The sequence below is a fragment of the Spea bombifrons genome, chromosome 4, assembly GCF_027358695.1.
Source record: "Spea bombifrons isolate aSpeBom1 chromosome 4, aSpeBom1.2.pri, whole genome shotgun sequence".
NCBI lineage: Eukaryota > Metazoa > Chordata > Amphibia > Anura > Pelobatidae > Spea > Spea bombifrons.
In genome coordinates, this window is record NC_071090.1 from 88,324,052 (window position 1) to 88,612,409 (window position 288,358).

At 38.5% G+C, this 288,358-nt stretch overlaps 2 protein-coding genes and 1 long non-coding RNA gene across 3 annotated transcripts in view; 1 reads left to right on the forward strand and 2 right to left on the reverse strand.

Annotated features, from left to right (window-relative positions):
* Nucleotides 1-8,081: 8,081 nt before the first annotated feature.
* AGBL1 (AGBL carboxypeptidase 1) lies at nucleotides 8,082-215,559 on the reverse strand. The gene is made up of 23 exons (XM_053463773.1): nucleotides 215,161-215,559; nucleotides 194,908-194,971; nucleotides 193,003-193,149; nucleotides 192,429-192,560; nucleotides 188,990-189,083; nucleotides 183,408-183,445; nucleotides 171,964-172,172; nucleotides 170,343-170,514; nucleotides 169,674-169,732; nucleotides 168,449-168,565; nucleotides 164,942-165,513; nucleotides 161,793-161,876; nucleotides 161,453-161,542; nucleotides 160,288-160,436; nucleotides 157,112-157,199; nucleotides 155,010-155,148; nucleotides 154,086-154,239; nucleotides 126,815-126,995; nucleotides 101,292-101,421; nucleotides 97,884-98,015; nucleotides 96,293-96,469; nucleotides 76,771-76,931; nucleotides 8,082-8,391 (listed from the first exon to the last, which is right to left on the reverse strand). The coding sequence occupies exons 1-23, from the start codon at nucleotides 215,209-215,211 to the stop codon at nucleotides 8,082-8,084; spliced, it is 3,450 nt and encodes a 1,149-aa protein (XP_053319748.1). The 5' UTR covers nucleotides 215,212-215,559.
* LOC128490622 (uncharacterized) lies at nucleotides 206,979-211,150 on the reverse strand. The gene is made up of 2 exons (XR_008353965.1): nucleotides 211,100-211,150; nucleotides 206,979-207,137 (listed from the first exon to the last, which is right to left on the reverse strand). It is a non-coding gene; the product is annotated as an uncharacterized LOC128490622 (long non-coding RNA).
* A 63,748-nt stretch (nucleotides 215,560-279,307) lies between the features above and the next one.
* Nucleotides 279,308-288,358, forward strand: part of KLHL25 (kelch like family member 25) — a 9,512-nt gene continuing 461 nt past the window's right edge. The window contains exons 1-2 of the mRNA XM_053465434.1: nucleotides 279,308-279,434; nucleotides 287,008-288,358. The exon at nucleotides 287,008-288,358 is cut by the window's right edge and continues 461 nt beyond it. Of these exons, the coding sequence (XP_053321409.1) occupies nucleotides 287,016-288,358 (1,343 nt within the window). The 5' untranslated portion in view covers nucleotides 279,308-279,434; nucleotides 287,008-287,015. The remainder of the gene's footprint in view (nucleotides 279,435-287,007) is intronic.

Genomic DNA, 288,358 nt, shown 5'->3' on the forward strand with positions numbered 1-288,358 from the left:
GACATGTCTGACTGCCCAAATTCTCTGCTGCATGTCCATAAGAGAGGCCAGGGATCACCAAATGACCAGTTATTTCTGAGTAAATTGAAATTGGTCTCCTGTGGTTTGATGTTGCCTACTTACCTGTTGTCTAAGTGCATCATAATATCATTAAGGTGTTCTTCTGTCTTGCGTAGGCACACTTCCCTGATCTACCCTTCACTCCAAAAAAGAAGGAGAGCAGGGACCTTAAGGTGCAAAAACTACAAGTCACCCATAAAAATAAAAAAAAAACTTTTTGTGGGCAGTGCATAGCCAGGAACTTGGCAATGTAGGAGTTGGGGGTATGTTAACCTAAACATTATTAGACTATTGTGAAATGAGCGGAGCATAGGCAGGGGTATGAGGATATATAACTACACTCCATAGCCCCCTTTGAGTTCTGCTGCCCCCTAAAAAGCAGCAACGATAACAGCAATGGATCCCTGAGCCTTGGTAGGACGGTGGTAGGAATTAGGGTCCACGGAATAGGGCATAAGCAAAGTAATAAAAACATTTATAAGTGGTGGTATTAAGTGGCCTTTCAGTATATGCAGTTACTGTATATAAATTACCAGTTTAGGTAAATGGTGTACATTATTGTTTCCCTTTTTTGCTTGTTTCTTTCAGAACTGTAATGAAATCAGCAATGCAGACAATGGTAGGGATATTCCATTACCCAAGGTGAATCACGTCTGTTTTTTTTTTTTTTTAACTGAAATGACTATTGCAGTAACTGATAAATGTATGTCAGGCTTTATAATTCAGACACAGGTATCCGCACAAGTAAATTGAGAAGCGGTGAGTGATATGATTCTAATTCATTTCATTTGGAACCATTTTTTTTTTTGCTTTAAAACAAAGAACATTCTCTTACAGTGTAAAAAAAAAAAAACTATGACAGATTTGCGTGCGATTTTGAATTTCATTGCAGTGACTACCTGCAGACAGCAATTACCTTGCATCAGTTTTAACCCAGGTACATGTGTTGCATAGCTTACATTTTCTGTAGTTGTTAAATAACTGAGACTTAGGCTACACAGCATATTATATTGACACACATAGGGTGCTTCAATAAGATAGGTGTTGAATAGACCACCACATGTAGAGTGCAGAATTTTATTCCTGGAGTGTTGCTATATTGAACGCCTCTGCATGTGGTTTTGAATAAAGTGTGGCAGTCTGAAAGTCTCTTTTGAAGGATTAGAAAGTTTAACCCTTTGTGCACATTTGCTTGCTTTTGTGGCCCTCAAGAGGTTAAACAAATGGTTCCATTACATTCTAACACTCTTTGAGAGAGTGGCAGTTAAGAAAAGGTAGAGGCTAATAATTGAACTTGTGGATTAGGCATAAAGTTATCCTGAATCTAAGGCAAGGGAAAACAGACAAGACGGGCCGAATGGTTCTTATCTGCCGTCAAAGTCTGTTTCATTGTTTCTGCTGTACAAACCAGTGTTTGATCTTAATAAAGCCAAATCATATTTGTTCAATCCTATCAATGCCAGAGGGGAAACCACGCATTTCTCATGACCCCCCGCACAATAATTATTCTTTTTTAATTTTCTTCTCTAACCCCCGATTTTCATTTTGTAATCAACCCCCATTCTATTGTTTTAAACCCACACCGAGAGTCATATAGGAACAGAAGAGAAGCAGCTGATTAAACTGAAGTAGCTCATAACTGAAAGTTTATCTAAACAAATTTCTGAGTCTCTGTATTACAGCCAGAAGGAAAAATAGAAAATTAAATTTTCTAGAGCAGAGCATGGCAAGCAAAATACTATGAAAAGTAGATTAGAAATAAAAGCATTTCAGAGGCATTTGCCAAAAGCTACAGTTACATAAAAATAGCTAACTTTATTATATCTTTTAGAAAGCCATATATATTACAATGATCAGATTTTTATCAGCCATTTGTTATTTCCAACCATAGAATAATTAATTGTGTTGTCCATTTGACATAGCTGGATACATTTAAAGATGGTTTAGAGACTGTAGATAAATTGGTAGCTTTATTTTAGATACTTTTATTAAATGGGTGTTCAGTTTCTATTGCCGTATTACTCTGTTGGATTTTATAGCTGTGGAATGTTCTTTTTAAAGTTGGAGTATAGCTTCCAGTACTCGCATAAGATATATAGTGGTAATACTGGAACAAATATATACAATACTATTTAATTTCTATTGCTATATGCTAAGAGATATGTAGAGCACCCCAGAACAAATGTCCTATCTAGTAGCTGGAATAACTAGTTGAAACGATTGGAGTGGATTCATAAGAATAAATTGCTACTCGGATTTTATAATTTTACTTCTGAACAAAGATCTTGTAAAATTAGGTGCCTGTGTCCACCTAATATACTCTCCAGTCTCCACCATCAATACTGGCTCAGCAAGGTTTCCGGTGTCTGGTCCAACGTGACCTCCTCCTTGTGATCTTAATGGGATTTCTTGCCTGATGATTTTTTATGTTGTTTAACAAATGCATATTAAAGTACTTACAAGGTTTGCACCAGAATTGTTATTTATACATAACACCTCATGAATAAAGTTACTTCTATTATGAGATCATGTGCTAAGCATAGTTGCATAGAGACTATTGTCCCATTTTGAGACTATTTTGTTCACTTTTGTGTGAGTACATATATACGGTGGGTCGTGTTGCTCAATCTCTGGGTCTTGCAAGCGACTCAGGCATGCCCACTCCCTGCACTATTCCCCTTCCACCTCTATAGGGCTAGCCCTGGTCCATTTGTGGCTACTCATGTCCACACACATAGCTAGCCTCAACTCTTGTGAAGCCACTTCACCCAAAGAGAGAGGGCTGATCTGAAAAAATAGTTTCCCCCCTGTCTTTTGCATTTTAAAACAGGTAACACAAATTTGTGTTTATTATGTATGTTGTCAGGTGGCAACACTCTTATGAAGAAGGAGCTATATCTTTTTCCTCTGGTACTCACTATGTGCCCTCTAAACATTATGCAATGTGAAGGCTTGAAACACAAATTTTGAGAGACATTGCAGACTGATTAAAGACATAATACATTTAATAAAAAAAAATAAAAAAAAACAAGCAATGGTGTCCTGGGCAAAAAACAGCTCCATATCTGGCTTCAACACGCAACTTATTTAGTGTTTTGAAGAAACAAAAAAATTTACAGGTGTGTATATATATATGTGTATATATATGTGTGTATATATATATATATGCAACAAGCATCAATCTATGTAACATTATCATATTATGCTTAACCCATCAATTGGTCCTCAATAATAAAAAACATATAATATTATGAATGCTGAGGTTATACATGGTACAGTCAGATTACATTAAGAAAGGGAATTAGCTGAACAGATAAAAGATTTAGGTCAAGGCTCAGTTCCTCATGACCTGCTTTGCAAAGTCATTTTTATAATGTAAAATGTTTGTTCTGCATGTATTTTTAGCTTCCTCGTTCTTCATTGATGGTATAGCTTGATGCAGTAGAACATCAAATGCAAAGCCCGCTTTCAGTAAGTTGCATTATTAAAGAGGACACGTTACATTTAACCTCTAAAACATAAATGCATTGCATCTCCTTCCAATATAGCTACCCCACAATTTATTATAAAATAATAATAAAATAACAAATTAATTCCTAAATAAAATAAATAGTGTGGAGAATGGTGACTGCACGTCTTCCCGCACCTTATGTGTGCTATCAGATGTGTAGACATGAACCCTCCAGAGACTACAACATCTAGAAAACCTGTGCAAAACTAGTGGGAAGCCATACTAAGCTTCATTGGAGAATCCCATCCAATAAGGCTGTTTTGTATATGATCTGGAAGAGAAGAGATTGACTGAAAGAGAGAGCTATGTAGATTGAGGAGATCCCATGCAGTTTTGTTTTGATGAAAACCGCCTATAAAGTCGGCAGCAGAACCTGACTCAATCCGCCTCCCAGAGAAGGATTTGCAGAAAGCAGAGAGAAAACAGGAGAAACAGAGACTGTCCCTGTTTGGGACAGCGATCCAATATTTTCTATACAGAGAGAGTGCAGCACTAACTTAAGACAGGATCCAGTCCTAACGTAAGCAAAGTGACAAAGGGTGGCTTTCAGCAAAGAGGAGATTCGCAGCAAAGTAGCAGAGAGATCCAGAGGTCTCAGATAGCAGCAGCAGCCACATTTCCCTGTTAAACACAAAAAAGGAGCGGCACAACTCCCATATTGATTGGACCCTGGGCAAGCATTTGCTTGGGCCCATACACCCCCTGTCATACAATCATGCCCTCCACTCCAAAACCAAAAAACCCACAAAAAACAATAGTCCTTGCCGCACACAACCTCTGAGTCCCCTCATCTCCATGAAGTGTGGAGGCCCAGGATTTACCTGTTGCAGCACCAAGTTAAGAGGTAACCATGGAGAACTATAGTGACTGGGTCAAGTACTGCACTAAGGTGGTTACAGGTAGAAGGGACGCAGACCTATCAGACCCTCTCCCTCCATATAATTCCCGGTCATTCAATGCTATACTTCCTAGGAAACTTTATACAGTAATTCCACAAAATATAGTCAGTGATAGCGCTCAAAAACCTTTATTTATTAATCAGATGCAGCAGCAAACTGATAAACAACATATCAAAGCTAAGACAAAATTTAAAATATACACATATCCATATATTTTGGTAACCAAAATGATAGTTATTTAAAATCCAATTTCATAAGCTGCTCTTCACTGCCTGGACATGCAAAGTTAATGCTTATGGTCAAACAAAGGCACAGCCACACTGTGGAACATTCAAGACAAATAATTTACCCAGTTTTTTTTACCCCAAAAAAGTAAATTTGTAAGCATAACGATTCCTAGGTTTATCCAGTTGATACAAAATTGTAAAATAAATATTCTTGAAATTGATTTTATGTTGATGTCTTTCCATTTTAAAGTGTGGGGGAGGGTGCCACCTACAGGATCTGCCCTGGGTGCCAAATACTCTAGGTACACCCCTGACCTAGCCAAACTATGTCATGAGGATGCTCCTAGGGCGATAACTTTCATTATATCATCGATGAGAACCTAGTAGCTGTGTTTAACTGTAGCTTTCCACTTTACTGCTCCTTTGCTGGTGTCCATACATTAGGGTGAGTTGATAGATTGTGTGTCCTTAAAAAAGAGTACCCATCAAATGTAACTAAATTAGGAAACTAATTTACTATATGATAAGCTCACTCATTTAGAAAGCAAAAAATTGTAAAATTAAAAAAAAAAACACATACACAGTAAATGTTGGTGGATAAACAGGAAACATTATCACTGTTTTTCTTGAGATCGGTGCATTTTGTTCCTGGGAGGGGGGTTCTAGTTCGGTTTAATTAAGATTAGTTGATGAGGAGTTATAGGTAAATGTGCTGTAATATGAAAGACCTTTTCTGACCTCTACAGGCTGCTTGAGAGAAGAGAAACAGCGGGGATATCAAATGGAAAATGAAAAGACGAAACAGCTTGTTCGTTTTCAGTCTGACGCTGTAATCCTGCTTTGTAGTTGAGGCATGGACTCACACTGTACTTCCAGCAGTGCTAATATCTCATTAGACCAGCTATAGTTTCCCCATACAATCTGTGGGATACATTAAGTAATGTCCTGGCGCCTAATGCATTGTAAAGGGTAACTATTTCATTAAGGATGTGGTAAATATTCCTCATAGCCTCATGAGTAAGAGATTAGATAAGGTCATTTACTAATGATAAAATTTAAGCGTATGTACAATACACTATATAGTTTTTTCTAAATGTGTGTGTAGGTATATGTGTGTGTGTGTGTATATATATATATATATATATATATATATATACACACAGAATGCTGTGGAAAACCCTTTGATCTTTGATACACAAACTCACCTCATGGATATCAAAGAATTGCAAACACAATACAGTGATACAATACAATGTGAAGTGTATGTGTGTGTGTTATTGGCACCCCTTTAGTCAATACTTTGTGATACCTCCCGCCAAGATAACAGCTTTGAGTCTGATGAGGTTGGAGAATACATGGTAAGGGATCTGAGACCATTCCTCCTTACAGGATCTCTCCAGATTCTTCAAATGTCAAGGTCGATGCTGGTGGATTCTCCTCTTCAGTTCACACAACATGTTTTCTATGGGGTTCAAGTCAGGGGACTGGCATGGCCATAGTTGGTCAGTAAACCATTTTTGTGTTGATTTTAATTTATGTTTTGGATCATTGTCCTGCTGGCAGAGACAGTCAGTTATTTGTTTAATATGTGTTGATATTTGAGTCCATGATGCCATGTAGTCTTACAAAGTGTCTATGTCCTCTGGAAGAAAAACAGCCCCAAAACATTACTTTTCCATATGGCTATCTCTCTGTGTGTGCCAGACCCTCCCCTGGTTTTTATTGCCAAAAATCTCTCTATTTTGGTATCATCTGACCACAGAACCTGATGACATACAAAGTTTCAACTTATTGTAATGTAGGTGAACATTATGTACCAAGGGTGGCAATAAATATAATATATATAATGTATGTATGTATATATATAACAACTTTAACTCTTTACAAATTTTCTAATGTACTGAAATTATTAATAATTTGGCTTATTCCTTTAGGAATGTCTACTGTGTTGCCGACCTTTCCACCTTCTGTAATATACATACATTACTTTTGAGAGCTTTCATAATATTGCTAATCAAAATATTATGAAACGGGACTCAGCACCGATCTCTGACATATCCCACTAGTAACAAGACCTACCTCTGAATATTTGTTTTAGTTTACTTTTAGTTTCTTGCCATTAGGCTATTTCCTTATCCATTCAACTATTTTAAGATCCAGACCTAAGCACTGCAATTTATTTATGAGTTTTCTATAAGGCATAGTGTCAAAGGACTTCCTGAAATCCAGATAGCCTATATCAACTGCTCCTCTCTGGTCTATTACCTTAGTCACCCAGTCAGAAAAATCAATTAGGTTAGTTTGACATTACATGCAACGTAGTCCCAATAATTAATAACATAACTCGAAAAAGGCAAATGACTGCATAAAGATTCTAGGAAACTCCACAGACTTTTATAATGAATTACAGATAGGGTTGGGGTATAATTTTATTAGTCGATAATTGATATGTTATAATTGTAAATCTGCATTTTAGAAAATTTACAACACACATAGTGAAATATCTTTTATCATTTAACAACAATAAACATACATTTTCTCAAGTTGCAATTTGAAAAAAAGAAGTTTATGAAGACGTGTTATAAGTTTATCAATTTTAACCAATGTAAACATATTGGGGGGTTTAATAAATAAAAAAAAATACAACATAACTGGCCTTTTAAAATTTTATATGATTGACCATAAATAAAATAAAATATATTGGATCTTTATGTATTAGTGCAGGCAAGTAGAGCAAGTGACTTTCCAATGTTGTGTGTCCCTCAACGTGCTTTTTACGTTTTTGTGGGGGTTACCAGTAACTTCCATAAATGTGTTATATATATATTGCACAGCTTTAAAGGGAAGGACTTGCATAAACCTTAAAGGAATGAGGGAAAGTATCTCCTCTTATTTGCAGTGAGCCTTCATTTGAGAAAAAAGTAACTATAAGGAATAAGCAAAGTCTGTCTGGTTGTACCTGAACTACTACTCTGATAATCTATAAGAAGCCATTGTTAAAAAAAAACAAACCAAAATACACACAGCTGTGACTTGCACCAAAGTAGTTTTAAAGTAGAGAGAAGAACCACCTGGCGTATTTGGCCTGAAAGCCAACAAACAAAGTCCAAAACACAGCAGGCTGTACTACAGAAACATATTTGGTGTATGACAAATAACTACATTATTACAAGCCCTTGTGTGGCCATGTCACCTGAAATATGTTAAACACACTGTCAAGGTTGTCTGTAACTGTATCTATTAGTTGACCACAGAAATGTATTAAATTAATATAGTGTGCAACACAACAAACACATTTCTTACACAAATGTGATTTTGCAAATTGAACACTGGACTAGAAGGCAAATACTGAGATTGCAAACAATTAACACAATATAAAATAAACTAGAGACAATGATCCATAGGTGTATTGTTGGAGAGGTCATAGCTCTGGTCACCATGTGGCAAATTCACCTCGGGTGAGCAGCCACGTTGTTTTGAAGGAAAGGGGAGTCCCTTGGAACTGTTATACAGAGAGGTAAAATTCTCTTCAGAATTAGGTGCCTCATAATTCTTTGACGCAATGTTCTCCTGCGAAGTTCTCTCTTTTGTATTCATGTCCACATTGGTGCTTTCTGTTTCATCGTCAGAGCAACTGTCAGTATTATAATCAATTTCTTCAGAGCATGGGGGCTCATCGTCAGTTTCAGAGCTGCTATAAAAGACAAGGAACCCAAAAAAGACGAAGAATTAGGAATTTCAGATATCTTTTTACAGCTAAAAAATACTAATATATTTTGGTGTGGCCAAGTAATGTAATATCTTCCTTCTTTAAGCTGTCAAGTACTTCATTTTCTGTAGCATATTCAGCATCTAGACTATTGTTTTCACATACATCAAAAAAGTTATTGCAGCACAATAGAGTGTACAAACATTTCTACATAGCTAAAATATAAATTCAGCAAGCCACCACTTCAGTTGTACATCTTAGATTACACTTTAACTTGCTCGTATAAAAACAGGTTCCGGAAAGATGTATTAGAGCGGGTGGAAAGCAGTGCATCATCTTATTCTTTTGTGGAGCGTTAAATGAATGCATTCTGAAAGAAGACCTGGGCTAGATATTGTACTTGTTAAGTCATGTGCAGGAGGTCTTGTTACTGAAGTTAATGCTTAAAAAATAATAATGATAATATTCCAAGTGAATTAAAAAAGATAATAGCAGCCAGGAATCAATATTATTTTGTGGCGACTGCTTCAATCTTGCATGAGGAATGATACTGTGCAACCTACAGAACAATATTTTTTACTTTCATCTCCTTTGATTGTAAATTATTGTAGATCTCTATATTCTAGGTGGACCAGCGGCAAATAAAAAAAATATATCTGTATATCTAAATGCTATATTCCCGGCCATCTGACCAAACAAGTAGTAGTGGCCAACAAAGAGTTCTATATTACAGAATGTACTTGGTTTAGACTTTTGCAACAAATTACGGTGATTGGTTGGTTTGCTTATAAGTAAAGAACAAAAAATTAAAGAAGAGGTAAAGACTGAGGTGTTCCGGGCCCCTCAAGTGTAAAATATCACCAATCTTTCTATTTACTTTATATAGAAGTCATCACCCATCAAAACAAGGCATGGTTTAAGGGAAGCAAACATATATACACATAGAACATATATCGAATAAAAGCATAGCATAGATGTAAAGGCGAATATCTGATCTTGAATAGGGAGAATCAAACTTCTCTTTGACATATCTGGTGCACCAGTTTACCTGCTAAATTTTGAAGCATCATTTTTTTGTTTTATGTAAGTAACACCAGTTCATCTCAGTGTAAAAGCTCATTGCTAACAATAACTGAATTGGCCATAGAGTAAGTTAAACAGTCATGAGATTAAATAAAACTTTCACTTTGATTACTAAAGAATAGAAAGATAGATATGTAATTATTATGAGTATTTATATACCGCCAACAATTTATGCATCTATATGTATTAGCACTGTAATTTCACACAGTCCTGTACCATATAAGAATTTGTTGACGTAATAAAAACAATCTATTGTTGGATAGGTGTTTTTTAAAGTAAAATTATAATATCCTAGGCATAGCATCTATATGTGTAGAGGGACCAAAACACTAATGTAACAGACAATATTTTAATCTAACTTAAAGCAATCGAATGGCTGAATCTTTAAAGTGCAAATGATATGACCTTCATTATTGGAGGAAAGCTATAAAAAACAAAAAAAACATCAACAGATAACATTTTATATCACCACAATGTACAAAACTGTGTTAAAAAGTAAATGGCTTGGTAGCTTTTTACATATTTTTTTGCAGACAGATTTGCTGTTTCTGGTGCTGAGAAGATATAATATTCCAGCATGCATATCCTGATTAGTTGCTTATTTTGTATTTTTTGTATTTTTTTTTATCTAATTGTTTTATAATTATAGCTGGTGCAAATAGATGAGCATCCAAAACTGTGAGCATATTACTTTAAGTAACATAATAATAACTACGACTATGAATGTTACAGATTTTAATATAAGAAAGCTTAAACCATAATAAGATGTATTTATTTAAATCTGTGAAGTGTTTTTCTTACAATACTTAAGCACAAAAAGTCATGAGCCTTACTTCCATGGAAACGCGTTACCTCATTTTAAATAAACTGACTAATAACTAACAAGAAAATGTAAAGATCAGAAAATGTGTCATGAAACACCTAATGCACTATAACTAAGAAAATGTTAGATCGCATTAATACCGTTATACCCTGCAGTGAACTGTATTGTAAAAGAGTGAATTTAATTTGATCAAACTTACTGAACCTTCATACCCATTTTCATCAATAGGAAAGTGAGATTGGATCAGACTCCAGTGTAGTTGGCTAGTTATCGAGATCAAAGATCAGCCTTGATATAAACCCATTTATACTGCAAGGGTGCGCACAGTGCTTAGTATCTTTTCCATGTGACGTAAGGTAATCATTGTAACAGGGAACCTGGGATCTACCAGAAGTCCCCGTCCTTCATTGTCACCTTCTTTACACTCTGAACCAGCTACAGATGAGTATCTGCTTTGGTTCTCAGAATACAATGCTACTCTTGAGAAGACACTCCAAAGGAACCGCTACAGTAACTATACAAAGTGGAATCAGTCGGATGCAAAATGACTAATGACTTATTTGTGAAATACACAGGACTTTTTGTGTAGTTTCAGAAATGTGCCTATTGTTCTAATGAGGGGACATGAAGGTGATCACATAGGCATCAAAGGCTTCATGAGAATTTGGGGAGCAGCCACTGGGTGTCTGGTATAACTATAACCAACTATACAAATACACAGTAACATATATATAAAACATATCAATAAACTAAACAAAGCATAAAATTGAATAACATCAGAGGTACGTCGGTAGTAACCAAGTATTAACAGGACTGTGTCCAATGTAGACAAGCAGCAGAGGATTACGATCCCATAGCATTGCAGTTGTAAGGTTAGTGCCATGACCCCCATAAATACATAATTGATGCTTCGCTAGCCCATCACATAACATTATTGCCTACAAGGCAATTAACCAGTGTGTGAAAATGTATCGTTTCCAGCAGTGAGTAATAGAAACGTTTTGTTGAAATCTGTTTTACCTCCTGTGGAGTTTTCTTTCCTTTAATTCTTTGTTAAATATTCACAGAAACATGAAAGTATAAATAAACTAAGCCAATCTGAAATTCCTTTTAAATGACTTATGGAATGACGAGCTTTCTTTTCAAATCTTAAAAGAAACCATGCAGTATTCATAAAGTGCATTTAACATTTTATAGGCAGCGGGAGTAGAGCTTCGTGTTCTAATAAAATTTTGGAATCTCAAGAATTACTAAAGTCATTTAAAAACACTCTTACGCAATTATTTTCTCAAGTTCAGGATGATAAAAATAGTTCCTGTTAATAACTTTGACATTGAACGATTCAGTAACATCACTAAACCTAATAAGACTGAAGTTAGCTTCACCACGTACAAGTTTTGGTAAAGTACACATATTGTCCTCAAATTCTGCCCTTGTACTATATTAAATAATGCTAAGCTGTAATCACTGATAGATTGTATGCAAATACCTCATATCTTGTCTATGCTAACATCTGAGAACACCTTGAAATATCTGCTTGGTGATGTTACGACGTATGCCATGACTCCTAAAAAGGTAATATGTGCCGCTTATGACAATTAACACGTTTTCCCGCCATTTTTAGTTTATGGGCTAACGTTTTCACCCACCAATGGAGCTGGCACCAATACGCAATGCATAGTAGTATTCATCGCTACTATCAAAATCATGAGTACTATGAGTGCTTTGGTCCAGGTTCGTGTCTTTCCAATGCTATAACATTTCAGCACTGTATTTTTTTTTTGTTTTAACCAGTTTGGTATTTATAAGGGTATAGAAGATATAGACTGTTAATGTTCAAATGCCTTGACAGATATAAGCATATATTCTGAATTGTAAGTGTTACCTTCACTCATTATGGAATTCCTACTAGTGACTACTCTAACTAAGCTTAGTGAACATTGACCTCAGCAGGCATTTTGCTCAGACAATCTCTGCAGAGTCTTAACAGAATCATCAAATAGTGAATACAGCTACAGAACAGTAGCTAAAAATTAATTATTTAGTGAATAAAGCTTACATAGGATTTCCAAATGAATTTTAATGTGCATTGTGTCTATAGCACACACTGTATGGACACATTAAAGAAGTCAGCTAAATCCATAGACCTTAATAAATAAAGTGATTCAATAAGGTCCAAATGTTTCTTTCTGCTGTCAATATGTATCTGAGGTAGCTGTTTGTTCATGTGTTTGTGTCATTAATGCAGCTTTACTTATTTTTTTCTATGTGCGTCCACATATTTGCCTCTCATTTGACCTCATAATTTATTTTATTCCTTTTTGTGTGTATAGACACCAAGTATCTCTTAAAGAAACACAATAAAAAATGATTTGTATGTTTGTAGTCAATTCCAGGATGTTTGGAGTGAATGTTTCACATGGCTGCTGTGATGTTATCCTAATATCTAGAACATACTAGGGCCCCTATCCTTGTACCCTTTCACATAATTCTTGTCAATGGGGGCCACAGGGAGTATCCATTTCTTTGTATTGCTTTGCTGTGGCCCACATCAGGGTCCTTAATCATTCCAGTTCCCATAGCCAACCTTATGTATATGAAAAGGAACTTCTTTTACACAGGGGACTAGCTGCTGCGTATCTGTGATGTCATACAAATTAAAAACACACGTTATTCCATGTGTCTAAACAAATTTCCATAAGCCTGTGTCAAAAAGATTTTAAAATACTTCACTCTTTTAAAGAAATGGTTCTGCACTAAAACACGTTATGATTTAGCATGCATGAGCACTACTTGGTAAATGGCAACTGTCAAGTGAATTCAATTTCAGAATCAAAATGTATCACCATCTGGTCTATGAGTTTAACATTTAACCCACAGAAATTATCATGGTCAGATGTCGGTCTGTTCTAGCCTTCCCTCGTATAATATCCTAACCTCTGTGCCATTACCTTACACAATCTGCCATGGGATTGATGTGCTTCATGTATTTTTCTTGTCCGTCAAGTTTTTCAGATTGAGAAAGCACGAAGATGATTTCATTGAGCACGGACAATACGCAAGGTGGAAATGCGAGGTTCCTGATAAGGAATGCATGTGTGAAGCGTACCTATACAGATTCACACAATGAATGTAATATTAAACTGGGTAAACGCTCTACTAGTCTACTACGACAACTCCCAGAAACCAACTGAGGATGCTGATTATTATAATTCTATATATATATTCATGCCTGCTCTAAAATATCAGCAATGCATAAATCCTACTTGTCAGTAGTAGTGGTAAATATTTACAAAAGTCATTAACATGTCATCAATACTTCTTCATATCGATTTCTTCCATGCCAAAAAGCCCTAAGATCTGCAGGCCACCTGCAGTTTAAAGGTTCTGTTCAACTTAGACGTAACATTAACTGGACTTACATTAATTGCACCGAATGTAGCATATTTGGGGTTCTGTGCTATCCGTGGAAATTGCATAAAAACAACAGACACGTTTAGGTGTTTTGTTCAGTTTCTATGGCAACAACGTATCAGTGCCTCCGTTTGTATGACATAACAAATGTGTTCCCAGAAAAATGTATGAATGAGAAAAAATATTTTACATGATTATTTCTGGGAAAGGTTCTGAGAATTTGCAATACTAGGAATAGTGTTTGTAATGTAGCATTTGGGTACAAAAGTGTTAAATTCAAAAGAATAGGCTGTAGGTATAGAAGTTAGGTTGTATATAGATAAGAGAGAGACTACTGAACTAGGCTTTAAGAGATATAATTTTTTTTTCTTTTACGTTTTAACAAAGGAAAGTAAAATGGATGAATGTGATATGTTAATAGTGTCAGCAATCATCATTTTCAGGCTGTTCCCCATTATTACCTGGTTTTCCCCTTCTCACCATAATCTTGATTTTTGATGCAATCAAGTTATTGTTAGAAAGACTAAATTTGCTAGTAAAAAAATTGCTAGTACTGCTTAGCATTAATATAATTTTAAGTTTAATATGACACCTACCACTGTCACAGCTGTGACACTACAGTATGCACTACAATGTATATAGCTATATGGCCCCATATCATTCTTTCTTGACATATCACACTAGGGCAGGCACTCAAAACATTGACGTTACTGGGTACCAGGGTTACTCCCGGGTAATTTAATGAACATAATATTCATTTAGTCCCAACCCAAAAAAGAAGAAAAGACGAAAATAATAAGGATTACTCTTAAATAAGCTTAATATATATAAATAAGCTTAATATATATAGAGATATTAGGTTTGTTTAAATAGTGTCCCCTAACGTCATACAAACGTGGCTTCCCAGTATAAAATGCGCTATAACAGTGTAATTACTCATCCCAGGGTGCGGAAGAGAGGAATGATTACTACATCATATATGGAGATGCTCAGTGTGATTATGAACTTGTCTAATTGCTGCTTTCACATACAGTGCAATTTGGGACCTTTTTTCTTGGGATATTGATGGCTTCCTTATTGGGACTTTTGGATCAATTATTTTTTTGCATAGCTTTTTGTTTATTTTGCCTCCCCCTCTGGCCTCCTACTAGCCATAGTCATCCCTTTTGCCTAACAGACTTTTCTCTTACATCACATTTTTCCTGTAGCAAGATCCAGGCAGGTTCCCTCCATTCCCAGGATTATGTGATAGGGTGATTAACGGGTGATGTTTTTGTTTTATTTGTAGGTGTTATTATTTGTGAATGCGTATTGATCAAGGACTCCTGTTCACATTTACACATAATACTTAATATACCCATTGTCATTTAGAATAATAACAATTGCTGTCCGCTGCCAAATCCTTGGTCAGGATGCATGCAATATGGTGGTATTACTCAGGAAGAAAATAGCATAGCAAGATTTAGTAAATATATGGATTATTTTCAACCTTTCACATGGAAATGACCTGGATAATCTATTGACACTGTAGGTTTATGTACTAAACTGGAAATGTGAAGGTGGGTTATGGTTAGTTGAAAATAAAATAACCCTCTGGCTTCATCATTAGGGGACAACCCTGAATTGATGAGATAATCTTAATAATGTATCCATTATGCAAGGGACTAATTAAGCCCTCCTTGCAGGAGATACTCTCAAGGACTTCACCTTTCACAATGTTTATGTTAAGTCTGCACTTAGTGTTAACTCCCTGTTTAATGAATAAAGCCCTCAGCAAGTCAAACAGCTAGCACAGAACTAAAAATAGATTTAATATCACATATTGATCTGTTTTATATTGACCCAGAAAATAAACTATGTACGTATCTACCCCTACTAAATTACCATTTGCCAAAATTGAAATCTGTCCTAAAACCTCTACCAGTGATGCACAAAGGCTTGTGATGTGGGTCCAAAGCACCCGAACACTTGGTAACTAAGAGGCCTAGCTGGATCATATAACACAGTAGAATAAGAGTAGGGCACAGGGCGCATGATGCAGTGAACACAGGGCTGCACAAGTTAAGTGATATTCTCAGGAGATGAGACTAGGGTGGGAGAATTGCAGTGGAGTATGTGTGTTTGTGTATATGTATGTGTACGTGTTATTATGAGTGTGTCTTAATGTATGGCATTAGCATGAGTGTGTGTGTTAGTGTATGGCATTAGCATGTGCGTGAGCTTATGATGTTTGTAAATGGTGCTGGCATATGGGTGTGTGTTAGTGTCAAAGATGAGCCTAGGGTTAGTGGTGCAAGGGAGAGGAGAAGTTGTAGAGAGTGTGTGTGTGTATGTATGTATGTAATAGTATATAATGATATAGTGAGTGTGGTGTTATGGTGAGTGGATGTTACAAGGTTGAGGGGAAGGCACTGAAGAAATACTGCACCCAGGCACTACAAAACCCTAGGAACACCCCTGACTGTCACTGTTTTAGAATCTTAACGCATAGCTTCATGACTTTGGAAGCCTGTCTATCTGGCCATCTGACATAAAAAATGACTTGAGAACTTACCCTGGAAATGCCCCAATTATATTGACTGATTAATTATTAATTATTCCAGATTGCAATCTCATTTGACCAAGACCTTCCTCACTTTTTGTTTTCAAAATGTCCTGCCATGCAATACTTGTTATGTTCTGTTTATCCAATGTACACTGCTGCCAGATACAATGGCGCTATATATAAATCAATAAATAATAACCAATTATCTGGCCTGGGAGGGTGAATGTGGTGCATCTATGCTACAGGCCTTAAGGGTGCTGTTAAGATGGTCTTACATTTCCTTCACAGCTGTCTGCAAGATTCAGTAATCAATATTGACATGGTAAGTAGAGCGATCAAGGCGCTTTTCTGAATATTTATTTTTAATTAAAACGTATTGAAATAATAATCACTCACAGGATCCTCGCTCACATTTTATTTCATTCGTCTGAGCTCCAAATGGCTCGGTATGAGACGCCAGGCATCGCTGAGACTTCAATGCCAGATTAATATTTAAAAATCTATTTTATTATGCTGGTCTGCCTCACTTGTTAAAAAACATGAGAAGTGTAACAGATGCATAGCTTATGAGTTCAATTAGTCATTCTTTGCACGGACACAAATCTGACCTTCACAACTTCAGACCCTCCAATGGAGGAGATGGCAGAACAGTCACAATGCATCTAGGTCAGAGGAAAGCAAAGACGAGTGCAGGGGGGCAAGAGACAGAGATACTTATGTTTTCCCTGTTATTGCTTTCTTTCTTTGCCACTGGAGAACTGAATGAACAGAGAAGGGGAGGGGGCTGCATGCCAGAATGGTTTGCTTTAAAAAATTGATCATGGTTTCTGCTAACAAAAAATTCTAATTATCTGGAACAATGGAAGAAAAATATATTTTTCTGCCTGACTCTTACACACAAAGCCCGCTGAAGCAACGTCTAACGAGATCTAATTTGTAGTCGTGTAATGCCAACATGCTTGACTGGCACAGGGAGAAAAAATAGTTATAAATCCATCCCTAATGAAAATGCTTAACCCTTCAGCAGTCAGTAGTAAGTTGCCAAGAGATCATAAATAATTATGCAGTGGTTCGTTTTCATTTAAAAGCTTCGTATTTGGTACAGGATATCAGAAATGCTTAAAGCACTTTGGCTGTTGTTGGACAAGATCTTCCATAACACTTAGCCAACACCTCATTATCGGTAGGAAATGGAAGTCTTAGTAAAAACAAATGTTAAAAAGACGCAGAACCCTTGTGTTTTTGGCACTCAGACTTTAAGCAGTACCAACATTTAACACTATATAGCACTATGGGAAATATGCATAGGCGCTTATGCTTTATTTATTATTTAATAGAGCTACAATTGTGTTTCTTTTTTGTTGATCCCTTGACACCAGAAACATAATATATATATAAATATGTGTGCGTGTATATAAGCCAAAGATGCTACAGCAACATTAACATGCCTTAATTGCCGAGTGCAATTAACCCCTTCAATCCCAGGGGTTTTTGGTACCTCAAAGCCCAGAGCAATTTTGCCGTTTTTGGGGTATGTCGGTTTAGCGATGATTCTCTTTTCCTGTGAATAGTGTACCCATATAAACTATATATCGTTTTTTCAAGGAGAGATAGAGCTTTCGTTTGATACCATAGTTGGATGATTAGCTGGAAATTTAGAATGAGAAATTTAGTAAAAACTAGCGAAGATTAGAAAATTAAACTAATTTTTTTTTACATTTTCCCTCTGAATCCTCACAAAATTAGGTAAAGTGATGGAAAATCCCCTCCAAGTTTATTAATTCATGTGTCCTGATTTCAGAAATACCTAATTTATATAGATTTTCCAGACTTTCCCAGCACCAGGGAGCGTTCTATTAGGTGTACAATTTTGTATAATTTTTATGCCTATGGCTTAACGGGTTTGGGGGTTGTGAACGGGGGCAGGAGGGTTATACTGGCTAGATGTTATGCTAGGGCAATGGGAAGTAAGGTTTTTTAATAATTTTTTTATTATCTTTTTTTTATATATTGTTTTTAATTTTTTTTTTATTTTCATTTTTTTACATTTTTTTTATTTTTTATATATTATTTTTACACAGTAATGGTTGGAGGTCCTCCTAGGGACCTCCTGAACATGCCAGTGATGTCACAATGACATCACAGCCCACATTATAATTTTTTTTTTGTATTATTTATATTAATATTTTAATGATTTATTTAATATTATTTTTTAAATGCATTAACTTTTTTTTTTTCCAGCTTTTCCGTTTCAGGACGGGAGGGGGAGTGAGAGAGATGGTCTCTCACTCCCCTCCCCGCGATCCCCCTGCACCGATCACACTGTGATCTCTATGCAGGTCCTCACAGACCTGCATAGAGATCGCAGCGTCTCTGTGCCTCATCGGAGGGCAGGATATCCCCGCAGGGGATATCCTGTCCTCCGATGACCTTCCGGGTTACGTCAGCAGTGACGTAACCCGGAAGGGAATGCCCGATCGCGCGTTTGCAACTGCGCGATCGCGCGATCGGGCACTTTCAACCGTAACAGCTTACCGGCTTTCATGCCGGAAGCTGTTACGGGAGATCGGGCAGCAGAAAGCCGACAATGCCGGCTTCTGCTGCCAGGGGGGAGTCCAGGCTGTCAAACGACAGCCTGGTCTCCCGTGCAGCGGCAGGGATGTGTCCCTGACGCTGCACGAAAGGCTGGACGTACCGGGACGTCCACAGGGGTTTCTTTGTGGGCGTTTTGTGGACGTCCCGGTACGTCTATAGGGGAACTAAGGGGTTAAAGGGGACACACTGAATTTTCTGTTTACATACATTATTTTTGGACACTACAACAAGACCATGATTGTCTTTGTAAGGGCAATGCCCTTAGTGATAATTGTCATGGTAACCGTTGCTAACTATCACCAACATGCAGCAGAGACACTTATTAAAAATGGGAATGGCATTTGGCTCTAGGATATGTTTGTTGATTATTCTTATCCTACACCAGTAATTAAATGCTGCAAACATTTTTCTTTAGAGATGGTAATGTGGATTCCGAGATGTTTCATAGGTAAAATCATTTTACTGTCACATTGTTTCTATTTACATCTACATTGTTTACTCCGTATACAGTTATATACAAATATTATGAACTTTTATAGAAAGGGTCTCGCCTTACATACACATTTAAGGCTTTTACCGCGTTTCCTTCCCCTTCTGGTTCCTGTTCTTCTGTACCAGTAACTCTTGTGTGTGTTCATGTTATTGTTAATTTTGTATATTGATGATTTTAATGTTTTTGGAAATTTTGTATTCTTCCATTTTTTTATGTGGATATGGAATCTGCTGGGTTAAGCCGACAAGCATTATTTATCGAGTGTCTGCATCAATATGGCATGATTTTAGTTTGCAACAGCAAATATTTATGTTGTACTGGACGATACTAGCTATATTTGCTAGTTATAGGATGGTATTTTATTGGGAGTATGGGAAGCCTTTTTGATTATTATTATATAACACACACAATTCACGCAGAATTTCATACAATCCGTACATTCAATGGGTATGACAAGACTAGAATTGACAGACTGTGACAAACCGAAACATTAGGTGGAGAGAGTCCTGCTCGCAAGTTTACAATCTTGAAGGGATGGGGTGAGTCCCAAGTAGAGCCCTGCGCGGGACTACTTTTTTAATCCCGCTCCCGCGGTTTTTAATCCCGCTCCCGCCCACTCTCGCAATGTGGGTGTTCCGCTCCCGCCACTTTTGTGGCCAATCCCGCCCGTTCCCGCCACATTTGTGGCCAATCATGCCTGCCTCCTTACCTGATTTCCCACGCAGTCCCGCGCGGCTGCCCTCGAGTTGTTCCCTCATGGCATCTCTTCTCTTGCTCCGCCCAGGAACAAGGCGGAGTCACAGGAAGTGACGTCACATCACGTGACTCCGTTTTGTTCCTGGGCGGAGCAAGCTAGGAGACACTGTAAGGGAGCAGCAAGAAGGCAGCCTTGCAGGACTGCGCGGGATTACCGGGACCCGCAGGTACAGTGCCCGCCCGCAGCCCCAGCAAGACCGCCCGCGCCCGCAAGTTTTTTGGCGGGTCCCGCGGGACCCGCGGGACCCGCCTCCCAGTGCAGTCCTCTAGTCCCAAGCAATAAGCCACTGTTGTAACAATACCCTATGTAAGTGTGACACACAATTTTATTATTTAAACATTGTTACTAGATATACAACAGCTGTAGGTTTGTTGTAGAAAAAATAGTTTAGGAAAGTTTGGGGTATCCCTTATCCATGCTAAAGCTTAATAGAAGAGATATCTAGCTGGATCTTCCAACCATACTGAGTCCAAATCAGCCTCAGCCTCAAATGAGTTTAACTTAGGTGAGACTTTAGATTTAGTGAGTACAATACCCACAATATCATGTTCAGCTTGTATTCTGCAAACAATTTATAAAACATTTCACTTAGTGGCTAAAATATGGCAGAATGTTTTTTTTATTGAAGCTCATACATATTTAGTTATGCAAACTAAAATTCAATTAATATAATATATTAGGACATAATTAAAAACAATTTAACAAGAGTTTAATCACGATCTGTTCATTACAATGTAAAAGTTCTAATCCTCTGCAAATATGTTTTTGTAATTGTGAAACCGACATCCACAAAGTGTGTACTAAGCCATTTTAGACAGACGCAAAACCGTATTAACTACTGGACAATTATAGTAGGTTGGAAAGGGTAAATTAGAACAGACCTTTCAAGAGTCTTTGACAAAATAAAGTCAAATAAAACATAATTGCTTAAAGTAACCCCCCAAACTTTTGTCTTGCAGGGCACTAAACAAACACATGGAATGAAATTGCAGATTATATCGATATACAATTATATTATCCAAAAACAACCATGCACACACCACTGAAACATACTACTCTATACCTGGGAAGATCATCCTGCTGTTTAAATACAATAATGAAGAAGAAGAACAAACAAATAAACTAAACACTTTAATTATTACGAATTTATGGTACATAGAAACTAGACATGTCAGTCCCACCTGGACCAAAGACACAGTCCCAAAGCCCAAATTACTCCAGATATCACAGTCCATGCATGGGAATCCAAGTAAAACAGAAAGCTTTGAATCGTTGCCCATAATATTCAAATCAGAGCAGCCCATAGAGTATAAACCTCGTAGCTGTCCCCTGAGCAGCCAGTTTCACACCCTGGCCTCTATATCTGCATGGGAATTAGTTAGTTAATGGTAATTTTGTCACCTTTTCTGTGCCCTTGAGTTTGACAGGCCCTTTTGTTAATAAGTACCTATCAACTAAACAGCTCTAAAATGATTGTGGAAGGGAAAAAAGGGGTCCGCTATTAGCCGAGGGGGCGCACTTACCCCCTATTTAGGGGGCAATTCTTGGAGCATATAGTGCGCTGATTGAGGTTCAGATTTTTGTTCTCTTGCACCCACACCCGTATTCCTTAGCAGCCCATGGCAGGTGGTCTACTGGTCCGACCATGTGGGCAGGGGCATTCCTGCTGGGCAGCCCCATGGACATTACAGCCCTGACCTACATTCTACAGTATTCATATATAAAGCTTCTCCCGTTTCTTATAACAGGTATACATTTGGTCTGGAAATCCAGGTGTTTAATGGTAGCTAAGCTGCATTTCTAATGGGTGCCTTAAAGTGGCAGGTAAGCTTATATGTTTTGGCCAAACTACAGTGTCACACCCCATGCAGGCTGTGGAGGTGCATATCTCGCTACAGTTCTCCTGTCTTGCTACAATCCATTCCTGAATCTCTTTATGCTCTGTCCTGGACTTCTGATTCTTTGAGTCCCACCCGTTATGTTTGTCTCAGTCTGCAGTCTATAGGTATGTCTTTCACTGATATGTGTTTAGATTCAATGTTTAGTTTGTTTATTAGTAATTAAGTAGGCAGGGTTTAGTGTTAGGAATCAGAAGTCCAGGACAGAGCATAAAGAAATCCAGGAATGGATTGTAGCGAGACAGGGAAACTGTAGCAAGACAGGGGAAACCAGAGATATGCAGCTCCGCAGCCTGGATGGAGCGTGACATACAGTACTAAAATCTGGGTTTAAATGCATATATTTGTAGGTTTAGATGTGAGCTCTGGTAATTTACGATTCTGTGTTTTGTTAAATATGACTACATTTTATGTCATTGCTCCTAAAAATTGGGATGAAACAATAGTCGCTGACTATAAACATTAAGCCCTATTACTTGTGATTCTTCTCCAGCCCCCAATTCTAATTTGTTTATCATTATATGCATACCTGGGAACTTGTGGGCTCTGTCTACTAGGAGCCTGCGCTTGAGGGACACCGCCAGAAAGATGACATGCATACTGAAAATGCATTCTGTTGGACAGATTAATGTTTAGCCATTGACCCAAGTAACGTTTTATTGCAGCTGTTTTAATGTATAATATGATCCTTATTTATATCCAGCAATTTTTCATTTCGGGTTAGCCAATACATAGACATCTAGAACAACACACTTACTAGCAAAACATCATTAAAATGAATATTTTGCTAGGTAGGGTGAAAATCTGATTCATACAGGAGGTACTATCATACTTAATATATAGGCAGACAGAATTCAGCTACAGTATTATTCACTCAGCCCTTTTATGGAGACAACAGAATATATCACCATTTTAACTCCCTGTCTTATCAGTGCTCTAATTAAGAGATCAAAGAAATACCACTGTCCCCCTCATCCGTTTATGTTCTTCTCTGAAAAGGACACCATACATCTATGTGACAGCTAGTCATTACAGCTTCATATGATCGGACACAACAAAGTAATATAGATCTCTTTAAATTAAAAACTTAGGCTATGGGGTATATACACAACAGGAATAGAAATTAAAACAAGATTTGGATCTTCTAGAGCCTAAAATGATTTTGAGTATATTTTTCATATTTTGTTTTTTATTTTTTATCTGTAGAGCATACAGAATATGTGAAAATGTCTTAACTCATGTAGCAAAATGAAATGCATTGAAATGGGAGGTGATGGAATTGTTGCTATGAGCGCTGTGTCATCTTGGCTGTCACTCTCACACTTTAATTAGCCTTAAACCAAGGGAAACTGCCTTCTTAGATTTTAGCTTGCACGGTCTGTCTCCTTAAACACATAATCATGCTTACAGGAATTTTAAATGTTTTAAGTCTGCTGTACAGATTTGTTATTTTTTTTTTCCATTTTAACTTTACAGGACCATAAAAGTACTGATTAATATGAACTATACCCACTAATAATGCATGTGTACATAGTCCTTGCACATGTAAATACCCAAATATGATTTTCCCACTGGATACTACAGACTGTATTGAATTTTGAAAGTAAAAATCTAAATTAATATTCTCATTAATATTAGTTCCCAACCACTGTGACCTTTAATAATTGTAAACAGCCTTAAGCTGAAATACTTAGTATATTGCAGCTTTGTGTTCATCGTTCCAGAACAGTTGTAGTAGCATAATAATAATAATAATCATAATAATATACCACCAGGGCCGGCCCTATAATGGGGCAGACTGGGGCAATTGCCCCAGGCGGCACTTTAGAAGGGGCGGCACTTTGCCGCCCCAAGCGCTTTTTTTTTTGGGTTTTTTTGAAGCGGAGGAGAGAGAGAGGGGCACCGAGTGGTTTTCGCTTACCCGCTCGGCGCCCCTCTCTCTCTCTCTCTCTCCTCTGCGGCGAGTCTCCCTGTTCGGTCCCGGTGCCGGCTTGTAATGCAGAGCGCCGGAAGTGACGTCAATTTCCGGCGCTCAGCATTACAAGCCGGCACCGTGGCAGAGCAGGGAGACTCGCCGCAGGACTGTTTAAAGGTAAGTACCGGAGGGGGATCATAGATTATGGCGTTTTAAACTTCACCCCAGGCGGCGTTAAGTCTTCGGCCGGCCCTGTATACCACTACAACAAAAGATGGTTTTTCCTCTTGGACCTCTCTTCCATCTTTGACACCGTTGACCACACTTCCACATGCCAGCTGTTCATTCTCATGGAATGCATGGCATGGCTGCCTCTGCTTAAATCCTACTTCCTTTTCGTAGTGTCTCTTTCTGTGGCACTTGTTCCTTTCCTCTTTTACTCCGTGTTGTCTCCTCTTAACTATCTACACTTCCTTCCCTATGTTGCCGACATGGTAATTTACCTGCTCCCTCCTGACTTCTTGCTCTCTTTTCTAATTCGTTTAACTGACAAATCCTGGATGCCATCCCAATACCCGATGGTCAACATCTCCAAGACTCCCTTCATCTCCACTATCCAAAATTCCTGATATTTTCATCACTGTTGAAAATTTCTCAATCGACCAAGCAGTTCACCGCCTTGGTTTTAGACTCGACTCTGCTATCTCCTTCATCCCTCAAATCTAGCAAAATATATTCTCTCTCATTCCGGCTCAACCTCCTTATAGAACTTTAGCTACGGCCCTCTTCGCTTTCTGTACCAGTACGTCTTAACTTATCAGTTTTGTATCTTGTCAGTTTTAATGTTTTTGTTCATTTTTATTTGCCTCCAATTGTGATAGTGCTACAGAATTGACAGGCTTGCATGTTTCTGATTCCACCTCATTCCCTCCAAATTTTAATAAAAATACCAAACAATAATAATCACTATATGTGTGATATCACCCTGCATACAATATATATATACACACATAATAAAGCTTCCTGGCTGTCCAGATGCTGTTGTAAAAAAGATTAAACTTGCTGCTCCTTTTCTGCGTATAGGATAAGAAAGATTCATAATCTGAGCACAGAGATACATTTATCCTGCAGGAAACATAAGCTTCATAAGTCCCTCCGCGCTCTGCCTCTTGAGTTATGGGTTTCCCCTAAACTCATAAGCAGGGAAGATTAATTGAGGGCCAGACGCATAGCACACAGTGTGTTTTAAAATACATTCCCTAAAGCTCTTTCAGACTGTATCTAACCTATTGCACTTTATACTATCAGTCTTCCTGAAGATCCCCAAATACAAGACAAGCTCCATTTGGCTTGGGTTTACTTATCATTTAGTTCAAGAGGTTGGGCTGAAGGTTAATAAAGTTTAAAACTGTCTCTATTGTACTGATATGCAGAGTTACCTTATTTTTCCCGGGCACTGTGTGGCAGCTAAACCATGGATAAACATCCTCCTGCTTTAATAGGATAGGTGCTGGCAAAAAAGACACTTCTACCGACCTTTACAAGAAGACACAAGACCTCCCCATAATGAAAAATTAGACAGGACTTTGTCATAGTGGCAGGCTAAGTAATATATGGCCACATAGAGTGGCATAACCCCTAATATTTAAACTTTAGATTTTTTAATTATTTTCGCTGGGTATGCCCTGAGTTCTTGCTTTGAGTACCTATAGATCATTATTATTCTAGCAGCAACCTGGGAATCTGAATGTTTATGCCTTTTATGATTTTTAGGTTGTGCGCTCCAATATCTTGTATATTTTTGGGGCTGTGCATATTTACAGGTCCTGACCAAACCTTAGGGTTAAGTAGTCTCTCCGGCCACCAGTGTGCCTCAATAATGGTGTTCAGAGAAGACTTTAAATTGCTTGAGAGTTTCTTTTGGGTGCAAAGCAGTCCCACTGATTCAGCTCCTTGGTTAGCAATATAGCTATGAAAAATTAGATAGGGCTTGCCAAATTTGGAGTACTTTGACCTAGTGGCGGATTAAGCAATATATGGTCATATGGTGTGATGCAATCCCCAATACTTATGTCTTAGATAGATGTTCTTTGAATTGTATTTGATGGGTATGGGCTTAATTTCCTGATTTGTTTTGTGTACTTGTGTGTTCAGCCTATGTTACATAACTATCAAAAGAAGGGGGGCGTGGCCGGACTCCAACCAGCATGGACGTGTGAGTGTTGAGCTCCTGAGCACCCTGCCCGAAATAAGCTTCGGTACTGCTGCAAACCGCCGACATGGGCAAACACAATAAGGTTCCTGCTACCCCTAAAGCTGCGGGTTCGAAAGAAAAGACCCTTACCTCGGTCCGAGCGTTTTTTCAGCCATCTTCGGACCAGGACTCCCGCGAATCCTTTCCTAGGCCTACCTCTGCTCCGGCCAGCCCGGGTAGTGATGTGACGGGAGAACTCCCTTTGGTTTCGACTGACTCTGACCCGGTGCCTTCGAGTCGCGTGTGGCAGTCGAAATTGGAGTCCTTACCTACAAAGGAAGACATTTCTGCCATTATCGAGCGTGCTACACACGGCATTCGTGCGACTCTCTCGGCTATTCAGGTGGACATCCGCCATATTGGCGACCGCGTGGCTGCCCTGGAGGACGAGCAACCGAAAATTTGCCAATCCGTGGATGCTCTCACCGCTCAACTGCGTGACCACTCGACTATTATCACCCATCTCTCACGAAAACTGGAGGATCTCGATAATAGGGGCAGACGAAACAACTTACGGGTCCGAGGCCTTCCAGAGTCCGTTTCCCATGCGGATCTTGTGCCGGTTCTGCGAGAGATTTTTAACAAACTCCTACAGCGGCCGGTGGACTCTGCTGTCGAATTTGACAGGGCCCATAGGGCCTTACGTCAGAAGCCGTCGGGTACTGCTCCGCCACGGGATGTTGTGTGCTGTCTGAGGAGCTACCCCTTGAAGGAGGAGATCATCAGGCGAGCCAGGGATGCTTCGGCGCTCCGTTGGGATACCCATACCCTCGCTATCTACCAGGATCTCTCCCCTGCGACCTTGCGGGCTCGGCGCTTTTTACGGCCGGTCACACAGGCACTCCGCGACGCCAACATCCCATATCAATGGGGCTTTCCGTTCGCGCTCATAGTGCGACGGGGTCCGGACTCTTTTGTGATTCGGCACCCCGGAGATGTGCGGCCCTTTGTTGATGCCTTGGGCCTCCCGTCCTGCGAGGTGGATGATTGGGAACCATCTTTCCTGGTGCCTCCTTCGGTGGCTGAATCCTCGGATGACTGGTCGTCGAAGACGCGACGGAGGAAGAGACATCGTCCGGTGGATGACACTCGCACCTGAACTTGTCCGGCCCTCGGGAACAGTCCGTTAGCCTTATGATTTCGACGCGTTCGTTTTTGTTTTTGCATCCGTACGTATCCTTATCTGCGACGTTTTGATTTACTTTTGTTCGTTTCCGTCCGGCGATTTTATTTATGTTATCAGACTTTTTACCATGGCTGGACAGTTCGAGCTGCTTTCATCGGAGGCGCATCACGATGGGGCTGGGGCGGGTGGATGGTTTTTTTTTTTTTTTTTTTGTTTGTTTTTTGCCACTTCGCTGTGTATCTGCCATCGGTCATTTCTATCCCGCGCCTGGAATTATTTTTACAGGTGGTTCATGTATCGTCCACTTACCTGCTGCTTCATGGTCCTCCGACCGCTTACCGTTTAGATGGCGCAGATCTCTGTATGTTCTGTTTTTTTTTTTTTTTTTTAATTTGCTCGCTGCTAGCCGTATGGGGTCTGTGTTGTGCGGTGTGGGGCGCTGTCCCTGCTTTATTGTGCCTGGGTAGGGTGCGGAGACCTTCCTCGCTCGCTCTCCAGGTTGATGGTCTACAACATATACATTCCTGCATAACATGTTTGGATTGTTGTTCCCCCCGGGGCCTTTCTGCTCCGCTCCTAATGGAGTGCTGCAGCAGTTTTCGACCTCTCCTGAGGTCTTTGGCTCAATATTTGATGCCATGGCATCCAGAGTCTTTACTTTTGTTTTGTTTCTATGTTTAAGACTCTATTCATGGTTCTTTGGTTTTGTTACTTTGTTTTATACTCTGATGCTCCGAGACTGTCCATTCAGCTGTGGGTTTCCCCAGATGTCCACTAAATGGTGCCTGATCTGATCCGCGTCACTTCCCTGAACGTCAGGGGTTTAAACAAGCCTCAACAACGGTCCAAATTATTACACGTACTGAAGTCTTCTAAAACACATATAGCGTTTTTACAAGAAACGCATTTTAAGTTGTCCAAAGAATTCAAACTCACAGACAAGCACTTCACGCTTGCGTACCTTTCTAGTTCCGCGGTCTCTAAGACCAAGGGAGTCGCCATTCTCCTTCATAAATCCTTACCTTTTCGGCCTCTGGACATCTGGAGGGACTCAGAGGGCAGAGCAATTTTTTTGAAGGGTTGGATAGGCAACCATAAGGTCACCCTTGGTAACGTGTATACTCCTAATATAAACCAGCCTTCCTTCCTCAGTTCTATGTTGTCGAAATTGAGTGATTTCCGTGACGGCATTACTATCTTTGGGGGGGATCTCAACATGATGCTTGATCCGGTTAGGGACTCCTCAGCACGTACTTCTCACATACCTTTCTCCAAAATTCGGAAAGTTAAGAAGTGGTTGCATCTCAACCAGCTGGTAGATGTCTGGCGGTCCCAACACCCCACATCCCGTGATTATACTTTCTACTCTCACCCACATGATAGGTATACTAGAATTGACGCTCTGTTCCTCTCACACCAACATTTACTTCAGCTCCACACGTCCTCGATTGGTATCCAGTCGCTAAGTGACCATGCCCCCGTACATTTTACCTTGAAACTTACCTCCTCCCCTTCGCGGCCGTGGTCTTGGAGGCTTAACGAGAATATTCTTAATGACCCTACCTTCTTGTCGGACCTCTCTTCACATATTCGTAATTACTTTTTGGAGAATTCCTCAGACTCCTTGTCCTTCCCGGTGGTTTGGGAAGCACATAAGGCGGTTCTTAGGGGACACCTAATCACAATCGGTTCACACCTTAAACGCTTGAAAAGGGCGCACGCCCTCTCTTTGACGACTCAGATTTATAGTTTGGAACAATCCCACAAGTCCACTTTGGACCCCAATGCGCTCCTGCAATTGCAAGCCCTGCGGGAGCAACTCGCCTCCCTTTTAGATACCACGACCAAACGTAATTTTCTGCGGACCAGGTCGCTATTTTATGAACTAGGTGACAAACCCGGAAAACTTCTGGCGCGGGCACTCAGGGCTAAAAGAGCTTCCACTTTTATTTCTAAAATTAAGGACCAGAAGGGGGCTACTCATTTTGAATCAAATAAGATAGCTGAGTGTTTCCATTCTTATTATAAGTCCCTCTATAGTTTACCTTCGTTGGCGAGTTCGGATCCCACTTACCTTGACTCCATTGATGCGTACCTAGCCAAGAATTTGCCGTGCCGTCTCCCGGCGGCGGCCACGGATTCTCTTAATGCCCCGGTAACAGAGGGGGAGGTAGCGGCAGCCTTAAAGTTGACTCCTAATGGCAAATCCCCGGGCCCTGATGGTTTCACCGTGTGCTATTATAAACGCTTTGCTTCCCTATTGGGCCCCCAATTGGCGACCCTGTTTAACTCCTTAGCTTCCAATGCTGCTTTGGACCCGCAAACTAACTTGGCATACATCTCTGTCATCCCCAAGCCGGGTAAAGATCCAGAGCAATGCCCGAGCTACCGTCCCATTTCATTGATCAACACGGACATCAAATTGTTAGCTAAGGTCATGGCCATGCGCCTGCAAACTTACATCCCCTCGTTGATACACAAAGATCAGGTGGGCTTTGTCCCGGGGAGGGAGGCTAGGGACAACACAATTCGGCTGCTTAATTTATTAGCATACGCACAGGGGCGCAAGCTCCCTTTGGCTCTCGTCTCCATGGACGCCGAAAAGGCGTTCGATAGAGTGGCTTGGCCTTTTCTGTTTAGGGTCCTCGAGACTGTTGGTATTTCGGGTCATTTCTTGAATCAGGTGAAAGCCTTGTACGCCACCCCTTCTGCCCAAATTAGGGTTAATGGGGTACTCTCGCGTCAATTCCGGCTTGAAAACGGCACTAGACAGGGGTGCCCGCTGTCTCCCCTCCTTTTTATCCTGGCGATGGAGCCCCTGGCGCATGCGATCCGCTCTAATAAGGACGTGGTTGGGTGTGAGGTGTCTAAAGTCACTCATAAATTGGCCATTTATGCGGATGATTTATTATGCATAACCCGCAATCCTCTTCATTCCCTTAAGTATATTACGGCGGAACTGTCTGCATTTGGTGCGTTGTCCAATTTTAAAATAAATTTGCAGAAGTCGGAGATCCTGGGGGTTAATATTTCGGACACTATGAGGGCTGCGATAACTAGGGCCTTTCCGTTTCGTTGGCAAGTTGCGGCGATCAAGTATCTGGGTCTGTGGATTCCCGCAGATCTCTCCAAACTTGCTCCCCTTAACTATGGCTCGTTGTTACAGTCTGTGACTGGCGATCTGCGCCGTTGGTCAGTCCCCCATGTCTCTTGGTTTGGCCGTGTAGGTGTTTTGAAGATGAACGTCCTCCCCAGATTCTTGTACCTATTTCAATCCCTGCCGATCTTTTTGCCGCGGTCTTACTTCGCCTCCTGTCGTAGGCTTTTCTTGAAATATGTTTGGGGTTCACGGGCTCCGAGGCTCGCCTACCAGCATCTCATCAGACATAAGTCCAGGGGCGGTTTGGGACTACCCTGTTTGGAGAGCTACTGGATGGCTTCTCACATGCGTAGGGTAGTTGAGTGGTCCTTAGGGGCACCTAAGCAGTGGATCTCGCTGGAGAGCTTCTTCCTGGGGTGTCATGTGTCGGCGGCGCCTTGGCTCCCGGCCAGTTATGGTACGCCTCTGTCGCGATGCCACCCCACAATATCCCCGACCCTCAAGGTCCTGCGACGATTAGCCGCCAAGCAGGTGCTGACCTCGATCCCGGGCCCTTTGTTCCCTCTTACGCATAATCCCGCCCTATCTCTTCACGTCAGTCAGGATCTCTTACTTTCGCTAGTGCCCAAACGCTTGAAATGTCTTCGGGTATGTCAGATCCTACAGGGTGATTCCTTTCGACCCCTGGGTGCTCTAGTCCCTCAGGACTCGCACCCCTTTCGTTTGACTTTCCTTTATCACCGATTAAAACATTATGTGCAGACGTTATTGCCGAATCCTCAGCTCAGTCGGGATCTGACTGAGTTTGAACGATTCTGTATAGTGGATTCTGAGCCTCCGCACCTCCTCTCTAGACTATATACACTCTTATTGAACATCCAGGGGTCTACGAAACCGTTCTTTCTTAGCCTATGGGAGAGAGATCTCCGATCCTCTATTGCTGAGTCTGATTGGGACACAATGATAGGCCTGGTTCATAAAGGTTCGGTCTCAACCAGAATGCAGGAATGCTCTTATAAACTGCTCTCTCGGTGGTATAAAGTGCCTGCTGAACTTCATATTTTCTTACCGCAGGTTTCCCCACTGTGTTGGAGGTGTGGGCTGGCGGAGGGCTCTTACATTCATTTATGGTGGGACTGTGCTGATATCCGCAGTTTTTGGCACATGGTGGTCCGGGTGATAAGGGAGGTTTCGGATCCTGGCTTCGTGGCATCTCCGGGTGCCCTATTATTACATCAGGTTCAACCATCTCCTGGTGTTTACAGGAAGTCATTGACGATCCATCTCGTCCAGGCGGCGAAGGCAATTATCCCTCGGTTTTGGAAGGTGGCAGGCCCCCCTCCTATCAGTGCGTGGGTGTCTCGGGTCAATTGTGTTGCGCAACTGGAGGATATGGTGGCCTCCTCCACAGGTCAGGAATACCATAACACCCTCAAATGGCTCCCATGGCATTTATGGGTTGCCTCACCAGGCTTTATTGCTGTATGTCCGTAGGGTGGAGGGGGGTCGTTGGTACAGTTTTGGGGCCTCTCTTTGTCCTCCCTGACGTTTCCTAGGGTTATTTCCTTATCTGCATATGTGCTTTTGCAACGGCATCAGTCAGCATGTCTTTCGCATGACTTTAGCGTGGACATCTTGGAGTATCTCTTGTTTCTGTTCTTGATTTGTTGTTTTTGGGTGTCGCCTGCCGTGCTGTGCGTTCTGCGCGACGGCATTGTACGGGCATACTCTCCGTCTCTGTTATTACACAATGTTTCTTCTTTCTGTTGGAGTCTCTCGGACCCTGGTATGCTTATTGTATAAGGTTGTGTCTGATTACCTTCTGTATTATTGTATTATCAGGGTTGACTCTGCCTATTTACATGCATGTAAGATATGTGATGTTTTTCTTATTATGCTTTTCCTGAATAAACGGAGATTTGAAGTAACTATCAAAAGAAAATATGTGTTAACTGTATAAGAGAGGCCACAGAAAGTGAGTCTGAAGAAAAACACTTGGTTGCAAAGATAACGTGCAGAAAACCGTTCAAGAGGCATGAATAGCGGCTATTCGAGCTGGAATCCCAGCGTATCAAACAGCTTTTGAAGATGTCTCTTCAGACCCGGCATTGAGTAAAGATGACTATATTGTACTGGATTATATTAGATTTTCTGATGAAGACATGGGACAGCATGAACTATCAGTGGCCTTGTTTCCTGTTGAGAAAACTAAAGATGAGGAACTGAGTCGGATCAATAAAGTAGACATTGCCGCTACCGATTGGGAAGGCAGACTACTATCCTGGTGGAAGATGCATCAGGGCTAATGAATCCCATGCACAGGAAAGTGGCAGGCTGTATGAGAAGGGTTTATTCAGCTTCAAGTTTGCAGTCTGTTCCTCTTTTGACTGCCTCTACTAAGAAGAGGCAATAAATAACTTATTTAATAATTTACCAAGATAGTGGTATCTCTGGCCTTCCTTCTAAGGCAAGAAGGAATCTGCATTGTTTCTTATTGGGAAGAACGGCTCATAAAGGAAAATACTAGAGAACTACTACAAGAACATGAAAACAGAACTATATGCTGTCTGCATATAGGAACCTCTACGCACAAGGATGGTTTGGCTTCCACATGGACTAATGAAAAATCAATTTACAGTAGATTTTCGTTGCTGTCTGAAGAATTGGGACAACGCATACCTATCATGGAATCATTTTATTGTACATTCTGGTCCCATAAATCTGTTAGAAACCTTCTTATTTTTCTAGGCATTTAGTAATATGGAATGACACATGAGGATAGTGTCACTGCTCCCTTAGTTCACAAATGCAGATTATGCTCTACTTAATGGTGCAGCTAAGGTTAGTGAGAACGTTGCTGTAAAAAATGTCTGGATTAACACTAGACTATCATTTAAGCACCATCATGCAAAGTGAATTTTGCTTGGCACTTGCAGAGGAAATGAATACCTTATAAAACACTTGCTCAGTGTGTATAACCGTTGCCCACTGCTTACACATCCCATTTAATAAGGATATTAATTACGGTTTGAGTACACAGACACACTTCATTTATTTGGTTTCCTATTTATGGACATCCCCGCTTTTAAGGTGTCTGGATTGAATGTACAACCTTTAAAAGTGTGGAAAATTATTGGAAACATTGGAACTGGCCAATAAAGCTTTCCATGTCACCCAGTAAAAAGAAAATAAAAGAAAGTAGCACCTCATCATGTATAAGCACTTTGCTGGATTATAACTATGAAACACTGCCGTGTGTTAGATTGTATGACATAACAAGTATGAAGAATGAAATATGAAGACATTTTGTAGGTTAAAAAGCAAAATATTTTAAACGTACCTTTAAACCACATCCTTTTACAAATAACAATGTGAACTCATTCAGCCATACACGCTAAATTGGGTCTACTCACTAAAAAGCTGTGATCTAAAAAAGAGTGATCATTCGAGTTAAGGGTTTACTCGGATGACCAGACTCAACTCCAGTCACATGTCCTTGCATGCTAACACTTGCCAAACACCTAGCAGGTTTAGTGTTAGCAAGGGCTCGTGCATGCCTTGTGTGTTGCAAGTGTGTTGCAAGTGAAAATGCTTGTCCTCACCTATAACTCACAAAATGCTAACTCAAGGAGGGTCTGACATTATTCCCTTTCTTGTTCCCCAAGCTCTGTGCGTAGTGATTAAATAGCGCTTGGAGGGATGTATGCCTAGTTTTGCCCCATCCCCATTGCCCTGTGGCAGGTATGGACCCCCAGCCAATCCCATTCAGATGTGAAAAGGGGTTGAAATTTAAGTAATTCTCCTATCTTAAGTTGCAACGCACATTTAAAGTTGTTGGCAATATACATATACAGATAAATACAGGTATATAATGATACAAATATTTAGACCAATGCTCTACACGCAAAAAGCTTTGGAGGTTTAGGGAAAATTCCCCAGCTCACTTATGGATGGGACATCATTTCCCTTTTGCTTTCATTCATTTTGCTTTATTTTACCAAAGAAATATTGATCTGCCAATATTTGGATATATACTATTTACATCTGATTTTAGATATATTGCATCATACAGTCATTATGCTTAAATACTGTCTTTGTTCTGCAAGACCAACATGGGATTATACTCAAAGATGTTAGCACAGTGGGAGTGAAGACGTTAAAAGGATTGTTACCACTTGAATGCAATGGTTCAGAATCATAACTACTTTCTTAAAAAAAATAGTTTTTACTCTTAATACTTTAAACATATGGTAAGAGGTTGTTTGTGACACTGAATACATGAAAGGCTGCTTATGAATACAGGAAATATAAATGTAATCAGATGGAGAGCTGGACTCCTTTACTTTTATTTTCTCTTTCAATTCAAACTGTGAATATCTTTATATGAAATCGAGGCAGAAGCCTTTATTCTTCCACAGTACGCTAAAGGCACTGAAACATGAACACAGCAGAGCTGCTGTGCTCCAGTTATCCATTACCAATACAGCCGCTGATCCCCCGCAGACACAGCAATCGCACTCAAAAAGCCATTTAATTATATAGAAAAAGCAATAAAAAAGTGGACCCCGGGATGCTGCAATGTCCCAGTTCTGTAGCAGTTACTTCATCCCGTGCTTCCTGAAAAAGTGTAAAAGCAGTTTTGGAAAACCTCATTTAACTTTTTTCCTCCTTAAAATAAATGTCCTTAAACCTTTGTGTGCATAGGTTAGGGACAGTCCCGGATGCATTGCCGGATTAAAGTTCACTTCCGCAGGGGCCCTGCTGCTTACCCATGCGTTGCTCGCACACATTGTGCGAGCAGCGCCTCTTGTCACGTCACATGCATGTGCTCCGTTCCTGCTTCCCCTGTGTGGGTCAAGAGTGCAAGCAACAGAGAGGGAAGCAGCAGCCCCTGCAGAAGTCTAGGAGCAGCACCAGGAAATCTACAGTTCAAGTAAGGGGGTGGGGGGAGGTGTATGAATGAGTATGTGTGATTGAGGGAATGAATGAGTATCTGTGAATTATTAGTATCTGTGAATGAATGAGTATATGAATCAGTGAATGACTGTGAATGAGTAAATTAATGAATATGTGTGTGATAGCATGGATGTATAAGTGGGGGGAGTTTGCACAGGAGGACTGTAAGTGATGTGTAGGCCCCATACTGCTGGCAGCATCAATACACAAGGGGGCAGCTAGACAGGTTTCAGCATGATATGAGTGTGATTGCTGTATTAAACATATATATGATTGCTAACAGCAATCACACTCCTATCATACCCAGGCATACTTAGATTCCAGGATGTACTGGTTGACTTGGCATGATAGAAGTGTTATTGCTGTTAGCAAACACACTCCTATCATGCCCAGGTTCCAGCACATACTGGTTGCCAGGGCATGATAGAAGTGTGATAGCTGTTAACAATCACATATAATAATTATATATATACATTGGTTTCGGCCAAGTGAATCCAGAATTTTTCGGTTTCGGTCGCAAATTTTCATTTTGGTGCATCCCTAGTGTCGGTGTGGCAGAGCATGTCCTGGTGTGTGTGTTTGGGTGTCATGTGGCAGAACGTGTCCTGGTGGGTGTGTTTGTGTGTCATGTGGCACAACGTATCCTGGTGTGTGTTTGGGTGTCAGTGCAGCAGAGCCTATCCTGGTGTGTCGGTGCGTCAGAGCCTGTCCTGGTGTGTGTGTGTTTGGGTGTCGGTGTGTCAGAGCCTGTCCTGGTGTGTGTGTGTTTGGGTGTCAGTGTGTCAGAGCCTGTCCTGGTGTGCGTGTTTGTGTGTGTGTTTGGGTGTCGGTGTGTCAGAGCCTGTCCTGGAGTGTGTGTGTTTGGGTGTCGGTGTGGCACAGCCTGTCCTGGTGTGTGTGTTTGGTTGTTGGTGTGGCACAGCCTGTCCTGGTGTGTGTGTGTGTGTTTGGGTGTTGATGTGTCACAGCCTGTCCTGTTGTGTGTGTTTGGGTGTCAGTGTGTCCACTTCAGAGGAAAAAACTTTTCAATCTCCATATCTTATTAAAAGGATCAGTGGCACTACATTGTGGCTTCAGGTGTCTTGTGTATGATGTACTCCCAATCCCATCACATAAGATTCTATCCTATATTATCTGCCTTGATGTTCTCTTTATCCAGTACACATGGATGCCGAGGAGTTAAGATTCTATTTTATTTATTTTCATAAAAAGGCCCACCAAAATCCTCAGCACCAGGCCCATGATGCTCTCAATCTGCCCAAAAGATTCAAAGAAGTATTTTTTTTATATCTCATTGACAAAATGTGGGAAATAATGTATATATAATAAATTCACTTCATAAACACATACCAGATACACTGCATATATAGTTTAATGATAATATTCTTATAAAATGTTTTTTTTTTTTTTACTATTTGACACATTCATACTAATACACACACACACACACACACACATATACATACACACTCATGCTAACACATGCACATTCACTGTTACAAACATGTATGCATGCATACATACTCATCACCTCTCACTCCCTCTCTGACTACCTGCCTCTCTGCCTCCCTCCCTCTATTACTCACTTAATCTACCTATGTGCATCATCTGCAATTCATATACATATAGACATTTTGGTACTCATATCTCATGACATTTGAACCAGATCACCGCAGTGGATTAATCTTTGAAGGAACATAAATAAAATGTGTGTATTTTGTAGGTAATTATAACTCAACAGTCAATATCTGTCAAAACAACTTTTAAAGTTGCTGTGTCCACCATGATTTGGTTGGTAACATTGCTTGAAGAATAGTCTAAACCTAATTGGCAGATGTTTTGTAAGTGGAGAAATTCAATGATATTCATATAATTTAAGGGCTCTATAATTAGAGCTGTAAAAGTGAACAAGATATTAATCTGACTCAATGGGTCAGGTAACACTTTCCTATTCTCTTTGGCTTATAGTAAAAAATTAGTACATGGAAGTCAAAAGTCACCTATAAATGTTCTAGTTTTAAAATATTTAATATGATTAGCAGATCAGTACATTGTAATAATGGAGATGATTAAATGTATCATCTGATTATTGCATCTAGAGACTGAATCTGTAAAACTACTGATGTTTAAAGGGGAAGTATCACTAATTTGTGTCAGCACCATGATCAGCTACAAGCCATGCAAGGAAGACCTTCACATAAAAATCTCCCCATGTTTAAAGAGGTATTTCTTTTTCATGACGTGAATACTACAAAAATGTAACAATTTCTTTCACAAATGAGATCTGGCACCCAAAATGGTATTCAAAAACTACATTTTGTGTAATTAAATTCTATAGTTTTTTTTCCAGAACGCATCAGTGTCAGGTATGTTCACAAGACATTAAACAAAACTGGAGTAAATAACTCACAAGTATGACATGAAAAATAAACTTAAAATAAATAGTGTATATCTGTAATATGTAATATGTCTTCCGCTGTCACACTAAATACAAAGACAGTTTAAAAATGAATAATTGAATGAGATTTCTGAAGCACTTTGCTAACCAAAGCTTTCTTATTTAAATAACGGAAGATTACAGCGCAAAGAGATAAAATGAAGTTAAAACAAAACTGCAGTAAATATTGAAATACGTAAACATAAGCAAAAAAAAAATTCCTACCTTGCCACAAAAAACAATTACATTTGTAGTCTAGACAGATTGTTCTTCGTTTTCCTTGGTACTTTGACATCTTGTAGTGTCTTCAACTCAAGATGTCTGGCACTCGCTGTGAGTGCAGTAATTAACAGGAGGGACTTTCTTTCACACTACCCAGAGTCCTGGAGTGTATTTGCTGCTGCCCTTTGACCCTCTCTCACAAGTCTGTATTAAGCCCTAACATTTACGATTCTCTAGAGAACGTTTAGTAGCTTGTTTGCAATGTGTTCTGTTTCGTGTCTGAGGCATTGGGTGGCTTTTATTGATTGTCCGTATGATTCACCTATGTGCTTCTGCATAGTGTCTTAGTCTGCAAGGTTGACAAACCAACACTGTTAAAGACATTTGTTCTTGTAAAATGGTTGTCCGGCTTCACTTGTTTCTTTATTTAATCTACAAGTTAGCTACCTAAATGCATAACTAAATATGCAATACTTTAACATCTAGCTCTCTTCAGCACAGTGCTGTTGACTTCGGTCACACAACCTAAAAGGGGTTGGGTGAGGTGGTTGCGAGCTCTAAAGGGATGCTTATCCGATGTCTGCAGGTTGATCATGCAGATGCATGGTAGGGGTGCGTGTCCAGGAAATATTTACTATTAACATTCCTCAACTAGGTTGGCCTATAAGCAAACATTTCTGCATTATTGTCAATTTAAATTTAACTCCAATTGCAAATACAGTTTGCTGGCTCTGTTTCTGAGTCTAGCAAATCAACGTTCCTCTGCTATCATCTGAAAGTGCTTCCAGGATTTATTTCCACAGGCTACAGAGCTGTTTAATCTGCAAAGGAGATAACACTGAATTCCTACCCATGTTTAATAACATCTATGAGCTTCTGGCAGGTCTCTGGAGTTATTCATTTTGAACACATGGATGAGTAGATTTGGACGTTTATCTACACTGGCCACAAATCATGTACCTCTACAAATTGCACAATAAATCCTGAGGCCATATGTATTTGTAATCATTCAAGTAGCCTTAAATTGTACAAAAAAAGTCAAAATAATCACAAACAGGGGTCCCCAGGTCACTTGCTCTCAGCTTCTCACCAAACCTGTGCATTATGCTAAAGGGCAAAACTCATGCAAGACCTCACACAGAAATCCATTGATATTTGACGTAATGTTTGTTTTTGTATCATTATTTTTGAACTTAACCATATAGACTCCCACAATATGGTGCAGTAGATGGCGTGGAGGAATCACCAGTTGCATTAATATAATAATGAGTCTTCACATCTTGTGTACTAGGCCTTTAGAAACCATATGCAAAGATGCAGCTCTGACTTACAAGGTGGATATAATTAGCTGAAAAATTTAACACGGCATTTATCTGATTTGAGGTCAGACTTCTCTGCCATCTTGAACCAGTGCACATAGGATAACATCCGTATCCAAATGAAACTTTTGGAATGGCTAATGTTGGCACTGGGGTATAGTTTTACATAACTACAGAGTTTGAAAAGAGACTGATTAAAGAAATTGTAAAAATTATAAAAACATTAATAGTGGTGCATTTACCTGTCAATTAACTGTGTCAGCAGTTTTGAGGTCATGCATCATTCTTACATGAAATCGTTAAAACATATAACTTGTACGGAGCCAGGAATCTGTGCGGAGAGGTATGTAGATTATTAAATAACTAGACTCCCGTCCTGCCATTTTACTCTTGAAGCATGACATTGACAATCTTTGACATAATAAGGATCTCCAGCAGTCCAGGAAAGCTATTTATCAAAGTAGACTGCACTACAAAGTTCATCATTAATCAACTCTCCAAATAAAATAGAAAAAAGAAAATCAATTAAATATCATGTCCTTCCAGACCTATGTCCAAATAGCACAGTTCCTGTAGCTTTCAGTCTGACTCTATAAGTGATACATACTAAGTACTTATGACACATAGACGTCTACAATCCCAATATCCAAGTACTATTTTAAGGAACATTTACATTATTTATGCTATAATTACTGCTATGCTGTTTATAAATCGGAAAAATATTCTGTAGCACAAATCAGGATTGCAATTACATAAAAGACTTTACATCTAAACTGGTAAAAAAAAGTAAATACAGAGAAAGGGAGATTAAAAATGTACCTGTACTTTAATTGTATTTTTACTTAACTTGTCTTTACTTGTTAACCAACCATGGGACCTACGTCATGGTTTTCCTTTGTTAAAACCTACAGCTAGTTTTCCTTTTAAACGCAGTTCTTATATTTTACACTAGAGTGATTCATCTGGATCAGAGTTAGCTAAAATAAAGTCCAACTTGCAAATTCAATAAAGCCAGCTCCTATTAGCACTTGCAAAGCTATTACTTGCAACTCACATTCACTCACCTGCAGGAGAGTGGAGAGTGGATAGGAGTTGAAAAAAGCAACCAACTCACAGATTCATTCATGGATCCCTCAAGGGTTTGCAAGATGACCTGCGGGTTTGTCTGAAATCGAGTTGTCCAGTCAATCGAGTTAACCCTTAACATTAATGACCATGCAACTTCTTAGTGAATACAACTCAACTGTGATTTGTTTAAATTAGTTTTCTTGCCAGAGTGAAAAAAGATCAAAACATCAACAACTTGAAAAGAAAAAAAAAATCAATATGTTATAATTGTAGAACATTGTTCTGTTGCATATGGAAGCTTTTGGAAATAAAATAGCTGCAGGGTTAGACAGGAGTTTAGGATCCATATCTACAGGATCAGTGCTCACTTTCAGACAGAAATTGTGGAACATTTCGCATGTACATCTGGTTTAAGCCCTGGCTTTCTCTCTGGATAATGTCAAAAGCAGTGATAAAAAGAATGATGCATACATAATGAAGGCAGAAAGAACAAATGGGCCCATCTATTCTATTCTCCTCTTTTTGAGCCACTTTTTATTTATTCGGTTTTATCTTTTTAGCTTTATCTAGTATTTGTGAATATTTTCACTCAAAGGTTTTATTAGGTCAAACCAAGCAAGGGGCATTGAGTCTTGCATACATAAAACACGAATAGATATGGTGCTTTAAAGGAATTAACAGAGCCAGGATGAGCATGAACAAATGAAGAATATGAACAGGATATAATTACAAATGTTTTTTTGCAATGTATGCCATAATTTATTTAATAGTAATTGTTTTATATAGCTTCTTTATATTCCGTAGCGCTGTACAATGGCATATACATTAATAACAGTATATTAATACTACTTTTATAAACTTTTCTTGTGGTTCAAATGCCATCTACAATAAGCAGAATATATTAGACAAGGAGAAATGTAAAATATTTCAGCTTGTAGAAGCTTTTATCTAGAGTTCTACAACTGCTTATAATGTTAATAGGAATCATGACTCTATGTACACATTTATTGAATTTCCGGGGGACTCATTCCTGCTCCCCTATTAGCTACATGAGGACAGGTTATGAGTACTTAATTATAATGTTGCTTACTTCTAGTTGTCAGACACCAACATTGTAATGGGATAATGCGTGTGCTAATAAGAGAGATTCCATTAATTGAAGGTCATGAAGTCTCAGACTGACTGCCATTATCAGCCAAAGGTCTCCAAAAAAATCGAAAATGAAAATGCTTTAATCCCTTGACTATTTTCCCAACACTCTGGCTCAAAGAATACACTGAACCAATCTATGTCAGCATTATGCATTCAGACATTATAATAAATATAAGGGACATTAATGTTGGTAGAATATAATATTATAGATAAGAATAGCCCTTTATTTGCCACAATGCCACCAACCTGTCTCTTCCTATAAAATATATATTGTTCACTAGAGTGTTCACTAGTCCTAGTGGTTTGTAAAAGATGCTCTGGGTCACATATCTGTGTGTAGTGGCACAATACGGAGTGCATGATGGCAATTTTTGGCCTACATTGCAAATACTATCTATAAATTCTGGTGTATGCGCTAGCGCCAAAGCAAATAAACCGGTTACAACTCACTTCCGTTTTAGTGGACGGATCTGTCTGACTCTTCCATATCTCCAGCAGAACATACAGAGTAACTATAGGAAGAACAGGATTTAACAAAAAAAAAAAACACTTCCGGTGGAAAAATCTTACTTTGTAAGAAAGAAACCAATTTACGCCGTGTAGCTTAAAAGTGGAAATACGAATGCTCACATCTCACAGTTGACATGGCTGATTTATAGGTTAATTTTAATTACCCATTCAAAGAATAATACTTTTAACGGCTAAAAATGTTAAGCACACTGCTGTTGGTCACCAGTGGATGGTCATTGATTACATTTTAATGAGCTGCTAGGTGATTAAGGCATCCTTTTAGTTGCCAGACAGAAGACGTTCCAACTTGATTTCATAATGAATGACCAGATTCTCCAGTTTAATTGCCACTTCAACAATCCATTAGTTCCAAAACATAAACAAAACATTTTTTCAGGAGAAAAAGTAGCCTTCTTTTAAACTAGCTCATAAACCAAGAAGACACCCTGAACGCCACAGTGAACATAATTGCAAAACATGGTTTCCATACAAATGTGCATTTATGTACAGACGATGTTATGTATATGGAAGCCTGTCTGCCTGCAACATTTTAGCCGTATATAAAACAAATATACTTCTAAATATCTACAGGGGACCACAGAATTCAGAAAGTATTAAACCCCTTTTTATGCATTTGCAGATCCCTACAGGTTTCAAATACATGTTATACACAATGCTATACTGCATATGGTAGTTAACTGAATGTGTCTAAACATCTAAATTGCTTATTTATCTGCCCAAGTCCAAATAATAGTAAGGGCTGAAGAAAGTGGAAAATAAAACAAGGATCTCAGAAAAAATGGTAAATCATTGGTGATGCTTAAACCCACTTGTTGCTGGAATTTTTTTTGGAATATTAGCACTGGTCCTTCTATCACCTACTCATATTCTTCAGTATTTATTTAATATTAGTCAGTGTTTTTTTGTTTTGAAACACTGGTTCTTACAGACAGCTTCACTTCACCAAACCGTGGCTAATGCATATTAAAAGTATCCAACCTCTTGAGAAGGGATCAAACTATGTCTTACACGGCACTGATCACACTTGATTCAGGTGCCGTGGAGTATGACTTACAAAAACTTCCTTTTTTATGTATCTAAAAAAAATATTCAGAATTTGTGTAAATGAAAACATTTTGAAAAGAGAAATAGTAAGTTTTTCCATAGAGTTTTACTGAATACCTTTATTATAAGTATTCTGTTATGATTATGTCCCGGTGCACTTTTTGTTCTATTTGAAAGCTGATAACATCATGTCTATCCCAGCAACATTGTACCCTAATTACTTCCAATGGAAATACTAGAGAATGAAAGAGTTTGAGAAAGCTTTAACCAAAGAATGTAATTCAAGGGCAACCTGAATGGGTCTATTTGGTTCTTTTCTGCCATTACCATCTATATACAGTATCTATGAGGATTGGATTAGAAAAAACCCTACATACAACCACAATAGGAGCCTTAAACTGCTGTTTCTTTAAGTGCTCTGCTTTTGTTCCGGATTTTTTCAGCAGAAGAAATGTCCAAGTTGATGTCCAGACCAAATTTTTAATTATCTTATTTTCCTTAGACATAGGCTTGATTTATGGAGAGCTTATCCCTGTAGATATGTAAAATAGAAGCCAACAACTTGTCCAAATATAACAACACATTTCTTCTCTATACAATATATTCTGCTTTCAATGTGTGTTAAGGAACTGTGGCATGAGAAGATTACAAATTGGAATGCCATCATGTATATCTTTTTATGTAAGATACAAATAGAAAGTTGAAGTATATAATTTCAGCTAGTGTTTTTTTATCACAGTGATGGGGCTATGCTTTGTCAGACATGATGGAGTCAACAGTAGTTTACAACAACAATCGGAGTTGCTGCCTTCCAGGCTACTGAACATAATCGAGTCTTTATGAAAAGGTACAGAGTAGAACTAGCTATATGATAAGTCCACCTCATTTATCACACTCTTTCACCTCCCAGATTCCCATAACATAGAAAAACAGATAGAAGGTAGACACTAGATCGGTGTTAAAAGTAGGCTAAAGCTTGATGTTTAATATACAAAATGAAAAGTAACATTAATACATGTAGGACATACAGAAGAGCTCCTTGCTCTTGTGAGCTTATAGTCTATTGGAAAGTGATTGATTTTGTTTCTTAACATCTTAAGTTCTTTGTTCTGTGCAAACTGTTATGCAACTCCATGTGAAGATTACATTAAATACTTGTTATTGACACATACTTTTAGATATTCAAAATATCACTTTAATAAATGCAGATTGTTGGATGCCTTGTTTTTCAATAAAGTGCTCTGTTTTGACAAGATGGATTGCGCAATTTTTACTGTGTAATAGACATGTGGAAATGGGCCAAAAACAATTCAGACAATTTTTTCAGGGGAATTTTTAATTAAGGAACGATTTGTTGCCCGGTCCCCACATTTACTCTCATTGACTCTCACTCACCCTCTTACATGCTCACTTACTCTCTCACACTCCCATTCACACTCTCATTCACTCTGTCTCTCATGCTCTCTAAATGTTTCCCTACCTTCTCTGTTGACTGCTTCTACCGACCACTTCCACATCTTCTTCTGCATCTTCTTCATCTTCTCTCTCTTCAATCTTCAATCCTTAATCTTCTTTCTTTGTCCGCATCTCCGCGGACATAACTGGGCAATTTCCACCAAAATGGCGGCGCTGCGCTGACGTCCTCCGCGATCCTCTGCAATTTTGGTGGAAGTTACCAGGAATATGTCCACGGAGATGGATGAAGATGAAAATTAAGGATTGAAGAGTAAAGGTAGAAGATAGAAGGAGATGCAGAAGTGGTTGCAGAGAAGGTAGGGAAACATTTTAGAGAGTAAACGAGCATGAGAGAGGGAGAGCGTGAGAGAGTATGATTGAATGTGGACCCACAAATATCAGAAGAGCTATTTGCTTAGTTTTTCATCTGATTCATGGGGGTCTGGCCTTGTTTTTGGGGCTTCGTATTTACCAAAATTGTTCCCTACTCATCCATACTCAAATGTTCCAACAACTTTCCACATAGAAATAGGTAAATAAATATGCTGTTCTATGTTTGTGGGTAATGTATAAACACATGATTCATGCCGACTAGCCATATGGTCCACCAGGTGGATGCCCAGCCACAAGCATGAAAACGTAATGTACCTCGTAACCTAACTCATCATCAGTTGGTAGGTTATTGCATTTTGTCATAGTTATATATTTAAATATAAAAATGTCTAGCTTTCTCTTTTGACATCATCAAGTATTTTGTCTGAATTACAATGGCAACACAGGCACAGGATGATCTTATTGATAAATTGTACTATGTACTATCAATTTACTTGGCTGAATACAGCATAATTTAATTGCTTGTATACATAATCCCCTACAAGTGTGAGTCTACTGCAGTGTCGATAAGATTCGCAACTAGACATTTCAAGTTACGGTTGTTGCTATTTCACCTGAACAAAATATGCAGCTGTGTTGCTCTTATTATGTAGTCTCCTTATGTAGTCTCCTGCCCTAGTTCCATAACTGCTGAGTTTTTTGGTATTGTGGATCCTAAACTTTTTCCCTTGGACTTACATAAATATTCGTCCTATAGTAGACCTTACTGACCCACATATACTTCTGGTGTTTTATTTATACACTTAGCCATAGTATGCAATGTTTATTCTACAATTATGTGAATAATATTTCTCCATATGACTTCCAAATTCTAGAGACACACAGGAGTTAACCCCAGTTGAGTCTGGTTAGTCGCATTAAACCATTTTACTTTTTAGTGAACTGCAAAGCCCTACCTGACTCACTTTAAAACTGTAATTCAGAAATACACTTTTGCTGGATTTCTATAGGTCACTGGTAACATTATCTACAGAACTCCAGTCTTCTGCAGATATCCAAAGGTAACTAAAAATTAAAATTCAAAGGATCTGTTGGGAGGTAGATATATTTTCTCTTCCTGTTTGCTCGACATAAATATATGGTACAAATACAGATAATATTTTAAAAGGATGGCAGAGAATTGCAAGTTCTATTTATTGCACATATCCAGTGTTTTGCGTCTATGAAATCTTATATAGGAAAAGGAGCTGACCTTATGAATGGCCAATAAAAATAAATAAATAAATCATACAGCATATTTCTAACAGGACTCCAAACAAGAACAAATGCAATGCCACCTCTGTTCAAGCAGTGTTTTCCATTCTGGTTAACAAAATCAAGACTTGTAAGGCTCTCATATAACTAAAAAAAGGAACGCAATTAAAGAGTCACCATGAAAATCAAGCCATACAAAAGGAAGGGATGCTTTGCTTTAACATGCTTACAATCTGGTATGTAGAACACTCTTCAGCAAATACCAATAATTTAACCTGGAAATGCTCTAAATAATCTGACAATAACCCTCTTTAAAATATGCACCCTTTTTAATATGAGCTTTGGATTGTTTATGAGAGCTTTTTATTGTACTTGGTGGCAAGTGGTACTATAATAGTGGCCCATCATGTTTCCTGAGATAACGGTATTCAAAAGTAAATCATCAGTGTTCAAAATGGCTCTTAACTGTGGTATGCAGGTGTGAAAAGCAGGATGCTGAGATGTCATTAAATTAGAGCAGAATATAATGCCAGGTGACTCAGGCAGTTGGACTTGGTGAAGTGGAACAATGCCAATCAACCGAAGTCTATAGAAATATATTTGGTGCCTGCCTAGTTTGCAACAGAAGCCTCCACAATGTGTTGGAGGTTCAACACACAAGGTTTATGCCAACATTGGATCTCTAAAATCAAGAAGGACATGGGGTACTTGTGTGGGGTGCTACCTTGTCGAAGAACGGCTCTGCTGAACAGCCCTGGTTATAGGAAGGATGCATGCAGAGCTACAGAGGTGCAGTACTTGCATATACAAAATCATAACTTAAAATCTATGGAACGGAAGCAGCTACACCTATACAATTCTTTGTAACCTGTAATTATTATACACATGTATTTCATATTTGAAATATAATTACACATTCTACACAAGAAAAGCACTTGATGAACTCAATGGTATGTAATACATAGTTGCTTAAGAAAAATACTTATTCCAATTCTTTGTTAGTTTGGTTGAAATAATGTGGTCTCAGTTTACTGCTCACAAGAGGCCTTCTGGTCACTTTGTAACACCACTCAGCAGCAGTTAGTTTTAAAACAGTCATCTGTTAAGAGCATGAGGTTCGAGAAATACACCCCTTTAGCACTCAACCAGTTCATTATAACATGAAGAATATTATTAACTGCTTATTACTCACTCCGCAATCAATTCATTCGTCATGAAAATCACAACCTCTCTAATCTCAACTGTTAAAATGTTTGAAATGATCTCATGGTTACAATACAAAAATTATTTAACAGGAAAGACACTGTGGATACTATACAGCCTGTGAAATGCAGACATTTTATTGTTATTATTAAGAAATGGAAATTAAAATGCTGACAAACACACCTGGGTGCATCACCTTCCTGTCCATATAGGTCCCAGGAAGCAGAGAATAGTGGGAAGAAACACATGAGAACCAGAAAAACAGAACTTACCTTCTGCCTTGAAATCCAAGCACATCCCATAATATTTGTATCTATGTCCATATTTAACTATATTGGCAGGAAGGAAAAAAAAAAATATATATATATATATATATATATATATATATATATATATATATATATATATATATATATATATATATATATTAGCAGCTGTTTGCTGTCCTATAGATTAACCTGAGTATTTTCGGTAAGCTTTAGCTAAATAAAATTTAGTGTGTTTTTTTAGTGTATTTTCTAAGTAAGACAATCATGTTTTCTATCATTTATTACTAAAGAAACTTCTTTATGGTTATAATAAGTATCACTGACCCAGTCCCGATAACTGAACTTACTGTTCCCTGCACTCGCGTTTATCTAGGAGATGTGCGGCTGCATACTCATGATGGGGCGCTGTCCTTAAAGCACCTGGACCAATTTTACTTCCACACAGTAACATAGAAAAAAAGTAGCTTACGTTTAAGTATTTTGTGTTTTGTTTTTTTTTAAATCCTAAAACTGTAAGTACTTCTAGTTTAATATAGACCAAAGACATAAATGAATACAAAATGAGGTAATCCACCAAGTGCAGTCAATTAACAATGGATTGCTTAAGTCTTTGGCTGGGTAATGTAAATGAAGAATTCAGTTTTAATAAGGTCAGTAATGTGTTTTATCAGTTTTGTTGCATAGCTCAATGTGTCATGTTGCAAAGCATCCCATCTTTGCACAACCATTCTGATTAAAGAGAAATTAGCTCTGAGTCGAATTAACAAAGGCATTTTGTATTTTACTTTTGTACATTATGCTACATCTCTTCAATAGCATGTATAATTAATAAGGAGACTAAGTAAAAACAGAGGAATCCCTTGTGAATGGTGATCACTCTGACTTTTTTTTCTTTTCAAAGTGTGAAAAGGAATTACATTTTTTAAGAACTCCATTTCCAAAAACTACTGATGGGTGAATTTCTTTGAACAGAAACAAAATTTGACAAAATTTAGGTCATTATCCTTGGGAACAGTATCAACTTGTGCTTAAAGGATATAATAGCGCTGCATATTACAGTTAAAAAAATAAGAATTCAAATGTTTAAAGATACAAAAAACTAAAAACACGGATTTTTCACCTTTTCTGGTCTGAGAAAATGTTTTAGTACGTATGTAGCATCAAACCGGAACAGAAATGAAAAAAGCAATTATTTGTTGACAAAAAAGGTCATGCTCGGAATATCTTTAGAGACAACTCACTGTGCAATGAACAGTTTTATTATGTTTTCCAAAGTAGCTGCATCCTTTAACATCAAGTTCAAAAGGCTTTTTGAACTTTGCTCTGCACACAAGAGTGTACATCTTAGCGGGTTCAGATTTAAAAACTCCACTTAAGAGTTAATTACCTTTTCTTCTTGTGCCCCAGTAAGATGGTTCCGAGACACATGCGTTTGCAAACTCCCGTTCTGTATGTTTAGCCTCTACCTTCCCCTTCAACCCTCAAATTTATTTATGGCCGCACATGCGCTCATACCTCTAAACATACATTTTTGTCATTTGGCAATTATGGAACGCAAAATGAGTATACTATTTTTTTTCTGCTTAATACATTGCAACTTATGTTATATGTGTGCGTCAGGATGTAAGAAAAATATATATTTGTGATCTAAACAGTATTTAGATTAATGAACCAGTAACGTGCCATAAACCTCAGCTGTGTATTTTAACACCTCCAACCTCAGTTCTTTGTTAAGAAAATGTGTCTTATTTATTGGATGAGGGTTTGAGAAACTGAACACATTTCATGGAAGTGTGTTTTCCCCTTAGATACTGTAACAATGAATCACCGAAGCATCAATCCCACAATGCTTTATCTCTTTTCCTGGAGAAGGCGCCAGAGAAAGCACTTCATTTTGGAGAAATATTTCCCTGTCTATTATCCCCTCCCCAGACAGATATACAGATGATGCAATTTCCCCAGACATCATTTTGGAGTGATGGGCTTTTGATAAATCTCTTCTTGCAAACTAAACACACCACTGCTATGCCCATCCCTAATCATTTTGAAATTCAGTAATAGAATAAAAATAACAAATGCAAGGGAATAGATTAGATTATAGTATATGGCCTGTTAAAACAACCACTAGGAGAAAAAAAACATTTAAATTCCGTCCCCACGCAGTTTATTGGTGGTCGTTTTAGGCCAAAAATGTCAAAAATGTGGATTACCACCTCAGCTTAGCTAGCTCACTGGCTATTACTCAGACATTTATTTAAATTACATTAATTAGAAATACACAATAGGGCCAAATTAGCATCACCCTTTAATAAGTATTAAAAATAAATTTAAATTAACTTTTCTTGACAGTTAAGATCATGGGCTGGTAAGGGTGATCCTCTGATGTCCCCCAACATGCCCAGGGAGCTATAAAATCCTATTGAGGTATGTGGTGTTACAACAAAGATCTCCATTGCAGCTCCCATGTAGCTTCATCACAATGCTTTGAAGCTGAGGGCCAGAAGGGGGCTCTTTAGATGGAGTGGGTGGTTCTGTCCTGGCAGTGCCCAAACACAGTATGGGGCATACTCTGACCACTAGCCACTCACTCCAACACAGGTGTCCTTATTTGGACACCTGAATTGTTGAGATAAAGCAGAAGAAGCCTTTCTACAAAGGCCACATGACTGCCTTTCTAAAATGGTCACTTTTCCCTCTACCATACATAGGTGCTATCTTTATTGTATACCACCAATACTACATGAGGAAAGAGAAAGTGGCATAGGCCTGTTATTTTAGAAGGAATCAACACGTTTTGGAACGATAAAAAGGTTTGATGGTCTGGTTTCAAGATGATTTTTAAGGGTAAAGGGAGCATGGAATTGGATAGTGTTGCAAATTCTCTATTCATTTTAAGGACATCCTTTCTGTTATTTTTTTCTGCACATGACAGCTGTCATAGGCAGCTAAGATTGAAAAAGATGACTTTGGATTTTTAACCACCAGCACCTACTAAATACTTTAATAGGGATCATTAAATGTGGTCCAATGACTGTATCTGGTTTATAAAAGACAAAAAAAGGGAAAACTGTCTGCCAAGATCATAAGAAAAGTGAGATCACTGGAAAATTTTGAAATAGCACTGTAATTTATTTGGAAAAATTTTATAAGCTCAGAAACCTCCTTAAAAAAAAAAAAAAAAAAAAAGCTTGTCTACAGCTAATGTTAGACATGCGCTTCTACAGTATCCCTCTATTTTAATTAAATATTTAAATAAACATTTGTTCAACTAAATCTGTTCAGCCTAAAATGTATAAATTCTAATAAATGATACTAATGTTATTGGGTCAAAATAGCATAGTTTTAATTAACCCTGAGAGTGCTGGAGTGAATAAGCACTGCAATTTTTGGCACCTGTAGACTGACAAGAATTCTGGGATCAGATTATCAGAGTCAACAACTGCTTTCTCTGTCCGACCGTGACAATTCATCCTTTCCCAGCAACCTATAAATGATCTTAAATGATATCTCCATCACAGCAAAATGTATAAGAACCAACAAAAGGTTGGATATTAATGGTACCAAGGTGACTGTCAGTTTTTTTCTTAAATGTGTGGTTCCAATTAGACAAAATATTAATTGAATACTAATTCCCTAGTATGTTAAGTAAGAATTACACTTTACTCTTTCCCGTTTGTGTTATTGATCCCTGTTTTTCGGTAGAAGCATCATTTCATTCCCAAGCACTGCTCATTTTGCTTCCTGGCAGCTGCCTCCCGATGTCAGTCAAACACCACCTCCGGGTGCCTACAGACATTGGTAGCATAAATCTATGCTCTCGCAGCTTGTAACTAAATGCTGAATTACAAATTGATCATTTTCATTATTATTTTCAGTACTTTTGAATGTCCAAGCCTTGTCCTAGATATAATTATTTAAACAAATAAAGGTGTTGCCACATCTACCGGTAATTTATTTTTGCCAGGAACACTCTTTATTGTCATGTGATAGCAAAGCAGACATTGATATGTTATTGCCATAACATCTGGGGGATCTATTGTTTTCATAGGAGAGAATAAAATGACAGTTGTTCTAATGTGTATTTGCTAAACATACCGGAGGGTGTGCATTTAATGTTTTAGTAAGTGGAACTGAACCTTTAAAAGGATAGCGCCCATAACCCATTCATTTCCCCTAAAGGTTGATAGCATTGAGTTGATGCATGTATAAGCTTCTTATCTGTCGTTATTTTTTTTATGTACTTGTTTTTTAGGTTTGAATTATGGAACACATTTCATAAGCTGATTCTTTATTGCATAAATGCCACAGTTTTTTGCTTTTATAATTAAAACATGTACCACGGTTACTGCTTCCTGTTAGCTGCGGTAAGAATGTGAAATTGAAACAAAAAAGTCCCAATTAATTATTTTGCTTTGGCTTAATACGTGAAGTCTCCTAGGGAGTTAAGAAGGAACCGACTGCAAGAACCATTAAAAAAAGGAAGAAAACTACTCCTTCTAAAGTCTTATCTGTCCTTGCCAGCCACACACTGGATGATATCAGACACCAGTAAACTTTTAGTGTTCAGGGATATTGTGCGCCAGCTGTAAATTACTACATTCTCAAACTCCTATCTTATTGAACCCAGCCAAATTATTTGTATTCAAATGCAGAGGGTTTCAATTTTAATTAAACAAGCAAAGTTGTTCTTTCTCATTTCTATAGCGAGACCGGCACCCTTCGACTGTAATACAGACACAAAGGCTTCCCCTGTAAGTAACAGTTGTGGTAGATAATACTCTGTATGCTAAGGAAATAAAGAACGTGAAAGTTGAGGGAGAAGTAGAAGTCAAAAGGGTTTTTCAGTTTATTAACGCATTGGCAGGCAGGCATGAATATCAGTCCATGGTACTGAATGAATATCAGTTTCACGGTACTGAACTAAAAAGCCAATGATACTGAATGTTTCGTGGATATTCGCTTCTTCTTTCTACACGGGCCAAACCATTGTAAGCACTTGTTATGGCAGTTAATACAGCATGTCCTATGATAGCATTGATTCTTAAACAAATGCGCAGACAGATTGTATTAACGCATATTTCTTACAACAGGCAGAGCACTATGTAGCTCTAAAGAAGTATAACTTCCGTGGTGCTCAGGCAGCATGTAAGATGATGGATTTATAAGCTGGTATTCTTTCTTCTTGAGGTATATTTTAAATCACCTTGGATTTGGCCCTCTGTGAACTTGTATTGTAAAAAACCAAAACATTATATTGCTTTGCAAATAGTAAATGGCATCCATCCTTCTCGAATAATTATATGAGTCCTTCTAACTTACAAAAGTTGGCCAACAGGATGGTCCGTACCTGCTGTCACATGGGTGACCCTAATTCTGCTTTCAGGTTTATAGTTTATTTTCTTTACAGCTATTATATCTCCCATATAGTGTTTGAATAGCACCATTCTGGTTAGCAGGTTACTTTGTTTTATTTACTTATTTTCCATCGATTTGGTTTTATGGCATATCTCCAAAAACAAGGAACAAATATAGCAAGGCAGGGATTAAATGGATTAGAGGATGGTTTAACAAACTGAGCTGATCAGTGGAGAGGAAAGATTTGAAAACTGTCTGGTATGATAGCCTTCAAAGAGATTCCATAAGACCACTATTTTAACCACTATCACTATCACTATCAAACAAAAATTCCTGATGTCGTGTAAGTATGGACGTACCCCAAAAATTGCATAAAAAAACACTACATTCATTTCATTTCATTATCCAAAATGTCTGAATAGGCAACCTATAATTCATTCTCTTTGGGGTAGTTGTGATCTTCCAGGGGAAACTTTAAAATCAACTTTATTTTAAACATAAATACTGTTTTAATTAAGATAGTAAAAAAAAATGACATAAGGTTTGGAAATACTATTTGGAAATACTGCTCTACAACATATTTTGTATTTTTCTGAATTGTAGTTCAGACGTCCCCCTATAAAACTCATTAAACATGTACTCTTGAACTAAAATGTCATCGGCGTGCTCTCCTCTGTACTCACTGTAATCATTGTACTAGTTACAATCCAATTTAGCTTTGATGACTTATCCAAGGTTACTAGGAAGCAAACCTTTCAAATATATCTGCACAATCACAATTCTCCGACAAATACTAGTAATATTTCTCAACTACCGGATTATTGGGAAGGGTTTTTTTTTTTTTTTTTTTTTGTGCCTTTATGGGTTTTAAAGGTGAAACTGACATCCGGGATTTTTCAGTAAATTAAAAAAGCATATCTGAAAAGAATGACGCCTTGTCTGTTTCAGTCAGTGGGGGCCAAGGTATTTGTATGTAATGTATTTCTTTGTACACATTAATTACTCTGGAAAATACATCAATTATACTTTGATGCATTTGTAAATAGAGATATTTCTTATGGATAACATGGATTTTTGTTTTTTTTACGCTTATTATTTGCCTATGGATACATAATATATGTGCTTCAAAATTTGAAGTGGCTTTTTATTTTCTCTTAATGTGAATATTAAGAGATAGAAGAATATGTACCCGGCACAAATGATTTTATTAAGTTGCGCAGTGCAGCCATTGGCTGCTTTCAGTTGTATATTTTAAGGAATTTTAATTGTTATATTAACCCAAGACAAAATGTCTTTAGTTGAGCCAACACAGAAAAATGTTTGTTTGTTTTTTTAAAATGTAAAAGAAATCTCAGCCAAGACACAGCAGATACAAGTAAATAACTACAGCAAACTAAGTTAGCAGGTTGTAGCTGCTGTCCATGATAGCTTGAAAGAGGTGTCTTTACCAAATAATAAATATATTGACACCTTATTTTCATTATCATTATTGTACAACGTACACTAAGCTTCTCATAGTACATACATTCAAAGGGTATGACAAAACTACAAGTGACAGTATCATGAAGGGCTTTGTATGTTAGTATAAGGATTTGGAACTTTGGATTTGGATTTGGTAGCCAGTGGAAGGGTTACTAGACAGAGGAATACCAGCTAGAAGGCCAGTCAAAAACTCTAGTTCATTCATAAGGAATGAACTAGAGTTTTTGAGGTTTATTGGATAAGGAAATAGCAGATGCAATCAATGTCTTAATTGCAAGCGTCAAGGTCTGGTAGGTACATTAACCAGCGAGTCTCTTACGGCAAGCGTGGAACAGCAAGACCCAATAATATATAAGCAGACTAATTCTCAATGCCGCCATCTGCTGGTCTGGTTGGCAATGCACACAGTAACAATTACAACGCTACTATTTAGTCCTTGCATAAAAAATCAAACCCAAATACAGGGTTCACAGTCCCCTAACATTTGGTCTAAAGTACCTTTCTCAATGTGTGGGTTTTTTTTGTTGACTAGGAAACTTCCAAATGATTAAAATATCCCTGTGTTTTTCTCTCCATCTGATCATTACACGTAGTGATCTCTTAGACATTTCTATATAAATGGTATATATAAAAAGTAATAGTGTGCGCTGAATGAACACACACACATTGTATTTTCCACAGGGGAATCGTACGAAGGCTGGATGAACAGATCCCAACAAAAAGTCACTTAACCATTCCAATACTTGACCGTCTTAATCTCGACTGACTACTACGGTTACCAGCGTGACAAACATTGTTTCATAAAGTCTTTGCACTGGAAATTTAATTGAAGCTACAAATCATTGCAAACCATAATTCTGCCTTCAGAGCTGGCGATGAATCGTATGTAAAGTAATGTGGAGTTAAACAGATGTCTGGTACATATTAGATATTTTAAGATGCATATATTCAAATTGCAATGCATCATTTGTTTCAAACATAACTCTTTCAAATGGAATATAATAAAGACTACATTAATATGAAATGATGAGAGACAAATAAGGTTCCTTCTTGAGTTTTTCTGCAGGGAAGACACAGCCAGACACTTCAAGAATCTCTCTTACGATAAATATTCCCCAGACAGTTTTGCCTTCACTGCTATTTTCAAAATGAAAAGGTCAAAGTAACATTTCAGCCCTTAATCACTCAATTTAAGTTCTAAAGAGAAGGAAAAATGCTAACAACGTGCTGAACAGAGATGGCCATGGTATTTTAATTCTGGGGAAGTTTTCAGTTTCTTAAGAGTCCGTTGAAAACATTCATTGAGCTGTCATATTTTGACGGGCAAAATCATGACCAGTTACCAGATCTACAGAATTACAGTAGATTTATAATTTAAGCGCCTACAAGATAAAAATGGTACAATATTTTAGCCCTTAGCATTCAATTTTGAATAATCCAGTCTTCTTATGGTAATGTTATGTCGTCAATCCGTCGTCCTGTCATACATATGTGACCTCTGCACTGATTACTGGTGAAGAATTGGCACAAACCGGCAAATAAAGCACATGCAGACACACTGGGTTTTTATGGCAGCTGAGCTCTTTACTGAACACAGTGAGATGTTTCTTAGAAAACAAACAATCTCACATCATAAAGTTTAACAAAATTATACAAGATAACACTTTTTTTAAATTTACTGTTAATCTTTCCAGATAACTTTTTTAGAATAAAGTACCCTGTCTTCGTCCAACCCTGTAAGTGTCCTGCTGTGTATTACCAGCTGCAAATCAACCCCAACATGGTGGGTCGGGCAAACAGCAAATCACTTGTCCCAATAAATGCCTCAGAGCTAGGTTGCCTTCACCCCAAGCAGGCTATCCTGCTCCCCATTAAACCTTCAAGAAGACAGAGGATAAAAATGCACCAAACGCTACAAGCTTAAAATTGGTGGGGATGACAATACTTCTTTAACAATGCCAAAATCATGAGACACCCCAGGCCTACCTTGTCTCCATACCCTCAAAACCCAATCATGTCACCCCATTTTCCTTCACCTCCCTCTGACAAAGCGATGTTCCCCTTCCACCAATAGCTCTAGGGCATGTTTGCAGGACAGGCCATATTGTGCTATGATTTTTAAATGGGATCTTCCAATACATTTATTTTAATTGGATTTGTTATTTATGCTCGGGGTATTGTCTCCACCTTTGGTGGAGGTATTTATATCCCATTACTAAGTAGTGTCTATTTGCTGAAAAGCACAGTTTGCAGGAGAGTTAAACCGGCCAGCTCTCTGATGCCAACACACACCTATTATATACATCCTGTTAGAAGGGCTGAGCTGGCCATGCAAAGGTTTAGCTTATTCAGCAAGGAGTCAAGTCAGACCATCTCATTGGGGTTTGACCTTGACGATGTATAATGATATAAGGAAGTTGACATTTTCAATTCCCCTTGCAGACTCCATTTTTAGTGAACAAACCCCTGTGCCAGTGCCTTGCTATCCTAGACTGATTGAGGATCATAGGAGTTGTATTTCAACAATACATGGAGACCTGCTTATTTGTTAGCCTGGTATACACGTATGCACTGATTTTTGAAAACAGTTGTAGAGTCTCAACAAACTCTCCCGGACAAGAGGCAATCAGATCAGCTGATCATCTTACAGCAAACCTTTCTTCACAATGCGAAGAATAGGTCAAGTAGCTCATTTACTCCGAAATATGCAGACAAAACTGCTCACTTGCATACAAAGTAATTATGTGATTATACCTCCATTCCATGACCCTGGTTGAAGCTTCTGATGATAGCTGTGTTACCATGCACTACAGATACCAAGTCTAGACACAGATGATTAGCCTTTAACTCACATTGTGAATATAATGATAGTTATCATGCTGACCTGTAGTGTATGTGCAATGCCTGACAAGACATTACAGGTTATCAGTGTAATGATAATTCATGAAGGAAATATTAAACAGATTGTCAAAAAGTCACATGTGTAGTAAATTTACTTGGGGGGAAAAAATCTGTGCATTGAACTAGTAATAATCATCTACGTCTAACTGAATACAAATAAGATACAAGAGAGAGGTTTGAATAAAGCTGATACGACCCCTTGATAATATTTTGCTTAAAGAAAGTGCAGATTCAGCCTTCTGTTCCTGGCATGATCCCTTTTGGGATTTTAGTTACGGCTGTCCTTCCTTTTTTATTTTATATATTGGCTACTATATCGTCTAAAGTTAATTTGAAATATTTAAACATTTTTTTTCTGTAGAAAGGCGGCATTAAAAAAGCATTTAAGGAGCGATGTAAAGAGGGCACTGATGACGGCAATGCCAAATTCTAATTGAACTCTCATTGGTTGAAACAAATAAGAATACCAATCACAATGAAAATTATGTTTAGTGACCAGAGTAAAAAAAAAATGAGGAAAACATTTTTATCTCATTATAAAAAGGTTGCAATTAAATCAATAAAATATTTATAGCAGGAAACGGCTCTTATTTTATAAAGGTAAATATGCCTAACTCTTATTTGAGTTTTTTTTTTTTATTTTAAATTCTATATTGTGGAAAGAGCACTCCATAACATACCACATGTGTAAAAAAAAAAGTGAAAACATAGTGTTGTTAAATACAGAAGACACAAGACTTGGAACTGAGATTTGCTGGGCCATTCTGTACCAAGTAAACAGACATCCAATTTAAGGTTATTGGCATTGCTTATCAGATCAAGATAAAAAAAATACAAAAACAAAATGGAATATTAAGTCTGTCTAGATGTGGAGCATGCCAATAGTAAGGCACATAAATAGACTTTGATGATGTCAACTGTAGGAGACTATTTCTTATTGACTTGAAAGGAATGGAAGATGACACTTTTTGTAAAAATAAAATAAAAATGTTCATACTAAATTACAGAAAATATGGGTTTTAACCACTATCACTATCACTATCAAACACTCTCCAAGAAGGAAAATTCCTGATGTCGTGTAAGTATGGACGTACCCAAAACATTGCATAAAAAACACTACATTCATTTCATTTCATTATCCAAAATGTCTGAAAAGGCAACCTATAATTCATCCTCTTTGGGGTAGTTGTGATCTTCCAGAGGAAACTTTAAAATCAACTTTATTTTAAACATAAATACTGTTTTAATTAAGATAGTAAAGAAAAAAAATGACATAAGGTTTCGGGGGAAATAAAATATAAGACGTTATATTTTGCAAGTATTTGGAAATACTGCTCTACAACATATTTTGTATTTTTCTGAATTGTAGTTCAGACGTCCCCCTATAAAACTCATTAAACATGGACTCTTGACCTAAAATGTCATCGGCGTGCTCTCCTCTGTACTCACTGTAATCATTGTACTAGTTACAATCCAATTTAGCTTTGATGACTTATCCAAGGTTACTAGGAAGCAAACCTTTCAAATATATCTGCACAATCACAATTCTCCGACAAATACTAGTAATATCTCTCAACTACCGGATTATTGGGAAGGGTTTTTTTTTTTTTTTTGCCTTTATGGGTTTTAAAGGTGAAACTGACATCCGGGATTTTTCAGTAAATTAAAAAAGCATATCTGAAAAGAATGACGCCTTGTCTGTTTCAGTCAGTGGTGGCCAAGGTATTTTTATGTAATGTATTTCTTTGTACACGTTAATTACTCTGGAAAATACATCAATTATACTTTGATGCATTTGTAAATAGAGATATTTCTTATGGATAACATGGATTTTTGCTGAAAATTAAGATACGCTTATTATTTGCCTATGGATACATAATATACATGCTTCAAAAATTGAAGTGGCTTTTTATTTTCTCTTAATGTGAATATTGTATACCGGCACAAATGATTTTATTAAGTTGTGCAGTGCACAACATAGAATTTTTTTTTTAATGTAAAAGAAATCTCGGCCAAGACACAGCAGATACAAGTAAATAACTACAGCAAACTAAGTTAGCAGGTTGTAGCTACTGTCCATGATAGCTTGAAAGGGGTGTCTTTACCAAATGAATAAATATATTGACACCTTATTTTCATTATCATTATTCTACAACGTACACTAAGCTTCTCATAGTACATACATTCAAAGGGTATGACAAAACTACAAGTGACAGTATCATGAAGGGCTTTGTATGTTAGTATAAGGACTTGGAACTTACATTTTTGAAATAATAGGTAGCCAGTGGAAGGGTTACTAGAGGAATACCAGCTAGAAGGCCAGTCAAAAACTCTAGTTCATTCATAGGGAATGAACTAGAGTTTTTGAGGTTTATTGGATAAGGAAATAGCAGATGCAATCAATGTCTTAATTGCAAGCGTCAAGGTCTGGTAAAGAAAATGAGGGGTGAAGCGGAGGGCTTAGTCAAAGATGACCCCCAAGGCATCAGTTGAGGTAAATAGGGGAGATGGTAGTGTTGGTTGGGATTAAGAATTCAGGTACTGGGGTGGAGAGATTAAAGTTCAGGTAGTGTTGCAGCATCCAAGCAGAAATAGCAAGCAAACTGTTCCTAGTATGTGACATGAGAGAAGGGTGGATCAGGTGAAGAATGCATATAGGTAATACTGGAGGCCAAATGAGTTGGTTTGCCAAGAAATAAGGTGTAAAGACAGATCAGCAGAGGGCAAAGGACTGATCATTGTGGCATGTGAACATAAAGTGGGTGAGGTAAAGATGGCTTGCTAGAGAAAGTGAGGAACACTGATATGATGAGATGTAGGAAATAGCTGTATCTTGTTTACCTATAGAAGAGAGTAATTTGAGAATAAGGTGGTGATCAATAGTATCAAAAGAGAGATCTAGGAGCATCAGCAGGGAGAAGTGACCTTTAGCTGTGCCAGAGAGTAAGTCATTGGTTAATTTTCCTGTTTTAGTAGAGTAAAGTGGTCTGAAACCATACTGACAAGGGTCAAGGATGTTATTATAGAAGAGACATCGTGCACAATCTGCTCTATTTTAGAATGGGTGTGATTATAGTATGCTAGAATGGATGTCATACTATTAAAGCAGGGAACATCTCCACAAGAGCATCTTAAATTGATACTACCAGCCATAGAAAGTCTCAATTTCTGTGTGAAAGAACAGGGTTTCTGAGTGAAACACTTTTTGAATTTCAATGAAATATGGATCAGTGCTGCCTTTCTGATCACTTAAATAAGAATGACCATGAATGCCCCTTTACTGAGTGGAAAGAGGGAGTCTCCAACAATAGAACTCATTTACTGTTAAGTGCAATGACTCATATGCATAGTTTTTCTTCTAAACTGTTATATTTTAGCATTTCGCTGAAGCTATTACCCGGATCCAAAGCTGGCCCTATTAATTGGCAAACTAAATCACTGCCATTTATTTTCACAATATAAGTACACGTAGGAGCATTGTGCTGGAAGGATGGCTCACCTGGGGTGCTGCCCTAGGGCCAACAATGCCTTGTTCTGTTCACTTCCCCCATGTCTCTGCTTTATATTATATAAATTAATAAAAGAAGGCTTAATTTGTTTAGTACATAAGGACCACTGGGTAGACTTCATAGCATTAAAGCAATAACTAGCACAATACAATTCACATAAGAAATTTAGATGTCATATTAGCATGCTATACAAATAAAATTCACAGCTTTTGTTGGGTAGAAAACCAAAAGCCTCCTTAACCACAAATGATTACAGTCATACCGACCCTGTACACCCTGAATTTTCTACTGTGTGACAGTATATTATATTCTGCTTTGCAGGATGAACACTTATTGGAAAGTTTGACTTGTTAATAAAAAGTTAGCTTTGCATCCAGCAATAGAGGACAGGATTAAAACAACCCTTTTGTACAGATATCCCTCTCACTATTTGGCTTTGATCATATTCAAGAGCTTTAACAAAAAGGAAAGTTTTCTTAAGCTAGGGAAGTACTTTCAGCAGGGTTACTGTATTCCTGCACCAAGCCTCGGGGCACTTCAGAAGAACGCTATGAGAAATAACTAGGAAATGGTATAAGACGTCCATGGTGATGATCTTTCATGTTCAAAAGTTGATCTTTCTTGGATATGCTGTACAAAAAAGAAATCTGTCTATAAGTGCCCGGACCTTCAGATTGGTAAATATTTAATAGATCATTTTGGTGGCATGTCAAACAATAGTCACTTTATATCAACTTGACGTATTTCTACATTTATTTATTGAAGCAGAATTGAATAACATTTCAGCCTTACAGGGAGGTTCATTGTCAATGCACTGGGCTATAGGTTGTATATAATCTAACATCACTTGGTATTTTCATATACATTTATATATATAATTAGAAAATACTTTTATGATTACGTCACGCTGCTAGAAATGTCCTTATTTTCCATGGAAACAACTAAGTAAACCAAAATTTTTGAACGGTAATGTACAATGCTAGACTGTACATGGTGTTAGAATAAGTGTGGGGGGTGTCGGTGTACACTGTTAAACTGTGTGTGTTTCAGCGTACAGTTTTCAAGTTAGTGTACAGTGTTAGACTCACTGTATGTGGGGTTGTCAGTAAACAATATTACACTGGGCGGCGTGTCCATGAAAATTATGTTAGTTTGAATGTTACTGTATGGTGTTGGAATGTTTACATATCGTGTTAGAATGTATAAGCAAGAGAGGTACACCGCAGACTGACATGCAGAGGGTAGAACACTGAGCAGTGAGTATGGGGCAGAGCACTTATTTTCTGTGCTTCGGTGTGGTGCACCCTGCCTACCTGGCTCAGTTGACCCCGGAAAAAGAAATAATTGCTCTGCACCCTACTCTGACTTCTTCACTGCTCAATCCTGCTAGGCTTTAAACATATTGCTACCCATATAAAAGGGGTGCAAGAGAATATTTTTGCCTGGGGTGCCACTTGGTCTAGGATCGGTCCTGGACGCCACTAAAGTTGAGTCCAGGTATGTGTATCGGAATATTATTGTGGATATGTGTGATACTGAAGAAATGATAATGGCATAGTATAGCAGAAATGATGATAGTTTATAAATTATTTTTAACTGGATGAAACTTGACAATGCAATGTCTAATCTTTCAATCTGAAGCTGGAGGGAAGTATATGCCTATTTACTAACTGTGATGACCTGATGTCACTAGCAATGTATTTCATTACTTCACGCTGCTGTATATGTTACCTGGAGGCCATAAAATGTCATTGTCAGTTGGCTTATACATTTCATCCCACTGACCTTAGAGGTGTCACAATTGTAAATGTTAAAGTATTAACGTCTATTATGTGACCCAACTACTGGGGGGTGGGAATCTTTAAACTTAGATACGCAAAAAACATATTGATTTGACCTAAGCTTGGTTTTTTTTTTAGAATTATTTTTAGTAAATCAGCTGCGTAAGCCCTTCTTCATAAAATATTGTGCAAAAAGAATAATAAATAAGTTATGTCAATGAAGTAGAGAGCCTTTTAATTTTAATGGTTAATATGTTGATTGCAGAACCTAAGAAGGGATGAAATTGTGGCTCATGTTTTGGGAGTTTATTCAATGAATTTGCAATTTGCTGGTAATTCAAATAGTACAACTCACTAACATCACTGAATATCACTAGAAACTCCAATTACCTTCTCTTGCAAGAAAGTTTTTGTTATCTCCGAATAATACAGTTAAATCAGTCATGTCACTGACTGCATTGCGCAAGGTCAGCTGAGACCTTCTTGTAGGAGAAACCAGTAGGGCTGACACTTCATACTGTATAGTGAGTTCTGTGAGAAAACGGTACATTTTCCAAGCAAAATTATTGTATACAGTTAGGTTTTGATTACTAATAATTACTAATAATTCAAGTAACTATCATGACAAACCCCTTTGCTGATGGTCATAAAAGACACTTCTCTTGGGTCTTCAAGTAAGACCGTTAGGGAAATAAGGAAAGTAAGGAATACTTCAAAGCAAAGCCTAGCTCCCAATTACTAACTTAATCCTCCCTGCCAGACCCAGCTAAATCAGGCTATAGAAACTAAACCAGACAGCACACACAGGTCCAGGCAGGCCAAACCATTCCCTGGGAGTACAGGTGTACATTAGTTGTTATCTCCCTGATTCTGAGGCTTAAAGACATTTTAATGTCCATCTCCTGCAGCTGTTGGACTTTAAAACCTGGTATGAATTTACAATCTGTAGCAAAGTGAAGGGCATTGGGGCATCGGTGAACCCTGCTCTACAATCACCCAGTATTTGCCTAGCACAAAACCCAGACAGAACCTTACCCTGTGGCTGACGAAAACAGCAGGAGAAACAATTCCACATCCCTGTGCTATAGCTGCAGCACATAAACCAGAGCTCGGAGAAATCTTCCCACACAATTCAAAACAAGGAAGCCGCAGACTGAAGTAAAATACTGCATTTCTGGTTCTTGAAAAGGTTGTAGAAAAGAAAGCAAACAAAAATTGCAAAGCATTTTAACCCTTTCACATAAGGCACCGATCCTCAAGGCTGTCATACTTTCATTTAGTATTCTTCCACTATGTCATCTCTGTATATTCACTTACTATTATTTTAGGAAGGAAGAATAAAGGAAAGGCAGGGATTAGAAATATATTTAAGATAAGATTCGTCATAGATCAGGGCAGGGCTGGAGTGGGACCGAAAAGCAGCCCTGGAAATATTTGCACACCAGTCCTATATATTTTATCACGTGGTCAAGCTCATATGTGCCCATATCCCACACCCCTCATACATACCTCTCTGAGTCACACTATTTGACATCCAAATAGCTAAAAATAATTATTATAAAAATTATATTAAATCATTCATGAATAATTAACAGAATAGCATATTATTATTAGGGTCAAGAGGTCCAAATAAGTACCTAGGGAACAGACCCCCGACTCCCTTACTTCACAAGGCAACCTTTCCCCTGCTACGTTCTTGCTTCCCCTGCTTGGTAAAAGAGCGTTAAGCTACACGTCCATATGCACAGACAAGTGGTTGCCCGGGCCCCCTAGAGCGGTGGGCCCGGTTGCACTTGTGACCCCTGTGACCATGGTTGTTACGCCACTGGCCTCATTAATAACATTAAGCACCCGTCAGTCCGGCACTGGTGCTGCTCCACCGGCTCCTGGACCGTCCGGCCCTGGATTATGATGTAGATGTTTCTTGATTTGGGTGCAGTGTGGAACATGGTATTCATACCCAGAGTTGGTATTTATTTTTTGTCTTTGTATCTAATTTTTAAAGGTAATGAGTAATTGTCAGTCGTTCATAAAAAGTCCTGTTGCTATATTCTGTAATACATGATGACGCTGAGAGTTATGGTAAGTACATTCTCACTGTACAAACACAGGAAAATATTCTAAAATTATAAGACCTTAAAATATTCCAGCAACTAGATATGTAACCTCAAAACAATCTTCCAACAAAAAAAAAGGTTTGGTCCCTCTGTTTTCCTCCTACATAAAAGAACATGACAGGTTAAAGCTTTCCTCGGCATTGTCCTCAATAGCATTCAGATTTTTTGTTAATGTATTTCCACACGTGGACCTACATTTAGCTCAGAATTTATTAAGACTCGGCTATGATTGATACCTTTTGGCAAGGATGATAGTATGCTATTTATTGTCAAGGCAACAAAGCCCAAAAGGTTGCAAATATATGCAATGATAATGGTTTTGTGATGTGGAATTTTTGGATTATTTAATAGTAATGTAATCATGGGAAAAGAATATGGCACATCAAAATGATATGGAAACAGCATTTCTAGCAGAAGAGCTTATATCGTAATGCTTCATCAGTATTATTAGTAACTTTGTAATGTATTCATGCTCTTTGCTATTGAAGTAACTGCTCTATAGCTACTTGTGTATTTGTGTAACTTCTCAGGCCGGGGGAGGGGGGTTATGGAATTTTACCACAATGCTTTGTTGATCATTTGGTACCAAAATATACATGTACTAAATTATGAAAGAGCAGCCACCGTACTCATTAAAAAATTATGGTGTTGCGCCACTGGCCACGTAAACATATTCATATGTCTTCAAAGGATACATGTACTAAATTATAAAATAGCAACCACCGTCATCATTGGAAACTTATATAAAATGTTAAAAAAAATATTTGACAAGAAAATAGTTTATCTTTTATGTTCTTATGCTAACCATGTAGCTATAATTAAACTCAATAATGTTAAAGCAGTTTAAACAACCAAATGGGACTTTGGGACTTATCAAAAGAGCTTTGGAATGTCCTGGCAAAACCATTGTCAGATGCTTTGAAAAGAGCAGTTCTGGAGGATTGGAGGTTGGTAATTGTGGTACCGTTCACAAAAAAAGAGGTAGCAGGGAAGACTTTAATCAGTAAGTCTTTAATCAGTTAGCGAATTAATATAAACAATAGCATTGGGGACACAGTTCTGTCAGTGATAACAGAATAGAGGGACTTAGAAGTAATTTTATGACGTAAAGGTATGCAAGGCAATGCAACAAAGTGACAGAACAAAAGGTTTTTATCTGCCTTCAAATTATAATTTTTCTATGTTTAGTTAAATTATATTATATGATATTTAACCCCTTGATGACAATTGAGGGTCCGACAATTAGCGACAATTGACGTGCCAGGCCCGTCATGGCTTTAAACGATGTTGAGGCATTCAGGAACCCTGGGGCATCAACCACCTCCGCCATACACTGTATGGCGGCGGACGCCCGTTTTAAAATAGTTTAGGAGGCGATCAACACCTAGGGTGTCTAATCTTCAAAAATATACCGTATTGGCTCGAATATAGGCCGCACTTTTTTCCCCCACTTTAAGTCTTTAAAGTGGGGGTGCGGCCTATATTCGGTGTCTAGCGCCCGACGCCCGGGACATGGAGTCCCGGGTGCCGGGCAGGCACCGGGGTTAGGATACAGATCCCCCGCAGCGGTGCAGGGGACCTGCATCCTTCTCCCCGATACGCTCAGACAGCCTCCCCTGCCAGCACTTCCCCCGGGGGGGGTGCCGGCACGGGAGGTTGTCTAAGCGCATCGTGCGGACCTCCACACGATGCGTTTTACCTCTGCCCCCCCCGGACTTACCGGAGCAGACTCCCGGGTGTCTTGCGGGACCGGCGGGGGACATCTACGCAATACGCGTATACAACTTCCGGTGCCGGTACATCCGGTGCCGGCACCGGAAGTTGTATTGCGTAGATGTCCCCTGCCGGCCCCGCAAGACACCCGGGAGTCTGCTCCGGTAAGTCTGGAGGGAGGGGGCAGAGGAGGACAGCGGTAGCGTATCTCGGGGAGGGAGGACAGCGGTAGCGTATCTCGGGGAGGGAGGACAGCGGTAGAGTATCTCGGGGAGGGAGGACAGCGGTAGAGTATCTCGGGGAGGGAGGACAGTGGTAGCGTATCTCGGGGAGGGAGGACAGTGGTAGCGTATCTCGGGAGGGAGGACAGTGGTAGCATATCTCGGGGGGGCAGAGTGGCAGCATGTTTTTTTGGTGCTTTTTTAAAGAAAAAAAATTATTCTTTAAAAAAGCACCAAACTTTTAGGGTGTGGCCTATATACGGGGGCGGCCTATATCCGAGCCAATACGGTATGTCTGATGGGGTAACGCATTGGCAAGATACCCGAAATAACACATGGGGGGGAAGAATTACCAGATTGGGAAAAATGGTTTTGAAATAGCAAAACGCTACTTGGTACTGATTGCCCCATAATGTGCAGAAAAAGCAAAAAAAAAAAAACTAAAAACACTGGGTATTTCTAAACTCAGGACAAATAGTAGAATCTATTTAGCAGGTTTTTTCATTAGCTTTTATAGATGAGTAAAAGATTTTTCCAAATTTTTCACCATATTTTATATGTATATTTTTATAGTAAATGATACGATACAATCAAAATAATGAAAGCCCTTCTTGTCCTGGAAAAAAAACAATATATAACTTGTGTGGGTTCAGTGAAACTTAAAAATACTAACAATGGAAAATCTATGAAGGCAGTCAGGTTGTGCTCGGTGCAGCGAAGGTGAAACAGAACACAAAGTTCTCTCGCTTGCATAAATAGTTAGGGATAAACAAATAAATCAAAATTGTCATAGCTAAGAATCCTAACAGATCAGTATAATGTCATCTGAACTACACTGTGGAAGTCTGCGTGTCTGCCGGCAAATACATATCAGCACCAGGCTTAGCGAACAGCAACCTTCTCTGTGTCCTCCTTCCATACAAGTATTTGTGTGTGAATTGGAACGCAGATAATATAGTAATAGAAATAATTATTAATGTTAATTAGTAATATTAGTAACTGTCTGATACCATTGTTTTTTGGACTGTATGTTTACTTGAATATACCACAGATCTCCTGAAACCAGACTACATATCTGTCCACTAATAAAGTCCTGGCCCTTTTACAAAACCTTAATATTGGCATCTGTCTGTAAATTGATGTTACAGGGGATTAATTTTGAAATAAGAAAGCTAGTTTGTAATGTTTATTTACTGTAAAATGTCATCGTTCCCATCTTGTGAATATCCTTAGCATAATCTGAAGTGGCAAAGAACGATGATGAGTTATGAGTCACTTCTTTGCCAGAGCTTCTGACAGAATAAAATACAGACAAGATGTCAGCAGAGGTTGGTTCTGAATATTTTATAATACTCATGCGCTGACTTCTTCGCCGGAGCTCATCTTTTTGCTAACCACTTTCTTGTTAACACCATTTTAAATGTTTTTTTTCCCTGTTAAAGCTTGGTTGAGTTGTAGCCTGTATTGTTTCAGCTATTTTAAGATTGGATCTGTGTTATTTACGTAGCAAAATCTGCAATATATCTATACTGTATTTTAGTAAAAGATTTATTCTAATGAAAGCATGGTATTTAGTAATAATTTATTATTTTAGTTAGTAAAAGCCCAAAGTTTATTTTATTTATTTATTTTTAATTAATTGGAGAAGAAGGGAATTCTGTATCTTTAATACCCTTCTAAATGGACATAGAACCCCAAAAAATTAAGTGTGAGTGTTTATGTGAGCTGTTCTAATCGCAAGATAACCACAATATTATAACATGGAATTGTTAGAACTAAAAATCACTTTGCTAATACATTTATTTGCAAAGTGACATTTCTTTCCTGAAAGCGTTTTCCCTGGGTAGGCTACTCAGAGCTCTCCATCTTCTGGGGGACTGGCTTCGTGTATAAGTGGGGCTAGTCTAAGCCCACACTGGCCACCCGCCACACTGGGCTAATGCCCCTTGGGCTGCTGTCCGACAGAACCCAATACTACGATCTACTGCTCCAGCAGCAGATCAGGTGATTTTTGTAAGAGATTTTGCACATAAATCCTAGTTGATGCTGCTACACAGATCCAAGGGTGACAGGTCTTGTATAATAAAAGTGTACTATTAAAACACAAAGGCAATACCCCATGATTGGAGCCAAGCACTCATAATTAATAAAAGCACTCATAAATAATAAAACATAATTTATGTTTACATTGCTAAAATGTAAAAAACATACCACAAAGAAATACAATTGGCAACCTCATATTTACTATATACTTATCAATCTTAAACAATGTTAACTGTAAAGCTCCTGATAACATCTTCCAATTAAAAAAAAATGTTCTGAATTCAGACTCAGTACAGCTATATACTAAAATCATACATAAAGCAGTTGCCATGTCTAACATTTCTTATTCCTATTATTCATAGCGTTGAACATATTTTTTTTAAATCTAGGTCTATGTCTTGTTCTAGGTCTGATGATTCATCTTCTGACAATGGCCTTATGAAAACCTTAGTTATATGTATAATTTTCCACAAAAACCTTTGTGTTTTTTCATTTTCTTTTCAACTAAAACTTCATCCTGAATAAAAGTTAAAAACTGAAATGGGAAGTGGTTTGCCCAAAAAATCCTAGCACCGCTCACTAGAAAGACATTAAAACTTAGGGTATGAGGAGCTAGTGTGGCAATAAAATGAGGGCCCCCCCCTACGAAGCTAGCGTCTGGCTAGCAAAACACACGTCGGGTGCCCGTTTTTTGTACATATTTTAGAATGAGGCCGTTTACTGTGTTTAGGAGCTGATGCCTCGCTGCTGTTTGCGAGAAGTTTAAAATGCTCTACATTAGTGTAATCACAGTTACGACTATCGCTTTTCAGGCAGGCTAGGTAGGGCTAATATGGGGTTAAATGCAATCATCATGTGATTGTAAGGGATATCCTCAAAAACTCAATAAATAAATAAAGACACTGACAACTGAACTGGAGAAAACAGGCCGTGGTCTTTTATTTAGTTTACATTGTAACATAAACCGAATACTTAATATCAACATCAACCTTATAACCATAAATACACTCTTGGCCCAAGCCCCAGAGTGTCACCATACACAATACTCAAAGACCATCCGCCCTAAAGCCAGGACAGTCAAAAATACCACTGGTTCACCCTCTTTTCCTTTCAACTTTTACTTGAATTTTTTTTTTTTTCTAAAGAAAAAAAAAAAGGGCAACCTTAACCCCAATAAAAGCCACGACATAATTTTTTTTTTTTAATTTTTGGGTTGGGAGGGCAGGCGCCTCAGTAGAAGTTCTTCCATTCTTCACCCTTGGCTCTCCCGCTATGCTGCCGCTCACCAGACGCTACAAGAGGTCAGTGCAGTCAGCTAGCGGTTCGCCGCAGGTATGAAAATACTCACCTCAGGAGCTCTTATTTATAGGGCAAAATCCCGCCCTTAGCGCAGCGCGAGACACCTTTTACCTCACAATTGCAAAAACGCGGTTAAACTAAGTGGCACGAGCTACCCTCGAGCGCAAAAGGGCGCGGTCAACTAAACAGCACGAGCGCATCCAGAAACTTCTACACTCATTTTTTTTTTATTTTTTTATTATGCAACCTCAACCTAAGCTATTACACAACCTGACCTAAACTTGACCCCTCTATCCCCACAACCACATGCCGCCCTGACTGCTAAATAGAGTCAGGGCTTTTCATTGTATTCCCACAGTAGCTCCACATACCACAATTTTAATTTTGAGTATATTCATGATGCCTCCAAATTCTTACTAGTGCTTATATATATATATATATATATATATATACATATATATATATATATATATATATATATATATATATATATATGTTTTGCTAAGTATCTTTGTTTGGGATTCAATTCCAGCCCCAGATAGCGATGAGGCTAACATCCTTTCAGTGTCTGTGATTGATAAATACGCTAGATTATTGTTGGCATAAGATAATGTAATGTGTGGTATTTATTTGTATTCACGTCAAATGCATGAGTCAAGAAGGCTACTGTTCCTTCTATGTCTCTGTAACAAGATAGTAATCGGGCATGTGATAGGTCATACGTGTAACGTCAGAGCATGTCTAATTAACATATCAGAGATAGCTCGTGTTTACTGCTGAGATTATTTCCCATTTCCATGCTCATGTTTCCAGAAATATATGAAGCAATAAATATAGAGCGAAATTGTGCAGCTAAGCTATGGCATGCCTTTCCCATCAGCTTAATCTAGCCTTTCAGAATTCAGTGACATGTTTTTTGTCTTTAATAACATCTAACTCTATGGTCATGAAGTTTGCCTTTCCAGCGACAAAATACCAGGGCCTCTATTTCCCTACACCTTTCTATGAACATACCTTACTCTAATTTCATTTTTAACTGGTTAAAATGTTTTATTTATTATAGTAATTTCACCACATTTACATTTTATGTATTTTTTGCAGTACTTTAATATTGTAATATCAATAAATATCTATAAAAAAATTATACTGGTTACACAATGCATAGCCTTTAAATGCTAAAGTGCTTCCCATTTGATAAGCTATGAGATGGATTAACAGTAATAAGGCGAGGAACTCTGTGCTTGCTCAGTTGGCTGACACAACCATAAAAAAGGGAAAGGTCTTCTTTTCCAAATATCCATGTAGAACATACATTAAACAATGCTCTCAGAATAAACAATGCATCGTACTATCTATAGCATTAGGACATTTTTTTCTGAGGAAAATATATACAATTGAATTCCGGATTAATAAATATCTCCAAAAACATCTCTAGCTATAGCACAGCATGCTATACCTGTTTATAGGAGGTTGGGTCAAAATAGGTAGGCTACAGTGAAGCCCGCTGGTTTGCTTCCAACAGTGTCTTTATAGACATGGAGCCCTATGACCGTTCCTAGTCTACTTAATGGGAGATCCATCCTAGATAAAACACACCCAATTCAATTTAATGTTTTATGGAATCATGGTATGGATTTTGCATTCCATGAGAGATGTCATACCGTTTTCTTTATTGTCTTTACACCTGGTTTATGCGCTCAAGGCAGGTTTTACATTTTGCTTTGTGAAAATGCTGCATTAAATATTTAACGTCTTGCAGAATTCTGAGCACATTTTCTTCATGCGTCGTGATGTACGAACATTATTCTATGAATCTTGACAATGGGATGTTGTTTTTGAAATGTAGATTAATGACTTCAACAATTCATCATGTTTAAGCAAAGCACCTACACTTTGGTTTGAATATGTGTACATAAAATTTAACAAACTATAAAAACAGGTCTGACAATAAGAAACATGATCCTTTCAGTGGAATTTTTCCACCAGCTTGTCGTCTAGATTTTGAGAAAAGTCTTATAGCTTTAGCTACATTTTTACTGGGGATTTGGTAAATCTAATGCAGGTGTCTATCTATGCCTCGGACAGAAGACAAGGACCAAATAATATTTTAGGGTTTACAGGAGAATTGGGTGTATAGGTGGGTACATGGTGGTTCTTTGCCATCAGTTTCAATTTGAACTATATTAGGAATCTACAGAATCTTTGAACAGAAGCTAACCAAAGATTAATGGAATGGCATTTTTTGCAGGGCAACATCTCAGAGTCTGTACAGACGTTTAAACTGCAACTAGATGGATACCTGGAAAAGCATAATATTTGGGGATATAATCTTTAATTATGGGGAAACAGCTTATTGATCCAAGGAGGAATCTGACTGCCGTTTTGGGGTCAAGAAGGAATTTTTTTCCCTGGTTAGTGCAAAATTGGAAAGAGCGAAACCGGGGTTTTTTGCCGCCTTTTGGATCAACAGCAACAAATTAACAGATATAGGAAAGGCTGAACTTGATGGACGTATGTCTTTTTTCAGCCTATATAACTATGTAACTATGTAACTATCTCATAAAGATTGAAGTGGAAGGCAGATGTGAAAAGGGGATATTTAAAATAATTATATTTGTCAATATGTGGATGGAAAGTTAATGTAAAAAAGATGGTCACAACTGAGAAATCTTTAAAGAGTGAGTTTGTCCTTCTTGATTGCCAAGTTAGAGTATAGAAGATGCATTTGTTTGCCTGATTATCATGTTTGGCTCAGACAGTCACTAGCTCAGTAGAAGCCACCAAAATAGCGTTCAGCCATTTAAAGCATCATTCGAACAACAAGTCTAATGTCACAGATCTACTTTCTTCTTTTTCATGTACTCCTATGTATTCGTTGTTTTCTTTTCTAACATAAGGGACTTTCAGAGTATAGAAACACAGCAGGTTTCTGAGCCCTCAAGCACAACGATGGTATAACAATTCATTTGGTTGAAAGCTTTTCTGAGAGCAATATAGAGGCACATATATCTCCTGAGCCACAGGTTGATAATATTGATCTGCAAGGTCAAACATAGAGTGTATCAAAGACAGAACTAAGTTAGCAGAACTATGTTTTATTCTCCTAATTTACACCACACATTGCCTCATACGTCCTTTTTAAACAAGAAGAGTAAAGTAAAGTAAAATAACGAAGTGCTCTTATGGGGATGTAATAGGTGTTCATTCTTAAAAGTAGACAATTGATCAATAGAATCTTTAATCTACTGTAATCATTATCTATACATTACACATCAACATTTAAAAACATGATTTGACACGGAAGCTTAGGTCAACTATGTTTGCTATAATTTTCAGTGTAACACTATATTGAAATTATTCAATCCATTTAAAATCTAATTACCTTATGTTTTCGCTGTTTTAAAGATGTGGGCTTAGTTACTGTTAAAAAATATGTATCAATAACTAAATGCACGTCTTTCACTACCATTGTCATGGCAGCTTAAATCAATCATTGGGTTTTACTGTATCTAAACTGTAATAGCTTTTGTGTCTAATGACGCAAACATAATGTAAAAATGATGATGTCCAAAGGACTTTGTGCTTATCACATTTTTACTGAATCTGTTTTGTCAACAGTGTAGTTAATCCAGATAATTGCATGATGGCATGGACCTTCTAGAATATTTCATATTACAAGTGTTAAAAAACGTTTGTAGTATTTCAGATTTATCATAGCAATAACTGGTATAATGAGGTGGTCAATATCAAAGATACATGTAGCAACCCAACGCTCGTGGAATTTCAATGGTATCCCTAGCAGAAAATCAAATGCCATTTTAATAATATTTGTAAGAGAAATCTTTTATTGAATCTGAGAAATATTTTTATGGTGTGGTTATATCCAATAAAACTGGCCTTTATTTGTTAGATGTGGATCCGTTATAACTTTCAATGTTGTGAAACAATGATTATTATTATTTATTGTTTTATATAGCACAATGCATACACTGAGACTCACCATTTTATTCTTTGATCTTGCAAATAAGAGGATGAAAAAGGGACAGAAATTTGGCCACTATAGAGGCAAATTTAGCACATATAGGACTGGAGAAAATCCTTTGTAAAATTTGGGACCTTTCCTTAAAATAATGTATACATAAATAGCACAGTGTGTGTAATGTAAGCTAATTATAAAACTTTCATGTGCTTCCAAGCATCTAATATTGATATATAGTATCATATATTTGGCTAATCTGTATTTATATGACCAAAATTATGTCTCATTAATAATGTCTAATTTGAATTATATTGAATTTTAAATGGTTGAGTATATACTTTTTAGTAACCCTTATTAAATGATAGACATACTCTATTATTTGGATGGTGCATGCAGAATTTTGATTCTGATTCTGTTGGATCTTACAATAAAAAATAAGGAATTCTAGAAAAACTGGCCAGCCAGTGCTGATCATTTCTTTTCTTCCCTTCCCAGAAGCAAAGAGTTTAGAAAAAAAAGACAAGAATATGTTAAGGAGAGCCATCAAGAACCAGGAGAGTAAAAGACAAGAAAAGATATAAGTTCTGACAAGCGGAAATGTCTGATGTCAAAAGGATAGGCTGAAAGAACACTTCAATGGCAGCACGAGAAATCTTGTCTTTGGTAGAACTGTGTGACAGATAAAGTGTATATCTTTAACGCAACATGCCAAACAAAAGAACACAGTAATATGAAAACAATGTGCACAAAAGTGGTCGATGAGCTAAAGGATGCATTTAAAGGGTAACTGTCACCATTATCTTTTGCCATACCGACATCTTTTTACCTGTAATCTGTAAATTCTTGTTTTTTTTATTTTTTTTTATTTTATATACTTACCTTAAAGTAAGGGGCTATTTAAAATTAAGGAAGCCAAGATCTGTCGCAATAGGATATCTAGTCAATATCCTGTTATCTCTATCTTTACAAATCCTCCCTGGACAGGATAATATAACCTAATGGGAAGAATAATCTTACAGTCCCTTAACAGGAAATTAAGGAACTGCGTATATATATATATATATATACATATATATATATATATATATATATATATATATATATATATATATACACACACACAAACACACACATATTACACCCTACCCACAATTACCACCTGAGTCATGCCTGAATGATAATGTGACTTTATGTGACTCCACCTTCACAAAATAACAATATAAGAAAAAAGCAACAAGAAAAGTAATCCACGGGCTCTTCATATAGTAGCAGTAGTAGTATTCTTATCTTCCAAGATAATATTTTTAAGTAGTAGCTTACATTTAAAATGTACAGCTTTCAGTATCTACAGTTTCTCCAAGAACAAGATCCAGGTAAGAAGGAACAAAACCAATGCAAAATAAATAAATAAATGGAAAAATATATATATTTAAAAAAAATCTTTAAACGTTCAGGAAGTAAAAAGTCCTCAAAAGAATTGCAACTCAAAGTTCCACGCTAAACCTCAAAATATATGTGAGTACACTACCAAACAGCAACAGATATTGAAGCCTTACAATAATACGCTGTTTTATGCGTATCGAAATCCTCGAAGCCTGGCGGCATTGTATTACAACACAGCAAGGTCATTATTTTTAACTTCATGCTTTGTGGTACACAAATCAGATTTTTTATATTATTTTATTTACCCCTTCTGAAATCCCAATGCGTAGCAACTGTCATGCCATTTGTATAAAAGCCTATGTTCCCCAGAGGAACTAGTGATAAATAACAGATTTCAAGTCTATTCCTTGTATTTTTACATGTAACTTCGCCTTAGAATTTTTATAGATTTAGGGAAAAAATGAAGTTGGAATTATAGTTCACATATAGTGCTGAAGATATACTAGCTGGATATACTAGGTCTATTTTTAAAGCATATGTTGTGTCTATGGTGAACACACACTGAATGTGTATGATAACTGGTTAGTTGAAGATAATGTAAGTTGCAGCTGAACAACAGCAGGAGACTCATGTCAAGGTAACATTTGTACCTGAAGTTTTGGAATCCACTCCTGTAGGAATATAATTTATATATTGGGGGATTTACAAAAAAACATATAATGGCATTGATCTCTTTGTGGGGAAAAAACATTTTTACAAACTGGACTAATTGGCTATATATAGAAACATATTAACAGCAGGTAAGAACCATTTGGCCCGTCTAGTCTTACCATTTTTCCCCAGATGTAAAGACTCAACCCTTAATCAATCTTTGGTCTTATGTTACATATAGAATAGTTTTATCTAAAATGTGTTTGTCTAAATTCGAGGAAATTTAGCGAAACCTCGCCATCGCCACTGAGGTAAACATGAAACAGAATCTAAAAAGCAAACAACTCGCAATGTCAATGTATGTATATATTTATTTAACACTAATTTTGGGCTTTACAGTTTACATTATAGTAAGTAAGAAGTAAGTTCTGCTTTATAAGAAGTACAGTAGTCTACAGACAGTATGAATAGGGTACAAAAGGTATGAACCTGCCCCATAAAACGTACAGTCCAGAATTATATAAACAGTACAAATTTAACCAAAAAGATAAAAAAATGACAGCTGATGGACTAAACTGTTAAATACCCTTATTTTGATATCCATAGATTATTTAGATATCCAGAGATTAATAATAATCCTTTGAGATGCAAAGCCATGTTCCTTTTTTAACTCACACATCTTACCTTGTCCTCTGATACTCTGCGCTGTGTTTCTCTGCTTCCAGCAAAGCCACCACCTGTGGAGGGAGGGTGGGATGGAAGACCGACTTGGTTTGCAGGATGAGAAGTCCCAGGCAGAATTTGGCTCCCATTTCCTCCAGCTCCTTTGTTCCAACCTGCATCCCCTGTGATTGATGCAGATAAAATGTAAATGAACAGACCCCAAGATAAACAGCAGGCTGTAGGAAACATGCACGTCTGATGAATCATGTTGAATGAAGGCATTAACAACCACTACATGCGCTCCTGCATTTAGATAACTTGCTTTGCAGATATTTGCAGATTTATGAGGCAGCACTATTAATCCAAAAAGAGCAAACAAGACTTTTAGCACTATTTATCAAAAAAAAATAAAAAAAAACCCACTATATATTTTAAGCAATTGAACCTCAAATAGAACATAGTTTGAATTATCTTGCTTATGACTTTTCGAAAACTGTTCTTCTGTTTAATGTAGGAATGACGTACATATGTGTTTTCTTAGCAGATGGCCCCCCAACACGCACACGTCTGAATAAGGTCAATAATGTATTTTAGTTTTTCTGCTTAATTAACTATTGTGTATTTTTGTTTTGTAATAATCACACAAATATTCTGAACTCCTAGAATGGAAAAACCAAGGAGGATACAAAAGACTTGGTAGGTATGCACATCTGGCCGTTCAAACTATGACTATGTCAACATCTGCATTTTGAAATCCAGCAAATCCGCTACATTTTCTTAATTGTGGTGACTTAGATAGCTGGTGCATTACACATGTGCAAAAAAAAACCAAGTCTGCGTAAAAGTTCCTATTAAACTTTATGATTTTAATATACATGGGTGTATATTAAACCTAGGATTTTAGAATATTTAACATATCTCAGTTCATGAAACAGCCTCTGTAGTAGAATGATCATACCAGAGAAAACCAGTATATTCCAACATACATTAAGTCATCATGTATGCAAGCAGATCAGGCTTTCTTTTTAAATTGGAGATGGCTGAACAGGTCATTGATATAAGACTATTGTAAGACGTTTACAGACATTTGTGTACTGTCCATGATCATATAATGTTGATGCAGGGGTAAAACATAGTTTTTTGTAAATCCAATGGAATGCATTGGTCTGTCAAAAAACAGAATGAGTTAACAGCTGATTGTTCATGTCAGTAGACAGGTATTGTTGAGTTGGTAGGTTGTCTCAAAAAGGAACCAGATTGTGAATCTATTGAGGTTGTTTAAGGGATCTATCTAACCTTTGGTGTGTTTCTTCCATTCTAGACAATGGGATTCTGAACATAATGGATGGAAGCAAATTGGGGAGTGATGCACTGTATAAATCAAAATAGTTAGATATCAAATGGCCAAAACACAGCACTACGGGAGAGATAAACAGTAGAAATGTAAATGTTAGCAGTATTTACAGGCATACAGTATACTAAATGAATCCCTTGACCCTCCAGAGATAAAACCCCATGTTGGCATTCATGCATTAATAAACTGTCTCTCTTGCAATTAGGCCAACTGATTTCAAGCCATTGTTCACACAGTGTATATTTATCACTTCAATCTCAAATGTTAGATTGCAAAAAATAACAACACTCATGATGCCTGGTTTCAACTGCTTGAATTATATATGATCGCCTGCAGAAAGCATTAACAACTCCTTGGTTTTCTCAAAGCTCATATATCAAAGCTGTGTTCTGCACCTGTTACTCCCATGAGAAGTGTGTGGATCGGAAATCTGCTGGAACTCAATCCTTTAATTTAACAACTCAGACTGGAGACTTAATAAAAGCCACTAACTAATATGAGGCAGGTACCCACCGCTTTCCAAACAATGCTCATTAATTTAGTATTTCACAGCAATTTCTATGGGTTTTTTTCACCGTTCAAACTCTTCTTTTCTCATTTAATATTGTTAATAAGAGGGAATGGTTACTTGATTTGTTAGCTGTTTGTGGGCTATATATTTTACGGCTAATGAACTGGCCTGTAGTTGTGGAAGGAGCACTTTATATCCAACGCCTCTCTCCCAGCGCTGCAGTGTCCTCTTGTTTTAGATGCTGATCCAGAAGCGCTATCATGGTGAACCAGGAACGGATACCACAGCTAAGTGACCCTGAAGTGGGGCAATTCAGCATTGGGGCAGCCTCGCTGGCTGCGGCAATCACAAGCACTGTATTTGTTGATGTTGTAATATTAAACGGTTATCTAGATATCCTGAAGGGGGGGAGTGCCCCTCCTCTATATCGGTTATTCATCTAGATTCTTTTTGTGTTCTGTGTACAGGATCATTACATCTGTGTGGGGTCTGCGTGTGTTTAAGCTTTATGTTGTGTCCTGTGTGTGTTAAATTTAATCTTGTGTGTTTTGTAGCATTCTGTATATGTCCCTGTGTCCATCCTTCTATGTATATATTACACGGTGTCCTTTGCATTTAGTGTTTTTGTTACATTGCAACATATGTGTGTTACACTGTATCTAGCATGTGTGTCCCATATGCGTTACACCATGTCCTATGTGTTGCTCTTCGTACTGTGTGTATTGCACACTGATTCCTATGTATGTTATGTAGCATCAACTGGATGCCATGCTGTGTATTGTGCTTTCCATGCGGTCTCCAGCTTTTGTGGGATGCATGTGTTGGGTTTTCTATGTTATGTGTTCATGTTACATGTTGCATGTTATGTGATATAAATTTATGCCTGTCTCTATACTACAACTTTAAAGCCAGGAGAGCTATACATTTGTAAGCGGTCTCTTGGTCACGTTTAGCTGGTTGGGTTATCGTTGTTGGCATCTCACTGTGAATAAAAATATTTCTGTATTTCTGGTTTATGTCCTTATTTATCGCACTAGCCTTTGCTACTATTGTTAGTAGCCCTCCTTGTTAGTGGTTTACAGTTAGGGGAGTCGGTATTTGGTGTAGTTAAGTAGGAGCCAAAATTCTCTATTGCAGAGATCTCAAATTTGTTAAGTCATCTTGAATTTGTTACTTCTGCATCTGTTGCCTTCCTCCTCACATGAGGCAATTTCCCCAACTTGTAGGTTACGTCCTTCCCTTATCAGTGTCACTTATGGGTGTTTCTGCAGGTCCCACTCTATCGCAGAGTGAATTTTGAGGTTTAAGTCTGCTTTATGTTATGTGGTATTGTTGTTAGGTTTTGGAACATTTCTCATCGCCCGACCTGAGGCTAGATTTCCCTAGATTACCTGCCCTACTTCAGAGCTTCTTTTGTTTAATGGTTTTAAGTGTGTTTTTATGAATTATGTGGTAGTTTGTTGTGCAAGTCCTTCAAGCATCAAACATTTCTCCTCACCCCACCTGAGGCTAGGTTATGTCCATCATATTAGTCATTCATGACCCTTTTCGCTATTAGCCAGGCCGTCCCTGTGTTACACTCCCGCTCTATCGCAGTGTTTGTTTTCAAGATTTTAGGTCTGGCGTTACTATACGCTTCCACCTTATTGTATAAATGCTTTCAAATATACTGTATGTTCTGCACTGGCATTTAGTATGTTGCTTGGTACATTGGTCTGTATGATGCCAGCCAATATCTATATCTCTGCAGGTTACTCATGGTGCTTTTGTGTGTTTTCTTTTGTTGTGATCTTGTAAAATAGTGTCACTATGTTGCATTACAGTTTTTCAGATGTTAATGTACACTTTTACAATTGAATTTCTCTTTATACATAACCCCATTGTATTAATGAATACATTAACATTACAGTAATTCATTTCAGACAACCTAATTTTTGAAAACACAGGTCAACTTTTATATATAAAATACTTACCTGATATAATTCATAATAGGATTCCTACCACCATCCTTGATGAAAAGCATACACATCCAGTATATTATGAAACCTCTGACATGTTTTTAAATGGCGATGTATTGCCCTTTATTGTTAATTATTGCTTCTTTTTCCCCAGAACAGCAAATAGTTAATGTAAAGCTTGCTTATGGCACTTTATGTAAGAAATAATATTTAATATTACCTACATTCTGAGTGCTGTGCCTGGATATTTCTTTTAACAGAGTAAGATGCCCTCATACCTCCTGTGCTAGTGTGTGCCTCTGCAGGGTATATCTCACAGCAAGACAGGACACAGAAGGTTCAAAAATAAAGTCAGTTTTATTTCCCTCTGCAGCCGAATCAACGCAGTCTCTTAACAGCAGAGACTCGCAGCTTGTCAATAATCGGCAAATAAAAGAAAAACACTCCTCTCTTCATACAGGCTGTAAAACGCCACTTCCATAAGTGTTCTATTGGGAATCCATTAGGCAGCATCCAGTCTTCTCACACCGGCCTCTTCCTTAGGTTCAAATCTGCAGCACGTTTTAAACCCAAGTGATTAGTCTCCATGATCCTCCTGTGCAATGCAGTCCTCCTGTGCAAAGCCCTGACACCCTACCCTTGTTTGGCAGCTTTAACCCCTTGGTGCCCTGTTACAGGGAAGGGTTTTTTTTATACACAAGTCAATTGAATGAATAGGGGTCGGGCCTTACCATAGCTGTTTAAGTGAATTTGCTAAGGGATTAAGAAGAATTATTCAATGATCATGCTGAAAAGTCTGAAAAATGGTTTTATTACAAAAAAAGGAACTTGATCCCCCTTTCCTAAGAAAAATCCAAAAAAGGCATGCAAATGATGGCGAAACGGGATATGAATGAGCAAGATACGAGTTGCCTCATGTTGAAAGTAAGTTATGATGTAAAAGACATCATCACTAACAGAATCAATAAAAACGTACAATTGAACAAGAATCTCTCCTTTCTACTTTTCAGTCCTTTCTGCACTGATCCTTGGAATAGGATTGAGGGCTGAGGCCAGGGCACTATACAGCTAACCTTTCGTTGAGATCAATACAGGATATTTAGAAGAAACCATTGCTCCGTCATTTGGGCTGTATGTCTCTCTTGCCCCCTTTCTCATTATATATATATATCTATATTAGCTTTGAATAAATACCCTAAATGTTGACAAGCATTTGCGCTTTGTTTCCTAATTGTTGGTAATACTACCGCAGGAGCCAGTGCAATGTTCCTACTCATTGTACCACTCTGTTCCTACCATGATATGACCACTTTTTCAAGTTTGCACAAGAGTCACATTTTAAGCACAATAACCCATGTATTTTATTTATACATTTTCTCAAATGACATCAAGGGAAGAAAGAAGAACAGATGTATTTGGGTGCCAAAGATGGGCTGTCCCTTTTAAATATGGACATGTGGGGAAGATATGCATCCTAGGCTGATATTATACAAAGGGGTGGTTGTGAGGTCCATTTATTCTCAACAGAGCGCCACAGGCAATGCTCTGTGCAAAATGAGGCATTACTCTCCTTGACATAAGTCAAATACTTTTAGAGCAAACATTAAAAAGGGTAAACGCCAGAAACACTACATTTTGTATGGTAAAGCATGATTTTTCGGGTATGACCCCCCCTTTTATTTAGTTTTGATTTCCACATAAATAATATATTCTGTTGAGCAAAAAAAAGCTTTCTATGAAGTCCCACTGAATGAATTTTGTTTATAAAGATTCTACAATAACCATAAGTGGCCCTATTATATGAAGTCCCAGGGAATAGTCATAAATAAGTCATTTGTTGAGCTCTTTGAAACTTCAAAGATAGACTGTAGCACATAATATGCTGTTAAGATCATCATTTTCCTGCCTTTTTTAAATAATGGACATAGGTGTCCAAATAAAACACAGGGTAGCTTGCTGCATAACAGTTAAGGCAAATGATCATATAATATGAATTAATAAGCCATTTGTATCTGATTACTTATGAATTTATTTTTTACTATTGTAATATGCATCTTCATCTCCTATGTGAACTATACATCATACAAAGTGTGTGTATCATTGACTTCCATTAGTAGCCTCCAGAAAAAAGAAACTTAAGTCAAGATCATTTTAAATTCTATTGGTCTCTTGGCAGATGTAAAGCATTCTGGGTTAAATATTTAAGGGAAATTTTACAGTTTAAAATATGGACGTAACATAGAATTCAGAATGTAATAGGATAAAGTTCAGAAAATTCAAGAGTGCTTATATCACATCTGGTGTCATTAACTGTATATTACGGTATGTTATATATTATATGTGAATTGTAAATATAAGTAATTGTTTGGCGAAAATATGGCCTACGTTGAAGTTAATCTGAGACCACGAGGCGATAGGGGATATGGTTTTCTGATTCAAACAGCATTGCAGTTATGTAAATAACCATTGCATTTTGCAGGTAGATTTCATTATTATTTATCTGCTGGCTTAAATTTTAAAAAAAGAGAAAGTAAGCAAAAATGGCAGCACATGGTGAGAGTGCAGGAAATTATTTATCCATTTTAATTGTAAAATAGTCTCCATGGTAACCCAAATCAGGTTTAGTGCACACATTGTGTTTGTAAATGGCGCAGTATCTTTCAATAGAACAGCTGTTCTTCCATCCTAACTCAATTCGGGAACAGCTGTAAGAAATGTCTGGCAGTTCTTCTGAAACAGCACCTGATAACGGCGGTCTTAAGGTCAGAATTGGAAGGAAAACAAACATAATTCAGTTGTTTGTTTTTAAAAAATGTATTTATAACCAGCATAATGAGGTGTGGACCCCATGAAGTCACCAATACACGTCAAATATATCATGAAGATTACAAACTTTCATAAGAGGCAAAGACATCATAGGAATAACCTAGGTTTTAAAGTTGATTCAGATAATGTGTTTATTTTATCTCTTTTTGACAAAATAAACAGATATTTTAACCCCTATGAATCAAAATACCCAAATAGAGACATCCTAAACTCTCTCTCTGCCTTCTGTTCAAATGTGCTCACTCTTCAAACATTCCTTGGAAAATCACCCATTTACGGAATCTTAACTACCTTACATATTTGTGCCTCATATGTACCCTGTCTTTATTTTGTGAAACATTTCATATGATATTAGCATCCTTCCATTTTTTTTTTCATTTTTTTTTGGATTTTGGTATAATATTATTAAATATTAAAAACTTAAGACGGCCCAAGCTACCACTACAATGGCAGAGGCCATAAAGAGTCATGAAATAGAGTGGCTATTATCTAAATTATCGTAAAAATTAGCAGCCCTTCCATCAGGGTCAACATTATTGTAGATAATATCCTGATGTTTCTGAAATACAGTAAAGATTAGTGCTAGAACACCTAAATCTAATGCGGAATCATCTTAGTCATACTAACCTTTATGCTAGGTTGATAGTTCCTTTCAATCTTTCAACCTTACAGGGTGGTTTTACTGTATCTGTAATAGTATCAGCAAAATCTATTTCTGTAAGGTCTACAAATCAATTCTTCACTCAAAAATCCTCGCATCTTTAGAAGCATCTCATTTTTATATCTATTGTACTACTACTACTATTGCTTTTTTTCTTCCACACAACTACCATTTTAGTAAACTGATAAATCTAAAAACGTCTCCTTTTTTAAAACAAAAAACCCAGCTGCTACACTATTGGAATAGAGCTCACTCAGATTCTACATCATACAATTTCTCAATTATATACAAACTTTTAATCTAAAAACATGTTTTGAAGAGGTAAACTACTAGTTGGGAATTCTAAGTAAGATGAGTTTGTATCCTCAAAGTAATTAAAGCAAAGTACATATGTCAGATTAACATTATGAGAGCTGAAAGGCTACCAGTTGGTTTTCCATGACCCTGATCAAGAGATATGTATGATACTAGAAGTATTACAACTAATTTATCCAGTTGTGGAATCCAAAGTATTGTCGTAGTTGTAACAATATAACTGTTTCTGCTGCCTCTCCAACAGACAGCATTATTAAACCTGCTTGTTCTTCTCTATTATCACAAAATCCATTACTGCTTTTGTCAATTTTCTCTTTACACATAACTCCCTGCAGCTCTTACAAAGTTCTAGATTGAAAATAAAACTCTTGAGATAAGGACTAAGCAGCATGTAACACATGTTAACCAAAATCGTCCATGATCTTTATCCAGCCAAGGCCTACATTCAACCTAAGAGTATAGAGAGCTTCCCCACATTAAATGGGATATAATCATTTATAGAATGGAATCAGTTACTCAGTTATAGATCTCACATACTGCATAGGGCAGCATTTTAGATATGATGATGATGATGATCAGCAACATGTGAAATGTACATGTGTCCTGGTCATATTTAAAGTGCTGGGAGTTAAACCTTGACATCATTTTCTAAATTTCTAAATCACTCAAATTGTCTTTGTCCTTGATGTGTGAAACAAGGAACAAGTAAAGAAACAGATGAAACATGGCTACATTTCGGATGTACCTTGTGACTGAGCATTGTAGGCCTTAAAGTCAGTTAGACATGGGGATGAGGCCACTTTATATGTGGTTGGAGTCTAGTGTGCTACTGATAAGCTCTAAATAGTAGTGCAAACTCAAGGCTGCCAGGATTTTAGACTATCCAGGCTTGAGCCTTTTAGTTTAACCAGAATGATTGTAAATGATTAAGTCACACACAAGTTAGTAGAACTACTGAAATCCTGGTCGGTTTGCAGCCCTGTTCTTTAAGAGGTTCCATACTAGGTAGATAATGGACAAAGTGTGTGGAGAGTAAGAGACTTTGCCCCAATCCAAACGTCACAAGACGGCTCTGGAGACCTGGTAATCAGCTGTGATACCCAGTATCTTTGGAGCAAATCCAAGTAGTTTCTCAGGTGTAAGAATAATATGTTTATTATACTCAGATGGAAAGCGGCTATAGTTATATTGGTTCAAGATGAACTCTTTGGTCATGGGTGATGCCTTTTATTGAGCCATCATAAAAAGACATAGTCACATAAGGTTTCAGAACCTTTCTTCAAATCAAAAGGAAAGACCTCTAAGGCCCAGAAAACCTATATGCCTCTACAATATTTTCTGTATCACCTATGATTGAGAAAAAGGGCCAGATAATTATTTACATATTAAGAGATAAAAATAAAATCCTGGGATGCAATATTAATGCTTCATTTATGTATTCAATATGTAATTCAATACTCCATTTACCTGTCTACTATCAAAATGGATGCTATGATAATTCAGTAGGATTTTCAAATAGAACCTGTTTCCAATATACCTGTTGAATGACTTTATTCAACAAAAGCTGCTACACATAAGAAAGGACAATAAAAAGCACACAGTGTAAATATGAAATAATTCCCCTTATAAATTATGTCAAATAAAGCTGGAAACAACCTGATGCCAATCGTATTTCTAATTTTCTGCATGCTTTCCTATGAATCAATTTTTGACACTGCATTTTATTATGTGCCAACTGTAACTATTAGGAGAATTAGTTACTTCAAATGTATTAATCTTTATATGATTTATACATATTTACATATTTCATGCATTTTAAGGCAACCAACCTGCACTGTTTAAAGAGTACCACTAAAAAGGGTTAAATTGGTATCTTCCATGTGCGCCTTCACAGTCATGTGCTAGGTTTGTGGTCAGATGGTCTCAGTCTTGTGTACACACAGTTACGAGCATATTCAATGTTTGCTTCTCACAATCTAATGTTACGTCAGTATGTGTTTTGCTGGGTTGGAGAAAAGATGCATTTTTGACAATATGTATTTATGTATTTCATAAATAATGAAATACAGCATAAGTTTTTCATAGAGTTTGGTTGTATCAGAGATAAATTCCATTGAAACACAAAACGTCGCCAATGCATTTTGTTTTTGTGCCATCACTAGGAAGTGATTTTGCCTGTAATATAGCGATACCAGAAATGAATCAGTCATTGCATTTCCTGTAAACTGTTTTTTTCTTTTAGAAAATGCGTTCTGTCCTCATAAGATTGAACACTCACGTGATGAATACACAGATGCAGTCCACAGCCTCAGTAACTCCAAGAGCACAAAGGCTTAGATCGATAAACAGGTACAGTGCTACAATCCACCAATATCAACTTCTTTCTTCTTGCACACATGCCCTAGACCAGCGGTTCTCAACCTGTGGTTCTCTACCCCTTTGGGGGTCGAACGACCCTTTCACAGGGGTTGCCTAAGACCATCAGAAAACACATATTTCACAATATATAATTACATAATTTTATGGTTGGGGGTCACCACAACATGAGGAACTGTATTAAAGGGAGTCGCGGCATTAGGAAAGTTGATAACCATTGCTCAAGACGAAAATCCGACCATTCCATGGAAAGTTTACCTACAGCATTTGGAAGCAAGGAATCTCCTTGCTTACTAATTATTCAATCCAATGATTAATGCCAATTTTAGACACTATGGATTACAGACTAAAGCTGTGTTCAGCCCAAATAAACCTAAAATGCCTTAGAGTGAGCCAAGTCTAAATGAGAATGTGTCACCGAATAAATTTGCTTTATCCCTCTGCTGTGGATCTTGGTAGCAGATACCAGTCTGTTTGGAAAGAAGAAGTTATTTTTAATTACCACTTTCATTTTTTTGGCTAACATGTACTGACAATAAACTAGATTTGACTCTGTTTCGTCAAGGTAGAGTACAACATCTGGTAACTGAATGGAATAAATGAGGAAAGCAAGTCACAGTGCCATAGCTGGGTAAGACAAAGTCAGCAGGAAGTGCGAAAACAGTGATTAAATTGTGTAGGTGATGGTACTTCTTACTAATTACTCATCCAGGCAGTTAATGGTGTTTTGAGTAGTTGGAGTTCCTATATGTCTCAGACTAAAGCAACACAACCGGTTAAAAACCACAGGACGCCTGCGGCATTTAGTTACATGAAGTGTTCTGCTGTGAGCTAAGTCCAGGAACTAAATACAGGGGTAGACGGGGGAGCTTAAACCATGCTGTGCTATTGAAAAATCAAAGCTGGATTCCTGCATCAAACAAGAGCAAATTCTGTAACATATATATATATATATAGAACTGTGCAAAAGTTTTAGGCAGGTGTGAATTATGCCTGAAAAGGTATTTTAAAAAAATAGACATGATATCTGTATTGTCTAATAAAATGCAAATTGGGTAAACAGAAGAAAAAAAAAATCTAAATGAAATCAATATTTGGTGTGAGCACCCTTTGCCTTCAAAAGAGCATCAATTCTTCTAGGCCCACTTGCACAAATTCCTAGAATTTGTAGGCAAATAGTTAGATCAGCTCACTCAATTAAACAATTATACAAAATCAATTTAATATGTAGGTTGAAACATAATCATTAGCTGAAACAGAAACAGCTGTGTAGGAGGAATAAAACTGGGGAGGAACAGCCAAACTCGCTAACAAGGTGAGGTTGCAAAAAATCATACATCGTGGCAAGACTGAGCACAGCAACAAAACACATCAGACATTTCAAGGCAGACAGGGGATTTCATAGTATCTGTCCAAGCTCTTTATAAGAGGCACAAAGAAACTGACGAGTGTCATTAAGGATGCAACAGCTGTCCATGAGTGGTGATCTGGCTTTTGCACCTCATCACTATATATATATATATATATATATATATATATATATACATATATATACACACACACACACCGATCAGCCATAACCATACCTGGGAACTCTCCGGGTGAAGCAGTCTTGGCCGCGTCTCGCAAAGGAAGGCTTTGGAGTGAAGAAGTCCCCAGGTATAGCCATAACTTTATGACCACTGACAGGTGGGATATATTAGAAGGCAAGTAAACATTCCATTCTCAAAATTGAAGTGTTAGAAGCAGGAAAAATGGGCAATAGTAAGGATCTGAGTGACTGGGTCAGGGTATCTCCAAAACTGCAGCTCTTGTGGGGTGCTCCCGGTCTGCAATAGTCAGTAGGTCATGGGGGGCCAAGGCTGGCCTGTGTGGTCAAATCCAACAGACAAGCTACTGTAACTCAAGTTGCAGAAAAAGGTAATGCTGGTTTTGATAGAAAGGTGTCAGAACACACAGTGCATCGCAGTTTATTGCGTATGGGGCTGTGTAGCTGCAGACCAGTCAGGGTGCCCATACTGACCCCTGTCCACTATGAAATCGCCTACAATGAGCATGTGAGCATAAGAACTGGTCCACGGAGCAATGGAATAAGGTAGACTGGTCTGATGAATCACATTGTCTTTTACATCACATGGACTGTCGGATGCGTGTGCGTCGCTTGCCTGGAGAAATGGCACCAGGATGCACTATGGGTAGAAGGCAAGCTGGGGGAGACAGTGTGATGCTTTGAGCAATGTTCTGTTGAGAAAACTTGGGTCCTGCCATTCATGTGGATGTTACTTTGACATGTACCACAAGTATTGTTGGAGACCATGTACACCCTTTCATGGACACAGTATTCCCTGTTCAGGAGTGGTATGTGGAACACAACAACGAGTTCAAAGTGTTGACTTGGCCTCCAATTTCCCCAGATCTCTATCCAATCGAGCATCTGTTGGATGTGCTGGACAAACAGGTTCGATCCATGGAGGCCCCACCTTGCAACTTACAGGACTTAAAGGAACTGCTTCTGACCCCTTGATCAGGCAGGTGGTCATAATGTTATGGCTGATCTGCGTACATATGTATATATATATCTATATCTATATATATAGATATAGATATAGATATAGATATAGATAGATATATATATTGTGTATATATAGACCTCTGCCGGCCCCATTAAAATTGTATTCTGTTCGCTCAAACATGCTGGTAACAGAAGGAGAATATTGGATATTCCTGCCACTCCACTTTGTAATCAGAAGCAAATGAGGAGACACGTGTAATGCATGTGCCTCTATCCTCTAAGCATGACAGGATTAAGATGGTTTTGCAAGAAAACACAGCATGAAATTCTATTTCAGCATTTTCATTTTCAAAGGATGCAGACTTAATCCCCTCCACATTCAAGAGCTTTAGACGAGAAGCATGACAAAACAGTCATGTCACCTTTTGATGGGGAGGTATAAGCCAGGGATGGCCAATCAACTGACATTGGCTGTATGAGGATGATGGGAGTTGAAATCTACAAACAGTCTCAAGTCCATACCCTGTTCAGTTAGAACAAAAGCACTGATTGGGCAAAACTCTGATTCTAGTTATATGGAATCTTGCAATTCTTTATTCCCACTGTGCTATAATTTATAGTTATATAGTGTTTTACATAATACATATTATGTAGCGATATTGTGCCTGAAAGGGCTGATACACAGAGACAGAGATGGAAATAACCTTCAACATCCCTGTATAAAAGCAGAAACATCCACAGCACAATAATTATTTATTATCATACATATTTCCTGCTGATTGCACCAAGTGCCGCATCCAAGGACAATTTTTCAGCTGTCAAGTAGATTTGTACAATAAACCTATGCAGGACCAGGAGGGAACAGAGCTATTTGAAGCCTGCGCATTAACAAATTCCACACTTACCGTGAAAAATGCTGATATTTAAACTCATAATTACTTAGTAGATAAATCATGTGTCTTATTTTCGCAACACATTTATGGATAGTAAAGCTTTGCATTTGCAAAATATATAATCCAGTTTAGGAAGTATAGCCATTGGAAGTATTCATTTCTAAATATTAATTATGTTTTGATATATCACAGTAGTAAAATTTGATTGCAGTTTTGTTATAGCAGTGATTATACTCAAGCTAGTGGTATCCATCAAACCAAAAGCAATAATGCGTCTCAGAGAGACGGGTGCGCTGCATTGTATAAACCTTGGTGTTCCAACGCTAACTAACCAGACCAAAAAAAGAAAGCGTGTGCTTTGGGATAATGCAGGGGAACAAATGGTGAATGATGTAGAGTTTTAGTATGATGATAACTCCAGAGTTTCAGGGATCTTGTTACTATTTTTTTTGCATTTACATTAGAAGGATGCCAAGAACAATTGTTTCCAATGCCCTAATGAGGCCATATTGTCTTTGAATAAAATTGTCACAAAATGTACTTTTGGGTTCATTTACATAGAAGTACATAGCATTTGTGTGTCACATAAGGTGCCGCATAGTGCAGATGAAGCTACGTGAAACCTATGAGTTATACTGTACAGCAACATCTTATTACAGTATTTTTTTTTAAGAAAAACTAATACGATTCTGCCATTGTTTTAAATGTTTTATACATGGAAACCACACTATCCAGGTAAACTTTTAGTAATTTATAATTTTTAAGAGGCTACCCATCATCCAAGGACCTGCTCGCAACCCACTAGGTAGTACGGACATATGCAGTATCAGTAAACATCCACTAGGGGACAGGCGATCCACCATAGAGGAGATTGTTGCCTTTGATAGAAAATGTAAGCTCTGTTCTTTGTTATGTTAACGTCTTAGCCATTAATGTCTCAGAAGGCTTGTAAATGTGCATCATTTGAAATAATAAGGCAGCAAACAATTGGTTTTGACTGCTATGCTGCTGTGAGGCAAAATTCATGGTTTCAAAAAATATGTACAAAATCAGGCTGAAGTGTTGTCAGGTTCTTGGAATACAGTAATTTCTTTTTTATTTAATGTCCATTATTATAAGAAATGTTAAAAAAGTAAACTGAGTTACAGTCATCTCCACAATTCACTAATTATCAGGACAAAGGTAATGCAGAGGCGTTATTTTAAAGTTATCAGGGTTGCATGTGTAAGATGACATTGAGTTGTCGGTGGTGTATATAACACATAGCTACACTATTGGGTGATGTAGAGTAGATGTAGCACTGTTGGTGTAAGCTGATTTGGTACAGAAATGCATGCTAAGAAAAGATTTTGTAGAGATTAAATGTCCAGTGATACTGTTAGGTGGAAAGAGCTGTGTATTTAGACTAAGGGGCATCATAGGTCTGACCCACTGCAGCCCCAAGCACTCACTACTGCACCGTTATCCTCTTTGCTAAATGCCAGAGTAAGAAATCATATCCCGGCACTTCACCTCTTACAGACACATGGCTCGTATATCGCAAGTTATGAAGGCAAGACACAGCTTTCATAGTGTAAATGGGCCATTGACAAGGGTGATCTCTGATTTCCCCAACTAGCCCATTAAGTATGGGGTGCACCAAGGAGCCTTATGGTTGCTAATTTGACCTGCACGTCTAGGCTTAGTTAGCCTAGGTCAGAATACAATGCCAGGTGAAAGCACCCAAATGGCTTGGCCATAATGGACTTAAGTCCAGCACCTGTCTTGGTCTTACTTTTCAGGAGTGGAAGCGTATGAGGCTGAACCAATCCCATTTCTACTCCATCTCTCCTTTTTTATGTGGCAGGCAACACTAGGCTAATGTTTGGTTCACTGGGTTTAGTAAAAATGTAGCACATACGTGTTGGGGGGGGGTTATGATAGGTAAACCACTGTACTTCAGGATACAGTTTTGATAAGTGTCATGTGTAAAGTAGACACTGTCGCTACATTTACATATATTTACATGTTGGTTGTCATTTTCTATTTTTATAACACAAAGCAGTAAACGGCATTATACGTTAAAGGAAGGCCGTCTCTAATGATCTCTTCTCTAAGACTGTGATTAAGAGGTTTGGCTATGGTAAGCTTTTGGATACCCTGATTCTTTTAGTGTTCCTGACTTTCATTCAATCCCGAGTAGTTTAAAAAGATAGAAACATCCCAAGGGCTCACTTCAAACACAGCAATTTCAGTGAAAGCAAAGTCCGACTAAGTAAATCTGATCCATGCTTTGTTTTGACAGGTAGGATTTACCATTCTGGGTTTTTTTTTCTCTTGATTTTGGTATGAGGTTTTCATCTCTTCAAAATTTACTTAAACTAAGGCGATATAACATGCGGATTAATTTTAGAGCCTGGATAAATGTAGTGGTATAAGACTGTATAGTTTTAAATGAGGGCAAATATAAGAGTTTTATTTTAAGGTACGCTGCATGTCACTGTTCAGTACAAATCATCACATTGAAGCTTGTCTAAAATGCTTACCTTGCATAGCAGCATAGATACATAACACAATTTCTGGCCATGAACCGCTGGTTATTTAATATTTCAGCAATGCTTTTTAGCCAGTTATATCTATTTATATTGCAAAACAGACACTATAAAACACGACAGCTTACTTTGAATCAAGCATTAAACCACCAACACAACTTTAGCAAGATGATTGTATAGAAAAAGTGTTTGTTTCCATTAAACTGCTACAAGAAGTACGACATATGATATAATAAAATTGCTGTTTTTTTATATAAATGGCTCTGGGTGGAATAAATTATTGATAATGGAGCCTGTACCAAGATACAGAATACTGTTCATACACAATCACAAAAATAAGATAGCAGTGGCATTATATTTTGGCACTTTGGATGACAGTATTAGTTGCTTTTTCCTCTAGATGTACTTGGGAGGAGGGTATAAGATAAATATGTGTTTTTTTTGCATAGGTGCTGTACGGTATATGTCTCAATCAACTCTAAGTCTAGTCCAGGATCTTGATGAAGCCAACAGTAGGTGTAAGCCATGTGTATTTAGACTCCCTGAAGGCGCAGAAAGGGAGATAAACTAATTTACCCTGATATCTGGGTAAAAATTGGCCCTTTAAGAGCCAAGACAGGCAAAAATTAAGTGGATCAATGAAAATCAGAGGGAGGTTTTCCGGAGTCTTAATTGAACTTAATTGAGTAACATGTATTTATCAACCATGACATACCGGTATCAAAAGCACTAATTAGCAGCCTTGGATACCATCAGATCAATGTAGAGTCTAAATGAGTCAGCTTCAGTCTGTGTTACCCTGACTCGGGATCAACCCTGAGAGTTTCTGGGTATGGTTTTGGGATGTTCATTTTGTAAATAAGAACACAGTTCACTGTTCCTAAGCAAAGCCTGGGAATAAGAAGAACCTGGTTGGGATTGGAAATGACCAAACATCCCCCCAAGCCCCACTGGCAGAGATTAAAACACAATGACCCAAGTAATCAGTTCTGATTTTCAACAACTCCAGGGAAAAGCAGGAACATTCCCAAACATGTTTATCAGCCTAAAGATTCAGGTAAGTAAATTTAATGGTTAAAACCAAAGCAGTCTTGTAAAAGACTGAAATAAACTATATCCACTTTTTAGGCTCTTGGCATGTAGAATTATGGCAGAGAAGAACCAACTTTTATTTAGCTATTAAAATAATAAAAAAATATCTAAGCGTCTTCAATTTTTAATCAATTATTGAATAGTTCTGAATTGAGTTTCTTTTCCAGGATGTTTTATTCCTATCCTGGGTCATTCTAATTGTCCTTCATGTGCCTCCTATGAAAAGTTTCTGAATATCTACCACTTTGTTTTTTTTTATTGATGTTTTAGCCACAATCTTTGCATAAATGGCTTCCCTCTGTTTAGTCTATTAATAATCCAATGTAATATTATTTAGATATCTTTTTATTACGCTCACTCCGAATGTCTGCTGTCTGAAAACGGATTTCCGTGAAAGACAAGTGTAAACATCGGTACAACACATTATAGTATCAGGACACAGGGCCGGCCCGACAATGGAGCCGAGTGGGGCAGCCGCTCCAGGCGGCACTTTTGAAGGGGCGGCACTTCGCCGCCCCAAGCCCTTTTTTTTTTTCTTTTTTTCTAAAGCGAAACAGAGTCTGCGGCGAGTCTCCCTGTTTGGTCTTGGTGCCGGCACGTAATGCTGAGTGCCGGAAGATTTCCGGCGCTCAGCATTACAAGCCGGCACTGAGACTGAACAGGGAGACTTGCCGCAGGACTGCTGAAAGGTAAGTACAAGGGGGGGAGGGTAGATAATATGGGGGGGTAGATAATGGGGGGGGCGGCAGGGACGGAGGGAGAGGAAGGGTAGATAAGGGGAGGGGCGGCATTTTAAAATTCGCCCCAGGCGGCATTTTGCCTTGGGCCGGCCCTGTCAGGACATGAGATGTTTCGGAAAAAAAAGGAAAAGCAGACATACACATGAGCTTATTGGTTATAGAATGTACAAAATTGGAACATTAAAACAGAAAAACTGAACAAAACAGGTTTACATTGCTCCTAAGGGATATAACATCCCCCTTCTGCTTGTCATGCTGTGCACTCCAAATGGTCCCCCGATCTATATACCTCCTAGTTGTCCTGATTCAACAAATTGACACCAAACAAGCCACCTTAACTCACTCTCAGCCCCTGTGCCTCTCGATGTGTGGACCAAATTTTCCATCACCCTTATCCTATCCACCTCTGCCACCCATTCCCCGACTGTGGGGGCCGACATCTGCTTCCAGTGTCCAGGTATGACAGCTTTGGCAGCATTGAGCATATGAATAATCCAATTTATATGTCATATTTAAGAAATCTTTAATATTCTCATATGATTGTGTTTTTTTATGTCAAAAAATTAGATTTAATAAGTTTTTTTTTAAAAAAGAGTTAGGTGGGGGGAAGCTTGCCAGAGGATGATGCTCAGCATTGATGTGAGCTTCTATTAACATGATATAAATCCGGTGTGTATGGTCCAAAGGGAGATCTTAGTTGTGCTTTATTACTCAATACATTTCATGGATTTGTTAGCATTGAATAAATCCACTCTGCATTAGCCACAAATGCGACATTAAAGAAAGTAGTTTTACTCTGCATATGCAGCTCTCACATGATAAATAATGCATTATCCTGCATCAGATCTTCAACAATAGCTTTTATGGAGTAGTAGGGCTTATTTAAAATGTCTCTTCTCTGGATAGCAAGACAAAATGTATCCTATATTATCAAATATTGCCATGTATTAATTGCTGATATGTGCCGGGGAGTTGGTAGTTATGTTTTTTTTCCTATAACATATGCATTCGTTTCTGCATAAGATGCAAATTAGTAAAGAGATCTGTTTAAGTTTCTTAATGTCAGTCTTGAAGTATCCACTGCAGGATATGTTTTTTAATCTTCCTCCGATGAACACAGGTGGTTCATTCCAAATCTGCCTTTCAGACCTGTGGAAATTAATGAGCCACCTGTGTTCCTGTGAGCAGGGGAAACAAATGACTGTTATGACGACTTGAGGAAAGGATTTAACAAACTGTGTTGATGGGAAACGGACATATTTTTATCCGTATCCACTGTAGGGCTGCCCAGTATATCCGTAAAGGAACGCTAAGCATAGATGAAACTCTGGCACGGGGGCGACCAGCAGACATTAAAATGCAGTCTCCTGCATCTCGAAGCCAAGTTTGAAAAGCCACTTAAGACCTGAGGAACCGATGGAGTGGTCCATGGCTGCTATGGTGATAGTACTTTTCTAGATTGGGCAGTATCAGCAGTATAGTTGCTGTACAAAACTAATAATAAGTGACATATCGACAGTGCTACAACAATGCGCAATAAGGAACCCCACGTGCTTCTCTTCCCTTCCTGAAAGGTTTAACATTTTACTACAATAGCATAGTCACTGCCACTACACATCACTCTCTCAACATCTTTAATATCACACTGTCTCATCACCCTAGCAGCCAATGTAATTGATCTTCTGATTGGACAATTAGGATGCTATGGTGATAAGACGACAAATTGCACTTTTTAAGCATGACCCTCTTTTGTGTCAAAGAAAAGATTCCATACCTTATATGATCCCTGGTTGAATCCACAGTACGTGCTCTCCATGGTATAACTTCTCAAAACCCCAATCTCTTTCCACACCACAACTCGAGCTGTCGATTCACGAGACTTTTCCACTAAAAAGCTGCTGTTGGCCATCGAGAACACAGGAGCAATTTTATCCAGGATTTTTGGTAAAGCCTTTAATAAAGGAAGGCAATGGACATTCATTAGTAGTTAGTAATAGTTATTAGAGGCTAATACAGTGAGGACATGTAAACATGCATGGCATAGGGCCATCCTGAATCTAAGACAAGACCAAGGATTGATTAAAGTTTGAGTCTTTACATCAGGAAAAATGAGCAGACGAGATGGGCCGAATGGTTCTTATCTGCTGTCAAATTCTATGTTTCTATTTTAATATGATTTAAAAAATATGATTATTAAGACAGTCTACCTGTAAATTGGATTCACAAACATTTGAAAGACTATGGGACTATATTTTATTCAATACACTTATGTTTAGTTATATTAAAATACCAGATTTACAATGTTGTCAGATTTGCTTGTTTTAAGAGTTCAGAGATGTGAGGTTGGAATAAGTTCTCTGCTAGCTGGTGGTTTCTGAAAAGGGTAATTATATTTCTTCATTCTGAAACAGAAGCACCCTTTTTATTAAAGGAACATCAAAACAATGTAAGCCTTTGCTATCTCATGTTCTAGGTTTGAGAAAATATACTTGTTATGGGGAAGCAGAATGTCAGAGAATTTCGATAGTTAAGACATAAACTTCATCTTCTGTCATTTTATAAATCAGGATGACATACCTGCAAAAGCTTTGTTTCCTCCGAGGCAGAGCATTATTTATCATGTTGATAAATTTGTATAGAAAGAGTGGATATATATTCTGCAGGAGGACCAGTGAATGCCATTCAGAACTAATAAACATTTTCTTTCACCAGATGGTGATGTCATCTACAGGTGTGATTAAACTCCCGTAGCTTGCTGCTGGCTCCTGTTACCTTATCCTGAGCACTCTCACACAGTTGTCAATCTGTTATCAAGGTCTTATTCCATTCCTAGCTGCCCCGTGTTATTCTTATTTCTGTTCACTATATATCTTCCTAAATGTCTGACAAGAGAAGAGAGGAGACCTGTGACTTTCTCTTATCTTTCTCCACTCCTTGTAGCAGATACTGAGGGTTTTGGGACATGATGTCACTGATAAAGAAGATGCTTACTGCGGCACAGCAGTTATAAACAGAGCAGCATAGAATTTGACGGTAGATAGGAACCATTCGGCCCATCTAGTCTGGCAACCCGTTTGGAGGTGCATATTTCAGATTAAGGGCTCAGGTATAACACCCATCCACTTAATGGATGCAATCATGCACCTATAGCTGGAACAGGGTTTTAGCGTAAATATTCATCTATTGTTAAGTCAGATGGTGTTGAGCTAAAATTCAATCCAATCCCATATTTTTTAGTTTAGATACTACTACTCGGCAGTCTCCCCTGTCCATCAAGCATGCATTCCAGCAAGATTATAAATTAATTAATTTAACTAATTATAATAAAGGCACAGACGCAGCTTTGGCAGCCCAAGCTTACATACTCTGTATCCAACATCCTCGAGGAGCACAGACGAATCCACAACACAGCCAGCCTGCCAGAGAGTCTCCTTAATGCTACAGCCATAAAAAAATACATTTTTCCTCTGTGAATGGCCATGGTAATCACAGAAAACCTGCAAAAGAAGTTAAATGATATGAGTTGGTAATTTATTTTCAGAAGATAATTATTTGTGTGCCTTGTTCCATACAATTTAGCATTTTGAGAATTAAGCCTATTGTTTAGCTTCTCGTTCCGTATCAGTGTGTCTATGCATGTGTTAATGTATTGTCAATTTTTTATATTAGCAATTTTAATGTAATTGTTAGTATTCACTCTCTCCCTATTGTAATAACGGTGTAGAGTCTTATGGAGTGCTAAAAATAAAATTCAACGTGAAGTACAGTTAACCACTTAGGTTTGAGATGGCTATATCCAGCTTTACACTTAGTTACATGGTTAGGAATGCCTCACCAGCTTTGATAACGTTTCTTTTATGTTTCATTATATGATAACAGACCTCCTGTCTCTTCGTCCTCCAGAAATTGTTGAATATGTTAGCGTTTAAGGGCAGAGGTTTCTAGCTGCAGGCAAGAGCTGCAGGGTTCTCTTGACAGACAGAACAAAATGTGAGGTTCTCTCCCTTTTTAGAAACAATCAGCTCGTCTATTACTATGTGAACAAATTTGATAAATTAAATATGATAAATTAACCAGACATTATTGCAGCAATGTGGAGACAATTGCATCCATCTCAAAAGTAAATCCTACATGTTTTATTATTTTAATATTTAACGTTTATGGAATATTTCAACATCTACTGTCGCATATACTCCCACCACTTAACGTTTAGCCGGCACTAGTCAAGGGTAAGAAGAATTAATGGATTCTCCTGGTGATTTGGAGTAATGCATGGAGTAAACACAATAATGTCACCAGGGAAGGGCTGTCCAAGGGGGCAGCATAAACTGAATATGAACAGAGTACACATCCAGGGGGAGCTAGGCTTTAGCCCTGTCTTATTGCCAACTCTATCATCGATATGTGAAAGCATTTACCTATGTATGTATGTTCCATTTAGGCATGATATTGTACAAATTACATCCATATACATGGTTATTTTCCAGAGAAGGCCACTAGGAATTCCTCGTTTTTCTTGGACAGATAACTCAATGGGGCGGAGGGGAAAGTGGACATCTCCACATGCTGTTACCTTGCCCAGAGAAAGAACAAACTGACCTGGAGACCAGGGGAAGCAGTGCTTCACCCAGAAACTCTGGGTAAAACCCAGGAGCCAGGAAACCATTGATCCTAAAGTTTTAAAACTGATAACTTTTAGCATTGCATTTGGTACCTAAAATCATGCTGGTGTATAAATTCTGCATACATTTTTCCAGTCATTTGAAGCTATGTAACTGAGCCCAATAGCTCACCAGGAGTTCGGTGTATAAAAAGACTTTAGAAGCTTAGTTGACATAAGCACTCCATGACAATGGCTGCCTGAGTCTGCATTACATTCGAATTCATGTCTTTCAGACGTCGTATCTATATCACATTAAGGTTAGGATGCCGACACAAATCAAAAGATTATGAATTACAGTAATCATGGTGCAATCTGAAAAAGATCTTCAGTTTAGAGTCTGGAAAACATACGCAGTATTGTTTGTTTGAGCTAAAATCAATGTGCTTTTCAAAGACAGAGAGAAATCAGTGTTATAGCATCTTGTCATGTACTGGAGACTGCATGTGGGAAAGAGATCAATTCTTTTCATACTAACTTAAAAAATATTGATAATTTACTATGGAGTACTGCCAATATACAGTAGTTTAAAAGAAAGTTAATACCTGAGTTAAGTGGCACTGAGTTTATGTTGCTCAGAGGGGATTGCAAGTCTCCTAGCTGTTAATTCCTACCAGGCACTTGTAATTTTTCAAAACTGGCATTGTTTTCAGATGTTCACTAAAATTGAACTAAGCCTAATTCAATGAATGTATTAGGGAGGCCAGGCTGCGCTGCATGACAAATAACAAAAAAGCCGCACGAATGATCACTTTAAACGCATTTACAGAGGCAATCAAGGTAACAGTGCTCTCAAACCAATTAAGTGACTTTTAAGGGGAACAGAACACTAACTCACAAACCTATTTTGAAATATGTTTTTTTTATGTTATTTGTTATACAAATGCATAAATCATAAACAAGGAAGGAAACAAATGTGAATTATTTCATCGTTAGCGCTGTGAATCCTCTCGGAACCCTAAATGTATGTATATCTCTAGATTAATTACTGGAGAATACCGAAGTATCATTCTCTTTTTAAAAACCTATTCTCTTTTAAAGAATACATATTAAATTCACATTTCAGACTGTACACTAATCTGTTGAGTGGTCAAAGTCGTGTTATGGATTCATTTGACTTAACCTGACTAAGTTGCCTGCCCTAGCATGTTATCACTCACAAAGCTACACTTATATTCACTAATATAGCTTTCATGTCATTATCACAGTCATCAATCTTAATTTTGAGCTCAAGGAAAGGTTAATAAAGCCATACAAACTATAAAACGGTAAAAAAAAACTAATAATCCTGTCTACACTGCTACACATTTGCAACTTGCAAGTGGCTCCCGGGTTCATTCATTCATGAGTTGATTGCTTTTTTCAACGTGATCCTTCTGATAGTGGTAGTTTATGCTTCGACCTGTGAGTTGTTCTGGGTAGAAGCCCTACCATTACTAACTTTTATAATAAAGTCAACTCAGACACAACACTAAGGACTCTGCAATTAAACCACAATTCTAGCTCATTTTAAAATTGTAGAAAACATTAGTAAGAGTATAAAGGATAATGCTTTACAAATTGTTCTGAAAATTAACGACTCCCAAAGGGATGAATTGTATTTCATACATTTCAATCTTACTTGTTATACATAGTCTGATTTTTTTCCCCATTAGGAACTTTATTTCCAACCTCTTGTAACTCAGCTGTTTTACCAACTCCAACATATTAAATTATATAAAGTATAAGTATATAATTATACAAGCATGACAAGCTTAAGTTTTTACAGCGGATCTCTTTCTTTCAGAAGTAATGCTAAAAATGGAGATGATTTTCACCTGATTGCAAATTACTGTTGTACTTTTTGTAATCATATCCAAAGAATATAAATCACTGTGTCTGCTGGTACAAAGCACGTTTTGCTGGGGCATATCGTAGTATATGCAAAGAAGCCATCCGTTCTATGTGAGGTTTACAGAATTTTACAAATCAAAATTTGAAGCTTTTATTCAACATGTATTTGAATACAGAATTTTCTTTTTATATACTAATGCCCTTCAAACAGAAGGATAGCTTTAACAAAAAGGAAATCCAAATACAAAAGTAAGTGAAATGAAATAGGAATAAAACTCACCAGCGGTGTTTTATTAATGCTGTTTAGATAGTACAATAGCCCTTTTAGGTGGTAGATTGTTGGTTGCAGATTGCAGTTTGGAGAGATCCATTGTCTATTCAAATCCTCACCATTAAGAGAACACCGATGACTGAAAGAAGAAATCAAAGAAATGTATACATTGTGATAATAAACAATGCCGCACAGGCACTGTGTGTCTGCATCTTCAGTAGCATTATTAACAGATCAGGTATTTTGTTTTCAGTGCACTTTTTAAAAGAGTTAGCAAAATACCCTTTCTTTTTGTTGAATACAGTTCTCAGAGGACCGAAAGGACCACTGAGGCTTGAACACCTTTCTTGCTCATATTTGTGTGCTAAGTCCATTCTTATTTAGCAAAAAGAAAATCGTGCAATAGACAGTGGAAAATATCACTTCACTCCATCATTGAATAATGTTGGCTGTGGGGAATAGTTTAGATTATAATCTTATTGAAGCAGAGTATTCTTCACTCAGTACACTTTAGGGGTAGTTTTATTGTACGTTTTATGTGTGCATTAAACAGCAATATTCAATATATTAGTACTTTTTAAAACATGATATCATTTCATTGCTATTTTTATTAGTAAGAACTATAATACTGTAGGTCAAGACTAGAAAGAAATAGCCTGACTAATCTGGTCTTGGATCTAAGCATCAACCATGCAAATAAACACATTTTGTGGTAGACCCCTGTTTCTAGATCTTCAAAAATTAATTGAAAAATCTGTCATGAATACACACCTTGTTGCATACCTTTATTTTGAAAGACTATGAACTGATATAGGCACGCTGCTTTTAATATGCATGAACTGTGTCCAGATCCCCTTGATACAAATTGAAACCAATAAAACCTTTACATGTACATTTAAAAACTTACACATCATGAACATTTATGTTGCAGCTGTTTAGCATACCTGTGTATGAGTGGTAATTAAATACGAGTAAATGATATATACTATTTAACTTAATAACTGCAAACAACAATGCACAGACAATAGTTTGGTTTCATATTTAGTGGTTTATGTAGTACTGGTTTAGTCAGAATTTTATTTATTTGGAAAATTAAGTAGGTAGCAGTAATAAACGGCTTTTTAGTTCTGCGCCAGCAAGAGTTGTTCTTACCACAATTTTTTACTGTGGTAGCTAAAAGGGATTTTTCTTATTTTTCTTCTAGACTTCATAACCAGCAGAATTCTGTTAGTGTGTATTGGTGAGACTATCATCTACTTAATTTTGCAACATTGTAACAAGTTGGGCAATTAACTTATTTTCATGAGGGTTTTTTAACATACAAGTGTATTTAGACTATGTTGTGCATGTAGTGTTAGTTTTACCTTTAACAATGAATTAAATTAAGTAGGACTTTCTAGACATGGGTTTTAATCAGCTAGAAAATCTAACTAAAGTGTATGAATTTATCAAGTGCTGTTTGTCTAAGGACAATATTGAATTACTTACTTATGGAGTTGCCTTCCAGTTATATAGGCAAACACAGTAAAGAAAGTTTGGGGGTTTAAAAACTATCCTAAAGAATAAATAAGTGACAAGTGTTTCTATAAAAGCAGACTAGATGGGTCAGTTGGTTCCTTTTTGCCATTACTATATATGTTTCTATGTTCAATGTTTCTTAAACTGGAACAAGATAATGTGTAGGAATTAGAAAAATAATGGTGTATTCTAGGCAACTAAGAAGAACAAACAGAAGATACCATGCATAAGATTGAATTCACATACTCTCCTACATAGAAACAGTTCGTATTGAAAGACTCAGTTCATTCTATTGTATTCTGCAGCCAAGGGTATAGGAATATATATTGTACCGATTTAATGCTGATATTAAATATGAACCCTAAAGCTGGAAAATTGGTTTTGTCTGTTTGCCAGAATTTAATAAAACTTTTTTATGACACTCCACTAAGAGTCACTAGCTTTCTTTTAATTAAGGATAAGTTGTTATTATATATGAAACGCAATAGATTTTCCAGTGTGTGTGGAACACTCGAACCTTTGTTTAAAGACATAAATTCAGAAAATAGTGTAACATTCCTGCTGTTATTATGATGAAGAACTAAACATATTTCTTAGTGTCCCGAAACGCTTATTAGGGATTTTCTGAGCCTGCTTCTAATGGTTATATAAACCTGATTTTTTTTATGTACATTATAGAAATACATTATGCAATATGTCCATTACTCTTCTTTATTTTTTCGTCTACCATTTCGATTTTAATTATCTGGCATTCAAATATCAGATGACAACCTTCTGAATTTTAGTATTAATGTTACCTTCATCTACATAATGTGTTGCTGTCCTCCAATGTCTTTACACCAGCCAGTACGTCGTAGACTTGAAGTCTTATGATCAGCAATGCATCTTAGGAATCCTGTGGTCTACTTTGGCACCAACTAAATAAAATATAATGTACAAGGATTTCCTTGGTGGAGTTGGACTCACATTGTAGATAATTTCCTTCATGATACAGATCAAGGATCCTTTGTATGTATTCCATTAGATATTAGTGCTCAGAATGGATGCACTTGCACTTTTTGTAGGGATCAGTGATAAGCCAGACTTATGCTGTTCATTTTGAGAATTTTTCTGGTCTCGACCAAACAGTTCTTTACTGGTAAACGATTATCCTATATTCAGTTCCAAAATTCATACTAACTATATAATTACACCATTGTGTAGTTTAACCCCTTAATGACAAAGCCCGTACGGGCTAAAAATGCATTGCTTTCAATGGGTTTAGGGACCGCCCATTGTCCTTAAGGGGTTAATTGCCTCTGTAGATGTAGTCTGCCTATTTTAACAATTTGTCTAACTTTGTAGTTTATAGCTTCTAGCAGAGCTCGATTCTTCATAAGGCAGATTATGATTGTGCCATGTTTTTTGGCAAACCAGTTGGAGGAAAAAAAGAGGGGTTTAGTAAATGCTCTACCTACTGCTACCTATATTTCTGTCGTTTATATTTGTGCACAATTAATCGCTTACTCACATCCTTATCATTTTTACCCATTTAATGTTATATACAGGGACCGGAGTATGTGCCGAAGCCAAGCTAACTCAAATCCCCACTCATTCGGGATATTGGTCTTTTAGGCTTGTACTTTCTTTCTGTTAGTCCTGCACAACAAGTCACCCAGCCCTTGCTCACCAGTAGACTATCCATTACTTACAATGCATATTGGAATGAGTAGGAATTCTTATTAACACGTCTAAGGTAACAATTACAGCTGTGCACTTATATAAAGTGAAAACGAATTAGTCATCTCACTTTATTTTCTCTTGTTTTTTATAATAGACCTTAATATTTATTTGTCATTTTATATTATCAAAATAATAAGGGTTATGATATTTGGAAATAAAATATGCTATTTATTTTGTGATATATGCATTTTTGAAGAATAATTTGTGGCTTGGAAGAACGTGAATGATGCTTCCAATTTGACATCAGGTAAAATGTTGAGCTTTTAAGGGATTGTGGAAATATCAGTGTTTTAAGCATCTGTTGATGGGTTTGCATCCTTTTCTCAGAAGGGCATGCTACATGGGATGATTGGTAATTTCTTTTTAGTATGGAAAATACATGTGGTTTATGTAGGATTTTCCTTCTTGATCTCACTGTCCAACGGAATCTCAGAATGAAATTGAGGTCTAATGACACTGGAAGAAATTCGTTTCCTAAAGGACAGCTATAGCTACAACGCAGCTTGTTTTCCCAAAAAAAAAAGGGTATTGCAATAGACCTATCGTTCATTAGAAATTACATTTCTAATTTGTAGCATTTAAACACACTTGGTGTATTATCTATCTAGATAATGATTTTTCCCCTGTTGCTTCCCATGCAATATATATCATATATGGTTTTATAGATCTAATAATAAGCTCACCATAATGTGTTTTGTTTGCAATTTAAAAAAAAATCACTTTTGTTGCCAAGGTTTAGACATTAATGGCTGTGTGTTGAGTTATTTTTAAGGGAACAGCAAATTTACACTGTTATACAGGCTGTACACTCACTACTTTACATTGTAGCAGAGAGTCATTTCTTCAGTGTTCTCACATGAAAAATAAAATATTTACAAAAATGTGAGTAGTGTACTTACTTTTGTGAGATACTATATATATATATATATATATATATATATATATATATACATGTTTATGACAAAGTTCTGTTAGCATGAAATGCACAGTATAAGGAGTTTATTGGCCCCCTTCTCACCCTGTATCATAACATTGGATATATCATAATAATGTTCTAATAATGTTACAAAATCCATCATGCACAGTACCCAATAAATGCACTTCTATTTTTGCTCTATATAATAAAAAAAAAGGCCGGCTTCCCATGTTGTTGTTGCACAGCTAAATTCACAACCACCAGGGAATAAATAACTGAAGTTATTGCGACACATAATGTAAATAGTTATAAAGAAAATTTAATTCTGCAGCTGGGAAAATAACCTTATTGTGTAATCTCTTGTCCATTACAGTTAAATGTTCAGACAGGGCCCATCATAACCTGTGAGTGATGTTTGGCATGATAATAGTGCCTCGGGCACAGTAAAATCTAAGGGATGCAGAAAATGTGATGTTTATGGAGCATTGATGTTCACTGTGCACTACACTTAAAAAAAATAAAAAATAAAAAAAACACCAAAAACATTAGAAATATCTTGTTTTGAAATTTTAAGTAGTGAACCATCCCCATTCTTCCTTTTTGTGAGGAAGCACTTGGAATGAGTAAAACACAATAAAATCTATTACTGTATAGATATTACTGTACTGTGTGCATTTTGGGATACATAGGGAAATAATTCCATGCTTGTGTCTTGCAGGGGATTCAACTAGAAAAATACTGCCTCAGTCAAGACCCTCATATACCCTACTATTCAGTAAATACTAGCCCTGAACATATTTCCTAGTTTATTAAAATATAATTAAAAAAAATAAGTTTGTCAACTGGTAAACTTTCATGGTTTCTGTTTGTTTGTTTTTTTTGAGTACTTGAGCCTTCTTTTTCACTTTCCAAAGCATGTAAAAGTTCACCCTGGGCATCCATCGATCTGGCTATCTATCTATGTCTTGTTAGTAATATACTTTTCAGGGGATTTCTGTCCTTCTTTCTACTAGTGCACTGTTGCGTTGTAATGCTTACATATTATATAACCAACAAGGAAAGCGGGTGATAACGCTCTAGGCTAATGGAATTTATAATCCAGATGTATCCTCTTTATTAAGGTGTTCAAACAACAACCAAATAAATCCCTTCTGTACAGAGAAGTACTGCAGTGAGGGTGAGTTACATTTTACATATATTTTTAATTTATTTTTAAAGGAATATAGAGAAATGCTGCCACAATAAACAATTTTTGGTAATGTTATTGTCACGATGTTTCCTCTTTCTTTTACTAGTAGTCAAGTAGAATGTATGCTGTAAAATAAATGTTTGCAATCTTGCAAGATCAACAAATATCCCAAGGTACTTGTACTACATTTATGACAGATCACAGATACTATTCAAAAGGGTGTAAACCGTAGAGAATGTGAACCTTCCAAAATCAGAGGCTAATGTATGTTAATGTCAAGCAATAGAAAGGAAAGAGTTCCTCTAACAAAATAAAATAAATTACTTAATTTTCAGCGTGTTCAGGTTGTTCAGCGGTCTCAATTGACGTCTCTCAAATGCAAATACCACACAGAATATAAATAGCAAAGAGAGACATCATAGTGCAAAAAACATCACTGCATCCAATAAAATTGTAAAACCCATACACAGCCTGCTCACCATATTCAGAGCCAAATTAAAAATGTAGGCTTATAAAGCATTTGTTGGATACTCTTAAGGCCCTGTCCAAAGCCCCTTTTGGGAGAATAATCACTCAAGATAGCGTATATAATTAAAAGTTTTAAACAATTTATTAAATACTTCAAATGAGTTTTTTTTAAACAAAACACTTAATCATTAACAAAATATATTATAATAAAGTGCTCAAATAGGGTCACTGGGACGCGTTTCATCAGTCCATGACTTCCTCAGCCATTTTTTTTTTTATGTATATTTCCAGTGGAAGGGGCACGAGGTGTTTGAGCACCTATTTTAACTTTTTTTTAATTTTTATTTTTGTATGTTTATGGTGACATTTCTGGATTCTTTTTTTTTTCAAAGTTATTAAATTTTTTATTAAAATGTTTACATTTTTAATAGTTTTTAATTGTCTTGTTTTTTTATATCTTACTGATCAAAGAGCTCCATTGCCTTGCATCGTAGTGCATGTGATTAGCCTGTAGGGTCTGGGGAGCCCCTATTGGGTCCTTTTTACTGTGCCTGTTTCCAGCCAGCAGAAGGACGCCACCATCTGAGGAAAGACATGTTGCCTTCCAATATCGCGCTTGTGATTGATCACACAGAGACCTGTTTTTTGGGTTTTTTTATGTTGCTGAATAAAACCATTAGGAAGCATTTTAGCAACACAGGCTCATTGCTTCCTAAGCTCTTTGCAGCAGCAATGTGCCGCCATGTTTGAAGGGTAGACCCCCATCTGCAGTGTTCGCCATGCCAGTGCTGGAACTGACTGGTGGCAAGTATTTCACTTGCAGAGAATTGTGGTTAACTGAACACATCTCATGCATGCAAAATAGCTAAGGGGGGTGAAGAAAAGGGCAAATACATATGAGGGATTCCACATAATCCATCATGCATTTGCAAAATCAACATCATGAAAATTTCACTGCATTAAAGTGCATATGATGGCTGGAGTGTCACCTTACGTTTGAGGGATATGATATATTATGCTTGATATATATTATGGCATCTGAACCATTTGAAGCAAAACATTTCGTTATTTTGAAATATTATTTACTTTTAGGCTTCAGGGGACATTTCCAGGGAAAAATAATAACTAGTGTAAGAGTTCTCAATGAAGACCCCAGTAAACATGGACAACTGGTGACTTTCTCCTCTGTTCACCTCATTGATTCATTCTACATTATGAATCCACTACTTCATGATCTTCATATTTTCTGTAGCTTTGACTGTATTTTGTTATTAAAACTATAAAATAGTTGTGTGAGTGAAAATATGAGTGAGAATGTGTGTATGTGTATATATATATATATATATATATATATATATATATATATATATATATATATATATAATATATATATAATATATATATAATTTCTGTATTTTTGTATTTTACCTTTGTTTGGCTTGACTGGTCCTGATTCAATGTACACACAGTGCTCTGCAGTATGCCTAGTTATGTATATATCAGCTGTAATTGTAAAGTAAAACAAGAACGCCACAAGAGGTCTATCTGTTCATATTTGAGACCGTAGGGAGCAGCTCCTGAGTGTGGGGTTTAGGTAGTCATTAAGATAACACTAAATTGAAACAAGAATGAGAGCAGCTGGGAGCCTGTTTGCCACATACTGCACAGATAAGGTCACATTGTTGTTTTTTTTTTTATTTCCACATTTCCAAAACTGTATGTATACATTTCTTTGAAAGTAAAGTGTAAAAAAGAAACATGCCACAAGCACAAAACAGTAAATGTGTTTTCAGTTCATAGCGTTGTCTGCTCTTTTTACATAACCCATGGAGAGAAAAGTGTTTTAATACAGCACATTAATTTTTGGCCAAATGTGTTTTTGTGGAGGATGTTACAATTTCATCCATTTGTCCGAATAACGAACGAACGAACGAATGCAACATTGGGCCAAAGAACTGAAAATGTTGGAGGAATTTCGTCAAATACGCAGACGGACGCATTTCGTCGAATATGAAGAAAATCTTCCCCCTGAAAATGAACACAAAAACGAAAACGGACTTTCCTACATATCATATTTCTTTTTCTATGTGAAACAATATCATAGGTAAACAAGGGAATACACTAGCATATAGGCTTCACATGCCAATAAAGACTCATTTGCCTTCTTTGGCAATAATACTGCCTTGCTGTTTAGCACAGAGTAAGAAAGTCAAGATATATTATTTTTCCTTTTGGGCTATTGTTAATCGAAAGCCCTATACCAGCCTAAACAGGCATCCATAAGAGTGATTAGTGTTGCTAATTAACTTAATGAGCCTTGAGCACTAACCGTCCGCATTTGACTGATTTTGGAAATGGAAATATTGGGTTATGCTTTGTCTTAGACGTTGATGCTCATCTAATATACCCCATGGATGGTTTAACAGACATTAAATCCATTCTTATTTTCTTATTGATAGTTAACTGATAGTATAACATTCTGTAGTCAGTTATTCACATGAAGTGTATACAATAAAAAAAATGCATCCAGTTTTTCAAAACAACACATACCCTCAATCAAGCATGAGACATTCCAAGGGCTATTTTAGTGCATATCAGGAAAAATAACAACTTTTCAGGAACCCAAACATGATAATGAAGTCCTTTTGAACATATTAAAATATAAAGTAAAGAAAACTCAACGATGTCCCATTAACACTCAAAGCTACCTTTGAAGGCACCGCAAGTTTCTGTGTATTTTTCCCTTTCTCTGCCTACTTAAGTACATTTGATTTAACCGTCAGTGTACCAATTCCAAAGATTAGGATTTTTGTGAAATCATTAAACACATGCCTTCGAGCAATGGTCTTCTTGACTATTGTTTAGCTGGACCTATACAATAGTTCCTATGAGGTATACATCAGCAACTGAATATAGAAGGTCCTTATGTAACCCCTTGATGACAATTGACGGTCTTGACTTCAAACTGTCTACGGTCGCTTTCTTCACCCAAATGGTGTTGCTGTAATACCGTGATGTCGAGGCATTCAGCGACACTGAACACCCATCCTAGGACCCACTGTGACCGCTCCGGAAGAAGTTTCCATAGTTTCCAAGAGGGTCTCCCCTTGTAGGTTGAATACAGGTACTGCATTCTACCATGCAAGTCAATGGAGCCCAGCTTCCTAATCACAATGTGATTAGTAAAATAAATTAAAAAGTATATATTTAGGAGCAAGTCCTAAAATAAGCACTATATCGTCAAAAAATTCTCTCAATGAAAGAGTTAAAATACTGACATTTTAAATGCCCATGAGGTGTCTACTTTTTTTTTTTTTTTTAAAGTATAATTTAATGGGGTAAATTGAATTGGCCGTGTTTAACAATGTCTCAATTAACACAGGGGGCATGATGACCGGTAGAAAAAAATAAAATCAGCCATTGTCACGAAGGGGTTAAGGAAAGGCTAGATTAGTAAACATGTTAAAACATCCAGGTTGACTATATATATGTGGAGGCTTAGAATTTGAATGTATTGGAAGAAATGGGCTACATCAATTTTAACAACATTTAGTTCAAATGGCTTTGAATCTATAATCTTTGAAACACCATAGAAATCTCATCATAATGTAATCTGATTGTTGGGATCTGAGATCATCCACAAAATACGTTTGTGATTTTTGTATATACCATCTGGTATCTGGTTTGTGCAATGCATGTATAACAATAACTTATTTTCCAAAATAATATCTTGAGGAAAATTATCCATGACCATGAAGTTCCTTTTGCAAGATATGAAATTATGTTCCGGAGTCCAACAACATCACGCAATGGCAAGCGAGTAGTGTCAAAGTCAATTCCAAAGACAAAACATTATACTCTATACTGATAACTGCACACAAGCTTTTAATTTTACAAAACAAAACAGCTTTCTTAACAAATCTCTGTGATCAATTTGGTCATTGACAGCTAAGGGAGCCCGAACTGCCATAAATTAAGTATTTAGTTATACTGAGATCTGAGTTCCCCTGAAGCCTGATTGTGATGCATTTCCTAAAGCAATCTCCGAATTATAAAAATTCTCCCGGTGCATCATATAATGCCACAATGTCCTATGTCATTAAATCAGTTAATGTGAACAGCAAAACAGCAACAAACTACAAACAGCATCTGTTGCTTTCTCCGTTCACTCTTGAAAATTGAAGTCAGAGTTTAAAAATGTACGTTGAAAGAAGTCAAAGCAACTTAAATTTGTCTCTTGTCTCCCGTAATGGTTTGCGTTTTACGTTTTATGTCCTTGGGGATGTTTAATGAGCAATGCATCCCAGGTTTGATAGTATTACTCATAAGTCAAATACATTTAAAACATTTTATTTATACACATAAAGGAGATAATAAATGGGCAAGAGAGGGTTTTTATCCTCCTCGGTTCTGCTGAATTAGTATCTGGCAACTTCTGCATACTTTATCATTAATATATTTTTTTATAGCCACACATCTTCAGCCTAGAGTTCTTCCAACAAATGCAGCTAATGCAATAGTCAGTGTTTGGGAAGGAAGCTAAATAAAGCCAACGGGAATAGATGAAAGGTTTGGTTAGAAGTTTACCTGAGATTCTGTTGTTAAAAAGCTAGCCAAGTGGATCTGGTTAAAAGTTACAAATGAACAAAAAGATCCTTTTTTTTTTCTTTTTAAGAATTGTAAATAATATTAATTTGTGACAGCAGTGTAATGGAGTCATATGATACAGTATACACCCCTCTGATTTAACATGTGGTACAAAAAACACATCAAACCATATTAATAAAAAAAAGTTAATTAGAACTTATAGAAACATGATTTGATGGCAGATGAGAACAATTCGGCCCATCTAGTCTGCCCATTTCTCCTGATGTAAGACTCAGATCTTAATCAGTCCTTGATCTTGTCTTAGGTTCGGGGTAGTTTTATGTCTATCCCATGCATGTTTAATTTCCCTTACTGTATTAGCCTTAATCACTTCTGAAGGGAAGCTGTTTAATTTACCCACCACCCTCTAAGTAAAGTTAAGCTTACATTACGTCTAAGTCCTTGACCATCTAGTTTTAGACTATGACCTCTTCTTCTAACATTTTTCCTCTTTTGAAATAAACTTCCCTCCTGTACTTTGTTAAATCCCTTTAAGTATTTAAATGTTTATATCACATATCTACTCTCTTCTTTCCTCCAAGCTATATATATTGAGTTCCATTAGACTTTTTATCTGGCAAAATATTTACCAATATTTGCCAAAAACTTATGGAGCAGCCATGAAGATTCTAGAGTGCTCTTAAAGAAGACCTATACGGATCTCTTTGAGCAATCTGACATATCTTTGTTGGCCTGCCAGAAACTGGTCCAAGGCTTCAATGCTGTACCACACACACCTATCGATAAAGTCACTGTCTTATTCAAAAACGTCAATGTGTATTCTTCAACAAATTGCACCACTATATCTGCCCATAGGCAATTCACATTTAAATTTGTGGGAAAATGACATCCAGAAGGTGGAACAGCCCGATCAGGTAATAAAACCTATGCAATCTATCTGTGCCCTCATTAAGAGGTGCTAAATTACATGTTTACTTTACTTTTCTCCAACAAAAGTGCAATAAAAGAAGAACACTATAGTGGTAATAGTCCATTTAAGCATGACTTTGCTTAAATGTTAAACGGAAGAATCTAATATATCACAGAAGACTCAAAGATGATGATTTTTTTCTTTTAGCTTTAAAAAAGGTCATATTATGCAACCATAGTACAAAATTAATCTATTGCTGAGTTTGTAGGGTTCTATGCTAAAAGTAATGCGACAAAAGACAATTTGATAGACTTGGTCTATTACTCATAACTTATCATGTTCTATTGTCATCGGGGAAGCCACCTTCAATCATTACAGTTCTAAGACTCAGACGTGTGTGTGATCTAGGTCCAAGTAAGCAGCGGTTTACACTGCAAATTACTTAAACCTCTTCGAATGCAAACCATCCTATGGCTCTACCATTCAGAAGGGCACCAGGTCACCTTTTGCATTTTTCTTTTGGCTGTGTGTGCAGTTGAGTTTTAGTTCTGTTCTTTCCATGTTTTAAAAGCCAGCCAAGATGATAGATAACAGATGTTCTTTGACAGATTGTGTCATTTATCACAGAACAGCCTCAATCCTACTAACAGGGCCCTCGCCATATGTCATTGTCAGTTTTTGGACCGCCCCAATGCATCAGGTTTTTTTTTTAAATACAGCAGACTATAATTTCTAAGTTATAGCTCATTTGAGTTTCTTAAATGCTGAGTTTCCTTTTTCTTAAGCATCTACTCCATAAAATTAAGCCAGCTGTGACGTAGTGGGAGGGAGATCATTTACAATTTATTTGAGTTCAGCCACGTGTGGGAAAAAAAAAAAAAGAATAGATTAATGGATGGAAAGTGACATGCTTGACACATCGTTTTGCTCAATGATAGTAAAAAGTGATATCTGCAAGGAAGATAGCATGAACCATGGGGGCCTTGGCCTGTGAAATCCGCAGGGCTGATTTATGTCAAAAAAGGTTTCATTACAGTATTGACGGCTGATCCCATATACACAGCATTGTATGGTTTCTGTTTTGTAGACAGCAGTGAAAAGAACATTTTAATTACAGAGAAGGCTGCCTTGCATCTCCGTCCATCACTGATTTGTTTGCAGCACTTGTCATAAATGGTGTGAAACAATAAACGGTTATCCTCTTTGTGTGATTGCTTCTATCTACCCTACATTGTAAACGAGAAATACAAAGTGTACATAGAGTGTTCTAACAGTCTGTTCTCAGGATTCCTTCTAGACTGCAACCTTATTTGAGCAAGGCTCTCCTCGCCTTTTGTATCTATAGCTCTAGATTGTTGATGCGCTGCTTGTTACGTCGTGTTACTTATTGTACAATGCTGCAGGATATGATGGTGCTATATAAATCAATAATAATCATTCCCCAGCGTAGCACTCGTTCTCACATTTTCTTGACAGAAGCACAGACACCAATGTATTCTTAATGAGGTCTACTAGGCCTAGGGGTGGCAGTCCTCCACCGCAAAATCAGGGGGCAGAACACTTTTTAAAATTGTTGAATTCCAGGACTGCTACAGGTCAACCATGCATGAATAAAAAAGGTTTAAACTGTGGTTTACACCCAGCACTTTTAGCTTTATTGCTTACAAGTACACATTAATGTGTTAGAGAGGGTTTGCCTCCATCTTGTTGCTCCACTTAGCCAGTGCTCCACCTGACGACCCGCCTGGCAAAATATAATCTATATATTTTTCAATATACACCGATCAGACATAACATTATGATCACCTGCCTAATATTGCGTAGGCCCCCCTTTTGCCGCCGAAATCCGTCATGGCATGGACTCCACTTGGCTACCCATGACCCTGTGGCCGGTTCACCACTTTTCCTTCCTTGAACCACCCTCTGACAGATGCCATGATAACAAGATTATCAGTGTTATTCACTTCACCTGTCTCTGGTCATAACGTTATGGTTGATCAGTGTGTATATATAAAATCATATATACATACACATGCAATAGTGGCGGGTATACCACTTTAAATAACAACATTACGCATAACAAGGTCGGTTCTAAAAGATGTGCGACATCCCGTTTCCTTAAAATGTAATACGCCAATGGAACCTGAGAAATTACAGCCAGCAGATTAGTCAATAAACTTTTACGATACTAGGTCTTAACACTATTATTAACAATGAGCAGCTTGAATCACTTTTTTTTTTTTTACTAAGTAATGATTTCCTGACAAATTGCAAGAGTTATATGTCTACAAAAATGAAGTCCAGAGATAGATAAACTCCACAAATATTCTTTGCATTGATTTTAACGTGACATCCTTTTTATCTGTTGTTGTTCTGCAATGGGAGCTCCATTATTTAAAATTATGACACTTGTAATTGTTTTTACATCATTACATTCCCAGGGATCTAATCCTACGGAGGATCTCAGACTTCAGAAGGATATTTTAGACCAACAAGGTGTTATGTGAGTCTTTACATTTTTTCTAAAGACATCTTAAAGGGGTTCTACATGAACTTCATATATGACAACTATTATTTCGCCTCTCCATTTTACGTTACATCAGTTTCCTTGACCTGCTTATTTATCAAGACAACATAAAAAAAGTAAAATAAGATCTAATCTGCTGGCATCGTATCATTTCCTTTAATAACTGCCATGTAAGCTTTTTTTCTTTCTTAAAAAGACATACATTATTAATTATATGCAGTTTATGGGACACTACGGTGTACAGTTACCTATAGTGTACATCAAATATATAAATATGGAATAACAGTAGATTTTAAATGCATGCCATTATAAAAGTGGAGTGAGATTATTTAACCCCTTAAGGACAGTGGGCAGCCCCTACACCCATTGAAAACAATGCATTTTGAGCCCGTACATGTACGGGCTTTGTCATTAAGGGGTTAAAGAAAAAAACATAGTGCAGCATTACTTTTAACGACCATTAATTCTATTAATGAGGTAACTGATTCTGCCATGATGTTACTTGAGGCAAACTGAGGCACTCTGCAAATTAAATTGCTGTAAGTCGAGTCATTGTAAAATGAGGGTTGCAATAACTGTGTCAATGGAAATGTAATTAATATTCTAAAAAAGGGTTACATAAAAAACATAGAAATACAGGGTTAGCGTAAAATGCAGGAATAGCATAAAAGCATCATTTGTTCCATCATTTTTGTATCTTTTTTAAAATAGCATGCAAGCTGCTGTATTTCCTGCACACTAGCCAAAGAGCTTGCAGTCTACTTAAACCTTATGAGACGTAATCAGAAGAGCTGTTAATGGATTGAGTCTATTTACTAGGAAGTCAATTGGTTAACCAATGCATCCCATTGGCATTTTTTTTTGTGTCTTTTTTCGGGGGATGACCATGCCTGAGAACTTTCCGGGTTTGCCCCACTCCCTGCCCATCTCAGATTTAAACAGCTGTGTGTCCCGCGACATCGGCGGCAACCCCGGCAAACAGAAGAGAGACTTCCTGCCAGCATGACATAAGGGAGAGCTCCGGGTAGCTGGAGCCATGGAGTTCCCAGGTATGGAGATGATTCACCCACTACTGAGAATGGAAGGTAAAAATTGTGAGCTGGAACCACGTATTTTCAACTTGAGAGTTAATGAATCATTGAGTTACTTTCTTTTTTTCAGCTCACATCAACTCAGCCCTCCTGCAGCTGAGTGTTCAGTATCCAAGTCAAGTTTCATTTATGGAAGTAGAAATGCAAGTTGGAAATAGTCGTTTCCTGTCAAAATACAAAACTGCTATTTTTTAAAAAATAATACAGATTATACTAATTGCCGAGGACACGAGAAACTGGGTAACATTTAATATTTTAAACAGCAAGGAATTATTACTTGCATTTTTTTTAAATTACTTTTGCCTGTTAAATCCCACAATTTTTCTAGACCTTTAGATAAAGTTAAGATATCCTGTTGCGACCCCAAGCATTGCGCACTTAATTGAATACATGAGCATGTGCTAATTTCAAGGCCGTTAGCAGGAACATTTAGCATGTAATCAATTAGACGCTCATTAAGATTTCAACTATAATGGCATCTATACAATTCATAATATCTGGACAATATCATCGAAAAGAAGAGAAAAAATCCTGTTGGAAATATCAAGAAAAAACAGTTTTACTTTGAGGTTTACTTAGTATGACCCATGATATAATAGTTTAGAAAACATATTATAAATATGATACCAATATCCCGCTATCAACAATCATGAAGACAGATGATCCACATTTTAACACAATGTATAAACATAACTCAATCCACTAAATCTAAAAAATAAGCATAAGAAATATTCCAAAACATTTAAATATTGATATTTTGATGATAAAATAAAAAATATAATTTTGCTTCCAAAATCAAGACTCAAATGTAGCAGAAATATGATATGTTTAGAGTAATCTGTCCAGCTATTTAAAAAAAATGGATAAAATATATAGCTTCAGAAAAAAATGTTTATCGCAAAGAAATAAACAGGAATGTAACAGGTTAAGTAAAGAAGCATGATAGTCCATCTACAGTGGAAATGCTTCCTCCTTAATGCTTCTCTTGTCATGGTTATGGCCAATGTGATAAAATAAAATAATGGCCACTTTAAAATTAGGGGACGATAATTTACAGGGGTGCAGCTACACACTACTTTTACAACCTCATGCTACAAATACATTGAAGGTACTGACTCAGCAGGCATTTGCCCGATATAGTTGATGGCCAATTCAGGCCTTGTTAAGACTTGATTGAAACCAGATTTCCTTACATTTCCTTCCAGCTCTTGATTGATAATGTAATTCCTTAAACCTTTCAATACAGTCTCTACTCAGGGTTCGGCACCAACATTGCTTATGGTGGACATTCACTGAGGTCTGTGGTGGGCAATTTAATGATGTTCTATAGACCTTCACACATCTTGCCACTGGTGTCTTTGTATAGACACTTCACATATTTCTGTATCCACTACTACTAAAGCTAGGCATATATAACTCACTTGATAACAGGGGCTTTGGCTTCAATAGCTTTCACTTTATGATGTAGGCTGGATAATATTCTGAGAGCTACTGATTTATTGAGTGAACCCCTATTTAACTGGAACTGGTTCCGTGTGTTCTTCAATCAATACATTTCAGATAATGAAAGAGGACTGTTGCTGTACACCATGGGATTTCATACTTGGGATGCAGTCTGATTGGTGGAATAAGGGGGTGTCATTTTCACACCTGTTATTAACTCTTTATGTTCCACACATTTTTGTGAGCTCCTTTTTGCTGGGATTCAGTAAAGAAGAAATAAGTAATAATACTCACCTCCTGTCTTAATAAAAGTCTTACTTTATTTCACAAAATCACACTTTAACCCCTTAAGGACAATAGGCGGTCCCTAAACCCTTTGAAAACAATACATTTTGAGCCTGTACATGTACGGGCTTTGTCATTAAGGGGTTAAGACCAAATATTTATTGAATTTTAACAAATAAATGCATGTACGCTGGTTTCTTTATTTCCAGGCTACATCCATGAACCTTTGTCTCTATTCCCAGGAAAAAGAACATTTTAATTCTTTCTAGAGGCTGAACGGTAACATAAAACTTGAAATGTCACTTAGAACTCCAGGGATTCCCATCTTTAAAACCAATAGAAAAGTTGTCTGCTTTATGATACACTGTAGCATACTGAATTATAACCCAAGACAATAGCCTTTGTTCTAATGCCATTTTAGGTTTCTGAATGGTGAATATTGTTCAAAACTACTTTCAAAGTGCATTGTGAGCAAATGGAACAGTTGGCCTTTTATATAATTTTATTTATGTATAAAACGCTTTTAGTTCAATAGGCTCCCCGTTATGACTTTTTCTTTCCCTTTCCAAATGGATTGCAGCTTCCTTGATTGAGAGAGGTTGGCCAGAAGGGAGTAATGGAATTTTACATTACTGTATAAAATTTGAGTGGTTTACAGTCAATTATCAATGGGAAAAAAACATTGTACTGGGACCCTGTTGAATTTATCCCTTTTTTGTGCAAGTATCTCCAGAATGGATCACTGAACAATACGACGATATCAAGTTTGATGGGGAGCTGCAGTCACCTGTAACACGGATACCAGTGCAGTCCAGGTGAATGACTTATTTCATGAGTCTTCATCCAGAGGGATATATACAGTGTTCTGATACACACATCAATAAAATATATTTTGGAATCACCTACTGTCCACATTACAGCTTAAGCATAGGTTACTTCATTTATTTAAACTACTGATAGCTTGTAAGGAAGAAGAAGAAAATGCTTAAATCAAAACCAAACTCTAAAAAAAAACTACTAAAACAGTGTTATTTAGCTAATTTATTGTTTTTCTTTGTTAAATATGGGAATATGTTATGTTAATTGTAATATAGTGTTCATATATATCATTTTAGTTGTAATATAGCCTAGAAAAAAAGGCATTTCAAAACAATATTGGCTAGCAATTAGGCCACATTGGGGATACTCATTTATATATAAAATATGATAACATTCTTTGTAGAATAATTAAATGATTGAATGCAATACAGTATCCGTGGGAATTCGGGGTAGGGGGGCTTTACCCCCTTGGAAATTCAAGGAGCAGCAGCAGGGGAGGGAGACACAGTTGGCTGTTTAGAGATGGGTTAATTAGACACAAGGTAGTTTATTTGAAACATGGAGTACAGCTAGGGTTAGTTAATATGCCAGCTGTTGAGACTACATTTCCCGTGTAATCTCCAGTCCTCCTCTGTTACAAAATGCAGCCACCTGGGGCACTATCCAAGTGCTGCATTGCTTGTTGGGGGCGCAAGGTGGTTTTCTGGATGTTTACTCATTTAGAGCAGTGCCTCTCTTCCCTGTCTAGGGACAAAACAATCAATGACAGGGCCAGCCTTAGGTGTTCAAGCACACTTGGATGCATGGAAACCCTGACACCTGGATTGCAAACATAGTATTTGTCCAGCACCTAGATTGCATCCACAGAACTACCACTTAACTGCATAGGCACTATATTTGTAGTTAATATGGACTATTAATCTGGGTAGCATGCACATAACACTATAATAACTCCTGACTAGAGCTAAAACAGTTCAGTCAAATCTTTACATCTCCTTAAAGAAACATTCCAACCATGGCATCTACTTTAATGCATACGATAGTGAACTGTCTCCCCGAATTATCATTTTCTCCCCCTTGCGAATGAATGGAGGAAATCTGCAGGATCTCCGCTGTGGATTTGCCTCATTCCCCATCCTCATTTCCTATACTTGCAGAAGATGCGTTCAACCAAACACATCCATTGCTTACCCACTACATACACAATGCCAATGCTATACCCCTGCCAGCCAGTTCCAGCTCTTCCAGGGATGAAAACGTCAATGAGAGATTTCACTGGAAGCGCCAGTAAGTGGTTGCTTCCAAAACTGGATGACAGAGAGGCCTCTGGAGGTGCAGCTTCTCCTAAAAGTAAATATTTTTTTCCATAAAAGTTAAAGAATACATATTAAAATACTTCAATATGTATTTATCATTGCTAGGGCTATATTGGACACTAGACTGTACTCTTTAAGCAAAATATACATGTATAGATGATTATATTGCTTACACCGCTACATTTTGTTTTAACCATGACTGCTGCCAGTAGAACATGTTACATTTATAAGTGCATTTCTGAAATATAAAGACAGAAAAAGATTTGTAGTGAGCGTCTTAAATCTCAAGTGACCAATTACAGAGATATTTTTTATGGGGAAGGAAGCAGTGCATATTACATATTCTTTAAAACATTTAAAAGTTACACCTACTCAGCTATGTCATACTGAAAATATGCGCGTGAAAATGTGACATCACTGCTGTATATAAAGATAAACCCCTAAATCTCTTCGGGGGATTAAAGTGTATTATTTTCCTTGTAAGAACCCATCTGGCAGTAGCAGTTATAGTTTAATATTGCTCTCCTTCAACAATAATTAGATTAATCAATAGTACATTAACGTTGACGCATCCACTTGTGAACTGAATGGGGTGTCCTTGTTTTATCCTGCTGTATTCTGATTATGGATGGCAACAATTTAAACATGCAAAAGCAAACAATTAAGAAAAGCACCTTTTTTACATGCAGTGGTATTTTTAGTTGGGTGCTATCCTAGTCCTTACCCAGGACAGCACCTCAGTCACCACTTATCTCCACACTCCTGTACCCTGTTGACTGCCAGGACATGACATTATATCCCAGCGCTTTGTCTATTAAGGATGCACAGCAATGGAAGTCTGCACCAGCCACAGACCTTCTGGACCAGTTACAAGGTTGATCTCTGATTTTTCACAATGGTTTATGGAGTAAGTGGTGCACCAATGAACCCATGAGGCAGAAGGTCCTGACCTGCCACCTTAGGCCAACTCCTAGTCAGCCTATGGCAGAATACACAACTGTCTACTATAGGACTTTCCCTTTTCACTATGTTAAGTCACACATGACCAGTTAGCATAGTGCTTCTGTACACTTTGGTCTAGCAGGATGCAGCATGATATATGGAAGCCAATTGTGCAAAATGAGTATCCCACATTTCCATTCCACTGAAACCTTTTGTTTGAAAAAAGTCAGCAGATGCTTATTCTTGATCCTAATTTTACACCACGCATTGTATGCAGCCAACAGCAGTAGAGGACATGCTGATCCAAGAATTCTGTATATTGAAAGACTGTAGTATTGTTGCGTTTCATGATTTCCATACCTATCAAGTGGTAAAGGGGCATAATGTGTTATAGTATTATTACATGGATCCTGTGGCGTAAGAAAATCTTAGGTACCAGTGTATAATTGAAGAAGCCTCAGTCACTCACTTTTTTCTGTTACAGCACCAGCGTAGTCTTGGGGCTCTTTCAGACGTCTGACTATTTAGAACCAACTGCATCCCTTGTTACCCTTGCAATTACAGATCTGGGTATATCCTTTAAAACTCTGTCATACAATACTAAAAAGGATCATTTCGTGTCAGCTTTACAAGTTTAAAGTTCTGCGTACAATGAACATGTCCTTGGAACAAAGAAGCAGGAACATTTTTACAGGATTTGGCCGTGAGCAAGGTGTCACATCATCTAGCAAGTAACACTAGCATTCCAAAGGATGTGTGGGTTGCAGACAGATGTGCTGGAAAGGATGCAGCAAGAGTGGCAAACTTCCCCCGCACATGGTAAATAAATATCTTTATATATTTATAATTGGAATTAAGTACACAGAAGTTAACATCTGCCCTCATGTACCTTATGTCACTGATTGATTCCAATATACACACTTAAGAAGCTTAATTTCTTGAGTTTACTAATTAGCTATCAGTTTAACAACTAACTAAGTTCCACTGGCAGCAGTAATGGTTAGATAAAAATCTCAATATGTAAAGCTTGGAGGAGAGAGAGGAGATTTAAATACATAAAGAGTATTTAACAATATACATGAAGAAAGTTTATTTCACAGGATGGGAAATGTCAGAACATATTCTGAAACCCTCTACATCTCTACCCTCTAATGCAAATACTACTCCTCACCACCCTCTTCGTTACTGTCATGAACTGATTCTTCCCTTCTACCGTCATTACCTCTTCCCACTCCCGTATTCAGGATTTCACCCTGCTGTACCCCTTCTCTGGAATTCCCTTTCCGTTCTGTCAGACTTAGTTCCTTATACATAAATGTCAAAAGCTCTCTGAAAACCCACTTTTTCAAGAAGCCTACAACCTTTCCTCATCACACTCAGCCAGCATCCTAATCAAGCCACCTGAATGTCCACCAACCTCTACAGATAATCGGGACCCTATCAACTCATCCCCATCCTACTGTTTCACTCCCCCTCAACCACCATCTAGATTATAAGCTCACAAGAGCTGGGCCCATTCTATTGTACCAGTTATAGTGTGTGATTTTAAATTATATTACTGACATGTAATGAAATAATATGTAAAGTCAGAGGATAGTATACATTTTACTTTTTGAGAGTATGGTTGGAAAGTAAAACCACTTTCCAGCAAAAGAGGCAAATGTTGTTACAGTGACAGGATTGGCTATCCTGAATACAAAAAAGAACCAACACCAATTAATTGTCCATATCTGTCATCAAATTTTATGTTTCTATATTTCTATGTAACACATTTACAGTGAATCTATTGAGTATTTTGTACAACTCTGACAGCAATAGAAATACTTGGCTCAGGTGTTGGCCGGTATAGTATTTTCTCCTCTTCTCTTCTGTTATCAAGCAGGAGAACAGAAGGTCCATGATCTGTTGCCAGTGACTGCACTGGCAAATAATGTCATATCATATACCTCCCAATGTTTAAAATGGCCATGAGGGACACTTTTGTTATAGATAGTGTGTATAGTAGCATGGCCAGGAGGCATCGCTTAATGAGAATTTTTATGTCACTTTGTTCCCTTTTGGACTATATAGCGAACTTATTTAAATTGTTTACTATTCATAGCATGCCCATTTCATATAAACATAAACTGTACAGTTAATGTCCATTATTGCAATTAATTGAACAACAAAGGTGGTATCGCAGGATAAACTGCATAAAAATCATAAAAAATAAAAGCTGATTGAATTAATGTTCATTGTTTATTGTCTTGGCATAAGTTGAGAAATCTGGAAATTTTTAAAATGATGGGCTAAAAATAAAAATAAATGGAAGTGTTTTTTAACCAACATGATGTATACACTAGTAAAAACTGTAACTAATATCACATTTAAAAATACTTCTGAAGTCTAACGAATGACAAAATCTTGACTTTATGCATTATGTTGGTTTTATGTACAAATGCCATTTGAGGTTGTATGTAAGGTTTAAACAGATTACAAAAATATAAAGACAGAAAGTTCTAATAGTAAAAGTTAAAAAAAGGAAATATGTAGGTGCAGAATTATGAGTCATTTTATTTGTTTAGTGTCAGTAACAACTAGTTATGAGCAGAATTAAGGAGAAACCAGTTAGGTAATTTTATTCCAACATGTTCTTTTTCCAAGAATCTGTCATTATGATTTACTGTAAGAACAGTCAATATATTATTCTTCTGTAACATTCTATAAGTAGAGGAGTGAACATACCCATTACAAACCAATATGAAGAATGGGTAATATGTTGTATAGTCAGTCTCTCAGTTCCACCACTACAGACAAACCTTTGAACTGATTTCGGCCAGTAATAGATAGTGGAGATTGGGACCCCATTGTATTGTTAATCCAGTTACTGACCCTGTTGTCCCCGGTGAGGCAGATTAAGGGGGGCGGTTTGTATCTCAATATCAAGTTTTATGTTAATGTGTGCTTTGCTGGTTACATCCATGTGTGTGAAAAATAAAGTGGTCTTCATTTTGGTTATACCCTACACTGAGTCTTGGCTAGTGACTGGGAAACCAGGGAAAGAGTGTGTTGTCCCAGGCTAAGGGAGCACAAGTAAGCGGAGGTAGTCGGTTGGACTATCCAGCTCCGTGACAATGTTTGTTCTTATGGGGTATACTCTCTATCTCATGTCCTAGTAGCATCCCTTCCCTGGAGCTTAAAGCTCTGAGAGGCCTATAGTGATCAAATGACTATACCTGGGAACACTTCAAAGTTTGCTTAGAGGCTACAGAAATTATTGAGCATCTTCATCAATGTTCAATCTATGATTGAGGAGAAGTTGCGTTGTACCATGCCCAATCCCCACCCAGTCCTGCCAAGATTCCTTTTTTTTAGGTTTATTGGGAACTAGCCAAGGCATGGTTAGCCTACCTCCCTGATGTGCCGATAATGCTTTCGAAATCCCACATGGAGCCAAAGGAAAGCTCTTGAGAGGCCAGTCCTGCCAAATTCCAAGGCATGAAAATCACACCACTGAATCCATGCTAAATTTCAAGAGAACTTGATGACGTAAACGTAGCTGCCTCTGTGCTTCATATAGGATGGGTAATTTCCAAATCTAAGGATGAGGCTAAGTTGTCTAGTAATGGATCTTACTATGACTAGTGGCAAGAACCTTAACAATATGTAGAGAAAAATACATATTTAGATATAACAGCACAGTAGAACCTCATAATTCAGAGACACAAGCTTGTGAGATTCACAATTGCTTAAATGGCTTTAATTACTTAAAATATAAAGCAAACAGCAAACATTTATCCTCCTTAGAGCCTAAATCACCTGTCTGGTACTAAATCCTATTGCCACCTCTTTGTATATAAGTCAAAGCGACTGCCTGGAGTGAGCAACTACTCTCAGTGTAACTTTATTGTTACTGGAGGCTGAGATCTGACTCAACTCCAGGCTTGCTTCCTCCTTCAGGACAGGATTTACAATGTAGGGGGACACCCAGGTGCTCCAAGACATCTCACTATCAAATTGGACTTGCTGAGTTTACAGCACCTTGCAGGGTTAGCAAGAGTAGCTATGTTTATGGCCTTACGTCAAATTCTGTCTGTGTATGTGAGTGGTAAAGAATAGACAATTTGTATGCTATGGCTGTACTATACTACTGTAATTCATTAATTAGTTCATATACTGATTGTTTGTCAGAATGAAAAAGCTTAATTGATATTTCATACTCCTGCCAATATTAGAAACATATTTTAGTAGTTCTTTCTTTCCATTTCCCTGTACATTGTAATTGACATGCAAACCTGTAAGGTCCCTTTGCTTGTAATTTTACAACAATTGAAACATAGTTTAATTGTTGGGGTCTTTATAACAAAAGCTTCTTTTATATGTCATCTGAAGCTTCTCATTACTCAGTTGGCCAACTCCTCATCTGCCTTAATTTGTCATATAATTATAACCACACATAAAACGAAAGCAAAGGTCTTCTTCAGATGAAATAATAGATTTAGAAAAGATCCTTGTTAAAGCTGCGGATATGCGTAATGCAATCCAGGGTATAATCAGAAGTATTTATTTTGCAAGTTTTGGTTTTAATGACATGCATCTAGAGAGGCAACACATCCCTCCCTTTGGCAGAAGATTCCCATAATTATACAACATCTATTATTGATGTTTATGGAGATAGAAATGCTGTCTTATACTTGTTTAATTAATAGTTTAAACTCAAGACATATAAACTATTGCGAGGCTGCTTGTGTTTCCAGTAGGTAATACTAAAAGATCAAACTTTCTCCTACACAGAAATCAATTAAAGAGAGGAGCTGCATTCCTAATCGGTTCTCCTCAGGAGAAACTATCATTGTTCAACTGGTGTCAACAACAACAAAATATCCTTGTAATACTTCTACATTCCTGTTTTTATAATAGAGAAAAGCTAATTTTTGCTGAAAGAAGGTAAAACATATATTATTTCTAATGAAGTACCACCTTAAAACAAAATCCCAGTCACGATGAAATACATTCTTATTTGTATGTTGAAATGATTTATTCAGACGAGAGCAGTCAGGTTTTCTAGCAAAGCTTATAAAGAACAACATCACTGACTGTATAGTTTATTTTCTTAAAGGGTGAGATATAGATGAGATTATGAAGGGATAGTTTGGGTCTTCTCTGTGAGTGCTGCACCAACTGAAGCCCTGTTGTTTATGGTCGCAATCAACCTGCATGGTCAGCCAAAGTGAGTTTTAAACAGTTGGAGACTTGAACATGATATGGTAAGCTTGGTGGTTGTGTATCAGAGCTATACTCAATGAAGAAGTTTGTTTTATCTTCAATGAGTGTATAGCAGTCTGTGTGTAGCGAAGTTGGTTCAGCTTTCCCAGTTCCATGCATGATGCTTTCACTGAATTGCACTCATGTCCAAGTTATGGCATCATAACGCTGGACCTAGGGTCCGTCACATATTTGTCCTTCCTACTAGGCTACCAAGAAATCAGCTTCAAAAACATACCCTTGCCCCATGCTGACAGAAAGGTGTAAGGGTACACTGCTGGGGTAATATTGTGCCAACATAAAATGCATAAAACAACGGCGGTACTTTGGGCATAAAGGGTATATAGATTAATTGCCTGAATTTTATAGAAACTGATCAACTATTTTTACCATTTTGACTGAACAAGAAAATAGCCGTATGGGACGGCTTTTAACCTTTTTCTCAGTAATTACCTAAACTATAAATTGTTTGTCAATCCAGTCTGTTGTGCCTTTTTTACACGAATACATGCAAAATGAAAGAAGTTCTCTTACTTTCCATTGATCACACCATCTGGGTTGAGCATTGGGATGATCTTGAAGATAAACAGTTCCCGTAGGATCTCTGCTATGGGGTCTGAGCTTATTAAAAATTCCAAGGTTCCTTTCATCACCCAACTGGCATTACTTTCCCCGGGATGAACACGTGCAGTGAGGACAATATACTGGCGATTACCTGGAATTATAAAGAAATACAAAAATTGTATTAACATGGCACATAAATGTTACACTTCATCCAAAGCTAGAATATGTATTTGTACTGTACATTTTTACAGTACAAAAAAGACTGTAAGACTGTTTGAACAAGGTCCTTCTTACATTTTGTTTCTGTAAGTCCAAATCGTTATATATAAAACCAAATTCACTGGTCTTATATAAATCAATAAAAAATAATAAAATCTTAAAAACTTTGCCATAGTGGAAAGGACAAAACAATAGCTGTTAGGGGATAACCTTTGAGAAGTGGCAGCTGTAATGCTTGCCTTCCAAGATTTCAAAGGCATGTTGACCCAAAATAGTAAAAGGCCTGATAGGCTGAAATGAAAACCCGAAAACCCAAAAATCTCTGATTTCATTTTTTTAATGCTTTGTGGCTGTAGCATAGTTTGTAGCAGGTGTGTGGTGCACATATTTCATTAAAAAAATGGGGAAGCCATAATTCTGAGTGCGAAGATGACCTTCACAGATTCTTAATTGACTCCCATGATGCCATGGGAAATCTGGGTAATGCTCTCATATATTCACATTTCTCATGTGTATATATGTTTTGAGCCAACCTGATAATTTATCTTAACACAATACACCAATTTGTTAATGAACTAGGAGCCAGTTCCCTCTATCAATATATCCCTCCAAGCCATGTCATGATATCTTTAGGAGTCTATTATGTGATGAAGAGAAACACATAGTATGTAGAACTCAGAACAAAGCACCAAGAAAACCAGTAAAAAAGCTATGTAACAAAAATCTAATCTAATAGTTATATTTGAAACATTTTCATTGAGCAAAGCATTTTTTTTTGGTAAGTAAAAGTGTTCTTCTATATACGTTCAGAATTTTTTTTTCCAGTCTCCTTAATAGACTGGCTGACAGCATCTTAAAGAAGAAAATTGGGGGTTTTGTAACTTGTGTCACTGCTAAATTAGAATTTGTATTGGTTATTTGCTAAATCTAACTTAATGTGTGTTTGTTCTTCGTTGGTTTCTACCATAACTATGATTTAACAGGGTTTAGCAGCCACATGCAGAGTTAAATGTATGAGACTGTACAGCTGTAGCATTGTATAGGACACATGAGAACCCCTAATTGACAACAGCTGCTCGTAGGATAAAGGAAAGTAGATGTTTTATGTTTGGGAATCGATTTTCACATGTTTAACTGACTGTATCTTGAGTCTACTTAGAAATAAAGCTGGGCATATTGATCATGAGGTCACATTGCAGTCACACAGTATATGATTCCTTCAGGTAAACTGAGAACTCAAGAGCTTTGTGGGCAAAAGCCCAAGTCACAATCTCTGTGCATTGTTTAAGCTCTGTAAGGTTGGCAAAAGGTATTGTAAAGAAATGTTATTTTAGTCTGAGTATATATATATATATATATACATATACTACTATAATACCAGCCTGGGAATCTACAGCTGTGTTGGTTGGTGCATTGACAACAAAGGACATTGATTTATATCTTATCTCAATGTTTGAGCTTAGGAATCATTTGCTGTCATTATATTTGGTAAGGTATATAAAGTATACATTATTCTCCTTGTGATGAATAATCAGCCATGTTATGTGACTTAAAAATGTTTTTTCGTAACTCTTATGGGGTATGTTGGAATAGTAGGTGAGTCTTTATGTGCTCAGTCTAGGGTAATTGTGACACCGCTGAATCAGGGCAAATGTTCACCAAGTTAGGATGAAGCATTTAATGCTTTTTGCTGAAGACTTGGGTAGCTGGAGTTCCTATAGAGTTGGCAAGTTTGGGTTCTGTAGTTTTTTTTATCACATTTCCATGTGTTTAACTTTGTTTTCCTTGGTTGGGTTTTCTGATTGAGTCATTCCTTAATAAATAGACCACCAGAAAATAAAACAAACAATTTGAACAGGAGTGTTGTTAATTGAGAAGCATTTAAAGCTCTAATCTCTTTGAGTTTTCCAAACATCAAGTCAACAACCTCAACTCATCTGTTCTTGTTTAGAACCTACAGAGAGGAGAACACACAATAACCTCACTTGTCCTCTTGCTTGTTTTTACAACCTATTGTTACTCAGGAACAACATTTTGAGTGTATAACTCAAATTCATTCCTTTTTTTTCAAATGTCATTCACAGACAATTGAGCAGTATGAAACAGTCTAGTGATGGTGATATAGTGATTATATTGAGCTTGCATTGTTTGCTGTTTCTCACTATGTTCTTTTAGGAAGCCATCCCATTGGGATTCCATTATTTTTGCAATGTTATGGTTCTATAGTGAAATTCAAGACAGACTACAAAGTCTTTTCATTTGTGAATGCACAGCTTTATGAAACTTTTTCAAAAAAAATATATCCATACCTACTTTATTTCAACTGACTGTGACAAGAACTCGCTCACTGTGAAAGAGTCCATAAAATGACTATTTTATACAATATTTAACCAGACAGAAGACATAAATATCCTCCATCCTTACAGTTTTACAGAACCACCTTGATGATTTTCACTTATTTAAAATATCTAAATTAAGGATTTGCAACTGAATACTGGTTTGAAATCTAATTCTAGACAGAACTGCACATTTTAGTACAAAACAAGATAAAAATAGAAAAGCAGAAAACTTTATTAAAAAATATCAAGTCCTGTTAAATAGATGTGATGCAGTGTTTTTATCTTGGGTATTAACATACATACATTACATAGAAGAAATCCAAAATTCACACATTCCCCCACAACAATAACTAAAGTTCTCCAAAGCAGGTACTGGGTACTGGAAATTATAGCAGACCTAAGCTTCGGAAGACTCGACATACATGTCTATATCTTGGATTAATAAAGATGGATGGGCTGCCAATATATACTTGCACTTGTCTTTGGGGTCTATTCAGCAAACAGTTTGCTAAAGCTGTTAGTTTGGAGCCTTGAACTCGCACAAATTGGACAAATTCACTAAAGCAAAATGACATTTGCACTTTTCAAATATCATACACAACTCACATACACTGTACTGCAAGAGAGGTGATGCCAGTTAATGTTTTAAAAAAGCAGGCAGCACAAAGACTCTCTAACCTGCAAATTGAAATTTACAGTAGTTCCAACTTGTAACTTTCGCTTTCGTGGTTGAGAGGTAACTTGCAGGTCCATTCCTCTCCCCTGAACAAACATTATAACATAAATATACAAAATAATAATACAATTAATAAAATAAATGAAATGGGTATCCATTGGAAGCCCAATTAACCGTGGAGGGAGGGGGGCAATCACAGGTGCCATTGAGCAAAGGGGTAATAAAAGAAGCTTTGGGGGGTACAGTCCTCAAATTAACCTAAGGGAGGCACACCTTAAATAACATATACAATCCAATAGTATTAAATCCATTAGATATTAGACTTGGGCATTTGGATTCATACAAATAGCAAATTTACCAAATTGTTGAATCGGACAAAAACAAAGCAAAAAACTCAGAATTTTGTCCGACATTCATGGGTCCGCATTTACTCACACTCTCTCACAATCTCATTCTAGTTCACTCTCTCTGTCATATTCTCTAAATGTTTCCCTACCTTCTCTGCCGTCCGCTTCTGCCAACCACTTCCGCTTCTGCATCTTCTTCCTCATCTTCTTCTTCTATCTTCTCCTTTCTCTTCTCACTTCTATCCTCAATCTTCAATTCTTATTCTTCTTTCTTCATCCGCATCTCCACGGACATAACCCAGCAACTTCTGCCAAGATGGCGGCACTCCAATCGGGGCAGAGGACGTCACTGCAAGTGCCATGATATTGCCCTTAGTTCACCTGAGGGCAAAATGGTGGTGCTTGCAGTGACGTCCTCTCCTCCAATTGGATGATCGGGGAGATTGCATCACTGCAGCGCCACCATATTGCCCTTGATTCACCTGACTGCAAAATGGCGGTGCTTGCAGTGACATCCTCTCCTCAATTTCTATGATCAGAGAGGACGTCTCTGCAGCACCGCCATTTTGGCAGAAGTTGCCAGATTATGTCCACGGAGAAAGAAGATTAAGTATTGAAGATTGAAGAGAGAGAGAGAAGAGAAGGGAGAAGATAGAGGAAGAAGCGGAAGCGGTCGGCAAAAGAGGTTGGCAGAGAAGGTAGGGAGAGTGTGATTGAGAGTGAATATGGGCACGGGGCAACAAATGTAATTCCCAAATTAAAAATGCCTCAGTGCTATTGTATTGAATAATATAGCTTGATTGCTTCTATCATGCCAGGAGTTTCCATGAGTATATTTGAAACAGTCACTTTTCTCAGTCTATAAAAATATATTTAGATTAATTTAAAAGGACTGACTGACATTTCTTTTTTCAATTTCCCTGTTGCCTTTGATTTAATTTGATTCATTTTTGTGACTGACGAAGCAGATACAGTTATCAGCTTGAAGGAAAGGTTAAATAAGGAGGCTGGTTTGGGTGTTGTGCTTTTTGCCTCATTAATAGCAAATAACGTGTCAGGGAAATACAGTGTGCACCTGCCCAAGAGATAAAGTACTCAAGAAAGGTATGCAGCACATATTTGGGGTCTCAACAGCCAGTATATGTCACTACAAAAATTAGGATAAAAAATATGACATCACCTAGTTTTAAACACAATAACTGGGTTGAACATGTTCTAGATTGTCCAGGACTATTCTGTAATCGTACGTGTTGTTTTACATCTCAGAGAACAATATTCTGCTAATGTGGAATGTTCAATAATAAATAAGTGTTATACATGCTGAGCTGAACTGTCTACACCGTGAAAAGAGCTTTGCTGTTATGAAGTATATGGTGTATGCCTCATACCAAAACTTGGAACTTATCTAAAGTTTTTGGGTCTAACATTTTCATGCAGTAACAGTAAGAGGATCACTTGTCAAATCCTCAGCTGCTCTAGTGCTTCTTGGCTTTAAGTTGCTTAAACAGAGCTAAACACATATAGATTCATTTGTAACAATCCTACAGATCTGCAATAATCTAGAACAGCTTTGGCATGAATTGAATATCGATATACTCAGAGCAGGATAATAAAAGTTGGAGCACACCCTAGTGTCCAAACCTGGTAATGATCACTTAACAAAATACATGTGGTAAAGTTCTAAAAACAGTACTGAATGTTATATGGCTTATTATTAGAACATTGACAGAAGTAATTATATACATATTGTAACCGACATATAAATTATTAAGGCTAGAAAAATATTTGACAATATAAAACACTGTGCAAGCTGCTGAGAAAATGTACAGCTGATCTAGAGATTATGAGGGAGGGGAGGAAGGACAGGGTGTGAGCATGCATGTGACTATGGATGCGTAAAGGTGTGTGAGTACGGATGTGTGCATGTGTGTTGGTGTGAGTGTGTAAGTCTGTGCAAATGCGAGAGTGTGTGTAAAATGGGTGAAACTGCATATTTACGTAACTGGGGTAGAGGCAATAGAAAGATGGGGGTGACAAATATATTAATGCATAAAAGGGGAGAAAGGGAGGAAGGAGAGATATAATGGGATAGAGGAGAAATGGGGAGAAGGGGAAAGATAAGAAGCAGGAGGGATTATAAGAATGGAGAGATAATGAGAAGTGAGGAAGATAGGGAGACAAGGGAGAGAAAGTGAAATCGGAGGAAAGATAAACAGAAATGAAAGAGATGAGGTAAATGAAAATAGGAGATATAATGAGAAAATTGTATCAAAGAAAAGGGGAGGAGATAAAAGATGAAGAGGAGACCTGAGACTCTGAGAGGAGGCCACTGTGGGTGCAATCGGGGAGAGGGATACATCCTTATGTACATATTATAGAGTTAACATGGGATATTTAAAGCAGAAAGCAGATAGACTTGGTTGCATATTTCACAGAAGTTGCTGGGAAGAAAAAAAATCTAAATTTTGTTCATTTAGAAATGTTATGCAAATATTATATATATATATATATATATATATATATATATATATATATATATTTAACATTACATTCTAAATATATAGACATTAATATGTAGTTGGCCCCCTTTGCAGCTATTACAGCTTCCACTCTCCTGGGAAGGCTTTCCACAAGATTTGGAGTGCTTCTGAGGGAATGTTTGCCCATTCATCCAGTATCCAAAAAATAAAATTATATATATTATATATAATGTGTGAACAGCGACCACTCCCATAATGGACTTCCCTGTAGAGCCCTGCGCGGGACAGCTTTTTTAATCCCGCTCCCGCAATGTGGGTGTTCTACTTCCGCCCGCTCCCGCCAATCACGCCCACCTCCTTACCTGAACTGCAGAGTTCCCGCGCAGTCCTGCAAAGGCTGCCTTCTCACTGCTCCCTCACAGCGTCTCTTCTCTTGCTCCGCCCAGGAACAAGGCGGATTGACGGGAAGTGACGTCACATCACGTGACTCCGTTTTGTTCCTGGGCAGAGCAAGAGAGGAGACATCGTAAGGGAGCAGCGAGAAGGCAGCCTTGCGGGACTGCGCAGGATTACCGGGAGCCGCAGGTACAGTGCCTGACCGCTCGCTCCCGTCCGCAGCCCCAGCAAGACCGCCCGCGCCTGCATGTTTTTTGGCGGGTCCTGCGGGACCCACGGGACCCGCCTCCCAATGCAGTGCTCTACTTCCCTGCACTCAAATCTGCTGTGGGCTCTAGTTCTGGATCTTTTGCAGACCTAGCAGAGCACCTGGTCAAAAGCATTTCTTGCAAACCAATGGGCTAAGGGGTGCAGTTCAAATGAAGTATAAAGAGTATTCTGGTAAATCCTACTATGCATCTGCATGCAAAAAATATGTAGGGCATAAGGTGGCATTCAGATCTCATATCCATTAACATTTCTGGGGTGAAATAATAATTTACAATTACAATAATAATTTGACATTATAAAAAGAAGATATAATTGGTATTGGTAGATAAAATCTAAAACTAAAATAGAAATGTAGTTTATTTGCAACTCTTTCAGTATTCCCCAGGACTGTAGTTATTAAGGCGTATAATCTGTTGTTTACATTTAGAATTAAATACATTAACAACATTAAAATTTACAATATAGAATTTGACAATATGATTACATCACCTTAATAGATACTGGTAAAGAAGAAGAAGAGGACCCTGCTCTTTCAAGCTTACAATCTATTCCCATAAAAAACGTATTATGTATTTTTACTGTGATACCTGAAATGTTTCACTTGTAAGATGTATAAAATGGATACGTATAAGCAGAATATTATTTATAAATTCTACAGTGCTGTGCAGTAGGTTTGTCCTAGATAAAGCAATAAACAATAATCAAGTACCAAGCTGAATCTTTTTCGCTTCCAACTACAGTTAACAGAAGCAAGCAGCATGCTGCCAACCAAGGTACATGAATGTGAATACTATGTAAGCTTTTGGATCACATAATTTTGGAGTAAGAATAAACATGTTTTCATGGGCTGCTTGGGGTGAGGTATGGACAGCAGATTCATTTTATTCTGCAATCTTGATATGATGTTTTTACCATCCCCAAACAAAAAAAATTGCACATTTAGTAAGGCGAACGGGCCCTCTGGAATTCACAGCTAGAACATCCATGGGGCCAGAACTTCCTTAGGACAAGAGTGGTAGGATTAGCAAGATGGGGGGCCCACTGGAGCCACTTGGCGGGAATTCCCTTGCTCCCCGTTCCGCTTACATAAGTAGATGAGCATACCTGGGTATCTCTGGTTTTGGCCTGGAGAACTCCAAAAGAAGAATGGCGTCTCCTGGTCAACACCCAAATCCTCTTGGTTGCAGGAGCGAAGTCTTGACATGCCCTGCTCCCCGCCCATTTCCCATTAAAATTATGGTGTTTCCCGCGATGTCAGTGGGAACGCAACTTTTGTTACCAGTACCACCCACCATCGTCAATGGGATCACACAACAATGTCAATGGACAGTACTAGCCGGAGCCCACATTTTCCAGGTAAACAGGGGAGACATAAGAGCATGTAGAGGAGCAATGAGGAGGTTCTTGACACCTGAGAAGCTAGCCACTGTACCAGATGTTATCTATAAATAGGCATACTGATCTACAAAGAAGAAATAAGCACGGTGACCAGGCCAAAAACACGAAATATTTTTTTTTTCTTCATAAAAGGTATTTCTGCCAACAAATAAGATGAATATACAACTCTTCATCAGTCTGTTAATCCGTCACTGAATTCAATACCAAGTGAAATTGATATATTAAAAATGAAATGAATGGTATAATCAGCTGGAATTTTCTGTCATCAAATCTATTAAACCTAATACAGCAGAAGCCATTCAGAGAGAACAGCATGCTGTACAGAATGATGATGGAGTCAATTAAAGCTCAGCTATTAAGATTTTTTGTGATTTCTTACAGCTCATTATTTCATGAAAAAAATATTAGAATATGCATTTAACAAACGCCATTTTTAAATGAATGTTATATTGTAGTTTTAAGAAACTGTATTGACCTAGGTGTGAATAAATGATTATCAAAAGTACTTTTAACTGTAATAAAGTAAAGGTGTGAAGTTAGAATAGTAACAATATGAAGTTCGCTCGTGTTAGCAAGACAATTATTTCAAAAGGTGTTGCTAGAGATTGAGTTCTGCGATAACCCCATTGTAGTAGTCAACAACTCTTTGTTACTGTCTGTTCCGGATTAACTGTATATTTCATTGTGTTTCATGGATATGTTTTTTGCAGTGAAGCCTTGATGATATGTGAAACCTTTTCACCAGATCTGTCACTGATATGACATCATACAGATACGCCGTTATCCCTTTACTGAGCAATGCAATAAAATTATTTTCTACTACAAAGAATGTATTGGATTTAACGCCTTTCCATTAGATTTTAATGTTTTATCTTTCCGACAATAGCCATAAGGCTAGTTAACATATTTAACTGTGATCTACTATGTATTTTCTTAGAGAGAGAATGATACTGTTAAATGCTCACTGACAAACTTACATCATATGTGAGGCAATACAAAATCCCATCTGTCAGTCACAGAAGGACTCCAGGAGCAGACAGAAGGCTGAGCCAAACAAGAGCAACTTGGAAAAGCAAACTTGATGTCAGATGGTCCGGGTAGTCTGGGTAGGTAGCATACCGGTAGTTTCATACGCAAGAAGACTGCTTCGGATCACAAAAGCCAAGGGAAACCACAAGAGACACACACTAGAGAATAATCCAAAGATATGACAAGTAGCCAGAGAAGAAGCATAATAACTAAGCACATGTTATTGTTTGGGTTTTATATAAACTTTGGTGCCAGTCTTGTGCATCTGGTGGTGTCATCCGTAAATGTATGTGCCGAGGTAGAGTCACCCCATCTAGATATGTGCCATGCCACAGAGCATACGGCTATATTACTTCTGGATGTAGCCTCAGAGCAGGTTATTTTGTCCGGTAAGATCCTAACACCAACATATATTTAAATGAATCACCCAGTGTATCATTGTTATAACATGTTTTTATTTCTGTAGAATTAAGCACTTCTTCATATTTTGAATACAATATTTTCCTCGCTTTTGCTACCATTACGTCGATGTTAGTCTTTAAATAATTAACTTTGAATATGAAATCATTTGTCATTCAAGTATGAAAGCATTAAAATATAACAAATTCTTACCTTACATATTTTCATGAAACAAACTTATTACCCATTACCTGGGAATTTATATGGCAGTATTTTGAGGAATATTCTAGTGATGGGGACTTAAGGTAAATGCAAAAAAAAAAATCTTTGATTCTTTGTACAAGCGTCTTATAAAAGATGCCGAAGTCTGACAAGGGAAAAAAAGACAAACTGTTCCAAGGCATCATGTGATACCTGTTGCTATGGAAACAGTTATGTCTGATGGTAGAATTTAAGAACACTGGCCTCATGGGATGGCCAGCCTATAGTATATTCACATCACACTTAGTGTGTGACAGTGGCGGATAAGAAAGAGGGGGGAAAAAAGAGCTTAAAGAGAGAGAATGACGGTTATAGGAGAGACACAAATAGAATTGTATAGGTTTATGAAAATTTTCACCATGACTCTCCAGGGTGACATTGTAAAAGAAGAAAAAAGAAACAGTAGATTGAAATTCAAACAGATAAAGCATAACACCTAATCAAACACGATCCCGTGTTTCTACTTTCAGGTGTCACATAGCACAGATTAAAGTGGATACTGTCTGTGGTTAAGAAATCTAAATAGTGTAAAATGTAATCAGTTCCTTTGGATATAGAAAATCGTACTTAATGGAATTGAGATCATTCTAATACTGAAACCTATTATATGTGATCAATGACATTAGGGATGTGCATACAAATTAACAACTGTAACTTAACCCGCTCATTGCGTGAGTGTTTGTGGTCTGGATAACCAATACAAGAGTGGATTCCTGCGATCACAACCGACCAGGAGGGTCTATTATGTGGCAGAACCACTCGAGCAGTAACAGAGGCACGGAGGGCAGTAATCCTTTACACAGTACCAAAGGGCAAGGCAGAAGAAGGGTCAGACCGACCTGAAAACCAGGGAAGGCGACTTCTTACTCATAAACGGACATGTACGGGACGGGGCAGGCAGTTAGAATTGTAGTCCAGGGCCTGTCCAAACATCAAAACCCATAAGGGAAAAGGGCAAAGAATGTATTGGTTGTCATTTATGGTTGGCCATACATGGTGTTAAAACCACATATGTATATTTCTAAGTACATGCTTTAGTAAATAAGTGTTTAGTGCATTATTGCTATAAATGTAAATGTGGATAGTTGGCAGAACTAATGAGTTCATAAATATGTACCATAAATTTCTCATGTGCAAAACACACAAATTCAATTTTAAAAGATATTCGACCGTTAATAGATTTTACTGTGGTCGATTTGGATTTTGCAAACTAATATAAAGCATCAAGTCCATGGCTGAGTGAATCTGCTCTTAATGAAATAACGTTTTTTTTTATTCTGATTTTTACCTATATTGATTGAACACATTATTGTCCGCATGGGGTTATCACCAAAATATGGCATTTAATTCAGTTTTCTGCTTTTTTGTTATAATCATTCTGCTCCTGCATCTGATTCCCATGTCTCCTTTTATTTCTCTGTATGTATCTGATTTTACACAGGAAATGAAAAAAGAGATAATATGGTACACTTGTCTTAATCTCCACTTGCATTCAGCACATCAGGAATTGGCTGGTGGTGCTAATAGCTGGCTGTTTGCAGTTTATGTTCTGTAGAGGTGACATAATGGGGAGTAAATAAATAAATGCTTGGGTTTTAATGTAGAATAATTCCCCCATTTTTTCCATATTATAAACACAGAAAAATCTGAAAAAAAGTTGTGTGAACTGATAACTCTCTGATTTATCATGCTATTCTAAATGTATTTATAAATAAAAATATACCATATTTTTCCAAAAGCATTTACATTTAATGACAAAATTGGAAATATATATATTTTTTATACATATGTGTATATATATATATGCGCAGTTATGAATTTTCTTATTTGTGGGTAGAGATTGTTGAAATGTGGAGGACAAATTTTATTTTCATTGAGGTGCAGTCGCTATTAATCTAACCATGGATCCCACCATTGCTAACAGGTAACATTTTCCATGTTGCAACCATCAGATTGTAGAATGAGGACTACAGTAATTACTTCCTCAATTCTCATAAAACATTCTATAGAGTGGATGTCATCCCGACCACTTTTAAAATCATATTTTCCCCTCCGATATGGTAACAGGAGAGAAGACTGAAGTTATGATCATCTCACATAATGGAGACATTGACATTGGCCTGTTGGGAGTAATTTAAAGACAGTGTAGACAGGCAAACCTAGGTCACCCTGTCTCTGAGCATCCAGATTTATTAGTCTGATGAGACACAACACAAAACACAGATATATACAATCCATCTGTCTGCACTTGCCAAGCAATATTGTTTCTCTGAGATGATGTTTCTTTCCTCATTTACCCTTTAACAACCCGATTACACACTTGAGCTGTTTTTCACTTAACACTAAATAAGAAATCTACAAATGTTTCAACAATCTTATATATCATAGGGAAAAAAATGAAAAAAAAAAAATTTTTTCAACCCATTCTGGACCAAACAGTTTTTTTTTAAATTTTGTACCCTTCATGACCGAGACTTATCCGAAGTTTGTGTCTAGCTATAATTTTTCTTCTTTCTCATTTAACTGTACTCACACAAATTATATTTTTTTCAGGACAAGAAGGGTTTTCTTTAGCTAGCATTATTTTTATATCATCTAAAGAAATAATAAAATATAGTAAAAAGTTGGTAAAAAAAATCACCTTTTATGACTTTTATTTGAAAAATCTTTCACTCATCTACAAAAGCTAATAAAAAAAACTTACTAAGTAGGTTGTAATATTTGCTCTGGGTTTAGAAAAACCCAATTCTTTTATCCTATTTGGTTTTTTTTTGTTTTTGAAAATTATAGAGCAAGAAGTACATTTTCTTAAATATGGTCATCCCCAATGTACTTTAAATGCTGGTATTTCAACACTTTCAATGCAGTAATTCAATCACCAACCTTTCTCAGTTCATGATAGTAATTTTTTGTGCTTTTTCTTACATACGTTATATTTCAAGTATGAATTTATAGCTCCTGATATATGCTACTCCCCAACAACATTTCAATATGCGTTTGGCAACATTTCATGAGTACAGTGATGACAGTGATACACTAATTTTACCACCAGTCTTTGTGGTAGTCATTTTTTGGGGGGGTTTCACACAGCACCCCTTTCTTCCCATCATCTACCCCCCCTTTCTCCCCAACATCTACCCATTTCTCAATATTCACTTTCCCCTATACCCCTTTCTCCCAATCTCTTATGCCATTTTTTCTCCCCATCTCTTACCTCCTCTTCCTCTTTTCCTTCTCTTTCCATACTGTAGTGAGAGCACAAGGTCTGTCACTTTAGACCTCGGATTGATGCTGATTGACATCATATGCCAGTGCCCAGCATCAATACCTGCCGCATAGTGCTAAGGAGCATGGAAGCAAACATTTAACAGACCTTGCGCTGCCTTAATTTTGGGTCAGCTAGCAGGAAATCCATGATCTCCCCAACTTCCCTGTGCCTGCTACCCAGGGCTGGCTTCATGAAGCCTGGGTGTAGTGCACCCCTCACTTCAGGTGAGGAGGCCTACCGGAAAATTTCCCAATATCCTGGTGGGCCAGTTTGGCCTTGTGAGCCATGTCATTTTTTGAGTGACTTCATCTACTAAAAAATACACTGAGCGGATTCTTTATGGCAATTCTAAAAGTCTCTCAGAAAACCTGTCTGGATAATTAGGACTGAACCATTCTATTTATTAGCACAAGGCAATATGATTAGGTGTGAGGGTGTTTGGTAGATTGGTAAAGATTAGAAAACTTTGGCTCAGAACCCCAAGAGTAGCAGATACAGTAGGCCAAAGCTACCATTAGGACCCACTCTTTATACATGCTACAGAAGACATTGAAACTAAGCATGTAATACACATTCCTCATCTGTCTTCTGTATAATCCAAGCCTATTAATATTTTGTTTGTATGTCATGGAGAAACATACATTGATTTCAGGTACAAGTTTTAAACTGCTTTTATATAATATACTTTTTACATAGAAAACCACTTCCCAACAATAACCAACACTCAACTCTGAGAACATTTTAATCAAGATCAAAAAAATACAAGATAACTATTGTACTAAGAAGTAGTATTGTTTCCCCAAGTATTTCATTTAGTGGTGCCTCTAACTTGTTGTTTGCTTTGAAGATAATATAGTTATCATTGGAATGTTTGTGGTCTTTAAGATGCACCTGATCAACATCAGCTGTGCCATAGAATATCCAATGTCTTAAAATTTGTACATTACTAATGTATTAGATTTAAAATTATTTTTAAATATATTAAACGTTAATGCCCTGGTGTATATGGGGCTGTCTATATCACAGTGTGGCAGGATCACAAAAACATCTTGATAAACACATATTAGGTTGACTTTCAATATTAATACAATAAAGTTTTTTAGTCGGAAAAAAATAGAGCCTGAACTTTATTTTATTGAGATGAAAAAAATCACATTCTTATGCTATAAAGAGAGCAGGTCAAAAAGATTGTTTTAGCAATTGTAATAGATTTCTCGCGCCACAAGGATACTTTCTCACAACAAACATCACATAAATGGAATTGTAAGATAAACTAAAATAAACTTATACACATATTTGTCTTCATTGGGTCTTTTCCACCATTTGGAGACTGGCAATGACACACAAACTAATATTTGAGTTTAATATGACGAAATAATAAATTATAAATGTGACCTTATATTCGTTCCTTAAAGCACCAACATGAGTTGGCATAAAAATATGGATTTACTGTATAATTGTAGAATCTACATTTAGCACTTAGAATTCAGTATAGAATTAGGCTACTCTATTCATGTAGTGATTTGAAAACAAGATACCTTGATCACAATCACAGCTTCAGTTTAAAATGGAATGTATCATGAACTGGAAGCCACAGAGCAAATTAACTTGTTATTAAGATGGCTTTCAAAGACCTTTTTATCTGAAGGCAAATCTCTGGGATAAATGTTCACAGAAGAGTCTTTTCCTTCTAAACCAATTAGTACACTCAAAGTGTTTAAACGCTCGTCCTATCCTTTGCATAAAAAAAAAAAATAAATATAACGCAAGAACTATGAAACGCTTTGAAGAGCTCACATAAGAGATGACAAAAAACGGGATTTGTCCTTCTCTGCAAAACTATGTCATGTTTAGCTTTGAAAAGTTTCTCAAACATAATCCCCAGCCTTTGTAATTAACATTCATCAGTAGCTTGCATGCAACTAGCAGTACAATTATAATAACTGGAAGTCAATAATTCATAAACTATAATGCATTATTAATCAATTATCGAGGCCTGAATTACTTTTAATAAGATTAAGATGATTTGAGCACTAAGTAGTTGAATCATATTGATTTAATCAATGCGCTTAATTAAACTGTGTACATTTTCTTCACGATCATTATTTTCAATATTCTCCACGAGTGGCTTCTTTGATATTGTGCTTTCTTGAGATCTTCTTCAGAACTATTTTATATTAAACCAAAGCATAGTTATCAGTTACGATCCTCATTAAATAAATTGCTAATTGAGTTCAAAAAGTCATTATGGGTCAGCATATAACTTTGATAATTTATCCTATATTTTCACATATGTTTTTCTTTTTAACGTAACAAAAAAACATTTTAACGTGGTTTAGTATCAATCAAAATGTACCGTATTTGCTCGATTATAAGATGACCCTGAATATAAGATGACCCCCCCCCAAATTTGAATATTAATTTAGGAAAAAAAGAAAAAGTCTACCCTATAGGAAAAAAAATACTAGTAAATATTAATTCACATGTAAACTATTTTATCATATTTAATAAAAACTATGATTGTTTTTTTTGTTTTTATTTCCTTTTATTTGCCACTCTGCCCCCAGTTATGCACATCTCCCCCCAGATATGATTTATACCTCCTATATGCCACTCTGCCTCCCAGATATTCCTTTTAAGCCCCTATTTGCCACTCTGCCCCAGATATGTATTATCCACCCCTATACAAGGGCAGCTCCAAGGCTTACCCCAATAACAAAACAAGACTCTTATTGAGGTAAAACAGGAACTAACTTTATTGGGTTAACAATCACCACCAGCCTCCAAGAGCGGTGAGTTATGACCAGCATGCATCACACCATATGTAAAAAATGCAATATGCAGATCATATGCAAATTATGCAACCAAAACCAATTTACACAATCATGCCATCAGGCAGGAGGAAGGCGGAAACTGGGTTCTAGAGAGCCACCCTGCACCCCTAATCAGGTAGAGGGTGACTTAAACATAAATCCAAGCAAGGGGACCAGATATTGCACTGCAATTAGTGTCCACTGCCATCTGCTGGAAGTATGTAATGCAATCGAGGGGTCCACCGTCTATAATGGGAAATACAGCCTCCAGTCGCCCCCAAGTCCCAAGTCACGGAGGCTTCCGTGACAGCCACTATGCCTCCCTGACATGTCTTTTAACCCCCTATTTGCCACTCTGCTCCCAGATATTCCTTACAGTCCTATATGCCACTCTGCCTCCAGAAAACCATTATATCCCCCATGCCACTCTTACCCCCCCAACTTACCAGTGTATCCCTAGACTTGTCCCCTGTGCTTCAGACTCCCTGGTGTCTAGTGGGGGTAGCTGGTGGAGGTCTGTGCAGTGCACTTAGGTCATGTCACGTCAGTGCTCTGTCATAGAAGCGCTGGCAGAAGTGTCGGCAGCAGCGGAGGTTGTTTGTGCGCATCACGCAAACGTTCACTGCAGGATGCGCACAGACAACCTCACTTCCGCTGCGGCTTCTATGGTGGAGCACCGGAAGGTCATGTGATGCCGGCGCTCCGTCATAGAAGCCCTGGCAGAAGTTCCGGCAGCAGCGGAGGTTGTTTGCGCACATCGTGCAGACATCCACCAGCTGCCATACAGGAGAATCCAGGTCCCCTGTAGCGCTGTGGGGCATATGGATCTTAGTCATGTAGTCAGACCTCTATTTGAGGTCTGATTATAAGACGACCCTGAATATAAGCATTTGCTCTGAAGAAACCTTGTCTTATAATCAAGCAATAATATTTCCTTTGAATGAAGTTACAGAAATTGATTCTCTATTGAAGGGAAATTTTCTGTGTTTTACTCACCTTTTACTCACATTTTACTCACTTTAAATGTATAATAATGGATGTTGTTTTCCCTTCATATGTGTTAAAGTATTTTCTACAGAATGTTTAGTAAACTTAACCTTCCCATAATGACCATAGTTAATGCTGAACTTCTCAAAAGTTAACTTTGGTGAGTAAAGTACTGAGGGGACTATAGGCGAGAAAGCGAGAATAGGTTTTAGAGTCTTTTGGGGTCCTGAATTCACTTCAGTGGAAAGTCCGCTCACAACCCTGAGATTTGAAATGACACTTGTTACTGGGTTAGGTTGGAGTCTCTGTGTAGGGACAAGTTCAGGGGCTGCAGCCTTTTGACCGCCTTCTTAGGAATCATCAACAGGCATGAAGCAGACAACTGGCAGAGGAAAGTAGACGGAGTGGGGAGCACCAGCAGACAACAACAGAGTCTGGGGAACTCTGGCAGATGACAACTGTCATATATGCATCGAAGCCAAGAGTCAAAATCCAGATAACCCCCAAATCAGATGAAGTACAAAGGACAAAAGCAGTCCAAGGCCGGGAGTCAAAACCAGACAATACACAATAAATCACAATAAATGCAGGCCAGGAAGTACAATGCTCCAGCTAGGAAGCAATTGTGGGTATCCAGGCCCTTAATTACCTGTCAGGACACAGGGCATGAATCAAACACACAAGGCAGGGACATGGGGCAGACAGGAATCTGCCTATAATCTTCCAAACGGGCCTATGATCTTTCAAATGTGGAACAGTAGGGCTGCTCGGAGGGACAGCAGGACAGTTTAGATAATGCTAGCCACGTACCTACAACCACAATATCACAGTATTTATTAACAAACAAAAAGCACAAGCTACACACAGCTTTAGTAAATTAGTTTAGTTATCGTAAAGCAATAATGGTGATGGATCCCCTTTAAGCACACTCCATTCCTTCATAGAATGGTGGAGTGGAGACTGAAGTCTTATTTTTTTAACCCCTTCGAGACAAAGGCTGATTTTACTTTTTGTACCCTTTGTGACAATGGCCTTTTTAACATTTCTGCGCTGCTTGTGTTTAGCTGTAATTTTCTTCTTTCCCGTTTACTGAACCCACACACATTAGATATTGTTTTTTTCAGGACAAGAAGGGCTTTCTTTAGATGACATTGTTTTGATTGTATCATATTATTTACTATTAAAAAAATTATAAAATATGGTGAAAAATTTAGAAAAAAATGACTGTTTCTAACTTTTAGTTGAAAAATCTTTTACTCATCTATAAAAGGTAATGAAAAAACCTGCTAAATAGATTCTACTATTTGTCCTGAGTTTAGAAATACCCAATGTTTTTATGTTTTTTTGCTTTTTTCTACCCATTATGGGGCAATAAGTACAGGTAGCGTTTTGCTATTTCAAAGCCATTTTTTCCAAATCTGGTAATTCTTCCCCCCTTGTGCCATTTCGGGTATCTTTGAACCCGGCCAATGCAATTTACCCCATCAAGTCATATATTTTTGAAAACTAGACAGCCCAGGGTATTCCAAATGCTAGTATTTTAACTCTTTCCATGCACCATATCTACCACCAGTCTTTGTCAAACTTTATGGTAGTCATTTTTTTGCATTTGTTTTGTCATACACATTTTACTTCAGGTATGAATTAAAATGTTCTCGTTTATGTCACTATCACAAAACACCCCAATATGTGTTCAGCAACATCTCCTGAGCACAGCGATACCCCACATGAATGATTTTGCCTGGCTGTTTGGGGGCAAAAGGGCCACATTTGGGGCATGCGCATTTTTCAATGTTGAACTTTGGCATTTGGGGATCCACTGCCCATGCCCTATTTGGTACATCTTTGAGCCGGGCCATTTCAGTGTGCCCAATAAACCCATATATTTTTGAAAACTAGACACCCCAGGGTATTTCAAATGCTAGTATTTTAACTCTTTCCATGCACCATATCTACCACCAGTCTTTGTCAAACTTTGTGGTAGTCATTTTTTTGCATTTGGTTTTCCACACACATTTTAATTCAGGTATGAATTAAAATGTTCTCGTTTATGTCACTATCACAAAACACCCCAATATGTGTTCAGCAACATCTCCTGAGCGGAGTGATACCCCACATGAATGATTTTGCCTGGCTGTTTTGGGGCAAAAGGGCCACATTTGGGGCATGCGCTTTTTTCAATGTTGAACTTTGGCATTTGGATCCACTGCCCATGCCCTATTTGGTACATCTTTGAGCCAGGCCATTTCAGTGTGCCCAACAAAACCATATATTTTTCAAAACTAGACACCACAGGGTATTTTAAATGCTGGTATTTTAACTCTTTGCATGCACACATTTTACCACCAGCATTTTTTCAAAGTTTGCAGTAATATTTTTGTGTGTGTATTTTTCCCCCACACACCTACTTTATGTATGAATTTACAGCTCCTGGTTTATGCCGCTGTCACACGACACCCCATAATGTGTTCAGCAACATCTCCTGAGTGCAGTGATACCCCACATGCATGGGTGTGTCATTTTTTGGGGGAACTAAAAGGCCACATTTGGTACGTGTGCATTTTTCTAATTGGAAATTAGATGTGTGGCCATCCTTCCCCCCGTGTTAATTGGGACGTTGTTGAACCTGGCCCATTCAATTTACCCCATCAAATCATACATTTTTTAAAAGTAGACACCCCACGGGCATTTAATATGCCAGTATTTTAACTCTTTCCATGCGAGAATTGTTTTAAGCTAATATGCTAACTTTAGGACTTGCTCACAAAAATATATTTTTTATATATATATATTTTTTTTTTTTTTTTTTTTTTTAAATTTAACATTTTTTTTCAACTTGGAGGTTCCCCTGATAGTGACATCAGTGGGAAATGATTTTTACATTTTACTGTTTTTTTACTATTTTTTTCTAATTATTATTAATTTTATTTTATTTTTTAATTTATTTTTACTAATCACACTGTGATTAGAAAGCTGGGCTCCATTGACTTGCATGGTGAATGCAGTACCTGTATTCAACCTGCAAGTGGAGCCAAAGTTCTCTAGATGGTCTGGACCATCTAGCTAAATTTTAAAATTTGTTGGTTCCTGTTACAGGACGGCGGCCATCTTCCTTGATGGCGAAGATTGCCGGTAGCTGCGGCTGTGACCGCTCTCCGGAGCGGTCACAGCCCATCAAAAGGTTAGTGTTTGGTGTCGCTGGATGCCTCCTGATCGAGGCATTCCAGCGACACCATTTAAGTTTAGGAGGCGATCGTCGATCGCCTCCTAAACGCTTTTAAAACGGGCGTCCGCCGCCATACAAAGTATGGCGGATGTTGACGCCCCATGGAGGGGCCAGAGATGGCCCCTTCGTGCCGATCGCGGCGTTGCTGAATGCCTCGAGGTCGAGGCATTCAGCAACGCTTTTTGGGTGCAGAAAGCGATAGTAGATCGCTTTCTGCACCCGTTTAAAGACGTGCCGGTCCTGGCACGTCAATTGTCGTAAAGCACATGCTTTTCCGTGCCGTGCCAGGACCGGCAATTGTCATTAAGGGGTTAAACTCAAAAAAATGTAAGCATGTGTTTGAATACTGTAAAATACACTAGGGTCAATTAAAAATTGACTCCAGTGTATATTGACTTAGTGTCAGTATCAAGATAGTTACTATAGATTGATAGTTACTATACAATTGCATGTTTAAGAAACATATTTTTTACTTTTTCAACGACAGTTATACTAACAACAAATCAGTATATGTCTGCAGAGCCCTAACAGGATTGATCTTAACAACTAACCAAACACTATAAAATAGTTGCAAATAGTCATATATAATAAATGGCATTATAACCAATTTAATGCGGTGCTTCGGGCTCTGCATTCATTGGCAGATCTATCTCAGTGTCTAGGAAAGCTTGGGGACATATTTGTATTAAAGTCTCACAAGCCTGTAATACCAAAATGTTTTAGCAAACAATGTACAATGTAGAATTACGCAGATGGCAGGCTTTAATACAGTTCATATTTTCTGTTAATATAATATTTAAAAATCGTTTTAGTCAAATATTTAGCAGTAAATGTGAATCAAAATGAAAAGACATGCCGATAGAAAATCTGATACTCTTACATCATAATCATATTTAATCAGATTGGATCATACACAAACATGATGTAACCATAGCACGGAACTACCCAGGGTAAGCTACCCGGAACTTAACCCTCTTCTGGGAGTGTGGCTTTATTCATTTAATTCAGGGACTAGCTGCATGTTGCTTGGAAATGTAGCTTCAGTGGCCTCATCCCAAGTGGACTCTTCATAAGTGGACAGGTGATAGGAGTAACACTAAGTTATCTATCGATCCGTGGTCTTCATGGCTTCCTCAAATTACTCATCTAGCAATAATTAATCTCCACCACATCTTTCTCTCTTACAGGTATTCCTATACATCTGGTACACCCTGAACTCCTCATCTCCTGCTTAAGCCTTTATTTTTCACCTGATATATCTCTATCCTGCCTGTCTCCATACCCTGCTGATTTCTCAGGGTTAATTTTGGTGCCCTCGTCTCTATCTTAAATGCAATGGCTAAGACAAGGTGTGAAACATCTGCATCCTATATATCTGACCACTTGTGAGGTAGCCATATGAATTCCTAGGCCTCACTTGGAAATGTAGCTGTAGTGGCCTCATCCCCAGTGGACTCTACATAAGTGGACACGAGAGTTGTAACACCATCTTCCCTGGCACTGAGCAGCCAGCATCCTGTCTAAGCCATCTGAACAAACAACAACAACCTCAGCAGCTCATCATGACTTAAATAACTCATCCTTATCCAAGCAGTCCTCTCCTACTGTTCCACTTCCCCCTCAACCACTGACAATATTGTAAGCTCGCAAGAGTAGGCCCTTCTTCTCCTTTTGTACCAAGTTCTTATTGTGTGTGATTTTTATTTATTCCTCTGATTGTAACAGCATTACGGAATATACAGGTGATAAATAAATTGAGTCTAATGTATGTAGTAGTCCCAATTAGATTTAAGTGGGTGGGGAGTAGGCACTAGTGGACAGAACCTGAAAAGGGAACATGGGTGACCAAACACTGCTACCTTGCCTGGAAATTAAGGAAAATTATCCAGCGACATTCCCAGGGTTTAACTCACCCCCACCCCAAAATATAAAATCTCAGTATACATTACTGCAGTACATAAAGACCTCAACACTTATCATAGGAAGAAAAATGAGGGAATGGATAGGGAAGGAAAGGGAAAAGAAAAGAAAGAAAAATTAAAAGAGAAAGAAATCATGGGAAATAGATGAGGAAAGGAAAACAAAGGTAATGAAAACAATACGAGAAAGAAGCCTTGGCATAATTGCCCTCAAGATCTCAAGACTAGGGGGCATTATCATGCTGGAGCTGCTAGCCATCCACGTTAAATTTTGTTTAAATGACTTACGTCTGGGAGACAGCTGTGTTTAATATATAGTATAACCGTTGCGTATTCCAGATCAATATGTAATTTTATTGAATTGACAAAAAAATTTTGTATTGGTATATGTTTCTTGTTTCATTGGTTAATAAAAAACAAAAATACGTTTAAACATTCTGTAATTCTGTAAAAGCAGTTATCTTTTCATCACAATATAATTATGATTATTATTGTAAGCCTCTCTGATCCTATGAACAACATTAAACCAATCGTGAAAACATAATACCATTAGAAAAACCGCTTTCTAAATAACAGGTTCTATGCGTTTTTTTGTTTCTACTAATTTTTCATTATTGATATTTCTGGAATTTAAAATGAATATGTTTAAAAAAAAAATGTGTACATGGGAAGAGCCACATCAAATTATCAAAGAAGAATGTCAAATAGAATGAACTCCTACTATAAACCTTGATCACGTAAATACTCAACATGCCTGCAGGTTTTTTCAAACACAAGTAACAGAAATTTTGTATTTGAATTACGAAGCGTTTGTGCGCTGATGAGTTCACAACGTCCTCTCTAAACTCCAATGCTTTAATGCCAAAACACTTGAAAGAGGAAGATGTGCAATGGATCTCTTTTTAAGCTGCACAGATCTGCTTAGAAAATTCTATTTTATGTCTTTTACTACTTTTAATAGCGTTATGACCTATTCAGTAGCTCGTTATAATAATAGCTGGACAAAGAAAGATTGCCTTTTACAAATTACTGTATGGAAGGAACCGTAACGGTGGAAAATTATATTAATATTCACAATCACAAGTGAGGTTACATGCGTAACTGCTATGAAACATTACATATCATTTATGTGAACATAGGGTGAATATGTGGTTGATGTTACCACATCATAAAATAGTCTAAAATAACATTGTAGTATTAAATGGAGACGACTGACCTGTGCATGAAGTATCTTAAAGGTTTAGTGCTTAGTAGCAAAACCATCAATTACATGTTAGAATCATGTAGATTCATAAATCATGTAGACTTTTTCAATAGCAAAAATGATTTCCGCTGCTGAAAATAATTTCACACTAAATAGAAATCATACCTAATACAATTAAAAGGCAATGTTTGTAAGTGTTTGACACTAGGATTTTTTCTATTGTATGCTGCTACAGTCTTTGATATATTACCATACATGGGAGCTCTCCAGGCTAAACCTGGAGTCTACAGGTGAAGCCTTGTTTCTCTGGGTCAATGTCTTCTTTATTTGAACATGTCTATGCCTGCCCACATCCTACTAGCTCTCTTACACACCTCACCCACTAAGGGCCATCTAGGGCTAATCCCATCCCTATTCATGGCTAGCCCTGCCCCTTCACCAGAGGCGTACCTAGAGTATTGGGCACGCAGGGCGGATCCTGTATGTGGCACCGCCCCACAAAAAAAACAATGTTGTCAAGAATGTTTATTTCACAAATTTGTAAACTGTATGTCAACTGGAAAAAAACTATAAATCTGAAAAAGTAAATGAACTTTTAAATAAATTAAATAAGTTTAACCCCTTAAGGACAATGGGCGGTCCCTAAACCCATTGAAAACAATGCATTTTGAGCCCGTACCTGTACCGGCTTTGTCATTAAGGGGTTAAATAAATAACATTTCCTGAACAGATATGGTACAGCATAACTCCTATCACTATACATTGACGTAGTAGGTCTCTGCCCTTAAAACACCTGCCTATGCCACCTCTGCCCCTTTAGCAGGCTGGCTGTACAACCTTTGCCCCTTTAGTAGGATGCATGTGCCAACTCGGCCCCTGAAGCAGCCCACCTGTGCCAACTATGCCCCTAAAACAGCCTACCTGTGGCACCTCTGCCACTTAAGCAACCTGCCTGTGCCACCTCTGTCCCTGAAACAGCCTGTCTGTGCCACCTTTGTCCCTGAAGCAGCCTGTGCCAACAATGCCCCTGAAGCAGTTTGTGCCTACAATGCCCCTGAGACAGCCTGCCTGTGCCAACTCTGCCCATGAAAGAGCTTGCATGTGCCAACTCTGCCTGGAAACAGCCTGTCTGTGAAAACTCTGCCCCTGAAGCAGCCTGCCTGTGCCACCTCTGCCCCTGAAACAGCCTTCCTGTGCCACCTCTGCCCCTGAAACAGTCTGCCTGTGTCAGCTCTGCTCCTTTAGCAACCTGTCTGTGTCACCTCTGCCCCTTAAGGAACCTGCCTGTGCCACCTCTGCCACCCTAAAAAGCCTGCCTGTCCCATTTCTGACCCTAAGCACTCATTCATTCACCCATTCATTCATTCACCCATTCAATCTCCCGCACCCCTTACCTCTCTTGCAGATTTTACTGGTTTGGGGGGTGTCCGAGCATCACTGGGACTGCGTAGGCATCTATTGCAGCCCGAAGGCCGTCTAATACAGGCGCGCAGCTTACTGCTGTGGCCCCCGCGCACTGTGTGATGAAACTGTTTCCCTGTCCAGGGGGAGCAGGAACCTGGACAGGAAAATAATTTACTCTTACAGTGTGCAAGCTACATAGCGGTAAGCTGCAGGCCTGCATAAGGCAGCCATCCGGCCACCGGGCATCCTGCTTTTGAGTGGCACCGGGGTGGACCCCCCCTTGCTCCCATTAGGTACGCTACTGGCCTACACTTAAGAAATTCCAAGGCATGAAGGTTAGACATACAAAAACGTGGTTGAAATTAGCCAGCTTTTAGACCCTAAAGGTATCTTAAATACTGTAAATACTGAACATAGGCAATAAAAATATTTTTCAATGATTTAGAACATTGTTTAAAAATAAGATTTCAAAAGCATTAATGTACATTTAGTTTGAAATATATGCATTCCCAAAATCTACCCTGATGTCCTTGAGAATCATAGAAAGTCCCCTGCTCATGCAAGTGTGGTTGTCGCATAGTGCCCAGAGGCAAGCTGTCAGCTCGGTGTGCATGTGCACTTCACTGGCATGCAATGTCCCACCGGCATGAACGCCGTTGCTGATGCCACACCACCTCTGAGGATTAGATCCAAAATGTGAAAGTCACAACTGGCAAAAGGTCAATGTGCCCTCCGAATGGTTCTGCTCTAGAGATGTCACAATAGAAGGCACAGTCATTGAGCAATGAAAATACATGCGCCAGTTGAAGAACAAAGGGAAAATGCCCTAGTTCAACTTTATTTCAAATCCAGCCATTTTGATACTAATAATGAAGAAGTCTTGTGTCAACTGTTTCTAAAGGTTATGCTAAATCCACTTTTGCACATATACAGTAACAAAAAACTAAAAATAAAATATATGTTAGTCAGAAGTTGTAGTTAGTCATTCATTTGATTGATCTCTTTATTTTGTTGTAACTTCTTAACGTTCCATGCTTTTTTCTCCTATATTTAGCCTTCCAGCAGAAAGTATATTGGAATATAATTCTCTCAAGCAATTGCTCTGAAAGAAAGAAACTTGGAGGGGAAGGCAATGCGCTGTGAAATAATGCAGTGTGATAAAACATCAAGCTCCCATTCCTTGGCTTCATTACTCACTAAAGCCTGTCAGAATATGCAAGAGTTCTTCAATCATCATAACTCCTTAAACTGCATGAATTCTCACCTCAGACTGTATTTATCTCTTCAATGACTGCATGTGACATATTTGTATTGACAATGCAGTCACAACTGTTTTGCTTGAGAAAATGTAGACCTGAACCCTGTTTGTGTGCCGCAGAATGGAGTGTTTCAAATCCTAGCGGCACATATGGGGCATAAGAACATAATCCAAACACAAGCCAACGACAATGAAGTTCTGTTACAATGAGAGCAAGGTAATCTACTAACATACTGTACGTGCACATCAACGCAGCCTTACGTCAATTTCATCAACAAACATTTCAAAGTGAAGCAGATGGTTCACTTTATCAATGGTCAATAAACATTTTTACTTTACATTTCTACTCCTTCTGTCACCATTGCACAGAGGACACAGGAGACCTGTGCAGTTGCAGATTGAATGCTTAAGGCTTCCTTATACCTGTGATAGGACACCGATATTAAGAATGCTGGCCAGCAGCACGATACACTGACCAGGCGCTATATAATTTTTTTTTCGGTCAGACTCAAGTTTCTTTGTGAAGTCTACCAAGATCTCATTATAACTTTGTTTCTATATTTGATTTGTATAAACCACAGTTTTAAGGCTTTGTATTTTTTACTTTAGCCTGGAAAAGTATTCTTCTGTAGTATGGCTTATTGTGTAAGATTTGTAGTTAAGAGTCTGCACTGGAAGGCAAGACTGGTCAAGTTAGAATTTAGTCTAAATATGGATTTTGCATTTCTGAATTTGTATAATAGTGTGTCGTGTAGCTGCATATAAAAAATACTAGGTATCCATACAATACATAACTTGGATGTATGGCAAGAAAAACTTTTCTAAGGTTGGAAACCGATCACCAATAACAAATCACTCTTGAATACCAACAAAACTTTTCCAACAAAAGATTAAACTTAAAATTAATATCCACAAAATTTAAACAAGTGAAATCATTTCTGGCTAGACGTCTGAAAGATTGCTGGTCAAGTGCAATGATGGGTTAGTCGGATAAGGTGGCTAAGGGGCCATGGGCCAAGCAGCTCTGCGGAGAGTTGGCTGGGGGATGAGGTTTGTTATGTGGTCTTTCTTAAGGGTACAGTCCTGTAGATCTAGATTCATGTTTGCCAACATCCAATATTTCAGCATTAAGTGGGGATAGTTTAAATGATGTTAGAATATTACGGAAATATCACATTTTACTTCTTTAATATTTATTTCTACTGCCATAACCATGCAATTTACCAATGCAGTAGCCTGTGTAATAAAAAGTTAATCTTCGTTACACATTTTGAATAATACCCATATCTGTTCAAGTACCACTTTTAAGTTAAGGTAATTATAGCCTTATTTATAGAACTGTACTTACACATGTCCTGGATGTATTTGTGGCATTTTGAGGAAGGTTTTGCTGTGATGGTGACTACTGGACACGGATTCCCACCCAAAGTATGACACATTATCTGCTGATTGAAGAATACCTTCTTAGAATCATGCTTCTGGCCTAATAGCTGTAAATGGGACTGATGAAGACAAAGACGGTACAGTCAATACCTATTATGCACTTGTAAGCATGTCAAGCAATCGATTCATTTTTCCACAAAATACCTATTCTTAGAGCTGCATCGATTAAGATGTTATTATCAATTCCTTTTTAACTGAAACAGAAAGTTGCCCAATGGACCTCAGAAATTACAATTGGAAACGCCAATTGATTTGGATTGCAGCATCAAATGAAAAATTGTGACACCGGCATTCTATGTTGCGTAACTGTTGAATAAGTGGATGTGCACAAAAAATACATTTAGAACTTCTATACACCATCCTCTCTTGAAATACCCTCCTTTTCTTATTGCCATCAGTTAAAACTGTTAAAAAATGCAGGGAAAAAAATCAACTTACATGTTTCAAGGTATATAAAGGGTTTTGTTTGATAAGGTACAGAAATACATACCTTATTCTCCCTTTTCATGCAGGTTTTATCTATAGTTTAACCTTTAAAAATGACACAAGATATAATGTATTTTAATAATTAGATTGTAAGCTCGTTTGGGCATGGCCCCTATTTACCTGTTGTTTCTGTAAGTAAAATTGTTATGCTATATATTACACGTTATGTCCTGTTTACACGTTGTAAAGCGCTGCAGAATATGATGACGATATATAAAACAATAAATGATAATAATTGCTTCTTCAGCTCTCAATACAGACACAGATGTATAATATAGTGACATAGATGTGGAAGGGTGTTTAATTTAGTAACTTGGTTACTACTGATCAGGGTGAATCTTACCATGAGTGTAGAGTAAGTGTATGGATAATGATAAGCCAGGTAACACACATCTTCACAGTGTGGGAACTTTATAGTGAAAGTCAATGTGTAATATCTTTGCCTTTTCCTTGCTTCAGATGCCCGATAGCAAAATAGGTTCCTACAAAAAAAATGGATGGTGATTTACCAGTTAGCACACGCTAGTACAGGCCGACTTACACCAGATTTACTCCTTGTTTTAGTAAGATACTATTACTTTGTGCAACGTGTGGTGCAGGCTATGGTGCACTACAGAGGCTCCTGCAGGATTGCCATAGTTCTCTATAGTGTAAATGGACCAGGTGAGTACAGCAGAAGTGGTGTATTTACCAGCAGACCTTGAACCTTGCTTATTCACTAAAGGAGGACTGTGCACTTTCTATTCTTACTCTTGGACTTTCCTTTGCATTATGAAGGAAAAACTCCAGTAATCATAGTTACATAGTTCATAAGGTTGAAAAAAGACCTAAGTCCATCAAGTTCAACCCTTCTACCTAACCTTCCTATTCTTCCCCTGCAAGAAGAGCTACACTGGGATTAACTGGTTAGCTGAGCTTCTTTTGTATGATAAATTCATTCAACTCTACTGCAGACTCCCTCTTGAGTAAATAAGCCACAAAGTTTGTCAAAGTCAGGGTTAAATATTCTACTTATTCCGACAGAGAAGCGTATGCGTCTTGCCCACCTCATTGACTCATTCTATCCGTGTGGTGTGAAAATTATGGTATCCTGTGACACTGTTCAAAACCCTGATTTAAAAACAAGGTGCACACCAGTTCTGGTTAGACGGCGTTCTTTCTGTCAGAAAGCACAATTTTCTTTTGAATATGAGAAGAACCATTATGTGCACTTTACAAATAAGCAATAAATGGTATTGTACCCAGTAGTACATTTCAAACAATTTTCCCACATACTACCAATTATGCTGTTGTCTAACCTTCCTCTATTGTGCTGAAGTTTTTTCTTTTTAGAGAAATTCTATCATCTCTGTTGTACTAGAGTACAAAATGAACTGAGGAGGAAAACATAAAAACTGTAATTTGCTTTAAATATAATCTCTTTGGCAGACTTGAAAGTTTCTTGAGAACCTGTTAAACCAATGGAGGAAAAGTATACCCTGCACAAAAATGCTAATAGTCACGGTATCTCAATATCAATATTTTACACAATATTACAACATCTCTGCAAGGTACATGTCCAGAAAGCATGCATTTCACAAACTCCGCTAAGTCTAGATAAAAACAAGAAAAGCAACAAAAATGCCTGCTTTAGTCTGAATAAAACTGTGTATTACAGTAAAACATGATAACCTCAAATCATTTGGCAGTTAAGCCATCTACATCTAAATACATATGTATATGACCCAATAGAGATATTATCATACCTACTAAGTGTCTCTATTTAAGAGTCTGTATTTGGGACCTACATTACCCTGCCCCTTTATCCTTCTTGATGTCCTCTATTGTAAGATCTCAGTATGTCTGGTGAGTATGAGTGCATCAAAGTGTTTTACATTAAGAAAAGAAGCAATAGTTTGTATAGAAACAATAGAAAATTGCTTCCTAAATGAATCAGGATTTGACCACACGGGCCAGCTCCCCCCACTACGTGCGTAAATGAGCCTTGGTCGTCCATGACCCTGTCGCAGGTTCACCGTTTTTCATTTCTTGGACCACTTTTGATAGGTACTGCAAAGCGGGAACACCCCTTGTCAAAGTTGCTCAGATCCTTCCGCTTTTCCTTTTTTCCTGGTTCTATCAACTTTGAGGACGAAATGTTTACGTGTTGCCTAAAATATCCCATCCGCTGACAGGTGCCATGATAACAGTGTTATTCCCTTCGTCTGTCAGTGGTCATAATGTTATGGCTGATTGGCGTATATATATATATATATATATATATATATATATATATATATATATATATATATGTATATAGCGAGAGGGGGTGCACTGAAATGGATATATAGACATACAGTTTTCTTATGATAATATTTGGTGCTTCCAACATGTATATGACTGCTCTTTTGATGTGCAGTTTGTGTGCTGATGCTGGTAATGAGCAATATATTATATATCACTTACTTGTAGTAAGAAATATTGTAGCCAGTTCTCACCCAGTAAGACTTTCCGTGAAGAGCATTAGTTACGGAATACATGACTGGTTGCATACCTGCAGGCAAGGAGCGCAAATAATTCATTTTTAATGTCTTTTAATATGACATTGTAACATATATATCATAACCTATTAAATGAATAATTCAGAATCAAGTCTGAGGCATCTAATTAAGGGTCACAAACTGCATAGTGGAAAAGTAGCTGCAGTGTCATCGTCCCAAGTGGACTCATCATAAGTGGGCAGTTAAGAGTTACATTGGGTTATCTAGACATCCATCATTAGTTTTTACGACTTAATCATAACAATCCCCTTGTAGGGCACCTGGGTTTTCGGAAAACCTACAACCTTGTCTCACGAAAGATCTGGTGGCTTTGTTTTAAGTACTGTCGAGGTATTTTTTAGAACAGAAAAAAGAGCCCCATGTGGTTTTCTCAGTATGGATTTTGTTGTAAAATAACCCCTCAAATAAACAATAAAGTTGGCGCATTATAGCCCTCTAAATGGTCAGCCAGAAGGTCTTCTGGTTGCCTACATCTCAAGATTGACTGTCCTTGCAAATACCTATTCAAGTCCTTTCCTTATCATAAGAAAGATGCATTTGGTTATGTTTGAATTAAGGCTTCCTCCTACATGGAAGATACATCTAGCTATCCTTGTTTCCCTTAAAGCATTAGTTCCTGAGTCTTTTCTGGACTGTTCTTAACCACCACCACCTTCTCTTCTTATGTTCAGGATGAGAGAGAGTATGAAGTTGCTAGCATCTTGTACTCTCCTCTCTGCAGGAATACCCTCAAATACCTTATCTATTAGAAGTCTAATGGACCCAAGGAGGACTTGAAAACCTTCCTCCAATGTGCATGCCCAAAGATTTGCTTCTGCCTTTCATCGTCATTATCCACTCAAATCACCTTGAATGGACACCAAGGGTATATATTTTAAGTGAGGACTAAATTATGTTCCTCTCCTTCATATCATGAAGAGGTTAAGAGAACTAATCATACAGTACCTCCTCCCCCTAACCACATAGCCACCTTTTTCATTTCATCCTCAACCTCATGCACGCGCTTAGACATTGAGAATATAACACTAAGCCTCCTTACATATATTGCAAAGCCTCTACCGACCACTTTGTGCTGCCTGTGTAACTTTAAGCTTGTTTGACTGCTACAGCTTCCTTCATTAGGCATTCTGAGCTTGAAGATTATATCATTTAAAGACTGAATGCTCAAGGGGTGATGCAGGATCTTTAGTTAAAAGGAACTGATATGGTCATTGCATTCTGAGCTTGAAGATTGACTTATTTATTTTCATTGCTTGGCTTCGCCTACTACCTGCCACTTTTGTCCGTCTATTAGGGGAATTTCTGTTCCCTGTCTCTTTGTTTTTTCCATAGAGGCTTTAAAATAAATAACTAATGCTATATTGCTATGTATTAGCAAACTGACTGTACAGAGGCATATAATCCTCATGTAATCTTTCAAGGTGCTGTTCCACTTAGACAAAGCATTTAACTGAATTGGATTGCTTAGCAAATAACCCTTAGCATGATCATAAAATGAGCCAAAAGGTGAAATTAAATAATTATTTCTGGGAAAGTTTTGGGCATTCAACAGTAATATTCCTAATGCATCATTAATTTGTATGTGTTAACAGCAGGTGTATAGGTGATACAGCACCAATAATAGGCAATTACTTGACAAAACATGAGCTGTTTTCGCTGATTTATGATAGAGGTAAAAGATGGATAGACTCATTGAAAGTCCCCCCCCCCCTAAAAACCTGTGTAGTTGCTAAATTAAAACTTCTTCAAGGAGCCTAGAGTGTCTCAGACATATTAATTTATACCATGTAGTTTTGCAAAGTTATTCTCTGGAGATCACGTCATCAGTCATTATTAATTAAAATAATTAGAACTGATCATAAGTTGACATTTTTCAGTAAACACACAATGTACTTTTACTATTAATCTAATTAACAAGAGGAAGAACAGACATTGTTTTTGCATTACAAATTGGCAGGACAGTGACGTGTTTTTCATCAAGCAATATCGCCTCTTATTTATGTCTTCAGTATGCTTTTGGATTTAAATGCTATTCAAACTGGGAGCTTGCTAAATTAGTTAACACTATTTTAAATAATAAAGACAGGATAAACAACACAGTCGACGGTTACAGTGTGAAGGTTAATTAGGCATTCGTTGTGCCTTGATGATTGCGCAATTTATTAAGTGGATTGTTGGGGGATTAATATGATTGAAGCATAAATGGTAACTTCTCAGCTCTCCCGTTCCTGTGCCATATGGAAGCCTGGATTGGACAGATCTGTGTGAAGGGGAGGGGCTAAACCCTATAATGCTTCAAAGAGGAAGTGGGCCACTGACACCCCCATTTTCTATAGAATAAAGAGGGCTGGCAATGCTAATGTGTTGTATGTATGTATGTGCTGTGGGTATATATACTGTAGTGTTTCTGTGTGTGTAATAATCACTGTGTTTTTATTTCTTAACCCCGGTGAGACCTCCACCCGACAAGAGGGATGTTTGGCCCTTGCAATGAGCGCTAGATATACCCGGACTACGACAGGGTACAAAGCCCAGTAAAACCCACAAATCAATTATATAAATTAGACTACTATACAGAAGATGACTACCCACAAAGTTTGAAACCCATGATCTGCGTCTGTAAAACCCAGTGTTTGATAAATCTATTGGGTAGCAATTCAGTGTTACCATATATATATATACACTGTTAACCATTCCCTTCTGTAGCCCGTCTCCACCAATAATGTCACCCATGTAACATTACCGGTATATATTTTCAATAAGTTGATTTTAATTATTAGGTGTAAAGTATATGTATGTAAGCTCGCAGGTAGGAGCCTCTGTCTGTCCGTAGCAAGTAGGTTTTGAAGCAAGTTTTTTTATTCCTCATTTTCTAAACTGTCAATTTTACTGTAACATCGCCACGGAATCTACTGGCTTTCTGTAAAAAAATGTAATGATAATAATGAGTGCATAGCAGGCATTGAACTATCCTTTCTTGGCACTGTGAATATGGTGTGACTTCAAACTACTCTCTGCACCATGTAAAAAATGATTTGTGTACTTAAATAAAATCACTTTTATTTTCCCATTGCTGCTTACCGTAATTAAACTGGCTGTTCACCTTTTCACAGTTAATGACGTTGAAGCGATAAGGAACATTAGCTCTCATTGAGCTGACTTCAAAGTAGAACCACTGATGATGCTGGTTAGTATTAACGTCGGCATTCATGATCAAATCATATTCGAACCTGTTAAACAGACAAAACCGATTTATAAAGGGATCCTTGTGGAAACATTCATGAGTTTGTGATAGTATATCTGCCTCATAGATCACACAGTTTGCATTTTCTGAGATTAAGTAGACACTTCAGCCATTTCTAAAGTCAGAATCCATGATAAATAAAATGAACAATAGGATGAAAACTAATAAAAGAAACTAAAATAACAATAATAATTCTATTAACAACAACACAAGGAACTCAGCAAAGTTCCTTGCAGCAAAGTATTAACCCCATGAGATGGAGGGGAGTGTTTGGGGATATATACCCTCGTCATTATTTAATTACCTCCCACCCACCACTCACAGAGTGTATGTGAGTGGGTAGGACTTTATTTTTTGATAATGCGAGTTGGCTTTAGTGAGTCTGTAAGTAAGTAGGGCTTTCGTCAAACTCACATTTATAGCCAGCTCACAATCAACTCAACTTAAGTGAATAGACCTGATTGGGAAAGGTTATGTGATATATTGATGGAAACTCAGATATTGGAACAGAGTTTTTTTTACAAGTTTCCATAAGACGGAGGGTGCTACATTTTCAAAGATAGGTGTAACGGGTTCACCAAGAGAGCTGTAGTAACTCCCAGAGATCACCCAGTATCCTCCTGTTGTCCCCGGAATCACTTCCAGCACCAGCCAGTATGGACACCTTGGAACCCTGCTATATGTACCCAATAAGTAGACACAACTACCTTGAACTGAGTACAGCAGGAATGAACAGTTTATTGATGTAAAACATAGACTGATATAGCCACAGAACCTTATTAACATAAATTAACATTGATAAACAGGTACATGTAGACAACCCAACCTATAATCCCCTTTAGCTACTGAATCTCCCCCTTGCAGCAATCCTGTTAATGGGATTAGTTTACAAAATGGAGTTCCTTCCTGTTTGGCAGCCAGGCTGGAGCCATCTCTGACTACCTTGGGGCCCTGTATGACAGGTCATTCTGTCACAATAGGTGAACACTTATTTGTACTTACTCACGCACTTGTATCACCTTGCGTAGGTTTCCGGATTCAAATTTGGAAAAGAACTTTAAAGAGTTGATGTTCTCTAAACTTTCAGATGTACTGGGGGAAAAAATAAAAAAATTACCTGTGGGCATCAACAGTATGTCATTTCCATGTTACAAAATAACACTCTATTTTCTGTAATGTCAAACTGAAGTATTTTTGTCCATGAAGAAAAAAGTTTGCCTCTTTTATTAAGTCTCTTGACATGTCTACCTAGTCGAAAGACAAGACTAGCCTTATTTGACTGTATAAAGATACCCTTAGAGCCGGGCTAGTATAATATAAAGTGAAAGAAGCAGATACTTGCCTTGGGTTATTCAGGTCAAAAACAACTCGGTTGAGAAGGTCACCAGGCTTCAAATAACGTTCAATGTCCTCAAAGATTGTGTCCCTAAAAATGCGACAGAATGAATAAGTGAACAATTTAATTTGTATTGTATGTTCTAGAAAGTTGTATTTTTAGATTTTATTTCTAATTGTATATTATGAAATCTGGGGAAATATTGTTCTACTTTAAATCAGTACAATAAACCTCCTAGATCCTAAACATTAATATTTTGTGCATGTAAATATTAACTTTGTACATTCCGCCATGATTACATGGCTGTGCAACATAGGATAATGTTGTCAACGGATGTGACTGGGTCAGATGTACACTAAGGGAAACTCTCCAAACAATATGTAATTCTAGGACCTATGTATGTACTAAAGTGTGGCAAGTCTTCCTTATTTTGTTTAGGATTTATAAGGTTGCGTATGAGCTTAAAAGGTGTCTCCAACTTTATAGTTTTGTTTAGCGCCTGTGTATTATTCTACAATGTAATGCAAACGCACAAATGTGTTTAATCCAAAACATCTCTGATTTTCTCAGTGCCGTTAATAATGGGTAGGTTATTTACCAAGAAACACATACACACAGAACATGACAGCTGGTAAGGAATGTTTGCCGCATTTGGTCTGCCTGTGTTCTCTGATGTAAAGTCTCAGTCCTGGTCTCATCATAGATAGCTTTACGCCTATTCCATTCATTTGTAAATTCCCCTATGGTATTTACTTCTACCGCTTCTGATGGGAGGCTCTTACACTTATCTACCACCCTACATAAACCTACAAGTCATGTTTTTATGAATGCGTATTAATAAAAATACACATCTTATGATAGACAGACAAGGTGCATGAATGATTCTTCATAATTATGGCAATAGATTATTCAGAACTAGCTCAATGCTGATGCTAGAACATTTGTAAATATTAGTGTTATGGTATAATATACTTATCAATCATATCCTGATGGTTCTGTGTTTGAAGATTAGACTTGTGTACAAATTACTTTTATCATATTTTATGCTACAGTGATGATGGCAGTAATTGCAGTTAAATATGAATGTCAATTCTCAAATTTGTATATGTATGAGAATGCGGGGTATTGTGTTTCTCCAGCAAGAAAACACAAGGTTTATTTTTTTTTAGTTTTTTTTTTTTATAACTCAATACCACTGGCCACCAGTTCTCTTTCTCTTCTTATGTATTTTATATGTGTTGGCAGAGCAGCTGTGACATAATGGTAAGACTATTTTTTTTAAGGAAATTGCAGTTAATATAAATTTTATAGACATTTATGTAGCCAGCTCACTGGGTCTTCCTAAAGATAAGCAATTGGGATTTATGTTGTTTTGTAAAGCCGTTGAACAGCTACAGCAATCTGCTTTGTGACAGCGAAATGTGATTTTCATTACAGCCCCTGCTAAACCAAATATGATGAATTCAACTCCAAAGAAAGTGCACTGAACCCCACTCAACAGAGACGCCGTGATTGGAATTACACTTTAACATTTGCATGGCTTGTCAGTGCCCCATGAAGTGATTGATGTGATAATGAAAAGCACGTCCTTAGAACTCACTGACAGAAGCTGCTCTCCACAAATGAGAAATATTAATAATTACTACATTATGCTCAGAGTTCTGGACATCACCCTTACAGCCTCTCTTACTGTGCATTCTCATGTAATTATTACAGAGGCAATAGGAAATAGGTCTATTCTCTGAAATGACAGCACCTTGTAATATTAAAGGGTTCGTGCATATTAAAAGGTCATAAGATCATAGCTGTGGATCGCATAGGCCTAATTTACGGTCCTAAATCTGATTTCCCCTTGATTGTATAGGCAGCCATGGCATGTTGTAGTCATGCCACATCATGTAAAATCAAATGCATAATATAACATATTTAATAACCATGTCTTAGAAGATCTGGCGTACGAATCAAGACCCCGTGTTTATATTCAAACACGTTTTCCCTGATAACAATCCCTTTTACATTATGACTTCATACAATCCATACTCTTTGGGTTTTACCGTTTAAATAACAAACATGAAACAATAAGTGTATTGGGATTTGTATAGTTTAAATTGCCTTTTCCAATGTAGAAACAAAGCATGCATTTATGACATGTCTAATTTTGCTGTCAGAGGACAGAGAATATGATTTAAAGTTAAACTGAAGGTTTAACTTGAGTGGCACTAACACACTTTTTTCTTGTGTTTGAAGCTATATTAAATTGTAGCATTCTTCACATTCATTATTATGCATAATGATAAAGACAGGCTCTGGGAATGACTTCAGTTCAAAATTGTCTAAAAGCAATTTATTAACTAGTAACATGCATTAATATTTTATGACAAAAGGTTCATTTGATATTGTATCTGCAGGAACAGACTTATATGTTCTATACTAAATTTAAAAGCATATTTCACTGCAACGAGGGTTGACCACCCCATGGGTCAATAAAATTGGATCAATAAAAATAGAAGCTACCTGGAGTGCTCCCTCTGCTGGTGGAGTGGTTTTCTGACCGAATAGGGCTAGCCATGCATAAGGATAGAGTTAGCTGAGTGTAGGTGCAGGTGAGTGTCCGTCAACTCAACAAACTTGGAAAACGTACTGTCTGAATTAGCCCCGAGTTCTGTTTTTAACTACATTCAGCTGAGAATGACATTGTGGTTGCTGAATGTAGTTAAAATATCAAAAGTTGGGTACATTTAATGTTACCAGACTAAATCTGTTATCTAACAAAGGGAATATTTATCTTATTTGTGTGATAGCATGTTAGTAGAATTCAGCCACGATTAAGTGAGAACTATTAATATTAAGTGAGAACCATTACAGAATAGATTTCAGATGAAGAGGTAATTTCAAACCGTGGTGTAACTATGAGGACTGCAAGAGGTATGGCTGGGATTGGGATCAGCAACCAAGGAAAGCTCCCAGGTAGCTCTCGGAGCTTTTAAAACCAAGCAAGCAACGACCGCCCTCTACAAACCCTAGTTCTGCTCCTGATTCATCATATGTGGGTTAGCTTAGAATGAATGTGTATTTTTACTTGTGAAGAACGTACACAACAAACAGACATGCAGAATGAGACAAACAGAAAAAAATGAAAGCATAACTAATCAAACCTTAGTGAACCAAGTTTCCTTGTGTCTAGCTTTTGTGAGTGAGGTGGTGAACAGTGACCCCAAAAATCTGGAAACGCCAGTACTCTGTAATCTGGAATTGATTTAGTCCTTTCTGCATTATCCATATAGATGTGAGGATCATGGAATGGGATGTTTCCTTTGTGTTGTTCCAAAAGTTGGTTTACAATTTTGTGGTTTTCACATTCATCACCATCGCTCTTTGGTACTTGAAATGACTTAATATTATGTGGAAGTGAACTTGGTTCCCCATGAACCACGCTGACAAAGTCAGAAGCTGATATATTTTTCTTATGGTTCTTGTTGCAGCTTAATGGGTCAGAATTATTGATTGATTCCCTTTCCAACTGGTATGCTCCACTTGAGTTGTTTCTCAGGTTTTGGGGTTCCAAAGCACATGCTGGAGATGTTTCGCTAGTTGTATGTTGGCCTCTCTTTCCACATTTGTGTCCATTGATTCTCTGATTTAGTATAATGTTACACGAGCAAGGAAATGGCTGACTTGAAACATTGCATGTTGAGGTCAGTCCTTCATCAGGCTCAGATACCAGATCCTTTGAGAAGTCAAGAAAGCAAAATTGTAGAAAGTTTGATTTTCAGAGACTTGTAAATAATACCCTGAAAATAAATTACACTAAGTGATACTTCACAGTAGCCTAGGGCCAATGCATGTATTTAATTCTAATAAATCATATCGCTTACTCACTGTTACAGGCCAGTTAGATATAATGTCATACCACAGAGACCTCATTCTCTGTTAGTACCAGTGGAACAACAGGGAAGAGATATATGTAAAACTGGCAATTAGGTGGGTCATCTCCAGGGTCATCTGAAATGCAGGGCAAAAAGAGCTGCCGCCCTGGGCCAGGCTTACCATATGGCCCAAATGAGGTACCGCTCAGGCCCCTTCATACTCCACCACAGTCTGGAAATGGAGATCTGTGCAACTACCAGAAAACATTCTTCTCCATTAACAGCCCCCCTTGTGGGGCAAGTACAAAAGAAGAGTGGAGTGGTTTGTGCCAGCAGTTAAAAAGACCCCCATCTACCTCACACTAAGATATGATTAGGCTGTGAGTGTGAGCTGGGGAAAGCTTGCCGTGGGCCCCATTATGTATGAAGATGCCCTTATTTATCTGTGAGATGAGGAAGCAGGTAGAACTATTTTTTTAACCTATCGGCTGGTACCACAAGGATTGTACCATGGACCACAAACATTTAAAAAAGGTCTACATACAAATGGACAAATTGAAATATATTTTGAAACTGTACAACATGATTTGGTTAAAAACTACCAAAAAAGACATCATTGTGAACAAGAGCTTTATACTGTAGAAAACATAACATAAATAAACAAAAATAGTAAACACAAATAAGATAAAGAAAGAAGAAACGGTGTACGTCCTGATGGAGTGGTGGGCAGATAAATGGATCACTTATGGGATATAGAATAATGAATGAACTGGCTAAGCAGGGAAATCAATAAACAAAAAACATACATCAACAAAGAGATGGCAGAATAATCTATCTTACATTTCATAAATCACAACTAAAGATAAACACTAAAATATTAATCACAATCATATCTACATAGTAACAGCCAAGATCGGACAGATCCAATGTACTTTAGAGTTTAAACCTACATCTGATTAGAGAAATTGTCATTGACGTGATATTTTGCAGGCTACAATGATGCTTTAGCGTGTGCTGCTCTTTCATTTAGGTTTGTAGTATTTTTTACAGGAGATGAATAATATTTCAGAGCAAGTGGTGTTGAAGTAAAGATGATTTGAATGATTTTGAACAAGCACATTTTTCAAAGCTACAAGAATAATCTACTTCCAAAAAACATTTTTAATTAAAGATACTGTGCCATACATCACAAGTTCTCCCATGCTAAACCATTTCAAAAAAATACATAGATCAATGCTTACGTGTAAAGGTGCCAAGGGCATTCTTGTTTCCCTATAGCTGTGTATCTATCTAGCATGGAGGAGCTTCTGCCTGTTTCTGGGATTAAGCTGTCTTTGGTACCCTGCAAATATCAACACTGCTCAGGAGCTGAGGCTTGGGGCTTTAACCCTTCACTGTATAAGTGTAGGTTCCCCACTTTCTTTATCATATCCCATGCACGATAAGGTCTGCTGCACACAGAGGGGCAATTGCACATCTGCAGCTGGTTTGCCTACTTTTGTACAGCATGATGGAAGATGGAAGTCCTTGACAAATAGTATGATACGGTTTCCACTGTGAGATTAGGTAAAGTGTCCTTATACCACATTAAAAAGCCAAGGGATGCATCCTCCTTGTTCTGACTATAGGCTGGCCAGAAAACACCAGGAATGATAAGCAGACAAGTAGCAATGTTGGTATTAAATGAAATGCCCAGTTCTCATCAGGTGGGAGGAGGTTGAACTCATTACACATGACTATTTCGAAAGTGGCAGCAATTTACTATCTCTTATCATGTTCCAATATAAGGTCACTTTTTAAGAGACTGCATTTTGTGATTTTAGTGGTTGGAAGACAGTCCTACTGCTGTCCCTTTAATCTAATTTAGTGGTGGCTTCTCATAATGTAGGGTTGTTTCTTCCGTTGCTGGTTTCAGATGTAAGAAGAGTATTAGTGTATGGTACACTTGGCAATACAATTATGTAGATGACTCTTAGTATAAATAGTACACACTCCTCATCATCAACATAAACTAATATAATAGTAATTGTGGAATACAAAAGGGCCAGAGGTGGGGCCTCTCTAGGCACTATAGATATAATTCATTGGCATTTGATATATGGATATTACTTCTATTCTCATAATTGAGAAATAATACATTTCAAGGCATCCCCTGACCCTGCTTTTTTTAATTTTAGGTTCACCTTTTCATTCTTAACAAACTGTCTTTGAGTTTCTAAGAGTTGATATTTGATTAGAATTATACCTTGATATACAATAAACTGAACTGCTTTATTTCGGTATTTTGTTTGATGTGACAAAATAGATAATATTGCCCTTTTAAACAGATATTTAGATACAGGGCTTGTTTTGTTTACTAATAGAATGTTATATAGTTGTGCATATTACAGCTCAGGTCATGAGCTTCTCAGGTGGCACTGTGCAATCTAACAGCCCTGCATTCATTGTGACACTTCTGATCGAACACCTGAACCTTGTTATCTCGGGTTATAGTCTTCGGACTTCCAAATGTATCATTAATCATGTTTAGATGTTCTAAGTATTATTAGAGGATGCGCTTGCACATAGCTGGCTCCCAGGTAGCTCTCGGAGCTTTTAAAACCAAGCAAGCAACAACCGCCCTCTACAAACCCAGAAACTCTGTATTATACGCCACCTTCTCTAATCTATATGAGCACTTGGATAGATGCCATGCTATGGGGCTTTCCTGAACACCTTCTGATTCAGTGCCTAACTCACTAACAATACTTTATCTTCCATGCAGTTTAATACTGTCATTAAATCATTACAGCCTACCTGGAAATTCTGAGTGAGTTCTGGAAACAGTGCTTTATATTGTTCTAATTCCTTATCGGTTCGATCAGGTTTGGGTCTTGACCTCAGTTTATTCAGATCTGTTTCCAAATCATCATCCTATGTAGTAAAAACAGAAAATAATAACTTATTGATGCCCGATTTGTAACTCTTCAGCTAGCATGACATTCCCTGAAAAATCCACAGAATCTTTTTAGAAAGCAAGAATAGAAGCAATCTCTATATCAATATGAACTCTCATCAGTCTCAATTCATTAGCTGCTTGCTTAACTTCAATAAACAAGTGTTTTTTTTTTTACTAAATTACCGATGTTACATTTTAATTTAAAAAAATGACTTTTTGATTAGATTTGAAATCATTATACCGACATACAAAGCCCAAAGCCCTCCAGAAAACTGCTCCATCATACATTTCTGCCCTTACAACAAAATATTCCTATGCTCGGTCTTTAGGGGGTTAGGCTCTCCTCCTCCTTTATCACCCCTTCCTTTTCATACTTACAAGACTTCACTTGTGCTGCTCCATATCTGCAACTCGCTTCCACCTAACCTCCACCCTTTACCTTCTCTCTCAATATTCAAGGAAAACTTTAAAACCTTCTTCAGATAAACGTACAATCTTTTCAGCTAGAACCTATCTTGTCTGTCACTAATGCAACTCTCACACTCATCTATGGCTCCCTTTTTCTCTATAGCTTAAGTTTTTCTGCACCCTATATTGTAAGCTGGTGAGCAGGTCCCTCTTTTACCTAATGTATCAGTTTGCATTAACCTGGTAATTCTAGTTTTGCCATACCCCTTGAATGTATGCACTGTTTAGAAGAACATTCAGAAGAAGGTCAAGTTCTGTTTTTCTGCGTTTTGAGACTTCAAGACAAGTAGTTATATTTTACACCTTAGGCAACAAATAAACAACCCCTTACATACTTTTGGCAAAGTTATCAAAACTGAACTATCAGAACAACAGACTCTTTAAGGGATAGCTTTTGCGGAGATGGTGCTTGTAATTGCAAAAGCAAAGTGATGAGGCATAAGAAAGTCCAAACATCAAAATGATGTAATTTACTATGTAATACAATAGGGCCTATGGGTTTTTACAAACTGAGGCTTTATTTTTTTTTTCTTTTAACATTTTATAAGGGATCAATGCTCAATTTGCTTATATTCTATTCCTCCTTTATTTAAAATTCAGGGGGTAAATACATACCTCTTGGCTTTCATTTCCAAGATTAATTTCCATGTCTGTATCTTCATCCTCTGATTCATCTATAGCCAAAATGAATGAACAGATTTTAGACATGATATACAGTTTTAATAGTGTTCTGTCCAACCATTTCACCAAGAGCTCCTGATCCTAACAGAGTTTTGAGATTCTATTAATTACCATTGGATTAATCAATTAACAGTTGAAATTACATGAAATGAGTGATTTAATTAACTTCCTGTTAATTAGAGACTCACTAAGCTACTGTACGGACTCTCAACTCTTAAACTAAGAGGCTGTAACTCTTGCTAAATCTCAACATTGTCTTTAGTTATAGAAAACTGCTTGAGAATGGTGGGAGTTGTGCAATAAAATTAGATGCAATACTTGTGCAACAGAACAAACCCACTAACAACCATGAAACAAGTAGCCATTAATATTAACATGTCCACAAATGGAGACACTATAATAAATGATAAAATGATGACTCTGCCTGTTTTTTAATTAATTTCACACTCATTCAAACTGAATTGACGGGTTAATGAGTGAATAAATAAATATTTCTGCATGCATGCTAATTGCTTGTTTATACCCTGATTATATTTAATGAGGTAAAACACAGTGGTGTTTCCTTTTCTAGCATTAATCATTGTGAGTTTGTTCTGCGGTTACCTTCTTGGGAATATGTCTTTGTAGGAGGTTCCGACATGCTTATTCCGGGAACATGGAAAGTATAAGTGCTGGTTATTGTGGACAATGGGAGTGTGCATTTTGGGCAGCATTTTCTCAAAACTTGGACCGCAGAGCTCACTATGGAATCCAATTGTCTGCAATTAGTGCATTCCTAAAACAAAACAAACTTTTTAAAAAAATAATGTCTATAAAACATAATTATATGAGAGTTTCAAGACTGCGAAACAAAAAAGTACAGTCTAAAGCAATTTATGAAATATATACCCATCCCATACTATAATAGCGAGAGTTGTGGAAGTTAGGATTCACAACTATATGTATACAAATGCAGGCGAATATTCACAATCTAGATTCTGGACGAAATTGTAAAATGTGGCAGGGTGCTTCATGACACAGAGATAGGCAAAATAACCTCTCCTGATGTTGCATCATACCAATATGTTGTTTTCTTTTGCAGCTGCTACTTGACATTGAATTCTTTGTTGAGGTTACTCAATATAATTAGTCTACTAGTATCCCAAAATCTTGCTCAAAATCTTTCTGCTAGTCTAACCCCGTATGTACACAGCATTTGAGTTTTTTCTTCCCAAATGCATAATTTAACATTTATTAATGTTGAACCGTATCTGCCATTTTCTGCCCAGTGCCCCACATTGTGCATCATCTGTGTGATCATCTTCAGATTTGGTTTACCCACGTCCAGATGATTTATATACACCTCAACATTAGGGGGTATGTTGCCAAGTGGTATATATTTCATGGTTATCTCTCTAACATCACTTTAATTGTAATCTACTTGTCTTCTGTTTTTTTTCTTGCTGAATGTGTAACCCCAATTTGTCTGCTGCTGGACTTACTCCCTTATCACTGCTTTCCCATTCATATCAGCATTCCCCCCCTCTCTGGTAGCAGCCTTATATACTCTCAACATACTTAGGTTTGCCCTTACCCATAACCTTTGGACTTTCTACTGGACAAACACATTCAACATTTGCCCAACGAGTAATCACAACCACTCATTACGTAACACTCTCAACTAACACATTTTTTTGCACACTATGTATATCCTTACAAAAAATGATTAATATTTATATTTTCAGAAAAAAACATTATTCTCTAAAATAATAATGAAGCTGATTCTTAGGTATTGTATTTACCAATTTTTACCGGCCTGTTTTATGTATTTTGAACATAGCAATAATAAAAAAAAATGGTTTATATACTTTATCACAAATGCACCCAATTTAAACCTGACCGCTACAGAATAATACATTGTAATCAAATGTATTGTAAAATCCACAGGACAGTGAAATGTGATATATTATGTTCTGAAAAAAAAGATTTAATAGAAATACATAAAGACATACCTATAAGAGTTTATTGTAGAGCCTAGGGTTCCTCTCTAATGGAATCACTACATAATGCAGCAAACTATTTTACAATACAAAGGTTCCATCAAATGTTGTGAAAAGAAATAATAAAAAAAAAGAAGCTTGGAAGTTTTGCTCAACATGAAGAATGTTAAGACTGGAAAAACAAGTAAAACCAAAAAATATCTTTTTTAGTGAGCCAGCTATGTGCCATTAGAGTTCCCAGTTACCTGTGTTGTAGCAAATAGAATTTCCATTCCCCTGGCCTGTAGGAAGGCTTCCCTGCCTGACCGGACATTGGTTATATGCTTACAGCATCGCAAAAGCCCTCTCCGAATGGAGACAAAACTGTTATTGGAATCGCAGCTATGCCAGTCTTGATAGAACTGGAGAAGGATGGAGACGTAGCCCCTGTTCACAGCTCTTCTGCAGTTTGATTCTGGAAGGAATAAATAAACATGCAAATAAATAAATAATACTTGAAGTGTAAAAAGCACTGCATACATTATACGATGAACAATCATATATTTAGATGAACCCTTATTTGTAAGAGAAATAAAAAAAAAGAGCAACCAGTAAGCTCACCTTTTGTTAATGTTGTGCAAAACAAACCCATTTGTTATAAAAAATGCAATTTACAGAAACTCACATTCAGTATTTTCTGCATCAACATTCGGACACACTTGCTTCCGGCACAGATAAAATAAGGTGGCATTTGTCCCGGTGCTGGACAAGGTCAAGAGGTTGCAGTTGTGCCTCTAGAACAAGGTAGTGCAACTCTGGTCTTCCATGACCATACAACGGGTTTTCAGGATAATACATTGTTTTACACAACAGCTCCGCAACCATGACTTATCTGTCTGTACACTTATTAAGTATTCATTATGAAGACCCACCTTGGATGATGCAAGGAGGTAAAGTTAGAATGGGGAGATGAAAAAGTGAGTCAAATATTTAACTCAGCATTACGAAGGGCCAACTTAGCATGAGCAACCTGCTAGGTTTGGCCGTACAAATGTCGAAATGTTTATTCCCACTTGAACTGGCCTAAAGTTCACAGTTTGGTACATAAAATCCAAACCATCCAAAATTCAATATGACCCTACAGAAAGCCACTCTGACAAAAGAGACGCAGTTCTGCTTAGTCTACCTTGGGAAGTTCCCACATATGCACATTTTGCTAGCATTTAGCACCACGCACTCCCCATGGTTTAGGGGTTATTAACGTTTTGTGGGTTTTTTTTTTTTTTTGTAAATTCTCCGTTTATTGTAATAGAAGTAACAGAAGACATCACAGCACAATACTGTGAAATAGGATGTTATACAACAGTAACGTCGGTTCAGCACACCCATAAGTACATCCAAACGAGTAGTGTACAAAAAGTCACATAAAGAAAGTATATATACTCTTATACAGTGAAAAGCATAACATACAATCAGTATGTGGGGGTTTTTTTATTATTTTTTTTTAATGGAGCATTTGCTAGTATTTCCAGGCACATCTCAGCCTGAACTTTTTGAACAGACAGCTTTATGATTGTTGTTATCTCATTTACTTCCCAGGAAAATTACATTTATATTATGTTACAAAATATTACAAAATGATATGTACCGTGTTTCTATCACACTGGAATAATAATAATTATAGTAATACCTATTATTATTAGTCATAGTGGTAGTTTTAATATTAGTATTGTAATTATTTTATAAAAGTATATCAACATTGCATTCGCCAGGACTTGTCATGGATCATGAACTACAGTTTTTGAGATGATTATAAAATTGTAATTATACCATAGATATATATATATATATATATATTTTTTTTTTTTTTTTATTTAAAAAAAATAGTTTGCAAAAAGTATACATATGGTTTACTTTAGTCTTCAATCCATACCCAACTATGCCCAGTGAATAAGAAATCTAAACACCCCAAAGGAAAAGGGCAAATATGATATAAATATAGACATTGTTAAATGCATATAATATCAAATATCACATACAGTCTTTTTGACAAATGATGTCATAACATTCATATATATATTGTGATGTCATTGCTGTAGTGAAAGAAATGTGTTTTGGGGGGGGGGAATGGATACAAACAGTCTTATGCCTCTTTAAACTTGGCTCTTTAAACTTTACAGAATTTATTTTATATTGTATGCTTTACCTCCTTGCATTATCCATAGCTAACATTTGCCAGCACAACTGAGCATTTGCACAATACAATGAATGCTTTGTGAATGATATTTAAATCACCGGATGACCTTTTCTATTCGAACATGGCAGACATGGCAGTTACAGGTTGTGTAAATTTGTGAATTGTTGCCAGTAGTTCTGAATTTTCCAGCACAGTCCTGACAACCAAACGTACGTACATAAATATCTTTATTTGCTAAATAGCAAAATGATACGAAACATTTCAACGTATGGACTTAACTATGTATTATGAAGAGATAACTTCATAGCCCTACGTAATGCATAGTTTATTCAAGGAGATTTTAGAATGTCATGTAACATTCCATACCTCCCAGCAGTCACCGTTTTTGTGGGACTGTCCCCGGTAACTGCCCCATTATCCCACTTCTGCAATAACTGGGGATCATGGGCCTGATGGGTGTCAAGGTGCCCTGATTTGGACATGATTCTTCCTTGCATCGCAACTTGGTCCTTCTAGCAGGAAGGAGGATTTTAGGTCCCATTTAAACTCCTTAAAAAAAACCTTGTTTACACAATATTACTTTCAGAGAAAATAGTCTAAAAACACTGAATCATATATTAAATTGGAGTATTTAGTATGCACTGGCTGACTCTCCATACTAATTAGTTCATAATAAACCACCAGTTGACACCAAATTGAATTTAGTGTTTGTTTTTCTATCTGTCTCATTATGTTTAAGCATATACATTTTGTCTAGAACCTTATGTTTTTGACATGCTTGCAGCAGGACTCCAATTAGCATGATATATAGAAAGATTTTTTTTATATAAATTGTAAGAAAATAGGACAGGTGTTGGCACTCGTACAAGTCTATATCAATGATCCAAAGCATGCAAGTCATACTGTTTAAAAGTAAGCAACTACTTTATCTTATGGATGTTGAAATCTCTGCAAAAGGTGGCAGAACTAAAATATCAATGAGCTTCCTCTCCTGGGTTCTTTTTCCTCCCCACCCTTACAAAGCCAAAATCAGGAATAATAACTTAATGGGGAGGAAAAATTATCTAAAGCTGTAAGAGATCTCAGGAGTATATACCTAAGGTCCCCTACGAAGACTTGCACATTGCTTTTTAATCTGAAAACATCATTACATCGGTTTATGTAGTGAAATGAAATAAAACATTTAATATTTGGTACAAGCGACATCGGAAGGACCTTAACTATTAATGAAGGTCCTTAGGGAAAGAAACTTTTTTGGTATAGACAGAACTTCTTACGTTTTTAAGTAGAGACGGTACCCCTCTTGGAAGGTCTCCAGACGCACAATAAGAACTTCAAAAAGAGAGTCTTTAAAAGCTATGCTATTCGTAGATCAGACATTTTACCTCACATTTTATACATTCATTATATTTGACAAATGTGAGTTGTCATTCAACATTAATTCTAAGTCTTTCAACTTTTATTTCAGGATACATTCTTAGGTCTTGCCAACTAGGAGAGCTTTGGCAAGAAGTGCAGAGTGTGACGCATCAGCACACGTTAAATATTCCACGAAATGTAGTTTTCACTAAAGTGCTGAGATCCGAAAGACTAGATTAATAACCTATTTCAAAGTTTTACAATTAGCGCTACCGTTCAAAGTGTAGAAACATCAGTGTATATCTGATGGTCCCTTAATGCGATTCCCACTCAAACCTTTTTCTCCCCACATTACAGTTTTATGTAATCTTTGGTGTTACTATAAAGTCATGGAAATCACTCAATAGAAAAGTGACAATTTGAGGTCATTTCATTTAAAATGTATGAAGGCCATTTGCAATTTCTGACATATTACGGCAGCTCCCAATCTTACCAGCTTATTGTTGTTACTTATTTATAGGGTGACAGCGTATGCTGGGTTGTGACCGCGTGCGTTAAAAATGAGAGGTGCCACTGGGCACGTTTTACTGCTAAATTGAAGCAAAACAAGTAAATATTAAGTACAATACCCAAGGCCATGTGTTTGAAAAATGTTCATAATTCATAATAAGGCAATGATTTACTGAGTTTTCATACAAAAAGCAACTGAGGAGCCTCAAAATGTCCTGGCCTCCATAGACGTAATCAAGAAGGGTTTGCTCTTTGAGTCCACGTCCCCAGAAGCCTCTAGGGGTATAAGCATACATTACAACATTGTAGCCATTACTTCTTCAATAGGAGAGGGGAGCAGACCCAGGTATTACGTTACCTACCTTAGACTTAAATGAGAGCTCAACTGGGAAATATGTATACATGGCTGTGCACCAGATATGCAGGGCCCAAGGCAAGAAGAATTTGCAGGATCCCTTAGCCCCTAGCCCAAGGTCTGAGCACTTTAATTTGACGAAGAAGAGGCACAGGAGCCCCTCTTGATCCTTCCTCGGACTGGCCCTGTATTCCTGCCAATGCTTCCCAACCCTGTCCTCAATGAACACCAACAGTCCAGATTTTATGAATCCGCATACTGGAATAGAATGCGCCAATAACTGTGTGCGCATAAATGACATGTGGAATGAAATTAACAATGTAGATAGAGTCAGCGTCCATCCAAAAATATTGAAATTATCTGTAATTCCCAACAAACGTTTAATTTTACAATAGCCAACACCACACTAATTCCAGTTACCCAGGTTAATTCCAAATTTTAAAAGGGGCAGCAAGATACATTATTACTTGTTATTTGTTTTTATGTATTAGCAATAATAAAGCCGTTTTATATCTCTTGATTCAAGATAAGTGGTTCCTCTTGCAATTCATCAGGACCCTAAGTGCCATTAGGTTTAATTAATGCTGTACTTTCTTCGTATTCCAAAAGAAATGTTCATCAGTATTCAAGGATTCATTGTTTTCATTCTTCCAAAATGTCTAGCCTTTTCTACAAACGTATAAATCACTCAAACCAAGAGATATGAACAGTCTTTTACTTGGTGATGCATATGCTAGCTTTGGCCCTGAATCTGAAGGTTTTAACTTTGATACGGAAGAAACCAGGTTTAGGTGAGTCACCACATCAAGAGGACATAGTCATAAGCTAGAGGGGCAAAAGTTTAATGGTAACATCAGGAAATATTACTTTATGGAAAGGGTAGTGGGCGAATGGAGTAGCCTTCCAGCAAAAGTGGTAGATGTTAATACAGTAAAGACATTTAAGCAAGCCTGGGATAGGCATAAGGCCAAGCTAGCCAGGTACTAAGGAAAGTAATCAGAGGTTGGGCGGACTGGATGGGCCTAATGGTTCTTATCTGCCGTCACTTTCTATATTTCTAAGGTTTTGGTGTATGTCAGAGCTAGAAAATAAAATCTGACATCATGTATATTGCGTTCCTGAATTGGAATGTGTGATCACTGATCTGGGCAAAGTGTCAGATATACTTTAAAGAAGAACCATCAGATTCCCATCATTGGTAAGTAGAACCCTTGTGTGCCAAGCTGTACAGATCCAGAGGGGAAAGCGTTAATTAAGTCTATGTTGGCCGCAGACTGAAGCAGGCGCTGAGATGCACTTGGAACTAATCCCCTAAATTAGAAGAGGTTCTGCCAGAGGGTGTAAAAAGCAGCTCTGTCAAGTGCAGAGGCCAGATGGACCTGAGATCAGCCTGCAGAAAGACCTCTCTGGAGGTGTATGTACATCAGCATGTTAAATGTGTACTATTGGGGTTAAGCAAAGCTCAGAACTGAGGGCTGGTCAAACTCACTGCCTCACCTGGGTGATTTTTTTTCAGGAATACTCAGCCAACTCATTTAAAAAGTTCCCAGATGTTTTGTGTAAGACAGCCATTGAGCCCTCTGCAGATTAAACAGTAGTTGCCCCTGTGTCTATGCGCAGCCATTCATTGTTGCTTCGTGACATATCATCTTTCCCATGGCCTATAATATAGATATTAATTTTCCTTCCCTAGAATGTATACTAGCCTATCTACCAGAGTCAATAAATAGTGTGTATAAATCAAGACAATTGAGATGAGAAACAGCCGACATATGATAGAACCACAGATGGACATCAAACCTCTAGATCGTAAGATCGTTTGAGCAGGGCCCTCCTCACCTGTTGTTTCTGCTGTTTCTGTAAGTCAGTTTGGTAAGTACTTCTTTTTATGTCCTTTTTTACCCATTGTATGGCATTACTGAATATGATGGCGCTATATAAAACAATACATAATAATACAATTTCTAGATGATACAAGAACACATTATGCCAAAAATAGAATGTTTGTGTAATCCATGTTATCCCTGTGTTCCAAGTTTGTCCATTATTTCTTTGCCTAACCCATTTTCTCTCTGAATCCCCCATCTAGATCCACTCTTTAATATCTGTCATGATATATGATGGTATCAGAAGCAGTTAATCTAGAGCAGACGCTGATAACAGAATGCATTATGCAGGGCACACCTGCTCCCCTCTCTAGCCAGCAAGATGTCTATCACCCTCTTGATCTATTGTATTTTGTTACATTCCATCTCTGCTTTATAGACATCACTCCTTGTGCTTTCTTTTTGTAACGAATCGAATGGAACACTTCCATTATTATTATTACATTTACACTTCGCTAGTGAGAGAGAAATGGTTCTTAAAAAGCATATATTTCTGTCTTTTGTTTGATAAAACAGTCTGGTAAATATGATTGAATATTGACTTTGTGTTGAGCCAGTGTCATAGAGTTAGAAGTTAATAATGTAGTGGTATGTGTTTCTTTGCACATTTACAAGTTTAATGGAAATGTTTAACAACTGGGAAATTTGCAACCATGCAACGTTTGCATGGAGTCAATGGGGCAAGAAAAACACCATTAAAGAACAATGCAATCCATTAGAGTCAATGGCTACTGTGAATGCCATACTAAAACTCTTCTTGCATGTTCTGCGTTGTGCTTGCACTTTTTTAAATAATGCATTGAACAAGCCCAAAATCATCTATAGAGTAAAATCCATAGAAGTAAAATTCTGTTATTTTCCTTCTAGACATACCAAACATTTACTATCTGGGTCTGAGACAACCTCTCTGAGCAACTTGGCCTGGGAGGAACGGGTATTTTTGTCGTCCTGGCAAAAAGATAGGGCAAGGTACACCTCGGAGCAACTTGGGGAGACTAATGGCTTTGGCGCCAGAATTTTTAAGGTCCGTAAGAGCGACTCTACTGATCGTCGGCAGGGGGCTCGTCTGGAATCAACTAATGAAGAGCAGCTGCCTTTCATTGGTTGATGCCAGAAGAGCCCTTGCCGGCCACCAATAGAGTTGCTCTTACGGACCATTAAAATCCTGGCGCCAAAGCTGCTGCTAACTGTTACAGTGCTAACCCCGTATTAACCCCTGCTAGCAAACCAGCAGAAAACAAAGAAAAAATGAATATGAAGAACGTATCCGAATATTCGCCCAAAACAAACACAGGAACAGGCCAATATTCGTGGAATACGAAGAGTTTTTTTTCACGAAGACAAACACGAAGACTTCACCGGCACCCAATGTTATGTTTTAAGGGTTGTGGATAGAGGCGTGGATAGGGGGGTGAGTTTTCAAGTTAGTTTATTGATGGCTATTTATTTAAGTGAGTAAAGCATTTAGAAGAATAATGTATTTTATTTAGACAATTTGATTTCTAAACACATGTCTTGCTGTTTCTATACACTCTTAGGACATGGGCTGTAGAACACAGAAATACTCATAACCTGCAAACATGCTGAGGTCATACAAAAAAAGGACATCATGGAAGGAAAGAGGGACAGAGGAATTTGGATTCCAAAGAGATTGTGTCACTTCTATATGGGGACACATGAGAGATATAAAAGCCATATCCATTTCTGCAACAGCACAGACCTTCATTAATTTTACAGCTTCCTGGGCAGTCATAGGAGATCAGAGGATCTCACCAAATGGCCCTTGATCCCTACTGTCTTGCGTGGCAGCTATGCGGAGCAGCAGTGCCAGAGAACTAGGACTAGTGCGAAATGTGTGTAATATTAAAAATTAGATGGGGAAGGGCATTTGACTCCCCACCACCTCCGGGCCAAAATGTGCCTGCCCTCTCCTGCAGACACTAATTACATTGATGTATTATCCTAATACAGCACTTTTAGTTATAATTTCCTTCAGACAACTGAAGGATAAGGTGCTCAACTCTGTAAATTCATTAATGAAATGATTTTGCTGGGGCAGTACAATAAATGTGCAGATTACTGAGAGTTTTTCTCCTCAAACCATTTGTACCCTGTGCTTTTTATTCTATGCACATGAAATATCCGCTTGTTTTACATTGCTTTTCTTTTGAAATAACAAAAAAAAATCTGACCATGGAAAAAAGCTTCAGAGAACAATTAAACCTAATTTCCTTAAAGCTGCGTAAGCTGTTAGTGCTGAAAAGCGCAGAAAATATGGGATAACAAAACTGAATGAAATTAGATTAAAATAACACACTGATAAACAAATAATTCTACTAAAATAAGACATCCGCAAAAAGCATTATTTATATATAAAATAACAGCACCACCATGTGGTTGAAAATGGAAAAACAACCTAAATACATTTTCCTAGGAGAGGTACATGTAGATGAACAGTGGCATGACATCTGCTGTGGATTACAACTCCCATCACTCAGAGTCATTCTATGATCGGGCCTTTGTCTATTGCAAAGGTTGAAGAACTTAATAAAACATGATATTATATGTTTAACTCTATATCATAGATTTTACATACTGTATCCCCCAAAAAAACTCTCGATCTAGCATATTAAAAGGGTCACTATACTATATGTTCTTGTAGTCTAATTCTAGGGTTACCACACTGCTTAAAAAAAGAGCTAGATAGACGCTACAGGATCCATTGCTCTTCTTGTGCCATACCATAACGCTGGTGCTCCTGGGGAAAGCATATAGGATGGATAGACAATGACATTTCCAGTAAATTTAACTGTGCAGGCCTAATAATAAAATATATACAGCACTTTTTTTTATTAATTCTCAGGAGTCAAGGTGTGTCTATTGTTTCATTACAAAGCACTTTGCGAAATAGTGTGCTTCCAATAAACACTGCCGATGTTTCTGTTTAGCTCCCCTCTTCTGTTGTTAATCGTTCTGCTCAAGTATCTGGTAGGAATAACTGAATAACACATGTCACACCATAATAGATGCAAGTTCAATGGTAGAGCAAGGCATTGCGGGAAACCAATTCACACAACGCAACATGCACACAATATGAAAGCACTAAGCTGTGTGTTTACAGTAGATGCAGGGTGAACAAGGTAACATAGAAGGTAAAAATAATGCGCAGGTGCAAAAATCATAAGTGCTAAAAGGGCTGTGGTCCACTGTAGTCCCATGCTGATGGAGCTAAGTATGTAAAAATAATAACTTTTTAGTATTTTGGTTTTATATTCTGCCAATAGTAATTTGTGCGAATAACCTCTTAGGAAGGGTTGCATTGTCTCTATATTCCCTTTAGTGTATTATTTGTACTAGAGCAGCTAAAGGTCAATCCCGTTTCAAATGAGATCATAGGATCTTCGTGGAAGCTTCATTAGGAGCTCCAGGAAATGTAGAAGCACCCTGGTTCTGAGTCAAAGGCCAGCAGCTGCACACCTGCTCTGCCCCATCTTGTGGCCATTATTGTAAGCTTACAGAGCACTCTGTACCTAATGCATCGGTTTGTCTCTGTCTATTCTACTCTCGTCAAGCCCCTTGAATATATATGTATTGTATCAAGAGCAGCGTAAATTGGTGCCGCTATATAACTAAATAATACAAATAATAATGATGTAAGATGGATGAAGAGGAATTTGGTTTCGCCGGCAGATCTAAATGCATTTAACTTAGTGACCTTCCATCACTTGAAGGATCAGCAAGAAGATGACTCATTTGCCCCGGATGCAGTTTCTGCTTCTCCTTCGGGCTAGTATCAGTGACTTCATCGTGCTCACACCCATCACTTAAGCCGATAGAGATCAATTTACCCTAAAATCATATTCAAGAATCTAAAACACTTTTTTTTATTAGAGTTATATAATAGTGGCAGTCTGGGTACTATATGTTTAAAGATCAACTTCCTGGCAGCAGGAAATTGATCTAAATGTAACCAAAAGAAGACTCCAATAATGAACATGAGTAGTACTAACTTGGCACATGTTAAAGAATGTTAAAGGTCTTATATCATTTGACCAAATATACATTTGGGTTCCTGAAAAGTGACAATTGTTTGACAGTAGCAGAAGTAATTTGACTTTACAACAATATTATTTTACACAGACCTTTAAACAGAAGGAGCTGGTCAAATGTTAGCAGGAAAGGTCTTTATAGACATTTAAGTTGGTGTGGAGGTAATGTATGTAATATGATGTTTTGTGGATACTAAAGGGACAGCTAAAGACAACCTTGACCAAAATAGAAGAGGGTGGTTGTTACTGTATGTTTCACTGTTTAATAAGCAGGAAAGTACATTTTCACTATTGATTTGTCAATCATATACTGAAATGTAAATAATAAAAAAATCAATAAACCTTAGATGAAAAGGAAGAATAAACTGAGACATAAGAGGAAAGATTGAGCTGCTGGGAATAAGACAGACTCCACATTTACAGGCAGTAAAATAAATAGAATAAAATGAAAAAGGTCACTCCTGGAATGTGAAAGTGTTTAATCTTTTAGAAAAGAGAAGACCAGAAGAACTGGACTTTTGTATATTATGGTGAGGTTTTTTTTCTTTTTGGATATGTTCTCACTTCCCACTCATAAAGTTAGCCTGGGCATGCTAACTAGAACATAACATGTTGGATGCTTTCTATACTTATTACATTAAACTTTATGGTAGAGCCAGGCAATACTGCCCTCTAGCTGTTTTTAGCCGCAGAAACAGGCAGGTTCACAATGTGACCCAACAACGGGCAGAGGTTAACAAGTTGACACGCCCCACTCCCCGCCCATTTTCCCTTGAATTAGGGATGTTTCCAGCAGACGTCAGCGGGACCGCCCACAGATGTCTGCGGGACCACCAATCGACGTCTGTGGGCAGTCCTGTCCGCGTCCTGCAAGGGTAGGCTCCGGATAGCCTCAGGCCAAAAGTTCCCAGGTCACACGCTATCCCTCCTACAAACCTTTATACTTGTAGTTTATTCTCGCTCATTATATTGATAGAAATCCTATGCCTGATGTGTAATGTTCTACAGGATAAATAGTAATATTAATTTTATTATAGAATAGGCAAAACAATGAAACAAAATGACCATTAAAGCCATAGAGAAAGACTCACAGAGTATAATAACCATACTAAACACAAGAAAATCAATAGTTCTTTTAAATGCAACCTCCTATATTACTCCATAACCTACATTTAGCTTAAACCAGGCTAGTGGCCTCTTCTCTGTCTCGACTTGACACATGAATTAAGCTTGCTTTCTGCATGTATCCAGTTTACATAGGTTTTTGTGAACACGTAAAATATTGGCCTTAATGTTTTTGTATTGACGTGGTGGAAAGAATTTTCAAAAAAAAACACATTAAAAATAAACTCACTTGATTTTAGCAGGGCCGCGAGTGCTTCTATAGCCGCCCTAAAGAAAATAAAAGGAGAGGAAAAAGTCAGTTTTGTCAATATTTCCCATTAGCCTTTGAAGCTTCTTCACCTGTTCATATTTCTCTAAACAGCAGGTTTGTAATTTGCACAGTCTGGAACATTTCCTTTTCTAAACAGGACATTCGATGAAGACACTGGTCTTTAGCACAGTCCTGGCAACAACAAACTCATCTGAAAATAACCGTAATGCAATTTATTGATCAGGGATCTTTGAAGAATAGGATATTTTGGCACTCTGCATCCACATCTAAAAGGGTCTGTGATCTACGTAAGGCTTGAATTGTGTATTGGTTTTCTGACACTAAACAATTTACATAATATTTTATATTTGGTAATATTTACCATTCAATTTGACTACATACATTCTTCCCCTAGTGTTCCTTTAAAACTGGAATTAATAGGGTCGCAACTTTATTTAGAACAACCTCCCAAATAAATTATATGTTCAATTATATTACCTTCAAGCCTATAGGATGACACTGCAGGTAACACAACCACTTTTTAAGTCAGTTTAGTACGCTGGCTATTACCCTATTCACTAAATGGCTCTTCACCATATATGCTTATGGGAATATATTGCATTCTAGAATCTGCTGAATAAATAAACATGGAAACCTAAAATTCAAATTCTATTACCCAACAACTTATTTAACGACCCTGACGGTGTAATGTTGGGAGGAAGGATGGTGAAATCCTCTAGACCATAGTTGGTCAAGTAGCATACGGACAGCCAACATGTGACTGAAAATGATATCATGTTTAAGTCAACATGGGGCAACATGGATAGGTATCTGTCTGCAATTTTTGCTGTAGACCATTGGAAAAGTACACACTAAATCTTACCTTGTCTTGTGACTGCATGGGGAGAAGGTTGAGTATGTTGAATATGTTGTAAATTCAAGAGTGTGCATGTATAGCAATAGGGAATACATATATATATATATATATATATATATATATATATATATATATATATATATATGGAAATCCTAGTACAAAACTGGTAAAAATTAAGCATTATTGGTTTCCAGCAAATTATTGGTTTCCAGGGTGACTGATGGAATTGCATTTTTTTACATAACACCCAAGGTGATCAGCGAAATATACCAGAAACAGACTGTATTTCTGTAATATTCTGAAATTTATGTCAGGGATAGATGTGCAGCCATATCAGTTTTTATAGGTAATTCAATAACCGTTAAGCAAGATAAAATAAAATGTCTGTGAAAACCAAATCAAAGCAGAAGAGTGATAAGCACTGTAATATAAGAATGATATAATAAAAATGGATACAGAAGTTAGATCAAATCTCATTTACTTCTGCGGTTCTGCATATTTGCACTGGCAGCTTTGTTACCATGCTTTCCACATAAATGCAAGCCTTTTGTTCTAAAATGAATTGGGAACTAGTTAACCTTTTCAATATTGGGACACCAAAAAAGCCCTGGAAAGCAACTTCTGTGTCAGCAGCAGAAATTAGTGTCTAGCCTGCATGGTTACCATTATAGCTCTGTGTCTTTTATGAAATGTGTATGAATGAAGATTGTTCTATACAATACTATATGAGGTCCAATTGCTTTTTCTACACTCCTTGTTACTGAGCTTACTTAATTCAAATGCAATCCCCCTAAATCAGCTTGGTTATTTTCAGGCATCATTGGCCAATGGAATAGAACCATCAGCCCAACACTTAAGGGTCTATTCCAGCAGAATTCACACATTTTAAAATAATATTTTGGATTGATTTTTTGTGAATTTGAAAGCTAAAAAAAATCATTTTTTTGGACTATAGATCCAGCTGTAAACCTATATTGCACATTTTGCATTTATGATGACTAGCAACAGAAGATCTACAAACAGTGGGTGATATTCCTTAACTTTTGTATTCACAGGGGTAATGCACACATGAAATACACTCATCGCTGCCCTTTGACTGTAAAGGATTATGTATATAGTATATACATATACTATACGATCAAATATATGTGGACACCCAACCATCACACCTATATATAAGCTTGTTGGACATCTCATGTCAAAATCATGGGCATTAATGTGGAGTTGGCCAACACTCTTCTAGGAAGGCTTCCCACATGCCTTTTGATTTGTACATCTGAAGTGCATTATTGTCATTATTAATAAATATGATTACTGTGTAAACCCCATTGGACAGCTTAAGTGCAGGTGGCTATAATTTTAAGTGGTCATTGTCTAGTTTCTATGCTGGAGAATTGATTTTAGAAACCAATTAAGGTTAAGATGGGTCATTGTTTTATACATTTTTCTTAAAATAATGGACTTCCATTACTTAAGAAGAGAATGCCCTTGATACTCCAATATCAGCTAATGGCCCTTGTAAGTGTGACATTTGAAAACAAGGCATGGCATACAAAGCAACCAGATAGCAGCGTGTATTTTATTTTAATCATTGGCAAAGTCACAGTAGACAAGTTTGTTTACTGTGATCTTGCACATTTAGCTGTCATTCCAAACAACAATGTTGAAATGTTACTAAGAGGAAATGGCAACCTTATCAGGTTATTTTCCTGGTCCATGTCACAAAGCTTCCAGAGCCGTTCAAACAGATCTATAACTTCTTGTGGGAGACACGTAGAAAATAGATGCAGGCTGGTATTTTTGAGACCTTGAGCCTTTGTAAGGTAGTAGGCTGTAAACCATTTGGCTCACAAATACCAATATGGTTTCTACATTGTAAGGTTGTTGGAGCAGAGCCATCTTAGCCTTTTTTTGTTTATGAAATTCGTCAGTGACCACTACACTATTGAGGTTTTTTTTCTTTAGTTTTTTTGTCCTGTGTCATGGAATAATGTATTACACTTTTTTATTATTTGTGAGTCCAACTTGTTATGTGATTTACTATTTGTTATGTCCTGTTTGTCCATTGTACATCACCATGGAATAGTGTCTCTTTATAGTAATAAAATAAAAAAATAAGGAGTTGCCAAAAAAGAGAGTTGTGAAATTCTGCTGCTAAGGTAACAATAGCGCACAACATCTACTGCTAATAATAACAACCAAAATGATAACCCTGCGCCAGATGACACAACAAACCCTGGTGTTTAGAAGCAACCAACGATAAATTATTTAAATTATTTATCTTTTTAATTTGATTTGTACTGATTTACACTATGTCTTTTTAAATGTTTTTTTTAGATATTTGTTATCAGTATTATCGATATAAAATGTTTTTTTTAATTTGAAAACTCAGTGTTATCTCTTTTTAGTAACAAGGAATGTCAAAAAAGAAGCACGCAAACAAATACAGTAACAGAGCAAGACAGAAATGGCTTTCATCAATATCACATATGGTGAACGGTCCATTTCTTCTTAGGTACAACCTGGGAAGGGCTGCAGCTTACCCCCGCTAACATTTAACATGTCTTCAGAAAGGTATATGTATTATAATACATCACGTTAAGAAAACTGTTTTGACCACCGTGGAAAGAGCACATGGGCACAGGGTTGAGTGATTTGAAGAATTTGGCAGCCAAGTCATTACAAATTTGAGCGCCTAGGTAAGTGGGAGCATGTTTAACCTGATTGGAATTTTTCTGTGCGCTCTCTATGGGGCTTTTCCCAACACTGTTGTTTGTGTCTGCACGCAATTATTCCTGCATTATTTATAGGAATCTAAGAATGCATACCCAGAATCGATAAACCCTTACGTAATACTGTAATACAGTAAAAGTGCAGTATTGCAGTTTTTTCATGTCCAAAAAACTGCAGTATTACTTCAGAAAAACTGCAGTAATTTTTTTGTAAGTGAATGGTCCTATTCTGAGTAAATTCACGCATGGGTAATTTTGGAAGAAACTTTGTTATTTGACACTTGTGTAAAGGTGCTTATTATATCGGCTCATTTCCTCTTATCAAGCAATATGTCAGTAGACAAGTCAGCACTGTCTTCTGTTTTCAGCAGCTGCCCATATCATCTGGCCAAGAAAATGAACACAGAAATACCAGTTGTCATCTCTGTGGAGACAAGGCTACCAAACAAATACCACGTGCGCTATTATGGGTTGGTATCGCTCTGCACAAATATATTAAGCCGATGACAATAGAAATATCAACAATGCATTCATATTAGAATCATTACAACTGAACTACACTAAAAACTTAATTACATACATTCACCTCTTAAAGCATGTCTCCTGACACCAACCCCTTGATGTGTGTAATTACAATGTTCTAATATGGTTTTATATACGAATACAGTCTGGAAAGCTGTTTTTGGGGGGCTTTTTATAGTCAACATTGACTTTGATTGAAGAAACAAAATACTTTTGCACAATATACTGAAAGAAGTATTCACTTTTATAGTTATAGGCTGTTTCTCCATGCTAACCAGCACCGTGCGCATTCAGACAGTGATCTGATCACCAAAGTTCACTCACCACTCCTACAGTGAAACACTAAATTTCACCCCACATGGATAAAACATGCCAGGGACATGCTACGATGGGTACCACTAGTGCATAGCACCCACCTACTCAGGACCAAGGCAACTAGCAAGGCCATATAACATGTTTTACATGATCCCACAGTAGTAGGATGGAATCAGTACCGCAGCTGCAGCCAAGATATATATAAGGTGATATAGGAAACTGCAGTGATGATGGAAGAAGGTGAGTTACTTTATGGTGTGTAAGAGTACGCTGTTAATGCATGTGTGCATATTACAGTATGGTGATAGAGGTTGCGTACAGTATTTCAGTTTATAGTGTTAGCATGAGTGTGTGTCAGCATATGGTGTTAGAGTGAGTTTGCGTGCTATAATTTGTTTTAGTTATGTGGAGTTCCAAAGACTTACTATACCCAGGCTCCACTAACCTTAGGCTCACCCCTTCGCTTTATTGATGTCATATGATGCCAATTGACCAGCAGTGCACCAAAGAGCCTTACTGCCAGCAAGATGATCTGTCCTTTGCTTTGCAGCAGAGGCAATGCTGCCCCTTGGACCTGGCTCTCCAGGGCTAGCCTTAGTAGGTCTACACCAGAACAACACAAAAGAGTACATATAACCCCGAAATTAAACTCTCAAAAGTTGTGTCCTTGTTAGCTGACATATCTTGTAAGCATGTATTTTTGATGCAATACTTAAGTATCTATTCTAATACACCAAGACATCGGAAAATAAATTTAAGATTTACTAATATAAAAATAAAATACATAAATAAATAATAACAGAAAAAGAAGTCTATGAAGTTGTTAACAGTACAAATGATTTTGCTTCTCTGTTCCCCGGAGAAAGACTTCTCAGTTAGACAGGTTTAACTGTTTACTCAGGGAAAAGTGTTGATGTGCTGATTCTAACAGAATATTATGTACTGACATAATTCTGCTAAGACATTCTGCTTGCATAAAAAGTTGCTGCAACTTTAATAACACCTATTTCATGAAGATGTATAGTCACTTTAAGCCAGTTACAGTGTAATTTATCTTGTAAGGGAAATAAGAGTGAAACTTAGGGCACACAAATCATACAAAATCAGACACCTACTTGATTGTTTGTGTATGCCTCTTGGTGTAAGGGGTAATGACCTTAAAAAGCAACTCCAAGGCTCCATTGATACCCAGCATGTATCCGGTGGGAACTAAACAAGAAATAATAAGATTCAATATATCAAAATCTGCTTAGATTAGGAAATTCTGACCTTTGTCAATGTTTATGAAATACCAACACATTGCAAAAAAATACATCGTGTTTCTTGAAACATCGTATATCAATGAATTTGAAACAACAATAAATCTTTTTTCTTCTTTTGTTTTTTTATAGAGTAACATCTATCACTCAGAAGTTAGAATGAATAATATGTACAGAAGACTTGTTTTAAAAAGTCATTCATCACAAACATCTAAAATATGCGTATCCGTATAGATCATCCTTATATATTATCCTTGCAAGAGGTAAGGAATCATGTTCTTCACAGTAAGGGCTGTAAAATTATAAAATGCACTACCCAAGGATGCCTGCAATGTGGAGGCTTTTAAGAAAGGATATTCAAGGGTATGTATTTTAATTTAAAAATCATTGGTCCAGGGTTTATTCTGACTGCCCATGGAGTCAGGAAGAAATTGATACAAATATTCTGACACATTTTTATATATACCAGTTATAATCAGTGATATTTTATGTCTTAATTTATTAGAATTATTAGATCTTATCTCATTTTTCACTTTATATTTTTATATATTCTTTATATTTTTAGCAGTAAGGAATCACATTATATTGGGGACCTTCCCAGCTTAAGTATATAAAGGCAATCTACATGTATATATGTATACATTTTCGATTTATGAAATATGCTTACATTTTGATTTTTAGCAATATAATTAGATAGGGAAATAGTTAAAAGGCTACGTTTTTTTCCCTAAGGCTTAAATGTTTGATGTTTAAAGTCAACGGTTCGGCTTTTCAGAGAACCAGAGGTATAAGCACAAACTTGTGGTGTATCTACACGTACAGCCCGCCCTATGGTGCAAGCTATGCGTAGTAGTAAAATTTGATGGCTTAACCACAGAAAAAAAAGTCATATGTATCATTGTTATGTCTGTATCAAATGTATGCAATTAATATACCTTTGGATATGTTTAACACAATGGACTATTGTCTCTTTCAAACCATGCTAAGTAGCAGGACCACGCCCAGGGAAATGGGCCCTGGCAACTTATAGCCAGTAGCCGATAAATTACATGACCGGCTAATGGACAAATGATGCCTCCCACTAGGCTCTTACACTCATGCGGCTGTGTGTACCTAGCGTGTGTACCTAGCTGGTGGCCACACACTTGGGGACCAGATCTGCCACACAAGCAGCAGTAAAGGTAGGAGTCTGCTATGTAACGTGAGTAGGTTTACATACCACAGGGACCAAAAGGAAAACATTTTTAGGGCTGGCAGATCTGGTCAATAGTTTTATTTTCGGATATACGATCCATTTGTAAGTCGCCCATTTGTTAATGTGACTCTAGTGTGGTTGCAGGGGGTAGCAGGGGTTGCATCTAGGGCACTGCCCCAAGGCCCAGCATTACGGCAAAGACTTAGACCCCTGGACTGGAGGTCCAGAGTGAAGTAGTCATAGCTGTGCGTCTGCCTACACGTGTGCATGGCAATCTGCAACATAACCTATTATTAGCTGTGTCTGATAAATGCATAGAAATCACAGAGCTCCAAGCGTAAACATTGTGTAACTTTTAATGTCTATAAAAAAATATTAACAATTAACCGTTGACCGGTGCAGTTGATAAAAAGAGGGGTTAGACTGGTTATTTAAAGAATGATGTCCCAGAAATAATAATGTTTGTCAGCTGGCGGTGTCACACTGCCTTGTCCATGATGCCTCATGGCATATGCACCTCACTTAAAAGAAGCTCAGTTTAAACAACTGTTATCCCAGCTCCCATCAATGATTGTTTTGATACCATTTGCTTGTGTTAAAGTAAGCTCATACTAGATTTCCAAATGTTACCATCAGCAAAATTATTTGGCAGGAATTAAGGGAGATAATGAGATGCTGGCAACACCACATTAATGCGCCGCAATGCCTAGAAAGAATCTGAAACAGACCCTGGAAACGGCCCAAGTCTGAACAGAGTGCTCTTTGGATAGGAGAACCGATGAAGGCCAGCAGTAAAAATCATTAATTTGTCTTCTTTTATGGTAGGCAAACCAAGTTGTTTTGCAATTTATTAATTGTTTAGTAGTATTGGATGTTAACCCTTTGTGGTAAATGGCATATCCAAAGATGTCTATACTTAATAATAATTAATAATAATAATTTTAATTCCTGTGGATATGAACATTACATCTACATTTAAACATTTCTGTGTCAAAGTTGTAGGCAATGAATTCTGTTTGAGTAATATATGGCTAGCTAATGTGAGGGGTGTGAGATTTTTTTGTATACTTTTGCTACGCTTGTGTGACAGAGATGTAATGTCCCTCTGAGCATGCAAGGGTTAACAGAAACATTAGGTAAATGTATCAGTTGCCCTAAAGCAGTGCTCTAGTTTAGCGGCACTTTTTTTAAATATTATTATTTTTTTATTTTTTTGTAATGTTCCTAGTGCATTATGGATTAAGATCCCTTTGGGGATGTCTCTTATACATTTTGTATGTGAGTCATGTCACTGGAACATCACTGGCCACCTAATACATTGTTATTTATGTTTTTCATTTAATTTTAATTTTATATATTTATTTTTGGGGGGGGATATCCCTGTGCCAGTCACACTGTGCTCAGAAAGCAGTGCTGATCACAATGCTTGCAACCAGCCAGCAGGAAAAGCAATTGGAGATTCCATCCGGGTCTAGAGAGAATCTGCTGCGTCTCTCCTGTCCTCCAGTAACCTTCCAGTCGGTCTGGAAGGTATGTCCCTGAAGGGAATCCCCCATTACACAATCAGTCAGGACGTACAGGTATGTCTTAAAGGGCAACCTGGCACCTATTTTGGTGGACATAAATGTACGTCCATCGGAATAAATATTTAATGTACACAACCTGGATAGATTCGTGCACGCGGAGCAAAAGCGTGTGTGTCTGCACGTACATCAGGCCAAAGGTAAACAGGCTCCATGCACAGCCGCTATCTTCACTACAGGACCCTGGGATATGATGTAATATCCTGGCGCTCTGTGTCCTAAAGGAGTGCAGCTGTGCCACCTGGGGAGATCAGAGCTCTCCCTTGTAACAAGTCCATTGAGCCTTAACACATTTCAATTCACCAGTTTCATTATGTGCCATGATAGCTCAGCTTTAGCAACTTTCTCCTGCAAGGCATACCTTGATCGTGCATAGTGCATGGTTTAATTTGTGAGGTGTAAGATGTAACTGAAGCTGTCCTGCAAGCTCACAATTTATAGAATAAACCCCAGAGTCCCTTTAAATATTCAGTTTTTTTCACATAACGCTTAAACTTTGCCCATCCCAGACACATACCATTAGATGCAAAAACCTGTAGAGCACTGAGACAAGGGGTGAGATTCTCATATTTGGAGATGTTCTTCCTTGTCAGACTTAGAATAACATCTGTAGCTTCCAATTTCTGTGCCTTCTCTCCAACTTTTTCATCTGGAAAGGAAATTGAAAAAATATATTAGCAATGGGTGTAATTTATGCCGTAAAACGAACATCATAGTAGCACGGACACATCAAACCTCTACAACATTATATCATATTCCAAAATAGTGAACCTACTAGACCTATGAACATAGGTCTAGTAGTACATTTATACAATAGCGTCCTGTGATGCCCTCTTTTTAGTTGCAGGTATTCAGCTCTATCACTGTGGAACCTGTGTTGAGAGCACCTCTGGTTTGCTGCGACCGAGGCTTTCTAACCATAGCATCCATTTTTATTTTCGGCATCACATGAAAAGATTACCAACAAGAATGAGCAGACTTCAAAGGTCTGAGACCTTACCCTATATATGTTCACAGCTGCTGCTGGCATGAGAACTGTTTGTAATACATACATTGAAATATTTGCAATTTATAGATCTTTGTAGAAGTACCTCTCTGTCCCACCTTGACCAACAGTCGGAGAAGGGGAACAATAACTTTGTAGTCAACAGGATCCGATCTTGCCATATTCACGAAGGTTTGGAGCAGTGCTTCAGTTCCACCCTTAGAGATCATGTAATGAATCCTCCGGTGTGTTCCTGATGAAATAAGACATTATCATTACTAAGTGACTGTCATTATCACATAACTTATTAATAAAATAGGTCAAAAGACATGATTTAGGAGATTGAAAATAACATTATAAAGTCCATTTATAGAGAAACATGTGATACCTGGTTCTGTAACAGCCTGAAGGTAACAAGAGCAATGCTCTTTGTAGAATACCAATGTAAAGAAATCTTTAGAAGGATTCAGCTTTGCATTTTTAACACTTGTCAAGACTAGTGTTTGCAAACGACATCCTGGCCCAAGATCAAATATGCAGTAACACTTCAGCATATGCACATTATACAGTTTGCTGGCAGAAGTTTCATTCTCTAGTTTATTTGAGAAAAATGTGTTGCATCAAGTGAAAATGCAAGAGGTAAGAGAAAAGAACTAAGAACGAAGAAAGCGCTACATGCGAGACCTTACAGTACAAACAGGAATTTATGATTCAGCCCTGATATATGCATGATATATACATGACTATATGTCCCAGAGCACTCATAGTTGTGTGTGTGTGTGTATGTATATATATATATATATATATATATATATGTCAATTCCTTTCCTGTCTGTATGTGTTAATGTATATTTGTTATGTATGTTTTAAACCAGCCCATTTGTAACCATGCTGCATAATCTGTTGGCATTTCATAAATAAAGGATAATAGTAATAATAAAAATAATAATTATATTATGAAAAGGTGGTTCATGATAATCGGGACCTGGGAAGGAAACTTTGCTTTTTCTACCTCAACGACATACGCTTTTATTAAGAATACCTCAATTTTGGGAATCTGACAGTGCTGAGCAAGCCATAGGCACGCAAAGCATATACAACAAATGGCCAATGGGCCATTCAGCCAGGCCCTATTTTGGTTTTGATTAGAAGGTATACATAAAGCTCAGCGGACACTAAGGATTTTTCAGTGTGGGATATACCAGTACCACTAATACAGGACCCTATTTAATTACAATGTTGTAAAGGTGCTGTTCCATCTTTAAATACTCAATACAGCATTACAAAAATAGTTCCGAGCAATGTTGAATATTCAAACTCTTGCTGAAAATATTTTTTTGATCAGGTAAAATTGTGTTCCTAATTTTCAGGGAATGCTTCATTATCATGTGGCACAAAATCATTCACTGATAGGTTGTTGCCTTAGAAACAGAAAAATCTTCTTAAAATGTCCTTTTTATGTTATTAAACCCTCATAGGAAAGGATAAAACAACACATCTCTAAAGATTCATATGCTTAACATAGCAGAGGGTGTACTTAATGTTTTGTCTTTAAGCACAATATTTACCATGGAACAGCAACATGTTGCAATCTATTTTTTGCTTTTAACTGCTTATATAAGTATCGAGCTATTCTGTTTTGTTAAATGGAACCGTCCAATTTAACTCTGATGGCGTTTTAGGATTAGTCTTACTAAAACAGTGAATCAAGTCAAGCTTCTTGTGTTGCCCTTAAAGTAGTTTATTGGCTGTACATAGATCAAAGAAATACCAAGCCATTATCCGCTCTTCTATATTTCACTTTTTCCTTATTTTTCCACCCTCTAGTTTAGCAGCTTGACCTATATTACATTTTTGTCCCTTTGAAAGCATTTGGAAAGCAGAAAAAAAAAAACATCATCTGGTCTTATTATATACAGTGCAGTTAGTTTGGGTTTCTCATGTCACCAGTGGTTTCATATGATCGCAAAACTAACAGCTGCAATAAGACTAATGCAATATGGTCACTTACCAGCAGACAGCAATTCACTTAACACACTGATGATATTCAGGATAACGTCTTTGTCATATGAACTCTGTCATAAGTAGAAAATAGAAACATTACATTTACTGTCTGGGAACACATGGCACATACAGTCTGCAATACTTTAAATACTATTAAATCACTGCTATCGGCGGCAATTCATCTTCCAATATACGGTAATCCCAAAACAATAAATAATAATAATAATAATATTGCCAATTGGGAAATACGCAGTACATATTTTAACATTATTTCCATCACAGAGCCTTAAATTAAGTTTTAACCCCTGGCATCTGTGAGATTTCGATGAATAGAAACAACGAAATACAGAATTTAACATCAAATAAGGACCATTTGGCCCAAACCACATTCCCTCGAGATTATAAGCTTGCAAGCAGGGCCCTCTTCACCTTCTCAGTAAAGTCTTTATGCTCACCTATTATTTTGATGAAAAAGTAAAGAAACCTCCTGATCAAAGATCATTTATTTTGTATTCCAAAGTAATTTTTTGATAATATACTTGATTTTAAATCTACTAAAATTTCTGATCTCATCACTCCAACTAATACACCTTATCCGTAGGAGTCAATATATGAACTAAAGCATGGGTTTGTAGGTGGATTGCAATGAGATAAAACATTTAGTCCTTACATTAACCATACATTTTAAAAGGGCCAATATGGGGAAAGTCTTCAAAAAACTTTGAAGGTATCTGCTAACTTTCAAGAACTTCCTGGACACATAGATTGATAAAATAAGATAAGTGATAAGCGAAGATCACCACTGTTCACTTTGTCCAAATAACTCACCCAACTGAAAGCTGATTTTACCAAGTATGATGTGGGAAAATGCCATAAAAAACAGTTTTCCCTTCTTCAAAATCTGTAAAATCTTTTGGGAATTTCGGCGTTTACCCAAAAATAATGTTTCTCTCGTTTTAAAACTTGCTCGGGCATCTATATCTCTCTGTAGTTCTTGCAACGTATTGTTAACTTCAGCAGCATTCACAACAAATCTATCCACTATCCAGGCCGGAATATCCATATCCATCAGGTCACGGAAACAAACTTCCATATCATTATACAGCTGCTTCAAATGATCCATGACACACGAGTATGTCATCATCTTTCAACGCAAGAATAATTGCCACCCAAAGAAGATAATTGGACAAATTCCCTATATCCAATAGAGTTTGCGTACAGTTTTCCAAGAAATCCCCTAATAATTTCCTTTGCATGATAAAGGTCACGGTTTCTTCCCTGCAGTTGCTTGTTTTCCAAATTAAGCTTTTCTGGTTTTAACGAGATAGTATTTGCAGTACAAAACTTTTTTCCGAATATAGGACAAAGACTATGGTCCTACAACGGGTAAAAACAATGGGCAGAGTACAGGGACTAAATGGTTCTGCTGTCAAGTTCTGTTTCTGAAAGCAATGCACTCGGTGTCAGGTTGTGAATGTGTCATACCTATAGCTTGTGGTAGATTTAATATTAAGCAGTATAATAGTTATAGCAGTTTGTCTAAAAAGCTTTATGCTTTTAATGCTCTTCTATTCATCGGCAGTGTGTTATCTTCCTCCTGAGTGCCCCTTTATCTTAAAAGCTTCAAGTTAGTACTTGTTCATCCATCACCCTTTTAACTACTGCAGTGGATTTTTCTGCAACCAACAGTATAACTTCTTCTATATTTCATCATCAATCAGTTGACTTTCACTGACATTCTTTATTGTTTTTATTGTTTTTCATTATCATTTTATTACTTTTATTATGAAATTTGACACGTATTTATTATGTTTTTCATCTATTTCCCTTTCCATGGCTTTATGGGAGTTTTTTTTTCCTTCTCTGCCTCTTGTTTGAGTACCTTTCACATTTATCTTTCATTTGCAAATTTTAGTCTATTTATCGCTATGTGATTCTTTAATCCAGATGAATTAAAGTGGTAACAATGAACTCCTTCGACCCTTTCACAAAAGCAGCTTTCCCCTTAAAGAGACACTCAGTACGAAAATTGGATATATATATCATTTTTCTATACTGCTGAAATTAATATTCAGCAGTATGGAATAAAAATAAAATAGAATCCATGGTTGCAGTCGTATCACAGGAATAAGAAGGGAAGTTTCTTTAAAACCAACTGAACCTAAAATAAATTGCTTCAAGTTAAATCGAAAGGATGTAGAGAATAAATAGATATAGTATTTTTGCTTCGACCAGGTGGTGTCGCAGGCCGCAGGCAGATTTTGGGTTGGTTTTGAAGAAACCTCCATAAAAAAAAGATATCCACTACTGATGAATGATACTTAAATATTCTCATCCTTGTGACACGACTGCAACCCTTGGTGAATATGCTAATACATAATAAGTGCACTAGTAACAATTTCTGAGCTGTGATATTATACTATTGCATTCTCTTTTCTTTTTATTCCACATTGCTGGATATTATTCTTAAGAGGCATGTTGCATTCCAAGAAAAAGTAAGGGTAAATCAAATTGATGGTATTAAGATTTTGCACCGAAGCACACTTACATACAATTCTTTTTTTTGTTTCCCCATAAATGATGAATGCAAAATATGCATTCATTCACCCCTACTTAACTAAGGAAGAAGCTGCAGCTCCACAGTTGCTCCCCCACCCCCATCCGTGGTCAGACATTACAGAAATCAATGGGAGAGTCTTATTATACAACCACCCCACAACATTTGCTGAGCCACAGCTGGAGCTGACTGGCAGTAAGTATATTACATGCCAGGAGATGCGTTTGGTTGAACACATCTACCGTCAAGCACTTGTCTCCAGGTAGTGTTTGAACGGGACACAACGGCAAGGAAGTACACCCTATGGAACACAAAAGAACACAGCCCCTTCCCCTGAATGCTTTAGAAAAACGCCAAGGGTATTTCCCCAAAACGTGCTAAGGCTGGGGTAGCAGACCTGGATAAAATATGGAACGCTACACAAATTTGCACAGTACTGTAATTGCAATATGTAAAGCGGCATAACCACCCCTTTCTGCTACTAATGCCCCCTGCTAAACAACTCAGCACCCTACTTGCATTTTGCACAATTTACATCGCCTGCCTCCCTTTAAGTGCATTGTACAAATCCCTCTCCTCTGTTTTGGAATACATATTGCAGACCTTAAGGTCTGAGGGTCCCCTACAGTTCAGGGGCTTCAGGGGCCTATGTTACACTCCTGCATGTGATATTAAAGGTATATTAAGTTTGGGTAGTATTACTACATGATACTGCGTGTTATGCCAAATGTTAAATGAGGTTCCAAGGTAAGCTCAGATTGCATAAAATTAGAATTTGGAGGGTTTTTTTTGTATATATTTAATTGTCATGCAGATAGGAGCAGGGTGATGTAAAGAAGTATAATTAGACAGGGCAGTTTGAGAGATGTTTATACAGTCTAACAATGTGTATCAAGTGACATTCCATGGTGAGGTCAGATTGTAGAGAAATATAAAGCTATTTGTGGCTCCAAAGCAAAATCATGGTAACCTCCACTCATGAGCTGGCTAACTGCAGCCTGCTGGCAACAGCTACCGTCACCTTAGTCAACTCTCCTTCAAAAGAGATCTGTCTTGGAATGAAGCCGTTGAGAAAAGACACATTATCCAAACTACTAAAGGACAACTTGTATAAAATTATACAATGATGAACAGTCGGTGCTGCATTTAGGGCAGTGCAATGAATGTTTCATGAAAAGGTATTCTAACTGCTGAATTGTGTTACCAGTGGCATCACTGCCATCTTTAGAAGTGGAGCTCTGCCTAACCAACTTATGCAGTGTGTATTACCCCACAAAGTGTCTTTGACTACATTTATCCACCCTAGATATATACTGCCCAGAGAACCAGTAACACCATTTTGTGCATCAAATGTTTTATAAGATGAGATTTTTTTAAAATTTCTATACATCTTACAGAGTTTTAAGGCACCATCACCTCAGGTTGTCTGTTCATCAAATGTATACTGTGTCTATGGTCTACAGTGCGGACCAGCAATGCTCTCTATGCTTGTGAGTGCACAACTTTCTACAGTACAAGATACTGTTCCTAATCACTATCAACATGTAATTGATTTTTATAATTAATACCGATATTATGACTTTGTGAATTGCTCCTTTCTTTTTTGTATTATAGTGTCGTCTTTGGGATAATGAGAATTGTCCAACAATTAGAAGGCCTTTGTTTCACCAAAGCTTAAACCTGACTCTATACAGAGTAACTCTGTGGCCTAGAAGAGTATTTCCGACAAAATGTTAGTATGTATTTAGCAAAGTCCTAAAGAAAATGTATAAGACACATTAGTAGCCTTGCAAAGAAGTTCTAGGCCTCATAACTTTCTCTGTACTCTATCCAATCTTATAGTTGAAATGTATCAGCTTCTTGGTTGTCATTTTTAGTTTTTGCTCTGAGTGGATATGAATAGCGCAAGTATATAAAAATACCAACTGTTGTTGTAAAGAAGAAATTTGAGCTCTTTGGGGATCCACGGTGGCAAATATTCAAATCTAAATGCGTCGATTTGTTCTATGGGAATGTGTATGGATAGATGCAAAACATTTCTGTGCGCTCTTTAATAAAATGTGCACTGAAAACCAAGACCCCTTTTCATACTTTCTTCAAACTTCTTCAAACCTGAGGTATTTTATCTGGTAATTAGGTAACAATTCTTCTATGGGGTGCAATGGAAGATTTATTGTGTCAGGTAATTTGAATCTAACCATAGGTTCCATAAACAGTAGACATTTCCCATTACATAAACCAATAAGTCGTTTATTATCTGCTAGTAGTGCTATGTCTGGATCTCAAGAAAAAAAGAAAAAATAACACAAATACATATCATTAATAATCCAAAAATATTGTTTTTCTTGTTGAGAGTGGCTTTTAACGCCACTGTCAATAATAGGAGCAAGTGTTTTGTGGATGGTCTCCATTGGGTTTTCCAAAGAAACAGAAATGTAATGTTTTGTACAGAATTTGGGATGGCTATAGGTATCGTAGCCAGTATTGTAAGTGGTTACCAGATATTATATTTTAATGTTAAAACTAAACGACAAGTACACTTCAAAAACATGTTACAAAATGTTCCATAAGACAATTTAGACGTAAAATCAATGTCTCGGAACAAATGTCTTTTGGGCACAAGCCAATCAAAGCAAAACTGATTCTGCTGTTTGGGATTCAGAAAGGCTTCATGTAAACAGGTGCACATTGAGAATCCATGAGTCAAGCAATGTGTGTCTATGGAAAGAAAGATCCTTAGACTGCGTCTGAGTCATTGGCCCTGCATAAAAAATCAACACCAACCAAAGGAAAAATAAGAAGAAATATAGCCGTCCTTCTACTGTTTCAAGGGGAATATTTATAGCGTTCCACGGGATTACCCTCTCTTTTAAGAGATTCAGCCAGTGCTGATTTCAGAGAATGGCATCATGCGCCAGAATTTTGCATCACTCCCTTATACTGCATGGAGTATTATGAACAACAGTGACACTCCGTGGAATACTGGGAGTTTAAAGGGGGGAATTATTTTGCCATTGAGCCTTAAAGAGAGCACTGCATATAGTAATGTAGTTCAGCATTGAATAAAATTTGGTTTTATTTAATTTACTTCCAATAAAGTTCATTATCTGCAGACCTGGAGGCTGCCATTGTTGTCAGTCATGTGATGTCTTGAGTGACTTATCCTGCTCAGGCAATATTGAGCTGATGCTTTATGGCAATAATGCTAATGATGTCCTGCTTAATTATTTCCTCTAGTCATTAGTCAGAGTGTCTGGCTAATTTATTAACAATGAGCAAATTGGCATACTATTCCTGCTTCTGCGTATGTAACTTTATGGAGTCATATGAAAGTTTTTAAAAATAAAAACAAAATTAGAGTCCCAATTTTATTTTTAAAAAAAACATGTCGGATTCCTCTGCACGGAGTCTATAGTCCTGAAAAGAGACCTTACCCTCTACATACTTGTCAATGGGACCAATTTTTATGCTATCAGTCAATATCCCTAGTGTGTTTACGGGCATCTTTTACGTAAGTTATTGATCAAAATTTCACATGCTCCATAGCAGAAATACTGCAATGCTTAGCCTATGGGTATCATACCTTACCTTAGAACTTACCTGTGAACATATACACTAGTAATATTAAATGATAACTGTACACTTATTTTACAGCTACTTAACATTTTGATCCTAATTATCACCATATATAACATATCATAACAAACCTAGGTATTATTGCTATATTTGAGATAACATTTATAAAAATACTTGCACTAATTGAACACAAAGAAAACATTGTTCTTCTGCGACAAAGAAATCATATATCTATGACAGAGGTCACTATTTGTAAAAGCTGTCAAGTGTTTTTGCGACCTCCCTGCAGTGTGACAGAATGGTGCAAAGCAAACATTATTCTAATTAGAGCAATTAAGGGAAAAATCATTCGCTTAGCGCTACACCTAAAACCTGTATGTTTTCACGCTAATTCATTCATGCATAACCAAATTAAAATACATATTTTCAGTAAAAAATATTGAGTTGGAATTGTGTTGGAATTTTTATTTTATTATTATTTTTGTTATCTTGTATTTATATAGCACCGGCATTATATACAGCATTTATGTATCTATTAGTACAAAAAATGTTAGGTAAATGAATACATCAAGCTGTTTGATTCATAACCTTAAGCTGAATAACTAGGCGGGATCTCTACTGCAAAAATAAAATAGAATAAAATGTATCTATTCAGGCATTTCCGAGTATAATTAATTATTGAATAGTGAAGGTTGAAAGTGCCCTCAAATGAAGTTTTATTTAGTTTGTCAGGTTGGCAACAGAATCCGAATCTGCTGTGATGAATTATTATGAATTATTTGTACTACATAATATAAACAAGAACACCGATGACGATGAGAATAAGAGTGGTGGGCTCTAAATAAGTTTCAGAGAAGCAGTATGTTGGTTTCCATGCTTGGAAGCATCAGTATTACCCTTTCATGAAAGTTCTTTATGAGAAGAAGGTATTTTACTCCTGGGACATATAAAGCACCTACGAAACAGGTGCAGGGATGGAAACTGATGAAATTTCAGATTAGAAAATCCCCCGTGTTCCAGCTACATTGTGAAGGTTTTATAGGGACCAATATATTCTTCCTACGGAGTTCTATATATTCGTGTACGCATATTTTTTTTTTTTTTACTCTTAAGAATTAGAGCTGGGAATTGAGACCATGGCAGATCAAATATATCATATTAACATATTTATGGACAATTTAATAAAGTTGTTAGGCAATGTTTTTCCATGTGATTACTGGATTACCTAACCCCACTAGATCTTCTGTCTCATTCCACTTCTATCTACTAATAGATTATAAACTCGCAAGAGCAGGGCCCTCTTCTCTTTTTACCATTGGGCTTTATATTTGTTCATGCTATTGTTAATGCTAATGTTATTGTTAATTTTGCATTCCCTCTGTAAAAGGAATATGCAATCTGTTGGCACTCCCCAATTCAATGTAATAATAATAATAATAATAATAATATATGCAGTAATCTACCCTACACTATTCAGAAGATGGTGAAATGGGATTACAATTTGTATTTTTAATTTAATCTACCAATAATGTAAATTTTAACCCCTTGACGACAATTGACGTGCCAGGACCGGCACGTCTTTAAACGGGTGCAGAAAGCGAACTATTTTCGCTTTCTGCACCGAAATGGCGTTGCTGTAATGCCTCAACCTCGAGGCATTCAGCAACGCCATGATCGGCACAAAGGGGCCATCTCTGGCCCCTCCCCGGGGCGTCAACATCCGCCATACTTTGTATGGCGGCGGACGCCCGTTTTAAAAGCGTTTAGGAGGCGATCAACGATCGCCTCCTAAACTTAAATGGTGTCGCTGGAATGCCTCGATCAGGAGGCATCCAGCGACACCAAACACTTACCTTGGGATGGACTGTGACCGCTCCGGAGAGCGGTCACAGCCGCCGCTGCAGGTGATCTTCGCCATCAAGCAAGATGGCGGCCGCCCTGTAAAAAAAACAATAAAGACTAAAAAGTCTGCTAGACGGTCTCCAGACCCTCTAGAGAACTCTGGCTCCACTTGCAGGTTGAATACAGGTACTGCATTCAACCATGCAAGTCAATGGAGCTCAGCTTTCTAATTACAGTGTGATTAGTAAAAATAAATTAAAAATAAAATAAAATTAATAATTAGAAAAAAATAGTAAAAAACCAGTAAAATGTAAAAATAATTTCCCACTGATGTCACTATCAGGGGAACCTTCAAGTTGAAAAAAATGTAAAAAAAGGCAAAAAAAAAATATATATATATATAAAAAAAATATATTTTTGTGAGCAAGTCCTAAAATTAGCATATTAGCTTAAAACAATTCTCGCATGGAAAGAGTTAAAATACTGGCATATTAAATGCCCATGGGGTGTCTACTTTTAAAAAATGTATGATTTGATGGGGTAAATTGAATTGGCCGGATTCAACAATGTCCCAATTAACACGGGGGGAAGGATGGCCACACATCTAATTTCCAATTAAAAAAAATGCACACGTACCAAATGTGGCCTTTTAGTTCCCCAAAAAAATGACAAACCCATGCATGTGGGGTATCACTGTACTCAGGAGATGTTGCTGAACACATATTGGGGTGTCGTGTGACAGCGTCATATACCAGGAGCTGTAAATTCATACATAAAGTAGGTGTGTGTGGGAAAAATACACACACAACAATACTACTGCAAACTTTGAAACAATGCTGGTGGTAAAATGTGTGCATGCAAAGAGTTAAAATACCAGCATTTAAAATACACTGTGGTGTGTAGTTTTCAAAAATATATGGTTTTGTTGGGCACACTGAAATGGCCCGGCTCAAAGATGTACCAAATAGGGCATGGGCAGTGGATCCCCAAATGCCAAAGTTCAACATTGAAAAATGTGCATGCCCCAAATGTGGCCCTTTTGCCCCCAAACAGCCAGGCAAAATCATTCATGTGGGGTATCACTGCGCTCAGGAGATGTTGCTGAACACATATTGGGGTGTTTTGTGATAGTGACATATACCAGAACCTGTTTATTCATACCTGAAGTAAAATGTGTGTGAAAAAACAAATGCAAAAAAATTACTACCATAAAGTTTGACAAAGGCTGATGGTAGAATAAGTGCTTGGAAAGGGTTAAAATACTAGCATTTGGAATACCCTGGGCTGTCTAGTTTTCAAAAATATATGACTTGATGGGGTAAATTGCATTGGCCGGCTTCAAAGATACCCGAAATGGCACATGGGGGGAAGAATTAGCAGATTTGGAAAAAATGGCTTTGAAATAGCAAAACGCTACCTGTACTTATTGCCCCATAATGGGTAGAAAAAAGCAAAAAAACATAAAAACATTGGGTATTTCTAAACTCAGGACAAATAGTAGAATCTATTTAGCAGATTTTTCAACTAAAAGTTAGAAACAGTCATTTTTTTCTAAATGTTTCACCATATTTTATACTTTTTTTAATAGTAAATAATATGATACAATCAAAACAATGTCATCTAAAGAAAGCCCTTCTTGTCCTGAAAAAAAACAATATATAATGTGTGTGGGTTCAGTAAACGGGAAAGAAGAAAATTACAGCTAAACACGATGTATTGGACAACTAAGTCCTAAATGAAACAACCCATCTTGACATGCCCCACTCCTCGCCCATCTCCCCTTTAAATGGGTGGGGGAATGCCCACTGACATCAGCGGGAACGCGCCCCGGCACTAGCGGGCATGCCTGGATGTCAACAGGACTATCCACTGATGTCAGTGGGTAGTCCTGGCTGTGTCCCACATGGGTAGGCTTTGGGTAGCCGGAGCCCACAAGCTCCCAGGTATGTACCTAAGTGCAGTGCCACAGTGGCATGTGGCCAAACCGGGACACCTGTGTTGGCAGCTGTGGTAAGTAGCAGGGAGGGGCAGAGCTGACTGGGGCAAAAACAGGACAATTGGGGAGCTACCCAGGATAGAGGGGCAGTGTCCATAAGTGTCCAGAAGCAGGTTTTGGGTTACTAAGATTTATGTTGTCCATCACATCTACCCACACCAAAAGCTTAGCCAGGGAATTTCTAATAAATTATTCCTCAGGGCAGATTGCATTATCACGTCGTTTCAGGTGGCTGAAGTCAGGCATCTTCACTTGCCAAGGTTGGGTCAATAACAATTTAAAACTAAACGGCGTTTGCAACTAAGACAGGACAGGGAACCAGGAACCAGCTCTAGGAAAATCAGGTCTGTGCTTCTTAGAGTGAAATAGCAACAAATGGCAGGTTTCAAGTAAAGTACAACTAAGAATTATATTTTATTACTTAAGTGAACATTAAAAAAAAAAGTTCTATATAGGTGAAATATTTTACGATCAGTGATCATCTTTAATTGGATATTGTTAATTAAAAAATTTAACTATGCACCATTTAATTTAACTCGTAGCTTAAACTGCATCATAAGTTGACATATGACATACGTGACAAAAAAGCATAACAGTACAACTGGGCAACTACTGTTATGAACATACAGAAGAAATAGCGTCTGCTTTATATTACATAAATGGACTTGTTACAGTAAGGCGATAAAATGCTAATGACACAAGCAGAATATTAACACAAAATTCAGGTAGCATTCTGGCTTTCAGAGCTGAAGTAGGAGGTAAAATGTTAAAGCTGTTAACAGCATGAACACAAATCAAATTTCATTGCATCTAAAACATTCCAAGTATTTTACGAGACCACAGGGACATTTTAGGGCCAGTGCAAAAGTTAAATCAACTGACAGAAATGTTATCGCCTTTCTAGCCATGAGTACATAGACTTTTCCTCTGTGAAGAAGAAGGGCATACAACTTATTCAGTGTCAAATATGTAGTAAATATCAAACAGAATAACAGACCCTAAAATAACCCAGTGTACATTAAAGTAGTCGTTTATAAATCAACTAGAAACCACTCTGCCGTGTAGTAAGCAGGGGTAGGTGCTGACATGTCATATGATGGACATTTACCAAAGTTATTGGACTTTATGAAGGAGATTTGATTAAATGCTCCATAGACACAATGGACGTCTCCATGCTATATCAGGGATACGTGTGTCCGTGTACAGACACCTTGCCAATCCCTAGAAGTAAGTGCCATTGAGTATAGGGTGACCACATTAGCCATTGTTAGGACAAACATTTGCATGCTGCTGACCAGCACATAAAAAGTGGGACCATGTATGTAAGATATATCAACTCAAAGAATGGAATGAGCGCCTCAATACTTTTTGTCTTGGAAAAAAATGGCCATGTGTTCCAACTAATTTAGGGAAACATGGTGAATATCTCTCTTTCCTATAATTATATATATATATATATATATATATATATATATATATATATATATATATATATATGTATATATATACCAAATTCTTAAAACTAATATACATTTAAAAAAAAGGTCTAGTTAGGACATCTTTTTTGAAAGCCCTATCTGGTCCTTTATATCACTTGTACCATCTTCATCCTAACCACCATGAAAGTTCTAGTGGACTACTAATGGTCAGCTGACCAGAGTTTGAGAGCCACTGTCCAAGTACAGCGGGCAAGAAGGGCCAATCTGGATACGCATTGTGGACCCTGGCAGTAAACAAGTTAACGCACATTCAGCAACGTTGTCTCCGCTTCCCTCAAGTCAGCACTAAATGAAGAGCACATTTAGAAGGAGCTACTGATCCCACGCAACCCTACCAGTGCCGTACTGTTCTATTTTAAATCACAGTGCCCCTTAAAAGAAAAAGAAATCACCAAGGGTGCAAACATTTCCAAGAAGCCCTTTTGAAGTCAGGCTGATTCAACCAAAGCAGTTGATCTATTTGAAGTTGTCTTGCTCGGCATGATAATTTAGTCCTGACCATTTATCGTAACACGACCGCTTGTGTCTATACATATCTGTCAGAGCCAAGCGCAAACGATCAGAGAAGAACAAACCAAACTGTCATGAAATAAACACTCCAGTAGATCTTCTGTTAACTGCTTTATTCATGAAACATCTAGCATAACTCACAGGCAGTGTCTGTCATGGCTGCTGTCAGTTACTCTCCCTCTGGAGTCAGTTACCAATGTGACTCCTCCCACTCATTGTAACTTTATTAGCAGGCCTGCTCCCATGACATCTTCCTCCTTAAAGAAATAAGAACAAACACCAGCAACACATAACAATATAAAAGGTACCATCAGCAGGGAGGTAGGTAATATGCATATATTTTAAACTAAACAACAACATATTCCTGACTTGGGCATCGGGGTAGACTACCCTAGCCCCCAGTAACATAGGGATTATTCTGCCCATTCTTCATGTTACTGTACTAACTAAACATTATACAGTTTGTGTCCCTGTAACGGATTGGAGGTTTCACCACTCTGCCGCTGGAAGTTGTCTTGAAGTTATTGGAGGCAGCAGAGACCTGGGAACCTCCTGGAACAACTGTATTACGCTCTGGTTGCGAAACTGGGCATGGTCCACTATCTGCCAGTGGAGTATCAGTGCAGTGTTCCCCAGGTTGTTCTCCGCAGTCTAAATCTGGAATAGCTTGGAGATGCCTGCGGTTCCTGCGCACAGCACCTGTGTTGGTCTGTACTACATAGGAACGTGGGTCTTGAGAGTGACATATAACAGTAGCAGGGGTCTTCCAGCTTGTCTCCTGGTCTAGCTTCACCCTAACACTCTGGCCAGGGGACAATTTAGACAGAGGGCGTGCTGAATGTCTTCTGTTGTAGAAGAATTGATAAGACGTCTTCATCTTTTCGTCTCTCTCCTTCACTGCCCATGGAAGGTCATCACTTGCCGGTACACTGAGATTCCACTGAGGGACAGTGGTACGCATGTGGCGGCCCAACATGAGGTGAGCTGGACTTGTACCGGTTGCCTGCAGCGGTGTGGCCCTATAAGCCATGAGGGCTAGGTACGGATCCTGCTGTTTCAGAATATGCTTAGCAGTCTGGACGGCCCTCTCAGCAGCCCCATTGGACTGCGGGTAGTGTGGGCTAGACGTGGTGTGCCGAAAATCATATTCCTCACTGAACTTTTTGAACTCATCAGAGGCAAACTGCATGCCATTATCACTCACAAACTCCAGTGGAATGCCCCATCTAGCAAACATGCTTTTGAGATGGGAGATGACACTTCGGCTAGTCATTGCAGTGAGAGGTGCTATTTCAATGTATCTTGAGTAGTAGTCTACCACAATCAGGTATCTCCTACCCCTCATCTCACATAGGTCAGCAGCAATCCTTTGCCAGGGGCCCCCAGGCAGTGGGGATGTTACCAGGGGCTCCTTCCTCTGAGTAGGCCGATTATCACGACAGAAAGCACACCTTAAGATCAGTTCTGCTATATCCACATTGATGCCAGGCCACCAAACTGATAGCGCAGCCCTTTCTCTGCACTTTGTGATGCCCTGGTGGCCATGGTGTAGCTGTTGTAGCACCTCGCGCCTTAAGCTTGTTGGGATGACAATCCTATCCTGGAAAAGAATAAGGCCATCCACCTCAGAGAGGTGAGCCCTCTCAGTATAATACCTGCTTAGGGACACACAGGCGGATCGGCAGCTTGGCCAACCCTCCCGAATGAACCGGATAACATCCTGGAGATCAGCATCCTGCAAGGTTTCTTGTTTGATTTTTTCTAGTCTTGCTTCTGAAACTGGACGTGAAGACATAACAGAGTCCACAAACATTTGGACCTCATAGTCAGAGTCAGAGAAGTCACTGTCTTCTAAGGGAAGTCTTGACAGAGTATCAGCTACCACCATCCTCTTCCCAGGAACATGTATGGCTTTGACATTGAACCTCAGAAGGCGCATTAGTAGCCGTTGGCAGCGAATTGGGGCCTTATCCAGATCAAATGAGTTAATCAGAGGCACCAGGGGCTTATGATCAGTTTCCAGGCTGAAGAAATCCAGGCCCACTAGATATCGTTGAAATCTCTCGCAGGCCCACACACCCGCCAGACACTCTTTCTCAATTTGGGCATACCGCTTTTCAGTATCTGTTAGGGTCCGTGAACAGAAGGCCACTGGACACAATTCCCCATCATGTTCCTGTAGCAGTGCGGCGCCAAGCCCATAACAACTTGCATCTGCACTCACCACTGTTGTCCTGGTAGACTCATAGAATTTTAATACTGGTGCTGACACCAACATCTTCTTCACCTGAGCCAAAGCCTTCTCTTGGGGCTCACCCCAGTACCAGGCAACATCATTTTTTAACAGTTCGGTCACCGGGTGCAAAACTGTTGATAGATCTGGCAAGAATTTGCCCAGAAAATTAATAAGACCCAGAATCTGCCTAAGTTCTTGCACTGTCGCAGGGCTTTTCATTTCTGTGACGGCATGTACTTTGCTTTCATCGGGCCTTATGCCCTGACTGCTTACAAGATGTCCAAAATAGCGCAATTCAGATTGTTTAAAGCAACATTTATCTTTGTTCAGCTTAAGTCCAGACTGTCTGATAGTCTGTAGCACTTTTTCCAAACGGTGATCATGTTCCTCTGCTGTAGAGCCATAGACCAGAATATCATCCATGACAACTACTGCGCCTTCATGGTCCCTCAAGAGAGCACTCATCTCTCGCTGGAAGATCTCTGGAGCCGAGGAGATGCCAAAAGGGAGGCGGCGGAAGCAGAACCGCCCGACAGGGGTGATAAAAGTAGTTAATTTCTGGCTACCTGGATCTAAGGGGATCTGCCAAAATCCACTAGAGGCATCTAGTGTGGAAAAGAATCGTGCCCCCGCCAGCTTAGGTGCAATATCCTCAAGTGTAGGCAAGACATACCGTTCTCTTTTTACTGCCGCATTCAGACGTTTTAAATCCACGCAAATTCTGATTTTTCCATTTTTCTTTGTTACCGGCACCATGGGTGCACACCAGTCGGTTGCTTCCGTCACCACCTCAATTATCCCTAGAGCCTGCATACGCTTCAGTTCAGCCTCTACCTTGGGCAAAATAGGAAATGGTATCCTGCGAGGAGTAGACAAACTGTAAGGAACAGCATCGGGTCTCAGTTGAATCCGTACCGGTTCACAGTTTAATAGTCCTATGTCTCCAAACATGTCACTCTGTATTTCATTAATTCTAGAGACAAGGCCTAATCTACAAGCCACTGTGCGGCTAAGGAGGTTGTTACCACACCGACCTCTTATGACATAGATCCAGAAGGTGAAGTGCCTTGATTTATACACACTGCGTGCGAGGAATCTGCCCACACAGTCTACACGCCCTCCTGGGCTGCGGACACATGCTCTGCTAGCTTCCAAGATGGGGCATTGTGGTAATGATTTAAAGCTTTTCTCAGACATAACAGAGATATCTGCCCCTGTGTCAATCTTGAATTTGATGCATGCCCCCATCACAGGGAGTTCCACACTCCAACAGTCATCGGTGTCCAGCCACTGTGATACAGATCCAAGGAATAGTTCATCTGTACATTCAGATTCACATCCAACTTCAATTTCCTTTACCATCTCTGTTTTACATGTAACTTCAAAATGACCCATGCGATTGCATTTTCTACATCTCTTATTCTTAGCAGGGCAGGGGGTTTTCGGTCCATGAATGCGGTTACAGCGAGAGCAGCGTGATTTCAGCCCTTCTGCAGTCTGCAGCCTACTGCCCGTACTATGCTTCTCTCTAATAGAACGTGTGGTAGTCTGCATTTCATTCACCATGCATTCAGACCTCATGGTCACATTCTGTGCTTTTACCATCTCGCTTTGGCGTGCCATTCTGATAGCCACATCTAGTGTCAGTTCAGGCTCCAGCTGCAACTTCTGCGACACATCAGCATCAGCTACACCAATAACAATTCGGTCACGGATGTGTTCCTCCTTAGCAGGACCAAATTCACAGTACTCTGCCATTTCAAATAAACTGCGTACAAAGGACTCCACAGACTCTCCTGCTAGCTGACTGCGTTTATAGAAACAGGCCCTTTCATGGATTACATTTCTCCATGGGACAAAATGGGCACTCAGTTTGTCCATGACAATATCAAAGTTATATTCTTCCCCTTCCTGGAAAATGAATGCATTATATATGGGCTCTACATCCTTCCCCATGGCATACAAGAGTGAGTTAACCTGTACCTCTCCACTCTCCTTATCCAATTTTGAAGCGATGCGAAACCGGGAGAACCTCTGACGCCATGCTGGCCATGCTGCAGGCTGAGAGAAATCAAAGGGTTCAGGAGGCTGAAACTTGGACATGTTGGCAAACTTGCAGACTGTTAATGTAGGGTAAACAGCACTTCTGACACCATGTCATGAAATAAACACTCCAGTAGATCTTCTGTTAACTGCTTTATTCATGAAACATCTAGCATAACTCACAGGCAGTGTCTGTCATGGCTGCTGTCAGTTACTCTCCCTCTGGAGTCAGTTACCAATGTGACTCCTCCCACTCATTGTAACTTTATTAGCAGGCCTGCTCCCATGACACAAACAATACAAAGCAGTGACGCATAACCTTGTAATTGCTATAAACACAAAACACATTAAAGGTGCTGCTGCGCCTACTCTGTGGACTATAACACTTTTCCAACTGTAGTCAGCATTAGAAACAACAGTCCTCGTACTGTTGAATTCACGACCCTTTTCCAGGCATGATTATTTGATCATGTAAAGTTGTCTCATTCATTACTTTCATTCGGGAATACTTAATTGTCACGTGACACAAAGGCAGGCAGTCATAGGTTGTTGCCACAGAAACAGAAAGCTTCTATGTTGTTTGCATGTGATGAAAGCTTCGAAAGACTATAAATACAGACCTGCTAAGGTCAATTCACTTAACATGCTAATATGTTAAGTGGAACAGCACCTTTAAAACACATTATGTATGCAGATTATTATAAGACCACCAAATATATTGGTTTCATTAAATTCATCTGGTGAAGGAATCAGTGCCAGGAAGTCTTTGTCAAAGGGGTTTATTCACTAAAGGGTGAGTTGATGTTTTAACTCTCTCACTTCACTATTCACTTACATGTTTCTCCAGTAAGAAGGTCTGCATTGGCCCTGTATAATGTATAAATCAATGGGTGAGGAGACTTTGAAGAAATTTCTTTGATTTAATTATACATTGCCCAGGGTTAGCCAAGCTCTTCCTGCAGCAGAAGCTCACTTAGCTTGGCTCTTCATTATCTATAGTAAAGTCAAGCAGCTAAAAATGCAAACTTTCAGCTAACTCTTCATTTAGTGAATACACCCCAAAGACAATGTTGCAGCTAATAGGCTTTATAGGTGAATGGTAAATGGTAAAACGAGATTATAGTTAATACCCCAGGTCCTCCTCTGGACTGCTACCCTGAATACAGAGTTGACGTTGCATGACATATATTAAATATTACCAAAATTAGGGTACTTGCAGGCATCATACTTTTTTGTAGAAAACGCCTTCTAAGTTTCTATGTTAGTTTAGTGATAATATTTTTGTTCTCATGTTACTTGCATGATATGTATGAAAGTATAACCCTTCCGAGTTATCACAAAGTCGTATATTGACGTCGGTGGGAGTCCCCACTGGCATCGGGGGCATTTCCGCTGATGCTGGGGCGTTCCTGCGGATGTCAGTGGGAGTTACCGCTGACGTCTGGGGAGTTCCTGCCGACGGCAGCGGGAAACACCCCCATTTAAAGGGAAAATGGGCAAGACCCCGCTCCCGCAACCCAGAGGATTCGGGTCTTGACACAGAGAACCGGAGAAGCAGTGCTCACCCGGCAATCTCCTGGCAAACCCGGAGAGTTCCCAGGTATGCCGATATCCCTACCTTTGTTAAAGAATTGTAACCCATACACACAAAGTTAGACATTCAGCTGTGTGTCCATATGATTACATAGCGGCAGCTGGCTGACCTTGGGGCGACCTGACAATCATTATCAATTGTGTTTTTTTGTAAGTGAAATAATTGCACTAATTATAAAGCTCATTTAATCAAATGGACTCACATAGGCAGCATTTTTCATGGACCGCCATCACAACACAAGAAGAAGTAACACAAATATTTTGGAGACTCACTTTCTCTTTTCAGCATGCATGTCCAGCAGTAAACTCTCTAAATGTCTATTTAGTAGCAATCAAGTGTACTGGGTGTTTCCAATCAAACTTTAAAGGAAGCGTCCTGTAGTACTCACCCCAACATCTCAGCCTGTAAAGCCACCAGCACAGCGGTTAAGCAGTTCCGTTTAGATGCTGGCCAGATGTTGTAGCCCACAACAGATTGGATGTCGGGTACACGGAGTGCTCCTGACAACCAACCTGGATGAGGCCACAGAGAACGTGACGAAGCTGTTCTATCAACCGAGCTCTTCTGCATGTTAAACACTTAGCCCTTCAGTTTCTATGGCAACAGCCTATCAGTGCTTGCTTTTGTTGCAAGTGATAATTAAGAATTCCCTGAAAAATCATGAAGTCAGATTTTCACTTGATTAAAGAATTGTTTCTAGGAAGAGTTTAAGCATCCAACAGTCCTAGGAATGATGTCTGTAATGGTGCATCCTGTTATAAAAATTCCAAAAGCCCTTATTACTGATACCTGGAAACAACTGGGACTGTCCTTTTAACTAAGAAACCTCATTTTAGAGTATTCTAAGGCTGAAAGCATTAAGAAAGTTTTGTAGTGAGAATTCCACAGACTTCCATTCAGGCGGCTGTTGAAGAGGCCTAAGAATACCTGGGAACTCATCGGCTCTGGCTACCCTGAGCCCCTCATGCAGGAGGTCCAGCAACGTTGGTTGACCCTTTTGTCCTGCATGAAAGATGACCCTCGGGATAAGTCCCTCATCATGATGATTGACATACGGTAATACTGATGATGTATTGCCGTATTAAGCAAGGTGAAGGTACGCAAACATTTCCTTCATCGACCATAATCCTGGCATGAAGTCACTAAATTGCATGTTATCAGATGAAGACATTTACAGCACAGCATCCGTTGGAAACCACGATAACCACAATTGAACAGATTAAATGTTTTTTTCTAGTAAATTTGGCATTGAGAGGCTCTTTTTACCAGTCTAGATTCTAGATTCAAGATTCTTGAAATTTTGTGGGAGTTGTTTTTGCATTCTTGTACTCAAGAAAACATACATTTTCTAGGGGCTATGCAGCAATTCTAATCAAGAAGAAGGCTTGATTTCCTACGTATGAGATTCATAGTGTATTTATGGTTCCAACATGGATGTGCATTCCCTTGCGGCTATAAAGACTGTATTTAAAAATTCATTTAGTCATCCAGTTTTAAAAAAGAAGAAGCAACAGGTGGCTTTCCAAAACGAGAATTGTTCTATAACAGCTGGTCAATTGACTGCTAGCTATCCCTTACCTTATGAAATGAAAACACCCTTGATCACCTTTGCATTAGGTCCAAGAGCCATCATCCTTTACACATAAATCATTACAAGCCTTCCATACCACCCTTCTTATATTATTACGGGTGACCATTACCATTTCCAGTTCCAAGTCAATTGCAAAGTAAAGCTTGGCAGTCATCCTTTTTAAAACATGATACCTAGAAGGCTGGAATAGTATCTCTGTCTACATAAAACAAATAAAACTGGGTTGAGATACTCTGCATACTATAGAATGTAAGGAGTCAATTGCCCAAGTGAGTGTAACCTCTTCTAACGTAAATGTGATGGCCACCGACAGAGATGTACTCAGAGTCCTCCAGGCATCCCCAAGCACCCTATCCACCATCACACTACATGAGGTACTAAGAGTCCAAAATAGAAGTACCAGAATAAACTGAACCCCCCCCACCCCCTGCCACATAAAGCCAAGTCTGCTTAAAAACCTTGACTATTTTTATTCCCCTTAATGGCCTGGTCCTTATAAATCCTTGACAAATAGTTTCTTATCAGCATCCTGAATTAATGGGACAGGCTGCTCACCTGACTGGCCACTGTCAACAAATGCCAAGCATCACACTGAAGCGTGACTGTTCCCTGCATAAACTCTATACATACATAAAGTGATGTTATAGAATACTGAATTTCATTCAGCGCTTATAACATTTTAAAACAAACAAATGAATAGTAACGTATTAAAAAAATGATCAGTATACAAACATAGAATTCTGTACAACTTTCAACTTCTTTATACAGGACAACAAGAAAGCAATAATTTGAATGTATTTGGTGTTACATTCTTACCTGTAGTGTAGACAGCAGAACTTGCAAGCCACTAGCCCCTTCAGTTGCCATCTCTGTGCCAATACCAGCTGTCTCTCACTTACACTATGTTCAAACAGACGAGCCTGCAGGGACAATGCTGTCTAACACTGATCTGCCAAGTCCCTGCTCCTCTCTCTCCCTCTCTTTCTCTATCTGTCTCCCGCAGACAGATCAAGTCACACATACACACACATGCATGTTACTACTTCCACTCACAGCAATGCAACTTTAGAGCACAGCTGTGGAATTAATGCCAGCCAGTCTCCGTGACCATTACAGTAATTTCCTATATAAAGAGTCTGAGGGATTAAGCAGAGGTTTAGAGTTTTCGGTTGTGTTGAGGCTTGTGGGACAGCTCCATGTTAGGAAGAGGTGGGAGGTATTCCTCAAGTAGAGAAACAAACAGTGGACTGAAGGAACAGACACGGAAAGAAGGTGACAGACGCTGGCAGCCTGTGTGTACTGTAAGAGACCCAGAGAGGTGGCCACTGGCCAGGCTTTCCACGATTCCTGCACACATGACACCAGACACCAGCTTTAGTTTGTTAGTCCCCGTAGCCCAGACAATTAAAGTGCATTTAAAGGGCATAAAAATCCTCTGCAGAATTGTATTATTATTACTATTATATTTGGCGTATATATTGTGCCAACAGTTTACGCAACGCTTCTTACAATACATACATTCAAAGGGTATGACATAAACTAGAATAGACAGACTAAGGCAAACTCATACATTAGGTAAAGAGGACGTTGCTCACAAGCTTACACCCTTATAAGCTTTAACGGAAACGTTCTGTGAATGCAAGCCTGTGTGGAGAAATAATAAGAACAAAAATGAAAAAAAAAATCTTTAATTGGGTTTCCAATTGATTTTAATAAAGTCAATAAATAACAGTGGGCATATTAGCAATATACATTTATATTTGAGTTTTCTGAAAGGAGTGAATATTTCGTTTTCACCCATTTAAAGTGTATTTCTTAATCATTGCTGCATGCCTGAACCATTTCATTATTGCATCTGGGGGAAAAAAATCTTTAAGTGTTTTGTCTTTGGATTAGCACAGCATGGACAATTAATTACTATGAAATTGTACCATTTTTGTGTCATTCTGTGGTTGTTTTTGTGTACAATTCAATACTTTTCAGCTTGCCGGGTATCAACAAATTTTCACATAAATCAATTTACATTTATGTTTTTCTTGATTTTGAATTTCATTTATGTTATACCAGTCTATTTTCTGTATGTTTTAAAAATAGATTTCATTTTATCAAACTGCACAAAAAAACCCACAAAAAATGCTCACTAAGCATTAAGAAATCAATATTATTTTGTTGTTTTTCTCATTTATTTTTTTAGCGATTGCTTCAGCATATTCCAGTTTTTATAGCATACCTCTCAACAGTCCCTGTGTTAGTGGGGAAGACCTGATTTTTAGGCACTGTCCTGCTGTCCCATGTAGCAGTCCCAATGTCCTGCATTTTCGGGCAGTGGGGATCATTGGCCAGTAGGGGAGATCTTTTGACCTCCCCTGACTGGACAGGGAGCTTTAAAATCAATAGAGATCTCTGCTGCAACATTGTAGCTCCGAGGTGGCTATTTGGGTAAGGTGGGCCCGTGATAATGCCTCCCACCCCACAAGCTTCCAGGGCTGGCAACACAGGTCTCCGCTTCAGGCTCCAGAAATGTTGAGGTGTTGTTTAGATCAGCAAGGAGTCCAGTAAAATAAACATTTCTGTAATCTCTGGTTAATCCAAAAGCTTGTGCGTCTGTTTCTCTGATGAATCATGTGACACTAAATAATATATGCATGATAGATATCAGAGCTGTAAATATATTAACTCAAGTTATAGACGGTTTTAGGCGCTGGATTCCGTTATGGTTGCAGCTTATAACCCCTATATTGTAGGCATGCGAAAAATACCCTAACTTTTATTGTTTAGTTCTTTAGCTGCAACAATTTATGTAGCGCTTCTTACAGTACAAACATTCAAAAAGAATGACAAAACTAGAATTGACTAAGGCAACCCAGTACGTTGAGTAAAGAGGGTCTGGCTCACATGTTTACACTCTAGATGAGCCAATAAGTAAAAAAAAATGTGTTTATTGTTAAAACTTCAGCCTAGATGTGCAAAAAACAAAGCTTTATTCTTGCTTGTACATTATAGGTTGTAAGGGACACCTTCGGAAAATGTATGCTACAGGCCATAAATTTTAGCTATGGATGTATAGTCCTCCAGATCTTAAGCTTGCCAGAGCAGAGGCCTCCTCTTCTTTTGTCTCTGTGAATCCAAAATGTTATGTGATGCATTACTTGTTATTTCCTGTTTAAACCAGCTGCTGATGGCGCTATATAAATCAATAATAATAATGGTTACTATTTGGTTATGATTTCAGAGGCATCAGTGGGGTTTGGATTCTTCTAATGGTTATTGGCATCGGTTGGAGGTCATTTAGAACAGCGCTAGAAATTCACATCAGTTCTGACATGGTTGTGTGAATGGTTACCAGTGTACAGTTACATTTCTCCAAGTGGAAGGGTCTTTAGGTGTCCAGATGGAGAAAGATACTTGTCATTTTTCATTGCACATATTTCATTCTCACATGGGAGTGGAATTTGCTCAGTAGAACATCTACTGCTGCTTTAATCTCATGGCTGTTGACAAGTTTCCCTGCAGAACATTGCTGAGTAATAAACTGCCTGACCTTTCATTAGACAAACAGCATTTTGGTGTTTAGATTGAGCTTCCAAAAACTCTTTTATGTAACAGTATCATATTTATGTACTTTTACAATGATACGTTTCAATAAGAATGAAGAACGGGGAGAGTGCAAGGATTCAGAGATAAATAATTAAATCTTTCTATGTCATCACAATATATCATATTTACTAATGATCCATATGTCTTTGGTGGCATATAGTTACACATACGCAATTACACAGCTGGCAAACCTGTTAGCTTAAACAGTAATTGCTTGAAACCCAGAAAACAAATGTAACAGAACTGCCAGACAGCAAAAAATCATGGCAAATAAGTATACCTGGTAACTTTCCAAATGTTTTCAACCAGAGGCTTTTACAAATATTAACCCTGAAATAGCCCAGCACTTATATTCCATTGTAGAAACATACTAACGACAACAACCACATAGTTCTAATAACAGTCCATATGAAATAGTCAACTGTGATATATAACCACACCAACTGGGATGCTCACATATCATTAAATCAGAGCTGACAATGAAGCAGCCCAGGTTCTAAGGATCTGATCATTCATCTTGATATTTATATAAAATCCATTGAATTTTCACTTAAACAAATATTTGTGTGGTTATACCTAGCACAAATAATAAACACAACCAAGTTTTCTAGGTAAGCTGTCCTGGAGGTCTTTTCCTGTCTTTCCCTATGGGGGTGTCCCCGCATGTCTACCAGTCAGATATAGGTCAAGTAGTGGGCTAAATTCCACTCTCATCTGGAGATTAGAAGAGTAGATAACTCTTCTTCAAGACCTTCAAGAGACCTCTCTGGTCCTGGAAGGCTGTGTGACACATACAAGTTAGATCTATTAGCAAGGGTGGTGTGGTTTAGTGATTAGTGACCAGCTGTACATGTGGTCTGGTATATTGTTGAAAACCACAGAATTTGAGCCAGTGACCCTGAGCATGGGGAGTTGTGCATCTGCCTATGTTACCACCCCAAAGCTCCTGACTCACCTATGGCCTATAAAGTTATCAGTGGCCTTTAGATAACAGGGTTGCTCCCATTCTTCTTTGCTGGAGCATTGTATCCTGGCATCGTTTGACCCCTGTTGGACTTTGGTTTAGCATTTTGTATTCTTGTTTCAGTCTTTTAAATATGCAGTTACATGCTTAAACCTGGCCTGAACTCTGCCTTTGCTTTACTTTTACCTATTGGTTGCTTTCTCTGATCTTATTATTAACTGGTAATTGACCCTGGTCTGGACAAAACTGAGATATGATGTCATATCACCTGTGTAATACAGCAGTTCACAGAGCACTGCCTGTTTCAATCGCAGCTCTCTTTCTACTAGATTACTATATTGGTGCTTGGTAAATCGAGTTTTAGAAGTACAGTTTATTTATCCATATGTCTTTTAACTAGTGGTGACAAGGGTCTGCCATTGTCCAGGAATGGGGTACAATTTCCATTAATACATCCCTGCTTGCTATATTCTGATTAGGAAAACTGCCCTTCAACAAATCAACATAAATTTAATTGGGGTCTTTGAATAGCATATATTCTAAAATTTAAGATCAAATTAATTTAAATTTCATGAAGATAGACTGTATTATGTATTATTGCATATAGGCCACCCCATCCACCCCATCTTTTTTTTATCTCATTAGCCCAAAAGCAGAGATTTATACAGTTTTGTGTAGTTTGTGTATCTGTACCCCTGTATAATATCTATATTACTCAGTTGATCCTGCAAGTTGTGCCAGAGGCATGTTCATCTGGCAAATTCCATGTTCTAGATCACACCTGACACAGTGAATTCCTCTCTCATATAAACTTGTCACTGAGATCACCTTCCATGAGGCTTACTTGACCTAAGCATGATTGATAGCCTAGTTTTCCTCATATATGTGAACCCCCCCCCAATTGGAGCTACAGTCACCTGTTACATGCAAATCAACTCAGTGTAGCAGTGACCTCGAATCTAGTAATAGGCGTATGGCTCTTTTTTACACAAGGCAAAAGGTAAAATTGCCCTGGGTCAAGCCTTACGTTACGGGAATGTATCTGCTACCCCTTGGACTCCCTCAATAGCCAAGCTGTAAATTTTAAGTATTCACTTGAGGTGTCAGCAGGTAACATTGTATGCAGCATCCAGTTGAACATCAGAGGTGGGATCTAGTGGGAGCTACTAGGAGAGGTTTTCCCAGAGCCCTATTACCATTAGAGGTAGTGGAACATGAATTAAGCAAATACCTCTAAAATATATAGTTTATACAACTTTTAATATATTCCCTTCTATCAAAAAAATAAAAGTTATTTCATTGAATTAAAGTGATTTTTTTAGCTTACTTAACTAGATAAAACTATACAGCTTTTAATATATTCCCTTCCATCAAATAATTTACTTATCAAATATCACCATGACGCCCTTTTGTTAGAATTACAGAATTACCAAAACTCCCTCTTGTTAGAATTGCAGGATTTCTGAAAGGAACATATACTGTCCTTGTAAATTCACGGGGTTGTTACTGAATCTTGTAGGGAAAAAAATATTTCATGAGAAACGCAATCAAAGCAATCTATGTATAACACACCATGGCGCATTGCTTATTTATTAGCCTATCTTGAAAGATGTGTAATACCACACTGCTCTGTATATCACTCATTCAGTAAGTTAGGCAACCCCTCCTCCATGATCTTTAACCTCAGTCCCATGAGCTTCAGCTGTTAAGTTTGGCAAAGAGCATGATATCAAAACCTTAAGGTTGCAGAATGTCAGATGTTCACTGGTGGAACAGCTGCCATAATCATCAACGATGATAGACCATAAGGCAACATAAAGAAAATGTATAAAGAAAAAAAGAAAGTAATTAGCACAATGACTCAACATTTGATACATCAGTAGTTTGACATGAATCTAGGTAATAAACTATTTTTTATAAACTGTTTCCTACAGATGCTGATTGACTTCTAAATAACTAGCCCTTAATAACTGGTCCCTGGGTCCAGTTTGATTGGAAATTTGAAAAAAAATCTATGGAATGTGACATATAGATTTTTTTTATAGATCCTGCAAAACAAAGAGTGGGATTTTCTGATATCCCCTGAAAGTTCTTAATACATATGTTGCTGAAATGGAAATGTGGATCCAGATGAGCTAGGAATATCATAAGCGAACAACTAAATTAGATCCTCATTAGCAGTAGCTGCATGGTTCTTCTGTCTCACTCCGTGAGAAGTGCAGAACAAGTGCAGACATAGTGTAAATGATAACACCTGGTATCCAGGTACCACATTGGTTTTGATTGATGAAACTATGAGTTTTTGATCATTTGAAGTGAGAAGAAAAAGAAGGGTCAAGTTTGTAATGCATAATGTATGGTCCTGCTTGAAGAAGTCTTAGCAGGTAATTTAGATGGTGTAGATCAAGCAATGGTTACATAGATATTAAGCGTTCAACTTCAGGACTCTCGTCTCCTTCATTATGACTTATGTTAATATTATTGTAGCTTGTAATAGCTGTTTAAGTATAAATGTAAAAGATGAGTGTTGCAGTAAGAAATAATACCTCCTTATTGGATTAACATTCCATTTTAAGGACGAGCTTTCAAGAGTATCAACTTTAAGTATAGCTTTTGACTTGATACAGGTAGGTTGATCCTCTCTAAAGTTTGTCCTTCAAATGGAATGTTAGTTCAACAAAAAGGTATTTTTTCACACTGCAATATTAATTTTTTTCCTTAAATTTCATTGTGATTTTTTCTATTGCTCATTTTAATGTTGTTAAATTTGCATTCTTCCATCATTATAATAATGCTACCAAATCTGCTGGTACTCTATAAATAAAATGTAACAACAAAAATATGTTCTCAGAAAAGCAGAACCATGATGTTCTACACTGGTAACTAATTTGCTCCACTTAATATACTTATTTGGAAATAAAATTGATATACTTGAAAATCTTATTTTTGTTAAATATTCATTGACATGAATATTTCAGTGAGCTGACATACAGTTCCTTACAGTTTGTCTTAATATTCAGAATGTAAAAACCGTTCTAATCTGTAAATTTAAATTTTAACAATAGGATTATTTCAATCCTCTGTCTCTCTTTTTTATATATGGCATCATATTGTGGGTATTTCAACCTGCACTCGGCTTAATAGATGTTTCAATTAACTGATCAGCAATTAGCTATGTCTTTCATATTTAATCTCTTGTCAAAGTGCACTGTCAAGAGTGGCTACAGGCTACACAGACAATTTAGAGGACAATATTTATTAATCCCGTAGCTATCAGTATCAGACAAGAATGCCGGACTGAACAACTGCTTGCCCTCCTTCCTACATCATGGATTAAGTGTAAATGCACATTTGGCTTACCTTAATCACTGCGTATATGATAATATCACAAGGTCAATTACATCAGTGATGTGGTCACAAGCTGTCCAAGAAATCGGTCACTGGCCTACCAAGGGGAAATTATGTTCTTGCCGCTGGGGACCATATTAGGGTTTTTAGTTCTCCTTCTGGCCAACAGATTACACGTTAGAGAAGGTGGTAGATGTGTGGAACAGCCTTTCAGCAGAGGTTGTAGAGGGTGATATAGTGAAGGAATTGAAGCATACATGCCCTTGACAGTGGGATCACCATATATTCTGGTTGCCCACTGGCTGTCCTGGCTGTTTCTTTGCGACTGCTTTTAAAATGTAATAAATGTATAGGAATGTATTTGTTTTCACTAGGTTTCCATGTTTAAATTTTACAGTGCAGTGTATTATGCTAGCGCTTAATAAATAATAAATTAAGGTTAATAAAATAGCTACATAAATGCCATTTGTGCAGCTGGTATACAGGACTAGAGGGAGTAAACTTTAAGGAAGTCACGGAAGGCCACGACTTGCAAGACGTTTATATATTGTAGAGTTACCAAGACACCATCTGTGTTCTAGTGTCAGGCCACCATATTTTGTTGGTGATGGCATCCATATCCACTAGACACGACATCTCTTAACTAGCCAAGTCATGTGTAAAAAGCAAAACAAGCCAGTGTCTAAAGCCTTGTCAAGAAATTAACCATTATCAACCTGTCACATATAAAAGAATGTCACCTCAACCCACCTATTTTTTTGGTGGTAGTATTGTCATTATTTTTTTAACTAATGTTGCCTGTTCACTTAGCAAACTTTGTTTTATTATTATTTACTTATTATTATTTTTATTTTATTTAATCTTCAATTTCTGTCCAGACGTTCGTCTCTTCCACAAAACATGGAAGAACGCAGGCAGGTATCATTTTTCATTCTGTAAACTAGCCTTCATATTTTTACAAAACATACAAAATATTTTATTATACTACTTGGGGTAATAAAAGTAGATGGGTTGCTATTTATTTCTTGTAATAGACTTCCATTTACTCTGAACAAAGTAATCAGAGTTTATAATGGTGAATATATAATCCTAAATGGATAATATTATGGGCAACCTATCATTATGATAAATGCTTATGCTCCCAAAGTGGGCACCTCCTAACTACAGACTTACTTTATGGACCTCCTTTTTAATCATTCCTGAAGATTATTTCACTATTCTGATGTTAATACAAAAAGGAAAAGGCGGCTGTCCTAAACTACAAATTCAATGCTCACAAAGAAAAAAAATGGAAGAACTGTGAAAATGTAATGGATTTATTTCCAAGTCCAATATATTATGAAACAATGTGAAACGGCAGAGAATTAATTTTCCGCTGCTTTCCAAAGGCATATTCAAAAATATGGGGAAAACTGCTGTTTGTGATTTTGAACACTTTCCATGCAATTTTACATAGGTGGATAGCCGCCATAATGAAGCATGAGCCTCTGAAAGATGTTTGTATGTTTAAACATGTATAACCATTGTTCTTTAAATAAACCAATATGGCCTTATAATTTAGCTTTTCCGCTAAATATAAAAACATTTCTTGACAGTAACAAAATAATCAAAAGTGAACGCTAGGTAGCCAGTCTGCCTAACGGGTTTCGCACCCAACATGGTGGCACTTAATCTTAGGCTGTCCTGCATATTAATGACGTTGCGTACATTTAAATAGTGTACCAGCGAGCAAACAATTTACATCTGACATCCTAAATTAGGCAGCAAGGCTGTGAACAACGGCCGAATAAAAACTATGGCATAGGAAAAAAAATGCATAAGAAAAAATGTAATAAAATCAAAGTGGCTGAAAAAAGACAATTTACTCACAATATTATAACAACTATGTAGCGACATGAGGGTAAAGCTAAAAGACTAAAAAACAGTTGTCGGGAGCTAGGCAGTGCTTTTACTACTATATAAATCAGACTCAGATCATTCAGTTAAAGTGGAAAAAGAACCCAGTAAACTGATTATGTTATATCACTACAGGAACCAACGAACCATCACATAGTATAAATAAACCGCTATACGTGTAGCACAAATCAAACAACAAGAATATGGAATAAAAGTAAAAAAAAAAACAAAAAAAAAAACAAAAAAACATATAAATAAATGCAAACAGTGTCACGGACTGGGTCCAAGCTGGTGACTGGAAGGACCCAGCGCGCCCGATGGTTGTTTGCAGGAGTCACGATGCAGCAGTGGAGTCTGGGGCAGGGCCTGGTGCAGGGTGACCACACTCACCCAGGCGATGAGCACCTAGGAAGTGCAGCCAAACACCAGCGCCCTGATATGGCAGCAGATGGAGTCCAGAACAAAACGAATCCTGCAGGCACCCTGGAGCAGGCATGAAGCATAGCACATGGATCACGAGCAGGATGCTGCAGGCTGGGAGAATGAAAGCTAGGCAAAGGGTTAATGTAGCAGACACATAACACAGCAAGGGAAAGGGAGACCAGGCAAGAAACATGATAAAGGATATACATGAGAAGTGGCTAGAAGCATGACATGAATAGCGTAAAGTATAAACAGGCACAAGACAAGGAATAAACATAACCTGACAAGACATACATGGTACAGGGCACAACAAAAGGACAGGGAAGAAGGCAAGGAACACAGGGGAAGGAGTGAGGAGCCGGAACCCTCGGACGCTTCTTCCTTTAAGCAAGGATAGGAAATCTTAACTGGGACATGGGGAGAGGAGAGAGGAACCGGAATCCTCAGATGATTCAAGGAAGAAGGGCAAAGGTACATAAGAGACAGACAAACATGAATACAGAAACTAGCCTAGGACTACAAGATAACTATTGGAGATTTCGTCACATGATATGGCCATAGTATGCTTAGCCCACCACTACGCCAAAGTACTCCAATGACGGTGGGTCCTAACGCTAATCCCTGCAGACAAGATACAAAACAAACCACACATGTAAACCAAACACAGCACAGAGACATACCTTAGACTGCAGACTGAGACAAACAGAACACAGGTGGGGCACACCTAATAAAGGAAGCAGAGCTGAAGCAAAGAGCCGGAGCAGAAGCAAGGAATGGAAAATAGAACAAAGCAAAAGGAAATCCAGGAATGGATCAAAGCAAAACAGAGAAACTAAAGCAGAACAGATATGCAGCTCCGCAGCCTGGGCAGAACGTTACACAATCCCCCTCCGAAAGAGCGGCCTCCGGACGCGAACAGAAACATCAACAGAAGGAAGCCCAGCTCTCTAACGGAAGACTGAAGACACAAGGCAACCCAGGAACCAGCATACGGAGTCCGAAAAACGTAGGAGTCCTTGGATGACCAGCACTGCCGCTAGTAGACCAATCTCCTCCAAAAACAGGAATCAGAATGTCTGAACAGGATTGAGGAAGTTGACTCTAGCTGACAATTAGGTCCAGACGAAGGCAAAGTAGATAAGCCACTTGACAAGGCAGACACGGCAGGTAACCCACTTGCTGGGCAGACATAACAGGTAGCCCACTTGCTGGGCAGACACGAAAGGCACGAGTTCAGGCATGGGTACGGGTTCAGGCACAGGCACGGGTTCAGGCACAGGCACGGGTTCAGGCTCAGACAACAGGTTGCCCACTTGCAGGGCACACGGCAGGTTGCCCACTTGCAGGGTACTCAACCAGGGTAGCCCGGATGCAGGCACTCTTCCTGGGAGTCCACAGTGGGGCGCTGGCCGCAACTCAGGAAACCCTCTTTCAGGGTACACGGCAGGTTGCCCACTTACAGGGTACTCGACTTAGGAGTCCACTTACTGGGGCGTTGGCCGCAACTCAGGAAACCCTCTTTCAGGGTACACGGCAGGTTGCCCACTTACAGGGTACTCAACTTAGGAGTCCACTTACTGGGGCGCTGGCCGCAACTCAGGAACAAGGCAGGTACTGGAACAAGGCAGGTTCCTGGAACAAGGCAGGTTTCTGGAACAAGGCAGGTTTCTGGAACAAGGCAGGTTTCTGGAACAAGGCAGGTTTCTGGAACAAGGCAGGTTTCTGGAACAAGGAGAAGCCCTCTTGCGGGGCACACGACTAGAAGCCCTCTTCCAGGGCACACGGCATGGCTAGAAGCCCTCTTGCGGGGCACACGACTAGAAGCCCTCTTCCAGGGCACACGGCATGGCTAGAAGCCCTCTTGCGGGGCACACGAGAACAGAGTACCACCGGGCCAGGCACATGTACTGGTTCATGCAAGTGTACCGGCATAAGCTCAGGTAGTGGATCATGCATGCGTACCGGCTCAGGCACGGGTACAGGAACGGAGGCCCACTGGAAGGGCGGACGAGAACGGAGTACCACCGGGCCAGGCACGTGTACTGGTTCATGCACGGGTACCGGCTTAAGCTCAGGTAGTGGATCATGCATGCGTACCGGCTCAGGCACGGGTACGGGAACGGACACAGGCTCAGGCAGGAACAGGCTTAGGCTCAGGCAGGAACAGGCACAGGCTCAGGCAGGAACAGGCACAGGCAAGCGGGTACGGAGGCCCACTGGAAGGGCAGACGGGTACGGAGGCCCACTGGAAGGGCTGACGGGTACGGAGGCCCACTGGAAGGGCTAACGCTGCAAACTCCACTCCGCGAACTCCTGGCCATTTACCTGCGGCCATGTGTCACGGACTGGGTCCAAGCTGGTGACTGGAAGGACCCAGCGCGCCCGATGGTTGTTTGCAGGAGTCACGATGCAGCAGTGGAGTCTGGGGCAGGGCCTGGTGCAGGGTGACCACACTCACCCAGGCGATGAGCACCTAGGAAGTGCAGCCAAACACCAGCGCCCTGATATGGCAGCAGATGGAGTCCAGAACAAAACGAATCCTGCAGGCACCCTGGAGCAGGCATGAAGCATAGCACATGGATCACGAGCAGGATGCTGCAGGCTGGGAGAATGAAAGCTAGGCAAAGGGTTAATGTAGCAGACACATAACACAGCAAGGGAAAGGGAGACCAGGCAAGAAACATGATAAAGGATATACATGAGAAGTGGCTAGAAGCATGACATGAATAGCGTAAAGTATAAACAGGCACAAGACAAGGAATAAACATAACCTGACAAGACATACATGGTACAGGGCACAACAAAGGACAGGGAAGAAGGCAAGGAACACAGGGGAAGGAGTGAGGAGCCGGAACCCTCGGACGCTTCTTCCTTTAAGCAAGGATAGGAAATCTTAACTGGGACATGGGGAGAGGAGAGAGGAACCGGAATCCTCAGATGATTCAAGGAAGAAGGGCAAAGGTACATAAGAGACAGACAAACATGAATACAGAAACTAGCCTAGGACTACAAGATAACTATTGGAGATTTCGTCACATGATATGGCCATAGTATGCTTAGCCCACCACTACGCCAAAGTACTCCAATGACGGTGGGTCCTAACGCTAATCCCTGCAGACAAGATACAAAACAAACCACACATGTAAACCAAACACAGCACAGAGACATACCTTAGACTGCAGACTGAGACAAACAGAACACAGGTGGGGCACACCTAATAAAGGAAGCAGAGCTGAAGCAAAGAGCCGGAGCAGAAGCAAGGAATGGAAAATAGAACAAAGCAAAAGGAAATCCAGGAATGGATCAAAGCAAAACAGAGAAACTAAAGCAGAACAGATATGCAGCTCCGCAGCCTGGGCAGAACGTGACAAACAGAAGCAGATATAAACAAAATCCAGTGGAGAGAGGGGAAGAAGAAGAAAAAAAAGCATTTTAAATCAACATGAATCATTTTAGATTTAAATGTCTGAAGTGCTGAACAACAAATCTAGAATTTAAACCCTGATACCAGCATACCATGCCAAGTAACATTTTACCCACACCAATTATTTTTCATGGTCTTACTTCTACCCTAAGCAGATATGGGGTAGGATAGTTCATAGACTATGCCACGTGCTCCTTAATATAAGCCAGTGTTTTCTTATCTACAAAAGAAATTATTTTTAGTGAAACATTTGATGCAGACCATCAGTTATGAGGTAGCTCAGTAAGCTGGAAGTACTTCAGAGAATCTTCTTTAAAGGTCTTCTATTCCTTTTTAGTGATGTTATTGAATTTTGCCAGGTGGGCATTAAACACCAGTATATATATGAGTTTTAATCAGTATTACAAGGACATGAAATAGAAAACTATCATCGCCTGATTGCTTTGAACGTAAACCTGTTGTTTTTACAATCGCTAGAACATAGTGACAGAAGACACCAATTTGCAGAACTACCAAGTTCTTTCGGACTCTCTCCTACTTTCTCTAACTTTAAACATTTCAAAGTGCAATTTATTTTACCCCCCCTATACCCTCTACCTGAATCCTAAACAAGTCAATACCATTTCTGAAATGCCTTCGCTACAAGCAGTCCTACCATCTCATTTCTCCCTCAACTACCCAATAAATTGTAAGCTTGCAAGAGCATTGTCCTCCTCTCTTTCTTTACCAACTTGTCTTAACGTGTGTTAACGTCAGTTTCTATAAAATATTTTCACGCTATCCTATTTTAACAGCGCTGGGGAATCTATATATCTATAGAAATAAATTTAATTGTAATGAAAACTATTAACTCAAGATGGATTTTCACTGGCTAACTGGCAGCACTGATGGATGATTATATTACAGGGGATTGAGAGATTAGATCCATTTTAAAATCCGCAGCCGTTTTCATATAGTTTTGATTTGAGAGGTCAAAATTTTTTACTCAAATACCAAATTATTACATGGCCTTTCAGATCGTTTTTGTGTCATTTGGCAGTTACAATTTAGGGTTCTACGCAATGACTTATCCTTGACATAAAGGTTACATCTCTCTATATTTTCAATAGTCACATGCCTCTTTATAGAAGGGAAACTATATATGATGGGTTCTTAACACCCAATGTATCTGTATGGGGTTAATGTATATTTGTTATGTATGTGTTAACTGCCCCTTTTAAATTGCACAGGGCTGCATATTTGTTGGCGCTTAATAAATAAAAGATGATAATAATAACATTAATAATAATAATGATAATAATTGGAACAAAACCCATATGGATTACTAAATGCAGTGGGCCACTTCATCAGAATTGTATACGTGTGAGGGCCGCACTCATTTTTCCTTGTGAGAAAATATACCTTCAATAAAATATGCAGATTAAAATAAAGTAAATTACACAAAACCTTTACTTTTTCTCTCACTGATTTTTGGGCCTAGAAAGTTTTGTGACTACAAATTCAGGAGTAAAAATGAAATAGTTCTATTTATTCTAGGAATGCACATAAATGAAAATTCCGGACAGAAACCGAAAATTCAGGGTTCACTTAGCCTAACAGCAATCTCAGGAATCTGCCTAAAACTTTTGCACAGTAGTATATATATATATATATATATATATATATATATATATATATATATATATATATATATATATATATATAAACATACTTTTGAATAAACAGAGCATGTCTGTCAAAAAATTGTTAAAATCTTAGCCAAGAGAAACTGACCAACTTCTCAGTGTATCATTAAAGAAGAATAAGCAGCACATTTTGCTTGATATTGAAATAAAATTCCACAGCAAAAAAAAAAGTTCAAACAATATTTTTTTTTACGGTCCTAATTCAGTTTTTATGAACATGTTTTGAACTCCTCACTCAGGCTGAAATATTGATCTACCCTGTTCTGCTAAGTCATAAACAGACCATATCAAGATATAAACTTTAAGAGAGATAGTAAAGATGGGACAGGCTTCATAAACCTTGAGATCTCCCCTGGATGTAGAATAGTATATAAATCACCATAGATACTATTTACTGTATACATTCACATTTATTCCCCACTTCAGGTTACTTAATTCTATTTAATTTGTTCTTAGACATCTATAGGTCCATGTTGTACCTCCCAAGGAATTTAAGACCAGACTTTATTCCAGACAGTGTAAAAAGATAACCAAACAGTTAATGGAGGGAATGATTTATTAGTAACAACACATCTTGAAACATAGGAGGTTATTACTTATTATAAAACAAGATACCAGTGGAATTTCTTGCCAAATGAATATCTCTGTTGGCAACATATCAAAAATAATAAAGTAGCTGAAGCATTTCGTATTTCTAAATACACAAACATATATGCTGGCAAGTATGCGTCAGTAAAAAAGCATAAATGATGGTGAAAGGTAGAAGATGCGTAATATAATACTTTATTTGCATAAAAATAACTAGATAATGAACGGCATATTAAATTCTCGAGAGGAAATATCCCAGGGGATGATAACATGTTTACGTATTATGTGGGTGGAAGTCCTAAGGCCGATGCTATTTTAAGGCCCATTTTCTCTAACAAGCTATACGTTAAAACAGCTGCAACAATTCTATTTCCGGCGAAGCATCTTGGAGATTCCTAACTTCATTTGATTTGGCTGGCAAGCATCTTGTTTTGTAATATAGTCGAACAAGGGGAAAAATAAATCAGGTGCTCACTGCTTAAGCGGTAGCAGTACACACATTAATGTAAAATGTATATATAGGAGTCTAACATATGGTTTAGGAATATATTGTAGAGGCCTGATGATTATTTATAATGAAGTTAGCACTCCTCTGGCATAAAGGATGATGTTGAAAACATGTAACAGCCACCAATATATGTAAATTATCACAAAATATGTTTCTTTGAAAAAAATGTATAATAGCACTTAACTTGAGGATATACTGTAAGTTGATTGTCTACTTTTTTGATCATTATTGAAGGTTAATTGGGTGAGACATATAAAGGCTACCCCCATTATAATTCATTTGGTCTGGATTTCCAGGCATTTTATGTTAGCAGTTTTTTTTCTCATCCGGGTTGCCTAACGTGGCAGATCAGATTGTATGCCTTGGCCAAAATATATATTTTCAGGTGACATCACTGATCATGTAAAACCTGGATGGAGACACTTTTTTTTCTTTGGGGCAGATTGTGTCATTTTCCACCATTTAGAATATAAGCAGATGTTTCTGCCAAACATTACACAGTACACTAATACTATCAACTGCTAATAGCATTCTGGTACTAATTCACCTAGGGAACCTGACTTCCTCTTCCGCAGACAAAATACAGCTATATGTAGCACAACAGGACACCTGTCTCGTGTTTATCGGAATGCCTGGGAACACTCTGGGTTTCACCTGGAGTCTCTGGATGAAGCCACACTTTTATGGATTTCCGAGTTAGTTTCTCCTTTCTGCAGGCAGGGAAGCAGGGTTTGACTATGCCCACTCTTAGCCGATTTCCCGCTTACTCCCTAGCTGTGTCCCTAAAGGAAGCTAGTCCCCTAGTAAAAGGACAGCTATAGGTAGCTTTCCCTTAGAAACTCACAGCGGTTGTGAACATGCCCAGACTGGTTACATGCACCCCTTATTTGATAAAATTCTGAGTAGGCCATTAGTTTCCCAGTTTATGGCATTTTATGGCAATAACAGATTTCAGTTATGTGATGCCCTCCAATCCAGCACCATTTTGTCCACACATCGGTGCCTAACCAATTAGTCTTATGTGTCTGAACCCCCTCACTCATTGAGACACCCTGTTGTTTTCCTTTGCTCAAATACAGAGGCCTTAATTAGTGTTCCTTGTCATATATAACAATCCCACAAAAAGATGTTTCCTTAAAGTTATAAAACACATGTAAATTTTATTCACTGCTTTGCAGTCGGCATTGTAAATTAAGGTTAAGGTTATCTGTTTTCAGATGTCTCAGAGAAAGTGTATATCTTTCACGAGGAAGACATATCTTCAATAAAAATTCCAGGCTGTCTCATTATCGAAAAGCTCAGCCCTTCAAGGACATTCTAGATAATTACCGACTGCTTCTCTAATATCTCGCAGAATGTGACCTCACACCTTGTGGGTTACCCATGAAGGTCGGTTAGCTGGCATGTCGAGATGAAACAAGACAAAGCATTCATGGAGGAACTTTTCAGAATATTCTTTTCCACTTCCCTGCTTTCTTTATGGGACAAAATGAATCATTGGTGTTTAGAAGGTGTTAATTACTACTCGTGTCTCTAAATTTGTCAGTAGACCATGCAGGTCAAAACAATATACAAAAATAAAACTTGTTCCTCTAGATTGTAATCTTGTGAAAAGTGTCCATGTAGATGTTTTCTCTGTTGGTTAAATTTGTCAAACCATATGTACTATATGTCGATATAGAGAATAAATAAAAGAAAATCTTGAAAAATGTTACAAAACAATAAGACTAGGGTAAAATTCAAGTTTATCCTACAAGAGCAACAAGCTAACCACAGTACCTAAACATTTTTTTTTACATTTCACTGGTTGGAGACAAAGAGATTATTAACACCAGTAAATCCAGACAATTCCAATATGTAGCAGGACAAGCCCAACATTACTGTTGAGAGTCCCACCAGATGTAAATTTAACTTGCCAGTTACCAGAACATCATGAAAGTATACAAGAAGCTGATTTTTTTGTTTCTTATAGAAGAAACCTACATACATCAATTGTACCTCTAGTTTGTGAGACTGCATGATGACTACAAGCAATCTATTACATAATATGAAGATTTTGTCATGACTTCAAAATACATATTTCCCCTTTTTCCTTGTATTCTCCTGGACTGTATATTTGCCTTTCATCAGTAAAAAAGTGGGTGAATTGTATGAAACTGAACAAAATTAGTATTATGTTTTTTGTGATCTGTGTTCTCATATTAATTTAAAAGGTCAATGAATTTCTTCTCTTTTGTAAACAACAAATGTGGATCTTATCTTTGTATTTCATTTTCTTGTACACCTCAGATAGTCCTTTACGTCAAACAAGCTAGATACCATCTATTGAATTCGTCTGTAGGGGAGGCCATCTTTCAATTATAATGAAGTTCTCCTTCCCGATACGTGAGTGCTAATACCAGAAGTCATGGTAAGCTTGGTTTCCCACATTTCAGATTTAGACATTAACAAGAGCATTCAAAATATATAGGATGATATATTCTTTTTTTTAACAAAAATTATTGTAATTATGTGATCAATATTTACCCTTTAAAAATTTCCCTTTTGGTAAATAAATGAATTAAATATTAGCCTACCATATTGTTAATATTTAAGGATATATGTGACTCACCCTGCATTCTGCTAACTTCACCTGAAAATTATCTCTCTAATTAGCCTCACACAACTAAAATATTAATTCATTCACTTGTGATATCCCATCTGGATTATTGCAACTGCCCAATAACTGGTTTTGAAGTGAAATTCAGATATTCTAGTGGGGAATCCTCTCGAGGCCATTACCCTTTTCCCATATTGTACTGTAGTACCCGTACAGAGAAAATTGTTGTTTTGGTTTGAAATATACTATATAAACTATATAATTTTAATACAAAAAAAACCAAAACTGTCTGTGTTTCTTATCCTAATAAAGGTGGCAACAAAAAAATAAACATAATATAAATGACAGGTTTTGGTTACATGAATGGACCAAAGCATACCGGTAATTAAGCTCAACCGCCCTGTCAAGGCACACTCTCAATAGGGTGAGAACCTATTTTCACATACAGTATTTGCAGCATGCTCACACCTGTTTGGTAGGCTTCATTTTATACATTCGTGTTATTTGAGCCTGGAACTAACTTAGAGCACCAGCATTTTTCTTTTCCCTGTTTATATAATTTTAATGTCTGTGATACGTTTGCCATAGCTAGTGAAACAAATAATCACATAACAGGTCATCTACAGTTTTGCATCCTCTAAGCGCCTGTTAAAGAATATAATGTACAGTGGGCCATACTGCTTTTTGAATTTCCCTCTGCCAGTAGAAATGGCTCTGTTCTTTTGCTGCAACAGCCAGACCCAAACTCAGCGGTGTTTAAGGAGATGGTATGGTTTAGTGACCTTGGAAGCGCTCAGAGACAGCTGCTTACCATTTGTATTAAGATGGGTCTTCAGAGTTCACACCTGCTTTGTAGGAGCATGGACCAAATGGGTCACTTATCGCATTTGAAAGGAACATCTGTAACAAAGGCAATAGAAGGCTTGACTTGTTAGGAGAACCTGAACAGTTTAGGATTTTAAAATAGTAACAACTCAGAGAAGGAACAGTTGTTTTCCCGGAAACACACATACATGTCGTGAAAACCGTTTGCATAGAGAAGGTCAAACTGGGGCAGCCAATGAAAGGAGGTTGTAATCTATGTATCCCATTAGATCACACATTTAACATCACGCCCAAAGGGCAAACCTGGTTTTATAGACAACATTAATGTTTTGATATGTCATTACTCAATCCTAATTTCCTCCTTTGCCATTCAATATAAATTACAAAATTACAAATTTATGCATGTATTTTTTTGTTTGGAGGGCCAAAATACTCCCTTACAGACTGAACTATTGGTTTTATTTTATGAACTTTTTGAAAGCTTGTGTGCATTTTTTATATTTTTGTTTACATTTTAACCTCTTTTTTTCCATGGTTCTTTACAACAGAGCAGTGCAACATGACTAGAGATCCCCTTGTAGGCCTCATGGATCTCTCTTGAAATCAAACACAGCAGTGAATATTACACATATATATGATGTGTCTAATCATGTGTTTTCCTGGACAAATGTACATGTTGGTCTCTGAAAAATCAATGAAGCACCTTGAGTGTCAGTGGTCACTCAAGGTCATTGTATGTAGATCTACAGATAACTCTGACAACCTTTAGAACACCAAGAATAATAGCAATCCTTCCAATGAATCGCTACTCAGAGAGAGAGGTAGACAAATGACAACAGGGATAATAATACATGGTTATTCAGTGACCACGTCTATGGCCTCGCTCTCCCATACGTGCTCTTGTTGGTTTTTTTTTAATGGTCCATTCCCTTATGCATAGTGACATGTAATTGCCAAGATTACCCTCCCTGTGTGTATTTGTCCTGTTATGCATTCTTGAGGACAGGTTTATGAGATGTAGAATATATTTTTTTTTCAGTTTTCTCTAATATAATGAAATTCTGTTTGCTTGCCTAGATTGTAAATTATGCTGTGTAATATAGGAAGTTGCTTCTGCATTTGATTTCTGTGTTCTAAGCATTTTCTGGCTAACTTTTTAAACAATGTACATTGAATAAACAGAGACCCATTTCTACATATTGTCTGAAGCCTGATTGCATGGTCAAAAAAACATGACCCAGAAAAGACCCATATTTTCTGTCTGTATGTGCGACGTTTAAATATACGCATTATTTCTGCTCTAGAGAAGAAGAGTCAGGGATGTGATTTATACTATTCAGAAAAAGCATTGTACAAATAACAAATGTTAGTTCAAATTCAGACACCATTACCGCATATTTTCCAATAAGTGGAAATCAGGAGGAATGAGCACAAAGCAGACTTTTTACATACAGATGACTCAATATCATGCTTTATCATTTAGTTTGTTCAAGGACAGGAGGGAAATTTCATGTTTAGGCAGAACTGTTTGGACAAAGCTGTAGGTTTTTAACCCCTTAAGGACCGGGCTCATTTTTAGTTTTGTACCCTGTGGGACCGAGGCTGTTTTGGTTTTGGTCCTTGTGTTCAGCTGTAATTTTCTCCTCACCCATTTAGTGTACCCACATAAGTTATATATTGTTTTTTTCAGGACAAGATGGGCTTTCTTCAGATACCATTTTGATCGTATCATCTTATTTACTATAAAAAAAATTAAAAAAATGGTGAAAAATTGAATAAAAATACACATTTTATGACTTTTATTTGAAAAATCTTTTACTCACCTAAAAAAGCAAGTAAAAAAAACTAGCTAAATAGATTCTACTACTTGTCCTGAGTTTAGAAATACCCAATGTTTTTCTGTTTTTTTGCTGTTTTTTGTAAGTTATAGGGCAATAAGTACAAGCAGCGTTTTATGATTTCCAAATCTTTTTTAACAAATCTGGTCAGTCTGCCTCCATCTCCTCTTTGGAATATCTTTGAAGCCGGTTAACTTAATTTAACCCATTCAAACCATATATTTTTGAAAACTAGACACCCCAGGGTATTCCAAATGCTGTTATTTTAACCCTTTCCAAGCACCAATTATACAACTACACTTTGTCAAACTTTGTAATAGTAATTTTTTTTTTTCACACAAATTGTACTTTAGTTATAGATATACAGGTTCTGGTATATGTCACTATCAAACAACACCCCAATGTGTGTTCAGGAACATCTCCTGAGTGCAGTGATACCCGACATGCATGGATCGTGTTGTTTGAGATTTAAAATGCCACATTTGGGAAGTGCGCTTTTTTTGTCCATTTTGGAAAGTCTGTACCTATGCCCTATCTTTGAGCTCAGCCACTCCAATTTACCCCATCAGCCATTTTTTTTTATATTAGACACCCCTTGGGTATTTGAAGTGCTTTTATTTTAACTCTTTGTTGAGATTTTTGAGAAATTTTAACACTTGCTCAAAATAATAAACTTTATTTTTTTATTTTATTTTTTTAATACTTTTTTTTAATATTTTTTTTATATTTTTTTACACATTTTGCTGGTACTGGATGGTTCATCTAGTGACATCACTGCATAACTATTTTTAAATGTTAGCACTTTTTTTTCCATTTTTTTTTTTTTGAATATTTTACTAATCACATTGTGATTAGAAAGCTGGGCTCCATTGACTTGCATGGTTGAATGCAGTACCCGTATTCAACCTGCAAGTGGAGCCAGAGTTCTCTAGAGGGTCTGGAGACCATCTAGCGAACTTTTAAAACTTGTTTGTTTCTTTTACAGGGCGGCCGCCATCTTGCTGATGGCGAAGAACACCGGCAGCTGCGGCTGTGACCGCTCTCCGGAGCGGTCACAGCCCACCCAGAGGTAAGTGTTTGGTGTCGCTGGATGTCTCCTGATCGAGGCAGGATCGTTGATCGCCTCCTAAACGCTTTTAAAACGGGCGTCCATACAATGTATGGCGGCTGTTGACGCCCCAGGGAAGGGCCAGACATGGCCCCCGATGCCGATCTCGGCCTTGCTGAATGCCTCGACATCGAGGCATAACAGTAACGCCGTTTAAGCGAAGAAAGTGATCGTTGATCACTTTCTAAGCTTATTTAACTTTTTGATGGTTCAGGACCGTCAAAGGTCATTTAGTGACCTTTATGTCATGACAGTCCTGAACCGGCAAAGGTCGCGAAGGGGTTAATGTTCATGTTCAAGAAAAATCTTAAATTGTGGTGAAGTTCTCCTAGAAGCACAGGTTCTTGGTGTGCCCTACCCAAGGGATTCTCCCCCTCTGGCAAACAAACGCTGAACACATTTAACAGGATATGCCCTCAGGTACTGAAAGCATCAAAGACTGATAACCCCAGTCTAACTACATTCAAAAGGAGCATTTATACTAGGGCTTGGAACCTCCATAGTAAGATTGTATTACATCCCAGTAATCCTCCTTCTATCGCCACTAGACGGTAAGTAACTCAATGCTAATGGAAATTGTGCATCTTCTATTTTCAAAGGAGATTTGAACCAATGACATAGAAACACTCTGCCTGATCATTGGTAGGTGAAACGAAAGATGACATTATATCTGGAGTCACAACGTTCCAAACATAAGCCTCATCGCTATATCTTCTGCCAGCAAAGGTCTACAGCTTGACCTCCAGCAGTATTTTTACAGGCAAATTGCTGTTCTGCATAACTGTTTCCTATTACATAATATTGGTCCGTGAAGTTAATTAATGGCTCCATTAACCATCTGAGGCTATACTGCTTCTATCAATATACACCCCGTGCAAAGGTATTATGTGACAGGCTTTAGATAAGCCTATAAATTTGCCAAATATATTGGCATACGATACAGCTGTATTTTACGTGGGCTCGTTAATCTTCCAGTCTTGTTTAGATTTCACATTGCTGGATCATATAATCTTTCCAGACCATTGGCTTCTATGAAAATTCTCAATGAGGACATGTTCTCCTAGAACAGTTCCCCAGATGAACTTTATAGCTCTCATCGTCTTGATTTTCAGTGGCACCTTCTCAAGCAAGATACCAGAAACAGGAGAAAGTGAAGGACTGTTGTATGCCTCCACATGATTTTACTTGCTGCTGAAACAAGCACGTATTTCTGATTAGTAGGCAGTTTGGGATCTACTGTCATATTCAAAAAGATAACCTGCACCACTCAATTGTGCTACAGACATATGATTTTACCTGAATAACTACCTTACACCTCTTTATTCCTCTTTATGGAGGGATAAATAAAGCCAACCTTAACTTTTGTTGTACTAACTGAACATAGCCTTCAAAACAATGTCTATATTTATCTATTTTTTCATATAGGTTAACTTAATTTTTATTTTTATTCCTCCTTGCTTTTTGATGTCTAGATATATATATTAGTGAAGACCTGTTGCTGAAATCCAACTACCATGATTCTTAGCCATGTGTCCCAATGTCCCAACCACATTCAGCCACCTTCAATGTTGATAAGTAATAAGAGGCAGTTTGCTGTCTTTCTGACATTCCACGCACCCCTTTGTCATCCTTACTCTCCACTGTTTGGGAACCCGAGGATTTGTTCCTAGGGTCAGCAAGAAATGAATGAAACAGCACTGTATAGGCAGCCAGCACAGGGCAGATCAGTATTCAACTCCCTGTTATCATTAAGCATTTTCAAGCGAAAACTTCAGTAAGTTATTCCTACAAGAAGCACTTGTGGATACAACTCACACCTTCTTCCAGGATAAGCTTCTCCGAGTTTGCCTTAGATAATGCATACTGATATGAGGGAGCTGAAATGTTCAGCTTTCCTGCAGACTGCACAATAGTAAAATATAACAGAGCATATAAAGTTCTTGTGTGAGCACAGGAAGACCACAGTTTCTAAACTATATTTACATTTAGCTGGCACATATAAAGTATTGCCATGCAGTGTGTGGGATGTTTAATTGAACAATTGATTTCCTTCTGCAATTTTGTACATCCCGCATTCTGGTGGTCAACAACATGTGAAATGTATATTTGCCCTGGAGAAAATGGACAATGTGATCACCCTTGAAGTGTTAGAGACCACAGAAATGCCAATGAGCTTGGACAGTTTTATTTGTTATTTTATTTTGAACACAGTCTCTGGTAATGAGAAATAGCCTTGTAGATTATTTAACAAAACCCCCCAACAAAACTCCATTTTATAAATAGCTTTACATGAAAAACAACAATTAAAATAGAATAATCAGTGACAAAGGAGAATAATACGGGAGAACCTCAGGGAATTTTAATCCCTTCTTTTATTTATTTTTTTTAACATCACATATTACCATACCTGGGAACTTCTGGACTCCGGCTACCCAGAGCCTTCCCTTGCGGGATGCGGCCAGGACTGCACAAGGAAAAATGGGCGGGGAGTGGGGTGTTCAAGACCCCGCTCCCGCGACTCGGAAGATTTGGGTCTTGACCCAGAGAACCAGAGGAGCAGAGCTCACCTGGCAGTCTCTGGGTCAAACCCGGAGAGTTCCCAGGTATGCATATTACCAGTATGAAGGCAAAAAAAAACAGGGGGGGGCTAGCCTTATCTGTGCAGGATATGCCACTATTTACTATTTACGACACTCTTAGTTTTTTGTCTGCAAATTCTCTACCTTGTTTCAACCCTGTTTTAACCCTGTATCAGAACATGTACTGGTTAGTTTTAAACTGTGTTTTTCACTTGCTTGGTCAGAAATGCTTTTGACTTGATAAAGGGAGGACTCCCGAAAGCTCATCTATTATTTTAAATACTGTTAGTCCAATAAAAAAGGTATTCCAAGATTCTGCAACATTCTGTTTTTTTGCATTCTTATACACTGGACTAATACGGCTACCCCAAACTACAGCAGTATGAAGGCGAAATAATAAAATGAATGACAATAATAAAGTTGATATTACGGTAGTATATATAAGTGTAGGTAGGTGTAAAAATTCAATAATTAAACACACAGAACAACAAAGCAAATAATGACTGCAGTTTATTGTTCCACCTACTAGGCTTTTTAACCTGCGTGACCCAGATACAGCCACCTGTTAGCCTGACACAGCCGTCTTTACACAGCTAGAACCAACACTAAGACTGCATTATATATGAAATTCCACATAATTTTAGTTAAAAAAAAACAATAGCACGTAATATGAGACCAGTAGGGAAAGTGTATATTGTTGACCAGTCACACCTATCAATATTCTTTGATGATGTGTAACATTTTTCTCATTCTCTTCCAGGAGACAAGCTAAAAGCATTTTTTTGGTATTCAGGGCATCTCAGCACTCTCTTTTTCATAGAAGATGATGATTGCCCATAAAGCTGTAAGGGCTGCTGTTTCCTTAGTTACACAGAAAAGAATTCTATTTCACATCTTTTATAATCTCCGGGTATCAATGATTCTTATGAAAACAAGCTAGAGGAAGAAAATCTTCTCTGAAAAAATAGCATTTACAGAAATACACAAAACATGAAATAAATCCAAAAAGGTATTGTCTCATTTTTCACTAAAATATCTACTTACGACCATTAATTAGTGGAGCCTAACCTGGTATTAAAGAGGGGAAGATATTGACGACAGCCCAGAAGGGTTCGGAAATCCAGCTGGGTACCCCACTCCCTGCCCACTTCCCCTCTAGCAATAACGTGTGACATCAACGAGCCTGCCCATTGCAGTCAGTCCAGTTGATTTCAGTGAGCAGTCCCGCTGGCATTGCGCCACAACGCGGCTCCAGTGACCAGGGAATTCCCTGTAGGGCCCAGACACCTGGAGAAACGCTGCTTCGCCCAGAGTCTCCTGGTGAAATCCTGAGAGTTCCCAGATATGCCCATACTCTGCACCAGCAACTATGTGCAATGGGGTTGTAGCACCTTAGCACTGCGCTCTTTGGTGTAAATGGGCTGGTTGGAAATATGATAAATCTCCCTTGTAACCAACTTATCAAACAGCAGCGTACCCTGTAATGATCACCACCGTTTTTTCAACAGGGGGCTACCGTCCCCCTGGGCCAGCTGTCATTGGCCTAGCCAGCTTAGGCCAGAATACGCCATTGGATTTTAGAAGTTGAGATAGACTGAATTAAGTTTAGGTAAATTATTATAATCAGGGCCGGCCCTACAATGGAGCCGACTGGGGCAATTGCCCCAGGCGGCACTTTAGAAGGGGCGGCACTTTGCCGCCCCAAGCGCTTTTTTTTTGTTTTTTTTTGAAGCGGAGGAGAGAGAGAGGGGCACCGAGTGGTTTTCGCTTACCCGCTCGGCGCCCCTCTCTCTCTCTCCTCTGCGGCGAGTCTCCCTGTTCGGTCCCGGTGCCGGCTTGTAATGCAGAGCGCCGGAAGTGACGTCAATTTCCGGCGCTCAGCATTACAAGCCGGCACCGTGGCAGAGCAGGGAGACTCGCCGCAGGACTGTTTAAAGGTAAGTACCGGGGGGTAGATTATGGCGTCGGCGAAGTTTAAAATGCCGCCCCCCCCTGGCGTCGGCAGGGGGGGCGGCATTTTAAACTTCGCCCCAGGCGGCGTTAAGTCTTCGGCCGGCCCTGATTATAATTCATATAATTTTCCCATTCTTACACAAAACAGTAACATTTTTAAAACTACATCTAATGAAAGCAACAAACTCTTTTTGTCAGAGTAAAAGCATTTAATATTTTATTTAATTGTTTTAAAGCATTCTATTCTTCATTTTTTTGAACCAGGAAAGCAGCTGTAAAAGATATAATAGGAGAATCCTGAACAAAGAAATGGCTCCGTGAAACCAAACCTCTGAACACAGAGAGCATTGTCTCACTCACTAATATGGCAGCAAAATAAATATTAATATTAATGTACATCCCCAGACACAATATGTGCTAGAAGCCATTTCTTCTGTTTCTTAATCATAATATATCAACAGTGTTACCAAACCTGTTGTTTTCTTTCTGTCCTATATGACATCTGTCGCATGTATTTATACAGTACAGTATATCTCAGTGCCCCTGACAATTACTATCAAAATAATGATGAGTTAATGTAGCTGTTGATTTGAATTATGCATATAATTATATTACTTTGCAGGTAAGTGGGCATTTTGCCTTTAACTTACCTTTAAAAAGCCGCTTAAGCCATTACTGAGCTCTTCCATTTGAAAACAATGCGTTAACATATTGCCTTACCCAAGTTTGTCTTATTACAAATATGGTATCATATAAAATAATATTTCACTGTATGACCATTTAACTAGTGTTTTATGTGTTTTAGCTCTTTTGTCTATAATTTTTAGAACATAATGTTTGAATAATTCAAAAGCATCTGTCAAGTTCTTTGAGACTAGTTTTGCTTAGAACATAATAACCAAACATATGGATGAATGGTTATGTTCATCTGGTGGCATGAAAACACAACACTTTGTTTTGTATAAGAAAAAATTATATATTTTTATGCCATTATCGTGAAAATTGGTTCTACTGTAAATCGTTGTCATATTTATATAAATTAAGCAAAACTCTTTATTAACACAATTTCAACAGTAAAAAGGAAATATAAGAAAGAGATCGCAATTTCCTCTGTCTATTTTTTACTGTTTCTACGACAATTGTAGCTGGATTTTGTCTTTTATGTTGAATTTACACTACGGTCTAGAGTGACAGTTTTTTTTTACACTTCATTAAGTGCTGCAAGTATTTTGTTTTGTTTTTTTACTAGTACATAGTGTCATAGGTTATTTTATAGAAGATTCAATCCTCAGTGGAATATTGTGAATTTATTTATAATAGACATACAGCATTCTTTTAATTAAAAAGCATAACTCCCCCCCCCCCCCCGCAAAAGCCATGTTAAGCCATGGTATATAACAGTAACTCAATGCAAATTATTAAAATTGTTATATTAATCATCAGACCTACGGTATTCTCATTTTTCAGATTTCAGATTACATTTCAGATTAAATCAGATGTACTACTTAACAATAAATTAACCGAAGAATGCTTAAAAAGTACTTACCGGTAATTGGACATTATATATCCTGCATATGATTTCACATTTTTTACTTGCAGTTTTATCATTTAAAGATAAAATGTGTGCATCTCAGAATTAAATGCATGGATATTCAACATGAACAGCAGTAATCATCTTGACAGATATTATCAATAAAAATAAGATAAAAGCAATACTGTAGACATTAGTACTATTAGTACTAAAACACCTTGAAACATTTTATATTACTATGTCATATTTTGATGGTTTTTTTTAGAAAACTTTTCCCTATACATATGTACTATACATTTTATATTAGAATTCCAAAAACAAAAGATATTATTTTTGCTGTTTAGAGTATAAGTACTTTGCAAAATAATTTTATATTTCAGCCTTTGCATTAAACTTAAAACTGAGCTTAAAAAAAATAAATGTGATATAAGCAGGTTTACATGACCTTAGTATCGTCAACTTCGGCCCCATTCCCAATAAGACAAATAAACACAGTGTGTGAAATAAAATGCTTTATTTAATCATTCGATTTTGGATAAAATTTGGCCACGGTCAACATAAAATATTCTCCCCAACCGTGACACTCCTTATATCATATTTCTTAAACGTGTTTATTAAAATCCATAATTAACCACAAACTTGGCTAAAAACGCCAACCGTATAACACATTAGATCCATAAGGCTGGTAAGGGGGTAAATCCTCCACGTCACTTGTAGAGGCTGCCGGCGTCCAAAGCCCAGCAACCACACGCCAACCATCGTATCACCTGAGCACGCGCCCAGGGAGTGTTCTGCACTTCCGCCCTTAGGCATGTGCACCACGAGTACAACCATACCTTAGATAGTTGTCTCAAGCACCGAACCAGCCAACCACATTTGAACAATGACCATAACATAATACCAAACGCCACACACACAATAGACAGTAAATAAAAAGAGGGAAGGGAGGGTGGGAATTTCGCCTACTTATTAAAACCTACGATGTTAACTGAGCATGGGTTCCCAAATTTATTTGCTTTTGCACCTCAGTGCCCTCCCCTTCATCCTGTCGCTGAATATTCAGGCTAGAGGGCAAAAGTTCACTCAGGGGGCAAACAGTTATACAGGATGCTTAAATGTAACAAGCACTTAACCCTTTGTTAGGTCATGGTGTGCTCCTTGTTCCTTACCCGGTCATGGTGCCCCTACACCTATTTCATGCTCCGGGGCTGTTCTGATATTATTCACCCAGAGCGGGCTGTTAGCACATTACTACATCCGATGGATAAAGCAGCTGTTCAAAGTATAGCAATGTATGAAAGCTGAAAGAGGTTTTATGATCATTGTTGTCAGGTTCCAATATGGTCACACTATAAGGACTGGGAAAAAGCAGATCCAGGTATATAATTTAACCATTTTATTGTTTTTACCTGTGCCGCTTTCCAAAAAGTGGCGCATTAGGCAAGTCCCTAGACTATGAGAAGTCTAAACAGGCAAAGAATTGCTTGTGTCTCAGGTTTTAGACTATCTGTATGGGTCACTGAACCATTATACAATGATTTCAAGAAAAATCAGATTTAACCTTAGTTTTTATAGTAAACCACATTAGATTCACATTACATTTCTGATGCTTTGGAACACAGACACATTTCTTTATAGATATTCTGTGTGTTTATGTATCCATAATGGGGGCGACACCTGGTCTGATGAATCACGTTGTCTTTTACATCACGTGGATGGCCGGATGCCTGTGCGTCGCTTACCTGGAGAACACATTGCACCTGGATGCACTATGGGAAAAAGGCAACTCGGTGGAGGCGGTGTGATGCTTTTGGCAATGTTCTGCTGGCAAACCTTGGATCCTGCCAGTCATACGGATGTTACTTTGAGACATACCACATACTTTCATGCTGGAATGCAAACTGTTGTGTGAGTGAAATTATTTATCCCCTTCAATGTTGAAATACAAACCTTTCACTGCCCATAAATAAATCTATGGAGCCTTTATACAACATAGAATGAGTATATAAAATCTCTTAGTTACTACGAGTGTTTGTATAATTAAGGTAGGGTATGATTGCGGTGGGTTTTTAATAATGGTGGCCTAAAATTAACAAAATATAGTTCCCCACACTATGAACTGGTGTTTCATTATTTCCATGCCTGGCCTTGGATACCAGAATATTTTAATATCAATATCTAATCTTATTATTTCCTTCTCGAGGATCCAGTAAGCACAGCAATGGAAGACACCACAAACCCGTTGCCATACTGCCAACCAGGATGTTTACATTTTGCTAAGATGAAGATACACCATATTTTTTATCTTGAGTCTTCTTTACAACAGCCATCAAGTAACATTCAGGCTGCCTAGCAGATTTATCAGATTGTTTGGGCTCTTCATGTTGTGTTTATTATGGAATTTATAACTCTCTTGGCCTGTCTGGTTAAACGGACAGCCCTCCCTAGATTTGTACTTGCTCTGTAATACACTTCTATAATGTGTATAAAACACATAAAAATGTTGCAGCAACACAATTTTACCTCATTGTACCTGTCTTACTGAATTTATATTAGAGTTATGCCTGCTGCAATTTATTACCCAGCATGAAAAAAATGTTTGCAGTAGTATTTTGTTATAATGTAAAAATTATTACCAATACAATGCCATTAGCGCTGACACAATAAAATATCGTACTAAGAAAAATCATAAATTTGAGTAGAAGTCAGGCTTTTCCAACTGCTAACCTTACAATGTAATTAGCGTAAGTATTTAACCCACTCAAAATCAACAATTCTAATGAATTCACGCTTAAGGAAAATGTCAGTGTTGATTATTTACAATGTTTTCTGCAGTGGAGGAATCTAAAGCCTTCCTGCGTCGATGTTTTTTTTTTCTGGACAGAAAATGTTCCAACATGGAAGGAGATTCTGGTAAGTAGCAGTCACTACACAAGAACAGAGGTAAGGTAAGTTGTTTTTCTGATGATACAAAGGACATTCCTAGTGAAACATGCCAAGTGGAAAATAATTAAAGTAATTTAAAAGAATGGTCCAGAGCGTGCAGTTTAATGTTGATAAATGTTAAATAACGCATTTGAGATGTAAAAAATCCAAAGGTAAAATATAGCACTGGGAACACTGTTTTGTCAGTGACAACAGAGAAGAGTAATTACACAGAGATTATTATTTCTGAGGATTTAAAGGTAAGCAGGCAATGCAAGAAAGAATAACAAAAAAGCAAGCAGGGTGCTGGGTTATATAGCTACAGGCATTGGTAGCAAAAAGAGGGAAGTGGTTCAGTTCTGGAGAAAGTTCTGCGAAGGGCTACTAAAATGGTAAATATATTGTGACTGTACGCCCTGTATCCCGATTGGGTACTCCCACCAAACTACGCTTCCTTCTGCTGGGATACTATCGGTTAACCCCTTCAGCGCCAGACAGAACCAGAGTTGTAGAGAGAAGGGGGATGCCGCTACATCCATCGTACTTCCATTTGCAATAGCATGTGTTCTCTGCCCCCCTCCTAGATAGTGGTGGAACATGATGGAGATTGAGTTACACGGTCTTTGAGACATTTTATTATTTTTTCCCCACATACCCCAAACCCCAAGGTCATTTCAAAAGGTACATCACATAATTAGAGAGGCATGTGTAGAAATCCCTAATTTTTTTTTTATCACTTTGCCTGTTTTTGGATGGTAGCAGTATTCCTCTTTAATGACTCTTTAATGTGTGTTCATACACTAATATTGGTTTAGACCAAAACAGATAGCCTACCTCCCTATCACATTATAGTATCTTCCAGTTCCTAAAGATAACGTCCCTAATCTTATTAGAAAAGATAGAGAAGGTATTTACAAAGGTTATTCTATCTGTCTGTTAAGGAGGGATATCCATCAATAACTAATTTCTTTTCTCAGTCAGAGACGTCATTCTAGAGCATCATAGTGTGGAGTCCTTGAAATGTTTTTCCTTTCATTTCTAAGACATGGTGTCCGTTTGATCAGATACAACCTCCTCATTACTGACTATCCTCCTAACTCTCAACATCTGGCTATATGGAATTAAATCTTTTTGACGGTGTGGATGAAAGCTGTGGGCATTAAGTAAGCTATAAGCATCCATAGGTTTCATGAAAAAGGTCAGTCCCCAATTTTGTCCCTACTGTGTAGACCCGAACATGAAGGAAATCAACATTTTTCTCATTGCATTTAGTAGTGATCTGTTTATGGTGAGAATTTCATTATTATTATTATATTTTATTCATTTAGCGCCAACAATCTACACAGCGCTTAAAGAGACTGGAATTAAGAATATTTTTTTCTCAAATTAATCCATGAAGAAGGTAACATATGATGGGGTTATATTAGCACCCATTGCCGTTCCTTGAAGTTTTTTAAAAGAAAATCTTATTGAAAATAATTTTTGGTCAGTCCTATCTCTGGCAGCTTCATAGTGAAGTCAATAAACAAAATCACCCAATGGCTCCTTACCTAAGGCTTCCCTAACAGCAGCTAGACCATCTTTAGGTGGAATAAATGTATATAACCTAGCCACATCTCTAGTACATTTGTAGTGATATCCTTGATTGATATTCTTTTGATCTTTCAAATGGCAGGGGCACCATGAGACTGGAATTTTGAGGATATTGTCAATGACAACAACAGGCATTTATGTACTGCTTTTCTCCCAGTGAATATATTTATTCAGAACATTGTGGAGATGAGAGGAGGAATTTTTGAATATGGAGAGTCGCATTTTCATATGTATTTTTAAATACTTAAAATGTTATAAACAAAAGTATACTTATATCTATTTTATATTTACATTTATTTTATGATTCCTGAGTACCCTGTATATATATATATAGATATATACGGGGGGGCTTTATATGCATTCTTTGTATGTAATTTTTATATATATGTTTTCATTAAGATAATTTGTAAATGTATACAGGACACATACATAGGGGTTAAATGAAAGAAATCATAGTGAATACTCATCTGAAACAAATTATTGACATCAGCTGTTTGATTTCTTCAGCGGCCTTACACCAATTAGGACAGACCGGCTTTATAAACCAGTAGGCAGAGCGTGAAGAGCATGCACCAGATGAAGCGATAAGCGAAACGCGTAGAATTACAGAAGTGGATCAGAGGACTAAGACGGAGTCTCTTTGTGGTAGTGCTGCTACAAAAGTTTGAAGCCTGGACTCTGTAACATCAACAACAGAGGACAACAAGTTTGCCTTTCTTTTATAAATTAAAATTATAATTTTTATCTACTCCTCTCCCTCATGCCTGTTAAATCCAACATTTTACCAGCCGTTGGTAAAACTTCACATATGGCAAAACCCTTAACCATGCCCCAGCCACAACCCCTGAAAATGTGTCCAGGAAACAGATTGGCAAAAGGTGGCAACCCTACCAGTGCCTCAAATCTAGCTTTAGTAACCTATCTTCAGCAAAGAAAAGGTGAGTGAAAATTTTACAGTCAGTTCATCTTTGACACTTTTGCAGAGGGCTTACTCTTCTCCCTTAGTCTTCAAGAATCTATCTAAAAACACATCTTAAGTGACCCATTCTACTGTACAACGGATATTCCATTCCCCTCACTTTTAAAAATTACATTTCATTTTTTAATATGGTTGTGAAAGCCAGGTCCTATATGAAAAGGACATGAAAGAGCTTTCTTTTGAGTACAAAAAAATGAACATAAGTCCAGGCTTCAACAGTGAGTAGCCTTTTTCCGCACATTAAATGATCACATTTTGCAGATCTCTTCCTGAGATATGTCAAGTTAGCAAAAGGTGAAGTTACTTTTTTTGTGTGCCTTTAATGTTAACCTTATCTTGTCATCATGAATAAAATGGGTTTTGGTTTTCATTGTGGAATGCACAGCAACATACAATTTATAACACCTCTTTTTAATGACCATTAAGTATATGACAAGATCTAAAATGAGAGATTTAAAGAGACACCATCGTTGATCTTAATCCCTAGTCATCTTTAATCTGAGTATTCACAATCAATGAAATTTAATATTTAATTAGTGTAGTTACACAAATGCATAAAAACATTACACTAAACTAGTGTCACATTTTCTGTTTTGTGAAGTGGACCCATAAACAAAAGCTACTTTTGGAAGAGACTTATCTATACCTCCAGTCTTCATTCGTCTTATTAACTTCTTAGTTCTGAGTTATTTTAGGCACCTAGAGTTGAAACTAAAATGCAATGCAAGTGAAAATAGTTTAGATACACAGTAAATGTTCATATCAGCAGTATTGCCAGAGCTATAAGGTGAACACCAATAAAAGCCGCAATAGATGGCTATCCGCTCTCTGATTACCTGGCCCTTGAATACCTCTACAAATCAATCCCCACCCTCCCTCCAGCAATTCTAGGAAAAGGTGGTGCATTTGGTGGGGGTACACTACCCCTTCAAATGTAAGTATAGCAACATATACATTTACTTTTTAGTGCTTGGGACAGGGAATGTATAAGTGCAATGGCTGATCTAAGAGTTCCGTGTTCTCCACTCGGGGACTCTTCTCTGTCAGACAGCTCATCAGCAGCTTCCTTCTGACTCAACATCAGAGGCATTATCTGCTCTTCAGCAGTGGTTAGCATTCACTAAACACAGTACTCACTTTGCAACCACAGGATACGTAGGGGTGTATAGGACTGGGTGACGGACTCGCTGGTACCCAAGTGGGGGTATCTCCATGAGACACTGCTTCCTCAGCATTTGCACTCAGCCCACCTCAGCCCAGTAAGGGTTGTTATTATAGTGTGTGGGGAAGATGGTAAACACGGGTAGTTCCCTGACTTCTGGCTGAAATCTGGCTGGATATCAGTTCTTGGCCATAGAGCCCTCTGTCCTGTAAGTCCTGACCCAATGGATAATTAAACACCACACATAAAACCCCTTCCAAATACAGATACCCCAAGTCTGCATCCAAGCTCCACAGTCTTCAGAGTCCCTGAAAATTGGGGAAACATGGCACTCTGTACCAGAGGGAAGAAGTCTTCCCAATTGTCCTTTTGCACCCACGTCCCCAAAAACAGGTCCCATAGTTTGTGGGGAAGAAGCTGGCCCCTCCAGAAGCCCGGTGCATGGGGCTTCTGTAGACAGACTGTAAAGCTGCAATGTTTTCACTGGCTCCCCTCAGCTTCAGGGAGATCACTCAAACATAATTAAGGCTTGTTTTTTTGGAGTTCAGAGCTCTGTTAGCCTGTAGGTCATTCCTTTAAGCCTTATTCTCTCACTTTGTCCTACAACCTCTGCTCCTATGTCCAGCTTGAAGTTACTTCCTTATCTTACTTCGTTTCCGTGAGTTCTCTTCCGTCAGACTGTCGATGATAAAAGCAAGCTTTAAGCAAGCTAGGGATCAGTCTTTAAGTCTCCCACAGTGACCTATTCCTTTCTAGGGATAAGGTGGGTCATAGGGGACCTCAAGTGTCCTAAGTTCCATGCTTCTTCAATGCAGGGGAGGGCTGGCAGCCTAAGGTCTGGGTGGCAAGTCTAGTCAAGTGGCCCATTGCGCCACCAAATCAGCCCACAATTCATGCCCATATTTTTCTGATTTTCTAACACATATTGATGTAATGTGATAGGATTGGGCGTGCATCACACTAAAAAAAGTCATCATACACACGACGCCTGAAGCCACAATTTACTGCCACTAATCCTTTATAATAAAATATACAGATTGAAATAACACAAAACCTTTACTTTTTGTAGTCCTCTAAAGTGACTACAAATTTAGGAGGGCATTTTATCTCTGGATAACTAAAAATTAAATTTGTTCAATTTATTCCTACAGTAAGTAAAGTGCCAGGAAACAGATGGCCAAGCACATACACACACCAGGACAGGCTCTGCCACACCGACACCCAAACACACACACCAGGACAGGCTCTGCCACACCGACATGCAAACACACTCAGAGGTTGGGCAGACTGGATGGGCCGAATGGTTCTTATCTGCCGTCACTTTCTATGTTTCTATGTAATGGCCCCAGCAGCCACTCTAGTGTATTGATGCCACCAGCACAGATAAATTGTTGTCATGCAGTATGCGGGATGTATATCTGACTAGTTGGTTCCTTCCGTGAGTTATACATTCCCCATACTGCAGGGCAGTGTCCTTGAAAACATGGCCAATGCGGTCACCCTAATGCCCCCACACCCTTGTGTATTGCCCCAGCTAGTCCCACATTGTATATTTATCCCACCACCCAGCCCCCCTTTAGTATTGTCAGACACTTGCTGATGTCTGTATTAGCAGGGTAGAAGGAGCCCAGAATGCAGGACTACTGGTGGTAACAGGAACAGTCCAGAGTAGTAGAGAAAGGGCACGATAACTAAATCAGGTAGAGGCAATACGCCAAATAACGTAATCAGGTCACAGGCAAGGGTCAGGTCCAGGCAGCAATCAAATAGCGTAATCAGGTCACAGGCAAGGGTCAGGTCCAGGCAGCCATCAAATAGCGTAATCAGGTCACAGGCAAGGGTCAGGTAACAGATCAATCAGGATACAAATAGGTTGAGGAGCACAGTACTGGGAACGCTGTGTAGGGCACAGAGCATCTCAGAATATCTGAGCGCCGACATAAGGGAGCTTGAGGGTTTTATAGAGATCCTAGACGTGGCGTCTGACGTCACGTCTAGATCTCCACCCACTGTTCCGCCCCCAACCACCTCTTCCCTGTGAGACGGCAACAGAGGTGCTGCCCCTCCAGGGGAAGCCTCCACCCTGACTCCTCCCCCTCCCTCCTGCACACTGTTAGCAGGAGGAGAGGAACTTAGGGCGGCGTGCTGGAGCGCCGCCCCCTTCATGGGGACCTGCATCGCGTCGCCGGCGTGATCCCCGGCTCCCCGCGAGGACGCGGGGAGTGAAGAACACACCGCCCGAGCCGGCGGCAGGGACTGAAACCCTGCCGCGAGCAGACGCGGTCTGCCACGGGAGGTAAGTCCCGGACCTCGAACGGCACGTACCGTACGCCGGACGGTACGTGCCTTACAAGTATTGATTTATGTGATGCCCACAGCCAGCACCCCCTTGTGAATTAATGCCCCCCCCTTAGTATCATGTCAGTTATTGCACCCTGATTGCATCCACAGGATCTGCCCAACACCCAGATTGGAAGCATAGGATTTGCCACCTTTGCCCCAAAACAACCTTCCTGCGGAATCCTAGCCTGAAACAGCCTCCCTGTGCCATGCTTTCCCCCACTTACACATCCATGCTATCACACACACATATTCATTAATTTACTCATTCAGAAACATGCATTCACTCATTCATATACTCACATATTCACATATACTCATTGATTCACTCATTCACAGATACTCATTCCCTTATTCATAGATACTCATTTATTCAGTCATTCATTTACGGATACTCATTCCCTCATTCACAGATACTCATTCATTCCCTGAATCACACATACTCGTGAGTTTAGATTTAGGGCGGCCTGGGGGGCAATTGCCCCCCTCCGGCCCAGCCTGCCCCTGCTTCAATGGCACCCTTCATGTGAGTTCCTGGGAAAAAATGATGCAAAGCCTATGTAAGAATGCTCATTAGCAGTATTTTTAATAGCGGGGATGAATAAGTTAAGCTAAACAGCTACTTTAGCCCACATCAGTCCCCTTTACATGAACTCTAACATGTTTACTTTGCATACTAAAGGATGTATAATAACCTGATCTGTGATTTTTATTAAATAAAACAGTTTTGTATTGCTGTTTGTACTGGAAGAATAATACTTGGTCTTTTGTCATAATCCATTTCCCCTTCTCCGCTTTTCACCTACCCCTCATACCCAATTGTCACTCTTGTTGCAATACAGAGATAGCTCAGATATAAATTATGTGGGTACTCATAAAATGTATATTTAATTTTACATAGGTTCCTATGTATTGTTATACATATAACAACCCATATAAAGCCCCATAATACTGTTCTCTATAAAATCTCATATTTTGTGAAACCATACAGAAAAATACAATTTCCAAATAATAGCTGGGACTACATAACCTTCTTCTCACAAGAAATAATGTTCTTTAGAATCAGAAATTCAAAATTTCTAGACCTTAATAAAACATGTCATTACTTGAAACACTACTGAATAAACTACTACAAAGGGTGTCTTGTTAGTCTGCAAATGCAAGCTCCATACAAAATGTGCTCCATTCAAAATTAAGCTACCTTTTATTATGTTTTATTTAACTATTGTTATATTTGCTGATATTATCTAGGTATTTCCATGATCTTTGTAGCCATTGCCCCCTAATGGATAGAAATGTTAAAACGTATTTTAAAAGAGATTTGTTAGTACAATAATACTACTGAGATCTGATGGTAATGGCTACTAGAAGACATATAAAGCATATAAAGGTGCTTTTTGACATTGACTCCAACTTTTCTAACATCACAAAACCCCTCAAAATTGTATGTTTTAATAATGTCCTCAGATGTATTAATCAATGCATTTTCTTAAAATCTGTGCCATTCCAACAGACAATTGTGTTCCCTGGAAGAGAATGAGAAACTCTGCCCTGGCCTTGCTATGCCAATGGTCTCTTTTCTTTATTGTCAGTCCTCTCTCTCTTTCTGTACCATTTCTACACATGTGTTATCTGGAATAGAATTTATAAAACCTGCACTGTTGGGGGTCTTTAAGGTTTGACATTGAGAAACTGTATTCTAGAATTTTAAACATGTCAGTTCAACTAGTTGCCTCTTTTCGTGTGAATTTATTGTCCCTCAGCCTTCCAGCACCTTGTAGAGTGTTTCTATGCCCTCTGTAGAGGGCATGATAAAAGGGGGTAGTATGGTGTAGGGGAAACTGGTATATCTCACACAGACCTATTCAATGCATTTTATGCAGATTCCTTTGAATGAAGTTTGCATTAATATACTTCTCTAAATCCAGGTAAAAGATCAATAGTGCATACAATTTGGTGTCCCTAGCCATCATTACCCCTCGGGTTATCCATTATTACCTGTAATCTTTTATTTTATATATGAAAAGTACTTTATGTGGAGACTTTATGACATCGACTTTATGTGGTGTGAGTACACTCCTTTCCAACACTTCTTATCCTAGCTGGTATAATATAATATGCCTTTGACCTTGTCTTTTGGTGTATTTTTTAGGTGTATAGAAAGAACAACATTTCTGAATAGTCTCTGTGGTGAGTAGTCTGTGCAGGATAGCCAATGTTCCTCCGAGGTTGAGTCCTAAGCTGTGAATAGCTATATTTTAGAAACCGCCAATATATAGCTATTGTCCAATTCCAGACACACAAGTAAATGCTAGTCAGTACCTGGCAAAAAGGCTAATCTAAAAGGCAAAGGATTGTAGTAGAGGTCAACAGTCCAAGGTCAAAGTCCAAACAGTAGAGTTTGAGAGCTAAGATGAAGGAACAAGCCAAGCTGTAACTAGGTGGTAGCACAGACTGAAGGTGTCACAATCGGGTTGGACAGAACTGGGTAGAGGAAAAGAACAATATACTAAAAGCCTCCATGCTGAAAGAGCAGGCCGATGCAGTTGTTATACAAACATGAGCTTCATTGATCAATCAACTTAAGGAACCTATATTATTGAGAAAACATTTTAGATGATCCATTACTGGTTTACATCAGGACTGAGTTTCTATTAGACCTCTGGCCTGATGTGCTAAAAACATAATTATACCTCTGCAAATAGCTATGTGATGAACGAAAAGCCTTCAAACCCAATCCCAAAAAGTGACAGAAATAATACGTCATTTCAAACAGCAATATTGTGTATCAAAGAGTACCACTCTGTTATACACGTTTCTAAGTTACAGATCGACTCTGTTGGCTGTGTTATTAACATACATAGAACATGTCAGGGTGCCTGAGTACATGATATTAACAGAATTAATTTGTAAAACAAAAAGATTAAAAATCATGTTGCATTATGCATGGGAGACAAGACGACTACAAGGACAGAATTTAAACTAAGCATGGTTTACTGCTTATTTATATTCTGTTAGTCACCAGGCACCAGGCATTCATTGCATCTCTTATCTTATGTTCATTAAAACCTATTATTTATTCTTTTCAAATCTTGTTTTTAATATGGTGGTGGAAAGGTTGTTTTCATTCAAATAATAATAGCGGGGAATTGCATTAAGAATGAGTTTAAAAATAATCAATCACCTGTTCCTCATTTAAGAAGGGTGAGTCAGTTGAAGGGCTTCGAGAGATAGGGGTCCATTTGACTTGAACCTTAATCACAAGGTTAACTGTAGCGTTGAAATCATTGCAAGCTTTCAAGGATGGTACTGTATCCGTTCTATAATTGGCTGTCCATGCCAGTAAGCAGCCGATAAAGGAGCTGTAGCACATGGAAAAAGCATCGAGGGGTCTCTTCATAGATAAGGAAAGTATAGAGGTCTCTGCCCTTCAGTACGTTTTGAAGAACTAAAACCATAAGCTATAGCTCAAACAGGAAATGTGCAGTGCTAAATATACATATTATAGCCACCTATCTTTCCTTGCCCCATTACCTTGCTCAGGGCCTTTAAATAATAGCTGTTCGCAGACTGTGCAAGCAGCAACATTTTTACCGCAGTCACGTAAAATTATGTTAGGTGACCCAACATGTTCTGCATCTGTGAATGGGCTGGTCTGTGTCAGATCGTCTCTGACTATGGCCTGTTCAGAAACATGTACCACTGGGATGCATTATTATTAATGCTGGCCTGTACAGGGGGATTTAATGTGTCCCTATTTAAACTTGGTCTTTGTTTTAAACCTACTTTAAAGCAAACTGAATCCCAAATGTTATACAGGATGAGTTAAGGGTGTGATTGCTTGCCCCTTTAACCCTTTCAGTCCCCTATGGACGTACCAGTACGTCCTGCCCTTCTTGCAGCATCAGGGACACATCCCTGCCCCTACACGGGAGATCAGGCTGGACAGCCTGGACTGCCTCCTGACAGCAGAAGCCAGCATCGCTGGCTTTCTGCTGCCCGATCCCATGTAAGAGCTGCACGAATGCCAGAAAACTGTTACACCCGGATGCTCATCGGAGGACAGGATGTCCCCTGCAGATATCTGATCGCTCCGATGAAGCACAGACACTGTGATCTCTATGCAAGACCTCTAACCATTTTTAAAAATAAAATACAATTTAAAAATATATATATAAAAAAGATTATAATATTAATAAAAAAAAACCCTTACATCCCATTTCTCTAACACAACATCTAACCAGTATAACCCTCCTGCCCCCCGTTCACAACCCCCAAACCTGTTAAGCCATAAGCATAAAAATTCTACAAACACTGTACACCTTATATTATGTTCCCTATACGTGCTGGGAAAGTATGGAAAATCCTATATAAATTAGGTATTTCTGAGATCAGGACACCTGAATTCATAAACTTGGAGGGGATTTTCCATCACTTTGCCTAATTTTGTGAATATTCAGAGGGAAAATATACCGTATTGGCTCGAATATAGGCCGCACTTTTTTCCCCCACTTTAAGTTTTTAAAGTGGGGGTGCGGCCTATATTCGGGGTCTAGCGCCCGACGCCCGGGACATGCAGTCCCGGGCGCCGGGCAGGCAGCGGGGTTAAGATACAGATCCCCCGCAGCGGTGCAGGGGACCTGCATCCTTCTCCCCGATACGCTCAGACAGCCTCCCCTGCCAGCACTTCCCACGGGGGGGGGGTGCCGGCACGGGAGGTTATCTAAGCGTTTTACCTCTGCCCACCCCCGACTTACCGGAGCAGACTCCCGGGTGTCTTGCGGGGCCGGCGGGAGACATTTACGCAATACGCAAATGCAACTTCCGGTAACGGTACCGGAAGTTGCATACGCGTATTGCGTAGATGTCCCTCGCCGGCCCTGAAGACACCCGGGAGTCTGCTCCGGTAAGTCGAGGAGGGGGGCAGAGGAGGACAGCGGCAGCGTATCGCGGGGAGGGAGGACAGCGGCAGCGTATCGCGGGGAGGGAGGGCAGCGTATCGCGGGGAGGGAGGGCAGCGTATCGCGGGGAGGGAGGGCAGCGGATCGCGGGGAGGGAGGGCAGCGGATCGCGGGGAGGGAGGGCAGCGGATCGCGGGGAGGGAGGGCAGCGGATCTCGGGGAGGGAGGGCAGCGGATCTCGGGGAGGGAGGGCAGCGGATCGCGGGGAGGGAGGACAGCGGCAGCGTATCGCGGGGAGGGAGGACAGCGGCAGCGTATCGCGGGGAGGGAGGACAGTGGCAGCGTATCGCGGGGAGGGAGGACAGTGGCAGCATATCTCGGGGAGGGAGGACAGTGGCAGCATATCTCGGGGGGGAGGACAGTGGCAGCATGTTTTTTTTGGTGCTTTTTTAAAGAAAAAAAACTTCTTTAAAAAATTTCTTTAAAAAAGCACCAAACTTTTAGGGTGCGGCCTATATACGGGGGCGGCCTATATCCGAGCCAATACGGTATTTAAAAAAAAAAGGGTTTTTTTCAAATTTTCGCTAGTTTTTACTAAATTTCTCATCCTAAATTTTCAGCTAATCAACTAACTAATTGCTCTGGGACTTGAGGTACCAAAAACCCCTTGGACTGAAGGTGTTAAGCAAAGGTGTTGTCCCCCTTGCAAATGCATAGGGGGGTGGGATTCTGCAGAATAGCTCCATATGCATTTACCCCTCTGTGTGTAAGAATCTTGTTCCCTTATCTTGATGTCCTTTTTTGTTTTTTGCTTCATGCCAAAATGTTTGAATCAAATGTTGGTTGTTTTGATCTATGTGGTGGTTAATATCTGATCAAAAATAGTCTTAAGATACAATTTCATAACTGTGATAAAATCAATGAGAAAAAAAGATAACTATATTAAATATATAAAGATATGCAGAAATTGTAACGGAAAGTGTTAGAGTGTTGTGTACACTGGCCGATATCTATTGTGTCATTTCAGTCCATGTGTGCATTAAATATTTCACGTACTTCAACATAATTCAGGATGCAAGTTTTTAGGGTAAATCAGTGTTTATTAAGGTTTTTCAGTTTTGTGGGAGGAGGCAGGGGGAAGGATACAGAAAATCAAAAGAATCAAGGGGGGGAGGAGGGAGCAGGTACAATTGACATTGTGCAATGTACAGATATCACGTTGACAGAACATGAGTACAAAGGAAAATGGTCACAACATATAAATATAGCGGATCAAACGGCACGGCAGGAACAGGACGCTCCAGAGCAATAGGACACATGGTTACGAATACTTCTTCTCCGCAAAGACAGAGCACGTGAAAAAGGGAGTGCGCGGACACTCCGGCATTCGTTACCCACAAGGGGGGGAGCCGAGGTGTTGCGCCTACGTGCCAGGAGGAGCAGGGGCGCTGGCGCCGGAGAGCAGGGGGCAACCACGCGTGCCGAGGCAGACTTCGAAACCAGGCAGGCGGGTACAACTGACGCGGAGACTGCATGCCATGTATGCACGGTGCGGGGATGCTCTAGGGTTGGATGACGGGGGAGCGAGGCAAGAAAACGTCGACACCCCCTGTGCAACCTCGAGTGAGCTCAGCGAGATAACCTGCACGAACACCCCCAGCACCCGGCCTTAGCGGCATAGCCCTGGACCTGCAGGGAAGGAGGGCAGGGCAAGGATACGAGAGGGAAGGGAAGAAGTGAAACGCGAAAACAGAAAGGACAAAAAAAAAAAAAGGGGGGTCGGCAGGGGGCAAAGTGACCACGTTTCCACTCCCTGGAGGGAGGCAACTCGGAGGCCGCAGCTCAGGAGGGCACGCTGTCAAGCAATGGGCGAATTTGGGGGCTAGCGAGCAGTTGCAACCAGTGAAACCAGATGCGGTGATGTTTTTCAGACCTTTCCATGGCAGAATAAATCAATTCCTCAAGAACTCGAGTCCGCTCCACCCGTTGGATCCACTCCCGAATCGTAGGGGGGGGAAGAATCACCCCAATGCAAGGGGATAAAGGCTTTTGCAGCTGTCAGAAGGTAGCGGACCACTGAATTCTTGTACCACGAAATCGGGTAGGGCATGTGGAGAAGGAAAAGGAATTCCGGCGAAAAGGGAATGTCCCTGTCGGTGAACATGAGAGTGAATGGCCGACCAATAGGGAGCTATGCTGGGACAGGACCACCACAGATGAAGCAAAGAGCAGGGAGACGCACCACACCGCCAACACTCATCCCTCCTATCGGGACAGAACCGGGCTGTGGTCGACGGGGGCCTATACCACAGGGCCATCAGCTTGTAGGACATCTCCTGGTCCCTGTTATTAAGGGAGCAACGGTGAGTGAGCACGCAAATCTTTTCCCACTGCTGCTCGGTGAGAGTGAGCAGCAGTGAGGCCTCCCACTTGCCCTCATGAGGTGGGGGGGAGGGAAAAACAGCCGAGAGGAGGAGGCCATAGAGGAGCGATACACCATGAGGTGGGGGCGAGGTCTGGGTGCACAGCGCTTCAAACCTGGTGAGGTCCCTAAGGACCTGGTGTCTACGGCCCAGGGAACGAAAGAAATTGCCCAGCTGGGCATAGCGGAAGCGCGCGAGGGGCGTGGGAGGGGCCATGCCCACCAGAGCCTCCAAGGGCTGTAGACCCGACGGGGAGAGGTATGCACGGATGCCCAGCGTCCCCCTGGCGGCCACCTCAGGGAAGACATCGCCTCCCATGCCTGGAGGAAAATCGGGATTGTCGCGTATCGTAGTAAGAGGAGACGGGAGAGAAGAGACTGAGGTGCCCCGCAGCACCGAATGCCAAACACTGAGCGTCGCACGTATGAAGGGGTGAGGTGCCGCCCGCTGGCGGGCGCACTGCGCCTCCAGCCAGGGTAAGGAACTAATCGACGAGCCCAGCATGCCGCTCTCCACCTCCAGCCACCGCTTCCCACCAGAACCACAGGCCCACTCCACTATCCGCAAGAGATAGCATGCCCGGTAGTATGTACACGGACACGGCAAAGTCAGACCACCTCTCGACTTGGGCAGGATCAGGACATTATATCGAATGCGGGGGGAGCGGGGGCCCCATATAAAACGGAGAAAGGCAGAGCGGACAGAAGCAAAGAAGGAGGGGGGAACGTGTATGGGTACAGTCTGGAACAAGTAGAGGAGTCTGGGCATCACATTCATTTTAATAGTGTTGACCCTACCCAGCCATGTGACGGTGAGCCGGGACCATCTGCGGAAGTCGGACTGTATAGCGGAAAGGAGCGGCAGGAAGTTGTTGGCGTACAGCCGGGAGTGATCGGGGGATATCCACACTCCTAGGTATTTCAATTTAGTATCACACCATGCGAAGGGGAAAGCCGTGCGCAAGGAGGTACTGACAGCATCTGGCACATTAACACCCAGGAGCTCAGATTTAGACATGTTAACTTTGAAGTTGGAAAGGGCACTGTATGTCGCGAGCTCTTGCAGGACAGAGGGCAGGGAGACGCGGGGCTGGGCCAACGTGAAGAGGAGGTCATCTGCATACCCCAAGACCTTATGGTGGGACCGCCCCACCTGGAGTCCCGAGATGCCCGGGTTCTGGCGTATCGCCTGCAAGAGGGGTTCCAATGATAAAACAAACAGCATCGGTGAGAGGGGGCAACCCTGTCGGGTCCCGTTGCGGATAGGGAAGGGATCGGAAAGGATGCCGTTGATGCGAAGCTGCGCAGAGGGGGCAGAGTAGAGAGATTGTATCCAGGTCAGGAAGCCCGCTCCAAAGCCCATGTGACGGAGGGTGGCCAGCATGTATGACCAATCCACCCTGTCGAAAGCCTTCTCGGCGTCGGTGGATAGGAAGATGGACGAGGCGGCAGAGGACCGCGCATAATGAAGTAGATTAAGAGCGCGGATGGTCCCATCTCTAGCCTCATGACCTGGGATAAAGCCAGACTGGTCGGGGTGGACGAGGAGGATGCAAGTTTTTAATTTTTTTACATTATATAGACCATAAGCTCATGATAATTTTATTACATCTTGATATCGCTATATATATTAACCCCTTAATGACAAAATGCATTGCTTTTAATGGGTGTATGGACCACCCAATGTCCTTAAGGGGTTAAAAGTGAGGATACACAAATGGATGCTACATTTAAATGTATTGTATCTAGAAGACTGGTTTAGAATTACCATACTTGCTACTTAATATTTGATACTTCTGTAGTATTTTTAATTGGTTAAAACATTTTGTATTTATCTCTTTATAAATGAGGCATACATCCACGATCTCCTTTATATCCATATTGTGTTTCTATTAAATCTTTTGGTCTTTGACCACATGAACTGTGTACAGGGCCGGCCTTAGGGGTGTGCGACCCGTGCGACCGCACAGGGCGCCATGGTTGCAGGGGCGCCTGACCGGGACTTAGATTAAAGCATTGTTTTTTTTTTTGTTAAATAATGTTAATGTTAAATAAAGTTTTAAAAAAAAAAACGATGCTTTAATCTAAGTCCCGGTCAGGGGCGCCGAGCGGTTGCTCGTGAAGTTCTCGGCAACCGCTCGGCGCCCCTTACTCTCCGTGACTCCGTCGCGGTGCCAGCATCTCATGAGCGCCGGTATAGTCCGGCGCTCAACATGAAATGCCGGCAGAGCGAGAAGACGGATGCCTCCCGCTCTTACCGCTGGACTCCGGCAACAAGGTAAGTGGGTTGGGGTAGTTTGAAGGGGCAGAGGGGGGGGTAGTTTGAAGGGGCAGAGGGGGGGTAGTTTGAAGGGGCAGAGGGGGGGGTAGTTTGAAGGGGCAGAGGGGGGGTAGTGAGGGGGGGCGCCAGAGGAGTAGTCCGCACAGGGCGCCACAACGCCTAAGGCCGGCTCTGACTGTGTACTAAAACTCAATTCTGGATCAAAGATGAGTAGATAACTTCTTGAAACAACAGCTGATATACTCCAATCCAAGCTAAAGAGTCAGGCAGGGCCGGACTGGCCCACCGGGATACCGGGAAATTTCCCGGTGGGCCGGAAGGTCCGTGGGCTGGGCGGCCATGAAGACAGCCGCTGAGCTGCCCCCCAGGCTGCCCGAAATCTAATCAAAACGGCCGCTGGGTGCTGATGCGGCCGGCCGGCATCAGCACCCAGCAGCCGTGTGCGATGGCCGTCTAGCGATGGGAGCAGTGTGAGGGGTGAAAGCTCCGCCCCCTCGCACTGACCTTTCACCCCTCACGCTGCTCCCATCACTATGCGGCCATCAGATTGCTGGGAATGTAATCTGAACGGCCGGTGCGTGCTGATGCCGCCGGCCGCCTCTGCTTTAATACTTTTTTTTTTACTTTATACGGCAAGCCGATCCAGCTTACCATATAAATAAAAAAAGTGTTAAAGCAGAGCCGGCCGGCGGCATCAGCACGCACCGGCCGTTTAGATTACATTCCCAGCAGTCTGATGGCTGCATAGTGACGGGAGCAGTGTGAGGTAGAAGCTCCGCCCCCTCGCTGCAGCACCGGATGTCAGGTCAGTGGCATCCTGTCAGCATAGAGGAGAACAGTGTGCACTGTGCAGCTACCAGGAAGTCAAGAGAAGTAGAAGGTGAGTAAAATAATGTATTTTTGTACTGTATAATGTTTTTTTGTATTTGTTAAAAACAAAAAAATCGTCATGTGTGTGTATGTAAGTGTGTCCCCCTATATGCCACTCTGCCTCCAGAAATGCCTTATATCCCCCTATATGCCACTCTGTCCCATGATATGCCTTTTAACCCCCTATATGCCAGAGTTGCATATAGGGGTATAAGGCATTTCTGGATGCAGAATGGCATATAGGGGGTCAAAAGGCATATCTGGAGGCAGAGTGGCATAAAGGGGGTTAAAAGGTATATCATGGGGCAGAGGAGCATATAGGAGGGTATAAAGCATATCAGGGAGGCAGAGTGGCATATAGGGGGCATAAGGCTTTTCTGGAGACAGAGTGCCCCATGATATGCCTTTTAACCCCCTTCATGCCACTCTGCCTCCAGAAATGCCTTATACCCCCTATATGCCACTCTGTCCCATGATATGCCTTTTAACCCCCTATATGGCAGAGTGGCATATAGGGGGTTAGAAGGCATATCATGGGACAGAGTGGCATATATTATTTTTTATTTAATATGGCAAGCTGGATCGGCTTGCCAAATAAAGTAAACAAAAATGTCCCATGATATGCCTTTTAACCCCCTATATGGCAGAGTGGCATATAGGGGGTTAGAAGGCATATCATGGGACAGAGTGGCATATAGGAGGGTATAAAGCATATCAGGGAGGCAGAGTGGCATATAGGGGGGCATAAGGCTTTTCTGGAGGTAGAGTGCCCCATGATATGCCTTTTAACCCCCTTCATGCCACTCTGCCTCCAGGAATGCCTTATACCCACTATATGCCACTCTGTCCCATGATATGCCTTTTAACCCCCTATATGGCAGAGTGGCATATAGGGGGTTAGAAGGCATATCATGGAACAGAGTGGCATATAGGGGGTATAAGGCATTTCTGGAGGCAGAGTGGCATATAGGGGGTTAGAAGGCATATCAGGGGGCAGAGTGGCAAGCCTGGGGGCAGAGGTGCATAACTCAGGGGTTGGTTGTCAAATGAAAGGAAATAAAAACCAAACATGTCTCAATCATAGCTTTTATTAAATATGGAAAAAAATAGTCTACATGAATTAATAAAGAAATAAAAGTTTCTTACCAGAATATCGTGAAGAATAATGTGATCAGTGTTTTGTTCCACTGAATAAAATGGAACTCTTTCATCTAAAAATGTTTGCAGTAGTAAATGTTTTGATCCCATTCTGTGTAATGTATTTCATTTATTAGGGCCTTTTAACACTTTTGCTTTCTGGCATTTTAATACATTTTAATAATGAGATAAAAAGAATGGCACATAGTGTGACTCGGGTGTGTATACGGGGTGTGTGTGGGTATAAGAGCTTCACCGTGAGATAAACTATATGGGGCTGGTCTCCAAATTTTTCCAGGGCTGCTTTTCAGTCCCAGTCCGGCCCTGGAGTCAGGCTGGCAACACGGTTAACAATGCAAGCAAATCACTACACTACTATACTATTGTCGAGATCACGTGCATCTGATGTGTTTTTTGGGCCCTTTGGAAGCACAGGAAGGTATGTGCAAGTGCATACAGAGCCACACCAAGATGTGTAATATGTACAATACAAGCATCAGAGCATCTCTGCCTGTTGTACATTTTCATATGCTGTCAGAGAATGGGACAGTTTAGTGCATGTGTAAATGTGTAGTACCTGGTAGTAAAGAACTGGTGTTACGAGTACCAACCTGGAAAGATATTTTACTAGTCATACTGGGTTGGGGAATTTTTAAACCCCTTCATGACAAAGCCCATACATGTACAGGCTCACAATGCATTGTTTTTAATGGGTTTAAGGGCAACCCATTGTTCTTAAGGGGTTAAACACAAATCCTGGCATGCATTATGTGTAGTTTAGTGCTCAGATCTTCTGATGCCATCTTGTTTTATTGTTATTTTCTAATTATGACTGCTGATTTTCTTTCGGTCTTAAATGGTTTGCCTGCTGTCCTGACTCCAAAGCTCCTCAGCCGTTCCTGACTTCCAGACCATGTACTCACCTTGTCTGTGTCATTCCCTCCAAGAATATAATATTGAATATGTATAAAACTGTGAACACCGTGTGTGCACTGACCTTTGTAATATCCTTTGCACTATCGGAAAGGCTGCACTGGGGGCAGAAAGAACCAGAGATCCAGCAGCAGGTAAGCGTGATACCGAGCACGGCGATGTTACTTGTACAAGATCAGTAAATGTGTGTCATATCTTTGAATATTTGTGACAGCAGTGACATCTAGTGTTCTCATGCTTTGCTGTATTCAGTAAAGGAATACTATTACTCATTCCAAATGCCACACTAATCCCTGACAACAAAGGCTTACCTTTTTTCCCAACATGCAGTGTAAGTTAATGTGGAACTCCCAAATGTCATAGATTTGAAAATATTGTCAAATTACTGTCTTTGTGTAGCTGCCTCTGCATCTACCACCAGAGACATGAATGACTTTGAAAGTGAAATAAAAAGAAACCAGAGAAATGATTTGTTCGATAAATGTATTAGTCATGCTGCCTGGAGACAGAAGAAAATCTCATTGCCCTTTTTAACAATCAAACATCAGATGGTTGTCAGAAACTCTTAGGAATCACCAGAAACTTGCAGTATGAAATGTGACACTTTGAAAACATCAAGCCAATGAACCTGAAGACTTGTTTTCTTGTATAGTAGAATATTGGCATAGGTTTCACCATCTGTATGTTCTGCTTGTGCCCATCAAAAATGCATAAATGAAACAATTTCATTGTGCTCTTTGCATTCTGCAGACATAGCAACTAGCAGGCTGGTGTACTACTGACAAGATTGGTCCAAGCAGATTTTGTACCTCTGGTATAATAGAAGGAGAGTGAAAAACCACAATAACATCTGTACATATTGAGATATGAGTTAGTCTTTCCATTTTGGTAGCCCTCCTCTGAACTCTCTCCGATATGTCTGGGGTTTCCAGAACGATAAACAATACTCTAGATGAGGTCTGATCAGAGATCTGTAAAGTGGCAGAGCCACCTGACTCTTTCTACTAATAATGCCCCTAGCTATACAACCCAGCACCCTGCTTACTTTTCTCAACTGCATTATTGCACTGCCTCCTTACCTTTAAGTCCTCAGAAATAATTACTCCCAAGTCACTCTCTTCTGCTATCAGACAGAACAGTGCTCCAAATGTTATATTCTGACTTTGGATTTGTATGTCCCAAGTGCATTATTTTATATTTATCAACATTAAACTGTAGCTGCCACATTCTTGCCATTTTTATAATTTACTTTTTTTTTTTACTTTTGTTTGTAATACCATGGCATCATTTCCAGAGTCATAGATGAAAATCTCTAATTTGCAGCATATTACCATCCTGTCCCTCATGCACAAGTAAATCTTTCGAAAAAGATACTGTGGATGCAACCTGCTACAGATCCTTACCTAGTTTACTGAAAACACCTGATAACACACTGACCTCCTTATATCCAACTCTTCATCCTGACTTGTTTCCTTAACAATATTTAAAGGAAAATGTAAAGGATGTTTAAATAAAGACACCTGACTTGTTTTCTACCTTCATCCAAAATTACAACTTTCAGTATAGGGTCACCCCCCTCCATGGTTGACATAGTAAAGACACGCAGCACCTTTAAGAAACAAAGTGTCTGGATATGCCCTTTAAGGCAGTCTATGAAGTCTTTGTTGAGCCAGGAAAATCCATAGTAAATAGGTTGGTTGGGGAGTTCAAAGCCTATAGCAGTCTACCACTTCATCCTCTACCATGTCAAATACAACATGATATATTTGTAGTCTTGCCCTCTGTTCGTGAGGAAGTTGATATGCCAGGACGCAGTAGACTTACTTTGTATATTAGTTTGAATTGGCTTTCCACGTTTCTTTTACTTTGTTAAATGTTATAGCACAAATTACCTTGAATGCACAAGTTACCTTGAATTTGGAGGGCAGGTGAAACCTGTCACTCAAAAAATTTAACAGACCATATAAAACCATTTCTATGTTCATTTCACTGACAGGTTCGTTGTACTTGGTTTGTGCAATTTATGCTGTAAGAAATGTCATCTGATAATATAATTTAAACTAATTAAATCCTATGAAAACACGGTCAAATCCACTAACCTAGTAATATAATGTATTTCCCAGATTTTATTTTCCTGTAAAAACATTGACAAACAGGAAAAAGCAAAGTAGACATTATTCAGCAAATAGAATGAGCCATTAAATAATTTAAAACAAATCTATATCAATAAAAAAGCTAAAGGAAATGGCTTAACTAGAAAAAATACAGGATAAGACAAAGTGAATTGTATATGAGTAACATTCATAAACAGTATTACAGTTTGATATTGTCAGCTCAGCAAAGCAAATTAAATTATACTTCTCTTCTGCGGACATGACAAAAATGACAACACAACATATGTTATAGCATACATAAAAGCTTTATTTGGATGTCTATATGTCAATATTTAACTGCCAAACAGAAGCAACCATTACTATTATGATTAGTATTTTATGGAGAACTGGCTTGCATTACTTCATGCATCGTTGGAAAACAATCATGGTTTACATCAAATAAAACAATATCAAACGTTTAACCCTATTTACTTTTAAGCCATAAAAACTCTCCCAATAAATGAGATGTTGCTTTGCAAAAAAATGTAAGGTTTTTGCTCCTGCACAGCATATGTGGAAATCAAAGGGGGATAACATATGTAATCCATTTATGTGTTTTGGGTTTAGCCAAGCCAAGTAGACAATTTGGTCACGAATGTCCATTTGGATCCCCAAATACCAGGGTTAATGGCATAGCGTATTATAGTAACATAGAATTAAGGAAAAGAGCACACCAGGGGTTTTAATCCCTTAAAGACACATCTGTTTTTTGTACCCTTTGTGACAATGGCTGTTATTGCAGTGCTCATGTTTAGCTGTAATTTTCTTCTCTCTCATTTACTGTACCCACACAAAGTATATATTTATTTTTCAGGACAAGGGCTTTCTTTAGATATCATATTATCATATCATCTAATTTGTTATAAAAATATATATATATAAAATATGGTGAAAAAATTAAGAAAGCACCTTTTCTGACTTTCATTTGAAAAAATCCTAAACCTGTTAAATAGATTCTAATATTTGTCCGGAGTTTAGAAATATAAAACTTTTGTATGTTTTTTGCTTTTTAGTTATAGGGCAATAAGTACAAGTAGCATATTGCCATTTCAAAACTGGTCATTATGCCCCCATGTCCTATTTGGTTTAAGAGAATTAATCCCTCTAATAGCAGATATGAGCAGTGTCAGAGAATTAACTTCTCTATTACCAGACATTATACACACAGTCACATACACAAACATCACACACAAAGTGGGGAGTCTGATAATGAGAGGCTTCAGAACTATCAATTGAAAAAGTTCTCTGATTGGTTGAGACCTCCTTTACTCAGAGCTCTCATTCCGGGACAATGTATTGTCTTGAATTGAAGCTGCCAGGAACCATTGTCCCGGGCAATCTGGAACAGGTAGTCACCTTACCCCAGGCCTTACCTCAATACAGAATTCCATTGTGGTTTTTTAACCTTTTGAAAGGATATTATAACTTTGTGAAAATTATTAAATATTTATTTTCGATTTAAAACATGAAAATTAGTTTGATAGCCTTTTGGTAATTTTAAATGACTGGACTTAACCTCTTAGTACATTGTCCTTGTCAGGAACTGGGTCTATACAGACCACTGAAATGACTCAGAGTGCCCAAAGATGGCGTTCAGGAGTTATTGTGCAGTAGCGGAGATGGAAAGGGCCTGGTGCAGGGCGACTGCACTCTCCCAGGTGGGCATCTAGGGTTGTGCAGCCACATACCAGCACCCTGACATAGCAGCGGATGTAGTCCAGAACAAAGCAGAACTCTGAGATATCCTGCAGGCACCCTGGAGCAGGCATGAGACATAGCATGAGACATAGCACTAGAATCATGTGCAGGATGCTGCAGGCTGGGAGTATAGAAGCTAAGCAGAGTAACAGCAGAAACATAGCAAGCAAGGGGGACAGAGCGAGCCAGGGACAGGGAGACCGAGCAAGAAACATAACCAGACAAGACATACATGATACAGGGCACAACACAGGACAGGGAACAAGGAACACAGGGGATGGAGTGAGGAGCCGGGATCCTCAGACGCTTTTCCTTTAAGCAAGGATATGATATCTTAACTGGGACATGGGGAGAGGAGAGAGGAATCAAGATCCTCAGATGATTCAGGGAATAGAGGGCAAAGGCACATAAGAGACAGACAAACATGAATACAGGAACTAGCCTAGGACTATGTGATAACAATTGGAGATTCCGTTACATCATATGGCCATAGTATGCTTAGCCCACCACTATGCCAAAGTACTCCAATATTCGGTGGGTCCTAACGCTAAACCCTGCCTACTGAATTACGAATAAGCTAAAACTAAACATTGAACCTAAACACAGAACCAAGAAGGGCATACCTTTAGACTGCAGACTGAGACAAACATTACAAACATGTGGGGCACACCTTATAAAGGAAACAGAGCTGAAGCAAAGAGCAGAACTGGAATCACGGAATCAAAAGAACAGAGCATATGGAAATCCAGGAATGGACCACAGCAATGGGGAAATTCTAGCAAGATGGGGGGAACTAAAAGGTAGCAGCTCCGCAGTCTGGATGGAGCCTGACAGTCCTTTAAAAAAACTGACCAACATGCTTTGGGTGGCATAGTAGTTACTGCACTTTTTGCTGTTACACCGCAAGTCAGCATAAACTTTTGCGGAACATCTTCACTATTTGAATGCTTGATGCTTGGACCTATGATCACCTCCCGATGGCTGCACACATTACAGTCAGGAATTGCTTCCCGAATGCAAGCCTGGCCTTCTTGTCCAAGATCATTGCCTGACCTCACAAATGCTCTACTAGATGATTGCGCAATAATTCCCACAGAAACACTTCAAAATCATATGGAAGCCAATGGTATCATAGTCAGGCACTTCTGGTTTTCAGTATTTTTCATGGATGTATTAGTACATTCAAAGAAATGTAAACAAGTTAAAGACACACTCCACCCATCACATGCACTTTAATTCAAATGATAGCTGCATGGTCCTGTCAGATGTTTATGTTGTGCATTTTGTAAATGCATTGGGGATTCTGAAGGCTCACACCTAAGCATTTGCTGCTTTCCCCACTGCCCAGCTAAATACCATGCAAGACATATGTTTAACCGAACATATCTCCCTGAATGTAGTATACTCACTTACAGTTAGCTCCAGCTCTGGTCAGGAAATGCTGCTGGTGGGGGTCTGCAGACCCAAGTGTGCAGATGCATCCTGACACTGATTGGCTTCTTCAAGCAATAGGAGGTGGCCTGTTGGGCATTTTCTTGGCCTACGCTTCTGTTTATTACTTTCTTTTCCGCATTTATTTGATGCGAATGTATATATGTACATGTGAGGCTGTAAACCCTGGGGAGACGGTTAGCATGGCATTTGGGTACAGGTGCTATGTAGATCATACATATGGGTCCCTGGGGTGGAGCAATTGGAGAGCAGGGTGGGCCAATGCCACCACATGAGACAAACCCTGTAGCACAGTCCTCTAGGGCAATAAGAGTCAGGAACACCAGCTTGTAGCAAAAACACTTTATTTTAACTGTTCAAATGCCAAACCAAATCATAAAAAGAAAAACCTAGCTCCCGATTGGAGTGCTCTCTAACTTAACTATGCTGGCCCAGACAGCACACAAAAGGTCCAGGTAGGTAATGCGTCACTTGGCTCAGAGATGGTCTTCTTCAGGGCCTCTCCTTGCCCTGGGAGCATAGGGAAACTTCCTCTTCCCCCAACAGTTTCTCTGCTCATCAAGCTCCAGTGGGTTTTAATACTCAGCACCTGTGTCTGATACAGGGCATACAGGAATCCCGGACCGGATCCTGCAGACTTGGAAAAGCTGGCATGGATTTTCCACACGATGGGGGAATGGAGCATTAGCCCACCATGCTCTCTAATTGCGCCACCCCAGGGACCCATATGTATGATCTGATCAACATAGCACCTGTACCCAAATGCTAAACTAATCATCTCCCTGGGGTTTACAGCCTCACAACTCACATACTTATATACTTTTTATTCCAGTACACAGTGTTAAAACTGAATCTTTTTTTAGTTTACTATTGCTTATATTATTTTACACACTTATTTCCAGGAGCACTCAAATATATAGTCACATACATTTGTACACAAATTTGTATACACATACACACACTTACAACAAATATACACATAATAAATATTTCTACACACATTTATGCATACACAAATGCATCTTTAATCCAGTTTGGGGCTCATCCTCGGTGGCCCAGCGGCCTGCTGTTTTGCTGTCCCCTTGCGGTCCTAATGCGCTGTCTGTGCCCAAGCGCTGAAAAATTACTTAGCGCTCAGAGGGAGTGCCAAGGGCTTTGCTAGTGCCTGCGCTTATCTTTATCAGTCCTTCTAAGCATTTAATGTTGATTGATCAATGAAGTGAGGGAGCAGGCAGCTGGCCCAACATTATGCCTGGTACATTAATATGCATTCTTCTATAGTGTTGTCCCTTTAAGAAGTAAAATATAAGAAAATACAAATATTATGACATTTCAAAATTTGAAATTTAATACAAATGTCCAGCAGAGGGCAATGTGACCACAAAAAACTAGGTTACAAACAATTTCTTGTCCAAACAATGCCATAAGCATTAATATTATATGTATTGATTGATATAGCACCATCATACTTCAGAAGAGCTTTGCAATGTGCACTCTGAGTTTTTATTTTATTAGTCATTATTTTAACCCTATTGACCATAATAAAGCTCTGGTGATAGCTAATGATGATGCACATTTTAAGAAGATATGTTCAATACTAAAAACCTGAGCGCCTACTAAGGACAGAGGTCCAGCCCTGGTATATGGCCTCCAAACAGGTAGCAATCCAGAATACGATTACCATGCTTCACTGAAACCATTTTGTAAAGTAATACATTTATATTAATGTGCTATTGTGGGATTTTTTTAAAATTTTATTTCTTTAAGGGGAAGGCAGTTTATTATTTGCAAAGGCAAATGTTTTTTCTTCACTATTGATGGCATGGTACCAAGCAGCCATTTTAAACTGCCTGCTCCGTGCACTGATTGCGGCACCAATGTTTTTTAATTATTACCTTTGATTTTCAGACACCAAACTCTGCCTTTATTGCTTACAGAAAGTATAGTGTGTAGTGTTTGCAATTACATAAGACTGCTGACCCAAGTACTTTAGCGATGGTTTCCACAGACTACCTCAAATGTGAGGCAGTCCTGAGCACGTCACAGTTTTTGAGGGGATTTTATTTTTGACCCATTTTCATGACATACCACCAGGGCCGGCCCTATAATGGGGCAGACTGGGGCAATTGCCCCAGGCGGCACTTTAGAAGGGGCGGCACTTTTCCGCCCCAAGCGCTTTTTTTTTTGTTTTTTGAAGCGGAGGAGAGAGAGAGGGGCACTGAGTGGTTTTCGCTTACCCGCTCGGCGCCCCTCTCTCTCTCTCCTCTGCGGCGATCTCCATGTTCGGTCCCGGTACCGGCTTGTAATGCAGAGTGCCGGAAGTGACGTCAATTTCCGGCGCTCAGCATTACAAGCCGGCACCGTGGCAGAGCAGGGAGACTCGCCGCAGGACTGTTTAAAGGTAAGTACCGGGGGGGGTCGTAGATTATGGCGTCGGCGAAGTTTAAAATGCCGCCCCCCCCCCCCGAGCGTCGGCGTGGGGGGGGCGGCGTTTTAAACTTCGCCCCAGGCGGCGTTAAGTCTTCGGCCGGCCCTGCATACCACGCTACCATAAATCGTTTAAAGCCTACTATTTTGATGATGGTACCTCATAAAGGATGGAACGGATTCAATACCTGTAGCATAATGAGATGGGCATGCTAAAGTTTATGAATCACCTTGTGACAATGGATGTTCTATGCTGTCCTTAAAACTATGGTACTGTGATAGAGGATAGCATGGAAAGTCCTACATTCTAATGCCATAAATCTAATCCATGGGAGATAATCTTTGAGCCAGCATCACTTGCTCTGAGCTGACAAAGACAGTGTAACAGCACAGAGGTACCACTTAAATGTCTATTTTCCTTCTTTTTAAAAGAATAAAATAATTGAAGAAATAATGAATCAATTAAATGAAAAAATATAGGACTCCTGCAATGTCACTATAACATCTTTCGGTGTTCTCCTAGGTACAAGAGAGATCGCTGGGGTCTACAAATTCTCCAAGAGAATATAGTCCTGTTGAATTGCTCTGAAGAGTCAATGAAAAAAGTATAATAAAAAATGAAAAGTGAAAAAAAAGCTTCAGAAGCAATCAATGTATGTCATTGGTCATTAAGGGTCACAAAGTTCTTAACAAGTCCAGCTGAATGCTGTTGTTGCTACTGGCAACTCAAACACCAGGCAACATCAGAATCCCCCACTCCAATAGTGTCTGGAAGTCTTAAAGAGGGATGTGAATGGAAAGTTTCGAACTGGGAAGTAAAATGTTATGCAGGCAGGGATGCTGCTAGGTCTTCAAAAGATCCAGGGTTAGAGCCCATAACAGATCTGATAGCAGTTCTCAAATAAAGCTCACACTCTAATGTAATTAAAGCTCACACTCTAACATCTAAAATCTTGCATAACTACCCGCTCTCTTGTATAAAAGACAGGTTTATTTGCTGTTAGGGTTTATTACTTTTAGTTTTTTGTTTTTGTTTTGTATCCCCTACAGTGCCACATATGTTAACATAATATACATGCAATGTGCATCATGAGCAACCGGTACGTCCAAAAAACGCATCCCAAGAATCCCCTATGGACGTACCGGTACGTCCTGCCCTTGGACACATTCCTGCCGCTGCACGGGAGATCAGGCTGGACTCCCCCCTGACAGCAGAAGCCAGCATCGCTGTCTTTCTGCTGCCCAATCTGATGTAACAGCTTTCAGCACGAAATCCAGAAAACTGTTACATTTTTAAATGCTGATCGCGCAATCGGGCATTCCTGCCTGGAAAATCCGATCGCTCCGATGAGGCACAGACACTGTGATCTCTATGCAGGTGTGATCGGTGCAGGGGGATCACAGGTTTCTCACCCTCCTCCCATGCTGAAAAACGCAATGATTTTAAAAAAATAAATTTAAACAAATCACTAAAATAATACTATAAATAATAATTTTAAAAAAACAATTAAGTAAGCTAAGTGATGTCATTGTGACATCACTGGCATTAATAACATGTTCAAGAGGTCCCCAAGAGGACCTCTAACCATTTAAAAAAAAAAATATATATATATATATATATATATATATCTATATAAAAATACAAAATACAAAAATAAAATAAAAAGAAATATATAAAAAAGATAATAATAATAATAATAAAAAGAAAATAAACCCTTACATCCCATTGCCCTAACACAACATCTACCCAGTATAACCCCCTGCCCCTGTTCACAACCCCCAAACCCATTAAGCCATAAGCATAAAAATTATACCAATAATGTACACCTTATAGTATGTTCCATATAAGTGCTGGGAAAGTATGGAAAATCTAAATAAATTACCGTATTTGCTCAATTATAAGACGACCCCCCAAATCTGAATATTAATTTAGGAAAAAAAGAAAAAGCCTGAATATAAGACGACCCTATAGGAAAAAAGTTTTACCAGTAAATGTTAATTCATCTAAGCTATTTTTTTTAATAAAAGCTATGATTGAGAAAAATATTTTGGTTTTATTTCCTTCTATTTTCCAACCTGCCCCCCAGTTATGCACATCTGCCCCAGAAATGCCGTATACCCCCTATATGCCACTGTGCCCCATGATATGCCTTTTAACCCTCTAAATGCCACTGTGCCCCATGATATGCCTTTTAACCCTATATGTCACTGTGCCCCATGATATGCCTTTTGACCCCCTATGTGGCACTCTGCCTCCGGAAATGCCTTATACCCCTATATGCCACTCTGGCATTTAGAGGGTTAAAAGGCATATTATGGGGAAGAGTGGCATATAGGGAGGTTTAAGGCATTCAGGAGGCAGAGTGGCGTATAGAGGGTTAAAAAGGCATTTCTGGAGGCAGAGTGGCATTAAGGGGGTTAAAAGGCATTTTACAGTGCACTCTGCCTCCAGAAATGCCTTATGCCCCCATTTAACACTCCCCCGACCCCCCCCCCAACTTACCGGTGCTTCTGAATTCCCTGTCATGTAGCCGGGGCAGCGTGTAGATCCCACGCACTTACGCTGCAGCCGGAAGGAGGCGTGGCTAGCAGCGGGGGTTGTCTGCGTCCATCGCGTAGACCTTCCCCGACTGTCAGAGATCAGAGTTCCCGGCACCGGTGCGGGGAACTCTGATCTCTGACAGCCGGGGAAGGTCTGCGCGATGGACGCAGATAACCCCCACTGCTAGCCACACCTCCTTCCTGCTGCAGCGGAAGTTGTCTACGCGAATTGCGTAGACATCTACACGCTGCCCCAGCTACACACCGGGGACTCAGAAGTACCGGTAAGTGGGGCAGGGGGGGGCAGGAGGATCCAGGTCCCCTGCAGCTGCGGGGGATCTGGATCTTAGTCGTCTCATAGTCAGACCTATTTGAGGTCTGATTACAAGACGACCCCTTTTGCTCTGAAAAAAACCTCGTCTTATAATCGAGCAAATACGGTAGGTATTTCTTAAATCAGGACACCTGAATTGATAAACTTGGAGGGGATTTTCCATCACTTTACCTAATTTTGCGAGGATTCAGAGGGAAAATTTATAAAAAATGAGGTGTTTTTTTCTAATTTCCTCTAGTTTTTTTTTACTAAATATCTCATTCTAAATTTTCAGCTAATCATCTAACTATGGTATCAAAAGAAAGCTCTATCTCTCCTTATACAATATATAGTTTACATGGGTACACTATTCATAGGAAAAGAGAATAATCGCTGAACCGACATACCGCAAAAATGGCAAAATTGCTCCGGGACTTGAGGTACCAGAAACTCCTGGGATTGAAGGGGTTAAATATGAGATCCGCAGACCACCATTAAATTATACCGTATTGGCTCGGATATAGGCCGCCCCCGTATATAGGCCGCACCCTAAAAGTTTGGTGCTTTTTTAAAGAAAAAGTTTTTTTTCTTTAAAAAAGCACCAAAAAAACATGCTGCCACTCTGCCCCCCCCTGAGATATGCTGCCACTGTCCTCCCCCCGAGATATGCTGCCACTGTCTTCCCCCCCGAGATATGCTGCCACTGTCCTCCCCCCCGAGATATGCTGCCACTGTCACCCCCCCGAGATATGCTGCCACTGCCCCCCCGAGATATGCTGCCACTGCCCCCCCCCGAGATATGCTGCCACTGTCCTCCTCCTCCCCCTGAGATATGCTGCCACTCTGCCCCCCCCCGACTTACCGTAGTAGACTCCTGGGTGCCTTGCGGGGCCGGCGGGGGGACGTTGTATACGCGTATTGCGTAGATGCCCCGCAAGACACCCGGGAGTCTGCTCCGGTAAGTCTTGGGGGCAGAGGTAAAACGCATCTTGCGGACGGTCACCGGAGGCTGTTTACCCGCATCGCCGCAGCCTGTGACCATCCGGACGATGCGCTTAGACAACCTCCCGTGCCGGCACACCCTCCCCCCGTGGAAAGTGCTGGCAGGGGAGGTTGTCTCAGTGTATCAGAGAGTAGGATGCAGGTCCCCTGCACCGCTGCGGGGGTCTGTATCCTAACCCCGCTGCCTGCCCATGCAGTCCCGCTGCCTGCCCGGGCGTCGGGCGCTAGACCCCGAATATAGGCCACACCCCCACTTTAAAGACTTAAAGTGGGGGGAAAAAGTGCGGACTATATTCGAGCCAATACGGTATTTTGTTATTTAAATCATACAATCCTCTAAGCGGTGGAACAGGTCTCACTTTTGCTGAATAATAAAATAAAAAAAGGTTTTATTGGATTTTTCTTAAAATGGGAAATAAAAATTGAAAATATAAGTCAAACTTAGATGAAGCTCATGAGTTCATTCACATTTCACACAGAGCACATTTGATAATATTTTCATTTTTTATTGCCCATTTTTAAATATATCCAAAATAGGGCTTGTCTGAGGCATACCATGCACAGAACAGCCTTTCTTTGGTACCCATACCTTCTGTCCCTTTTTCCTCGCCTCATGTCCTATTTTTTTTTAAAGTTCAGAATGTTTTGTGGGTACTACGGTGTGTCACAGCCCTAAAATCACACCATTTCCTAAACAGGATATGTACTTATATAATAAATTATTCTTTAAAAGCCTTACTCGTTCATATTAATAGCTGTCAACCTCTCACAAAGATCACATTCTTAGTAAAGCTCTTCACCAGGCCAGGGTTAATGACAATTGACGTACCAGGACTGTCATGACTTTAAACGGGTTCAGAAAGCGATCTACATCCGCTTTCTGTACCCAAACAGTGTTGCTGTAATGCCTCGATGTCGAGGCATTCAGCAACACCAAGATCGGCATTAGGGGCCATACATTGTATGGCGACAGACGCCCGTTTTAAAAGCGTTTACGAGGTGATCAATGTTCACCTCCTAAACACCAAACACTCACCCCAGGACGCGCTGTGACTGCTCCGGAGAGCGGTCACAACCGCCACTGCGAGTGATTTCGCCAATCGCCAGAAAAAAATAGTTAAAAAAACAAACAGTAAAATGAAAAAATAATTTCCCACAGGCGAAGCTTCAAGTTCCAAAAAATGTAAAAAAAAATTAAAAAAGGCAAAAAAAATTAAAATATATATATAAAAACATTTTGTGAGCAAGTCCTAAAAATAGCACATTATTCTCGCATGGAAAGAGTTAAAATACTGGCATATTAAATGCCCATGGGGTGTCTACTTTTAAAAAATATATGATTTGATTGGGTAAATTGAATTGGCCGGGTTCAACAATGTCCAAATTAACACTGAGGGAAGGATGGCCACACATCTAATTTCCAATTAGAAAAATGCACACGTCCCAAATGTGGCCTTTTAGCTCCCCAAAAAATCACTGTACTCAGGAGATGTTACTGAACACATATTAGGGTGTCGTGTGACAGCGACAAATACCATGAGCTGTAAATTCACACCTAAAGTAGGTGTGTGGGGAAAAAATACACACACAAAATACTACTGCAAACTTTGAAAAAAATGCTGGTGGTAAAATGTGTGCATTCAAAGAGTTAAAATGCAAGCATTTAAAATACCCTGGGGTGTCTAGTTTTCAAAATTATATGGTTTTATTGGGCACACTGAAATGGCCGGATTCAAAGATGTACCAAATAGGGCATGGCCAGTGGATCACCAAATGCCAACATTGAAAAAAGTGCATGCCCCAAATGTGTCCCTTTCCCCCCGAAACAGCCAGGCAAACCCATTCATGTGGGGTATCACTGTACTCAGGAGATGTTGCCGAACACATATTGGGTGTTTTATGATATATACCAAAATCTGTTAATTCGTACCTGAAGTAAAATGTGTGTGAAAAAAAAAATGACTACCACAAAGTTTAACAAAGACTGGTGGTAGAATGAGTGCATGGAAAAAGTTAAAATACCAGCATTTGAAATACCCTGGGGTGTCTAGTTTTCAAAAATCTATGATTTGATGGGGTATATCGCATTGGCCGGCTTCAAAGATACCAGAAATGGCACACGAGGGGAAGAATTACCAGATTTGGAAAAAATGGTTTTGAAATAGCAATAGTTTCTAAACTCGAATAGTAGAATAGGGCGAATAGGACGAATAGTAGAATCTATTTAGCAGGTTTTTTCATTACCTTCTATCGATGAGTAAAATATTTTTCAACAAAAAAATAGAAAAAATCATTTTTTTCTAAATTTTTCGTCATATTTATAGTTTTTTAATAGTAAATAATATGATACAATCAAAACAAAAGAAAGGCCTTCTTGTCCCAAAAAAAAACAATATTTAACTTGTGTGGGTTCAGTAAACGGGAAAGAAGACAATTTCAGCTAAACACAAGCAGCGCAGAAATGTTAAATAAAATCAGCCTTTGTCACGAAGGGGTTAAGAGACAAAATAATAATTGTTTATCCAAGTCCAAGTTATTATTTTATGTTACTAATAAAGCAGGTGTGTATTTATTTGAAGGAGCAAAAGGCATGCTCAGTGCGTTTTGCACTCCTGTGGTAAATCTACCTGTCTTCTTCAAGCATTTTTTTTACTTTATTTAAAACATAGGAAATAACAAAATACCGAATCTCTGATTTTTATTTATCGCGAATGTGCTGCCCCATGAAGCCAAACTGGCACCGTTTCCCAGAATCCTTAGGGGCTCTGTCTCTGTTTCGTGAACCCTCCCAAATCCTCTGTCCTGGGACTAACTCTCCTACTGGGAGAGGGCGGGATTGCTTCTCCTCATGCTACCAACGACGGCCCCACTCCTCGATTCTCATTGGCTCTTTGAAATAAAGCTACGCCTTCCCGCCTCCCCGCTAGCCTCTGATTGGCTACATTGTCATGTCAGTCGTTCCGGTCCTCCAGCCCTGGGCACTAGCTTGTGTGTAGGTTTTTTACATTGTGTCGCGTTCACCTGGGAGTTGGACGGTGCTATTTTGGCATGGTGGGCGAGTGTATCCTGGGGCCACTGGTCACTCATGTAACTAGGTAAGCGATATATACTATAACCGTAGAGTCTATTAGGAAGTTGTAGAGCGGTGGGGCATTGGTGTTACATTCGCTTCCATGTAGCGCGTTTTAAACCTATCTACAAACGCACTCTCTTTCATTTCTATATTACTCTTTATTGCAGGTGACTATTTATCAACTTTAACTCTTTGTAGTCATTTGGACATGGAATTTCTTTTATGGCGAGGTCAGGCAAACTCATCATAGAAAGGGTTAAATATAAATAGCTGTGTGTCTGCCTATGGAATTAGCGCAGTCCCGAAATCTGCCCTAGCATGGGACTTCAGCATCCTCTAAAAGCTGCCCCCTGTCTGAGGATGCTTTATTGATTTATACAGTACGCAGGGATATTTGATGCTGAGGAGGACATCCAGATTTAACTCCTATCAGTACATTATTATTTTGTTTTATCATCATATTTTCAATTACAGCAGAGTATTAATGTCTGCAAAATCAAAATGATTAATAAACACATTACCTCTTTGTGCTCTGCCAGTTCGGATAGCAGATCTAAGTACTGAAGTATAGCACATAATTACATATGTGGCCTTAAAACCAGGGGATTATTATTTGTCCTGTTAGATGCCCCCAAAATAAGAATAATTCCCATTCATTCACTTTACGCCCTCAAAAGCAGAGTCCTCTCCCCCTTCTCTACCCGTATGTCATTACACTCTTATTGTACAATTGGATCCTGTGGGTGACATTATTGTTCATTATCCTGGCCCCCACTATGACTCTTTAGGAATAAATAAAAAGCACCCTTGCTTTATCTGCATTGTCGAAGCTCCGCTACTTCCCAAGTAACTCATCTTCATGTCCCGGTCGGTACTTCAAACTTGGTTTGAATGATAAAAAATTATCAGGAAAGACAGGGGGCGGCTCAATACGTGTAGCCTGGAAGAACGAAGAGAGGGGAGAAGATGTGATAGAAACATTTAAATACTTAAAGCCGTTTGACAAAGTACAAGTATAATGAGGAGAAATGTTAGGACAAGAGGCTGTAAACAAAAACTAAATGCTCAGATGTTTAGATGTAATGTAAGGAAGTCTTTTACTGAGAGGGTGGTAGATAAACGGAACAGCCTCCCATCAGAAGTGGCAGAGGCTTATACAATGAGGGAATTAAACATGCATCTTGTAGTTCTTTTCAAATTCTCTGTATGCTACTTACGCGTACGTGACATTTTTATCTTTGAGTACCTGTGCAAAAAGTAAAATCTGTATTCATGTATAAAGTCGTTATTTCTCGTAGTGCAGCTCAGAGTGGTTCGAACACGTGTGACCTAGGAGCTCTATCCCGAGGAACTGAGTAGTTGTTTCTATGCTCCAGGGATGACGACGTTTAGCAGATCTTTAATTCTGTGAACTATGGTTGGGGGGGGTTAGTAAAATCACGTTAAGTACACTATCACCGCCATGGTATATACGGATGGGTTCTCGCACTTATGCATTATAAGGCATTCTAATGGATTATTAATATCCATCTATCAGGTAACTTATAATAAGGCCTCAGTGTCAAGTTTGAAGTATAAGGCAGTGATCTGGCAAAAAGGACCAAAACGGGCATGTTTAGGTGTCAGGTCCGGTAACCCAAAGAATCTGAACACTGTTTTCTGGAAAAAAACAAAACATTGAAGAAAAAAAAAAAACAATTTTGTTTTGTCTGCAAAATTGGAAGTACAGGAATTGTGACTGCAGGTCGAGGAAATATTTGTTTAGAACCCCATGAGCTTCCAGTGAAATCTATGGAAGTAGCAGCAGCAGCAAATCACGTGTATATTACCATTTATTAGCATACATGTTATTGGGTTACCAGGAGGAATGTCAGGATTTGGGCTGTAAATGGTGACGCCTTATGTCCCCACTGTACCTATGACACTGAGATTCTTAAAATATTAACCCATTAGCCCATAGTGAAGCTTCTATGTGGTGACTTGCCAAATGTGTTACCCAAATGTCTCTAACCATGGTCCTCATGGAAACTGTGACTTATCATTATTAAATGTTAAACGTAATTGAGTCACCTGCGTTCAAGCAGCTTTTTGGGAGTTATCTATGACGGCAGCGTAGAAGGAAAGAGTCCGTTCCAGACTGTGTGACTCTGATATTGGGGATAAAACCCTGAGAGTTCCCGGTATGGGCTCTACCCTGTTTCAGGATACTTTGGAGGTCTGCCAGCCTCTGCCTCATGCTATTGACTCCTCGTTCCCTCTGTCCTGGCTGCCTCGCCAGTCTACTCTCTGATATATAAACCCCTGTTATGTAAACGGCTGGATGAAAGTGATTTCAGCAATGAAAGTCCTGATAATTAAGTACAGTTTTATAGTTCTGTTCTCTGTCTAGACAGATCATTGAAAGATTTTACCGACTTTCTAAATATAAGTATTCGGGCTACAAAGTAGGGTGGAATGGGTGAATACTTAATGGTAGGTTTGACAATATAATTTTTTTGTTTTCTTTTTCTAATGGCCGTTCTAATTTCTAATGGTCACTCTGTGATGGTTACTATGTTTTTAAATAAAAATACATCTTGAGCTATATATTGGTGAACACTAGATCAAATGTAATTCTATTCATAAATCACTATGTTCCGCGCATCTGTGTATGGCAGGTGCATGCTAACAAAAAAAAAATGTCCGAAGAGCTTGGCTTTGTAAGTGCAATGAATCGTTTCTGTATGAGATCTGCATATAATGAGATCGCGTTGGGCATTGCTTATCAGGGGTGACTATGATCTCGTCCATCCTGAAGGTAGCTCAGGAAAAGACCAGGTGTGCAGCCTTCTGCTCTTACGGTTCAAATCTCCAGAACCCTGCCATCTTTACACAGCTAGGACAATATGAAGACCGGGCTGTCTTACCGAGGGGTTTAAGCACCTATAAAATTAAAAATGCATTCCTAGCACCACCCACTCTCCCGTTCTGTGGTTTGATCTGTACCTAATCCAATCACCCTTACGAGTATATTCTACTATATATATATATTAGGCATCGCTTTTATTACAGTTTGCGCCACAAAACATTGTGTTTTGCCACCTCTGCCCAAGGCTGTTTACACGGGGTATAAACTGTAGCAACAAGCAAATTCTGTACAGTACATGGCTTTGTGGAACTCCAGGAATGTGCTGCTGGTTTCGTCTGTGAGAATGTTCCACATATTATTTCTCTGTGAGATTTGTTTCAGATAATACTCTTCATCCATGGCTTTTTCTTATCAGGCTTTTAGAATGGATCCAATATTAGCCCCCTGTTATATTGGAAAGTATTTGGTGTATTCATACATTCTAACTCGTGATCAACTTTCACATTCAGCTTGTGTTTTTAAGACTTAGAGAAACAGAGCAGCATGGAAGTGTACAAACTGAACTAAAAATACCCAATATTGGTTCAACCATGTGCAGGGTTTGGTCTGGTATTTACTGAAGCATTGTCGTATGGACAATGTCATATTCAAGGCTACTCTGAATTGTGAGGGGCACAGGTACTGCTGATGTTTAAGATATGTCCTTAGCCAGGGGAGACCTGCCATCATTTGGGCAGGGAATATCATTCCAAGTGGCTCATTGGAAGCATCTGGAAGTAAGAGACTTTGTCTGGTTTTGGCCAATATAAATTCCCTAAAAGGAGGCTGCGTTTAATAGAGGTCCTGTTATAGAATCACAGAAACATCTAGACGCTCTTGTGTTGGAGTGCAACACACAGAAAGACTTCTGATATTGGCCCAGAATATTCAAATCCGAGCAACCCAGGGGCAGTTCACCTCTACCCCCACCTCATGTCCTTCATTAAATTGAGCAGTTATTTTACATCTCCTTGCAATCGAAATGACACATATGGGAGTTTTTGTCCATCAACGGACTACGTTTCAGCTCTTTCTGGCTCTCTTCATTCCCTGCGCAGAAGTAATGGTTCTTTTACCATATATGTTCTGCAGATGTATCTCCAAGTCCAATGGAACAGGGCTGGAACACCTTGGCATTTGGTGGCAGAGGTATACACGCAGTGTTCACTATCAACCTTTTCTCTGCAAATATAGGAGTTGTAAATGGTAGCTATGCCTTAATTCTGGCTCCATGTCTAAAGGGTGATCCTTTGCTCCGGTTTCATTCGATTAACAGACTGTAATTTCAGGAATGTTGGAGGACAATATTTGTTTGTACCCGTCTATAACCTTTGCACAGATTAATAACCTCCGAGCTCATGAAGAACATCCACCATGGTTAGCCCTGTTTCTGAGCTGAAGGAATTCAATATATTTTATAAGCCAGAAAAGTGCTGAGCACGTTAATTAAAGGCATACTCCTTTGTGCTCCCGTTACTTTCAGTAGAAAGGAGGGGGCGTTCTGCCACAGTTTCTCCCTAGTGGTTTTTCCCGGTTAAATTAACGTATATGAAGGTACTTACATATGCTCATATGTATTCATTGTTCAGGGGGTCTGTGGGAATCTGGAATGGGCCTTTCAATTTCTTTCCATTGCGTGTATTTTAAGCAAATAACCCCCCCCCTTAGCCTGAAGGAACAAAGGATGTCCACAAAATGTATCTGTGCTTGTCATATTGTATCGCTGATTCATGTAGAATGTAAGTTACACCCAGTGTTACATCCTTCTCCAAGAAAACAGAACACGATGTTGTGTCTGAGGATCCGAGCACGTATGTCTGCTACACAGGTGCATAGAATTGATGGCAGATCAGAACCTTTCGGCCCAATTAGTCTGCCGGTTTTTCCCTCTTATAAAGACTCAAATCTTAATCAGTCCTTGGTCTTGTTTCAGATTCATGCCTATTCCATACATGTTTAAATTACCATGCTGTGTTTGCCTCTACCTCTTCTGCTGGGAGGTGGTACCACCCACTTAATATGGTAAAAGAAAAAAAAAGCTTCTAAAATGAAGTGTTTTCATATAGTAATTTAGTAAAATGCCTTTTCCATTGTTCCTATGCTCAATATGAACATTCATCAGCTTTTGTCTCCTATACCTGTCGGGTACATGTATTTTATTGGAGCACCTTCTGTGAGGCGCAGTATCATTTCTTTCCTGTTGTCTGCATGTTCAATCTTGTTCAGTTAATGGGTAGTGATTGTGCATTTTGCCTGTGATCAGCTTTTTCAAGCTGCTCGTATAAGGTCCATAGTATGTCATTACACTGGGGATACATCATCATCATCGCATTGATTTATCCGCGTGCTCCAGTGACTCATACGCTGCATGGACTTCTACAGAGTAAGCACAATTTCTGAGGTTTGCTTTAATTTATATCTATTTTCTGTGTGACTTCACTGAACAAACACCATTGTGGTAATGAAAGACCCATGAATGTATTCCCCCAGAGACACAACATGAAAAGAGTTATGAAGACTCGGTTCTCAGCAGCTAGTGAATAGTACAGAATATTAATATTAACGCTTGGTTTATAAATGGTGTGTGTGTTTTCTATAAACATATAATTATATATAGTATAATGAATGAAAAAATAAAGAAATCAGTGTTTACCAAATCAGTGTATTGATATATTATGTCTGCACTTATCATATAATATAGCCAGATTTAATTTATATATTTATATAAAGTTCTTGATCTATCCACCTTCTTCTGACTGCATGAAGGTGGGGACGGGCTTTCCTGAGGAACTTCTCCAAGATTAGTGGGAAACTTAACGATCAGTAAGAAGTAAGTCACAGGAAGAGATATGCTGATGTGACCTGGCTTCTGATCTGTAGGTCCAGGTGTCTTTAACTGTTCAGCCAGGCTGTACCCAAGAAGTTTTCTCATGTCAAACAGGACATTGCTTTGCCCTGTCTTGCTCCTACGAATGACTAGACCAAACAGCTTTACTTCAATGGCACAATTTGTCGGTGCCATTTGCAGGTTGTAGAAAGGGACAGATGTTTTCAACCGGTGGATAATATCACTGCAGGATTTGAACCTCTGTTTGGCTCACTCCATACTAGGCTGAGCCGTAAGCAGCAGTATATTTTGTGAAGCATTATAGACTTCATATGGCAGCCGCTGATGTGTCTGTTTCATAGTAGGGTTTTACAGTCTGTATAGTTAATTAAGCCCCCCCCCTGTAATCTTTTGGATATCTGGATAGTAAGTGCTGTCAGTGAGGGTCACAAGGAAACACTAAATTCTTATCTTGGAACCTTGTGTGTCTAAGGTCAATGCTGCAGGTAAGAGCTTATTGTTGAGTCTTGGTAATGAAACATGATGTCTGCCTTTTCATCATGTCAGTCATGATATATATATATATACAGGGTGTTGTTGCGGATGGCGTATATATTCGCCCTCAATTATGCAGGGTTTTGTATGAAATATATAGCCCCAGGGGGAGTATGTGTTGCGCCAGATTTTAACATGTTTCTATATGGGGCCCCTGGGGTGGAGCATATGGTGAGTAGGGTGGGCTGGTGCTCCACCCCGCAGTTTACATACACCTCGACTGATGCAGGATCCAGGCCAGGAGTTTAGGCTGACTCCAATGCTTCACTGACTGCAATAAAGCCTTACCTGTTGGACAGAGGGGAGTGAGTTTTGTTTGGAAGCAGCAGGGTTTGCTGTGTACAAAAGAGACCATCAAAAAGATTGGTGAGATTGCGTTTTGTTTAGTTTAGACCCTGAGCAGTGAGGGACTTCTATGTTAGTAAGTGCTCAGACAAGCTAGGCTAGCTTTTGTTTATAGGGAATTTGTGTTCTGTATAATTCTGTTAATATCTGCATACGTGGATTACAAATAAATTGTGGTTGATTACCTCACCGAGAGTGTGGCTTTAATACCCTAGAGGACCGTGCTGTTTGGTACCCTGTGTGGGTGCAGGATCACAAAATATATATATATATATATATATATATATATATATATATATATATATATATATATATATATATATATATATATATATATATATATATATATATATATATATATATATATATATATATATATATATATATATATATATATATATATATATATATATATATATATATATATATATATAATATAATATTGTTTTTATTATTATTATATCCTACTCAACAACGTAGAGCAGTAAATGATGTTGCAGTTACGTTTGAGTTTGATGTATAAAAATTGCCTCCCAATGATGCATATCTCCCAGTTATGTGACCCATAATGCACTCAAGTTTTATAACGTTATGTGGGGAAAGATGACTGAAAATGTATTGCAAGTGAGCATAGAAGCAAGAAGATTTAATCTATCCCATGGATGCAATTTTGGAAGAATACTAACATGCCTATGCAGAAAGGTTTGTTGTTCTGCTAGTTTAAACATGTTTGAAATATTTAGGGTAATTTAGGGATTACACACCGCTGCACTACAATGTGAGGCCGTTCTAACCTTCACAGTAAAAATATGTTGAGTATGTTATCAAAAGTTACGCTAAAACAAGATTAAATAAACATTAATATATGTACATATAACACTGTAATAATTATAACCCATAACAATAAGTTGTTTTCTATATATTTGGTGTGTCTTTAATAAAATAAGTGGTAATGTTTTTTTTTTTTCTTGCCATCTTTAGATGTCATCATGTCGGTCATTGTCCATGAGAATCGAAAATCCCGCACTAGCACGGGATCTATGAATATATCTTTATACCACAAACTCAGCCACTCAGATTGTGTTTTGAACCATCTAAATGCTATGCGAAAACAGCACCTATTCACCGATGTGACCCTGTGGGCTGGAAATCGCACTTTCCCATGTCATCGTGTTGTCCTAGCTGCCTGTAGTCAGTACTTTGAGGCCATGTTTAGCAATGGCTTGAAAGAGAGCTTAGATAACGCTGTGAACTTCCACGACAGCATTCATCCTGAGGTGCTGGAACTTTTACTAGACTTTGCATACTCTTCAAAGATCATCATTAACGAGGAAAACGCAGAATCCCTTTTAGAAGCCGGGGACATGCTCCAGTTTCATGATATACGTGATGCTGCAGCGGAGTTCTTAGAAAAAAATCTTTATACCTCGAACTGTTTGGGAATGATGCTGCTTTCAGATGCTCATCAGTGTCGTCGCTTGTATGAACTCTCTCTGAGGATGTGCCTAGTCAATTTTGAAACCATACATGACACAGAAGACTTCTACAGCCTCTCAAAGGAAATGCTTCTTGACTTGATCTCGAGTGATGAGCTTGAGATTGAGGATGAACAGATAGTTTTTAATGCTGTAGTTCAGTGGGTAAAGTATGACTTGGACAAAAGGAAAAGGCATTTTCCTGAACTGTTAAAACATATTAGACTGGCGTTGTTGACTTCTGAATCGCTCAAGGAGGCTATGGCTTGTGAGGACTTGATAATGGCAGACGAAAGAAGCAAGTTAATTATGGACGAGGCTGTACATTGCAAGAAAAAGATTCTTCAGAATTATGGAGTAGTGACTAGCCCATGTGCTAAACCGCGGAGAGCCGGCCATACCTTGCTGATCTTGGGTGGACAAACATTTATGTGTGATAAGATTTACCAAGTTGACCACAAAGCAAAAGAGATCATCCCTAAAGCTGATCTTCCAAGTCCAAGAAAAGAATTCAGTGCTTGTGCTATTGGCTGCAAGGTGTATGTAACTGGGGGAAGGGGTTCTGAAAACGGGGTGTCTAAGGATGTCTGGGTCTATGATACAATGTATGAAGAATGGTCAAAAGCAGCTCCGATGCTCATTGCTCGGTTTGGGCATGGCTCTGCGGAATTGGAAAACTGTCTCTACGTAGTTGGAGGACACACGGCCGTTGCCGGAATATTTCCTGCTTCTCCTTCTGTTTCATTGAAGCAGGTGGAAAAGTATGATCCGTTGCTAAATAAATGGACAATGATGGCACCACTGAGAGACGGTGTAAGCAACGCAGCTGTGGTCAGTGCCAAGCTGAAGCTGTTTGT

Excerpts from the sequence above, each read along its gene's own strand:
- AGBL1 (XM_053463773.1), bottom strand. The coding sequence starts at position 215,211 with ATGGCAACTGAAGGGGCTAGTGGCTTGCAAGTTCTGCTGTCTACACTA. Across the intron at positions 101,422-126,814 it reads GATGGTGTGATCAATGGAAA|TCATCGGTGTTCTCTTAATG; the intron begins GTAAGAGAACTT and ends TTCTTCTTTCAG. Across the intron at positions 98,016-101,291 it reads GCATTAATAAAACACCGCTG|GTTTTCTGTGATTACCATGG; the intron begins GTGAGTTTTATT and ends CTTCTTTTGCAG.